The 286,206-nt window shown below is 42.2% G+C and overlaps 18 protein-coding genes, 3 long non-coding RNA genes and 3 pseudogenes across 24 annotated transcripts in view; 10 read left to right on the forward strand and 14 right to left on the reverse strand.

The window, feature by feature from the left end:
* Nucleotides 1-2,759: 2,759 nt before the first annotated feature.
* On the reverse strand, nt 2,760-8,763 carry LOC128454266 (gastrula zinc finger protein XlCGF57.1-like). Its single transcript, XM_053437620.1, has 2 exons — nt 8,423-8,763; nt 2,760-5,157 (listed from the first exon to the last, which is right to left on the reverse strand). The coding sequence occupies exons 1-2, from the start codon at nt 8,751-8,753 to the stop codon at nt 3,893-3,895; spliced, it is 1,596 nt and encodes a 531-aa protein (XP_053293595.1). The 5' UTR covers nt 8,754-8,763; the 3' UTR covers nt 2,760-3,892.
* Nucleotides 8,386-10,707, forward strand: LOC128454313 (transmembrane protein 14C-like; annotated as a pseudogene).
* A 716-nt stretch (nt 10,708-11,423) lies between these two features.
* LOC128454325 (uncharacterized) lies at nt 11,424-12,008 on the forward strand. Its single transcript, XR_008341623.1, has 2 exons — nt 11,424-11,496; nt 11,861-12,008. It is a non-coding gene; the product is annotated as an uncharacterized LOC128454325 (long non-coding RNA).
* Nucleotides 12,009-14,665: 2,657 nt separating this feature from the next.
* LOC128454270 (zinc finger protein OZF-like) lies at nt 14,666-20,967 on the reverse strand. The gene is made up of 2 exons (XM_053437626.1): nt 20,601-20,967; nt 14,666-16,032 (listed from the first exon to the last, which is right to left on the reverse strand). The coding sequence occupies exons 1-2, from the start codon at nt 20,929-20,931 to the stop codon at nt 14,879-14,881; spliced, it is 1,485 nt and encodes a 494-aa protein (XP_053293601.1). The 5' UTR covers nt 20,932-20,967; the 3' UTR covers nt 14,666-14,878.
* An 894-nt stretch (nt 20,968-21,861) lies between these two features.
* On the forward strand, nt 21,862-27,713 carry LOC128454314 (transmembrane protein 14C). Its single transcript, XM_053437678.1, has 5 exons — nt 21,862-22,268; nt 22,514-22,615; nt 22,698-22,786; nt 25,250-25,368; nt 25,728-27,713. The coding sequence occupies exons 1-4, from the start codon at nt 22,193-22,195 to the stop codon at nt 25,271-25,273; spliced, it is 291 nt and encodes a 96-aa protein (XP_053293653.1). The 5' UTR covers nt 21,862-22,192; the 3' UTR covers nt 25,274-25,368; nt 25,728-27,713.
* A 5-nt stretch (nt 27,714-27,718) lies between these two features.
* LOC128454264 (gastrula zinc finger protein XlCGF57.1) lies at nt 27,719-34,654 on the reverse strand. The gene is made up of 2 exons (XM_053437616.1): nt 34,317-34,654; nt 27,719-30,141 (listed from the first exon to the last, which is right to left on the reverse strand). Exons 1-2 carry the CDS (start codon nt 34,645-34,647, stop codon nt 28,724-28,726), a joined length of 1,749 nt encoding a protein of 582 aa, XP_053293591.1. The 5' UTR covers nt 34,648-34,654; the 3' UTR covers nt 27,719-28,723.
* Nucleotides 34,655-40,606: 5,952 nt separating this feature from the next.
* On the reverse strand, nt 40,607-46,985 carry LOC128454273 (gastrula zinc finger protein XlCGF57.1). The gene is made up of 2 exons (XM_053437628.1): nt 46,675-46,985; nt 40,607-42,879 (listed from the first exon to the last, which is right to left on the reverse strand). The coding sequence occupies exons 1-2, from the start codon at nt 46,967-46,969 to the stop codon at nt 41,741-41,743; spliced, it is 1,434 nt and encodes a 477-aa protein (XP_053293603.1). The 5' UTR covers nt 46,970-46,985; the 3' UTR covers nt 40,607-41,740.
* A 9,095-nt stretch (nt 46,986-56,080) lies between these two features.
* Nucleotides 56,081-59,512, reverse strand: LOC128454275 (zinc finger protein 664). The gene is made up of 2 exons (XM_053437631.1): nt 59,151-59,512; nt 56,081-57,609 (listed from the first exon to the last, which is right to left on the reverse strand). Exons 1-2 carry the CDS (start codon nt 59,443-59,445, stop codon nt 56,546-56,548), a joined length of 1,359 nt encoding a protein of 452 aa, XP_053293606.1. The 5' UTR covers nt 59,446-59,512; the 3' UTR covers nt 56,081-56,545.
* Nucleotides 59,513-60,689: 1,177 nt separating this feature from the next.
* Nucleotides 60,690-61,517, forward strand: LOC128454501 (transmembrane protein 14C-like; annotated as a pseudogene).
* Nucleotides 61,518-67,991: 6,474 nt separating this feature from the next.
* Nucleotides 67,992-71,356, reverse strand: LOC128454502 (gastrula zinc finger protein XlCGF57.1-like; annotated as a pseudogene).
* A 6,585-nt stretch (nt 71,357-77,941) lies between these two features.
* On the forward strand, nt 77,942-78,589 carry LOC128454318 (transmembrane protein 14C). The gene is made up of 3 exons (XM_053437680.1): nt 77,942-78,055; nt 78,305-78,406; nt 78,489-78,589. The coding sequence occupies exons 1-3, from the start codon at nt 77,980-77,982 to the stop codon at nt 78,578-78,580; spliced, it is 270 nt and encodes an 89-aa protein (XP_053293655.1). The 5' UTR covers nt 77,942-77,979; the 3' UTR covers nt 78,581-78,589.
* Nucleotides 78,590-82,314: 3,725 nt separating this feature from the next.
* LOC128454277 (gastrula zinc finger protein XlCGF57.1) lies at nt 82,315-87,721 on the reverse strand. The gene is made up of 2 exons (XM_053437633.1): nt 87,407-87,721; nt 82,315-84,511 (listed from the first exon to the last, which is right to left on the reverse strand). Exons 1-2 carry the CDS (start codon nt 87,579-87,581, stop codon nt 83,394-83,396), a joined length of 1,293 nt encoding a protein of 430 aa, XP_053293608.1. The 5' UTR covers nt 87,582-87,721; the 3' UTR covers nt 82,315-83,393.
* Nucleotides 87,722-94,574: 6,853 nt separating this feature from the next.
* Nucleotides 94,575-101,774, reverse strand: LOC128454260 (gastrula zinc finger protein XlCGF57.1-like). Its single transcript, XM_053437607.1, has 2 exons — nt 101,418-101,774; nt 94,575-97,103 (listed from the first exon to the last, which is right to left on the reverse strand). Exons 1-2 carry the CDS (start codon nt 101,746-101,748, stop codon nt 95,587-95,589), a joined length of 1,848 nt encoding a protein of 615 aa, XP_053293582.1. The 5' UTR covers nt 101,749-101,774; the 3' UTR covers nt 94,575-95,586.
* Nucleotides 101,350-106,436, forward strand: LOC128454323 (uncharacterized). Its single transcript, XR_008341621.1, has 3 exons — nt 101,350-101,944; nt 104,821-104,950; nt 105,311-106,436. It is a non-coding gene; the product is annotated as an uncharacterized LOC128454323 (long non-coding RNA).
* LOC128454315 (transmembrane protein 14C-like) lies at nt 102,885-103,570 on the forward strand. The gene is made up of 3 exons (XM_053437679.1): nt 102,885-103,042; nt 103,292-103,393; nt 103,470-103,570. Exons 1-3 carry the CDS (start codon nt 102,967-102,969, stop codon nt 103,559-103,561), a joined length of 270 nt encoding a protein of 89 aa, XP_053293654.1. The 5' UTR covers nt 102,885-102,966; the 3' UTR covers nt 103,562-103,570.
* Nucleotides 106,437-107,742: 1,306 nt separating the features above from the next.
* Nucleotides 107,743-113,809, reverse strand: LOC128454267 (gastrula zinc finger protein XlCGF57.1-like). The gene is made up of 2 exons (XM_053437621.1): nt 113,478-113,809; nt 107,743-110,074 (listed from the first exon to the last, which is right to left on the reverse strand). Exons 1-2 carry the CDS (start codon nt 113,785-113,787, stop codon nt 108,810-108,812), a joined length of 1,575 nt encoding a protein of 524 aa, XP_053293596.1. The 5' UTR covers nt 113,788-113,809; the 3' UTR covers nt 107,743-108,809.
* Nucleotides 113,810-114,970: 1,161 nt separating this feature from the next.
* On the forward strand, nt 114,971-116,087 carry LOC128454312 (transmembrane protein 14C). Its single transcript, XM_053437677.1, has 4 exons — nt 114,971-115,139; nt 115,389-115,490; nt 115,572-115,659; nt 115,906-116,087. The coding sequence occupies exons 1-4, from the start codon at nt 115,064-115,066 to the stop codon at nt 115,961-115,963; spliced, it is 324 nt and encodes a 107-aa protein (XP_053293652.1). The 5' UTR covers nt 114,971-115,063; the 3' UTR covers nt 115,964-116,087.
* On the reverse strand, nt 115,634-121,689 carry LOC128454504 (serine/threonine-protein kinase MAK-like). The gene is given in 15 exon segments (XM_053437916.1): nt 115,634-116,588; nt 116,658-116,738; nt 117,006-117,071; nt 117,479-117,553; nt 117,741-117,833; nt 118,016-118,126; nt 118,205-118,395; nt 118,590-118,898; nt 119,007-119,174; nt 119,280-119,451; nt 120,369-120,420; nt 120,423-120,500; nt 121,156-121,235; nt 121,398-121,519; nt 121,636-121,689. Coding segments are annotated over 11 exon segments (1,344 nt in total). The 3' UTR covers nt 115,634-116,588; nt 116,658-116,738; nt 117,006-117,071; nt 117,479-117,553; nt 117,741-117,826.
* Nucleotides 121,690-126,573: 4,884 nt separating this feature from the next.
* LOC128454268 (guanine nucleotide-binding protein G(olf) subunit alpha) lies at nt 126,574-172,098 on the forward strand. Of its 3 annotated transcripts, none has more exons than XM_053437622.1 (12): nt 126,574-127,457; nt 139,007-139,079; nt 139,936-139,990; nt 140,106-140,225; nt 147,396-147,493; nt 165,054-165,108; nt 165,226-165,299; nt 167,569-167,627; nt 168,109-168,229; nt 168,425-168,555; nt 168,638-168,705; nt 169,533-172,098. In XM_053437622.1, the coding sequence occupies exons 1-12, from the start codon at nt 126,932-126,934 to the stop codon at nt 169,677-169,679; spliced, it is 1,527 nt and encodes a 508-aa protein (XP_053293597.1). In that variant the 5' UTR covers nt 126,574-126,931; the 3' UTR covers nt 169,680-172,098. The 3 variants fall into 3 exon arrangements, with proteins under 3 accessions (XP_053293597.1, XP_053293598.1, XP_053293599.1); XM_053437623.1 differs by lacking the exon at nt 126,574-127,457 and adding an exon at nt 138,318-138,645; XM_053437624.1 differs by lacking the exons at nt 126,574-127,457; nt 139,007-139,079; nt 139,936-139,990; nt 140,106-140,225; nt 147,396-147,493 and adding an exon at nt 154,875-154,950.
* A 1,518-nt stretch (nt 172,099-173,616) lies between these two features.
* On the reverse strand, nt 173,617-182,344 carry mppe1 (metallophosphoesterase 1). Its single transcript, XM_053437640.1, has 9 exons — nt 181,770-182,344; nt 181,542-181,650; nt 180,284-180,387; nt 178,648-178,728; nt 177,956-178,064; nt 177,675-177,755; nt 175,755-175,877; nt 175,377-175,517; nt 173,617-174,399 (listed from the first exon to the last, which is right to left on the reverse strand). Exons 1-9 carry the CDS (start codon nt 182,021-182,023, stop codon nt 174,214-174,216), a joined length of 1,188 nt encoding a protein of 395 aa, XP_053293615.1. The 5' UTR covers nt 182,024-182,344; the 3' UTR covers nt 173,617-174,213.
* Nucleotides 182,345-184,751: 2,407 nt separating this feature from the next.
* On the reverse strand, nt 184,752-189,025 carry LOC128454297 (cathepsin Z). The gene is made up of 6 exons (XM_053437660.1): nt 188,877-189,025; nt 187,402-187,565; nt 187,121-187,300; nt 186,852-187,002; nt 185,710-185,875; nt 184,752-185,496 (listed from the first exon to the last, which is right to left on the reverse strand). The coding sequence occupies exons 1-6, from the start codon at nt 189,005-189,007 to the stop codon at nt 185,383-185,385; spliced, it is 906 nt and encodes a 301-aa protein (XP_053293635.1). The 5' UTR covers nt 189,008-189,025; the 3' UTR covers nt 184,752-185,382.
* Nucleotides 189,026-220,696: 31,671 nt separating this feature from the next.
* LOC128454324 (uncharacterized) lies at nt 220,697-221,381 on the reverse strand. Its single transcript, XR_008341622.1, has 3 exons — nt 221,071-221,381; nt 220,836-220,937; nt 220,697-220,740 (listed from the first exon to the last, which is right to left on the reverse strand). It is a non-coding gene; the product is annotated as an uncharacterized LOC128454324 (long non-coding RNA).
* On the forward strand, nt 220,947-283,193 carry LOC128454238 (piezo-type mechanosensitive ion channel component 2). Of its 2 annotated transcripts, XM_053437543.1 has the most exons (53): nt 220,947-221,583; nt 227,971-228,066; nt 232,099-232,224; nt 237,018-237,060; nt 239,269-239,431; nt 240,968-241,229; nt 241,633-241,846; nt 245,848-246,022; nt 247,848-247,967; nt 249,204-249,239; nt 250,272-250,383; nt 250,590-250,771; nt 251,399-251,629; nt 252,146-252,266; nt 252,670-252,863; nt 253,466-253,614; nt 253,769-253,942; nt 256,793-257,088; nt 258,956-259,116; nt 259,737-259,913; nt 260,037-260,159; nt 260,661-260,861; nt 260,961-261,165; nt 261,797-261,898; nt 262,042-262,207; nt 264,515-264,758; nt 264,902-265,019; nt 265,741-265,897; nt 265,982-266,071; nt 266,940-267,061; nt 267,341-267,409; nt 268,596-268,699; nt 269,950-270,070; nt 270,178-270,249; nt 270,552-270,718; nt 270,956-271,149; nt 271,991-272,164; nt 273,088-273,744; nt 274,119-274,377; nt 274,685-274,864; nt 275,035-275,329; nt 275,625-275,757; nt 276,533-276,680; nt 276,774-276,985; nt 277,443-277,601; nt 277,802-277,949; nt 278,404-278,592; nt 278,857-278,949; nt 279,290-279,459; nt 279,569-279,688; nt 280,212-280,291; nt 280,523-280,721; nt 281,528-283,193. In XM_053437543.1, the coding sequence occupies exons 1-53, from the start codon at nt 221,520-221,522 to the stop codon at nt 281,778-281,780; spliced, it is 8,820 nt and encodes a 2,939-aa protein (XP_053293518.1). In that variant the 5' UTR covers nt 220,947-221,519; the 3' UTR covers nt 281,781-283,193. The 2 variants fall into 2 exon arrangements, with proteins under 2 accessions (XP_053293518.1, XP_053293520.1); XM_053437545.1 differs by lacking the exon at nt 249,204-249,239.
* A 705-nt stretch (nt 283,194-283,898) lies between these two features.
* napgb (N-ethylmaleimide-sensitive factor attachment protein, gamma b) overlaps nt 283,899-286,206 on the reverse strand; it is a 5,474-nt gene continuing 3,166 nt past the window's right edge. The window contains exons 10-12 of the mRNA XM_053437657.1: nt 286,024-286,103; nt 285,681-285,810; nt 283,899-285,097 (exon numbers count right to left, since the gene is read on the reverse strand). Of these exons, the coding sequence (XP_053293632.1) occupies nt 284,960-285,097; nt 285,681-285,810; nt 286,024-286,103 (348 nt within the window). The 3' untranslated portion in view covers nt 283,899-284,959. The remainder of the gene's footprint in view (nt 285,098-285,680; nt 285,811-286,023; nt 286,104-286,206) is intronic.

A 286,206-nucleotide genomic window follows, 5' to 3' on the forward strand; every position in this document is an offset into this window, starting at 1 on the left:
CAGTGGAGCAAGAGGGAGAGAGAGAAGCCATCGCTGCTGTATCAGCCTGTTAGACTACGAGGCTGAGCTCACACAGAGTCACTGAGCACCAGAGAGTAGGGGCTGGGATGTTTGGGTGTTTACCTTCAGACCGCTTATTTTAGCCGTACTGCTACAGAGAAACAGCTGTTAGCAGAGGAGCTAGTTCAGAGAGTGACCACCACCAGCGACAGGAAAACAGGACATGACGAAATGAAGCAGCACGCATACCGTAATGACATAATCATAACATTTACTCCAGTAGAAGCTTATCAAATGAATATGAGTAGAATTGAGTTCAGCCTGTTGGTCCGGCCCTCCACAAATGTCCATGTCCTCATGTGGCCATTGGGAACATTAATTCCCCCCCCTGCTCCCGGGACTGACCTGCTCTGTGCAGCCGGACTACGGGCTGCATCACGTCATCGAGCAGCCTCCTCTGGCAGCAGATCTCCCACTCGGACCTCTCTGTCCACTCCACTCGGTCCTCGTACTCTGACAAGGTTTCCTCAAGCCCCGCGAGGATCTGCTCCCCCGCCGCCGCGAGCCACTCGGTGCGCATCGCTCTCAGCTCCGGGACTTGATCCTTTCCTCCTCCTTTCTCCACCTGCAGCAGGAAGTCTTCAACGGCAGCGCTGATCCGCTCATCTACCGACACCCTCAGCAGCTGCAGGGGAGACATGTTCCTCCACACTGCACTTTGAATCTCTGAGGGGGCAAGGCCAAAGCTAGCAACAGGAAACAGAGACTCCGGGTTCCGAGCCAGCCGCGAACCCTGTTGGACTGGAGGACGAAGAGGAAACGAAAGTACTAATACTGCACAGCAGAAATACCCTGCAAAAAGTACTTGTTAACCAAGTACTAAAGTATAAGCAATGAAATAAACCTAACCAATCTTGGAAGAAGAACTCGGATCATTCACTGTGGTAAAAGTACCAAGACAGTAAAGTTATATTCCATTACAAGTAAAAATACTAAGACAGTGAAGTAGAAATACTCAATAATTAAATTAACCAAACTACGACCGTGAGACCAAAAACAAACAACAATTTCTAGGCCTGCAAAGCAGCAGAGAAACGGGCCAGAGCACATGCATTTTGAAGAGTGGCTTGCGTTTTTCTCATGTCACTCACGCTTCACTTCCTGAGTCCGTCAGGTGATGTCGGTCCTTGCTAATTGCTCATCAGATTAAATATGTTTGTTTTGAATCACTGCCCTATGATCGGTTTTATATAGATCTGTGATCCACTGAGTCCAGTATCACACAGATTGACCGACGGAACCTGAACTGACCTGAAATAGCCCAGTTCCAACTTCACGTCAAACGTAACAAACATGTCTGACTGTGAGAAGCTGATTAATTTATCTCGGGTTGAGACAATTCAACTGCAGCCTCCGTTCGTACAGAAACAAAGAGGAGGACGACGACGTCATTATCTTGTTTTGAAACTTTGATTCTTGGAAACTATTAAGAACTGTGTTCTTTATGTCCTGTATGTATACATGTATTGTGTTCTGTTTTGTCTCCTCCTCCTGGTTGAGCATCATGACCGCTCATGTCAGCTGTTTCCAATAATAAAATCAAGACACCTGGTCCAGATCTCCAATCAACCCTTCCCCTTTAAATAGTCCTTTGGTTTTTGTAAGTGAGAGGAGGCTTTTTGGGTTGAGCTGTGGCAGAGCTCTGATGGTTTTCGTTTGGTTTAGCTTGGGTGTTTGCTGGTGCACTGATTTAGTTTTACCTTTATTATTTAAGTTGTTAGCCGCCTACTTTGGTTTTGTCTTTGTCTTTGTTAATGTTTTTTTTGATGTGCGCACAGTGACAACGAGAACAAGTAAGATACTCCGGGGTCTACATATAACACACACATAGGTTTACTTCTTGTTAATGCCCCAGGTTGGAGTGAGCACTAGTGATGGCGAGATGAAGCCTCATGAAGCTTTGAAGCTTTCCATCCAATTGGTTGGCTAATGGGCAGAGGCTTCATGGGGCTTCATTTGCTCTACTGCGCCATCAAGTGGACACTAAATGTAAATGTTATTATAATGACACCATGGCTTTGGTGTGTTAAGCTTTGAATTGAATAAATGTATGTTTGTGATGCCAATAAATACATTTTGAACTTTTTATTTAAAAAAACAGCTTTTCAACAGTGCTGGGTTTAGAAAATATCCTTTCACAGGGCACAGATGAAGCTGGGGTACAAAGAAAAGATAACGCAAGTTTGTACAAGTTAGGGTATAAATTCAATTTTTCCCCCCCAATACTTAATAACTAATTTTGAATCGCACACCAAACCCGCAAACCATTTCCTAAATGTCACGTGGTTCGGCCGGCTCTCGAGGCTTCGAACGTCATCACATACGTAATCAACACAAGCCTCGAGACGCGCTTCATAAAAATCTATCTGGATTACTCGACATACGCTTCGAAGCCTCAAAACGGGAGGACGGGATCACTAGTGAGCATCACCCGCTGTACTTTTGGGGGGGGGGGGTGCTTTGTGTTCTTTTCTTGGGTGCCACTGATAGTCCTTGTTGATCCCTGTGTTGCTTTGTTTAAATAAATACTTTCTTTGCCTTATATCGTGTCATGGTTTCTGTGTGACTGCACCCTCACTTCCCCAGACCTGTTGCATTTCTGATACGTCCTACCCCGAGCCACCAGTGGGCGGAACAAACACATTCAATACATAAAGGAGAGCACACACTGTCATTGAATCTCAAGAACCAAGACACCATTGTCTTAAAACAAACACATTTAATCATATTAACTAATTAAGAACACAGATTCATACTGGGCAAGGAACACAATTTAACCTTAAAATGATATGAAGGACTTTATGAAAAATAGATAAATTATGTACAAATCAGGAGTAACAAGATTTATAAACACTAATTTGAATGAGTAATATTTTCTAGGGATATAAAAACTGTTAATAGTCTACTTAAAGGACCCATCGCTTGCCCATTTTACAACAGTCGATATGGTTCCTAGAGGTCTTAATGAAATGTCTGTAGCATATTTTGATCAAAATACCAAAAGGATCATTTAAAACAACACCCTATTTTACCTAATAAAACAGCCCTCCTCAGATTGACCTGTTTTGAGTGCCCCCCCCCCCCCTTCATGAGATACAAGCACCCAGAATTTTACCTATCAATTACCTCTGTAGAAATATGGCTAGTGGAGACAAAGAGGACAATCTTTCAACCTTATCGTTTTGAACCAGTGTCAGGTGGGCCGAAGCCTGGCTGCCAGAGCCCCAGTGCCGCCAAGCAGTGGGAGCTGGAGCTGGCGCAGCAGCATCCTCCTTCCACACTGCTGTGTCAACGTTTAGAGGTGTCCCAGGGGTCTCCGCCTTGACGATCGGCATGTTTATGCGGCCACTTAGATTGTCTGACGGGTAGCTAGCTAGGGGAGACGCGCTCCAGCGTCTCCCCTAGCTAGCCGGGGAGCCGGGCCGTCTCTCTCCGGAGCCGGTGAGATGATGGTGGGGAATGGTCCAAGGCCAGGTAGCAAGGCTCCCTACATGGGCATGGTTGGAAAATTACGTACTTTCCGTCTTAACCCCGTCTCGTTTCTGACATAGAGGAACCACAACAAATCGCAGGAGTTGTTTTTTTCCAAAGTTTTTGGCACGGTAGACATGCCAGATACCCAAATTAATGTGTAGAAGCACTACAAAAGTGGAATTTTCATAATATGTCCCCATTAAAACAGTGAACTATTAATATGTATGATATGAATATTTGCTCACGGTTCCTAATAAATATTTTGTTGCAAAGGTTGCATTTGAATCACTTCTCTCCTATATGAATCCTCACGTCTCATACAGTATGACCGAATCTTAAATCTTTTATCACACTCAGATCAACTTAACGATTTCTCTCCTGTATGAGTCCTCATGTGTCTATTCAGAGAGGACCTTTGGTTAAATCTTTTACCACACTCAGGGCAACTAAACGGTTTCTCTCCTGTATGAATCCTCATATGTGTCTTTAGATTGCCCCTGTAGGTATATCTTTGACCACATTCAGGGCAACTAAACGGTTTCTCTCCTGTATGAATCCTCATATGTGTCTTTAGAGTGCCCCTGTCGGTATATATTTTACCACATTCAGGGCAACTAAACGGTTTCTTTCCTGTATGATTCATCACATGTTTATTTAAACTGCACTTATGGCTAAATCTTTTACCACACTCAGAGCAACTAAACGGTTTCTCTCCTGTATGAATCCTCATATGTGTATTTAGATTGCCCCTTTTGCTATATCTTTGACCACACTCAAAGCAACTAAACGGTTTCTCTCCTGTATGACGCCTCATGTGTGTATTTAGATCTGACCTTCTGTGAAATCTTTTACTACACTCAGGGCAACTAAACGGTTTCTCTTCTGTATGAATCCTCATATGCATATTTAGACTGCTCTTATGGTTATATCTTTTACCACACTCAGAACAACTTAACGGTTTCTCTCCTGCATGAATCCTCATATGCATATTTAGATGGCCCCTTCCGATAAATCCTTTACCACACTCAGAGCAGCTAAATGGTTTCTCTCCTGTATGAATCCTCATATGTTTATTTAGATTGCTCTTATGGTTAAATCTTTTACCACACTCAGAGCAACTAAACTGGGTTTTTTCTGTCTTACATCCCATATCACTTAGAGGCTGTTTGTTATTTCTTGTATTTAAATAAGTCTGAGTTTCCCTGGTCTCACTCCAATCATCCTCACTGACTTCAGTCTCAGAAGAGTCTTCAGTCTTGTCCTCAGGATCTGGTTGTAAACGTCCATCAGGACCTGAGTTCCTGGCTTGTTCTGGTCCTCCAAAGTCTGCTCTGTTCTCCGTCGTCTCACTGGGATGAAGCTTTGACCATTTAAGTTTCTCTTCATCTTCTTCACTCTTCACAGCGACAGGAGTCAATGTGAACTTGATATCAGCCTCCTTCTGCCCTTGAAGCTGCTGTCCATCCTGATTGGTCCACGGTTCCTCCTGTTCCTCTTTAATGTGGGGGAGCTCTGGGTCCTCTTTAATGTGGGGGGGCTCTAGGTCCTCCTGGTCCACAAGGGGGCTCCACTGCTGCTCATCAGAGGGAACCTCTTCTTTATTCACCATCAGGTGCTGGACGTCTGAAGGACACAATAAAACACAAATACACACGTTTATCATTTCAGAGCTTCCTGAAGTGTTTTGAAAAACTTGTGTTGTGTCGTTTAATGTCGGCTGTTGTGATTTTTGAACGATTACATTCAGGAAGTAGAGATGTTGAGGTCGTTTACAGCTGGTGTTACAACTAGGGATGGGCATAATTAATCGACGATCGATTAATTGAACATTAAGATTTTTGCCGATGACATTTTTTTTCATCGATAAAACTAATGCATGCTCTGTTACGTAGTGGGAGTGTTGAAGGAATGCAATGGATTTCGCTACTTGGCAGCAATTACACATTTGTGTATTTCAAAAGTAAACATGAGGAGGTCACGGCGAAGTGAAGCGTGGGACCATTTTGATTTAAAAAATGATTTTGTTCACTGCCAACACTGCAAAGCTGTGTGTAAGTACAACTCAGCTACGACTCAAATGATGTACCACTTTAACAATGCATATCCGACCCTGGTTAGTGGCGGTGCATCCTGCTCTCGGTCTCAACCTAGCATCAACTCGGTGTTAGCACGGAGGAGCTGCGATGCACAAGGAGCAGAGAAAATTACCCAACAGATCTGCAAGTTCATCGAGATGGATATGCAACCCTAAAGTATTGTTGAGGGTGAAGGTTTTCAGCAACTGATTATCTTACTGTAAACGAAAAAAAAAAAAAACGAGGGTCAGTTGTGTTTATGAGCACTGGCTTCTAGCTGTCGGCTCCGCTGCTTAAGACTACAGCAGCGCATATTTTCTAGTGTAACCATTGAACGGATCCCGTTTAACTGCCACAATAGTTGTTCATCTTGTAATAAAGATCTCAATTAGGAAACACACTGGGCTTAGTTTTTTCTCACTGCATTTTAATATAGGCTATAAATAGTGAATTTTAATATAAAACATTGATGATTAATCGAAAATCTATTGTTAATTCTCCCGATGATCGATTAGGACAATTTAATCAATGCCCATCCGTCGTTATGACGAAGCTTGTAAAGGAAACAGCATCAAACAAAGGGTTTCTGGTAAAAAAGTTTTTAATTTTGAGGCCAAATAAACCAATTAGGTCACTAACCGAGGAGAACAGGGTGAGGGGAGGTTGGGTAGAGTTCAGTAAAGTTGGCAAGATATTCACAGATTCAGACTTCCTGGATCAATAAGTCTTCAGCAAAACGTTGTTAAAGCACAAACGCTGCATAATCCCCACGTAGTAATGTAGACAACGGGCTACAGACCGGTTTCCTCAATATTAGTCGTCCTCTGTGATGGACACATAACATTTGTGTCTATGTACAGCTTGCTGAGAAACATGTGCACAGGGACTGTCTACAAATAACACCGAAAAGAGATATTACAAAAATATTCAATAACATCGCTCTTATACTGTATATTCTCACCAAAATCACCTCACAGGTCCAGGGAGTCCGGCTGACTATGCTACAGTACTAACTTTGGGAAAAAGTGATTTTGTATAATTTGGGGAAATATTCATTATGAAAACTATTCAATAACCTCACCTTAGCTCCTTTATATTCTCACCAAAATCATTACACAGGTCCAGCGTCCCCTGATGGCTATGCTACAGTACAGTGATACAGAAAGTGTATTGGCCCCAACTACACACCGAACACATAGGAGACACTTGATGGTTTTGCGAAACAACAGAAAATCTCCCAATTTTGTTGAATTTTAATCAGAATCTCTTTAGTTGAGAATATACAGTATTACAGTGAAGTTATTGATTATTTTCTATAATAAATATTTCCCAAAATTATTCAAAACACAAATTTTCTTTACTTTTTTTTATAAAAGTAATGAAATAGATAAACTTGAAATATATTAATATGCATTCAAATGTATACTAAATAAATAAATAGTCCACATTAATGTTGCCGACATTAATTATTAATGATATGGATAAATATGAAATAAATAAATATAACTATGTATTGTAAATGTATAAATATATAAATGGTCAATTAAATTATTAAATAGGTGAAACTGGTTCAAATCCATAAATGTTATTAACTTAAAGTCAGTTTAAACCCATGTAAACAATTTAATGGAGAAATAGTTAAAAGTTTGGTGACTAAAAAGTGACCCTTTCCCTTTAAGGGCGCTTTCCCCTTTAAGAGAATTGGCCCTGCGCAGGTAAGGGTAACGAGAAAGATTAGAAAAGGCTAAATAGGGGGGAAGACACAAGACCACGAGAGGAGATAGAAATAGAAAAGAGAAGAAGAAGTTTGACTGCTGAAATCAAGTGTAAAACGATATGTAAAGACCTGAAAGGAATGCAAAAAGTTTGTTTAAAAGTGCATTGCATATTTGAAGATGTTCTGTGATCAGGCGAACCTGCGAGGAGACACCTGTGTGTGTGCGTGTTGGAGCAACAGAAACGCAGCACGGACAAGATGGTGAGCTAGGAAGATCGGCGGAATCCGTTTTTAAAGGGCTGAATCGAACATCCCCTGAACTGGCCTGGGCCTCTGCCACTACCCGGATCGGACGTTGGATACTCACTGCCAGAGTGGTAGGAGTATCAGTATTTTCTTTATATTTATGAATTGAACTGAATGGACTTGAGGCGGAACTTTATTAGTTATTTTTGAAAAAACAATCACAACGAACTAACAAGAGAATAAGGGAAGAAGAGTGAGCTCCACTCATCCAAACCCATTTATAATATATGTTTTTATTGTCTTTTTGTCTAAATGTGTTTAGTAAAGTGCCGACTTAAATTTAAAGTACCTGGTCTCTGGGTTATTTTTTATGCTTTCACCCCACCCCTTAGAACCTAGGACTAGTCCAGTATTTTGTGTATAAGAGGTAAATGCTACAATATACACTATTAGAGAGATGTTATTAAATATTTTTGTGCTATCTCTTTTCGGTGTGGCACTTTGTAGACGGTCCCTGCGCACTCGTTTCTCAGCAAGCTGTACATAGACACCAATGTTATGTGTCCATCACGGAGGACGACTCGTATTGATGAAAACTGGCCTGTAGCCCGTTGTCCACATTACTACGTGGGGATTATGCAGCGTGTCCACACTTTCTGTTTCAGACATGATCAACACAGCAGCAGGTTTTCTGAACAGAATCATTCACAACAGCATCAAATCCTCCTCATTATTCAGGTGAGAGGAGGAGCAGGCGGGTGCAAGCCGACAGAGACAGGAAGTGACGTGATAACTGCTCGGGCTGATGCTAGCTAACGCTAGCATGTGAACGGTTCCTCTAGGGACTGACCTGCTCTGTGCAGCCGGACTACGGGCTGCATCGCGGCATCGAGCAGCCTCCCTCGACGGCAGATCTCCCTCTCGGACCGCTCCACTCGGTCCTCGTACTCTAACAAGATTTCCTCAAGCCCCGCGAGGATCTGTTCCCCCGCCGCCGCGAGCCGCTCGGTGAGCATCGCTCTCAGCTCCGGGACTTGATCCTTTCCTCCTCCTTTCTCCACCTGCAGCAGGAAGTCTTCAGCGGCAGCGCTGATCCGCTCATGTACCGACACCCGCAGCAGCTGCATGGCGGACATGTTCATCCTCTCCTCACTCTGAGTCTCTGAGGGGACAAAGACCATATGACAAAGACAGACCGCGACAGGAAACAGAGACTCCGAGCTCCGAGTCATTAGCGACCCCTGTTGAACTGGATGACGAAGAGGAAACAAAAGTACTAATACTGCATAGAAGAAATACTCTGTTACAAGTACTTGTTAAACAAGTACTAAAGTACAAGCAACGAAATAAACTTAACCAATGGTGGAAGAAGTATTTGGATCATTCATTGAGGTAAAAGTACTAAGACAGTAAAGTAATATTCCATTACAAGTAAAAGTACTAAGACAGTGAAGTAGAAATACTCAACAATTAAAGTAAACAAACTCCGACAGTAAAACCAAAAATAAACGACATTTTGTAGGACTAAAAAGCAGCACTGAACGGGTCCGAGGACATGCATTTTGAAACGTTGCATGTGTTTCATTTTCACACTGATCAATAGGTGGCGCTATGACCCTGAGGAAATAGTGACTCATAGAGCTGTTCAGGCTTGGTCTCTGATCATGAGACAGAAGATTGGTGGTGATAGGACAATGCACAGTGGAGTTATGACATATCTCCGTCTCCTTTGGCGAAGGATGAACCTACGCCGTATCTCAATGTTTACACGGTTTGAGGAAATGTCTCAATTCTGAGAGAGAGACGTCACCTTTGCAAGACAAAAAGATTCCTATGATCTTTGATCACTGACACTCACTGCAGGAGTGGAATTGTTTGTTGAGGGGGGGCGCCCTATTTCAATAGGGTCTCCCACTGTCTCTTACTGCACAGTGCTCGGGCCCTGATAAATAATAATAATCAGGCGTTCTTATATTGATAAAGCTCTTGATTAAAAATGGTATGAGTCTGTCCATCTCCAAATAAAAAATGAAGAATATAACATTTTAATCATCTGAACCAATATTTTTGTGTTTTATGTAAAACCTTCTCTTGCTCAATTCTAGAGCAAACTTTTATTTTGAAATTCTTCCGCAAGACTCCTGAAGAAGTCCGGACGAGGCGTTCGTACCAGATCTGATTCTTGTTCCAGGTCTAGATCTAATTACACTTGCGATTCTGTTCCTAGTTGTGGTCATGGCTCTGGACTGGATTGGGTTCAGTTATGCTGTTCTGGTGTCAGTAGGAGAAGTCATTGGTTTTTTGAAAGCAGGTAAGAGAGACACACTGAGAGTTACATGAATAACTTCACTTGAACATAGTAACATGGCGGTGGAATATTTAGCAGAGCAGCTAAATTATAGATCAGTGTTCCTAATAAACTGGCCAATGTGTGTTCAATGTAGAAAATCCGATTCCTAAGTAAAAGCTGCCCATAAAAAGAGAGTGAATCAATTCATTTCAAAATAAAAGCTAGCCTGGTTGTGTGTGCTCCTCAGACAGCGTCCCCTCTCTGGCCGCCGGGCTCCTTTTCGGTCTGTTGGCCGCGGTCGGTGCTTATCTGACATCTCAGAATCCGAAAGAATGTGTGGCTGTCGCTGGGTGAGCTCGTGCAGTCTGTTAATCTGTTTCAGTGCGAGTTCACAAACACTAACACGCGTTTCCCTCCGCTGATAAACACAGGCACCTCTGGAACTCTCACTGTGGTGATGGGCCTGAGATTCATCAACTCCGGGAAGTTCATGCCAGCGGGTTTAATGACTTTATTCAGGTGAAACACCGTCATTACACATAATGATGATTGGTCATAAACTACATTCACAACATGAAGATCAAAGACTTTAAATGACTTGAACCGAGAACGCCTCGAGGCTGTTTCTTTTAATCTGGTACAAACATTCACTTGGACGTTGACCTCGAGAATTTAAGTGACACATTGACTTCATTAGTCTGGAACTGGTCTGGTTGCTGGAGACAAACAACCACGAGGCGTTTATTCTACCTCGACCCTTATATAAATGTTGTATCAATTTTTTCAGTGGACTGATGCTGGTGAAGATCATAACTGGGATGTTGACGAGGCCACACGAATACTGAGAAATACTTAAATGTGTATTTTCTATGTACAAAACATACATTCCCTCTGTGCAGGGGAATAATTTAAATTTAACATCATTTTTCTTGAATAAATCATTTTTCTACAACAACTCTGCCATTTCAAAGTCTTATCTATTTTTTAAAATACAGAGCAATCGTTGTCGTCCAAGTTTTTCTACTTGTACAAATTCACCTCATCAAGATTATCTTTGCTCCCTTGTAAACAAACCATCACAGCTAATTGTGTTTAAATCTGCTGTGTACTTTAATAAGAAAATATACTGTATATCTGAACTTTTGTATTGAAATAAAACACATTCGCTCACTACAAAAATAATTACTTAGTCTACTATTTAAAGAAATACAGATCTTCTAACATTCACTCTCTTGTAAAACGGAGTCAATACTGCTGTCGATGTAAACAGTTTGGGAGTAGAAGCCACTTGCGTTTATTTCAACCACATCTTTTAAACATTTACATTTGCAGCGAATCTGTTTGTTTCAGACTATCATTTATCAAGGGTCAAAACAATCTCAAAACTGTAAATTATATAACAAGCTTTCAATATACACAATTCTGCGAAACAAAGAAGATTGAAAAGAGACAGTTACCTGCTGAGCTGCCGATCATCCACTGACCAACCGCTGTCGTCCCACAGGAGCTGGAACCTCCCACGCTCCTCGTGGAAGTGAACACCTCGGCCCGGCTGACGTGCCTCGCTGTGTGGAAACCTTCATCGGTGCAGCCTCCCGCTGAGGAACCAGCAACTGCGTCGTCGACATCTGAAGGTGACGACCGGACGTTCATCTCACAGGATCATTGTGTTGTTAAAGAGAAACCAGACACGAGCTGGGACAGGGAGTTTTTTGTGTTGAAGGGGGTGAAATGAGAACATCATGATCTCAACCTTTACACTCACCTGAGCTTGTCTCCACTCAGTAGTCCGTATTTACAGTCAATGCAGCTTGAGGTTGAACATATGAATATTTACAGTGTACACAAGAAAACAAGCTCCCAACGAGTAATTTTCTAGAAAAACATGGATTCTTGTTTAATTCTTTTCCACTAAATAACTACAAAGCCTCTATATTTCACTTCCTGGTTCTGTCTGTGTCTCGTTAACACTCATCATCTGCCTCCCTCTGTCCACAGAACTCGCTCGAGAGCTTTCAAAGACCAAGAGAGTTCGAATTGCGACGGAAGTAGTCGTTCTGGAAGACGAGAGCAAACCCAGAAAGAAGAAGAAAAAGGACGTTGGAAAATGAAACGAGCAGCAATAAAAAAAAACATCTTTCGAAAATGTGAATGTGCTATTTTTTATATATTTGAACTATTTTCTTTGTTGAACATGCTGATACCTGTAATGGACACTGGGAGGTGCTACACGCCATGTTTGGAAGCTTTCAAAATCTGACTGTGTTCTTGAGATCAAGTATATTTGCTGTCGTTACTGAAAAGAAAAATTATATTTGTTAGATATCATTAGATTCCAGTCATCCAGCCGCCGTCCTGACTAGTCTCACTAAGAGTTACTATTTCAATCAATCAATCCAATTTTATTTGTATAGCCCATATTCACAAATTACAATTAGTCTCATAGGACTTTAACAGGGTGTGACATCCTCTGTCCTTAACCCTCAGCAAGAGTAAGGAAAAACTACTAAAAACCCTTTTAACAGGGTAAAAATACGTAGAAACCTCAGAGAGAACCACATGTGAGGGATCCCTCTCCCAGGACGGACAGAAGTGCAATAGATGCCACGTGCAGGAAAACATCAAGATTAGAGTTGAAAGTCTCTAGCAGCATTTGATGAGGATAAACATCCCGAAGGACAACCCCAACATGACATGCCAAGCAGTCCCGCTGCAATCGCAGTCCATTGTCAGCAACCAGCAGGACCATGATCCACCATCCAGACCAGAACGCCACTCCAGTCCTCAGTCACCGTCCATCGCCACCCACCACGATCCACCGCCGCGGTCCTGGTCCAATGCCCGTACCCGATGCCAATGCGACACAGGGTCCGCCACCACCACCACGATCAGCCCACACGACACAGAATCCGCCACACCGCAATCCATGGTGCGGCCACAGAGGCCCTGGATCTGCGGGTGATAAAGCAAAGGGATTCCGTGGAAGGGGGATAGGGATGGAGAAGAGGAGGGAGAAGCTGGAAAAAGAAGCTCCGTGTGTCATAAAATAGAACAAGTAACGTTCTGCCGCACTAATTAGCTCTAACTATAAGCTTTATCAAAAAGGAAGGTTTTGAGCCTACTCTTAAACGAACAGATGGTGTCTGCCTCCCGAACTGAAAATGGTAGATTATTCCACAGCCGAGGGGCTTGATGGCTGAAAGCTCTGGCTCCTACTCTACTTTTCGAGACTTTAGGGACGACAAGTAGGCCTAAATTCTTGGAGCGGAGTGCTCTAGTGGGTTTATGAGGTACTAACAGCTCTTTAAGGTAAAAAGGCGCTATATTATTAAGGGCCTTGAAGGTGAGGAGGAGAATTTTAAATGTGCTCTCTTCTCTTTGTTCTCGTCAGGACACGTGCTGCGGCATTTTGGACAAGCTGTAGAGTCTTAAGCAAGCAGTCTTAAGCAACGACTTAATGCTGGAGCCTGATAATAATGAATTACAATAGTCCAGTCGCGATGTAACAAAGGCGTGGACTAGCTTTTCTGCATCTTTTTGTGAAAGGACATGTCTAATTTTTGAGATATTACGCAAGTGTAAAAAAGCGGTTCTAGAAATTTGTTTTAAGTGACTATTAAAGGATAAATCAGGATCGAAGATCACTCCCAAGTTCCTGACTGTTTTGTTGGAAGCAAGGGCAATGTCGTCTAGCGCAGCTATATCATTAGATAATGTATCTCTAAGGTGTTTTGGGCCAAGTATAATAACCTGTTTTGTCTGAGTTTAATAAGAGAAAATTCATCACAGCTGTCTCTGAATTTAACAATCCTGCTGTTTGACATTTACCGTCATTCATGTCAACGAGGGCTCTTCCGTCATCGCTGCTTCACTGTCCGTGTGTGTGAGTGTAATGCTGCGTTCCAGACGACTCGTATGTCAGATATTCTGACCTGAAATGGCCCAGTTACAACTTCACGTCAAACGTAACAAACATGTCTGACTGTGAGAAGCTGATTAATTTGTCTCGTGATGAGACAATTCAACTGTAGCCAGTGCAGCCTCCGTTCGTACAGAAACAAAGAGGAGGAGGGCGACGACACAATTATCTTTTTATGAGACTTTCATTCTTGGAAACACATTCAATAGATGAAGGAGAACACACACTGTCATTGAATCTCACGAACCAAGACACCATTGTCTTAAAACAAACACATTTAATCATATTAACTAATTAAAAACACACATTCATACTGTGCAAGGAACACAACTTAACCTTAAAATTACATGAAGGACTTTATGAAAAATAGATAAATTGTGTAGAAATCAGTAGAAACACGATTTATAAACACTGATTTGAATGAGTTATATTTTCTAGGGACATAAAAACTGTTAATAGTCTACTTAAAGAACCCATCGCTTGCCCATTTTCTAGCAGTCGATATGGTTCCTAGAGGTCTTAATGAAATATCTGTAGCATATTTTGGTCAAAATACCACAAGGATCATTTAAAACAGCACCCTTTTTACCCTGTCTGAAACAGCCCTCCTCAGATTGACCTGTTTTGAGTGCCCCCGCCTTCACGAGCTACAAGCTAACACGCTCCAGCGTCTCCCCTAGCTAGCCGGGGAGCCAGGCAGTCTCTCTCCAGAGCCGGTGAGATGATGGTGGGGGTGGTCCAAGGCCATGTAGCGAGACTCCCTACATGGGCATGGTTGGAAAATTAGGTACTCTCGGTCGTAATCCCGTCTCGTTTCTGACAAAGAGGAACCACAACAGATCGCAGGAGTTGTTTTTTTCCAAAGTTTTTGGGACGGTAGATACCCAAATTAACGTGTAGAAGCACTACAAAAGTGGAATTTTCATAATATGTCCCCTTTAAAACAGTGAACTATGAATATGTATAATATGAATATTTGCTCATAGTTCCTAATAAATACTTTGATGCAAAGGTTGCATTTGAATCACTTCTCTCCTTTATGAATCCTCACGTCTCGTACAGTAGGACAGAATCTTAAATCTTTTACCACACTTAGATCAACTAAACAGTTTCTCTTCTGTATGAATCCTCATATGTGTATTTAGAGTGCGCCTTTGGGTATATGTTTGACCACACTCAAAGCAACTAAACGGTTTCTCTCCTGTATGACGCCTCAAGTGTGTCTTTAGATTTGACCTTCTGTTAAATCTTTTACCACACTCAGGGCAACTAAACGGTTTCTCTCCTGTATGAATCCTCATATGTATATTTAGAACGCCCCTTTGAATAAATGCTTTACCACACTCAGAGCAGCTAAACGGTTTCTCTCCTGTATGAATCCTCATATGTGTATTTAGACCGCTCCTTTCGATAAATCCTTTACCACATTCAGAACAACTAAACGGTCTCTCTCCTGTATGAATCCTCATATGTTTACGTAGAGTGCCCCTTTCGATAAATCCTTTACCACACTCAGAGCAACTAAACGGTTTCTCTCCTGTATGAATCCTCATGTGTGTATTGAGAAGGCACCTATGGTTAAATCTTTTACCACACTGAGGGCAAATAAACGGTTTCTCTCCTGTATGAATCCTTATATGTGTATTGAGACGGCACCTACGGTTAAATCTTTTACCACACTCAGGGCAAATAAACGGTTTCTCTCCTGTATGAATTCTCATATGTGTATTGAGACGGCACCTATGGTTAAATCTTTTACCACACTCACAGCAACTAAACATTTTTTTTCCAGTCTTACATCCCATATCACTTAGAGGCTGTTTGTTATTTCTTGTATTTAAATCAGTCTGAGTTTCCCTGGTCTCCATCAATTCATCCTCACTGACTTCAGTCTCAGAAGAGTCTTCAGTCTTGTCCTCAGGACCTGGTTGTAAACGTCCATCAGGACCGGAGTTCCTGGCTTGTTCTGGTCCTCCAAAGTCTGCTCTGTTCTCCGTCGTCTCACTGGGATGAAACTTTGACGATTTAAGTTTCTCTTCAACTTCTTCACTCGTCACAGCGACAGGAGTCAATGTGAACTTGATATCAGCCTCCCCCAGTCCTTGAAGCTGCTGTCCATCCTGATTGGTCAACGGTTCCTCCTGTTCCTCTTTAATGTGGGGGGGCTCTAGGTCCTCCTGGTCCACAAGGGGGCTCCACTGCTGCTCCTCAGAGGGAACCTCTTCTTTATTCACCATCAGGTGCTGGATGTCTGAAGGACACAATGAAACACAAATACACATGTTTATCATTTCAGAGTTTCCTGAAGTGTTTTGAAAAACTTGTGTTGTGTCGTTTAATGTCGACTGTTGTGATTTTTGAACGATCACATTCAGGAAGTAGAGATGTTGAGGTCGTTTACGGTTGGTGTTACAACTAGGGATGAGCATAATTAATCGACGATCGATTAATTGAACATTAAGATTTTCGTCTGACATAATTTTTACATCGATAAAACGAATGCATGCTCTGTTGCATGGTGTGAGTCTTGAAGGAATGCAATGGATTTCGCTACTTGGCAGCAATTACACAATCGAACACGGGGGGCAATGTTTGAAAAAAACGCCACAGGACTACTCAGTTACCTGCGAGTTAACGTGTATTTCAAAAGTAAACATGAGGAGGTCACCGCGAAGTGTAGCGTGGGACCATTTTGATTTAAAAAATGACTTTGTTCACTGCCAACACTGCCAAGCTGTGTGTAAGTACAACTCGGCTACGACACAAATGATGTACCACTTGAACAACGCATATCCGACCCGGGTTAGTGGCGGTGCAGCCTGCTCTCGGTCTCAACCTCGATCTGGTGTGTCTTTTAACATGGTCCGCTCCTTAAACTGCAGGTATTTATGCAAAGGGAGTCACTACGTGTAAAACAAAATAAGCCCAACACAAAATAACAGAATAAAACAGTATGCATAAAGTGGCAGGTGTAGCAGTCAGTTACAGTAAAGGTGAATGCACGTACGAACAAGTTCTCCGTTTAGGATTACAGCTCCACAACACATCAAACAAATCATATCGCATTTGTCGGCCCTGTAAGAACTTAATAACACGGTTGGAAACGCGACATTCCCGTGTCCCATCTTCTTCACGACCATCGGGCCAGCTGATAGATTAAACTTTTTCCGAATCCCGTAGGAAGGACGGCAAAAACAGCTTTTCGATCTACAAATGCTTTGATCGCGTTTCTCTGCTCCTCTTTCAAAATGAATGCGCTGTCGATGTCTCCTAAAACAGACTCAATGGCAGCATCTACACATCTCAGCTCTCCAGCGGCAGGCATGTTTGTGGAAAACAAAGTCAACCCAAGCGCTCTTTGATGACGTAGTTGATTACGTTACCATTGATCATCTGTCCATCATCGTATAAAGCCCGCCCTGACAATCTGATTGGTCCGGTCGATTTCGAACCGGGCATAATTTCTCCCCAATGGAGCGACTCCAGACCGAACTTCCCGACCTCAAATGTTGTGGGCGGGGCTAAGGTTGTCTGGCATCCAGTCTAGGTGCATCCTGCTCTCGGTCTCAACCTAGCATCAACTCGTTGTTAGCACAGAGGAACTGCGATGCACAAGGAGCAGAGAAAATTAACCAACGGATCTGCAAGTTCATCTAGATGGATATGCAACCCTAAAAGTATTGTTGAGGGTGAAGGTTTTCGGCAACTGATAAACTTACTGGAAACAAAGAAAAAATAAACGAGGGTCAGTTGTGTTTATGAGCACCGGCTTCTAGCTGTCGGCTCCGCTACTTAAGACTACAGCAGCGCATATTTTCTAGTGTATGTATGTAGGGATGGGCATAATTAATCGACGATCGAAGCCTCGGCTAGGCTAGCCAAGTTAGCACGGAGCTACCTGTGTATCACGGCGACGTCAGTCCCCTCAGAGCGGGTTTTTTCGGCGGCTGGACTGACGGTCACCAGGCTGCGTTAGCGTCTGACCCCAGAGCATGTTAACATGCTCATCTTTAACAACACAAATCCGTAGGCTGGTGCTGAAGTTGTATGTGAGTTACTGGTTACTTTTATGAAGCTTTCTCGACTGTACCTTGTTTGATAGTTTTGAGTTACATTTGGCAAAACCTGTCAGACCTAAGTATTATATATTTGTAGTTGTTGTTTAACATTACGTTTTTTTATATTGTTATTATTTTATTTTGGAGGGGAAAAAAAAGGGTCAGTTGTGTTTAGTAGCACCGACTTCTAGCTGTTGTTGGCTCCGCTGCTTAAGATTACAGCAGCACATATTTTGTTCATCTTGTAATAAAGATCTCAATGAGGAAATACGCTTTTATTTTCTCCACTGCATTTTAATATAGCTTATAAATAGCGAATTTTTTAACTTGAAAATATTAATGATTAATCGAAAATCGATTGTTAATTCTCCCGACGTTCGATTAAGACTAATTAATCGATGCCCCTCCGTTGTTATGACGAAGCTTGTAAAGGAAACAGCATCAAACAAAGGGTTTCTGGTAAAAAAGTTTTTCATTTTCAGGCCATATAAACCAATTAGGTCACTAACCGAGGAGAACAGGGTGAGGGGAGGTTGGGTAGACTTCAGTAAAGTTGGCAAGATATTCACAGATTCAGACTTCCTGGATCAATAAGTCTTCAGCAAAACGTTGTTAAAGCACAAACGCTGCATAATCCCCACTGTAGTAATGTAGACAACGGGCTACAGACCGGTTTCATCAATACGAGTCGTCCTCCGTGATGGACACAACATTTGTGTCTATGTACAGCTTGCTGAGAAACATGTGCGCAGGGACCGTCTACAAATAACAACACCGAAAAGAGCTATTACAAAACTATTCAATAACCTCACCTTAACTCCTTTATATTCTCACCAAAATCATTACACAGGTCCAGCGTCCCCTGATGGCTATGCTACAGTACAGTTCTACAGAAAGTGTATTGGCCCCAACTACACATCAAACACATAGGAGACCCTTGATGGTTTTGCGAAACAGAAAATCTCCCAATTTTGTTGAATTTTAATCAGAATCTCTTTTGTTGAGAATATACAGTATTACAGTGAAGTAATTGAATATTTTCCATAATAAATATTTCCCAAAATAATTTTTTTCAAAATTAAGTACTGTAGCATAGCCATCAGGAGATGCTCGACCTGTGACATGATTGTGGTGCCAATGTACAGTATTAGACCGAAGTTATTGAATAATATTCATGATAAATATTTCCACAAATTATTTTTATTTTTTTACTTTGTACTGTAGCAGAGTCAGCAGGACTCGCTGGACCTGTGAGGTGATTTTGGTGAGAATATTGTAACACATTAATATCTATAAATTATAATATATTATAAAAGTTATGATATAGATAAACTTGAAATATATTAATATGCATTCAAATGTATACTAAATAAATAGTCCACATTAAGGTTGCTCTCACTAAATAATAATATAGATACATATGAAATAAATAAATATAACTATGTATTCTAAATGTATAAATAGTCAATTAAATTATTAAATAAGTGAAACTGGTTCAATTTCATACATGTTATTAACTTAAAACCCATGTAAACAATTTAATGGAGAAATAGTTAAAAGTCTGGTGACTAAAAAGTGACCCTTTCCCTTTAAGGGCGCTTTCCCCTTTAAGAGAATTGGCCCTTCGCAGGTGAGGGTAACGACAAAGATTAGAAAAGGAAAAATAGGGGGGAAGACACAAGACCACGAGAGGAGAAAGAAATAGGAAAGAGAAGAAGAAGTTTGACTGCTGAAATCAAGTGTAAAAAGATATGTGAAGACCTGAAAGGAATGCAAAAAGTTTGTTTAAAGTGCATCGCATATTTGAAGAGGTTCTGTGATCAGGCAAACCTGCGAGGAGACACCTGTGTGTGTGCGTGTTGGAGCAACAGACACGCAGCACGGACAAGATGGCGAGCTAGGAAGACCGGCAGAGTCCGTTTTTAAAGGGCTGAAGCGAGCATCCCCTGAACTTGACTTGACTTCTGCCCGGATTGGATGTTGGATACTCACTGCCAGAGTGGTAGGAGTATCAGTATTTTCTTTATATTTTTTAATTGAACTGAAAGGACTTCAGGCGGAACTTTATTATTTATTTTTGAAAAGACAAACACAACGAACTAACAAGAGAATAAGGGAAGAAGAGTGAGCTCCACTCATCCAAACCCTCCATTTTATTGTTTGAATTGTGTATATATATGTTTATTAAGTTCATCATGTTTATAATTTTTTTTTTTAATTGTCTTTTTGTCTAAATGTGTTTAGTAAAGTACCGGCTTAAATTTAAAGTACCTGGTCTCTGGCTTATTTTTTATGCTTTCACCCAACTCCTTAGAACCTAGGACTAGTACAGTATTTTGTGTATTAGAGGTAAATGCTACAATATACAGTATTAGAGTGATGTTATTAAACATTTTTGTACTATCTCTTTTCGGTGTTGCAATTTGTAGACGGTCCCTGCGCACTCGTTTCTCAGCAAGCTGTACATAGACACCAATGTTATGTGTCCATCACGGAGGACGACTCGTATTGATGAAAACAGGCCTGTAGCCCGTTGTCCACATTACTACGTGGGGATTATGCAGCGTGTCCAGACTTTCTGTTTCAGACATGATCAACACAGCAGCAGGTTTTCTGAACAGACTCATTCACAACAGCATCAAATCGTCCTCATTATTCAGGTGAGAGGAGGAGCAGGCGGGTGCAAGCAGACAGAGACAGGAAATGACGTGATAACTCTGCTGCTCGGGCTGATGCTAGCTAACTAATGCTAGGGACTGACCTGCTCTGTGCAGCCGGACTACGGGCTGCATCGCGGCATCGAGCAGCCTCCCTCGGCGGCAGATCTCCCGCTCGGACTGCTCCACTCGGTCCTCGTACTCTAACAAGGTTTCCTCAAGCCCCGCGAGGATCTGTTCCCCCGCCGCCGCGAGCCGCTCGGTGAGCATCGCTCTCAGCTCCGGGACTTGATCCTTTCCTCCTCCTTTCTCCACCTGCAGCAGGAAGTCTTCAGCGGCAGCGCTGATCAGCTCATGTACCGACACCCGCAGCAGCTGCACGGCGGACATGTTCCTCCTCTCCTCACTCTGAGTCTCTGAGGGAACAAAGACCATATGACAAAGACAGACCGCGACAGGAAACAGAGACTCCGAGCTCCGAGTCAGCAGCGACCCCTGTTGGACTGGAGGACGAAGAGGAAACAAAAGTGCTAATACTGCACAGAAGAAATACCCTGTTACAAGTACTTGTTAAACAAGTACTAAAGTACAAGCAACGAAATAAACTTAACCAATGGTGGAAGAAGTATTTGGATCATTCATTGAGGTAAAAGTACTAAGACAGTAAAGTAATATTCCATTACAAGTAAAAGTACTAAGACAGTGAAGTAGAAATACTCAACAATTAAAGTAAACAAACTCCGACAGTAAAACCAAAAATAAACGACATTTTGTAGGACTAAAAAGCAGCACTGAACGGGTCCGAGGACATGCATTTTGAGACGTTGCATGTGTTTCATTTTCACACTGATCAGTAGGTGGCGCTATGACCCTGAGGAAATATTGACTCATAGAGCTGTTCAGGCTTGGTCTATGATCATGAGACAGAAGTTTGGTGGTGATAGGACAATGCAAAGTGGTGTTATGACAACATCGTCTCCTTTGGCGAAGGATGAACCTTCGCCGTATCTCAATGTATACACGGTTTGAGGAAATGTCTCAATTCTGAGAGAGAGACGTCACCTTTGCAAGACAAAAAGATTCCTTAGATCTTTGATCACTGACACTCACTGCAGGAGTGGAATGGTTTGTTGAGGGGGGGCGCCCCTAAAATAAAATCCTTACAATTTCAATAGGGCCTCCCACTGTCTCTTACTGCACAGTGCTCGGGCCCTGATAAATAATAATAATCAGGCGTCGAATTATTGATAAAGAGCAGGAGAAATAAATAAACAGTGAACATTTGTTTCACACTATTTAATATATTTTCCTTTATTGGTGTTTATCAATGTTCAATTCCCCCCAGTCTTTAAAGAAAGAGGAAAAAGTAAAAGACAAATTAATGTGTTATCAGTCGATGCAGATAAAGTTCTTTTTTGTTCTTATATTGATAAAGCTTTTGATTAAAAATGGTATGAGTCTGTCAATCTCCAAACAAAAAAAAGTTGAATGAAGAATATAACATTTTGATCATCTGAACCAATATTTTTTTTGTTTTATGTAAAACCTTCTCCGGCTCAATGTTAGAGCAAACGTTTACTTTGAATTTTTTCCGCAAGACTCCGGAAGAATTCCGGACGAGGCGTTCGAACCAGATCTGATTCTTGTTCCAGGTCTAGATCTGATTCCACTTGTGATTCTGTTCCTAGTTGTGGTCATGGCTCTGGACTGGATTGGGTTTAGTTATGCTGTTCTGGTGTCAGTGGGAGAAGTCATTGGTTTTGTGAAAGCAGGTAAGAGACACACTGAGAGTAACATGAATAACTTCACTTTAAATAACTTATTCACAAGCTGAACATAGTAACATGGCGGTGGAATCTTTAGCAGAGCAGCAAAATTATAGATCAGTGTTCCTAATAAACTGGCCAATGTGTGTTCACTGTAGAAAATCCTATTCCTAAGTAAAAGCTGCTCATAAAAAGAAAGTGAATCAATTTATTTCAAAATAAAAGCTATCCTGGTTGTGTGTGCTCCTCAGGCAGCGTCCCCTCCCTGGCCGCCGGGCTCCTGTTCGGTCTGTTGGCCGCGGTCGGTGCTTATCTGACATCTCAGAATCCGAAGAATGTGTGGCTGTTGCTGGGTGAGCTTGTGTAGTCTGTTGATCTGTGTCAATGTGAGTTCACAAACACTAACACGCGTCTCCCTCCGCTGATGAAACACAGGCACCTCCGGAACTCTCACTGTGGTGATGGGCCTGAGATTGATCAACTCGGGGGAAGTTCATGCCAGCGGGTTTAATGACTTCATTCAGGTGAAACACCGTCATGAAGATTGACGACTTTAAATGACTTGAACCGAGAACGCCCCAAGCCAGTTTCTTTTAATCTGGTACAAACATTCACTTGGACGTTGACCTCGAGAATTTAAAGGGGACATATTATGCCCATTTCACCACAGTTGATATGGCTCCTTGGGGTCTTAATGAAATGTCTGTAACATTTTTTGGTCAAAATACCACAAGGATAATTTAAAACAGCACCCTTTTTACCCTGTCTAAAACAGCCTTCCTCAGATTGACCTGTTTCGAGTGCCCCCCCCCCCATCACCGCCCCGCCCCCCCCTCTCACCAACAACCCACCCCCCCTCTCACCGCCCCGCCCCCGACACACAGACACACACGCACACACATCTTAAATCTCCCTTTAGCATTTAAATACATGCATTAGATATGTGTGTATACACTATAATTGTATGTGTTTTTATTCATACAGGGCATATATTCTGAGCGCACACACACGCACACACATCCAGTTCCACGTCTTAAATCTCCCCTTAGCAAATTTAAGGTTGTTAAAATCCTTCTAAGTCACTCACCTTCACATATATTTCTGTATCCATTTGTTGTGTTTCTTCATTGAAGCTACAATTTTCAAACTACAACATCTTCTGATAAAGATGTACATTATTTAAATACATGCATTACATATGTGTGTATACACACATATCTACACTTAAAATACGCGCTGCTTTACTCTCAAGCCCCGATGAGAGACCAGTTAGCCGCTGAGAGCTAGTTCGATTTGACTGTTCTCGACGTCTCAGTCCGGTTGTTGTCACGCCCTCACTCCCGGAACCCCTCACACAGACATGGGTCTGTCCGGGTTCCCCTCCGCGGGGACTGACGGTCCGTGTGCGGACATGAAGGCGAGCGAGCAGTGGAGGCTTAGCTCTGGGCTGCTTGGTTCAGCTGCTAACAACATCCCTGTGCTGCGTTCAGGGTAACTCGGATATCCCGCCCTCCTGCCACATAGCGAACATGCAACAGTTTTCATCCTTTTTTCTAACAAAGCTCCACAAACAGCTGTTTTAAGTTATACCTGCTGTTTCAACCGGGCGACACACACAGAAGCAACGACTCGGGTTAGCTTCCGAGTGCATTGTTTTCTATTAATAGGTGCTGCGTCTACCGGGCCGAAACACATACACACAAGCTACGACTCCGAGAGCATTATTCCTCCATTCCGAACCCGAAATGGGATCTCTCCCCCCACCTCCCAGTCCGATGCTTCCCGGCCGGGGTTCCACATGCAATACTGCTGTACATACGTTCAAAAGCAGCCATTCCAGAAAGTGCTGGAACTTTAAACACAAACTAACAGCAAACTAGCGTTAGCCCGCTACTTCTAACCTTAGCGGGACAAACACAGGGGCACACAGGCTGGAGATTTGTCACAGATCGATAATGATCAATGATGAATATGAGACATACCCTGAAGATGTGGGGGACCCTACGCTGGTGAGACGTGTCCGGCTCTCAGGTGTGTGAAGTCCGCGGGAGCATCACCAGCCTCGCAGTGAGCCGCCCGGGTACTGCCGGGATCCAACCCGCAACCGAGCAGCCTGCTGCCCCTGCCGCCCAAGCCGGCCGGCAAGCCAGGCACTGATTGCTATGAGGCTATTACCGAAACAAAACAACAGCTTTTCTAGTTGAAGACAGTCACTGCGACAAGAGAAACGCACTGTCAACGCTCCCCTATCCGTGGGGAGATCAGTCAGACATGGAGCCAGCAACCCGAAATCACATAGCGAGCCCGAGCTGAGGAAGGCTAAAGTTAAAGTAGCTTTATTGTCAATTTCTTAACATGTTCAGAACATACAAGGAATCGATACGACGTTTCCCACTCTCCCACAGTGAAACATATAAAGTGCACAGGCACAACAGATAACACAAGACATTTCCTAATACTAAGTAAACATACAGAATTTTTTAAGTACAGCAGCATAAGGTTCTCTAAAAGTGTAAACGTAGTGATTAAAGTGATGAAGTGGAAACAGTACAAGAGACAGTTTGTTGCAGAAGTAAACATACAGAATTTTTGGGCGCTTGGGCATGTGACTTACCCCGACCGCAGGCTCGGCTTCTCGGCCAGATCTCCGCTGCTATCCGGGTGGGCTGCCACATGCAATACTGCTGTAAAAACGTGCACAAGCAGCCATTCCAGAAAGTACTGCAACTTTAAAACAAACTAACCGCAAGCTAGCGTTAGCTGCCTGCTGCTAACCGTAAACAAACACCGCCAGGTCCACTAGAAGCGAGCTGCTGACATTGAGCCAGCATCCCGACGACATCACCCAGCGAGCCCGAGCTGAGGAGGGGGCTTGGGCTCGTGACTTACCCCGACCGCAGGCACGGCTTCTCGGCCAGATCTCTGCCTCTCACTCCCCGCTCACCGGCTGGTTAGCGTCCCGGTAACCCGGTCTCCTCCTTCAACAGATCTCCACCTCCTCGTGGAAGTGAACACCTAGACCCGGCTGACGTGCCTCGCCGTGTGGAAACACTCATCGGTGCAGTTGCCGCTGAGGAACCAGCAGCTGCGGCGACGACATCCGAAGGTGACGACCGGACGTTCATCTCACAGGATCATTATGTTGTTAAAGAGAAACCAGACACGAGCTGGGACAGGGCGTTTTTGTGTTGAAAGGGGTGAAATGAGAACATCATGATCTCAACCTTTACACTCACCTGAGCTTGTCTCCACTCAGCTGTTCGTATTTACAGTCAATGCAGCTTGAGTTTGAATATATGAATATTTACAGTGTACTCAAGAAATAATAGTAATAGTAATTTTCTAGAACAATGTGGATTCATGTTTTATTCTCTTCCACTAACTAACTACAATGCCTCAATATTTCACGTCCTGGTTCTGTCTGTGTCTCGTTAAAACTCATCATCTGCCTCCCTCTGTCCACAGAACTCGCTCGAGAGCTTTCAAAGACCAAGAGAGTTCGAATTGCGACGGAAGTAGTCGTTCTGGAAGACGAGAGCAAACCCAAAAATTGACATGCACTCTTTTATATATTTGAACAATTTTTGTTGAACATGCTAGTACCTAGTACCTAGTGCTACACACCATGTTTGGCAGCTTTCAAGATCTGACTGTGTTTTTGAGATTCAAATATATTTGCTGTCGATACTGAAAAGATAAATTATATTTGTTAGATTTCATTAGATTCCAGTTATCCATCCGTCGTCCTGACTAGTCTCACTAAGAGTCTATTTATTTATATCAGAAGACTCACTAACCCACATATAAGGTTTTCTTGAGTGTCCCCAAGTAAAGAGCAGATAAAAGATCAAAGGAATCTTTATGTCTTGCAAAGGTGACGTCTCTCTCTCAGAATTGAGACATTTCCTCAAACCGTGTAATTCTAACTCGTCTGTTGTTCTTCTCAGAGTCAGGTCTGGTTCCTTTCCAGGTTCAATAATCTTTGTCTTGATGTATATGTTCATCTTTTACCCCATCTGACAATTCAAATCAATAAGAACAAGATAAGGGAGAAGGGCAATTAGACAGTTCATTGGCTCTCCTTTGACTCAGAGAACATATTAAATAAATTTGTTTTTCATTAATCCCAGACAAAAAAAAAATTAAATAAATAAGACAATCAAACCGCGATGTGACCACTGATACATAAGTCAGTTAAACATGCACCACCACTGCTCAGTTTCTTTTCATAGATGTCTTGAAAATAAGATATTTCATCATTATTATCATTCTCCTAGAGTTGCAATTACAAATTAAGGGAACAAATAGTTTCATCAACAAACGCACTGGAAAAGGAACACTGTGCTGAGCATTACTCTACTTGAATCTGTGCCGAACAAAACACACTAGACGGCACCAAGTAAATTCTGATTTCAAACATTTGCCTCAGATCAACTTCAAATTGAGATGAAAACAAAAACAATTAAACATTAAAACTACATTTTCTACAATTTCTAGGAAAGCAAAGCAGCTCACGCTTCACTAAACGCTTCACTTCCTGCGTCCGTCACGTGATGTCGATCCTTCTGCTTATTAAGATTAAGATTAAGATGCATTTATTCATCCCAAACACATGCACAGACATGCAAAGGCACACTCATGCAGGTAGGGAAATTTAACTTCTGCTTTTGACCCATCTGGTGCAGGACATACAGAGCAGTGAGCGACCATGTACGGCGCTCGGGGAGCAGATGTTGGGGGAGTAAGGTGCCTTGCTCAGGGGCACTAGACAGGCCCCTTATTGTTCAATAGATTAAATGTGTTTGGTTTGAATCACTGTCCTATGATCTGTTGTTTTATATCGATCTGTGATCCACTGAGTCCAGTATCACACAGATTGACCGACAGAACCAAACCATCCCAGTACAAGAACAAGAATATAAAAATAATTCTTAAATGTTATAGATTTGGGACATCACCGCTGTCTCTAAATTTAACAATCCTGCTGTTTGACATTTACCGTCATTCATGTCAGCGAGGGCTCCTCCGTCATCGCTGCTTCAGTGTCCGTGTGTGTGAGTGTAATGCTGCGTTCCAGACAACTCATGTCAGATATTCTGACCTGAAATGGCCCAGTTCCAACTTCACGTCAAATGTAACAAACATGTCTGACTGTGAGAAGCTGATTAATTTATCTCGGGATGAGACAATTCAACTGTAGCCAGTGCAGCCTCCGTTCGTAAAGAAACAAAGAGGAGGAGGGCGATGACGCCATTATCTTTTTATGAGACTTTTATTCTTGGAAACACATTTGATACATGAAGGAGAACACACACCGTCATTGAATCTCACGAATCAAGAAACCATTGTCTTAAAACAAACATATTTAATTATATGAACTAGTTAAGAACACACATTCATACTGAGCAAGGAACACACTTTAACCTTAAAATTACATGAAGGACTTTATGATCAGTAGAAACAAGATATATAAACACTGATTTAAATGAGTCATATTTTCAAGGGACATAAAAATGATTAAAAGTCTACTTAAAGGACCCATCGTATGCCTAATTTACCACAGTTGATATGGTTCCTTGGGGTCTTAATGAAATATTTTGGTCAAAATACCACAAGGATCATTTAAAACAACACCTGTCTTAAACAGCCCTCCTCAGATAAACCTGTTTTGAGTGCCCCCCCCCCGCACCACACTCCTCATCCCTCCTCCACGAGATACAAGCGCCCAGAATTTTAGCTATCCATTACCTCTATAGAAATATGGCTACTGGAGACAAAGAGGACAATCTTGCAACCATATTGTTTTGAACCAGAGTCAGGTGGGCCGAAGCCTGGCTGCGAGAGCCCCAGCGTAGCCCCGCAGTGGGAGCAGTGGGTGCTGGAGCTGTCGCAGCAGCAGCAACCTTCCACACTGCTGACTCAACGTGTCCCAGGGGTCTCCGCCTCGATGATCGGCATGTTTATGCGGCCACTTAGATGCCTGACGGGTAGCAGCAGCGAGCTTACGCTAGCTAACGCGCTCCACCGTCTCCCCTAGCTAGCCGGGGATTCAGGCCGTCTCTTCCCGGAGCCGGTGAGATGATGGTGGGGGGTGGTCCAAGGCCATGTAGCGAGGCTCCCTACATGGGCATAGTTGGAAAATGACGTACTTTTTGGTTGTAACCCCGTCTGGTTTCTGATATATAGGAACCACTACAAATCGCAGGAATGTTTTTTTTCCAGAGTTTTGGGACGGTAGACATGCCAGATACCCAAATTAACATCTAGAAGCACTACAAAAGTTGAATTTTCATAATATGTTCCCTTTAAAACAGTGAACTATGAATATGTATAATATGAATATCTGCTCATAGTTCCTAATAAATTTGTTGCAAAGGATGCAACTGAATCACTTCTCTCCTTAATGAATCCTCACGTCTCATACAATAGGACTCAATCTTAAATCTTTTACCACACTCGGATCAACTAAACGGTTTCTCTCTTGTATGAATCCTCATATGTGTTTTTAGATCGCTCCTTTGGCGAAATTCTTTATCACACTCAGGGCAACTAAACGGTTTCTCTTCTGTATGACTGCTCATATGTGTATTTAGATTTGACCTTTGGTTAAAACTTTTACGACACTCAGAGCAGCTAAACGGTTTCTCTCCTGTATGACTTCTCATATGCGTTTTTAGTTTGCTTCTTTCGTTAAATCTTTTACCACACTCAGAGCATCTAAAGAGTTTCTCTCCTGTATGATTCCTCATATGTGTATTAAAGTGGCCCTTATGGTTAAATCTTTTACCACACTCAGAGCAACTAAAAAGTTTCTCTCCTGTATGAATCCTCATATGTCTATTTAGATGGCTCCTATCGCTAAATCTTTTACCACACTCAGAGCAACTAAAAAGTTTCTCTCCTGTATGAATCCTCATATGTCTATTTAGATGGCTCCTATCGCTAAATCTTTTAACACAATCAGAGCAACTAAACGGTTTCTCTCCTGTATGACTCCTCATATGTGTATTAAAGTGGCCCTTATGGTTAAATCTTTTACCACACTCAGAGCAACTAAAAAGTTTCTCTCCTGTATGAATCCTCATATGTCTATTTAGATGGCTCCTATCGCTAAATCTTTTACCACAATCAGAGCAACTAAACGGTTTCTCTCCTGTATGACTCCTCATATGTATATTTAGATGGCCCCTATGATTAAATCCTTTATCACACTCAGAGCAACTAAACTGTTTCTCTCCTGTATGAAACCTCATATGTCTATTTAGATGGCTCCTAAGGCTAAATCTTTTACAACACTCAGAGCAACTAAACGGTTTCTCTCCTGTATGAATCCTCATATGTTCATTTAGATTGCCCCTATGGCGAAATCCTTTACCACACTCAGAACAACTAAACGTTTTTTTTTCTGTCTTACATCCCATATCACTTAGATGCTGTTTGTTATTTCTTGTATTTAAACCAGTCTGAGTTTCCCTGGTCTCCATCCATTCATCCTCACTGACTTCAGTCTCAGAAGAGTCTTCAGTCTTGTCCTCAGGACCTGGTTGTAAACGTCCATCAGGACCTGAGTTCCTTGCTGGTTCTGGTCCTCCACAGTCCGCTCTGTTCTCCTTCGTCTCACTGGGATGAAGCTTTGACGATTTAAGTTTCTCTTCATCTTCTTCACTCTTCACAGCGACAGGAGTCAATGTGAACTTGATATCAGCCTCCTTCAGTCCTTGAAGCTGCTGTCCATCCTGATTGGTCCACAGTTCCTCCTGTTCCTCTTTAATGTGGGGGGGCTCTAAGTCCTCCGGGTCCACAAGGGGGCTCAAGTGCTGCTCCTCAGGGGGGACCTCTTCTTTAATCACCACCAGTTGCTGGATGTCTGCAGGACACACTGAAACACAAATAAACACGTTTATCATTTCAGACTTTCCTGAAGTGTTTTGAAAAACTTGTGTTGTGTAATGTCGACTGTTGTGATTTTTTATTGATCACATTCAGAAGGTAGAGATGTGTAGGTCGTTTACAGTTGGTGTTACGACGCAGCTCGTAAAGGAAGCTGCATAAAACAAAGGGTTTCTGGTACAAAAAGTCTTTCATTTTGAGGCCAAATAAACCAATTAGGGCACTAACTTTTTCCCCGCCCACAAGTCTCAAGGATGTGTTACATTAACTCATATTTAATATATTGCATTACTTTGAATATTGCAAATTGACATTGCTCTCCTGTGCTGCATTTTGCAATTGACTTTCACTTTACTTTTTATATCTTTTATATTTTTCTTTTTTATATATTGTTTTTTTTTTTTTCTTCTTATGTGTGTTGTATTTATTTAGATTTTTTGTTCATTGTATGCACCAATAACCAGAGCAAATTCTGGGGGGGCTTTCAGACAAGACCTGTGGGTAAAACTCCAGACTTTCTGTTTCAGACATGAGCAATACAGCAGCAGGTTTTCTGCACAGACTAGTTCACACCAGCTTCAAATCCTCCTCATTATTCAGGGGAGAGGAGGAGCAGCAGTCAGAGACCGGAAGTGACGTGTTAACTCCGCTGCTCAGGCTGATGCTAGCTAACGTTAGCCTGGGTGCGGTTCCTCTAGGGCAGGGGTATTCAAATGAAATTTAGAGAGGTCCAGTTTGAGAAAATTTCTTGAAGCAAAGGTCCCGAATATCATAATTTCTTACTATTTAGGGTGATATATATTTAAGTAGCCTACTAGTTGTATCAGCAACTGCATGTACTCAACACCTGACTAATTAAATGTATTCAGTTCGATTAAAAAAACTTTTGACAATTTCTATTGTCACGTAACATAGAACTGAATATATATGTATGATTGCAGATATGCATAATGTTCTCTCACTAACTAAATAAAATTAGGACTGCATTTCAAAATAAGACAAAATAAATAAAATGTGATATAAAGTGCTTAACTTCAGACAAATTAAATAAAGGGAGCAAAAGCTTGAATTTCTCTTTTTCTGTTTCAAAACTTGCCTTAACAGTCTCAACCGATGATAACAATTGAACAGTTTTGGAATAACTTTCTTCCCCTCTTATATCCCACTCCCCAAATTCTGCTCAGAGAGAGAATTGAGCTCTAGCTTGTCCTGCAAGAATTTAAAATCTGGGCCGGAATGGAGTCAGGGCCATTCTCAAACACATGCGTTGAACGATATTTAGTTTTGATGATGTTCATTGTGTAGAAAGCTGCCTCGCAGTTGTATGTTGAGCCAAACATGGTCAAGATGTACAGGGCTACTTTCCTCAGAATCAGAATCAGAATCAGAAGTCTTTTATTGCCAAGTAGGTTTACACCTACAAGGAATTTGCTCTGCACTCAGACCTGAGAAAGCTGTCTCTGAGACCATTTGCAGCCAAAAAGTGAACGGATCAGTTCTTGCAAACTGCTCTTTCAGGGCCACATCTGCTTGTAGATCAACCAATTGCATCTGGAGAGCCCCAGCGTTTACTCATTTAAAGTGCTGTGAGACTTTTTTGAGAACCCCATGATATCTGTGATGAGAAATGGGTTCTGAATGAACATGGTGAGCGGCTGTCCAAAGCTTAAGCTGTCAAAACGTTTTTTTGAAGTTTACATTCAGCTTTTCAATAAGGTCAACAAAAGCAGACAAATCTCTCTGTCCCTAAACCTGTTCCTTCACTGCTGGGAAGTGTGCACAGTCTCCCTGAAGGTCTTCCTTGAACACCTCAAGTTTCCTCGGAAAGGAGCGGACAGCTTTCATAAATTGAATTGTTCTTGCCCTGTAGCCTCAAATTCAGTTCCTTCAGATGTGAAGTGATATCAACCAAAAAGGCCACATTATCCATCTATTTCTCATTTTCTAAAAAGAGAGAAAACTACGTTGCCTTCTGACTTCTTACCTCTGCCAAGAAAGCTGCTACTTCCCTCCTGATGGACCCAAAGCGCTCTAACCCTGCCTTTACTGAGCCATCTCACATTGTTGTGCAGCAAAAGATCATCAGCATCGGCATCAACTTCTCTGAGGGATTCCCTAAGCATGTGATGCTGGTAGGAAGAAGATGCCCTGAGAAGATTGATAATTTTCATCATTGTATTCATTACCTCAGCATGCTCATCTGACAGGGAGGCGCAGAGGACAGATTGATGAATGATGCAATGGTAAGCTATGAGCTCAGGATTGTCCTCTTTCAGTCTTGCTACAGCTCCTTTCTCTCTCCCTATCATAGCAGGGGCTTCATCTGTGGTTATTGAAACCACTTGTTGTGGCTCTATTCCTCTCTTTGTTAACATCTCCTTAAGAGCCAGGTAGATGTCTTCTCCTCTTGTACTGGTCTGAAGGGTAGAGACACCTAACAGGTCTTCAAAGAACGCTTCCTGTTCTGTGCTGAAAAACCTGACATACATTAACAGCTGAGCACTGGTCACACACATCAATGGACTCATATACAGCTAAGCCTACACATGGTGCCTTATGAATGGCTTAATCTAGCTCATTTAGCACATCTCCCGATACTAGTTCACTTCTCTTTGTGGCGGATGATGCTGACATGGGTATAGGGTTGCAAAGGGGTGGCAAATTTCCGCAAACTTTCTGAAAAATGTACATGGTAATATTCAGCTCAGGAATTTTGAGGAATTAAAAAAAAAAAAAAAATTAAATGCTGAGCACTAAAGACAAATCATTCACAACCTTATTTTAAAGATGTGTGGAATGCAGCACACGCTGCACGTTGAATTTCAACCCTGCACTGTGCATTTTTCCATCTCATATGCAGATAATTCCCAGCATCCTTCACACTACAGCAGGGCTATTGAGACCTGCTGTAGTGTGCAGGACTAGCCAGGTAAGTTTCGATGATATTACTGGGGAAAATATATTAGCATGCTGATTGAGGATTGTTCATCTGTTCATCCAGCCTAATTCTATTCATTTATCCATCAATTATAAATATTTTTAAATATGATTCCAATTGATCAACTATTTATATCTCTGGCATTGCTTTAGTGTTTTTTTACAAGCTTTTTTCTCATCTTATTCTACAGAAGAATGCCAAGTGTACTATCTCATGTGTGGAGACATTTCAACCCAGCCAATGTAGAAGGAAAGGCTGTGTACATTTGCAAATACTGTGCAAAGACCTATGTTAAGACTGACACAAAGATGCAGAAGCATATAGTCAAGTGCCCAAAGTTTCCTCAGGGATCAAATCAGCCTATGACAAAACAAAATGTTTATAGTTATGTCTCTATATGACAAGGTAAATACAGTTTGTATAAATTACCCACACAATTTCCAGTTTATTCCTGTTAATTCCCATGGAAAGTTTCCCGCTTTGAATATTCCCGGAATTTTGTCACCCTACATGGGTATTGCTTTATTTTATCACAAAGCTCTTGTTTTTGTTTTCCCTAAAGAAATGTTTCAGCAACTGCACTCGTTCTTTCTATGACAACCCCTCCATCAGTAAATGGCTTTTTGTGTTGACCCAAAAATACAAGCAACTCTGAGGGAACACTCATGAGCACGTTGTTGGGCAGTGAATGAGTGGCTCAGGATCCTGGTGGACTGGTCACATTGTGCTCACTTCAGATTTAAGTGGGCCATTTCAATTTAAATGCTCTATTTTCGCTTTCCACTTCTCTTTTTTTGGAGAGCATCATTTGTTCCTTACGTTTCTCTCCCTTTCTCCGTCTCACTCCTCTTTTTCTCCGGCTCACTCCTCCGTTTCTCTACCTGTATCGCTATCTTTCTTTTTCTTTCTACCGTCTTTTCGTGTGTAACTTACCTCTAACTCTCTCATCTGTCTGCAGTGTAGAGTCGCAATATTTACCGCCTACAATGCACAGACTTGATTGGCTGAGTAGTATCACGTGGGATGGCTTACCTCGCATGCAATTGGTCAATGCGTTTCCTCATCCGCTAAACGACTACCGTAATGACTAAAAAATATGCGCCGGTTAAAAATAGAAGCGCCCCGTCAGGTTTTGAATCGTAACCTTCTTTTTTGGCTGTAGGTCCAGGTCCTACGTGGGACGGCTTCGGGGTCCGCCTGTTAGTGTCACTGCTCTACGGACTGACCTGCTCTGTTCAGCCGGACTACTGGCTTCATCGCGGCATCGAGCAGCCTCCTCTGTCGGCAGATCTCCCGCTCGGACCGCCCCACTCGGTCCTCGTACTCTAACAAGATTTCCTCAAGCCCCGCGAGGATCTGTTCCCCCGCCGCCGCGAGCCGCTCAGTGAGCATCGCTCTCAGCTCCGGGACTTGATCCTTTCCTTCTCCTTTCTCCACCTGCAGCAGGAAGTCTTCAGCGGCAGCGCTGATCCGCTCATGTACCGACACCCGCAGCAGCTGCACGGCGGACATGTTCCTCCTCTCCTCACTCTGAGTCTCTGAGGGGACAAAGACCATATGACAAAGACAGTCCGCGACAGGAAACAGAGACTCCGAGCTCCGAGTCAGCAGTGACCCCTGTTGGACTGGAGGACGAAGAGGAAACAAAAGTACTAATACTGCACAGAAGAAATACTCCGTTACAATTACTTGTTAAACAAGTACAAGTAAAAGCAACGAAATAAACTTAACCAATGGTCGAAGAAGTATTCGGATCATTCATTAAGGTAAAAGTACTAAGACATTAAAGTAGTATTCCATTACACGTAAAAAGTACTAAGACACTGAAGTAGAAATACTCAACAATTAAAGTAAACAAACTCCGACAGTAAAACCAAAAATAAACAACATTTTCTAGGACTAAAAAGCAGCACTGAACGGGCCAGAGGACATGCATTTTGAAACGTTGCATGTGTTTCATTTTCACACTGATCAGTAGGTAGCGCTATGACCCTTAGGAATTATTGACTCATAGAGCTGTTCAGGCTTGGTTGCTGATCATGAGACAGAAGTTTGGTGGTGATAGGACAATGCACAGTGGAGTTATGACAACATCGTCTCCTTTGGCAAAGGATGAACCTTCGCCGTATCTCAATGTTTACACGGTTTGAGGAAACGTCTCAATTCTGGGAGAGAGACGTCACCTTTGAAGACATAAAGATTCCTTTGATCTTTGATCACTGACACTCACTGCAGGAGTGGAATTGTTTGTTGAGGGGGGACGCTCCTGAAATAAAATCCTTACAATTTCAATATGGCCTCCCACTGTCTCTTACTGCACAGTGCTCGGGCCCTGATAAATAATAATAATCAGGCGTTGAATTATTGATAAAGAGCAGGAGAAATAAATAAACAGTGAACATTTGTTTCAAACTATTTAATCTATTTTCCCTTATTGTTGTTTATCAATGTTCAATTCCCCCCAGTCTTTAAAGAAAGAGGAAAAAGTAAAAGACAAATTAATGTGTTATCAGTCGATATAGACTAAGTTCTTTCTTGTTCTTATATTGATAAAGCTTTTGATTAAAAATGGTTTGAGTCTGTCCATCTCCAAACAAGAAAAAGCTGAATGAAGAATATAACAATTTGATCATCTGAACCAATATTTTTTGTGTTTTATGTAAAACTTTCTCTGGCTCAATGTTAGAGCAAACGTTTAATTTAAAAATTTTCCGCAAGACTCCAGAAGAAGTCCGGTCGAGGCGGTCGAACCAGATCTGATTCTTGTTCCAGGTCTAGATCTGATTCCACTTGTGATTCTATTCCTAGTTGTGGTCATGGCTCTGGACTGGATTGGGTTTAGTTATGCTGTTCTGGTGTCAGTGGGAGAAGTCATTGGTTTTGTGAAAGCCACTAAGAGAGACACACTGAGAGTTACATGAATAACTTCTGCTTAACAGACATCTCAGAATCCGAAGAATGTGTGGCTGTCGCTGTGTGAGCTTGTGTAGTCTGTTGATCTGTGTCAGTGCGAGTTCACAAACACTAACAAGCGTCTCCCTCCGCTGATGAAACACAGGCACCTCTGGAACTCTCACTGTGGTGATGGGCCTGAGATTCATCAACTCGGGAAGTTCATGCCAGCGGGTTTTATGACTTTATTCAGGTGAAACCCCGTCATTAAGACTTTAAATGACTTGAACCGAGAACGCCTCGACGCAGTTTCTTTTAATCTGGTACAAACATTCACTTGGACGTTGACTTCGAGAATTTAAGTGACCCATTGACTTCATGAGTCTGTAACTGCTCTGGTTGCTGGAGACAAAAAACCACGAGGCGTTAATTCTACCTCGACCCTTATATAAATGTTGTTATAAATTTTTTCAGCGGACTGATGCTGGTGAAGATCATAACTGGAATGTTGACGAGGCCACATGAATACTGAGAAGTACTTAAATGTGTATTTTCTATGTACAAAACATACATTCCCTCTGTACAGGAGAATAATTTAAATTTAACATCATTCTTCTTGAATAAATATTTTTCTACAACAACTCTCCAATTTCAAAGTCGTATCTATTTTTGAAAATGAAAATGATTTTCTGCTTGTACAAATTCACCTCATCAAAATCATCTTTGCTCCCTTGTAAACAAACCATCACAGCTAATTGTGTTTAAACCTGTTGTGTACTTTAACAAGAAAATATACTGTATATCTGAACTTTTGCATTGAAATAAGACACATTCGCTCACTACAAAAATAATTACTTTGTCTACTATTTAAAGAAATACAGATCTAACATTCACTCTTGTAAAATTGAGTCAATACTGCTGATGTAAACAGTTTGGGAGTAGAAGCCACTTGCGTTTATTTCAACCACATCTTTTAAACATTTACATTTGCAGCGAATCTGTTTGTGTCAGACTATCATTTATCAAGTGTCTAAAACAATCTCAAAACTGTAAATTATATAACAAGCTTTCAATATACACAATTCTGTGAAACAAAGAAGATTAAAATGACAGTTACCTGCTGAGCTGCCGATCATCCACTGACCAACTGCTGTCGTCCCACAGGAGCTGGAACCTCCCACGCTCCTCGTGGAAGTGAACACCTCGACCTGGCTGATGTGCCTCGCCGTGTGGAAACATTCATCGGTGCAGCCGCCCGCTGAGGAACCAGCAACTGCGTCGTCGACCTCCGAAGGTGACGACCGGACGTTCATCTCACAGGATCATTGTGTTGTTAAAGAGAAACCAGTGACGAGCTGGGACAGGGAGTTTTTGTGTTGAAGGGTGTGAAATGAGAACATCATGATCTCAACCTTTTCACTCACCTGAGCTTGTCTCCACTCAGCAGTCCGTATTTACAGTCAATGCAGCTTGAGGTTGAACATATGAATATTTACAATGTACACAAGAAGACAAGCTCCCGAGTAATTTTCTAGAACAACATGGATTTATGTTTAATTCTCTTCCACTAAATATCTTCAAAGCCTCTATATTTCACGTCCTGGTTCTGTCTGTGTCTCGTTAACACTAATGATCTGCCTCCCTCTGTCCACAGAACTCGCTCGAGAGCTTTCAAAGACCAAGAGAGCTTGGTCTGACTGTGTTCTTGAGATCAAATATATTTGCTGTTTATACTGAAAAGAAAAATTCTATTTGTTAGATATCATTAGATTCCAGTTATCCAGCCATCGTTCTGACTAGTCTCACTAAGAGTTTATTTATTTATATCAGAAGACTCACTAACCCACATATAAGGTTTTCTTGAGTGTCCCTAAGTAAAGAGCAGATTCTTGTGTCTGTGTTTGCTCAGGTTCACCTGCAGATTCTAACTCGTCTGTCGTTCTTCTCAGAGTCAGGTCTGGTTCCTTTCCAGGTTCAATAATCTTTGTTTTGATGTATATGTTCATCTATTACCCTTTCTGACAATTCAAATCAATAAGAACAAGATAAGGGAGAAGGGCAATTAGACAGTTAATTGGCTTTCCATTGACTCGGAGAACATGTAAAAAAAAGCCTTTATGTTTTTTATTAATCCCAGAAAGAGACAAATATTGAAATAAATAAGACAATCAAACCTGATGTGACCACTGATACATAAGTCAGTTAAACAGACACCACCACTGCTCAGTTTATTTTCATAGATGTCTTAAGAAAAATATACTTCATCATTATTACCGTTCTCCTAGAGTTGTAATTACAAATTAAGGGAAGAAATTGTTTCAGCAACAAAGGCACTGGAAAAGGAACACTGTGCTGAGCTTTACTCTGCTTGAAGCTGTGCTTAACAAAACACAGTAGATGGCAAAAAGTGAATTCTGATTTCAAACATTTGCCTCAGATACACTTTAAATTGAGATGAAAACAAAAACAATTAAACATTAAAATGACCTTTTCTACAATTTCTAGGAAAGCCAAGCATCTCACGCTTCGCTAAACGCTTCACTTCCTGCTTCCGTCACGTGATGTCAATCCTTGCCGCTAATTGCTCACTATATTAAATATGTTTGTTTTGAATCACTGCCCTATTATCTGTTGTTTTATATCGATCTGTGATCTACTGGGTCCAGTATCAAACAGATTGACCGACGGAACCAAACCATCCCAGTACAAGCACAAGTACAGTGGAGGAAATAATTATTTGATCCCTCGCTGATTTTGTAAGTTTGCCCATTCACAAAGACACAAACAGTCTATAATTTTAATGGTAGGTTTATTACAATAGTGAGAGATGGAATATCAAAAGGAAAATCCAGGAAATCACTTTAAATAAAATATATAAACAGACTTGCATTTTATCGAGTGAAATAAGTATTTGATCCCCTGCCAACCATCAACAATTCTGGCTCCCACAGACTGGTTAAATACTCCTACTCCTTAGATACACTGAAAAAAACATGTTACCTGCAGCAAAGACACCTGTGTGTCAATCAGTCACCAATCACCTGTATAAAAGACACCTGTACATGCATTCATCAGTCAGACTCCAAACTCTCCACCATGGGCAAGACCAAAGAGTTGTCTAAGGACATCAGGGACAAGATTGTAGACCTGCACAAGGCTGGATTGGGCTACAAGACCATAGGCAAGAAGCTGGGTGAGAAGGAGACAACTGTTGGTGCGATCGTTCGAAAATGGAAGACGCACAAAACAACCATCAATCGTCCTCGTTCTGGGGCTCCTTGCAAAATCTCACCTCGTGGGGTATCACTGATGATGAGGAAGGTGAGAAATGATCCAAGAACTACACGCGAGGAGCTTGCTAATGATCTCAAGGCAGCTGGGACCACAGTCACCAAGAAAACCATTGGGAACACACTACCCCGCAATGGATTAAGATCCTGCAGTGCCCGCAAGGTCCCCCTTCTCAAGAATGCACATGTACAGGCCCGTCTGAAGTTCGTCAATGATCACCTGAATGATTCAGAGAAGTCTTGGGAGCAAGTGCTGTGGTCAGATGAAACCAAAATTGAGCTATTTGGCATCAACTCGACTCGCCGTGTTTGGAGGAGGAAAAATACTGACTATGACCCCAAGAACACCATCCCCACCGTCAAGTATGGAGGTGGAAGCATTATGCTTTGGGGGTGTTTCTCTGCTAAGGGGACAGGACGACTTCACCGCATTGATGGAAAGATGGACGGGGCCATGTACCTTAAAATCCTGAGTGACAACCTTCTTCCCTCCGCCAGAGCACTGAAAATGGGTCGTGGATGGGTCTTCCAGCAGGACAATGACCCAAAACATACGGCCAAGGCAACAAAGGAGTGGCTCAAAAGGAAACACATTAAGGTCATGGAGTGGCCAAGTCAGTCTCCGGACCTTAATCCCATCGAAAATCTGTGGAGGGAGCTGAAGCTTCGAGTTGCGAAGCGACAGCCTCGAAACCTTAAGGATTTGGAGATGATTTGCAAAGAGGAGTGGACCAAGATTCCTCTTGATACGTGCACAAACCTGGTAATTAACTACAAGAAACGTCTGACCTCTGTGCTTGCCAACAAGGGTTTTGCCACCAAGTACTAAGCCATTTATTGGCAGGGGATCAAATACTTATTTCACTCGATAAAATGCAAGTCTGTTTATATATTTTATTTAAAGTGATTTCCTGGATTTTCCTTTTGATATTCCATCTCTCACTATTGTAATAAACCTACCATTAAAATTATAGACTGTTTGTGTCTTTGTGAATGGGCAAACTTACAAAATCAGCGAGGGATCAAATAATTATTTCCTCCACTGTATATAAAAATAATTATCTTAAATGTTTGGGGTTTGGGGACATCACAGCTGTCTCTGAATTTAACAATCCTGCTGTTTGACATTTACCATCATTCATGTCAACGAGGGCTCCTCCGCCATTGCTGCTTCACTGTCCGTGTGTTTGAGTGTAATGCTGCGTTCCAGACAACTCGTAGGTTAGACATTCTGACCTGAAATTGCCCAGTTCCAGCTTCACGTCAAACGTAACAAACATCTCTGACTGTGAGAAGCTGAATAATTTGTCTCGGGATGATACAATACAACTGTAGCCAGTGTAGCCTCCGTTCGTACAGAAACAAAGAGGAGACTTTTATTCTTGGAAACACATTCAATAGATGAAGGAGAACACACACTGTCATTGAATCTCACAAACCAAGAAAACATTGTCTTAAAACAAACACATTTAATCATATGAACTACTTAAGAACACACATTCATACTGTGCAAGGAACACCCTTTAACCTTAAAATGACATGAAGGACTTTATGAAAAATAGATAACTTATGTAAAAATCAGTAGAAACAAGATTTATAAAAACTGATTTGAATGAGTTATATTTTCTTACGACATAAAAACTGTTAATAGTCCAATTAAAAGGACCAATCGTATGCCTATTTTACCACAGTTGATATGGTTCCTAGGGGTCTTAATGAAATGTCTGTAACATATTATGGTCAAAAAACCACAAGGATCATTTAAAACAGCCCTCCTCAGATTGACCTGATTTTAGTGCGCCCCCCTCCACGAGATAGAAGCGCCCAGATTTTTAGCTATCCATTACCTCTGTAGAAATATGGCTACTGGAGACGAAGAGGACAATCTTGCAACTATATTGTTTTGAACAAGAGTCAGGTGGGCCGAAGCCTGGCTGCGAGATCCCCAGCGCAGCCCAGCAATGGGAGCTGGAGCTGGCGCAGCAGCAGCATCCTTCCACACTCAACGTTTAAAGGTGTCCCGGGGGTCTCCGCCTCGACGATCGGAATGTTTATGCGGCCACTTAGATGAGCTAACGCTAGCTTTCAGCGTTAGCTCCCAAACGTTATCTTGTGAGCTAAGGCGCTCCACTGTCTCCCCTAGCTAGCCGGGGAGCTGGGCCGTAATCCCGTCTCGTTTCTGACATGGAGGAACCACAACAAATCTCAGGAATTGTTTTTTTCCAGAGTTTTTGGGACGTAGAAATGCCAGATACCCAAATTAACGTGTAGAAGCACTACAAAAGTGGAATTTTCATAATATGTCCCATTTAAAACAGTGAACTATGAATATGTATAATACGAATATTTGCTCATAGCTCCTAATAAATATTGTGTTGCAAAGGTTGCATTTGAATCACTTCTTGCCTTGATGAATCCTCATGTCTTTTACAGTAGGACCAGATCTTAAATCTTTTACCACACTCTGATCAACTAAACGATTTCTCTCCTGTATGACTTCTCATATGTCTATTTAGATGGACCCTTTGGTTAAATCTTTTACCACACTCAGGGCAACTAAACGGTTTCTTTCCTGTATGACTCCTCATATGTTTACTTAGACTGCTCCTATAGCTATATTTTTTACCACACTCAGAGCAACTAAAGGGTTTCTCTCCTGTATGACTCCTCATATGTTCATTTAGATTGCCCCTTTCGGTATAACTTTGACCACACTCAAAGCAAATAAACGGTTTCTCTCCTGTATGACTCCTCATGTGTGTATTTAGATTTGACCTTTTGTTAAATCTTTTACCACACTTAGGGCAACTAAACGGTTTTTCTTCTGTATGAATCCTCATATGCATATTTAGATGGCCCCTTTCGATAAATCCTTTACCACACTCAGAGCAACTAAACGGTTTCTCTCCTGAATGACTCCTCATATGTGTATTTAGATGGCACCTATGGTTAAATCTTTTACCACACTCAGAGCAACTAAACGGTTTTTCTCCTGTATGACTCCTCATATGTCTAGTTACACTGCCCCTTCGGTTAAATCTTTTACCACATTCAGAGCAACTAAACGGTTTCTCTCCGGTATGAATCCTCATATGTGTATTTAGATGGCACCTTTGGTTAAATCTTTTACCACACTCAGAGCAACTAAACCTTTTTATTTCTGTCATACATGCCATATCACTTTGAGGCTGTTTATTATTTCTTGTATTTAAACCAGTCTGAGTTTCCCTGGTCTCCATCCACTCATCCTCACTGACTTCAGTCTCAGAAGCGTCTTCAGTCTTTTGACCTGGTTGTAAATGTCCATCAGGACCTGAGTTCCTGGCTGGTTCTGGTCCTTTACAGTCCTCTCTGTTCTCCTTCGTCTCACAGGATTTAAGTTTCTCTTCATCACTCTTCACAGCGACAGGAGTCAATGTGAACATGATATCAGCCTCCTCCAGTCCTTGAAGCTGCTGTCCATCCTGATTGGTCCACGGTTCCTCCTGTTCCTCTTTAATGTGGGGGGGCTCAGGGTCCTCCTGGTCCACAAGGGGGCTCCACTGCTGCTCCTCAGAGGGAACCTCTTCTTTAATCACAATCAGTTGCTGGACATCTGCAGGACACACTGAAACACAAATACACACGTTTATCATTTCAGAGTTTCCTGAAGTGTTTTGAAAAAACTTGTGTTGTGTCCTTTAATGTCGACTGTTGTGATTTTTGAACGATCACATTCAGGAAGTAGAGATGTTGAGGTCGTTTTCAGTCGGTGTTACGACGCAGCTCGTAAAGGAAGCAGCATAAAACAAAGGGTTTCTGGTCAAAAAGTGTTTCATTCACAGCAGCAGGTTTTCTGCACAGACTCGTTCACAACAGCATCAAGTCCTCCTCATTATTCAGGTGAGAGTTGGAGCAGCCGGTTGTGGCTGACAGAGACAGGAAGTGGCGTACTAACTCCGCTGCTCGAGCTGATGCTAGCTAACGTTAGCCTGTGAACGGTTCCTCCTAGATTATGGAAATAATTCCTAATTACGATTATTTTGGACAATATTAAAATCACGTTTTAAAGCATTCATTCAGTACTTCTCTCCAAAAAACACTTTGTAAATTAGAACTTTGAAATTTCCTTTCATTATTAAAAGGTCCCCATCTGCCCCCCCCCACTACAAGCACGCAAGCAGACAGACAGAGAGAGAAAGAGAGAGAAAGAGAGGGTCGGGGGATGGCTATGAGGACCATCATCATTTACCCCCGAACCCCTACAGTGGTGGCCAAAATTATTAGAACACATTTAGGATCTGACAAAATTTACATTTTTTTGCCTCCAAAACTTGATTTAATGTCATGATGTTCATGAAACATGCAGATGGTTTCTCTGAGCACAAACAAATAACAGATGAAGTGAGTCCTACTGTTTTTATCTACTTTTAACTTTAATATTGGGTATGTCCACCTTTTGCAGCAAATACAGCAGCACATCTCTCTGGCATAGTGTCATATATTTCCTGAGAACTTCAACACTAGTTTATCCCATGCCTTCTGCAACTCAAGCCAGAGGCTTTCCTTTGAATGTACAATAGATCTGTCCAGTTTATTTTCCAAATCGCCTCAAATTTGCTCGATGGGGTTCAGGTCCGGACTTTGAGGGGGCCAGTCCATAATTTTCAATTTTCCAGCAGATTCCTTCTGTCGCAGGTAGTTCCAGCAATAGTTAGAAGAATGTTTCGGGTCATTGTCCTCTTGGAAAATAAATCCAGGCCCAATAAGATGACTCCCAGATGGAACTCTGTGCCTCACCAGAATGTTGTGGTATACTTTCTTATCCATTGTGCCACTATGCTCACCTGTTCCTGAGGCTGAAATGGCACCCCACACCATAATACTACCCCCTCCTTGTTTAACTGTTGGCAAGAGACACTAATTTTTATATCTTTCCCCCACCCTCCGTCGAACATACACTCTTCGCTTGTTGCCAAACTGTTCAAACTTGGACTCATTGGTCCACAACACTTTATACCAATCTTCCTTTGTCCATTTCTTGTATTCTTTTGCAAATTTCAGGCTTTTCACTCTATTTTTCTCTCTCAGTAATGGTTTCTTTGCTGCTATTCTGCCAACAAGTCCTTCTCACAGTTTCCGTCTCACAGTTCTTGAAGACACTGTTGCACCATCATTCATTGTGGTGTTGATCTCATCTCATCTTTTTTCGACATCTCTCTTTTCGGTTCTGGTGTGAATTGGTGGCATCATGGCGGTCTAAAGTGTACTTTATAGTGCTTGGACTGCATCTCATGTCCTTGGCTATACGGCGGTAACTCCAGCCAGCGTCAAAAAGGGCCTTAATTCGAGCCTGTTGCTCACTCGTTATCCTTGTTTTTTGTAAGGAAAATGACCTAAATCGCCTTATGCTGGCTATATTCTATGGTTTATAGCGCATAATTCATGACTTTGTAGATATTTCAATCGTTTAATGGGTATTTTAATGGCCAATTCAACAAAAACAAATGAAACCTTCTAAATATGCCGTGTTCTAATAATATTGGCCACCACTTGTACATTGAACAGGTTACATAGAACAACAAGCGTAGAATTGCGGGTTGACCGGTGCAGAGAAATGCGGGTCTGGTGTGAACAGCCAGGCGGCTGCGAGCTTGAGAATGGACGCTGCGCGGCCGCTACATTGTGTGGTTCTGCTCCTCGTCGGATTCTTTGAATCTGAAGTGTTCCCATACGAGAGAAGTTTTTCTTCCCTTTTTGTCGATCAAACGGGGCTGCCCCCTCCCTCTGCCATTTTCCCCTTGTGCTGTTTTTTAAATACCGCCGGTCACCACACACACACAACTCACCTCCTTCACTTTACAGCTGCTTGAGAGTGAGTGCCAGTCAGCAGGGCTGTGTTGAATGCTTTGCACTACACTAAGGCTATCTTTATTATTGTCAACATGAATTTTAAGGTCACCAACAATAATAATGTTATCTGTCTGTAGGACTAGGTTTGATAAAAACTCAGGGAATTCCGTTAAAAATTCAGAATAAGCCCCGGGAGCAATGTAAACTACAGCAAATATGATTGGCTGTTGGTGTTTCTTGGATCAGTGTGGAAGTATAAGAACAAGACATTCAAATGAGTTGTAGCTGAGTTCAGGTTTAGGATAAATTGATAGACTGAAGTTAAAAATAGCAGCAACTCCACCTCCTCGTCCTCAGGGAATGTCTGAATTTATATGACTGGGGGGAGTAGATTCATTTAGACTGACATATTCATCAGGATGCAGCCACGTCTCAGTGAGGGACAATAAATAGATGTTGTAATCTGAGACTATTTTATTAACTAAAATAGTTTTGGATTAAAGTGATCTAATGTTTAAAAGACCACCTTTAAAAGTCTTGGCCTCCTGCGTTTTGCAGAGGTTGTGTTAATCTGTATTCGATTTTTGTGTGGCGTTCTCGCTCTGTTATTGTTTAATTTAAATAATTGATTCGGACGGTGGACAGACACAATCTCTATGGGTTTGTGTGACTGATACAAAGGGAGCGCAGAGAAGTGTGTAGCACTGCAGCTCTGCGGCCTGGTCCCAACTCTGGGTAATATTACTAGATAAGAGAGCTGTTCCATCCCAAGTGGGATGAACGCCGTCTCTCCTAACAAGACCATGTTCCCTCCAAAAAGTTTACCAATCACCTACAAAGCCCGGAACCGTTTACAGGACAGCACATGGACAGCCAGCGGGTAAAAGACAACATGCGGCTCAAAATGTCCTCACCTGTTGTGTTGGGGAGAGGGCCAGAGGTAACTACTGTGTCCGACATCTTTGCTGGTCATGGGGTTGCTAGCTGAGGCTAAGGTACGTGCTGAGCTAAGTAGCTCCGCGCCGGTTAAGCTAACTACAGCTAACGGAGCTTCTAAGCTGCGGAGCCGAGCTTCTAGGTCGCTAAGCCTCCCCTCCATCGCTACCATCACACTGCATGTATTACATGTACCACTACTGTTAATGGAGGTTGAGGAGTCAGTAAACATGAGACACTCGGAGCAAGAGAGAGAGAGAAGCCATCGCTGCTGTATCAGCCTGTTAGACTACGAGTCTGAGCTCACACAGAGTCACTGAGCACCAGAGAGTAGGGGCTGGTATGTGTGGCTGTTTAACTACAGACCGGTGATGTTAGCCGTAGTGCTACAGAGAAACAGCTGTTAGCAGAGGAGCTAGTTCAGAGAGCGTGACCACCACCAGCGGCCGGAAAACAGGAAATGACGCAGCACGCTTACCGTAATGACGTAATCATAACGTTTACTCCAGTAGGAGCGTATCGAATGAATTTGAGAATAATTGAGTTCAGCCTGTTGGTCCGGCCCTCCACAACTGTCCATGTTCTCATGTGGCCCCCTGGAAACATGAATCGCCCCCCTGCTCTAGGGACTGACCTGCTCTGTGCAGCCGGACTACGGGCTGCATCACGGCATCGAGCAGCCTCCTCTGGCGGCTGATCTCCAGCTCTGTCCGCTCTACTCGGTCCTCGTACTCTAAAAAGGTTTCCTCAAGCCCCGCGAGGATCTCCTCGCCCGCCGCCGTGAGCCACTCGGTGAGCATCGCTCTCAGTTCCGGGACTTGAGTCTTTCCTCCTCCTTTCTCCACCTGCAGCAGGAAGTCTTCAGCGGCAGCGCTGATCCGCTCATGTACCGACACCCGCTGCAGCTGCAAGGCGGACATGTTCCTCATCTCCTCTCTCTGAGGGGACAAAGAGAGCCAGTGACAGGAAACAGAGAGTCCTAGCTCCGAGCCAGCAGTGACCCCTGTTGGACTGGAGAACGAAGAGGAAACCAAAGTACTAATACTGCACAGTAGAAATACTCTGTTACAAGTACTTGTTAAACAAGTACTATAGTATAAGCAACGAAATAAACTTAACCAATTGTGGAAGAAGAATTCGGATCATTCACTGAGGTAAAAGTACAGAGACAGTAACGTAACATTCCATTACATGTAAAAGTACTAAGACAGTGAAGTAGAAATATAGAAAAATTATATTAAAAAATAAACAACAACTTCTAGGACTGACAAGCAGCACTGAACGGGCCCGAGCTCATGCATTTTGAAGCGTTGCCTGCGTTTTGCGCTTTGCGGAGAGGATCACAATTCCCTTCATGCGTCCGTCACGTGATGTTGGCCTTCATCAAAAACATAAAACTGAGTAAGGTTCATTGTGTGTTTTAATGAACTGAGTATTGTAGATTAACAAGATACCAGATATAAAGTAACATGGATGTTGTATTGTGTTGGCTTTTCAGAACTCCCTCCTGGCCGTCGCAGGAGATGATGAGATTGTGAGGTTGTGTGAATTGGAAAAACTGAAATGCGTTTGTGAGTTCAAGGCTCATGAAACCAGGTAATTACATTAAATGTATATATTTCAAAGTCATACTCCATGTGTCTCTGACAGTCCTTTGTAAAAATATATTTTTTATTTGATGTCTAACGTTTAAAAACTTACACCAACTCTCCTTGTTGTGACGTCAGGGTGAAAGCAGTGGACAGTTTTATGATGGAGGATTACTGCCTGTTGGTGACGGCTTCCAATGATGGATTGATCAAGATGTGGAATCTCCATCTTAAAGAGGCACGTCTGTGTTGTTGTCTGTAAACAGTTTGGGAGGAGAAGCCATTTTTCTTTTATTTCAACCACATTTTTTAAACATTTAAGTTTGCAGTGAATGTGTGTGTTTCAATTCATAAGATTATCATTATCAGTTATCAAGTGTCTCAATCCTAACCATGTAAATTATAGAATTTGTTCATTTGTTTTTTTTTGTCTTGTAATCAATGATACAATGATACAGGCTGAACTTAGGGGTACACTGAGGCTCAAGGTAAATCTTACTTGCTACTGGTTTGTATGGTAGTACAATGAAAACCATGCGGCCCACTCAGTAGATCAGCCATCAATACCTCTATGCCTTTTTAAACTAAACTCTTCCTATTTTAGAACATAATACAAGTAATATTCTGCTGCACTAATTAGCTCTAACTATAAGCTTTATCAAAATGGAAGATTTTGAGCCTACTCTTAAATGAACAGATTGTGTCTGCTTCCCGAACTGACAGTGAGAGATTATTCCACAGGAAAGGGCTTGATGGCTACCGAAGGTGACGACCGGCAAACAGAGATGTTCATCTCACACAACCCAGTCTCATCAGAAAACGTTCAATGGCAACGTTGGTCCACTTGGAACGACGTTACCATCTCACAATCTGAGAGGCCAGATTGTGAGATGGTAACATTTAGTCCTCCCATTGTTTTGCATTGGCGTGTTCTCACGTCACGTGACTCTCAAGCTCCCGTCTGCGGAGAGGAAAACATGGCGGAGATTCCCTGTTTTTTCAGATAAAAATATAATTTTGTAACTTAGTTTGGGCATAAAAATACATTCTGAAACCATTTCTAGCGAGAAATGTGCTCTTTGCTTCCACAGTCTTCAGCCAGTTCGTGCTTATGATAAATATTTTAATAGTTATCAGGCATGTTTTTATCGTTGCTATGATGGTTGCCATGCCACCACGGCGCAGCGTGGTGTTTAAATCCCAGTCCCTGCGTGGTGTCCTTCAGTGATCGTGAATGTTATTCATGTTATATAATAGTAATATTTGAGGCTAGATTACATCTCTAATGAGAAGGATCCTGCGAGTCTGTTTATACCGAGGCCGGCCCGAGTGGGCGACCGGACCGAGTGCGCGAGCGGACATGACGTGTGGCTGTCGTAAAAACCCTATTTGTAAACAACCAGTCCTTTAACTCGGGGCTGCGTCATAAACACGGAGCGCTTGGAAGACCACGATGTCATCTTCCTTCTGTCAGGTAAGTAGTTTATTGTTTTTAAAGATCGTTACGATCTAGGTTTACAGTCCGAGTGCGGATAGAGTCCGTCAATCCACACTATGGACGCTGTTCATCAGCTAATACGCCATTGTTAGCCACATGCTTCAGCCCACGGTAGCCTGTGCTACCTGGGAGGTGAATACATGGTTGTGGAAACCAGTTCAAGACGCTTAGCTCATCATTGAGGGACGCTACAATATAAATATAAACATGAATTTGATTTATGAATGCTTTAGATTGATAAGGAGTGTATTTGTCTACCATTACTCCACAATATCAGATCAATTTGGTTTAATGTATAGTATGCAATATGACAATAATGTTTTCATGTTATGGAGTTGCGATTCATTTTATAAAACAATTGCTATGTTCTGTTTTTTAATCAAGGAGGATCAAAGTGAAGCTACAGGAGTTTCATTAACGTCAACAACTTGGACCGAACACTTTGTTTTGCTTGATGAAGAGCAGGAAGGGCAGCCTGGAGAGAAAGAGAAGCCGGGTTGAGCCCACTACCATCATCCACGTACCACGAGGAAGATGAGGGAGAGAAATGATCCTAGCATTAAAGAGGTACTTTTAAGTTATATACCAGAAAAACCACACTGAAAGAATTTTGATCAATCATGCTTCCCTGCTGTGATTGTTTAACTGGGAAAACAACTTTTTCCACAGGAAGGCAAGTAAATTTAAGGAATACATGTGCAAAGTTTTCCTCTGTTATGTATAATGATGACCCCCATCAAACATAATGTTAGCAATATTTACACCTTTTAATTTATACTGTTTATTTCTGTCTACATGTGTGAATTTGCCTTCATTAGTTTCAGAAAAGAGCGATGATGTATCGGTCAGTGGGCGGCAGCACGAGACTCCGCAAACTAGTCTGTAAGCAAAGTAGACGAAGGCATCGAGGTTGCGGCCTGCCATCATTGTTATTTTGCTTAAGGGACTGAATATGTTTCATGCAGAAATATTAGCATTTCCCTTATATCTACCAAAACTGCTTGTTTCACAGACTGCAGTTTTGTTTTGGTCTGATGTGGTGTGCAAATACAACCGTATCTGCAATGGGTTGTGGGGCATTAACATTTGTAACTCTAATTTTGTTTTGACAGACTGTGAAAAGAACGTTGAGAACATCACCACTCTACAGGAAGACACAGTCCAGTAATGGGTGTCAGAAGTTCAGTAGTGAACGACAGGTACTGTGGAAAAATGGGTGTCATTGTTGTACAATGTCCTTTGACTCTGTTTAAACAAGGTCAACACAAAAAGGTTTGATTGTAAACTGATTTCGGTACGAATTCATGTTATTCTCCTCTTCAGAAGAAACAAACAATCAAAATTACCTGCAGAAAGCCCTTGATGCTTCAGCTGCATCGTCAGACTGGTGAGACAGCAAGATGCCAACTTTAATGCCAATTTATTTGTGTAACATTCTGTGACCAAATGTATAGATAACTTTTTGTAGATTGTAAAAATAGATAACCCATTTATTACAAAAAAACTACACTAGAATTACCGCACTGCGTTGTATGACTCCGCTAAGCAGTGCAGTGTCCGTCTACATATTTTCTCTCATATAAATGACACTGTATCTCTTGACAACTGAAACCATAAGATGAGGTCAGTGTGGCCTTGACCTTTTTACTTTAAGACAAATACAAAGTTAGACAATCCGAAAACATGCAGTTATGCCTCCGGCGACTCGCTATTGCAGAGGCATTAAAACCGTAGTGTAGTAGATTGGATTTTATTGGTGTTACATTGGACATCTTGTATGGGTACACCAAAACATATATTTGGTTTCACATTCTAGATGGCAATAAGCAGAGTCATCAACTCAGGAAAAATATTTCTGTAGAAAAGAAAGCCTTGTATGTGTGTGTGTATGTATACATACACACAAACGCACAATTGAGATGTTTTTGTCTTTTATCATATATTCTCAGGCAGTACTGAGTCATTTACTGAGAGGGGACGTGAGGGCCTACTCTGCGTGCTCAGAGTTCAAGCCCAGCAGGCTGCAGCGGGCCTGACATATTCTGGAACAGCAGCACATTCTTTAGATGACTCCTCTGAAGATGAAAACATGGCGAGGTACTTCTCCACTGATGAAGAACTGTGAGGGCTGTGATTAGCTACACTCTCTTGCTACAACGCTACTCATGCTACTCCCTGGCAGCCTTAGGAAGGCATTAGCTTGCTGTGTGGTAGCTGTTAGCTTCAGCATTTTTTGTTTTTAGTGGCCTGTCTGACGTTTATGTTTAAAAAAAAAAAATCAGAGGGAACCATCTTCATAATTTAACACTATGGTTTGTTTATGTCCTTCAGTTCTTCTCAAGAGAAGCAGTACAGGTGTGCCTCAGCTCCACGGTCCCTCCTGCAACCTCCGCTCCTGATGCTAACCTCATGTCTCCATCACACCAAGCAGCAGACCTGGATTGACAGACCTTTCTCCAGAGCTGCCCCCTCCCTCTGAAACCCCCCTCTCCAAAACACTATTTGTGTAGTTTTTTAAGTCTTGTTTGCATGAGAATTGTTGATCATATCATTTCCAGCAGATGCCTTAATATAATGTTTGTGCACAATAAATGACATTGATCATAACATAATGGTATTTCCTTGCACTTCTACACCATGATATTGGCAGATAAGATGCTGATTACATTAAAGCAGTGAATGCTCTTCTTTAAGCAACATAAACAAACAATGATCCAATGGATCTGAAGTAGAATGGGCACATTACATTCTGTAGAGAATGCCTCAGTTATGGAAGTCAGAAAATAACTTTCTTTATCTGAGGTTCCAGTCATTTATAGTCACAGCAAAGCACACAGGTCTGGTTGTCTAAGTGGCGCCCATATCATTGTTTAAGATGTGTATCATCAAGTTTGTAGTCATTAGTCAAGAGTTCACCCTCTTGTTTACACTAAAATTAGGTGACCCAGATGTTTCACAATGCAATCTGATAAGGTCTTATGAGAAACATTCTTAAAATTAAAGAAATCAACACAGACATTACTCTGTTAAACAGACGGGAGCTTGAGAGTCACGTGACGTGAGAACACGCCAATGCAAAACAATGGGAGGACTAAATGTTACCATCTCACAATCTGAGAGGCCAGATTGTGAGATGGTAACGTCGTTCCAAGTGGACCAACGTTGCCATTGAACGTTTTCTGATGAGACTGGGTTGTCTCACAGGATCATTGTGTTGTTAAAGAGAAACCAGACACGAGCTGGGACAGGGAGTTTTTGTGTTGAAGGGGGTGAAATGAGAACATCATGATCTCAACCTTTACACTCACCTGAGCTTGTCTCCACTCAGCAGACCGTATTTACAGTCAATGCAGTTTGAGGTTGAATATAGGAATATTTACAGTGTACACAATCAATCAATCATCAATTAAATTTTATTTGTATAGCCCATATTCACAAATTACAATTCCTCTCATAGGGCTTTAACAGGGTGTGACATCCTCTGTCCTTAACCCTCAGCAAGAGTAAGGAAAAACTACTAAAAACCCTTTTACAGGGTAAAAATACGTAGAAACCTCAGAGAGAGCCACATGTGAGGGATCCCTCTCCCAGGACGGACAGAAGTGCAATAGATGCCACTTGTAGGAAAACATCATCCAGATTAAAGGTTTTAGCAGCATTGATGAGGGTAAACATCCCGAAGGACAACCCCAACATGACATGCCAAGCAGTCCCGCTGCAATCACAGTCCATGGTCAGCAACCAGCAGGACCACGATCAACTATTCAGACCAGACGCCACTCCAGTCCTCAGTCACCGTCCACCGCCGCCCACCAGGACCTACCACGAGCCACCGCCGCAGTCCTGGTCCACCGCCCGCACCCAATGCCATCGCGACACAGGGTCCGCCACCAGCACCACGATCAGCCCACATGACACAGAATCCGGCACACTGGATCCACCACCGCAACCCCCGGTGCGCGATCAACAAACCGCAATCCATGGTGCGGCCACAGAGGCCCTGGATCTGTGGGTGATAAAGCAAAGGGATTCCGGGGAAGGGGGATAGGGATGGAGAACAGGGAGGAGAGAAGCTCCGTGTGTCATCTGTCATAAAATAGAACAAGTTACGTTCTGCCGCACTAATTAGCTCTAACTATAAGCTTTATCAAAAAGGAAGGTTTTGAGCCTACTCTTAAACGAACAGATGGTGTCTGCCTCCCGAACTGAAAGTGGTAGATTATTCCACAGCTGAGGGGCTTGATGGCTAAAAGCTCTGGCTCCTACTCTACTTTTAGAGACTTTTAGAGACTTTAGGGACGACAAGTAGGCCTGAATTCTGGGAGCGGAGTGCTCTAGTGGGTTTACGAGGTACTAACAGCTCTTTAAGGTAAAAAGGCGCTATATTATTAAGGGCCTTGAAGGTGAGGAGGAGAATTTTAAATTCTATTCTAGATTTAACTGGAAGCCAGTGTAGCGATGCTAATACTGGAGAAATGTGCTCTCTTTTCTTTGTTCTCGTCAGGACACGTGCTGCGGCATTTTGGACAAGCTGTAGAGTCTTTAACAACTTACTGCTGAAGCCTGATAATAATGAATTACAATAGTCCAGTCTCGATGTAACAAAGGCGTAGACTAGCTTTTCTGCGAAAGGACATGTCTAATTTTTTAGATATTATGCAAGTGGAAAAAGGCGGTCCTAGAAATTTGTTTTAAGTGACTATTAAAGGATAAATCAGGATCGAAGATCACTCCCAAGCTCCTGACTGTGTTGGTGGAAGCAAGGGCAATGTCATCTAGCGCAGCTATATCATTAGATAATGTATCTCTTAGGCGTTTGGGCCAAGTATTATAACCTCTGTTTTGTCTGAGTTTAATAAGAGATAATTGCGGGTCATCCAAGTTTTTATGTCCTTGAGACATGCTTGAAGTTTAGTTAATTGATTACTTTGTTCAGGTTTTATTGACAAGTATAACTGGGTGTCATCCGCATAGAAGTGGAAATTTACCGAGTGTGTCCTGATAATGTTTTCTAGAGGAAGCATATATAATGAGAATAATAACACAAGAGAACAAGCTCCCAACGAGTTATTTTCTAGAACAACACGGATTTATGTTTAATTCTCTTCCACTAAATAACTTCAAAGCCTCTATATTTCACGTCCTGGTTCTGTCTGTGTCTCGTTAGCACTCATCATCTGCCTCCCTCTGTCCACAGAACTCGCTCGAGAGCTTTCAAAGAACCAGAGAGTTTGAATTGCGACGGAAGCAGTCATTCTGGAAGACAAGAGCAACCAGACAAAGAAGAAGAAAAAGGACGTTGAAAAATGAAATCAGCAGCAATAAAAAATACATCTTTCACAAATCTTTACATGCGCTGTTTTATATATATTTGAACTATTTTTTTTGTTGAACGTGCTGGTACCTGTAATGGACACTGGGAGGTACTACACACAATGTTTCACAGCTTTGAAGATCTGTGTTCTTGAGATCATATATATATCCTGTCGATACTGAAAAGAAAAAATTATATTTGTTAGATAACTTTAGATTCCAGTTATCCAGCCGTCGTCCTGACTAGTCTCACTAAGAGTTACTATTTATATTAGAAGACTCACTAACCCACATATAAGGTTTTCTTGAGTGTCCCCAATTTAAGAGCAGATACTTTTGTCTGTGTTTGCTCGGGTTCACCTGCAGATTCTAACTCGTCTGTCGTTCTTCTCAGAGTCAGGTCTGGTTCCTTTCCAGGTTCAATAATCTTTGTTTTGATGTATGTGTTCATCTTTTACCCCGTCTGACAATTAAAATCAATAAGAACAAGATAAGGGAGATGGGCAATTAGACAGTTCATTGGCATATTAAAAGAAGCATTTATGTTTTTAATTAATCCCAGAAAAAGAAAAATATTGAAATAAATAAGACAATCAAACCTGATGTGACCACTGATACATAAGTCAGTTAAACAGACACCACCACTGCTCAGTTTCTTTTCATAGATGTCTTGAAAAAAATATATTTCATCATTATTATCATTCTCCCAGAGTTGCAATTACAAAATAAGGGAACAAATTGTTTCATCAACAAAAGCACTGGAAAAGGAACACTGTGCTGAGCTTTACTGTACTTGAAGCTGTGCCTAACAAAACACACTAGATGGCAACAAGTAAATTATTAAATCAAACTTTTGTGAACAAAAAATAAAATACGAGACCCCTGGAACACGTTCACATTTTTCACACCGATCTATCATGACCAGATAAACAAAAAAGTCTCAAGGGGCATTATGAAAAAACGTTTTCCATTAACTGGCCATTTTGGCCGTATTCCACGTTTTTTATTTGAGGTACTTGTACCAGGGCTTACTTTAGATAAACTTTAAATTGAGATGAAAACCAAAACAATTAAACATTAAAATGACAATTTCTACAACTGCAAAGCAGCACTGAAAGGGGCCCAGCACATGCATTTTGAAGAGTGGCATGGGTTTTGTGATGTCGATCCTTACCTGCTAATTGCTCATTATATTAAATGTGTTTGTTTTGAATCACTTGATATCGATCTGTGATCCACTGAGTTCAATATCACACAGATTAACCGACGGAACCAAACCATCCCAGTACAAGAACAAAAATATAAAAATAATTATCTTAAATGTTATAGATTGGGGACATCACAGCTGTCTCTGAATTTAACAATTCTGCTGTTTGACATTTACCGTCATTCATGTCAATGAGGGCTCCTCCATCATCGCTGATTCACTTTTCGTGTGTTTGAGTGTTATGCTGCGTTCCAGACGACTCGTATGTTAGATATTCTGACCTGAAATTGCCCAGTTCCAACTTCATATCAAACGTAACAAACATGTCTGACTGTGAGAAGCTGATTAATTTGTCTCGTGATGAGACAATACAACAGTAGCCAGTGCAGCCTCCGTTCGTACAGAAACAAAGAGGAGGAGGGCGACGACACAATTATCTTTTTATTAGACTTTTATTCTTGGAAACACATTCAATACATAGAGGAGAACACACACTGTCATTGAATCTCACGAATCAATAAACCATTGTCTTAAAACAAATACATTTAATCATATGAACTAGTTAAGAACACAAATTCATACTGTGCAAGGAACACACTTTAACCTTAGAATGACATGAAGGACTTTATGAAAAATAGATGAATTATGTAGAAATCAGTAGAAACCAGATATATAAACACAAATCTTTCGTGTTATTAAATGAGTTATATTTTTTAAGGACATAAAAACTGTTAATAGTCTACTTAAAACAGTGAACTATGACTATGTATAATATGAATATCTGCTGATCATAATGAACAGTTGTTATAAAGGTTGCAACTGATTCACTTCTCTCCTTTATGAATCCTCACAATTCTCATACAATAGGACTGAATCTTAAATCTTCAACACAGTCAGATCACCTGAACGATTTCTCTCTTGTATGACTCCTCATATGTTTATTCAGATTGCAACTTTGGTTAAATCTTTTACCACACTCACAGCATCTAAACTGTTTCTCTCCTGTATGACTCATCATATGTCTATTTACATGGCTCCTAATGATAAATCTTTTACCACACTCAGAGCAACTAAATGGTTTCTCTCCCGTATGACTCCTCATATGTGTATTTAGACTGTCCCTACGGTTAAATCTTTTACCACACTCAGAGCAACTAAACTGTTTCTCTCCTGTATGACACCTCATATGTGCATTTAAACTGCTACTGTGGTTAAATTTTTTACCACACTCAGAGCAACTAAACGGTTTCTCTCCTGTATGAATCCTCATATGTCTATTTAGATGGCTCTTAAGGCTAAATTTTTTACCACACTCTGAGCAACTAATCGGTTTCTCTCCTGTATGACTCCTCATATGTGTATTAAAGTGGCCCTTATGGTTAAATCTTTTACCACACTCAGAGCAACTAAAAAGTTTCTCTCCTGTATGAATCCTCATATGTCTATTTAGATGGCTCCTATCGCTAAATCTTTTACCACAATCAGAGCAACTAAACGGTTTCTCTCCTGTATGAACCCTGTTATGGGTATTTAGATGGCCCATATGGTTAAATCTTTTACCACACTTAGAGCAACTAAACAGTTTTTTTTCTGTCTTACATCCCATATCACTTAGACGCTGTTTGTTATTTCTTGTATTTAAACTAGTCTGAGTTTCCCTGGTCTCACTCCAATCATCCTCACTGACTTCAGTCTCAGAAGATTCGTCAGACTTGTCCTCAGAACCTGGTTGTAAACGTCCATCAGGACCTGAGTTCCTGGCTGGAGTCAATGTGAACATTATTTCAGCCTCGTCCAGTCCTTGAAGCTGCTGTCCATCCTGATTGGTCAACAGTTCCTCCTGTTCCTCTTTAATGTGGGGGGGCTCTGGGTCCTCTGGGTCCACAAGGTGGCTCCACTGCTGCTCCTCAGAGTGAACCTCTTCTTTAATCACCATCAGTTGCTGGACGTCTGTTGGACACACTGAAACAAAAATACACATGTTTATCACTTAAGAGTTTCCTGAAGTGTTTTGAATAATAATATTCATAATTAATATTTCCCCAAATTATTCAAATAATTTTTCCAAATTAATTACTGTAGCATAGCCATCAAGAGATGCTGGACCTGTGACATGATTTTGGTGAGAATGTAGAGTATGAGACCGAAGTTATTGAATAATATTTCCCAAAATTATGATAAATGAAATGTTTTAAAAAGTACTGTAGCAGAGTCAGCAGTACTAACTGGACCTGTGACATGATTTTGGTGAGAATAAACAGTATTAGGGTGATGTTATTTAATATTTTTGTTATATCTCTTTTCGGTGTTGCACTTTGTAGATGGCCCCTGAACACTCGTTTTTCAGCAAGCTGTATATTAAGGAGATGACTCATATTGATGAAAACTGGCCTGTAGCCCGTTGTCCACATTACTACTGTGGGAATTATGCAGCGTTTGTGTTTTAAAAAACGTTTTGCTTATGACTTATTGATCCAGGAAGTCTGAATCTGTGACTATCTTGCCAACTTTACTGAACTGTTCGTTAGTTGGTTAAGCTGCTTTCACAAAAGACCTTTGGGTGTTTCAGACATGAGCAACACACCAGCAGGTTTTTTGCACAGACTCGTTCACAACAGCATCAAATCCTCTTCAATATTCAGGTGAGAGGTGGAGCAGCCAGTAGCAGCCATAGATCAGAATCAGATTTATTGGCCAAGTTAATTTTCATAAACAAATAATTTGACATGGTAAGAAGTGGCTCTCAGTGTGCTAATACAGAATACACATCACAACACGAAAGTATATTAAACGGTATGAGTATTACGGTGATACCGTAAGGGTGAAATAAATAATATAATTAAATATAATCTATTATATATATATATAAAGGCTAGACGTATGTCCGCGTTTCCAGTCAACGGAGTCGAACATCAGCACATGGCGGCCATCTTGCCACAGGCAGCTCGCCCACCCATAACATTGTGTTGGTAGTGGTACGTGTACTTTTTAAATAAAAAAATAAAAAATAGTTGATGTATACTTGTAAAGGGAAATCTTGTACCTATATAGAACATTATTTTATTTTTTAGAAAATAACAAAATTATTCATAAGTATGCAGTGTCATGGCTACATCTCTGACGTTTGTAACAAACCGAACCATTTAAAAATCGGTTGAGAATTTTGCAAGTTATGGTTATTTAAAAAGTACGTACCAATACAACACAATGTTATGGGTGGGCGAGCTGCCTGTGGCAAGATGGCCGCCATGTGCGGACGTGCGACTCCGTTGGCCGAGACATCTGGACTTTATAGATTTCTATGGGTGGGCGAGCTGACTGTGGAAAGATGACCGCCATGTGCGGACGTTCAACTCCTTTGGCCGAGACATCTAGCCTTTATATATTTATATTGATGGAGCAGCCGGAATCAGCAGACAGAGACAGGAAGTGACGTGTAAACTCCGCTGCTAAGGCTGATGCTAGCTGACGTTAGCATGCGAGTGGTTCCACACGGGACTGACCTGCTCTGTGCAGCCGGACTACGGGCTGCATCGCGGCATCGAGCAGCCTCCTCTGGCGGCTGATCTCCCGCTCGGACCTCTCTGTCCGCTCCACTCGGTCCTCGTACTCTGACAAGGTTTCCTCAAGCCCCGCGAGTATCCCCTCCCCCGCCGCCGCGAGCCGCTCAGTGAGCATCGCTCTCAGCTCCGGGACCTGAGCCTTTTCTCCTCCTTTCTCCACCTGCAGCAGGAAGTCTTCAGCGGCAGCGCTGATCCGCTCATGTACCAACACCCGCAGCAGCTGCACGGCGGACATGTTCCTCCTCTCCTCACTCTGAGCCTCTGAGGGGACAAAGAGAGGCAGCGACAGGAAACAGAGAGTCCGAGCGTCGAGTCAGCAGCGTTCCCTGATGGACTGGAGGACGAAGAGGAAACCAAAGTACTAGTACTGCACATTAGAAATACTCTGTTACAAGTACTTGTTAAACAAGTACTATAGTATAAGCAACGAAATAAACTTAACCAATGGTGGAAGAAGAATACGGATCATTCACTGAGGTAAAAGTACAGATACAGTAAAGTAATATTCCATTACAAGTAAAAGTACTAAGACAGAGAAAGAGAAATACTCAACAATTAAAGTAAACAAACTCTGACAGTAAACCCAAAAATAAATGGCAATTTCTAGGACTGAAAAGCAGCACAACATCGTCTCCGTCACTGCAGGAGTTGAGATGTTTGTTGACGGCTCAGCATCACAGGATTCATGATCCTTTTATGTTCGAGATACAAAACATCGTGTTTTGATGGCGTGGAATCAAACTTGGTTTTGTTTGTCTGGTCATGACACACATGTGTATGTGCAAATTTTGGTAAGAATTTGACCCTGTTATAGCCCTCAAAAAGCCAATTCATTTTCCATAAAAAATGTAATCCTTACAATTTCAATAGGGCCTCCCCACTGTCTCCTACTGTATGGTGCTCAGGCCCTAATAAATAATCAGGCGTTGAATAATTAATAAAGAATAGGAGAAATAAATAACGAGTGAACATGTGTTTCAAACTATATAATCTATTTTCCCTCATTGGTGACACAAATGTGACACAACCACCACTTTATATTGGTAAAGGGAGAGGACAGATGCTGCAGATCCATTTTGTGAAAACTGTCTCATTGCAAATTCATTTTTGCTGAAATATTCTATAATATTCTGAGAATATTAAAGAAAGAGGAAAAAGTAAAAGACAAATTAATGTGTCATCAGTTGATACAGACTAAGTTCTTTCTTGTTCTTATATTGATAAAGCTCTAGATTAAAAGTGGTTTAAGTGTGTTTATCTCCAAATAAAAAATTTGTTGAATGAAGAATATAACCTTTTGATCATCTGAACCAATATTTTTTGTATGTTTAAGTGTTTATGTAAAACTTTCTCTGGCTCAATGCTTTAGCATACTTTTATTTTGAAATTATTACGCATGTCTCCGGAAGAAGTCCGGACGAAGCGTTCGAACCAGATCTGATTCTTGTTCCATGTCAGATTCTGGTCCTAGTTGTGGTCATGGCTCTGGACTGAATTGGGTTCAGTTATGCTGTTCTGGTGTCAGTGGGAGGAGTCATTGGTTTTGTGAAAGCAGGTAAGAGAGACACACTGAGAGTAACATGAATAACTTCACTTTAAATAACTTGTATTCACAAACTGAACATAGTAAAATGGCGGTGGAATATTTAGCAGAGCAACAAAATTATAGATCAGTGTTCCTAATAAACTGGCCAATGTTCAATGTAGAAAATCCGATTCCAAAGTAAAAGCTGCTCATAAAAAGAGAGTGAATCGATTAATTTCTAAATTAAAGCTAGCCTGGTTGTGTGTGCTCCTCAGGCAGCGTCCCCTCCCTGGCCGCCGGGCTCCTGTTCGGTCGGTTGGCCGCGGTCGGTGCTTATCTGACATCTCAGAATCCGAAGAATGTGTGGCTATCGCTGGGTGAGCTCGTGCAGTCTGTTGATCTGTGTCAGTGTGAGTTCACAAACACTAACACGCGTCTCCCTCCGCTGATGAAACACAGGCACCTCTGGAACTCTCACTGTGGTGATGGGCCGGAGATTCATCAACTCAAGGAAGTTCATGCCAGCGGGTTTAATGACTTTATTCAGGTGAAACACCGTCATGAAGATTGACGACTTTAAATGACTTGAACCAAGAACGCCTCGAGGCAGTTTCTTTTAATCTGGTACAAACATTCACTTGGACGTTGACCTCGAGAATTTAAAGGGGACATATTATGCCCATTTCACCACAGTTGATATGGTTCCTTAGGGTCTTAATGAAATGTCTGTTAAAAAAATTGGTCAAAATACCACAAGGATCATTTAAAACAGCACCCTTTTTACCCTGTCTAAAACAGCCTTCCTCAGATTGACCTGTTTTGAGTGCCCCCCCCCCCCATCCCCGCCCCGCCCCCCTCTCAACAACAACCCACCCCCCCTCTCACCAACCCGCCCCCGACACACACACAGACACACACGCAGACACATCTTAAATCTCCCCTTAGCATATTTAAGGTTGTTAAAATCATTTTAAGTCACTGTCCTACACATATATTTCTGTATCCATTAGTTGTGTTTCTTCATTGAAGTTACAATTTTCAAACTATTACACCTTCTGATAAAGATGTACATTATTTAAATACATGCATTAGATATGTGTGTATACACTATAATTGTATGTGTTTTTATTCATACAGGGCATATATTCTGAGCGCACACACATGCACACACATCCATACTAACCTTAACGGGACAAACACAGGGGACACACAGGCTGGAGATTTGTCACAGATCGATAATGATCAATGATGAAAATGAGACATACCCTGCAGATGTGGGGAAGCCTACACCGGTGAGACGTGTCCGGCTCTCAGGTGTGTGAAGTCAGCGGGAGCATCGCCAGCCTCGCAGTGAGCCGCCCGGGTACAGCCGGGATCCAACCCGCCACCGAGCAGCCGGCTGCCCCTGCCGCCGAAGCCGGCCGGCAAGCCAGGCACTGATTTCTATGAGGCTAACGCCAGCTAGCTTACATGCCATTCCAGAAAATGCTGCAAATTTAAACACAAACTAACCGCAAGCTAGCGTTAGCTCCCTGCTGCTAACCGTAAACAAACACCGACAGGTCCACCAGAAGCGAGCTGCTGACATTGAGCCAGCATCCCGACGACATCACCCAGCGAGCCCGAGGTGAGGAAGGGGCTCGTGACTTACCCCGACCGCAGGCTCTGCTTCTCGGCCAGATCTCCGCCTCTCACCCCGCTCACCGGCTGGTTAGCGTCCCCCCTCGGCTAGCTTCCCAGGTAACACCCGCCGCCTCAAGCTATGGCTCGTAACGTAACCCGGTCTCCTCCTCCACCAGATCTCCGCCTCCAGGGCGGGGGGGGGGCTATGACATGTAGACCGACTATGACGTCTATTCTGGTCGTATTCCCATTCGACGCACTCTATCGCAGAGCTGCCAACTCTCACGCTTCCGCCGTGTGACACACGCTTTTGCATGTTTTCACACGCACTCACGCCACACATCCAATTTCTCACGCCAAAAAAAACCTGGATCTTTTAAGTGAAGCGCATGACTAAATCTATTTTAACTTGTTGACGAGACGAGACGAAAATGTTGGTGGTTGACTAAGTCACGATCATTTTTTAAAACATCATCGTATCTCAGCGTCTTGATCAGAGCAGAAGCTGCAGTTGGTTTCTACCGAGCTGCAGTTTCTGTGTCCGCCTCCAGCCTGACCTGCTCTCACTTTTCGTTTAAATATTTCGCCAACTAAAATATATATTTTTAAGCTATTAGGCTGCAGCTATATGTTTTTATTTATTTAAAAATAAGGTACTTCTTATTTCATACATTTTCCACAAATACGGGGAGGACTCAAATAACCCTACAAAGGTCTGTGTTTAATTTATTTCAAAGTAGGCCGACACTTGCCTGTGTATTTTCTTCTCTTCATAAGCGTTTGGTTTTTCCTTTGTTGTAACAGGTAAAAATATCAATCAAATGTCAACAGTTTTCTTTATTGTTGTTCGATAATTTCATAAATGCAACAAACCATAGTTTAGTATAGTATAACTTTATATAAAACTTTATTAGCTTTGTTATCAAATATGTTTTGCAGCTCCAGACAAATTTTATTTTGGGGAAGAGGGTCCATTGTGTTGCTTAAAAAGGCTACTGTTTAAGCACTTTATTTGTTGCACTTTTTTGTCTGATGGAAAGTGTGGTGGGAGGCGAACATAAATCATTAACTGCTCTTAAGAATACAATTATTTAAAATATAGGTTAGGTTTCAGTTCAGAATTAGTTGAAAACCATTGTAATCAAAATGTCAATCAACCTACCTTGGTCAAATCTTAAACAAAGGTCTATTAATTAGGCTATATTGTGGTCATTGAGGCACAACAATAGTTTTCTGGTTGAATGTTCAGCTCAAGGCTAGAAGGCCCTACAAGTCATGATCAGAGGAACATGAATCAGAAGAAGTTCAGGTATTGCACATCTTTAGCATACCACCCAAAAATCCACTAGAATGCAGGAAACAACATCTACTTAAACCAACATTTCCTGGGGGTGGACCTTCAGCTATGTCTTTGCGTCACAGAATGTAACCAATGTTGTCCATCTCCAGTCGGCCGCTCCTATCAACGACTTCGGGCCCCAAAGGCCACCAGAATGCAGCGAACAACATGGATACAACGCCAAATTCCAACAATTCCCTGATATTTGAGCCACCAACGTGTGTGGCTGTGTGCGCGGCAAAATGTTGGTCACCCCCGACAAAATCTCACTCCAAGGTTTTTTGAAAAGTTGGCAGCTCTGCTATCGTAGTTTCTTACATAGAGGAACCACAATAAATCGCGGGAGTTGTTTTTTTCCAGAGTTTTGACGGTTGACATGCCAGAGTCTGGAACTGCTCTGGTTGCTGGACACAAAAAACCACAAGGCGTTAATACTACCTCAACCCTTTTATAATGTCGTTATGAATTTTTTCTGCTTGTACAAATTCACCTCATCAAAATCATCTTTGCTCCCTTGTAAACAAACCATCACAGCTAATTGTGTTTAAACCTGTTGTGTACTTTAATAAGAAAATATACTGTATATCTGAACTTTTGCATTGAAATAAGACACATTCGCTCACTACAAAAATAATTACTTTGTCTACTATTTAAAGAAATACAGATCTAACATTCACTCTCTTGTAAAAACGGAGTCAATACTGGTGATATAAACAGTTTGGGAGTAGAAGCCACTTGCGTTTATTTCAACCACATCTTTTAAACATTTACATTTGCAGCGAATCTGTTTGTTTCAGACTATCACTTATCAAGGGTCAAAACAATCTCAACACTAAATTATATAACAAGCTTTCAATATACACAATTCTGTGAAACAAAGAATATTAAAATGACAGTTACCTGCTGAGCTGCCGATCATCCACTGACCAACCGCTGTCGTCCCACAGAAGCTGGAACCTCCCACGCTCCTCGTGGAAGTGAAAACCTCGACCTGGCTGATGTGCCTCTCTGTGTGGAAACATTCATCGGTGCAGCCGCCCGCTGAGGAACCAGCAACTGCGGTGACGACATCCGAAGGTGACGACCGGACGTTCATCTCACAGGATCATTGTGTTGTTAAAGAGAAACCAGACACGAGCTGGGACAGGGAGTTTTTTGTGTTAAGGGGGTGAAATGAGAACATCATGATCTCAACCTTTACACTCACCTGAGCTTGTCTCCACTCAGCTGTTCGTATTTACAGTCAATGCAGCTTGAGGTTGAATATATGAATATTTACAGTGTACACAAGAAAACAAGCTACCAACGAGATATTTTCTAGAACAACATGGATTCATGTTTAATTCTTTTCCACTAAATAACTACAATGCCTCTATATTTCATGTCCTGGTTCTGTCTGTGTCTCGTTAACACTCATCTGCCGCCCTCTTTCCACAGAACTCGCTCGAGAGCTTTCAAAGACCAAGAGAGTTCGAATTGTGACGGAAGTAGTCGTTCTGGAAGACGAGAGCAACCAGACAAAGAAGAAGAAAAAGGACGTTGGAAAATGAAATGAGCAGCAATAAAAAAAACATCTTTCAAAAATGTAAATGCACTATTTTATATATTTGAACTATTTTCTTTGTTGAACATGCAGATACCTGTAATGGACACTGGGAGGTTGGATATTTGTTAGATATCATTAGATTCCAGTTATCCAGCCGTCGTCCTGACTAGTCTCACTAAGAGTTACTATTTATATCAGAAGACTCACTAACCCACATATAAGGTTTTCTTGAGTGTCCCCAAGTTAAGCGCAGAAACCTGTGTCTGTGTTTGCTCAGGTTCACCTGCAGATTCTAACTCGTCTGTCGTTCTTTTCAGAATCAGGTCTGGTTCCTTTCCAGGTTCAATTCAATTAAAAAACAATTAAACATTAAAATTAAAATTTCTACAATTTCTAGAACTGCAAAGCAGCACTGAACAGGCCCGAACACATGCATTTTGAAGAGTGGCATGTGTTTTACTCATGCCACTCACGCTTCACTTCCTGCTTCCGTCACGTGATGTCGATCCTTGCCTGCTAATTGCTCATTAGATTAAATATGTTTGTTTTGAATCACTGCCCTATGATCTGTTATTTTATATAGAACTGTGATCTACTGAGTCCAGTATCACACAGATTGACCAACGGACCCAAACCATCCCAGTATAAGCACTTAAAAATAATTATCTTAAATGTTATAGATTGGGGACATCACAGCTGTCCCTGAATTTAACAATCCTGCTGTTTGACATTTACCGTCATCCATGTCAACGAGGGCTCCTCCGCCATCGCTGCTTCACTGTCTGTGTGTGTGAGTGTAATGCTGCGTTCCAGACGACTCGTACTTCAGATAATCTGACCTGAAATGGCCCAGTTCCAACTTCACGTCAAACGTAACAAACATGTCTGACTGTGAGAAGCTGATTAATTTGTCTCGTGATGAGACAATTCAACTGTAGCCAGTGCAGCCTCTGTTGGTACAGAAACAAAGAGGAGGAGGACAACGCCATTATCTTGTTATGAGACTTTGATTCTTGGAAACTGTTACGAACCCTGTTCTTTATGTCCTGTATGTATACATGTATTGTGTTCTGTTTTGTGTTGTTGTTTTGTCTCCTCCTCCTGGTTGAGTGGTGATGCCTGCAGGGACCTGAAGGGGGAGCTCAGGGGCAGGACTCGTTAGTGAAGTGGCGAAGCATCATGGCCGCTCATCTCAGCTGTTTCCAATAATAAAATCACGACACCTGGTCCAGATCTCCAATCAACGCTTCCCCTTTAAATAGTCCTTTGGTTTTTGTAAGTAAGAGGAGGCTTTTTGGGTTGAGCTGTGGCAGAGCTCTGATGGTTTTTGTTTGGTTTAGCTTGGGTGTTTGCTGTTGCACTGATTTAGTTTTACCTGTATTATTTAAGTTGTTAGCCGCCTACTTTTGTTTTGTCTTTGTCTTTGTTAATGTTTTTTTGGTTGTGCGCACAGGGACAACGAGGACAGGTAAGATACTCCGGGGTCTAAATATAACACAAACTTAGGTTTACTTATTGTTAATACCCCAGGTTAGAGTGAGCACTAGTGATGGCGAGATGAAGCTTCATGAAGCTTTGAAGCTTTCCATCCAATTGGTTCGCTCATGGGCCGAGGCTTCATGGGGCTTCTTTTGCTCTACTGCGCCATCAAGTGGACACTAAATATGTTAAGGTTTGAATTGAATAAGTGAATTATGTTTGTGATACCAATAAATACATTTTGAACTTTTTATTTAAAAACAGCTTTTCAACAGTGCTGGGTTTAGAAAATATCCTTTCACAGGGCACAGATGAAGCTGGGGTACAAAGAAAAGATATCACAAGTTAGGATATAAATTAAATTCCCCCCAATACTTAATAACTAATTTTGAATACCACACCAAACCAGCAAACCATTTCCTGAATCAGTCGCATGGTTCGGCCGGCTCTCGAGGCTTCGAACGTCATCACATACTTAATCAACACAAGCCTCGAGACGCGCTTCATAAAAATCTATCTGGATTACTCGACATACGCTGTACTTTTGGGTGCTAAGCACCTGTAAAGGGGGGGTTGGTTTCTTTGGTGCCACTGATAGTCCTTGTTGATCCCTGTGTTGCTTTGTTTAAATAAAATACTTTCTTTGCCTTATATCGTGTCATGGTTTCTGTGTGACTGCAGCCTCACTTCCCCAGACCTGTTGCATTTCTGTTACTTCCTACCCCGAGCCACCAGTGGGCGTAACAAACATTCAATACATAAAGGAGAGCACACACTGTCATTGAATCTCACGAACCAAGACACCATTGTCTTAAAACAAAAACATTTAATCATTAACTAAAACACACATTCATACTGGGCAAGGAACACAATTTAACCTTAAAATGACATGAAGGACTTTATGAAAAATAGATAAATTATGTAAAAATCAGGAGAAACAAGATTTATAAACACTAATTTCAATGAGCAATATTTTCTAGGGACATAAAAACTGTTAATAGTCTACTTAAAGGACCCATCGCTTGCCCATTTTACAACAGTCGATATGGTTCCTAGAGGTCTTCATGAAATGTCTGTAGCATATTTTGGTCAAAATACCACAAGGATCATTTAAAACCGCACCCTTTTTACCCTGTCTAAAACAGCCCTCCTCAGATTGACCTGTTTTGAGTGCCCCCCCTTCACGAGATACAAGCGCCCAGATTTGTAACTATCTATTACCTCTGTAGAAATATGGCTAGTGGAGACGAAGAGGACAATCTTTCAACCTTATCGTTTTTGAACCAGAGTCAGGTGGGCCGAAGCCTGGCTGCCAGAGCCCCAGCGCCGCCCAGCAGTTGGAGCTGGAGCTGGCGCAGCAGCATCCTTCCACACTGCTGAGTCGACGTTTAGAGGTGTCCCGGGGGTCTCCGCCTTGACCATCAGCATGTTTATGCGGCCACTTAGATGTCTGACGGGTAGCAGCAAGCTGGTCCAAGGCATGGTTGGAAAATGACGTACTTTTAGGCCGTACTGCCGTCTCGTTTCTGACAAAGGAACCACAACAAATCGCAGGAGTTGTTTTTTTCCAACGTTTTTGGGACGGTAGACATGCCAGATACCCAAATTAACGTGTAGAAGCACTACAAAAGTGGAATTTTCATAATATGTCCCCTTTAAAACAGTGAACTATGAATATGTATAATATGAATATTTGCTCATAGTTCTTAATAAATACCTGATGCAAAGGTTGCATTTGAATCACTTCTCTCCTTCATGAATCCTCACGTCTCGTACAGTATGACCGAATCTTAAATCTTTTACCACACTCAGATCAACTAAACGATTTCTCTCCTGTATGACTCATCATATGTGTCTTTAGATTGCCTCTTTGGGTATATCTTTTACCACACTCAGGGCAGCTAAACGGTTTCTTTCCTGTATGACTCATCATATGTTTACTTAGACTGCTCCCATAGCTATATCTTTTACCACACTCAGAGCAACTAAACGGTTTCTCTCCTGTATGAATCCTCATATGTGTCTTTAGATTGCACATTTGGGTATATCTTTTACCACACTCAAGGCAACTAAACGGTTTCTTTCCTGTATGATTCATCATATGTGTCTTTAGACCGCCCCTTTTGGTATATCTTTTACCACACTCAGGGCAACTAAACGGTTTCTTTCCTGTATGATTCATCATATGTGTCTTTAGATTGCCCCTTTCGGTATATATTTGACCATACTCAAAGCAACTAAACAGTTTCTCTCCTGTATGACGCCTCATGTGTGTATTTAGAGCTGACCTTCTGTTAAATCTTTCACTACACTCAGGGCAACAAAACGGTTTGTCTCCTGTATGAATCCTCATATGTGTATTTAGACTGCACTTTTGGGTAAATCTTTTACCACACACAGAACAACTAAACGGTTTCTCTCCTGTATGAATCCTTATATGTTTAAGTAGATTGCCCCTTTCGGTATATCTTTTATCACACTCAGGGCAACTAAACGGTTTTTCTCCTGTATGAATCCTCATATGTGTAATTAGACCACCCCTTCTCATAAATCTTTTACCACACTCAGAGCAACTAAACTGTTTCTCTCCTGTATGAATCCTCATATGTCTATTTAGATTGGACCCTTTGTTAAATCTTTTATCACACTCGCAGCAACTAAAAAGTTTTTTTTCTGCCTTACATCCCATATCACTTAGAGGCTGTTTGTTATTTCTTGTATTTAAACCAGTCTGAGTTTCCCTGGTCTCCATCCATTCATCCTCACTGACTTCAGTCTCAGAAGAGTCCTCAGTCTTGTCCTCAGGACCTGGTTGTAAACGTCCATCAGGAGCTGAGTTCCTTGCTTGTTCTGGTCCTCCAAAGTCTGCTCTGTTCTCCGTCGTCTCACTGGGATGAAGCTTTGACGATTTAAGTTTGTCTTCATCTTCTTCACTCTTCACAGCGACAGGAGTCAATGTGAACTTGATATCAGCCTCCTTCTGCCCTTGAAGCTGCTGTCCATCTTGATTGGTCCACGGTTCCTCCGTTTCCTCTTTAATGTGGGGGGGCTCTAGGTCCTCCTGGTCCACAAGGGGGCTCCATTGCTGCTCCTCAGAGGGAACCTCTTCTTTATTCACCATCAGGTGCTGGACGTCTGAAGGACACAATGAAACACAAATACACACGTTTATCATTTCAGAGTTTCCTAAATTGTTTTGAAAAACTTGTGTTGTGTCGTTTAATGTCGACTGTTGTGATTTTTGAACGATCACATTCAGGAAGTAGAGATGTTGAGGTCGTTTACAGTTGGTGTTACAACTAGGGATGGGCATAATTAATCGATGATCGATTAATTGAACATTAAGATTTCCATCGATGACAATTTTTTCATCGATAAAACCAATGCATGCTACTTGGCAGCAATTACACATTCGACCATGGGGGGCAATATTTGAAAAAAAACGCACATAGCATCAACTCGGTGTTAGCACGGAGGAGCTGCGATGCAGAAGGAGCAGAGAAAATTACCCAACAGATCCGCAAGTTTATCGAGATGGATATGCAACCCTAAAGTATTGTTGAGGGTGAAGGTTTTCGGCAACGGATAAACTTACTGGAAACAAAGAAAAAAAAAACGAGGGTCAGTTGTGTTTATGAGCACCGGCTTCTAGCTGTCTGCTTAAGACTACAGCAACGCATATTTTCTAGTCTAACCATTGAACAGATCCCGTTTAACTGCCACAATAGTTGGTCATCTTGTAATACAGATCTCAATGAGGAAACACACAATATAGGCTATAAATAGTGAATTTTAATATAAAACATTATGATTAATCGAAAATCGATTGTTAATACTCCCGACGATCGATTAAGACTAATTAATCGATGCCCATCCGTTGTTATGACGAAGCTTGTAAAGGAAACAGCATCAAACAAAGGGTTTCTGGTTAAAAAGTTTTTCATTTTGAGGCCAAATAAACCAATTAGGTCACTAACCGAGGACAACAGGGTGAGGGGAGGTTGGGTTGGGTAGAGTTCAGTAAAGTTGGCAAGATATTCACAGATTCAGCCTTCCTGGATCAATAAGTCTTCAGCAAAAGTTGCTAAAGCACAAACGCTGCATAATCCCCACCGTAGTAATGTAGACAACGGGCTACAGACCGGTTTCATCAATATGAGTCGTCCTCCGTGATGGACACATAACATTTGTGTCTATGTACAGCTTGCTGAGAAACATGGGTGCAGGGACCGTCTACAAATAACAACACCGAAAAGAGATATTACAAAAGTATTCAATAACAACACTCTTATACTGTATATTTTCACCAAAATCACCTCACAGGTCCAGGGAGTCCGGCTGACTATGCTACAGTACTAACTTTGGGAAAAATTGACTTTGTATAATTTTGGGAAATATTCATTATGAAAACCAGACAATAACCTCAACTTAACTCCTTTATATTCTCACCAAAATCATTACACAGGTCCAGCGTCAACTGATAGCTATGCTACAGTACAGTGCTACAGAAAGTGTATTGGCCCCAACTACACACCGAACACATAGGAGACACTTGATGGTTTTGCGAAACAACAGAAAATCTCCCAATTTTGTTGAATATTAATCAGAATCTCTTTTGTTGAGAATATACAGTATTACAAGTTATTGAATATTTTCCATAATAAATATTTCCCAAAATAAAAAAATTCTAAATTAAGTACTGTATCATAGCCATCAGGAGATGCTCGACATGTGACATGATTTTGGTGCCAATGTACATTATTAGACCGAAGTTATTGAATAATACTCATAATAAATATTTCCACAAATTATGATATATATTTTTTTACTTTGTACTGTAGCAGTCAGCAGGACTCGCTGGACCTGTGAGGTGATTTTGGTGAAAATATTGTAACACATAATATCTATAAATTATAATATATTATAAAATAATGATATAGATAAACTTGAAATATATTAATATGCATTCAAATGTATACTAAATAAATAAATAGTCCACATTAATGTTGCCCTCATTAAATATTAATAATCTAGCTAAATATGAAATAAATAAATATAACTATATTGTAAATGTATAAATAGATAAATAGTCAATTAAATTATTAAATAAGTGAAACTGGTTCAAATCCATACATGTTATTAACTTAAAGTCAGTTAAAACCCATGTAAACAATTTAATGGAGAAATAGTTAAAAGTCTGGTGACTAAAAAGTGACCCGTTCCCTTTAAGGGCGCTTTCCCCTTTAAGAGAATTGGTCCTGCGCAGGTGAGGGTAGAGAAAGATTAGAAAAGGCAAAATAGGGGGGAAGACACAAGACCACGAGAGGAGAAAGAAATAGGAAAGAGAAGAAGAAGTTTGACTGCTGAAATCAAGTGTAAAAAGATATGCGAAGACCTGAAAGGAATGCAAAAAGTTTGTTTAAAAGTGCATCGCATATTTGAAGAGGTTCTGTGAACAGGCGAACCTGCGAGGAGACACCTGTGTGTGTGCGTGTTGGAGCAGCAGACACGCAGCACGGACAAGATGGCGAGCTAGGAAGACCGGCGGAGTCTGTTTTTAAAGGGCTGAAGCGAGCATCCCCTGAACTGGACTTGACTTCTGCCACTGCCCGGATCGGACGTTGGATACTCACTGCCAGAGTGGTAGGAGTATCCGTATTTTCTTTATATTTTAGAATTGAACTGAATGGACATCAGGCGGAACTTTATTATTTATTTTTGAAAACACAATTCAAAGCCGTTTCTGTTGCCAGTTCTCTGTTTAACGTTTCAGCAGAACCCTGCTAAACACATTGGGAACCCTTGAGAACAAGAAAAAGAGTCACTGGCGTAATTACGTCAAGCCTTTAGTACACGCCTATAACTGTACAAAAAACGAAGTGACAGGCTTTACCACTTACGAACTGATGTTTGGGCGACAGCCTAGATTGCCCATAGACCTTGCCTTTGGTCTAGCAGTCCAACACCAACTAGGAACACATTCTCAATACATCCAGAACCTGAAATCTCATCTAGAAAACAGTTATCGAGTTGCTGCTGAAAATGCAAAGAAAACAGCTGCACGCAACAAAACAAGATTTGACCAGCGCATTGTTGACTCCACCTTGGGAGTAGGCGACAGAGTTTTAGTAAAAAATGTCCGCTTAAAAGGCAAACACAAGTTAGCTGACAAGTGGGAGTCAGACGTGTATGTTGTCCTAAGACAATGTGGAGACGTTCCAGTGTACACTGTCAGACCTGAGACCAGAGAGGGTCCACAGAGAACCCTTCACCGTGACCTTTTGCTGGCATGTGGTTTCCTCCCGATGACCTCGGCAGAGAGTGAAACAAACACAACAAAGACGGCCAGGCGGCCAAAAATCCGACAACATCCGAGAGAAGACAGCTCGGATACTGCTGATGGGAGTGAACCTTAATCAAACCCTGTTGTTTACAATTATGACAGTCATAGAAACCTACGAGTTGAGACCTGAGGAGAGCAGTTTATCTGATAAACAGAATCCTCCAGACCTTCCCAAAGATGACCTGAACAGTCCCTCATCCCCTAATCAAGCCACTGAAAAGGGGAATGACATTATAACTACTAAAGACCGACCTGACACTGAGACAGAACCCCTGAGAAGCTCCACCAGAGACAGAAACCCTATTGAACGACTGACTTACCCTGAATTAGGAAATCAATTAGTTACAATAGTCCAGTCTCTGTTTCAGAGTTTAACTGACGCATTCACAGACTCAAAACCGTATAGAATTATCATAGTATAGTATAGATTTAGTATTTTGCACAGGGATGTGCAAAAGGTAAAGTGGGTAGGATGTAACACATATTAATATCTATAAATTATAATGTATTATAAAAGTAATGATATAGATAAATTTGAAATATATTAATATGCATTCAAATGTATACTAAATAGATAAATAGTCCACATTAATGTTGCCCTCATTAAATATTAATAATATAGATAAATATGAAATAAATAAATATAACTATGTATTGTAACTGTATAAATAGATAAATAGTCAATTAAATTATTAAATAGGTGAAACTGGTTCAAATCCATACATGTTATTAACTTAAAGTCAGTTAAAACCCATGTAAACAATTTAATGGAGAAATAGTTAATAGGTCTGGTGACTAAGAAGTGACCCTTTCCCTTTAAGGGCGCTTTCCCCTTTAAGAGAATTGGTCCTGCGCAGGTGAGGGTAGAGAAAGATTAGAAAAGGCAAAATAGGGGGGAAGACACAAGACCACGAGAGGAGAAAAAAATAGGAAAGAGAAGAAGAAGTTTGACTGCTGAAATCAAGTGTAAAAAGATATGTGAAGACCTGAAAGGCATGCAAAAAGTTTGTTTAAAAGTGCATCGCATATTTGAAGAGGTTCTGTGATCAGGCGAACCTGCGAGGAGACACCTGCGCATGTGCGTGTTGGAGCAGCAACACTCGTTTCTCATGTTATGTGTCCATCACGGAGGACGACTCGTATTAGGGCCATTCTACCGAATTGGTGCAAAGTCAGGTTGGAAATATTTTGAAATTTTGTATGTTTTATTCCCAAATCTTTTTCCGTATATATATTGTACCATATCTAAAGTACACATATCTAGTAAAATAACCGTCAATTTTTATGTTGTATTTTCAGACTGTGTTGGAATGTTTTTCCTCTCCAAAAAATTGTCACTACCGAAACATAGTAAAAAACTATAGTAAAAAAGTATTATTATTAACCTGTTAAGATTATGTTTCCTTCCTTTCTCTGAAGAGTATTTTTAAAAATATTTCTTGAATTTTTTCACAATTAAATCAATAAAAATGGAATTTTTGACAAATTTCAAAGTTCAGTTTATACAATTCATCAAAATCTAAATGCAATATTTCTTTGTAAAATACATAATACTGATCATATTGATTCCAGAGTTGATGATTGATGAAATTGAACATACATTAAACCAATCAGTATCATAACATTTTAGTTGATAACTCAATATACTTAATTTTTTACAAAACATCCAGTGTTTCGGTAGTGACTGCACTGTTTTCGGAGTGACCACAGTATTTTGTTTGCATGGTTGTATCATATTTCCTCAACCTTATTGCTTAATCTTAACTCATAACATGCTTTAGGTTGGGAATATTAAAAACACAAATGTTTTGTGGTCAATAGAATAATTTTATTCTTGAAAACATTGCCAAATAACTGATAATATGTTGTACTGTATGTTTAAGGGGGTTTAGTGTCAGACACCGTCAAAAATCCATTCACAAATTTAACTTTTCACATACTGCGGTGAACACTCTTGAGGGAAATCTGGACATGCCTCTGTGTGACGTTTTCTGGGGGTGGGATAAGGTGACGTCCTTGTCCACTGTGTACCAGATCTTGTCCTCTAGTCGCGGCCAATAAAGGCGCTTTCGCCCAATGTTGTGCGGGACTTTGACCTCAAGGTCAAAATTTTGGTCAGAGAATTGGAAACATTTTATAATGGATATGTCCTGTGAGCAGTTTGCAGCATTAAAGTATTTGTGCAGAACTAGCATCTCATGAGTTGGCAAATTGCAGCAGTGAGATCGGCTTCAGACTGTTGAATAATGTGCAGTTAAACTTGGCCATATGTTTCGGTAGTGACTGTTTCGATAGTGACTGTTTCGGTAGTGACTGTTTCGGTAGTGACAATTATAGCTAACTTTGAGCATAACTAAAGAATGCTAGCAAGCACATGGCTAGTATACACATCTTTGAAGAGGTGTACACACATAAAAACATAATACTTTGCATAAAACCCCCAAAAAGTTTACTTAATTGAAGAGAATATGTGTTCGGTAGTGACAATTCTTATGGTTACACACTGATTTTCAGACTTTGGATCACATTTATATCAAAAGTATGAGATTTAGCTATTTACCATTCAGCCATGAGGGACAGGGATGCAGTGTCACTGACTGGTCAAAAATGCAGGGGTGTGGCTTAAAACCAGGCTCAGCCAATGGACTAAAACTCTTGTGTTTCGGTAGTGACATGAAAACTGGGGACATGATTTTTTGAGTATAGTTTTTTAATTAAAAAATTAAACCCACAATAAATCTAATTTTTCCAAGCTCTGTATGAACTTAATCATAAAGATCTTTGAAATAAGATCAATGAAAAAAATCTAAAAAATTTAAAAAGTGTTATTTTCAGAGATGGAAATTTAGATGTCAGGGTTAGGGACAGCTACTTCCCAATAGAAAGTACCCTATAAATGATGATTTTGTATATATTTAGCTTATCCCTATCTCATTTAATGTCTTGGGTTTAAATAGAACATAACATATTCTTAGTAAATATCTATGTCTGAATACTTCATTGTCTTGTAAATAGTTTTTCTTGTTGGGGGACAATACTTTGCACCAATTCGGTAGAATGGCCCATTAATGAAAACTGGCCTGTAGCCCATTGTCCACATTACTACGTGGGGATTATGCAGCGTGTCCAGACTTTCTGTTTCAGACATGATAAACACCGCAGCAGGTTTTCTGAACAGACTCATTCACAACAGCATCAAATCCTCCTCATTATTATTCAGGTGAGAGGAGGAGCAGTCGGGTGCAAGCAGACACAGACAGGAAGTGACGTGTTAACTCTGCTGCTCGGGCTGATGCTAGCTAACGCTAGCATGTGAGCGGTTCCTCTAGGGACTGACCTGCTCTGTGCAGCCGGACTACGGGCTGCATCGCGGCATCGAGCAGCCTCCTCTGTCGGCAGATCTCCCGCTCGGACCGCCCCACTCGATCCTCGTACTCTAACAAGGTTTCCTCAAGCCCCGCGAGGATCTGTTCACCCGCCGCCGCGAGCCGCTCGGTGAGCATCGCTCTCAGCTCCGGGACTTGATCCTTTCCTCCTCCTTTCTCCACCTGCAGCAGGAAGTCTTCAGCGGCAGCGCTGATCAGCTCATGTATCGACACCCGCAGCAGCTGCATGGCGGACATGTTCATCCTCTCCTCACTCTGAGTCTCTGAGGGAACAAAGACCATATGGCAAAGACAGACAGCGACAGGAAACAGAGACTCCGAGCTCCGAGTCAGCAGCGACCCCTGTTGAACTGGAGGACGAAGAGTAAACAAATGTACTAATATTGCACAGAAGAAATACTCTGTTACAAGTACTTGTTAAACAAGTACTAAAGTACAAGCAACGAAATAAACTTAACCAATGGTGGAAGAAGTATTCGGATCATTCATTGAGGTAAAAGTACTAAGACAGTAAAGTAATATTCCATTACAAGTAAAAGTACTAAGACAGTGAAGTAGAAATACTCAAAAATAAACAACATTTTGTAGGACTAAGAAGCAGCACCGAACGGGCCAGAGGACATGCATTTTGAAACGTTGCATGTGTTTCATTTTCACACTGATCAGTAGGTGGCGCTATGAACCTGAGGAAATATTGACTCATAGAGCTGTTCAGGTTTGGTCTCTGATCATGAGACAGAAGTTTGGTGGTGATAGGAAAATGCACAGTGGAGTTATGACAATATTGTCTCCTGTGGCGAAGGATGAACCTTCGCCGTATCTCAATGTTTACACGGTTTGAGGAAATGTATCAATTTTGAGAGAGAGACGTCACCTTTGCAAGACAAAGGTGATAGAGATTCCTTAGATCTTTGATCACTGACACTCACTGCAGGAGTGGAATTGTTTGTTGACGGGGGGCGCCTGTGAAATAAAATCCTTCCAATTTCAATATGGCCTCCCACTGTATCTTACTGTACGTTGCTCGGGCCCTGATAAATAATAATAATCAGGCGTTGAATTATTGATAAAGAGCAGGAGAAATAAATAAACAGTGAACATTTGTTTCACACTATTTAATCTATTTTCCCTTATTGGTGTTTATCAATGTTCAATTCCCCCCAGTCTTTAAAAGAAAGAGGAAAAAGTAAAAGACAAATTAATGTGTTATGAGTCGATACAGACTAAGTTCTTTCTTGTTCTTATATTGATAAAGCTCTTGATTAAAAATGGTTTGAGTCTTTCCATCTCCATCTCCAAATAAAAAACAAGTTGAATGAAGAATATAACATTTAATCATCTGAACCAATATTTGCTGTGTGTATATGTGTTTTAAAACCTTCTCTGGCTCACTGATAGAGCACACGTTTATTTTAAAATTCTTCCGCAAGACTCTGGTAGAAGTCCGGTAGAGGCGTTCGAACGAGATCTGATTCTTGTTCCAGGTCTAGATCGGATTCCACTTGTGATTCTGTTGCTAGTTGTGGTCATGGCTCTGGACTGGATTGGGTTCAGTTATGCTGTTCTGGTGTCAGTGGGGGGAGTCATTGGTTTTGTGAAAGCAGGTAAGAGAGACACACTGAGAGTTACATGAATAACTTCACTTTAAATAACTTGTATTCACAAACTGAACATAGTGAAATGGCGGTGGAATATTTAGCAGAGCAGCTAAATTAAAGATCAGTGTTCCTAATAAACTGGCCAATGTGTGTTCACTTTAGAAAATCCTATTCCAAAGTAAAAGCTGCTCATAAAAAGAAAGTGAATCGATTCATTTCAAAATAAAAGCTAGCCAGGTTGTGTGTGCTCCTCAGGCAGCGTCCCCTCCCTGGCCGCCGGGCTCCTGTTCGGTCTGTTGGCCGCGGTCGGTGCTTATCTTACATCTCAGAATCCGAAGAATGTGTGGCTGTCGCTGGGTGAGCTCGTGCAGTCTGTTGATCTGTGTCAGTGCGAGTTCACAAACACTAACACGCGTCTCCCTCCGCTGATGAAACACAGGCACCTCTGGAACTCTCACTGTGGTGATGGGCCTGAGATTCATCAACTCAGGGAAGTTCATGCCAGCGGGTTTAATGACTTTATTCAGGTGAAACACCGTCATGAAGATTAAAGACTTTAAATGACTTGAACCAAGAACGCCTCGAGGCAGTTTCTTTTAATCTGGTACAAACATTCACTTGGACGTTGACCTCGAGAATTTAAAGGGGAGATATTATGCCCATTTCACCACAGTTGATATGGTTCCTTAGGGTCTTAATGAAATGTCTGTTAAAAAAATTGGTCAAAATACCACAAGGATCATTTAAAACAGCACCCTTTTTACCCTGTCTAAAACAGCCTTCCTCAGATTGACCTGTTTTGAGTGCCCCCCCCCCCATCCCCGCCCCCCTCTCAACAACAACCCACCCCCCCCTCTCACCACCCCGCCCCCGACACACACACAGACACACACGCACACACATCTTAAATCTCCCCTTAGCATATTTAAGGTTGTTAAAATCATTTTAAGTCACTGTCCTACACATATATTTCTGTATCCATTAGTTGTGTTTCTTCATTGAAGTTACAATTTTCAAACTATTACACCTTCTGATAAAGATGTACATTATTTAAATACATGCATTAGATATGTGTGTATACACTATAATTGTATGTGTTTTTATTCATACAGGGCATATATTCTGAGCGCACACACACGCACACACATCCATACTAACCTTAACGGGAAAAACACAGGGGACACACAGGCTGGAGATTTGTCACAGATCGATAATGATCAATGATGAAAATGAGACATACCCTGCAGATGTGGGGAAGCCTACACCGGTGAGACGTGTCCGGCTCTCAGGTGTGTGAAGTCAGCGGGAGCATCGCCAGCCTCGCAGTGAGCCGCCCGGGTACAGCCGGGATCCAACCCGCCACCGAGCAGCCGGCTGCCCCTGCCGCCGGAGCCGGCCGGCAAGCCAGGCACTGATTTCTATGAGGCTAACGCCAGCTAGCATACATGCCATTCCAGAAAGTGCTGCAAATTTAAACACAAACTAACCGCAAGCTAGCGTTAGCTCCCTGCTGCTAACCGTAAACAAACACCGACAGATCCACCAGAAGCGAGCTGCTGACAATGAGCCAGCATCCCGACGACATCACCCAGCGAGCCTGAGGTGAGGAGGGGGCTTGGGCTCGTGACTTACCCCGACCGCAGGCTCTGCTTCTTGGCCAGATCACCGCCTCTCAGCCCGCTCACCGGCTGGTTAGCGTCCCCCCTCGGCTAGCTTCCCAGGTAACACCCACCGCCTCAAGCTATGGCTCGTAACGTAACCCGGTCTCCTCCTCCACCAGATCTCCGCCTCCAGGGCGGGGGGGGGGGGGGGGGGGGGGGGGGGCTGCTATGACATGTAGACCGACTATGACGTCTATTCTGGTCGTATTCCCATTCAACGCACTCTATCGTAGTTTCTTACATAGAGGAACCACAATAAATCGTGGGAATTGTTTTTTTCCAGAGTTTTGACGGTTGACATGCCAGAGTCTGGAACTGCTCTGGTTGCTGGACACAAAAAAACACAAGGCGTTAATAGTACCTCAACCCTTTTATAATGTCGTTATAAATTTTTTCTGCTTGTACAAATTCACCTCATCAAAATCATCTTTGCTCCCTTGTAAACAAACCATCACAGCTAATTGTGTTTAAACCTGTTGTGTACTTTAATAAGAAAATATACTGTATATCTGAACTTTTGCATTGAAATAAGACACATTCGCTCACTACAAAAATAATTACTTTGTCTACTATTTAAAGAAATACAGATCTAACATTCCCTCTCTTGTAAAAACGGAGTCAATACTGCTGATATAAACAGTTTGGGAGTAGAAGCCACATGCGTTTATTTCAACCACATCTTTTAAACATTTACATTTGCAGCGAATCTGTTTGTTTCAGACCAACATTTATCAAGTGTCTAAAACAATCTCAACACTAAATTATATAACAAGCTTTCAATATACACAATTCTGTGAAACAAAGAATACTAAAATGACAGTTACCTGCTGAGCTGCCGATCATCCACTGACCAACCGCTGTCGTCCCACAGAAGCTGGAACCTCCCACGCTCCTCGTGGAAGTGAACACCTCGACCCGGCTGACGTGCCTCGCCGTGTGGAAACATTCATCGGTGCAGCCGCCCGCTGAGGAACCAGCAGCTGCGGCGACGACATCCGAAGGTGACGACCGGACGTTCATCTCACAGGATCATTGTGTTGTTAAAGAGAAACCAGTGACGAGCTGGGACAGGGAGTTTTTTGTGTTAAGGGGGTGAAATGAGAACATCATGATCTCAACCTTTACACTCACCTGAGCTTGTCTCCACTCAGCAGTCCGTATTTACAGTCAATGAAGCTTGAGGTTGAATATATGAATATTTACAGTGTACACAAGAAAACAAGCTACCAACTAGTTATTTTCTAGAACAACATGGATTCATGTTTAATTCTCTTCCACTAAATAACTACAATGCCTCTATATTTCACGTCCTGGTTCTTTCTGTGTCTCGTTAACACTCATCTGCCTCCCTCTGTCCACAGAACTCGCTCGAGAGCTTTCAAAGACCAAGAGAGTTCGAATTGCGACGGAAGTAGTCGTTCTGGAAAATGAGAGCAAACCCAGAAAGAAGAGGAAAAAGGACGTAGGAAAATGAAACGAGCAGCAATAAGGAAAACATCTTTCAAAAATTGACATGCACTCTTTTATATATTTGAACTTTTTTTGTTGTTGAACGTACTGTTACCTGTAATGGACAATGGGAGGTGCTACACGCCATGTTTGGCAGCTTTCAAGATCTGACTGTGTTCTTGAGATCAAATATATTTGCTGTCGATACTGAAAAGAATAATTATATTTGTTAGATATCATTAGATTCCAGTTATCCAGCCGCTGTCCTGACTAGTCTCACTAAGAGTTTATTTGTTTATATCAGAAGACTCACTAACCCACATATAAGGTTTTCTTGAGTGTCCCCAAGTAAAGAGCAGATTCTTTTGTCTGTGTTGGCTCAGGTTCACCTGCAGATTCTAACTCGTCTGTCGTTCTTCTCAGAGTCAGGTCTGGTTCCTTTCCAGGTTCAATAATCTTTGTTTTGATGTATATGTTCATCTATTACCCTTTCTGACAATTCAAATCAATAAGAACAAGATAAGGGAGAACGAATCACACTAGACGGCACCAAGTAAATTCAGATTTACAACTTTTGCATCAGATCAACTTCAAATTGAGATGAAAAAAAAAACAATTAAACATTAAAATGACCTTTTCTACTATTTCTAGGACAGCAAAGCAGCTCACGCTTCACTAAACGCTTCACCTCCTGCTTCCGTCACGTGATGTCGATCCTTGCCTGCTAATTTCTCATTAGATTAAATATGCTGGTTTTGAATCACTGCCCTTTGATCTGCTGTTTTTATATCGATCTGTGATCCACTGAGTCCAGTATCACACAGATTGACTGACGGAACCTAACCATTCCAGTACAAGAACAAGCATATCAAAATAATTATCTTAAATGTTATAGATTGGGGACATCCCCGCTGTCTCTGAATTTAACAATCCTGCTGTTTACCATCATTCATGTCATCGCTGCTTCACTGTCCGTGTGTGTGTGAGTGTAATGCTGCGTTCCAGACGACTCGTACGTCAGATATTCTGACCTGAAATTGCCCAGTTCCAACTTCACGTCAGATGTAACAAACATGTCTGACTGTGAGAAATTCAACTGTAGCCAGTGCAGCCTCTGTTCGTACAGAAACAAAGAGGAGGAGGGCGACGACGCCATTATCTTTTTATGAGACTTTAATTGTTGGAAACCCATTCAATACATAAAGGAGAACAGACAATGTCATTGAATCTCTCAAACCAAGAAACCATTGTCTTAAAACAAACACATTTATTCATATGAACTAGTTACAAACACACATTCATACTCTGCAATGAACACATTTTAACCTTAAAATGACATGAAGGACTTTATGAAAAATGGATAACTAATAAGAAATCAGTAGAAACAAGATATATAAACACAAATCTTCCTTGTTATTCAATGAGTTATATTTTCTAGGGACACAAAAACTGTTAATAGCCTACTTAAAACAGTGAACTATGAATATGTTTAAAATGAATATCTGCTGATAAATCCTAATAAATATTTTGTTGCAAAGGTTGCAACTGAATCACTTCTCTCCTTTATGAATCCTCACATGTCTCATACAGTAGGACTGAATCTTAAATCGTTTATGGTTATGAATTCAATATTTTAGCTAGTGTGTCTGACTGAACTCAATGCAAAAAAGCTTGAAAGGGGGGGCATTAACAGTTTGGGCCAGATAAATGGCCTTCACACAAATTATTTAATAATAACCTTTTCCTTCCTAGTGTTTAATCTTGAATTTAGAATGTATGTAAGTCACATTGTTGTTTTCGTTGTTTTGGTTTAGTTGTTTCGAATGTCTGTACAAACAGAACTTACAGCCGATATAACTAGATTATAATATGCCTTACTCCAATGGACAACACCATATGGCGTCAGCTGTGTCAAGGCTGTAATGAAGAGATCTTTCACTTAGCAACTATCAGATGAGCGTGACTGGGAGTGGCTCCTGCTTACTACCGAATTCCAATGCCATGAGGATATACTACCTACTGTTATAAGAGATACAGACGCAGGCTGTTTGATGCGTTCTGATGCGACTCAAGACCTCCCTAGGGCTGCTAGAGTCCTGGGGCAGTATGCTGGATGCCCATTGCTTTGCTGAACTTTTCATACCCTGTCATTGCTTCCTAAATAAATACTGGATTGAACCTAACCGGGTTCAGCTCTTCTCATATTTAGGATAAACGTCAACGACACACTTAGATCAACTAAACGGTTTCTCTCTTGTATGACTCCTCATGTGTATATGTAGACTGCTCCTACGGCTAAATCCTTTACCACACTCAGAGCAACTAAATGTTTTTTTTCCTGTATGACGCCTCATATGTCTATTTAGATTTGACTTATCGGTAAATCTTTGACCACAATCAGAGCAACTAAACGGTTTCTCTCCTGTATGACTCCTCACATGTGTAATTAGATTGCCCCTTTCGGTAAATTTTTTACCACACTCAGAGCAACTAAACGGTGTTTCTCCTGTATGACTCCTCATATGTCTATTTAGATGGCTCCTATGGCTAAATCTTTTACCACACTCAGAGCAACTTAATGGTGTTTCTCCTGTATGACTCCTCATATGTCTATTTAGATGGCTCCTATGGCTAAATCTTTTACCACACTCAGAGCAACTAAACGGTTTCTCTCCTGTATGACTCCTCATATGTGTATTTAGATATTCCCTTAGCATAAATTTTTTACCACACTCAGAGCAACTAAACTGTTTCTCTCCTGCATGACTCCTCATATGTCTATTTAGACTGCACCTTTGGTTAAATATTTTACCACACTCAGAGCAACTAAACAGTTTTTTTTCTGTCTTACATCCCATATCACTTAGAGGCTGTTTGTTATTTCTTGTATTTAAACGAGTCTGTGTTTCCCATGTCTCCATCCAATCATCCTCACTGTCTTCAGTCTCAGAAGAGTCTTCAGTCTTTTCCTCAGGACCTGGTTGTAAACGTCCATCAGGACCTGAGTTTCTGGCTGGTTCTGGTACTCCACAGTCCACTCTGTTCTCCGTCGTCTCACTGGGATGATGCTTTGATGATTTAAGTTTCTCTTCAACTTCTTCACTCTTCACAGCGACAGGAGTCAATGTGAACTTGATATCAGCCTCCTCCAGTCCTTGAAGCTGCTGTCCATCCTGACTGGTCCACAGTTCCTCCTGTTCCTCTTTAATGTTGGCGGGCTCTGGGTCCTCCTGGTCCTCTTTAATGTGGGGGGTCTCTGGGTCCTCCTGGTCCACAAGGGGGCTCCACTGCTTCTGTTCAGAGGGAACCTCTTCTTTAATCACCATCAGTTGCTGGACATCTGCAGGACACACTGAAACACAAATACACATGTTTATCATTTCAGAGTTTCCTGAAGTGTTTTGAAAAACTTGTGTTGTGACGTCTAAAGTCGACTGTTGTGATTTTTGAACTATCACATTCAGGAAGTAGAGATGTTGAGGTCGTTTTCAGTTGGTGTTACGACGCAGCTCGTAAAGGAAGCAGCATAAAACAAAGGGTTTCTGGTCAAAAAGTGTTTCATTCACAGCAGCAGGTTTTCTGCACAGACTTGTTCACAACAGCATCAAGTCCTCCTCATTATTCAGGTGAGAGGTGGAGCAGACTGGTGCAGCAGACAGGGATAGGAAGTGGCATACTAACTCCGCTGCTGTAGCTGATGCTAGCTCAAGTTAGCCTGTGAGCGGTTCCTCCTCGATTATGGAGATAATTCATAATCACGATTATTTTGGACAATATTAAAATCACGTTTGAAAACATGATGCATTTATTCAGTATTTCTCTCCAAAAAACTTTGTAAATTAGAACTTTGAAATTTCCTATCATTATTAAATGTCTCCATCTGCCAAATGCCCCCCCCCACTACAAGCACACAAGCAGACAGACAGAGAGAGAGAAAGAGAGTGGTGGGGGATGGCAATGAGGACCATCATCATTTACCCCCGAGCACCTACATTGAACGGGTTACATACAACAACAAGTGTAGAATCGCGGGTTGACCGGCGCGGGGAAAAGTGGATCCGGTGTGAAAAGCCAGGCGGCTGTGCGCTTGAGAATGGACGCTTCACGGCCGCAACATTGTGTAGTTCTGCTCCTCATCGGATTCTTTGAATCCGAAGTGTTCCCATACAAGAGAAGATTTTCTTCCCTTTTTGTCGATCAAACAGGTCTGCCCTCCAGCTGCCATTATCCACTCGCGCTGTTTTTTAAATACCGCCGGTCCCCACACACACAACTCGCCTCCTTCACTTTACAGCTGCTTGAGAGTGAGTGCCTGTCAGCAGGCTTTGGGGGAAGGACTGAATTGGGAATGCAATTTCCGAAAATCGTTTCAACTCGATTATATTAGTTTAGAGATTGTTTGACCCAAAAATCGAAATCACGATTAAAATTTAATTAATTGCACAACACTACGCTAAGGCTATCTTTATTATTGTCAACATGAATTTTAAGGTCACCAACAATAATAATGTAATCGGTCTTTAGGACTAGGTTTGATAAAAATTCTGTATAAGCCCTTGGAGCAATGTAAACTACAGCAAATATGATTGGCTGTTGGTGTTTCTTGGATCGGTGTGGAAGAATAAGAACAAGACATTCAAATGAGTTGTAGCTGAGTTCAGGTTTAGGATTAATTGACAGACTGGAGTTAAAAATAGCAGCAACTCCACCTCCTCGTCTGAGTTCTCTGGGAACATGTGAATTTATATGACTGGGGGGGAATAGATTCATTTAGACTGATATTTTCATCAGGATGCAGCCACGTCTCAGTGAGGGATAATAAATCTATGTTGTAGTCTGAGACTAGTTCATTAACTAAAATAGCTTTTGATGACAGTGATCTAATGTTTAAAAGACCACCTTTAAAAGTCTTAGGCTCCTGCGTTGTTGCAGAGGTTGTGTTAATTTGTATTAGATTTTTGTGTGGCGTTCTCGCTCTATTATTGTTTAATTTAATCGGACAGTGGACAGACACAATCTCTATGGGTTTGTGTGACTGATCCAGAGGGAGCCCAGAGAAGTGTGTAGCACTGCAGCTCTGCATCCTGGTCCCAACTCTGGGTTGTCATGTAATCAACTGGGTAATATTCCTAGATAAGAGAGCTGCTCCATCCCAAGTGGGATGAACAAGACCAGGTTTCCTCCAAAAAGTTTACCAATTATCTACAAAGCCTGGAACCATTTACAGGACAGCACCTGGACAGCCAGCGGGTAAAAGACAACATGCGGCTCAACATGCCCTCACCTGTTGTGTTGGGGAGAGGGACAGAGGAAACTACTGTGTCCGGCATCGTTGCTGCAAATGCACCGACTCAACATTAACTTCAGTGACCTCCGACATGCGAAGCCGGGAGTCGTTGCTGCCGACGTGCATTACGATTTACTGTATTTACGTTAAGCTTCAGCTCGCAGCTTCAGTTTGGTTTCGATGCCCCGGCTCTTGTCCCTAGGATGCAGCTGACTGTGGTCGCTGGAAAATCTGTTTGAACCGTGAGCTGGTGGCTTTTTAATCGTGGGCTCTTTAATGGTAGCACTGTGCCCCCTCCGGACAGTCACGAAGCTGCCCTGGGCTCCCGGCTGCACGGGGCAGGTCGAGGGACTGCTAGCTGAAGCTAAGCTACGTGCTAAGCTAGGTGGCTTCGCGGCGGCTAAGCTAACTACAGCTAACGGAGCTTCTAATCTGCGGAGCCGAGCTGTTACGTCGCCAAGCCTCTCCTCCATCGCCAACAACACAATGCATGTGATACATGTACCACTACTGTTAATGGAGGCGGAGGAGTCAGTAAACATGAGACACTCGGAGCAAGGGAGAGCAGTGGAGCAAGAGACAGAGAAGCCATCGCTGCTGTATCAGCCTGTTAGACCACGAGGTTGAGCTCACACAGAACACAGAGTCACTGAGCACCAGGGATTAGGGGCTGGTTTGTGTGGCTGTTTAACTACAGACCGGTGATTTTAGCCGTAGTGCTACAGAGAAACAGCTGTTAGCAGAGGAGCTAGTTCAGAGAGCGACCACCACCAGCGGCAGGGAAACAGGCAATGACGAAATGACGCAGCACTCATACAGTAATGACGTAATTATAACATTTACTCCAGCAGAAGCTTATCGAATGAATATGAGTAGAATTGAGTTCAGCCTGTTGGTCCGGCCCTCCATAACAGTCCATGTTCTCATGTGGCCCCCCCTACCCCTGCTTTAGGGACTGACCTGCTCTGTGCAGCCGGACTACGGGCTGCATCGCGGCATCGAGCAGCCTCCTCTGGCGGCAGATATCCAGCTCGGACCTCTCTGTCCGCTCCACTCGGTCCTTGTACTCTGACAAGGTTTCCTCAAATCCCGCGAGGATCTGCTCCCCCGCCGCCGCGAGCCGCTCGGTGAGCATCGCTCTCAGCTCCGGGACTTGAGACTTTTCTCCTCCTTTCTCCACCCGCAGCAGGAAGTCTTCAGCGGCAGCGCTGATCCGCTCATGTACCTACACCCGCAGCAGCTGCACGGCGGACATGTTCCTCCTTCCTCCTCACTCTGGGGGGACAAAGCGAGCCAGTGACAGGAAACAGAGACTCCGAGCCAGCAGCGACCCCTGTTGAAGAGGAAACCAAAGTACTAATACTGCACAGTAGAAATACTCTATTACAAGTACTTGTTAAACAAGAGCGGGGTAATGTGGGACATTTTTTACATTTGCTCCCCTCTAGGGGAGCTCAAATGATATATTAGTAAAATTTACACATTTCCCATTAATTCAGGATGTTTTCTAGCAATGGAAATGATCAGAATGTCTTCAGGACAAAGAGCAGTGAAAATATGATTGTTTTAAAAAAAGTGGTCTTGTGTCCCACTTTACCCCAGCTACGGGGTAAAGTGGTCCACTTACTTTTTCCACTTTAAAACTACCATAACAACACATGTTGTAATAGTTAAAATCCGGACAGCTAGATTGACAACTACTATTATCGGACTAGTAACAGAATCAAGGGGATTGGTCAATTAAGCACATTTATGATTATTATGATTCATGTGATCTCTTGCACACCCTAGCTTACCTGCACATTGTTTCTCAGTCCAATTGGCAGGGACAGGGATATTGTTTTTCTCTGTGTATTCAAATGCCAGTTCACGCTACTTAACTGGAGCAAGGCCATGGAACTGGTCAGCTAGTTGTTTCAAGTGTTTGGCAAGCTCCTCCTCCATCTCATCTGTGAATATTCTCTTTACCTCAGCTACTGCACCCTAGGCTACTGATTTTACTTTCCCTTTCTCTCTATCCTTTATGAATCTTTTGAAGGTTGTCTTATCAATATTTCTATCCCTTACAGCTTTTCTTAAGGACTTCTTTCCTTGCATGACCTCAGCGGCTGCACTCTCCATTCTTCCAAGGGGTGTTTGGCCCCAGGTTGTCTTCCTGGTGTATAGTTTCTTGGCAGGATGGCTTTTCTACAATGTTTATGACATTAAAAATAAAACATATATAATGAAATATAACACTAAAATATGTTTAAGACTAAACTTAACTTGTGCTTCATGGTGGGGTAAAGTGAGACCCCCACAGCATTTGTCCCACTTTACCCCACAGGCGCCGTTTTAGAAAAGACAACATCTCTTAGCAATTCAGGCTAATCTTCAGCTAGCATCAATCACTAGGTTTTATATGTTGGAAGTTCACCAACATGTATGATATAAGCTTTTCTACCTGATTCAATTTGTTTTGACACAACAGTTGATTAAGTTCAAAGTAGGAAAATTTACTTTTACATGCAAAAAATAATTTTTTGTGAAAAACATACTTTCCACAGCACCAGCACCAACTTCTCCTTCATGGCAAGGGGGGAATGGGAGGGGTTTGAAAACATAATGGTCAAATGACCACAAATGGGTTGCGTTGCCTAGATACATGGGGTGTCTCACATTACCCGATGTCCCACATTACCCCGCTCTCCCCTACTAAAGTATAAGCAACGAAATAAACTTAACCAATGGTGGAAGAAGAATTCGGATCATTCACTGAGGTAAAAGTACAGAGACAGTAAAGTAATATTCCATTACAAGTAAAAATACTAAGACAGTGAAGTAGAAATATTCAATAATTAAATTAACCAAACTACGACAGTGAACCCAAAAATAAACAACAATTTCTAGGCCTGCAAAGCAGCAGTGAACGGGCCATAGCACATTCATTTTGAAGAACGGCTTGCGTTTTTCTCATGTCACTCACGCTTCACTTCCTGCGTCCGTCAGGTGATGTCGGTCCTTGCCTGCTAATTGCTCATTAGATTAAATATGTTTGTTTTGAATCACTGCCCTATGTTCTGTTTTATATCGATCTGTGATCCACTGAGTCCAGTATCACACAAATTGACCGACGGAACCAAACCAACCCAGTACAAAAACAAGCATATAAAAAGAATTATCTCAAATTTTATAGCTGTCTCTGAATTTAACAATCCTGCTTTTTGACATGTACCGTCATTCATGTCATCGAGGGCTCCTCCGTCATCGCTGCTTCACTGTCCATGTGTGTGAGTGTAATGCTGCGTTCCAGACGACTCGTATGTCAGATATTCTGACCTGAAATGGCCCAGTTCCGACTTCACGTCAAACGTTACAAACATGTCTGACTGTGAGAAGCTGATTAATTTGTCTCGGGATGAGACAATTCAACTGTAGCCAGTGCAGCCTCTGTTGGTACAGAAACAAAGAGGAGGAGGACGACGCCATTATCTTGTTATGAGACTTTGATTCTTGGAAACTGTTATGAACCGTGTTCTTTATGTCCCGTTTGTATACATGTATTGTGTTCTGTTTTGTGTTGTTGTTTTGTCTCCTCCTCCTGGTTGAGTGGTGATACCTGCAGGGACCTGAAGGGGGAGCTCACCAATAATAAAATCACGACACCTGGTCCAGATCTCCAATCAACCCTTCCCCTTTAAATAGTCCTTTGTTTTTTGTAAGTGAGAGGAGGCTGTTTGGGTTGAGCTGTGGCAGAGCTCTGATGGTTTTAGTTTGGTCTAGCTTGGGTGTTTGCTGGTACACTGATTTAGTTTTACCTGTATTATTTAAGTTGTTAGCCGCCTACTTTTGTTTTGTCTTTGTTAATGTTTTTTTTGTTGTGCGCACAGGGACAACGAGAACAGGTAAGATACTTCGGGGTCTACATATAACACACACGTAGGTTTACTTCTTGTTAATACCCCAGGTTAGAGTGAGCACTAGTGATGGTGAGATGAAGCTTCATGAAGCTTTCCATCCAATTGGTTCGCTCATGGGCCGGGGCTTCATTTGCTCTACTACGCCATCAAGTGGACACTAAATGTAAGTATGACACCATGGCTTTGGTGTGTTAAGCTTTGAATTGAATGAATGAATGATGTTTGTGATACCAATAAAGACATTTTTAACTTTTTATTCAAAAACAGCTTTTCAACCGTGCTGGGTTTAGAAAATATCCTTTCACAGGGCACAGATGAAGCTGGGGTACAAAGAAAAGATACCGCAAGTTTGAACAAGTTAGGGTATAAATTCAATTTTTCCCCCCAATAATTATTAATAATAAAGAATTTTGAATCGCACACCAAACCAGCAAACCATTTCCTGAATCAGTCACGTGGTTCGGCCGGCTCGCGAGGCTTCGAACGTCAACATAAGCCTCGAAACGAGCTTCATAAAAATCTATCTGAATTACTCGACATGGAACCGTCGCCTTATCGTGGTGGAGAGGTTTGCGTGTCCCTGTGAACCTGAGGGCTGTGTTGTCTGGAGCCTTGTGCTCCTGGTAGGGTCTCTCATGGCAGAGTGGTCTCAGGTGAGGGGCCAGACTAAGAATGGTTCAAAAACCCTCAATGAATATCGATACAAGAGGAGATGGGACCCAGCCCGGAGGAAGCCCGGGGCCCCCGTCTGGAGCTAGGCCCAGACGGAGGGCTCGATGGCGAGCGCCTGGTGGCCGGGTTTGCCACGGAGCCCGGTCGGGCACAGCCCGAACAAACTACGTGGCACCCCCCCTCTCTTCATCTCATGGGCCCACCACCTGTGGGAAGACCCGTTGGGGTCGGGTGCGCAGCCACATGGGTGGCAGCGAAGGTCAGGGGTCTCGACGGACCAGACCCGGGCGGCAGAAGCTGGCTCTGGGGACGTGGAACGTCACCTCGCTGTGGGGAAAGGAGCCGGAGCTTGTGAGGGAGGTGGAGCGCTACCAGTTAGATCTGGTGGGGCTTACCTCCACGCACAGTCTCGGCTCTGGTACCGTACTCCTGGATAAGGGTTGGACTCTATTCTTCTCCGGAGTTGCCAAGGGCGTGAGGCGCCGGGCGGGTGTGGGGATACTCATAAATCCCCGGCTGAGCGCCGCGGTGTTGGAGTTTACCCCGGTAGACGAGAGGGTCGCCTCCCTCCGCCTAAGGGTTGTAGGGGGGAAAACTCTGACTGTTGTTTGTGCGTATGCACCAAACAGCAGCTCAGAGTACTCGGCCTTCTTGGAGACCTTGAATGGAGTCCTGCATGGGGCTCCAGTAGGGGACTCCGTAGTTCTGCTGGGTGACTTCAACGCCCACGTGGGCAACGATGGAGATACCTGGAGAGGCGTGGTGGGGAGGAACGGCCTCCCTGATCTGAACCCGAGCGGTCGTTTGTTATTGGACTTCTGTGCTAGTCATGGATTATCCATAACAAACACCATGTTCGAACATAAGGGTGCTCATAAGTGTACCTGGTACCAGAGTACCCTAGGCCGAAGATCAATGATCGATTTTGTGATCGTGTCATCTGATCTGAGGCCGCATGTTTTGGACACTCGGGTAAAGAGAGGGGCGGAACTGTCAACCGACCACCATCTGGTTGTGAGTTGGATCAGGGAATGGGGGAAATTTCCGGATAGACCTGGTAAGCCCAAACGAGTAGTGCGGGTGAACTGGGAACGTCTGGAGGAGGCCCCCGTCCTAGGTATCTTCAACTCACACCTCCGGCGGAGTTTTTCTGGCATTCCTGTGGAGGTTGGGGACATTGAGCCGGAGTGGGCGGTGTTCAAAGCCTCCATTGCTGAAGCTGCGGCGGCTAGCTGTGGCCTCAGGGTCTTAGGTTCCTCAAGGGGCGGTAACCCTCGGACACCGTGGTGGACACCGGTGGTCAGGGAAGCCGTCCGATTGAAGAAGGAGGCCTTCCGGGATATGATATCCTGGAGGACTCCTGACTCAGTTGCAGGGTACCGACAGGCCCGAAGGGCTGCAGCTGCTGCCGTGTCGGAGGCTAAGCAGCGGGTGTGGGAGAAGTTCGGAGAGGTCATGGAGAAGGACTTTCGGTCGGCACCAAAGTGTTTCTGGAAGACTATCCGGCACCTCAGGAGGGGGAAACGGGGAACCATCCAAGCTGTGTACAGTAAGGACGGGACTCTGTTGACCTCAACTGAGGAGGTCGTCGGACGTTGGAAGGAACACTTTGAGGAACTCCTGAATCCGAATAACACGCCCTCTATGTTGGAGGCAGAGCTCGAGGTTGATGGTGTTTCGTCGTCAATTTCCCTGGTGGAGGTCACTGAGGTAGTCAAACATCTCCGCAGTGGCAAAGCCCCAGGGATTGATGAGATCCAGCCAGAAATGCTAAAGGCTCTGGGTGTTGAGGGGCTGTCATGGTTGACACGCCTATTCAACATCGCGTGGGAGTCGGGTACAGTGCCAAAGGAGTGGCAAACCGGGGTGGTGGTTCCCCTGTTCAAAAAGGGGGACCAGAGAGTGTGTACCAATTATCGGGGTATCACACTTCTCAGCCTCCCCGGTAAAGTGTACTCCAAGGTGCTGGAAAGGAGGGTTCGGCCGATCGTCGAACCTCAGATTGAAGAGGAACAATGCGGTTTTCGCCCCGGACGTGGAACTACGGACCAGCTCTTCACTCTCGCAAGGATCCTGGAGGGGGCCTGGGAGTATGCCCATCCGGTCCACTTGTGTTTTGTGGATCTGGAGAAGGCGTATGACCGGGTCCCCCGGGAGAAACTGTGGGAGGTGCTGCGGGAGTATGGGGTAAGGGGGTCTCTCCTCAGGGCCATCCAATCCCTGTACTCCCAAAGCGAGAGCTGTGTTCGGGTCCTCGGCAGCCAGTCAGTTTCGTTCTCAGTGGGTGCTGGTCTCCGCCAGGGCTGCGCCTTGTCACCAATCCTGTTTGTGATATACATGGACAGGATATCGAGGCGTAGTCGTGGTGGGGAGGGGTTGCAGTTCGGTGGTCTGAGGATCTCGTCACTGCTTTTTGCGGATGATGTGGTCCTCATTGGATCATCGGCTTGTGACCTTCAGCACTCACTGGATCGGCTGGCGGCCGAGTGTGAAGCGGCTGGGATGAGGATCAGCACCGCTAAATCTGAGGCCATGACTCTTAGCAGGAAACCGATGGATTGCTTACTCCGGGTAGGAAATGAGTCCTTAGCCCAAGTGAAGGAGTTCAAGTACCTCGGGGTCTTGTTCGCGAGTGAGGGTACTATGGAGCGTGAGATTGGCCGGAGAATCGGAGCAGCGGGGGCGGTATTGCGTTCGCTTTACCGCACCGTTGTAACGAAAAGAGAGCTGAGCCGCAAGGCAAAGCTCTCGATCTACCGGTCGATCTTCGTTCCAATCCTCACCTATGGTCATGAGGGCTGGGTGATGACCGAAAGGACGAGATCGCGGGTACAAGCGGCCGAGATGAGTTTTCTCAGAAGGGTGGCTGGCGTCTCCCTTAGAGATAGGGTGAGAAGCTCAGTCATCCGTGAGGGACTCGGATTAGAGCCGCTGCTCCTTTACTTAGAAAGGAGTCAGCTGAGGTGGTTCGGGCATCTGGTAAGGATGCCCACTGGGCGCCTCCCTTGGGAGGTGTTTCAGGCACGTCCAGTGGGGAGGAGACCTCGGGGAAGACCCAGGACTAGGTGGAGAGATTATATCTCAACACTGGCCTGGGAACGCCTCGGGATCCCCCCGTCAGAGCTGGTCAATGTGGCCCGGGAAAGGGAAGTCTGGGGCCCCCTGCTTGAGCTGCTCCCCCCGCGACCCGACCCCGGATAAGCGGATGACGATGTGATGATGAGATGAGACGCTTCGAAGCCTCGACAAGGGAGGACCCATCACTAGTGAGCACCACCCGCTGTACTTTTGGGTGCTAAGCACCTGTAAAGGGGGGGTTGGTTTCTTTGGTGCCACTGATAGTCCTTGTTGATCCCTGTGTTGCTTTGTTTAAATAAATACTTTCTTTGCCTTATATCGTGTCATGGTTTCTGTGTGACTGCACCCTCAATTCCCCAGACCTGTTGCATTTCTGTTACTTCCTACCCCGAGCCACCAGTGGGCGTAACAGAAACACATTCAATACATAAAGGAGAACACACACACACTGTCATTGAATCTCACAAACCAAGACACCATTGTCTTAAAACAAACACATTTAATCATATTAACTAATTAAGAACACACATTCATACTGTGCAAGGAACACAATTTAACCTTAAAATGACATAAGGACTTTATGAAAAATAGATACATTTTGTAGAAATCAGTAGAAACACGATTTATAAACACTGATTTGAAAGATTTATATTTTCTGAGACATAAAAACGGTTAATAGTCTACTTAAAAGACCCATCGCTTGCCCATTTTACAACAGTCGATATGGTTCCTAGAGGTCTTAATGAAATGTCTGTAGCATATTTTGGTCAAAATACCACAAGGATCATTTAAAACCGCACCCTTTTTACCCTGTCTAAAACAGCCCTCCTCAGATTGACCTGTTTTGAGTGCCCCCCCTTCACGAGATACAAGCGCCCAGATTTGTAACTATCTATTACCTCTGTAGAAATATGGCTAGTGGAGACGAAGAGGACAATCTTTCAACCTTATTGTTTTTGAACCAGAGTCAGGTGGGCCGAAGCCTGGCTGCCAGAGCCCCAGCGCCGCCCAGCAGTTGGAGCTGGAGCTGGCGCAGCAGCATCCTTCCACACTGCTGAGTCGACGTTTAGAGGTGTCCCAGGGGTCTCCGCCTTGACCATCAGCATGTTTATGCGGCCACTTAGATGTCTGACGGGTAGCAGCAAGCTGGTCCAAGGCATGGTTGGAAAATGACGTACTTTTAGGCCGTACTGCCGTCTCGTTTCTGACAAAGGAACCACAACAAATCGCAGGAGTTGTTTTTTTCCAAAGTTTTTGGGACGGTAGACATGCCAGATACCCAAATTAACGTGTAGAAGCACTACAAAAGTGGAATTTTCATAATATGTCCCCTTTAAAACAGTGAACTATGAATATGTATAATATGAATATTTGCTCATAGTTCTTAATAAATACCTGATGCAAAGGTTGCATTTGAATCACTTCTCTCCTTCATGAATCCTCACGTCTCGTACAGTATGACCGAATCTTAAATCTTTTACCACACTCAGATCAACTAAACGATTTCTCTCCTGTATGACTCATCATATGTGTCTTTAGATTGCCTCTTTGGGTATATCTTTTACCACACTCAGGGCAGCTAAACGGTTTCTTTTCTGTATGATTCATCACATGTTTATTTAGACTGCTCCTATGGCTAAATCCTTTACCACACTCAGGGCAACTAAACGGTTTCTCTCCTGTATGAATCCTCATGTGTATATTTAGATTGCCCCTTTCGATAAATCCTTTACCACACTCAGAGCAGCTAAACGGTTTCTCTCCTGTATGAATCTTCAAATGTGTATTTAGATTGCACCTATGAGTAAATCTTTTACCACACTCAGAACAACTAAACTGTTTCTCTCCTGTATGAATCCTCATATGTTTAAGTAGATTGCCCTTTTCGGTATATCTTTTATCACACTCAGGGCAACAAAACGGTTTTTCTCCTGTATGAATCATCATATGTGTAATTAGACCGCCCCTTCTGTGAAATCTTTTACCACACTCAGGGCAGCTAAACGGTTTCTTTCCTGTATGATTCATCATATGTGTCTTTAGATTGCCCCTTTCGATAAATCCTTTACCACACTCAGAGCAGCTAAACGGTTTCTCTCCTGTATGAATCCTCATATGTGTATTTAGATTGCCCTTTTCGATAAATCCTTTACCACACTCAGAGCAGCTAAACGGTTTCTCTCCTGTATGAATCCTCATATGTGTATTTAGATGGCACCTATGGGTAAATCTTTTACCACACTCAGAACAACTAAACGGTTTCTCTCCTGTATGAATCCTCATATGTTTAAGTAGATTGCCCCTTTCGGTATATCTTTTATCACACTCAGGGCAACTAAACGGTTTTTCTCCTGTATGAATCATCATATGTGTAATTAGACCACCCTTTCTGTTAAATCTTTTACCACACTCAGAGCAACTAAACTGTTTCTCTCCTGTATGAATCCTCATATGTCTATTTAGATTGGACCCTTTGTTAAATCTTTTATCACACTCGCAGCAACTAAAAAGTTTTTTTTCTGTCTTACATCCCATATCACTTAGAGGCTGTTTGTTATTTCTTGTATTTAAATCAGCCTGAGTTTCCCTGGTCTCCATCAATTCATCCTCACTGACTTCAGTCTCAGAAGAGTCTTCAGTCTTGTCTTCAGGACCTGGTTGTAAACGTCCATCAGGAGCTGAGTTCCTGGCTTGTTCTTGTCCTCCGAAGTCTGCTCTGTTCTCCGTCATCTCACTTGGATGAAGCTTTGACGATTTAAGTTTCTCTTCATCTTCTTCACTCTTCACAGCGACAGGAGTCAATGTGAACTTGATATCAGCCTCCTCCAGTCCTTTAAGCTGCTGTCCATCCTGATCGGTCCACGGTTCCTCCTGTTCCTCTTTAATGTGGGGGAGCTCTGGGTCCTCTTTAATGCGGGGGGTCTCTAGGTCCTCCTGGTTCACAAGGGGGCTCCACTGCTGCTCCTCAGAGGGAACCTCTTCTTTATTCACCATCCGGTGCTGGACGTCTGAAGGACACAATGAAACACAAATACACACGTTTATCATTTCAGAGTTTCCTGAAGTGTTTTGAAAAACCTGTGTTGTGTCATTTAAAGTCGACTGTTGTGATTTTTGAACGATCACATTCAGGAAGTAGAGATGTTGAGGTCGTTTACAGTTGGTGTTACAACTAGGGATGGGCATAATTCATCGATAAAACGAATGCATGCTCTGTTGCGTGGTGTGAGTCTTGAAGGAATGCAATGGATTTCGCTACTTGGCAGCAATTACACATTCGACCACAGGGGGGCAATGTTTAAAAAAAACACCACAGGACTACTCAGTTACCTGAGAGTTAACGTGTATTTCAAAAGTAAACATGAGCAGGTCACGGCGAAGTGTAGCGTGGGACCATTTTGATTTTAAAAATGACTTTGTTCACTGCCAACACTGTGAAGCTGTGTGTAAGTACAACTCGGCTACGACACAAATGATGTACCACTTGAACAACGCATATCCGACCCTGGTTAGTGGCGTTGCATCCTGCTCTCGGTGTTAGCACGGAGGAGCTGCGATGCACAAAGAGCAGAGAAAATTAACCAACGGATCTGCAAGTTCATCGAGATGGATATACAACCCTAAAGTATTGTTGAGGGTGAAGGTTTTCGGCAACGGATAAACTTACTGGAAACAAAGAAAAAAAAACGAGGGTCAGTTGTGTTTATGAGCACCGGCTTCTAGCTGTCGGCTCTGCTGCTTAAGACTACAGCAGCGCATATTTTCTAGTGTAACCATTGAACGGATCCCGTTTAACTGCCACAATAGTTCATCTTGTAATGACCGGTTTCATCAATATGAGTCGTCCTCCGTGATGGACACATAACATTTGTGTCTATGTACAGCAGTGTTCATTTCGTTGACAAAAACTATGACGAAAAATATTCGTTAACAAACTTTTTTCCATGACGAAGACGAGACGAAAACGGATCTTTGAAAATAAAAACTATGACTAAATCTATTTTAACTCTCGTTGACAAGACGAGACGAAAATGTTGGTGGTTGACTAAGTCACAATAATTTATAACATCATCGTATCAGGCCGTCATGAAGTATCAGGAGCGGGCGAGTGAGTGTGTGTCTCTGTGTGTGTGTGTGCCCCAGATAGCGCAGCGGTCCCGAGGCTCCGCCCCTCGCCCCGCTCACTCGCTCAGAGACACAGTGAGATCAGAGCTCGTTCACGTGAAGGAGCCGCTCGCTGACTCACCGGCTGCTTCTTAACTATGGAAACAGTGAAAACACAGAGTTTCTCTGGTCTCAGCTGCTCAGAGATCAGCGCAGCAGCTTCTTGATCAGAGCAGAAGCTGCAGTGGGTTTGTACCGAGCTTACGTTTCTGTGTCCGCCTCCAGCCTGACCTGCTCTCACTTTTTGTTTTCACATTTAAAACTAAATATATATTTTAAGCTATTAGGCTGCAGCTATATGTTTTTATTTATTTCAAAATAGGGCACTTCTTATTTCATACATTTTCCACAAATATGAGGAGGACTCAAATAGCCCTACAAATTTCTGTGTTTAATTTTATTTAATTTACTCTTATGAAAGTAATGGTTGCCGACCCCTGCTATAGACTTATGCTGGTAGGGATATCTAATGGACAACCTAAGTACTGCAAGCTAGACTATTATGCAGTTTTAGACACAACACAGGGTCCCTGGGCCTGAGAAGGGAAGAAAATGAGTTTAGTGTGGCTACTAAATGTGACTAAAACTAGACTAAAATGTAAATCGTTTTCGTCGACAAAAACTAAACTAAAATGTAATTTGTTTTCGTCGACTAAAACTAAGAAGGATAAAAATGACTAAATGAGACTAAAACTAATATGCGTAGTAATGTAGACAACGGGCTACAGACCGGTTTCAGCAATATGAGTTGTCCACAGTGATGGACATATAATATGTGTGTCTATGTAGAGCTTGCTGAGAAACATGTGCGCACGGGCCGTCTACAAATAACACCGAAAAGAGAAATTACAAAAATATTCAATAACATCACTCTTATACTGTATATTCTCACCAAAATCACCTCACAGGTCCACGGAGCCCGGCTGACTATGCTACAGTACTAACTTTGGGGAAAAGTGATTTGTATAATTTTGGGAAATATTACATTACATTACATGTCATTTGGCTGACGCTTTTGTCCAAAGCGACTTACAACTATTACACTCAACATTTATGAGGGGCCATTTAGGGGTTCAGTATCTTGCCAAGGACACTTCGGCATGCAGATGGGGAAGAGTGGAATTTGAACCAGCAACCTTCTTGTTGCAAAACCACCACTCTACCACCTAGGCCACACCGTCTATATTCATTATGAAAACTATTCAATAACCTCACCTTAACTCTTACATATTCTCACCAAAATCATTACACAGGTCCAGCGTCCCCTGATGGCTATGCTACAGTACAGTGCTACAGAAAGTGAATTGGCCCCAACTACACATCAAACACATAGGAGACCCTTGATGGTTTTACGAAACAACAGAAAATCTCCCAATTTTGTTGAATTTTAATCAGAATCTCTTTTGTTGAGAATATACAGTATTACAGTGAAGTTATTGAATATTTTCCATAATAAATATTTACCAAAATGATTAAAAACACAATTTTTCAACATTAAGTACTGTATCAAAGCCATCAGGAGATGCTCGACCTGTGACATGATTTTGGTGCCAATGTACAGTATTAGACCGAAGTTATTGAATAATATTCATGATAAATATTTCCAAAAATTATGATTTTTTTTTAACTTTGTACTGTAGCAGAGTCAGCAGGACTCGCTGGAACTGTGAGGTGATTTTGGTGAGAATATTGTAACACATAATATCTATAAATTATATTATAAAAGTAATGATATAGATAAACTTGAAATATATTAATATGCATTCAAATGTATACTAAATAGATAAATAGTCCACATTTATGTTGCCCCCATTAAATATTAATAATATAGATTAATATGAATTAAATAAATATAACTGTCTTCTAAATGTATAAATAGATAAATAGTCAATTAAATTATTAAATAAGTGAAACTGGTTCAATTCCATACATGTTATTAACTTAAAACCCATGTAAACAATTTAATGGAGAAATAGTTAAAAGTCTGGTGACCCTTTCCCTTTAAGGGCGCTTTCCCCTTTAAGAGAATTGGCCCTGCGCAGGTGAGGGTAACGAGAAAGATTAGAAAAGGCAAAATAGGGGGGAAGACACAAGACCACGAGAGGAGAAAGAAATAGGAAAGAGAAGAAGAAGTTTGACTGCTGAAATCAAGTGTAAAAAGATATGCGAGACCTGAAAGGAATGCAAAAAGTTTGTTGTGCATCGATAGTGCATCGCATATTTGAAGAGGTTCTGTGATCAGGCGAACCTGCGAGGAGACACCTGTGTGTTTGCGCGTTGGAGCAACAGACACGCAGCACGGACAAGATGGCGAGCTAGGAAGACCGGCGGAGTCCGTTTTTTAAAAGGGCTGAAGCGAGCATCCCCTGAACTCGACTTGACTTCTGCCATTGCCCGGATTGGACGTTGGATACTCACTGCCAGAGTGGTAGGAGTATCAGTATTTTCTTTATATTTTTTAATTGAACTGAATAGACTTCAGGCGGAACTTTATTATTTATTTTTGAAAAGACAATCACAACGAACTAACAAGAGAATAAGGGAAGAAGAGTGAGCTCCACTCATCCAAACCCTTCTTTTATTGTTTGAAGTGTATATATGTTTATTGAGTTCATTATGTTTATAATATATTTTTTTTATTGTCTTTTTGTGTGTTTAGTAAAGTGCCGACTTAAATTTAAAGTACCTGGTCTCTAGCTTATTTTTTATGCTTTAACCCCACTCATCAGAACCTAGGACTAGTCCAGTATTTTGTGTATTAGAGGTAAATGCTATAATATACAGTATTATTAAATATTTTTGTGCTATCTCTTTTCGGTGTTGCACTTTGTAGACGGTCCCTGCGCACTCGTTTCTCATGTTATGTGTCCATCACGGAGGACGACTCGTATTGATGAAAACAGCCTGTAGCCTGTTGTCCACATTACTACGTGGGGATTATGCAGCGTGTCCAGACTTTCTGTTTCAGACATGATCAACACAGCAGCAGGTTTTCTGAACAGACTCATTCACAACAGCATCAAATCCTCCTCATTATTCAGGTGAGAGGAGGAGCAGTCGGGTGCAAGCAGACACAGACAGGAAGTGACGTGTTAACTCTGCTGCTCGGGCTGATGCTAGCTAACGCTAGCATGTGAGCGGTTCCTCTAGGGACTGACCTGCTCTGTGCAGCCGGACTACGGGCTGCATCGCGGCATCGAGCAGCCTCCTCTGTCGGCAGATCTCCCGCTCGGACCGCCCCACTCGATCCTCGTACTCTAACAAGGTTTCCTCAAGCCCCGCGAGGATCTGTTCCCCCGCCGCCGCGAGCCGCTCGGTGAGCATCGCTCTCAGCTCCGGGACTTGATCCTTTCCTCCTCCTTTCTCCACCTGCAGCAGGAAGTCTTCAGCGGCAGCGCTGATCAGCTCATGTACCGACACCCGCAGCAGCTGCACGGCGGACATGTTCCTCCTCTCCTCACTCTGAGTCTCTGAGGGGACAAAGACCATATGACAAAGACAGACAGCGACAGGAAACAGAGACTCCGAGCTCCGAGTCAGCAGCGACCCCTGTTGAACTGGAGGACGAAGAGGAAACAAAAGTACTAATACTGCACAGAAGAAATACTCTGTTACAAGTACTAAAGTACAAGCAACGAAATAAACTTAACCAATCGTGGAAGAAGTATTCGGATCATTCATTGAGGTAAAAGTACTAAGACAGTAAAGTAATATTCCATTACAAGTAAAAGTACTAAGACAGTGAAGTAGAAATACTCAAAAATAAACAACATTTTCTAGGACTAAGAAGCAGCACCGAACGGGCCAGAGGACATGCATTTTGAAACGTTGCATGCGTTTCATTTTCACACTGATCAGTAGGTGGCGCTATGAACCTGAGGAAATATTGACTCATAGAGCTGTTCAGGTTTGGTCTCTGATCATGAGACAGAAGTTTGGTGGTGATAGGACAATGCACAGTGGAGTTATGACAATATTGTCTCCTGTGGCGAAGGATGAACCTTGGCCGTATCTCAATGTTTACACGGTTTGAGGAAATGTCTCAATTTTGAGAGAGAGACGTCACCTTTGCAAGACAAAGGTGATAGAGATTCCTTAGATCTTTGATCACTGACACTCACTGCAGGAGTGGAATTGTTTGTTGACGGGGGGCGCCTGTGAAATAAAATCCTTCCAATTTCAATATGGCCTCCCACTGTATCTTACTGTACGGTGCTCGGGCCCTGATAAATAAAAATAATCAGGCGTTGAATTATTGATAAAGAGCAGGAGAAATAAATACACATTTGTTTCACTCTATTTAATCTATTTTCCCTTATTGGTGTTTATCAATGTTCAATTCCCCCCAGTCTTTAAAAGAAAGAGGAAAAAGTAAATGACAAATTAATGTGTTATCAGTCGATACAGAATAAGTTCTTTCTTGTTCTTATATTGATAAAGCTCTTGATTAAAAATGGTTTGAGTCTTTCCATCTCCAAATAAAAAACAAGTTGAATGAAGAATATAACATTTAATCATCTGAACCAATATTTGCTGTGTGTATATGTGTTTTAAAACCTTCTCTGGCTCACTGTTAGAGCAAACGTTTATTTTAAAATTCTTCCGCAAGACTCCGGTAGAAGTCCGGTAGAGGCGTTCGAACGAGATCTGATTCTTGTTCCAGGTCTAGATCGGATTCCACTTGTGATTCTGTTCCTAGTTGTGGTCATGGCTCTGGACTGGATTGGGTTCAGTTATGCTGTTCTGGTGTCAGTGGGGGGAGTCATTGGTTTTGTGAAAGCAGGTAAGAGAGACACACTGAGAGTTACATGAATAACTTCACTTTAAATAACTTGTATTCACAAACTGAACATAGTAAAATGGCGGTGGAATATTTAGCAGAGCAGCTAAATTAAAGATCAGTGTTCCTAATAAACTGGCCAATGTGTGTTCACTTTAGAAAATCCTATTCCAAAGTAAAAGCTGCTCATAAAAAGAAAGTGAATCGATTAATTTCAAAATAAAAGCTAGCCAGGTTGTGTGTGCTCCTCAGGCAGCGTCCCCTCCCTGGCCGCCGGGCTCCTGTTCGGTCTGTTGGCCGCGGTCGGTGCTTATCTTACATCTCAGAATCCGAAGAATGTGTGGCTGTCGCTGGGTGAGCTCGTGAAGTCTGTTGATCTGGGTCAGTGCGAGTTCACAAATACGCGTCTCCCTCCGCTGATGAAACACAGGCACCTCTGGAACTCTCACTGTGGTGATGGGCCTGAGATTCATCAACTCAGGGAAGTTCATGCCAGCGGGTTTAATGACTTTATTCAGGTGAAACACCGTCATGAAGATTAAAGACTTTAAATGACTTGAACCAAGAACGCCTCGAGGCAGTTTCTTTTAATCTGGTACAAACATTCACTTGGACGTTGACCTCGAGAATTTAAAGGGGAGATATTATGCCCATTTCACCACAGTTGATATGGTTCCTTAGGGTCTTAATGAAATGTCTGTTAAAAAAATTGGTCAAAATACCACAAGGATCATTTAAAACAGCACCCTTTTTACCCTGTCTAAAACAGCCTTCCTCAGATTGACCTGTTTTGAGTGCCCCCCCCCCCCCATCCCCGCCCCCCTCTCAACAACAACCCACCCCCCCTCTCACCCCCGACACACACACAGACACACACGCACACACATCTTAAATCTCCCCTTAGCATATTTAAGGTTGTTAAAATCATTTTAAGTCACTGTCCTACACATATATTTCTGTATCCATTAGTTGTGTTTCTTCATTGAAGTTACAATTTTCAAACTATTACACCTTCTGATAAAGATGTACATTATTTAAATACATGCATTAGATATGTGTGTATACATATGGGGCTGCTATGACATGTAGACCGACTATGACGTCTATTCTGGTCGTATTCCCATTCAACGCACTCTATCGTAGTTTCTTACATAGAGGAACCACAATAAATCGCGGGAGTTGTTTTTTTCCAGAGTTTTGACGGTTGACATGCCAGAGTCTGGAACTGCTCTGGTTGCTGGACACAAAAAACCACAAGGCGTTAATAGTACCTCAACCCTTTTATAATGTCGTTATAAATTTTTTCTGCTTGTACAAATTCACCTCATCAAAATCATCTTTGCTCCCTTGTAAACAAACCATCACAGCTAATTGTGTTTAAACCTGTTGTGTACTTTAATAAGAAAATATACTGTATATCTGAACTTTTGCATTGAAATAAGACACATTCGCTCACTACAAAAATAATTACTTTGTCTACTATTTAAAGAAATACAGATCTAACATTCACTCTCTTGTATAAACGGAGTCAATACTGCTGATATAAACAGTTTGGGAGTAGAAGCCACTTGCGTTTATTTCAACCACATCTTTTAAACATTTACATTTGCAGCGAATCTGTTTGTTTCAGACCAACATTTATCAAGTGTCTAAAACAATCTCAACACTAAATTATATAACAAGCTTTCAATATACACAATTCTGTGAAACAAAGAATACTAAAATGACAGTTACCTGCTGAGCTGCCGATCATCCACTGACCAACCGCTGTCGTCCCACAGAAGCTGGAACCTCCCACGCTCCTCGTGGAAGTGAACACCTCGACCCGGCTGATGTGCCTCGCCGTGTGGAAACATTCATCGGTGCAGCCGCCCGCTGAGGAACCAGCAGCTGCGGCGACGACATCCGAAGGTGACGACCGGACGTTCATCTCACAGGATCATTGTGTTGTCAAAGAGAAACCAGACACGAGCTGGGACAGGGAGTTTTTTGTGTTAAGGGGGTGAAATGAGAACATCATGATCTCAACCTTTACACTCACCTGAGCTTGTCTCCACTCAGCTGTTCGTATTTATAGTCAATGCAGCTTGAGGTTGAATATATGAATATTTACAGTGTACACAAGAAAACAAGCTACCAACAAGATATTTTCTAGAACAACATGGATTCATGTTTAATTCTCTTCCACTAAATAACTACAATGCCTCTATATTTCACGTCCTGGTTCTGTCTGTGTCTCGTTAACACTCATCTGCCGCCCTCTTTCCACAGAACTCGCTCGAGAGCTTTCAAAGACCAAGAGAGTTCGAATTGTGACGGAAGTAGTCGTTCTGGAAGACGAGAGCAACCAGACAAAGAAGAAGAAAAAGGACGTTGGAAAATGAAATGAGCAGCAATAAAAAAAACATCTTTCAAAAATGTAAATGCACTATTTTATATATTTGAACTTTTTTCTTTGTTGAACATGCAGATACCTGTAATGGACACTGGGAGGTTGGATATTTGTTAGATATCATTAGATTCCAGTTATCCAGCCGTCGTCCTGACTAGTCTCACTAAGAGTTACTATTTATATCAGAAGACTCACTAACCCACATAAAAGGTTTTCTTGAGTGTCCCCAAGTTAAGCGCAGAAACCTGTGTCTGTGTTTGCTCAGGTTCACCTGCAGATTCTAACTCGTCTGTCGTTCTTTTCAGAATCAGGTCTGGTTCCTTTCCAGGTTCAATTCAATTAAAAAACAATTAAACATTAAAATTAAAATTTCTACAATTTCTAGAACTGCAAAGCAGCACTGAACAGGCCCGAACACATGCATTTTGAAGAGTGGCATGTGTTTTACTCATGCCACTCACGCTTCACTTCCTGCTTCCGTCACGTGATGTCGATCCTTGCCTGCTAATTGCTCATTAGATTAAATATGTTTGTTTTGAATCACTGCCCTATGATCTGTTGTTTTATATAGAACTGTGATCTACTGAGTCCAGTATCACACAGATTGACCAACGGACCCAAACCATCCCAGTATAAGCACATCAAAATAATTATCTTAAATGTTATAGATTGGGGACATCACAGCTGTCCCTGAATTTAACAATCCTGCTGTTTGACATTTATCGTCATCCATGTCAACGAGGGCTCCTCCGCCATCGCTGCTTCACTGTCTGTGTGTGTGAGTGTAATGCTGCGTTCCAGACGACTCGTACTTCAGATAATCTGACCTGAAATGGCCCAGTTCCAACTTCACGTCAAACGTAACAAACATGTCTGACTGTGAGAAGCTGATTAATTTGTCTCGTGATGAGACAATTCAACTGTAGCCAGTGCAGCCTCTGTTCATACAGAAACAAAGAGGAGGAGGACAACGCCATTATCTTGTTATGAGACTTTGATTCTTGGAAACTGTTACGAACCCTGTTCTTTATGTCCTGTATGTATACATGTATTGTGTTCTGTTTTGTGTTGTTGTTTTGTCTCCTCCTCCTGGTTGAGTGGTGATGCCTGCAGGGACCTGAAGGGGGAGCTCAGGGGCAGGACTCGTTAGTGAAGTGGCGAAGCATCATGGCCCCTCATCTCAGCTGTTTCCAATAATAAAATCACGACACCTGGTCCAGATCTCCAATCAACGCTTCCCCTTTAAATAGTCCTTTGGTTTTTGTAAGTGAAAGGAGGCTGTTTGGGTTGAGCTGTGGCAGAGCTCTGATGGTTTTTGTTTGGTCTAGCTTGGGTGTTTGCTGGTACACTGATTTAGTTTTACCTGTATTATTTAAGTTGTTAGCCGCCTACTTTTGTTTTGTCTTTGTCTTTGTTTTTTTTGTTGTGCGCACAGGGACAACGAGGACAGGTAAGATACTCCGGGGTCTACATATAACACACACGTAGGTTTACTTCTTGTTAATACCCCAGGTTAGAGTGAGCACTAGTGATGGCGAGATGAAGCTTCATGAAGCTTTCCATCCAATTGGTTCGCTCATGGGCCGGGGCTTCATTTGCTCTACTACGCCATCAAGTGGACACTAAATGTAAATGTAAGTATGACACCATGGCTTTGGTGTGTTAAGCTTTGAATTGAATGAATGAATGATGTTTGTGATACCAATAAAGACATTTTGAACTTTTTATTCAAAAGCAGCTTTTCAACAGTGCTGGGTTTAGAAAATATCCTTTCACAGGGCACAGATGAAGCTGGGGTACAAAGAAAAGATACCGCAAGTTTGAACAAGTTAGGGTATAAATTCAATTTTTCCCCCCAATAATTATTAATAATAAAGAATTTTGAATCGCACACCAAACCAGCAAACCATTTCCTGAATCAGTCACGTGGTTCGGCCGGCTCGCGAGGCTTCGAACGTCAACACAAGCCTCGAAACGCGCTTCATAAAAATCTATCTGAATTACTCGACATACGCTTCGAAGCCTCGACAAGGGAGGACCCATCACTAGTGAGCACCACCCGCTGTACTTTTGGGGGCTAAGCACCTGTAAAGGGGGGGTTGGTTTCTTTGGTGCCACTGAGAGTCCTTGTTGATCCCTGTGTTGCTTTGTTTAAATAAATACTTTCTTTGCCTTATATCGTGTCATGGTTTCTGTGTGACTGCACCCTCAATTCCCCAGACCTGTTGCATTTCTGTTACTTCCTACCCCGAGCCACCAGTGGGTGTAAAAGAAACACATTCAATACATAAAGGAGAACACACACACTGTCATTGAATCTCACAAACACATTTAATCATATTAACTAATTAAAAACACATTCATACTGTGCAAGGAACACAATTTAACCTTAAAATGACATGGACTTTATGAAAAATAGATAAATCAGTAGAAACACGATTTTTAAACACTGATTTTAATGATTTATATTTTCTGAGACATAAAAACGGTTAATAGTCTACTTAAAAGACCCATCGCTTGCCCATTTTACAACAGTCGATATGGTTCCTAGAGGTCGTCATGAAATGTCTGTAGCATATTTTGGTCAAAATACCACAAGGATCATTTAAAACCGCACCCTTCTAAAACAGCCCTCCTCAGATTGACCTGTTTTGAGTGCCTCCCCTTCACGAGATACAAGCGCCCAGATTTGTAACTATCTATTACCTCTGTAGAAATATGGCTAGTGGAGACGAAGAGGACAATCTTTCAACCTTATCGTTTTGAACCAGAGTCAGGTGGGCCGAAGCCTGGCTGCCAGAGCCCCAGCGCCGCACAGCAGTGGGAGCTGGAGCTGGCGCAGCAGCATCCTTCCACACTGCTGAGTCGACGTTTAGAGGTGTCCCGGGGGTCTCCGCCTTTACCATCAGCATGTTTATGCGGCCACTTAGATGTCTGACGGGTAGCAGCAAGCTAACACGCTCCAGCGTCTCCCCTAGTTAGCCGGGGAGCCGGGCCGTCTCTCTCCAGAGCTGGTGAGATGATGGTGGGGGTGGTCCAAGGCATGGTTGGAAAATTACGTACTTTTAGGCCGTACTGCCGTCTCGTTTCTGACAAAGAGGAACCACAACAAATCGCAGGAGTTGTTTTTTTCCAAAGTTTTTGGGACGTTAGACATGCCAGATACCCAAATTAACGTGTAGAAGCACTACAAAAGTGGAATTTTCATAATATGTCCCCTTTAAAACAGTGAACTATGAATATGTATAATATGAATATTTGCTCATAGTTCTTAATAAATACCTGATGCAAAGGTTGCATTTGAATCACTTCTCTCCTTCATGAATCCTCACGTCTCGTAAAGTAGGACCGAATCTTAAATCTTTTACCACACTCAGATCAACTAAACGATTTCTCTCCTGTATGACTCATCATATGTGTCTTTAGATTGCCCCTTTGGGTATATCTTTTACCACACTCAGGGCAACTAAACGGTTTCTCTCCTGTATGAATCCTCATGTGTATATTTAGACCGCCCTTTCTGTTAAATCTTTTACCACACTCAGGGCAGCTAAACGGTTTCTTTCCTGTATGAATCATCATATGTGTAATTAGATCGCCCTTTCTGTTAAATCTTTTACCACACTCAGGGCAGCTAAACAGTTTCTTTCCTGTATGATTCATCACATGTTTATTTAGAGTGCTCCTAAGGCTAAATCCTTTACCACATTCAAAGCAACTAAACAGTTTCTCTCCTGTATGACGCCTCATGTGTGTATTTAGAGCTGACCTTCTGTTAAATCTTTCACTACACTCAGGGCAACAAAACGGTTTTTCTCCTGTATGAATCCTCATATGTGTATTTAGACTGCACTTTTGGGTAAATCTTTTACCACACTCAGAACAACTAAACGGTTTATCTCCTGTATGAATCCTCATATGTTTAAGTAGAACGCTCCTTTCGATATATCTTGTATCACACTCAGGGCAACTAAACGGTTTTTCTCCTGTATGAATCATCATATGTGAATTTAGACTGCACCTTCTGGTAAATCTTTTACCACACTCAGAGCAACTAAACTGTTTCTCTCCTGTATGAATCCTCATATGTCTTTTTAGATTGTACCTTTGGTTAAATTTTGTATCACATTCAGAGCAACTAAACAGGTTTTTTTCTGTCTTACATCCCATATCACTTAGAGGCTGTTTGTTATTTCTTGTATTTAAATCAGTCTGAGTTTCCCTGGTCTCCATCCATTCATCCTCACTGACTTCAGTCTCAGAAGAGTCCCCAGTCTTGTCCTCAGGACCTGGTTGTAAACGTCCATCAGGACCTGAGTTCCTGGCTTGTTCTGGTCCTCCAAAGTCTGCTCTGTTCTCCGTCGTCTCACTGGGATGAAGCTTTGACGATTTAAGTTTCTCTTCATCTTCTTCACTCTTCACAGCGACAGGCGTCAATGTGAACTTGATATCAGCCTCCTTCAGTCCTTGAAGCTGCTGTCCATCCTGATTGGTCCACGGTTCCTCCTGTTCCTCTTTAATGTGGGGGAGCTCTGGGTCCTCTTTAATGTGGGGGGGCTCTAGGTCCTCCTGGTCCACAAGGGGGCTCCACTGCTGCTCCTCAGAGGGAACCTCTTCTTTATTCACCATCAGGTGCTGGACGTCTGAAGGACACAATGAAACACAAATACACACGTTTATCATTTCAGAGTTTCCTAAAGTGTTTTGAAAAACTTTTGTTGTGTCGTTTAATGTCGACTGTTGTGATTTTTGAACGATCACATTCAGGAAGTAGAGATGTTGAGGTCGTTTACAGTTGGTGTTACAACTAGGGATGGGCATAATTAATCGATGATCGATTAATTGAACATTAAGATTTCGATCGATGACTTAGTTTTTTCATCGATAAAACCAATGCATGCTACTTGGCAGCAATTACACATTCGACCATGGGGGAGCAATATTTGAAAAAAACGCACATGAGGAGGTCACGGCGAAGTGTAGCGTGGGACCATTTTTATTTTAAAAATGAATTTGTTCACTGCCAACACTGCGAAGCTGTGTGTAAGTACAACTCGGCTACGACACAAATGATGTACCACTTGAACCACGCATATTGACCCTGGTTAGTGGCGGTGCATCCTGCTCTCGGTCTCAACCTAGCATCAACTCGGTGTTAGCACGGAGGAGCTGCGATGCACAAGGAGCAGAGAAAATTACCCAACAGATCTGCAAGTTCATCGAGATGGATATGCAACCCTAAAATATTGTTGAGGGTGAAGGTTTTCGGCAACGGATAAACTTACTGGAAACAAAGAAAAAAAAAACGAGGGTCAGTTGTGTTTATGAGCACCGGCTTCTGGCTGTCGGCTCCGCTGCTTAAGACTACAGCAACGCATATTTTCTAGTGTAACCATTGAACGGATCCCGTTTAACTGCCACAAATGTTGTTCATCTTGTAATACAGATCTCAATGAGGAAACACACAATATAGGCTATAAATAGTGAATTTTAATATAAAAACATTAATGATTAATCGAAAATCGATTGTTAATACTCCTGACGATCGATTAAGACTAATTAATCGATGCCCATCCGTTGTTATGACGAAGCTTGTAAAGGAAACAGCATCAAACAAAGGGTTTCTGGTAAAAAAGTTTTTAATTTTGAGGCCAAATAAACCAATTAGGTCACTAACCGAGGAGAACAGGGTGAGGGGAGGTTGGGTTGGGTAGAGTTCAGTAAAGTTGGCAAGATATTCACAGATTCAAACGCTGCATAATCCCCACCGTAGTAATGTAGACAACGGGCTACAGACCGGTTTCATCAATATGAGTCGTCCTCCGTGATGGACACATAACATTTGTGTCTATGTAGAGCTTGCTGAGAAACATGGGCGCAGGGACCGTCTACAAATAACACCGAAAAGAGATATTACAAAAGTATTCAATAACAACACTCTTATACTGTATATTCTCACCAAAATCACCTCACAGGTCCAGGGAGTCCGGCTGACTATGCTACAGTACTAACTTTGGGAAAAAGTGATTTTGTATAATTTTGGGAAATATTAATTATGAAAACTATTCAATAAGCTCACCTTAACTCCTTTATATTCTCACCAAAATCATTACACAGGTCCAGCGTCAACTGATGGCTATGCTACAGTACAGTGCTACAGAAAGTGTATTGGCCCCAACTACACACAGAACACATAGGAGACACTTGATGGTTTTGCGAAACAGAAAATCTCCCAATTTTGTTGAATTTTAATCAGAATCTCTTTTGTTGAGAATATACAGTATTACAGTGAAGTTATTGAATATTTTCCATAATAAATATTTCCCAAAGTAAAAAATTTCGAAATTAAGTACTGTATCATAGCCATCAGGAGATGCTCGACATGTGACATGTCTTTGGTGGCAATGTACATTGTTAGACCGAAGTTATTGAATAGTACTCATAATAAATATTTCCACAAATTATATTATTTTTTTTACTTTGTACTGTAGCAGAGTCAGCAGGACTCGCTGGACCTGTGAGGTGATTTTGGTGAGAATATTGTAACACATAATATCTATAAATTATATTATAAAAGTAATGATATAGATAAACTTGAAATATATTAATATGCATTCAAATGTATACTAAATAGATAAATAGTCCACATTTATGTTGCCCCCATTAAATATTAATAATATAGATTAATATGAATTAAATAAATATAACTGTCTTCTAAATGTATAAATAGATAAATAGTCAATTAAATTATTAAATAAGTGAAACTGGTTCAATTCCATACATGTTATTAACTTAAAACCCATGTAAACAATTTAATGGAGAAATAGTTAAAAGTCTGGTGACCCTTTCCCTTTAAGGGCGCTTTCCCCTTTAAGAGAATTGGCCCTGCGCAGGTGAGGGTAACGAGAAAGATTAGAAAAGGCAAAATAGGGGGGAAGACACAAGACCACGAGAGGAGAAAGAAATGGGAAAGAGAAGAAGAAGTTTGACTGCTGAAATCAAGTGTAAAAAGATATGTGAGACCTGAAAGGAATGCAAAAAGTTTGTTGTGCATCGATAGTGCATCGCATATTTGAAGAGGTTCTGTGATCAGGCGAACCTGCGAGGAGACACCTGTGTGTGTGCGCGTTGGAGCAACAGACACGCAGCACGGACAAGATGGCGAGCTAGGAAGACCGGCGGAGTCCGTTTTTTAAAAGGGCTGAAGCGAGCATCCCCTGAACTCGACTTGACTTCTGCCATTGCCCGGATTGGACGTTGGATACTCACTGCCAGAGTGGTAGGAGTATCAGTATTTTCTTTATATTTTTGAATTGAACTGAAAGGACTTCAGGCGGAACTTTATTATTTATTTTTGAAAAGACAAATCACAACGAACTAACAAGAGAATAAGGGAAGAAGAGTGAGCTCCACTCATCCAAACCCTCCTTCATTTATTGTTTGAATTGTGTTTATATAGTTCATTATGTTTATAATATATATTTTTATTGTCTTGTTGTATAAATGTGTTTAGTAAAGTGCCGGCTTAAATTTAAAGTACCTGGTCTCTGGCTCATTTTTTATGCTTTCACCCCACTCCTTAGAACCTAGGACTAGTCCAGTATTTTGTGTATTAGAGGTAAATGCTACAATATACAGTATTAGAGTGATGTTATTAAATATTTTTGTACTATCTCTTTTCGGTGTTGCACTTTGTAGACGGTCCCAGCGCACTCGTTTCTCAGCAAGCTGTACATAGACACCAATGTTATGTGTCCATCACGGAGGACGACTCGTATTGATGAAAACTGGCCTGTAGCCCGTTGTCCACATTACTACGTGGGGATTATGCAGCGTGTCCAGACTTTCTGTTTCAGACATGATCAACACAGCAGCAGGTTTTCTGAACAGACTCATTCACAACAGCATCAAATCCTCCTCATTATTCAGGTGAGAGGAGGAGCAGGCGGGTGCAAGCAGACAGAGACAGGAAATGACGTGATAACTCTGCTGCTCGGGCTGATGCTAGCTAACGCTAGCATGTAAGCGGTTCCTCTCGGGACTGACCTGCTCTGTGAAGCCGGACTACGGGCTGCATCGCGGCATCGAGCAGCCTCCTCTGGCGGCAGATCTCCCGCTCGGACCGCCCCACTCGGTCCTCAAGGCCCGCGAGGATCTGTTCCCCCGCCGCCGCGAGCCGCTCGGTGAGCATCGCTCTCAGCTCCGGGACTTGATCCTTTCCTCCTCCTTTCGCCACCTGCAGCAGGACGTCTTCAGCGGCAGCGCTGATCCGCTCATGTACCGACACCCGCAGCAGCTGCACGGCGGACATGTTCCTCCTCTCCTCACTCTGAGTCTCTGAGGGGACAAAGACCATATGACAAAGACAGACAGCGACAGGAAACAGAGACTCCGAGCTGCGAGTCAGCAGCGACCCCTGTTGGACTGGAGGACGAAGAGGAAACAAAAGTACTAATACTGCACAGAAGAAATACTCTGTTTCAAGTACTTGTTAAACAAGTACTAAAGTACAAGCAACGAAATAAACTTAACCAATGGTGGAAGAAGAATTCGGATCATTCACTGAGGTAAAAGTACCAAGACAGTAAAGTAAAATTCCATTACACGTAAAAGTACTAAGACAGTGAAGTAGAAATACTCAACAATTAAAGTAAACAAACTCCGACAGTAAAACCAAAAATAAACAACATTTTCTAGGACTAAAAAGCAGCACTGAACGGGTCCGAGGACATGCATTTTGAAACGTTGCTGCATGTGTTTCATTTTCACACTGATCAGTAGGTGGCGCTATGACCCTGAGGAAATATTGACTCATAGAGCTGTTCAGGCTTGGTCTCTGATCATGAGACAGAAGTTTGGTGGTGATAGGACAATGCACAGTGGAGTTATGACATATCTCCGTCTCCTTTGGCGAAGGATAAACCTCCGTCGTATCTCAATGTTTACACGGTTTGAGGAAATGTCTCAATTCTGAGAGAGAGACGTCACCTTTGGAAGACGAAAAGATTCCTTTGATCTTTGATCACTGACACTCACTGCAGGAGTGGAATTGTTTGTTGAGGGGGGGCGCCCCTGAAATAAAATCCTTACAATTTCAATAGGGCCTCCCACTGTCTCTTACTGCACAATGCTCGGGCCCTGATAAATAATAACAATCAGGCGTTGAATTATTGATAAAGAGCAGGAGAAATAAATACAGTGAACATTTGTTTCACACTATTTAATCTATTTTCCCTTATTGGTGTTTATCAATGTTCAATTCTCCCCAGTCTTTAAAAGAAAGAGGAAAAAGTTAAAGACAAATTAATGTGTTATCAGTCGATACAGACTAAGTTCTTTCTTGTTCTTATATTGATAAAGCTCTTGATTAAAAATGGTTTGAGTCTGTCCATCTCCAAATAAAAAATAAGTTGAATGAAGAATATAACATTTTGATCATCTGAACCAATATTTGTTGTGTGTATATGTGTTTTATGTAAAACCTTCTCTTGCTCAATGTTAGGGCAAACTTTTATTTTGAAATTCTTCCGCAAGACTCCGGAAGAAGTCCGGTAGAGGCGTTCGAACGAGATCTGATTCTTGTTCCAGGTCTAGATCGGATTCCACTTGTGATTCTGGTCCTATTTGTGGTCATGGCTCTGGACTGGATTGGGTTCAGTTATGCTGTTGTGGTGTCAGTGGGGGGAGTCATTGGTTTTGTGAAAGCAGGTAAGAGAGACACACTGAGAGTAACATGAATAACTTCACTTTAAATAACTTGTATTCACAAACTGAACATAGTAACATGGCGGTGGAATATTTAGCAGAGCAGCAAAATTATAGATTAGTGTTCCTAATAAACTGGCCAATGTTTGTTCAATGTAGAAAATCCGATTCCAAAGTAAAAGCTGCTCATAAAAAGAAAGTGAATCGATTCATTTCGAAATAAAAGCTAGCCTGGTTGTGTGTGCTCCTCAGGCAGCGTCCCCTCCCTGGCCGCCGGGCTCCTGTTTGGTCTGTTGGCCGCGGTCGGTGCTTATCTGACATCTCACAATCCGAAGAATGTGTGGCTGTCGCTGGGTGAGCTTGTGTAGTCTGTTGATCTGTGTCAGTGCGAGTTCACAAACACTAACACGCGTCTCCCTCCGCTGATAAACACAGGCACCTCTGGAACTCTCACTGTGGTGATGGGCCTGAGATTCATCAACTCCGGGAAGTTCATGCCAGCGGGTTTAATGACTTTATTCAGGTGAAACACCGTCATTACACATAATGATGATTGGTCATTAACTACATTCACAACATGAAGATCAAAGACTTTAAATGACTTGAACCAAGAACGCCTCGAGGCTGTTTCTTTTAATCTGGTACAAACATTCACAAGTGACACATTGACTTCATTAGTCTGGAACTGCTCTGGTTGCTGGAGACACACAACCAAGAGGCGTTTATTCTACCTCGACCCTTATATAAATGTCATTATCAATTTTTTCAGCGGACTGATGCTGGTGAAGATCATAACTGGGATGTTGACGAGGCCACACGAATCCTGAAAATACTTAAATGTAGATTTTCTGTGTATAAAAAAAACATATATATTCCCTCTTTGAAGTCGTGTGTGAGAACAATTTAAGTTTTAACATAATTTTTCTGGAATAAATCATTTTTCCACAACAACCTTCCCATTTCAAAGTCTTATCTATTTTTGAAAATACACAGCAATTGTTGTAGTCCAAGTTTTTCTTGTAAAAATTCACCTCATCAAGATTATCTTTGCTCCCTTGTACACAAACCATCACAGCTAATTGCGTTTAAACCTGTTGTGTACTTTAATAAGAAAATATACTGTATATCTGCACTTTTGCATTGAAATAAAACACATTCTCTCACTACAAAAATAATTTCTTTGTCTATTATTTAAAGAAATACAGATATTCTAACATTCATTCACTTGTACAATACTGAATGATATTGAATAAAATGCAAAAATGGCTGTATGGTTAAAGTGCAGTGGGATTCACTGGTGCCACCGGTGGCCTCCATACTTGGTGGCCCAGTCGACTCGTCCGTGCACCGGCTGGATGTTCGGGCCCCGTGAGAAGTTTGTCTTCACTGTGGAGCCGCTGCTGGATCCGGAGATCTGAGGATTCACAGATCTGCTCCTCCACCGTTCATGCTCTGAAATGAAAAGTGATGTTTAGACGTGAAGCTGCTTCTCTTCTGATCATAATGCAGGTTTTTCTTTACCTTCATTTGACAGAGCCAGTTTATTTGAGGAGATCTTGTTCTTACACGTTTTGGTTTTGTAATCAGTTGAGGAGACATCGACTAAATTCACAAGGAAAAAATTAAGAAAAGGTGAATTCAACAAAAATCCCTTCAGGTTTCCAAAAGGCATCAGACCAGGTTGATTGAAAGCAGACACTGGTTCCTTTCCACCTCCAGGGGGCGCTTTTTCCATAGTATGTAGGAAGAGAAAGCTAAAATGTTTTTTAAAAAGTGACATGACAAATAGAATAAGAGAAAACAAACATATGACAATGATTCCAGACCAGCTCTGTCTGACCCTGACTTGAAGTCTCTGTTGTGACTCACTTGCAGAGTCGCCTTCGAGGGGCCCCAGCTTGTTGGTTCGGGTGTTGGTGTTGCTCGTGAACGAGTCTGGAAAATACAATCAAATCCTTCACTGAGAGAGTCCTCAACTTCTGCCTGGTAGTTTTCAAAATACAACATAGAGACATTTGTCACACTTGAAGGACAAAAACACTCATAAAACCCACTAAAACACAAACAGACTAATATTAATAACTTCTTTAAAAAATAAATATTGTTCAATCAATAGCGATGCATCACCTTTAACAAGCTGATTTAGCTATTTTGTATGTAAAATCTTAATTTGCAAAGTAACTGCTGACTAAAGCAGTCCGACTAATTGTACCATATTAAAACAGTAAAGTGGTTAAAGTAAGACCGATATAAATATCCAAAGTGAATTTCAAGTTCTCCTAAAGTATCTCAGTTGTTTTCTACCACTTCCTCTTGCATTAGCAGGTGAATTTGAGTTATACCTTTCCAAAGATGCACTTCCTCCAGGTTCTTTTCCTTCAGACGCTGCTTAGCTGAGAGTTTGGGAAAAGCAGCGTCTAAAATCACATCACAGCCGAGAGAGAGAAGAGGAGAAGAGATGAACTCCGACCTCCACTGAGCAGAAGAGAAATTTCCCTCTAAAGCTTTTAATGTGGCAAATTAATAAAAAACATTGGGAAGACCTCCTAAACAAACTACCAACAAAAATTATAAATGCACTTCATAGGTTAGAAGTTTTAAAACCTTTATTAAGAGGGAGTTCCAGGCCCGGTCCTCTGGTTAAACACGAGTTGTCCCACAGGTTTCTACCTGAGGAATTGCACTTTGGATTAATGCCTGAAAAAGACAGAAAGTCAGAATAAACTCACTGTGCCTGATCCCACACTTAAACAACCCATATCATATTTAGATTAAGTTCTGATGGGAAAAGTATGAATTTATAAAGCTGTTTGTAAATTGTTTGCATTTTGAAAAAGTGTTGGTGCAGAGGATTCTTTGATTTCTCAACTGGCAGGTACCTGGACTGACAGAGGTAGTGCTGCTTGGCCGACAAGGCGGAGGAGTCCGTTCTCTTTAGCCCGATGCCGCTCGGTAACTTTACTTCCGTGTTGGTCTTTGAATCTGGAAATCTAGAAAAGAAAAAAGGTATTATTGTATTTTGCCAAAAGTAATGATGACGACAACCTCTCAATAAAAAGATCTCTCACCGAAAGCCGTGTCGATTGAGGGTCCTGTCCTTCAGGGAGCTTATGGAGGTTTTTTTGGAGATGGAAACTCCAGCGTCTGTGTCGTCACCGCCGTCCCAGCTGTCGACTGACTTGAACGATGTTTGACCCCAGCGTCTGCGTCCGGTCCTGGCTCCAGACTCACTGTTCTCAGCTCCAGCAGCCGGCCCTCGCTGCTGTGGAGGATTTGTGTATAACCAAAGTTGTAAAGTCAAAATCTGTGACAATTCTGCTGAGAAAACAAACTCTAAAAGTAGTTTCACTCTCTCAAGATGTGTTTTCATGTCGAGCTTCGATATAAACATATCCGGTGGGAAAACAATTCTAAAAGGCTTGAGAATTTCATTTTGACATTCAGAGATTGTACCTGAGTGTGCCAGCTTCCTGGTTGCTTGTTCTTCACCAGGCTTAGCGGCTGCTGCTACCCCGCTGTAGGATCTGTGTTGTCCTGAGGAAGAGGGATCTCCTGTAGAGGCCGGTGTAGAGGTAGTCTTGAGGTCTGTAGCTCCACCCGGGTCTTCCTCTGCTCGCTGGATTCCAGGTTCGTCTTACAGAGGGTCAGAGGCTTTGGTTCTGTAGCCGTCTGGGAAATCTTCGTCCGAGCCTTGTGCTGCTCTGAGAACTTTAAAGGAGCTCCAAGTGCCTGGCCGACATGGAAGTACGGGTACCGCAGAGCCTGGTGCACGAATAACACAAACCAAAGGAAAAGATATGTCTCCTCTTACATCTATTTGGTTAATGTTCAAGTTCAAGATGGAGATTTTCAAACAAGTTTTACATGTACCTGAGCAGCACTTGGTCTTTTCTCTGGATCCCACCGCAACATGTCTTTCATCAGCGTGATGGCCTCGGCGCTGGCGTTGGGGACCAGGGATCTGAGGCTGGTGGGGATACACTTAGGGAAGCGGAAGTTCATGGAGGAGGCCAGGTTGTAACCATCAGGCCAGTCCGCCTGTGGAGAGGAGCTGAGAGGAGGAACGGGACGAGACAACGAGGTGGAGATCATCAGTGAGGCTGCGTTCACGCCTCACATATGACTCAGGCTGCGGCGGCTCACCTTCCTCAGCGCTCCCAGCACCTGACAGATCTTGAAGACCTCGTCCACCTCGCTGTTGCCGGGGAACAGAGGTCTGAGGGTGTACAGCTCCGCCATGATGCAGCCCACCGCCCAGATGTCGATGGGGGAGCTGTAGGAGCTGGACTTGAGCAGAACCTCTGGGGCTCGATACCTGGAAGAACCACATGGAGGGAGGTTTATGGAGCATCTGCAGACATTTAACTCTAGGCTTTGTCTAAGTTTAAATGCAAATGTTTTATTTCTCATTTCATAACTTTGTATTGGTTGGTTAACTGCATTTCAAGACAAGGATCATTAACTTTATTAAATTTTATACATAATAGATGTTTGTCTCTTATCTCTACATGTTATCTACCCCTGCAGACAGTCTTATTCTTATTTCCCCAGGTTTTAATGTCTCGGATCTTTCCGGGTGCTCACAACTTTTAGAATATTACATATATAACAGAACTTTGGATACTTTGGATAATCCAGATGTTTTATATAGAACTATTCTACTATAGCTGTTCTACTATGTAGAACTAAAGAACAACATAGATTTGGTTTTATTTGTAATTTGGTTGAACCAACTATTAAAAAACTAAAACACAAATATATAAAAACAATTTTACTCACTAAGTGAATGCATGAAATATTTTGTTATTCCTGTCATATGAAAGGTGAACAATCCTAAACCAGATATTAAACTGTGTTGTCGTCAGGAAGATTAACATTGACATTGTGAGTATTAGAGGTAGCAGATTAATGCTATTATGTGGGATAAATAGAGGAAATCAGCTTAATGAGTCAAAGTAATGACAACATTGATTATCTACTGTCTGTCTGTGTTCCTCTCTGTCCCCTGAGTGGATTTACTGTACTTCTCCCTTGTCAGTATCAATTACGTCTCCCGGTTGTTTAAATCTTTAATCTTCTAGTCTAAGTGATTCTACTGCAGGAGTCACCGTGAGTCAGAAGTTTGAATCAGGTCAGACGTCCTCATCAGCTCAGATTTCATAGGATATATACTTTATATTATATTGTACAAACGTAATATGGATACAAACACAATTTAAAAATCCTTCTCACCATCTCGTGGACACGTAATCAGTGTAAGGTGGCTGGGAACGGATTTCCCTGCTAGGCCAAAGTCTGCAATCTTGACCAGCTGTGGGCCCATGCAGAGCAAATTCTCCGGCTTCATATCACGATGGAAATATCCTGAAAAACCAAAATTAGTCCAATAAAACTTCTATGACTAATACAACCACCACGATTTATACTTCAACAGCTATTGATGTGTATCAGAGTTTTCTGAAACACAACTCAAGTTAAAACATCTCGGACCAAATCAGATGATTTAACCAAACACAGAAAAGTCAAGTGTTTAAGGAAAAGAAAAGAGAAAGATAAGGGGAGGGGGGGGGGGGGGGAGGGGGGGGCACCCTTACCGTGTTTGTGCACAAACGCTTAACCTGACAACACTTGGAACAGAATGTTCCTTATCTCATTTTCTGAAAACATCGTATCTTCTCTGGCCGCAGCAAAGAGGGAAATGAGAAGAGACGGAAAGAAGGAAAGAGAGGATAAAGAAAATATACACTGTGCAAACATCATGCCTTATTGAAAAGAGAATATCATCAACACCCACGTGCACTAAAAACACTGTTTATTCAAACATTCCTCTTCTCACAGGAGAAGTGACGCCTGATGTCTTATCAGCTGTCCAGCATTTATACATGTTTTAGGTTTAGACATGTTGTTTAGCTTTAGTCCATTCCCTCTGTGCATGCAGCTGACAGCTTTATAACACAACACCTTAAAGAAGAGATGTTTTCACACGTCTGGACTGAGAGGCCTCGCTCAAGTCACCTACCAGGTTTGTGAATAATGGACAGTCCCTGTAATATCTGAAATGTCATGTTTCTGACGACTGACTCAGGGAACAACTTGTTTCTGCAAAAACAACGACTGACACATTATGACTCAAGCCGACCCAAATAATTCTCACATTGCCGATGCTAATGAAACCCACACGGCAGGATTATATCACCAAAATAACTCACATGACTCAATTAATGCGTAAATGCACATTTAACATCTCCGACATGCTCTCACCGTTCTTTCATGAGCTGATAGAGGTTTTCTCTCATGTACTCGAAGACAAAGAAGAGGTGGTCATTCTCTCTGATGAATTCCATCAGTTTCACCACGTTGGCATGGTTCAGCTTCTTCAAAGACTAAAAACACAAAGTATTTATGAAACACGTTAAATTTCATACAGACATTAAAAAAGAATAACAAGGGATAATTCAAAAATAAAATGTATCATGTCTATGATATCAATGAATCTTACCTTCACTTCTCTCAGATTCAAACACTCGTCCAAGGAATAAAACTTCCTCTTCATCCTGTTGAAAAAAGAAAATATCCTCATCATGCTATTTCTAATACTTTGGGTCTTCACTATATGATCTAAACTCTAGTAGTAACTTGTCCTGGTTTAGGGTTAGACTAGTGAGACTAGTTTCTTCAGTTGTCAGTATTTCAAAGTGTTTGTGTGTTAATGCTCATATTAATTAAAATATACAATCCATCACTATACAGTGAATATAAGTACAAAATATCATCCTAAATAAACTAACTTTGCAGCCTTGTTTTCACCAATCCTTCCCGACACTCTAAAAGCAACACAGAGCACTTTCACTCAACTCACTGTCACGCCGGTATCAGTTTACACTATAACCTTACATTTACAAACAGTGCCTGGTGGAGCCTCGTAAAACATTCATTATTCATTTCTCGCAGAAGACAGATTCATGAACAGCTCAACGTTGAAAATACTTCTTATGGACAAGTGAGAAACAGAACTACAAGAACCTGCATGAGTTGATTTTCAAAATAATTTAAATAGTTTGTTCCCTGTTAACGAGATGCAAACAAAGACAAAAGCCTTGATGATCTTCTCTTTTCTGCAACATGTCTCAGCCTCCGAGCACCTTGCAGCAGCCGCTCAGGGTTTTAATCAGCTCACCACTGGGACACAAAACAACCCAGTGTGTCTCTGCCATGTCCGTCGGGGGCCAGACTCGCCTCTTAATTGCCACCAGCTCCCCTGTTACGTTGCTCTTTCCCAGGAGCACGCTGCCGTACGTGCCGTCCCCCAGCTGCTTCAGAGTGGTGTAGCGGTTCATGGTCCACAGGGAGCCCTGCCTCTCCTGCACCGAGGAACTTTGACCGTCCCACACAGGCAGCATCCCGCCACAGATGAACCACTTATCTGCCCTCTGCTGTGCTGTCTCCTCCTGCCACTGCAAACTCACTCAAAGGCCTTGAAGAACACGAGCATCCATCCCCCGGCCTTCCTCCTCCGGCCTTCCCTCTGCAGAAGATGCTGATGTCTACCTGGCGAGGGACAGAGTGGAAAGGTGAAGCTGAGACAATCCTGCCTGTTGCACGGTGTCCCACCCGCCCTGAGCTGTAAGCTAAGCCCTCACGGACAGAGGAAGGGCGCTGTTCTGTCGAAGGGGAAGTGGATTAAAGTTGACATGAGCTGAAGAATGTGTGCCAGGAAGCAGAGGAGAAGCTGCAGAGTGAGTGAGAGAACCGGAGCGTGCAGCAGCTTTTGGGTTTTGAAACCGAGACTTTTCATGAATTTTATTCAAGAACAGAGGGTTTACCTGGTTTGTTCCAACACCGGAGAGTTTACCTGTTTTTTTCCAACACCGGAGGGTTTACCAGTTTTTTTCCAACACCGGTCACATAAAAGTGAGAAAGTGATGCTAAAAGGTGTTAGAACTATTTAAACTTATCTGTACTCACGTGTTTCTGAGCTACACTATCAATTAATACACTAAACTCTTTCTTAATCTAAGCCCGATTGTTTTATAGTGTTAAAGCTTCCAGTATAGAACTGTCGAGCAAACAATATATGATTATATCTCTTTAACTGTTACATAGTCTTAAATTATCATTGACAGGAATGTTACTAAGTTCATTTCAAGGCAATCTTGTGATACTCAAATTTTCTGTTTTATTCTCCATATAACTCTTAAATTTCACTTCAAATGTTTCTTTTTTTATTATCTTATGTTGCTTTTACAATTTGTCATCGTACCTTTTGCAGTTTATTTGAATTGCATTGTTGAAATATGCTACACAAATAAACTTGCCTTGCCTTGTGGTCTACGATATAAAATGTAAAATACAATATTGAAAGACATCCCATGATATCTTCTTTCTTTTGTTTCTGTACTCTTTTTGCACTTTATGAATCTTTAAAACACAGAACCAGGTTCTCTTGACCAACATATTCTTCTATCCAAGTTATCAAGTCCTTTTCTTTCAACCCACATTTTGCAGCGGACAGGAGTGGAAAGTACACCTTGGCTAGACTTGAAGTAATTAGGGCCAGTGTACTTAGAACTGAAGTAAGACTTCGGGTCAGATGAGGCAAACTATCACAAGTGTAGACACTTAGTAAGAATGACATTGCTTTTTCAAAAGGGGGGGACCAGACCGGTAGTTTCATATTTCATTAAAGGGAACAGCTTGAGGTTGTGAAAAATCTTGGGCTTTAACAAACTATAAATGAAACGACTATCAATCAATGTGGACAATACTGAAAAACATCCAAGGCAGGTTCTGAGACCATCAAGCAGCTTGGTTTGTCAAAGCAGTTGTAGACATATTCAACATATTATCATGGAAAACAAAGGAAACCAGTAAATACAGACTTTTGAAGGTGAGGTGCAGATGCTTGGCAGCTGTTTTCCAAAGGTCAGAGGTCACACAGTCAGACACTAAGGGGTTTACCTGATGAAAAAGGGTTAGGGTCAGGTATATTAAATGAGCCAGACATTCTGAATGTTTGATGTAAGTTGCCCTCTCACTCCCTGTGCCCTTTATAAAATGTGTCTTTTCCCGTATGCATACCTCTAATTATCTATAGTTATTTGTTATTAGTAGTTTTCCAGTAGCTGTCATTGTGTCATGCTGTTATTTTTCAGAATTATTTTGATGTTCTCACTGTCGTATTCATGTTATTACCGGTGCAATGACCTCAGTAGCCCATTTGATGATATAAAAACTATTAATAGTGGTATTTGGACTTTACAGCCCTGCTGCTTCAATCTGGTTATACAGTGAGGACCTGAGCACATAAAGTGACATTAGATGTTCTTCACTGTCCTTTTAATAATTATAATAATGTTGACCAATGTTTACGACAGAAGACTGTACAGACATTGAACAGACATGTCTACTAAATGATGAGAGTCTAACATATAATATAAGTAAGAGTTAAGAAACGTGGACCTACCACAGGAGAAATAACCGAGCTGTTGCTCTCAGCTCCCTCCATTGCCAGGGACGGCTTCCTGTCTCTTTGGCAACGCAGAGACTTCCAAAATAAAATCATAATCTAAGTACTACTGAATTATGTGTAATGTAAATGGTGCTCTATACACTTTACGATTATACACGTAAAATTATTCACAATAAAGTCGTGTTAGGTATGTTTTAAAATAGTTATAAAATAAATGATGTAATGATATGAATAGTTAATGTGAGATATTACAAGATAATGATATCAGAATTTGTCATATCTTTATGTTTTGAGATGAAAAAAAAAAACAACTGTATCCAAGGTTGAGAAAGAACTTTGAGTGTGAAGGAACTTTTAGAGAAGTTCCTGAAGTGTTCAGAGACAAAGAGGAAAGTTTATCATGGTGTAAATAAGCAAACTACATCAGCTCAGTGATAAAACAATAAAAGTCCCAGAAAAGTCAATATTGGAGTCTTGTGATGGGATTGTTTTGTTAAATGTGCTCAAGTTAACTTAACTTAAAATAAACTATAATAAAGTTTTTAAATTGAACTTTGACATAGTGCCAATCTACAACACAGCACTCTGGGATTAAATAATGTTTATCATTATTAATATTTCACCCCAGGAGCTCAAATGTACAGTTATCTAGGTTACTACCATGTGAGTACTGTAATAAAACAGTGATAATTCATTCAAAAACAAATACCATTTCTATTATTTTGATACAAATAGTAAAGGGAATCAAAACTACTGGATACCCATGTTTCTAAGCAGTCTCTGTTGTTACATAAGCTGAGCTACTGTCCTGTGAAGGCCCCAGAATGTGTTTTATAACTGCGCCATCTAGTGGTTTAGTTCCATCTCTGCATCTGACCGTGTTTTCAGCCCCTATGACATTTATAATCCCAACTCTTTTCTGACCTTTGATTAACTACACATATCTCCAAGGAGCCTGGTTATACAACACTTTAATCAAGATGAGCCCCAGTTGGACAATAACATAATGGTGTTGAATCACTGGTGACGCCCAGATTAGAAGACTGATGATGGGAAAGTTAGAGCAAGGTCTAAATGTTTTATATATCAGACTGGGTGATGGAATGTTTGATTGAGATCGGAATTAAAGAACCTGAGAGCAACTCAAGGATCCATAAAGGTCCCAGAACCCATATCTAGATGACAAGATATTCAATCCACATGTCGGGGACTATTGGATTCTAAAAAGTGATCTATTATCCTATAAAAATCAATTAAAGGTTTAGTGTGTAGAATTTAGTGATATCTAGTGGTGAAGTTGCATGTTGCAGCTGAATACCCCTCACCACACCCCCAATTCCTAACATGAAGGAGAACCTGTAGCCTTCAGTTGTCATAAAAACTCAAAAGGTTTAGTTTGTCCAGTCTGGGCTACTGTAAAAAAACATGGCGGCCTCCATAGAGAGGACCCACTGCTGGTGTAAATATAAAGTATTAAAATATAAAGGTCCATTCTAGCGTGAGGAAAACAACAAATTGTACAATTTAAATGAAAGACACTAGTGAAAACCTCACTTTGTTTATTTTGTATTCAATAATTCTTTCATCTAAATCTTATACAATGAATCTGCAATAAATGGCCCATGGAGAGAAGGAATTTAGAAAATGTCACAATGATAATAGAAATAATAAACACGCTGATTAGTAGCAGTCCTGTGTATAAACGAGACATTACATAAGGATTAAGGATGAGGTAATGAAATAATGTCAATATTATTTCATTAATCTCTGTGTGAATTAACAAAAAACGTGTGTTCTAATCAGAAATCTGATATATTCTTATACTTCCACTTTGTCTCTCTCAGCAGCATCAGTGTCCAGCTGCAGATAGAGACTCACTTCGGAGCAGGAGGAGTCTTTAGACGCGCAGCAGTGAAAACCCCGAGACGCCTTCTCGAAACGGCCCAAGTGTAGTGAGATGACGAGGCGTGCATTGCACCTAACAGCTGTGCAGGAGGATTGTTGACTGTCTGCGCAGCGGATCGACGCGTTTCTCCTCCAAGGTTGTGCTTTTGGTTACTTACGGTAAGGTGGACCCGCAGTGTCCACTAAAGGATCAGGTGATCCACTAGCCACGGAGCGGAGGCTGACGGGGGGAAATGCAAGATGACATATAGCAAATGTCGGAGCATAATTCATTCACGCGTTCGCCTCGGATCCGGACTTGACTCGCACCGCTGGAGCTCCAATGTGACGATGGCTCGTTAGGGCTGGCGGCGCCACTGCGATTTTTGTGGATATTTTAATTTATGAGAAATCACATTCACAGACACATATTGGTTTCAACATGGGGCTGTGCTACAGCTTGCGTCCCCGGCTCTTCGGGGACCTGAGCGGTTCTATCTCCAACGCCACCTCGGACTCGGACCAGCCTCCGGACGCAGCCGTGCCGACCCGAGCCGGGGGAGCTCGCCCAGAGGACACCGGGGGATGCGGGGAGACTTCGTCGCTGCGTGCCGGCGGCGGCCCGGTGCGCCCCGGGGACCCTGCCAGGCTCTCGGCCGGGGAGCACCGCCGCGGAGACACCGGTACCGACGGCGTGCTCATACAGAACGGAGGTGGCGGTGGTGGAGGTGGAGGAGGTGGCGGTAATAGCGGTGGAGGAGGCGGCGGCAAGGGGACAGGGAAGGACCGCGGCCGCCGCTTGCAGCTGCTGCCAAAGACAAGCGTCCAAAAGCAGAAAAACTGGGACAAATTTCTGGTGGAGGAGAAGGAGGCCGAGAAGGAGGCGAAGAAAGTCAGTAAGAGCATTGACCGGGCGCTGAAGGAGCTGAAGCGGGAGTACAAGCAGACCCATCGGCTGCTGCTGCTCGGTAGGTGCCTGTCTGTTGTTGTTGTGGTGTTGTGGGTAGAAACCTGGACGCACCGGCCTCCTCCACACGCTGTGCCGAGGCCCGGTGCCACATCTGGCGGCTGAGCTGTGGAGACTCACCCCCCGCGGCTGTCGGGGACCAACGCTGAAGATGGACGTCCAGACCGTGGCCCTGTGTCCCGGCAGCCTCCTCGTGTACTCGGCTTTAACGTGGAGTCTGCCAGGTTGTCAGTGAGCTCCAGGTTCCACTGGTTTACTGAGGCCGGTTAGCTCCAGGCCACAGGGCCATGTTTACCACTGCCATAAATACTAGTCCAGTGAAGTACTCCTGTGGTACAACATGGTGAAGTAAATAGAAAATACCCCCACTCTGTCATTGTTGTAGTATAGTAGAGCTACAATGTAGTATAGGACCATTTAGCTGTGTATTGCTATTTATAGTGTCCTTTATTTGGCTTTAGTTTACAAATACAGTATGAAGTAGTATAATATAGTGTAATGTAAGAGTGTGTCTCTTGTTTGAACTGTGACACGTCTACATGAAGTCATTTCAAATACATCCATCTATATAGTAGTCTAGTGAAGTAGTCCTGTAGAACAGCATGGTGTAGTAAATAGGAAACAGCCCCACTGTGCTCCAATACAGTGGTTTTTGTAGTATAGTAGAGCTATATTGTAGTATAGGAGCATTTAGGATATAAGAATACTGTATATTGTTATATATAGTGTTCTTTATTTGGCTTTAGTTTACAAATACAGTATGAAGTAGTATAATACAGTGTAATGTAAGAGTGTGTCTCTTGTTTGAACTAACTGTGACACGTCTAGATGAAGTAATTTCAAATACATCCATCTATATACTAGTCTAGTGAAGTAGTCCTGTAGTACAACATGGTGTAGTAAATAGGAAACAGCCCATCTGTGCTCCAATACAGTTGTTTTTGTAGTATAGTATAGCTATAATGTAGTAAAGGAGCATTTAGGATATAAGAATACTGTATATTGTTATATATAGTGTTCTTTATTTGGCTTTAGTTTACAAATACAACTTGTAGAGAGACAACTTAATAACATAGTTTACTAAAGTCGAGTGTAAGAGTGTGTCCCTTGTTTGAACTAACTGTGACACATCTACATTAAGTAAATCCATCTATATTTGTGTAGTAGAGAACTTTCCTGTAGTAAAATATAAGTATAGTAGAGGGATGTGTGTGTACTGTAAAGTGGAGTTTAGTAGTATTTAGTGTCTATGTAGAGAGACAGAGACAACTTATCTTTTATTTACTCTGAATAGTCATAGTCCTCTTATTGATCTGACCTGTTGGTCATATGTCCAGATGTTAAGAGATAGACCTGTCAGTGCCATTTAAAGTAGCATTTGTTTGAATTCATAATAAAGGATGTTAACTAGAGAGTTGTAAAGTAGCCTATAGTATAGTACACTCTAATATAGTGTTTATAGTCTTCAGAGGTGCTGGGAAATCATTGTACTATAGTATATTATAGTTTTCAGTTGTCAGTAATGTCTGATTCGAGTCAATAACTAAAAAACATCCTTAGTTGTTTAGTGTAGTGTAGTATAGTTTAGTTTAGTATAGTGTAGTCCACTGACAACAGGAAGAATAGCATTTTGACTAAATTTGGCACATTTAAAGTAAGTTATTTAATAAGTTAAAAAGCATAGTTGAGTAGAATGTAGTGTAGTAATGTGACCTGTAGTCTAGTATAGTAAAGTGTTGTATATTGCAATGAAGAGTAAGGTTTAGTAGGCTTTAGTATAGAGAAATATGTAGAGACATGTTTACTCAGCAAACTTATAGTATAGTATAGTGTATGGTTAGACAACAAATGAAGAACATCCTTTATATTAAACTTAGTAAAAATGATAGAGTATAGTGGCTAATACTGTAGTTTAGTATAGCACAGTAGTATTCTTCAGTAACATATAGAGTATAAAGGAGTTTGTTAGTCTGTAATGTACTATAAAGAGACCAGTATATACATGTACAGTGTAGGATAATCTAACACAAACCACTGAATAGTAGTAGAGTTTTAAAGTGCAATATGGAGTATACAGTAGTGTAACAGGATTTAGTTTACAAAAATGTATTAAAGCAACTTAGCTTTTAGGTGTTGGCCCATGTTTGCTCTGCATACACACAGGTATATTTTTAGGATAGTATATCCAAAATTTTACACCTGGGGATCAATAAAGTTTTATGTTATCTTATTTTATTGTATCCTGCTAGGGCGTGAGTGATCTGTTGGACAACAGATGAAAAATAGCCTTTTGATTAATTGTAGCAATTTTACAGTTTTTGCTATGAATAAGTATATGTTGAATAGTATCGTAAAACTATAGTAAAGTACAGTGCCCTGTGGTGGAGTATGACATCTGTCCAAGGACAAACAAAGGAAAAATTACAGCGTGATTAAAGTGAATCTTGTACATCTAGATCAAAGCTTTAATTAAACAAATATTATATTATATCATATTTTTATATAAGAGAGTTTTGTAGGAAGATTCATGGAATAGAAGACTACGCATATAAAATGTTGAGGTTTCGATTCCATTTGCTCAGTTTCAATTTCATTTTGATTATAATGATGAAGTGGGCGGCACAATTATAGATGTGAGCTTAGTAGTTTTAAATCTCTGAGTTTCAGGCGTGTGATAGACTGGTGACCTGTCCCCTGTCCCTGCGACCCTCCAAGGACAAGCAGTTATTTTTAGCTGCTATTATGGTTACGTTTCCTGAAGAGTCCTGATCAGAAACGCTGATGAGGAAAAACAATATTTAAATGTCTGTACATTTACAACAAAAACAGCCACTCTCAGCTCAGTCGCTCGTAAAACCACTTCAGTGTGTTTCTGCCTTACCGTAAACAATACAGTGCCTTGCTACTCTATATAATAAATGGCCACCAGTTTAATTTCCTGAGTAAACAGCCCACAGTAATTACACACAGGAAGAAATGGCTCATCCTAATGAAGTCACACGGGGAAGTGTCATACATTCTTCCATGAGCCACTGCTGAAAACTACACAGCATGTGTGACCTGTGTCACAGTGAGTTCAGCGTGTTATTATGGGGTTTGGGCCACTTTCTTCACCGCTACAGGGTCACAATTATTTTTGGGAGCCACGGCATCTGTCACCGTTGCCACCCAGGAGCCTCGGCACGAGCCACAGGCCACTTTTGGTTTCTCTTAAGAGGCCTTCGGGACTATACTCTCCAGGTCTCCAGTCGGCCTCCTGTTGCATGCCAGAGGACTGAGGTGGTTTGTGTTCCTCTGAAAGTGGACACCTTTCAAATAGTGTTACATTTCAAGGCAACGTATGCTTGCTAATCTGGGTTACTTTATCTGTTTGTATTCGCGGCGGGTATTTAGTTGAATAATGATAGCCACGAGGAACTTTTCATTTGAACCTTCATCCTGAACGAGCTGCCACGTTCGTTTTAGAGCTGGAGCCGTACACCTTTGGTCATATTTATAGCCATTTGTATTTGTCGTGTGACACATGCTGACAATTGATCATTTCAGACATAGTTACAGCTTTGTGGAAAGGTTCTGCAGAACTCAAAAGTTATTCTCTTTAAAGGTTTCTTGCTGTTCAGTTTGAAGGTATGGTTTAAAAATCTTTGGTCAGTTGCAGAAATGACAATCAGAGGATTTCTTGATTTCGATCGATTTTTCTTAGATTTTTTCTTAATCATTTATAACTAATAATAGAAATATTACATGGATTCAGTGCGTTCACACATTACACAAAAAGATCTACTTTATGTCAGGGCTGAAACAATTAGACAAGTAATCCATCATTTCACCTGCAGAAACTATTTTGATAATATTTCAGTTGTTTCAACTCGTTTCTTTCATAGTCAGAGTTAATGATCTTTGTTTTCTGGTGAGCAAGAGCTTCTATTACCTTTAATATTTCCTGCTTTTCAAATGTGGATTTCTTAATATTTGTTTTTCTTACTATTAGTATTACAAAATTTGCAATTTATTCAAAACAACTATTGTTTTATTGCAAAGCCAGCAAACTCATGTTCTTGTAGATAAGCCCTGATTGTGATGTGACTGGAAATTAACCTCCGTCCAATAAAGCCTGTGTTTTAGACTTCGGATGACAAGTACGTGATATAGTTTATAAGTCATGCAAGATATCAGAAAGTTTCCACTAATCTAGTCATGAATCACTGAGTCACTGGTATAGTTGGAAAATATATAATAATTACTGTAGTGAGCACTGTAATATTTTCAAGGTGCAGTAACTGTAAAAAAAAAAAACACATCTCTGACCAGAGGACAATTCAGAAAATCGCCAGAATCTTTTAATAGAGTGTCCATAGACTTTATATTTTAGCACATGAACGCAGGGATGGGAACTGCAAGGCAAGCTCCTACTATTTCTTGGAAAGGAAGTCACTTTATTGTTAGGTCTTTTGGATCAGATTCTGTGCAGCGCGATGATAATATCTGTTACTGCTTTCCTAGATGTCCTTAACTGGCTGTTTCACATCGCAGCCATATCACCCGTCATGAGCCCGAACAACAGGCTGCGAGTGCATTGCATAGAAATGAGCAGTGGAATTGTAGGTAGGCCAAGAATTTGCCTGTTGGAAGTCGCCGATTGTCGTTTCTTGTCTTTCTTTTGTGTGTTGAGCCGCTCGCCTGCATGAGAAAACATATTTTGGAAAAGCTTACTCATCCACTCAAGAGCTGTGGAAGAACGCCCCCCCCCCACACACACACCCCCACACCTGCCTCCTCCTCCTTTAAATACAAGTGGAGTCGGGTGAACTTTGCATCCGTCTGAATGGGTTTTATCATTGACTCGACTTCACTGAACTTTGCCACAAACTGCACCAGAGTTCCCAGTCAGTGTAATAACCAACCGATGGTGCAGGACCATGAGTTATTGTCCCATTTATGATGATCCTGATAGCAACACGGCGGTGTGTGAATGGTCTCTGTACTTCAATCAGCTAAATGAGAGTCAAACACACCGCATGAGAAGGACGTTGGACTACGCTCGGCCTCCTTTTTGTTTTTTCTTCTTTACTTTATTATTCTGCTTTATCAAGAGCCTGTGTCCCTAAAGAGACTGCTGTAAAATTCTCTTCCGGCCTTAGAAAAAATTTCAAGGAGGCTAATTTTATATATATCACTTGGACGTGTGCTCTGTTTTTACGGTACATGCTTAAATTACAGTCAGGGCCAGTAAATAAGTGTGGGAGAGTTAGATAATACACAAAATAACTCTTTTAAGTGTGAGATATTATTAGATTTACTGTGACAGTTCACTGGAAGTCATACTCTTTTTGATGCCAGAAAGACGAGGTATTTAGATTTATTTTATGAATTTATTTAATGTCGATAACAATGCCGAGCCTCTTTTTTATTTTCAAAATGCTAATTTCCTTATGAATAAACTTAGTGAGGAAACCAAATCCCAGACTCTGGCTGTGCAGTTGTCGTTTTGCAGTACAAGTCTGAAAATACTAAATATATCTTCGTCAGACTTTGAAACCAGAATTAACCTGTAGAGTAAAGTATTTTTAGATGGTTTCATTGCTGTATTTGCTTAAGAAAAGGATCTGAACATTTCTTAAGACCCAGCACACATACTGAGGAATTAAATATCTAATATTTCTATTGCTATTATTACACAGAAATATTGTAGTGATTCTTTAAAGCTTGTTGCCAAACATGTTGTTTTAATAGTTTAACTTCAGAAGATTTAGTTTAGTCTACTTAACTAAAGTACATTTTCAGTGTATACAAACTGTCCCACTTCAGAATTGTGTGTTGCAAAATATTGGAGGGTAATTCATACTTAAAGTCATTGTTTATGTAATAAAATGCGGCTCGTGTGTGCACGTTCTGAACTCTGATTTAAGGTGAGCACAAAGAGAAACTTTCCACTTTAGAAGATTAAAACAGTTTTTAACTCTGCTCAGAGAAACCAGAACGTCCAGGTGAAGTAATAATAATCGGAATGTATTTCGCCTGGAGGGAGGATGTTGATGAAATTTGGCTGTTGAGAGATATAACAAGCACACTCACACCCTTCTAGTCTAGTTGAGAGGAAGCCGCAGCTAAATATACTTCTCAAATTAAAGGCCGATCGTTTGTGGTACTAAACCTGGTTCTGTGACATTCATGGGGAACTGTCAGCTTTTTGAACAGTGCTTCGTCTGACCACTAGAGGATGGTGTGGGCCAGTCTCTCTATTTGTGACCTTGCTGTGTGAAGTGGTGAGAAAGGATCTGTGTCTGTTAGGGTGGGGTTGTGGTGGTGCCGCTGTTTTCACATTGCCACAGGTGAGGTGAGGGTTCCTGTTTGGATTTGCATGCTGCACAACTTCGTCACACTCACGAAAACTGTTATTTGCATTTTGTTTGCATAAAGGACACAATAACAGTGTGCTCCTTGTTGTACGTTACATGAATACTCATTCATGGTTGTCGAATGCTACCGAGTGATCTATGAGTGTTTGCAACACAAGCGTATGTCTGTGAACATTGTTTCAGACTTTCCTGAATGCAACAGGGTAGTATTGCAAGTAAGAAGCAATGTTTCACCTCAAGAACACATTGGTAGTGTAAATGTAAAGTGCTGTGTTCAAGTCAAACCCTTGAGAAAAGATACATACCCCACTCTGGTCTGGTTGAGAGGAAACCACAGCAAGCTAAACATAAATGTCAGACAACACTCACAACAGTGACAGTTGTTCTGTTTCCGCCACAAGTGCCATAAACATACCTCTCACTGCCAGACTATGGTGACTGTAAAGGACAGGTACCTGTTCTGTTTTTGACAAACTTTTACCTCAGAGTATTCCGCAAACAGACAGAGAGGATGTACTTGATAATAAAGAGGGTGTCATGTAAGGTTTCTAACTGATACGTAGTTTTAATGAGGTGAATTTACAGAACTTACTTGTTTGGGCTGGGGAAATTCTTGGATAGTCAACTAAGTGGGCCTGCATCATGTTCACACAAGAGTTGTTCAACATGATTTATAACTTGCAGAAGTGAACTACGTATACGAGGTAGGTTTAAACCTTATGATGCCAAACATTATTTATATCTGATCCAAAGTTATTAATATAATATTCTATTGGTGTAGTTACGACTTTATCAAACTTAATGTTATCAAACTTTCCTATGACACCACTAGAATTTGTTTAAGTAAGAGGACATACTTTATGAAGCTTATGCTCATTTGTCTTACAATTGTTACAATGTACATTATGACCATGATATTGTCGTTCGTATGATATGTTCTGTTATTCTAGAAAAGGACATAATGTTTTGAGGCTCTGGGCCAGTTGTTATATCTATGTTTGTTTATTCAAATGGGACACTGCACATTAATCAACATGTAGATGTGCCAGATTAGGCCATGCAGGCTAGTTTTACCGTCCCTGGCAGTTAGATTTAAAAAAAGCATAGAATAACATATAAACACATGTCTAAAAACAGACAGATGTTTCATAGACAGACCCTAAGCACACATAAATGGCCGTCGTATGAAAACAAGACAAAAGCTCATATCGTGCGGAGGGCACAAAGTACAGATTAATTCATAATGCAATATAAAAAGACAGGCTCGCAGTTATATATCAGATGTTTGCGGCTCTGGGTTAATTTAGCTGATAATGAATCGAATCCAAGCTACTTTAATTGTGGATTTATATAAGTAGTAGCTTCCTACCCTTTTGGTCTGTAACCCCCCTTCTCCTCTTTAAAGAGACTATATGTACATATTGCCACACAGCCAATGTTACCATTAACAGGTGTTTACTCACCAAACTAGATCAAACGTTCCGACTTCAGCCTCAAACTTCCGTTTACTCCCCAAGAGCTGTCCTCAGCAGTGGAAAACAACTCCTGAGTTAACTCTTGTTCTACTGAGGTCAGCACGCTTACCAGATCCCGGCCATCACGTCTCATCACAGAAGCATCTCGTGTGCCCTGTAAACGTAGTGCTGCTCAGAGGCTGTATTATAATGACCTGTCTTGTAAGCGAAACCATCCCCATCACAATAATTATAAAACAAACATAAAGCAGCAGAGGAAACGTACAGATACCACCGATCAACAATGCTACGTTTCAATATGTCCAATATGTGATTTTCCTGTTTAGATCTAATGGGCTCTGGGGTCGAGTGTAAACAAGGCCCAGACGCCTGAGAAGCTTCACTACCAGGAAGTTTATTGTACAAGTGACACATGGATCTCAGTGCAGAGTAATAGACTGAGATGAGAAACAAAGAAAGCACACAGTATTTATTCTTATGGTCACGCCTAAGCTATCCACCTAGCCCCGTCCTTGGGTGAACAGATAACAGTTTAACAAATTATTGAAGGTCAGCTGATCCCTTGCAAGAGATGCTGAATTTCTGCAAAACAGGATATGGCCTTTCCTCTATGAACTTGCTGTCCCTACTTATTGCATATAATGCATGTTACATTTATGTTACTCATGCCCCAGGCGACAGGCGTGGAAGCTCACAGCAGTTCACTCATATGACTATCAGGGTTAAAGGTTGTAGGCCTATGTGTACGTTTTTTGCTATAGCTACTGAAATGTTAATTTGATGTTAATTCGCATAAAACTTCGAGGACTTGCCGAGAGCTTGTCTGCATGGTTGGAAACACCAATATTAAATCTAGTTTTGCTTCTGTTTCACTCACATTGCTTCCAACAGGGTTAGCATGCTAACCAGCTAGCACCGGCCTGACTGGGCTATGTCAGGTTAAGGGTTCTGCTTAAGTTAGCATCACTGTAGCATCCAGAGGTAGCGCTGCATATTATGACCGCTTGTTTTTGCAATGCAATGATGGCTGAAGCTCTTGGCATCTGACCCCAACCACCACTCTGGTAATTAAGTACATTCTGCAACAGAGAAGAGAAGTACATGAGTAAATGTACCTAGTTACTTTCCACCATTTTTTATAACATCTATCCATGAGAAAATATACACCATTCTGAAGTGTATCGTTTTGCATAAAGGTTACTTTTACTTTTGATAGTCAAGTATATTTTGATGTGAATTTATATATATATAATTATTATTGTAATGCAGGACTTTAACTTGTAACAGATTATATATCCAGTTTGGACTTGTTTTGTTAACTTTTGAGTTCTTTATCAGTAACGATCACAAAATATAATATGTATAATAACACACAGTGATGTTCAGTAACTAGTAGTACATTTACTACTATATCACTTATTTTACTGTACAACCACAGAGCTGGGTAGCAGCTAGTGCACACCCACCCACCCACTCTCAACACTTTAAATGGATTGCCAGTTTGGGTCAGGGGCCTAGTAGTTGTATGAAGTATAATTTTAAGTATAAACTGTTTATACGTATACATACAGTCGAGTTTATACTAATTTTTATACTTCTTATTTACTTATATACTTCTAGGATCGCCGTCAGAAAGACCAACATTTTGAACACTGAACTTTTTGTTATGTTTTATTGTTTATTGATTAAAATGATGGTTGCCAGATTTATTGACATTTATTTTGGGGTAATAACCACAGAGATAGTACACGCACGCGCGCACACACACACACACACACACACACACACACACACACACAAACACACACACACACACACACACACACACACACACACCTGCACTAAACACACTGTAAATGGGTTGCCAGTTTGGGTCAGGGCCTAGTAGTTGTATACAGTATAAATATAAGTATATCATGTTTATACTTATACATATACTCATGTTTATAGTCATATTTATACTTCATATATACTTTTTGTGTCTGAGGAAAACCACCCTAAAGACAAAACAGTACACACACACACACGCACACGCACACACACACACACACACACACACACACACACACACAATTTAATGGGTTGCCAGTTTGGGTCAGGGCCTAGTAGTTGTATACAGTATAAATATAAGTATCATGTTTATACTTATACATATACTCGTGTTCATATTAATACTTCTTGTATACTCTTTGTGTTTGAGGAAAACCACCATAAAGACAAAACAGTACACACACGCACACACGCACTCGCACACACACGTACCCCCCCCCCCACACACACACACACGCACCCCCCCCCCCCCCCACACACACACACACACACACATACACACTGTAAATGGGTTGCCGGTTTGGGTCAGGGCCTCCTCTCTGACGGGAGGAAGAGGAAGAAGAAGAAGAAGAAGACTTCCACCATTACTGCTCCTCGCTAATCAGTCTGATGAGTCCTCTGCCTCCATGTAAAAACACCCGTAGCTGGCGGTTAGTGTTAGAACGGAACGGAGGTGTGTGTTCCTCCTCCTCTTCCTCCTCTTCCTCCTCCTCCTCCATGGTGCGCGGCTACTTCCTGGTGCCACAGCGAGAGGCAGTGCTGAGTTAAAGCGACAGAAACACCGATAGAACAAAAAAAAAAAAATACGGAGCTGCCGAAGAGAAGCGAGGGGCCGGAGACGCGACGGGAGCAGTTGACCGGATTCCCGCAGAACCCGAAGAACCCCCCCCCCCTCCCGCCCTCTCTCGCTCGTCCCCTCGTCGTGTGTCCGCGTGTGCTTCACCCTCCGGGGGGCCGTTTCTCTCCGCGGAACCGAGGCGTCCTCTCCCCGGCGGTGAGCAGGCTAGCGGGCGGTGTGGATGACGGTTGGCTGCGGCTGAAGCGGACTTGTAGCGGGGGGAACGTCTTCCTCCCTCCGACGGAGGAGAAGCCTCGCAGAGATTTTCCTTCCTCTCTCTCTCCCCCCCCTCCCCACCCCCCCTCCCTTTTTTTATATATATATTTTATTTTATTTTTTTAACCATAGTCTCCCTCCCGTGTCGCCGCCGAGCCTCCCCCCTCACCCCCCCCTTCTCCCGACATCAGCCCTGGTGTTATTTTTTTCTACGTACATACGTTGTTATTTTTTTTTTTTGGCGTGTGTGTGCGCGTGTGTGGTTTTTTTTTTGTTGTTATTTTTTATTTTTTACGATTCCACAAGGAAAAGGGGGGCTAGGGCGACGGAAGATGGGTTGTTTGGGCAACAGCAAGACTGAAGATCAACGCATCGACGAAAAGGCTCAACGAGAGGCGAACAAGAAGATCGAGAAGCAGCTGCAGAAGGAGAGACAAGCGTACAAAGCCACACACAGGCTGCTGCTGCTGGGTAAGGCTGCTGGCTAGCGCCGGGGAAGTGTTAGCTAATCCCCGTCGTTTACCGAACACGTAGCCCCGTTTGACAGCGCTCGCAATAATATGTCATGGGGGTGGATATTGATGGAAGCGAGGCTCCACCGGAGCCTGCAATTAACTGGCTTCATCTCCCCCAGTACCCCCCCTCCACCCCGACCACCACACACCCTCCTCCCTCCCCAGTCTCCAAAAAAAAAAAAAGAAGCAAAGCCAACATGGTAACGGAGAGGCTGTTTGTATTTACCAGCGTGTCTACGTGATATTTCATGGTTTTTTCTCTCTCTCTCTCTCTCTCCCTGTGTGTGTCTGTGTGTGTGTGTGTTTTGTGTGTGAAGGTGCGGGAGAGTCCGGAAAAAGCACCATTGTGAAGCAGATGAGGATCCTACACGTCAACGGCTTCAACGCGGAGTGAGTGCAACATCAGCCCCGCCGCCGCTGGATGTGACACCGGCCGCTTGTTCTCGTCCATGTACCCCCCCTTTGCTAATGCACAACACTGCCGGGGCCGGAGCTCAGCCCCCCCCTACCCTCCCTCCCCTGAATTGGATTTTCCCCAGGCACTGCAGTGCCTGTTGGGCCCAGTATCCCAATGCAAAGCAGCTAATATCTGCTTTCTCCCTCTCTTTTCTCCTCTTCCTCCTCCTCCTCTTCCTCCTCCTCCTCCACCTCCTTTCCGTGCACATGTTCACTTTATCATACATATGCGAGGATCTCCGATGCCAATTAATTCACTGTTTCCTGTTTCATGTGAGGGGGTGAAAGGTTGTGATCGACACGGGCCTATTGATGATTTGTTTTGCTGCAAGGCCTTGCATGGCATTGATCTTACCAGTGGTCTATTTTAAACAGGCCCAGTACATGTCGGAGTCCGGTAACTTTGCATGAAAATCCTCAGTCGTGAAGTGTTTGTGAACGTGAGGCCGGATGTTTTAGCTAGGAGAAACGATCCTGCAGGTTTAAGAAACCAAAACACAAGAAACATCTCGACTACATCGTCATTTCCCTTTAACGTTGGTTTGAGTCAACCCCATCTTACATTTTGAGGTTACCCCGTCTCCTACTGTCACGTATTCCCCGCCTCAACCTCACTATATACGTACATGTTGTCAAATTCTGTGTTACCCGGCAGTCAGCCCCGTCTTACTCATAACCGTCCTAATTGAAGATGTGTTGTTTCTGTCTGATGTGGTTTTCTGTTTTTGTTGACCCCTGCCTCACATGTCTGCTCTGTCACCCCCCCCCCCCCTCCTCCAAAAAAACGCAGAGAAAAGAAACAGAAAATCCAAGATATTCGGAAAAACGTGAAGGATGCCATAGTGGTGAGTTATCCAAGTGCAATCCCATTTCACTGATTATAACACAGGCTTACGATCAGCTCTTGTTTCATCCTGCTTAATGTTTGTCTCTTTTTCTCTCACAACTTCTGCTTTGTAGACTATAGTGTCTGCGATGAGCACTTTAATACCCCCTGTCCCGCTAGCCAACCCAGAGGACCAATTCAGAATCGAATACATCAAAAGCATAGCACCTCTCTCTGACTTTGACTATTCACAGGTAAGATGTTCATTAAGTTTTTGTTTGGTGTGTGTTTGCAGATGTGAATATGAGACAAGGAAAGATGTCCTACAATGCTGCATATGTGCTTTTTTTTTATGTGTGTTCGTGTTAGTGTGGGTGTTGGATGGTATGTGATGAGAACATTTGCTTTTTTTTATGGCCAACAGTGTTGATCTTAACGATACAGCTCAGCGGGTGTCAGATCAAATTTAGCTCTAATCCGCCTAATGTTGCCTTTTTTCCATCTAACTTTATTTATAACAAAAGCTTAAGGTGTTGTCCTCTTAGTCTGGAAGTTAAGAATGAGAAGTACGAATATCCCGTAATTAAGTTCCCCATCAGAGCCCAAGCAGATGCACTGTATGTGGATTTGAATGCAGACTGGAGCACATGGGATTCTTTTCAGTGTGTGATCAGCCGTTGAATAGCGTGAGGTCATGTGTTGGAAATGTAAATTATGTTATACATAATTTTGAAAGTGCTCCTTGTTTTGACACCGGTTTGTGCAGCATCACCAAACAGGAATGACAAGTTTAAACACGTCTATAGATGAGCTTCCAGGTTTGGATGTTTCTTTTCCACTAGTGCACTTTTGTGGAAATCAAACGGATGTTTTAACGTGTTTTAACGTTAGGTCAGACTTGTAGTGATCATAACTTTGGCTGTTGTTGCATCATGTTTCGACTGAGCTACCGAGTCATTTCCATGTTTCAGCTGCTGCTTCCCTGTACACCGACACCTTGTTTTTAGAGCTGAAATGATAAATTGATTGAGAAACAAGTATTTTACAGGCAAAAATGACTGACTCTCTGGTGTTAGCTTCTCCAGTGGGAACATTTCACTACTTTACTTGGTTTTACATCATTATAAACTGAATCCCTTCTTGTTTTGGACTGTTAGTTGGACAGGGGCCTTTCAGTGATGGCCATTTTATACTGTACTTGTGGTATTTTGTAGATTAATGATTCATTTAGTCTTGTTTTATCTTCAGGCAAATATTTTATAATGTTTTCAGTTCTTCAACATTTAAAATAAGCAGAAGTTTATGTGTGGTCTTGAAATTTCGCAATCATATGGTCTAGGACTTTTCCAACAAGGCCTCAAAGTTGGGCTAACGCTAGGTCCTCATTAACCGGGCCTCAGGACTAATCCAAGCCATCAAATGTGCTTTATCCTTAGAGTTGTATTGTCTTTTCATTGCAACTTTAAATCTTTGCATGATCTTTCTCAAGTTCCCGCTTCTCTTCGGGAATATCCATGAGAAGGGTTTTGGTGTTAATTTCCTGACCGGGTCCACACTGAGAGTGTTAACAGGGCGGCAGCCGTCTGTGCTCCTGCGATGTTGTTGTGTTGTGTGAGGGCCGGGGCCGTGGGGAGAGCCGGCGTCGAGTTCCCAGGCCCGGTCAGGCCATCGGGAACAACATGGCTCTGTGTGGAGTGTCTGTGCTTGTCATCAGTCTCGGGCTTCGCTTGTGCCGTCAGTGTCACCACTACATTGTCACTTAGTGCCACCAGGCATGACACCCAATACAGCCATGCAGGAACACGGCCAATCAGGAACCTGTGGCTTTCACCTGTTGGCGCCGGTTTGAAAAGTGGCAGCACATCTAACCTGTAAACCCTGGAACCGATGATGTCATGGAGAACCATGACTTAAGTCTTGAGAAATATGCTGTTGCAGTGAAATTAGTTATAGTAGCTCTTAAGCGATAAGAGCTGCTTTCACGCACCTTCATCGCAACCCTGGACTTTTCTAGACATCACACGCTGTAGTAATGTGTGAACGCAGACTTCTGAATCAGTCGAACCAGACGTAAAACGGACTTTACCCTGCTAGCTTCATGTTATCAAGTCTGGGTAATGTCCAATTGAGCCCATGTGTGAATAGAGCATTGTCTGGAGAATTCACAATAGGCGTCTTAGTGACGTTTCTATCGTTTCTACTGCACAACCCAGTTACCACCCGTCACCTAGACCAAACTGTGTATTTCCAGTTGGTAAAAGAACATCTCCATTTGTGTACTGCACTTATGAAAGGGAAACCCTGGACATTGGTTCAACGTCATAAGTGAAAACTGCTTAGATATTGTTGATGGGCAAAAAGAAGTAGTAGCAGTAACTTTTGAATTCCTACTTTTCCCTGAGTTACTTGTTGTATTGTGTAGGTGAAGAGAGGGTTGGTAATAGATCAGCATGTGATATTATGAACATTTTACTTGGAATGCAACTGTTGATCAATTTGTCCGTCAACATTTGTGAGATAATACCGGAAAGTTTCCATGAAAGGTTCCCATAGTGAAAGATGATATCTTCAAATGTCTTGCTTTGGTCAGCCAACAGTCCAAATATCAAATATAATTAAATTTCTAATGACATTAAACATATAATCAGCTAATCTTCACATTTCAGAAGCTAGAACCAGAAGAGACCGAGATGTTTTATTGATTATCAAAACTTTTGGAAGGCACATTCTGTTGATCGTCTGATTCAGAAAACAGCTAATCGTTTCAGCCGTTAAGTTATTTTTTATTTTGGCTGCTGCTCTTTAAAAAACACCCTCAACAGATTCAGACTTTCTGGTTCGCACATGTTTTGAAACCAGTGTCAGAACTGTGTTCCCAAGAATAGTCCTTTTCTCTCTGTTGGAGACTGGAGTAAAGGTGTGTGTGTGTGTATGTATATATATAAACATGTATATAATACATTGACATATTAGTAGTTAAAAACCCTGACCCATGCCATTCTCTTTCGTTCTTGACTGACTTATCATTGTGTTTTCTGCCTGCTTCGAACAAATTTTATATTGATACTCGAGTACTGTACATCTGTATATTGAGTATGAGTTATTGGGAATTAAGGATGGAAATTGAACTTGGCAGTGCTGTAAAGTTTGTGTGTCTTAGACAGAACAACGTTGGGTTGTGATATGTGCGATATTTCAGAAAAAGGTGTCGTGATCTACGAGAGATGTTATTGATGGAGAAGTGGATTAGGCTTCTCGTAAAAGAATGCTTCCTGTTAGTTAGTCGTATGCCGATTTTAAAGCCAGGAAATGTATAGTTGATGCTGCTGTCTAAATTAAATGAAGTATCTTTTTTGGAAGTTATTCAGCTTTTATTGAAGCAAGTCAGAAACATCATAAACGCCTCGTGAGCTTCACTGCAGTTGTAGTTTTTTACAGACTAAATTTAGGATAAAGTTGTCATTTAATTCTTAACAATATGATTTACCTGCATTTTCATGAGAGTAAACCTCTGAAAGTCAAAACATCCCATGTGTAGCTTTGATGGCTTTAAGTCTTTATCACCACAGCATCCATTTTTAAAAACTTTTTTCCTACAGCAGCTTGGAATAACAGAGGTTCCATGGAAAAAGGCACGTATAACAAACTGTAGTCTATGCAAATGGAAACAAATGCCACTGCAGTCGCTACGCTAGCCACCCGACGGTGTGTGTCAGCTGAAGTGGAGCAAATTCAAATAAGCCCCAGCCCCTGTTTTGCACCAAGTTAGCTTTCCCTGTATCAGAAATGTGAAAGCCTTCTTCGTTCGGTGCTAAAACAAGCTGGTCACCGTAATAAATGCTGAACAGCATTTGAGACGTGTTGATGTTCTTCATATTCACTCCCAACAAAAACACAAGGATTAGGTCCACAAACGTTTATTCCTTGCTCACAGATATGAGTTACAATCGGTTGTTACACGGCTGCTGGAGAGGAGCTTCATACTTTGTCCGGCCCCACCCTTTGTGGAACTGATCTGCTTTGTGGTGAGGTGCGGAGATACTGTACTGATGTACTGTTTAATCTCTAAACAGTAGCTAAAGTTGTGTGCACCAGCGACAGAGTGTGTAACTTCATTTAATGTTGTCTGATGTGAGTTTACGGGCCAACCTGGGATAGTGACTTTCTGTTAGAGAACTTGACCTGATTTGTGCTTCTTCTTTTCTCCACCACAGCCGGGGAAGGCTAACTTGTCTATAGCACTCCCTCTAACTGAATTCTTCTTCATGAAAGGGTTGTGTCCTAGAAGCTATTTTTCTTGCTTTTGATTAGTTGAGGATATGTGATTGGTGGCATGGAGGGTTGTTCTGCTTCTTTGCAGTTGCCCCCTCTCTCCCTTTTTGAGCTGAATTTGTCTGTACTGTTTAACTGAGGGAGCCCATTAAAGTCACTGTGCTGGGTGATTGTTATCTAACACAGATATGAGATGGTGCTGTATCCCATGGAAGTCAAGTTTCTGTGCTGGTTGACTGCTAACTACCAGATATTCATTTCAAACGAGCTGATGATGTTTTACAAGGGAGGTAGTTGGTTCTCTTCCTGGATGAACATGAGTTTGCTCTAAGGCCAAAGGTCGCTTCAAAACAACCCCAGCATCCCGTCGCAACTGAGGATCCAAACCCTCCAAAGTCAAATCAGATTCAGGCCATGTTGTTCCCTGTGTCAGCCTGACCTATATGATTTCAAGCGAAACCCTCCCAACTCGATGAACATCGAGACTAAGGCTGGACTGAGAATCAGTCATCGCAGAGCCACCAGAGAATCGGCAATTGGCCGTAGACTCGAGCGGCGGTGAATGGGGGGGGGGGGGGGGGGGGGGGGGTGTAAGAGCAGAGGAAAGAGTTAAAAAAGCTTGTGTTAAATCAAATTCCCTTCTGGTCTCTTTCTGTGTTATCAGTTCCTCTGTAGGGCACTGCAGCACACACTGCATTTATTCAAAGGCCCAGTGTCACACGCCTCTGTGGAAAAGAGCCCTGAGGACCATACTCTGAGCATTTTTTTCTGCTCTCCCTTCTCTTCCCCTTCCACCCTCTACCCCTCGTCCTCCCTCCATCGAGTCCCAGCGCTTGGTAGCTTTCATTTGGGCCCTTCTTTGGGTTTTTTGAGCCCGTTTGTGGTGTAAAAACTTAGCGATAACAAATAGCAAAAGAATGTAATCAGCCTTGTTGAATCATATTGATATTAGTTAAGCTGGTGGTTAAAGTTTGAATGTAACAGAAATGCAAGCAAATACAGGAAAGAAAGTAAATATGGCCTTATTTTCCTTTTTTCCGTCTAGAGTTTGTCGCAGCAGGTAAAATGCTACGTTACACGAAGCTAAACCACGGCCGTTAAGTTGAAAATAATGTTTGACCGCCCTCCCAGATAACATGATGGCATCATAGTGTTTAGGTTATTCCTGACTTATGCCTGAAGAGTGAGCCTATATTTATCTGTAACAAAAAAAGTAAACCACTATTCACATCTGTCTCTGTGTGAGACTTTCTCTGTGGACTGGATCAGTGGATTTCCTCCATGTTGAACTTAATCACCGGATCTGCCGAGAGGAGCTCTCCCGGAGCATGTGATCATTTATCAGGCTCCTTCTCCCTCTCTCGCTCTGGTTCGGGGCTATTTTCACCCTCTCCCCAGTCAGAGCGCAGAGCCAGTGCTGAGTGCAGAGAGTCATGTGGTGGTTCCAGGCGAGAGGAGGAGCCCATCTGAAAGACGTGCACAAGGCGACGGGGGATATTAGCCCAATCATCTTTGTTTGGGGCATACAGAGAGTCCTGGGAAATGTCTCAAAGTCATTGATAAGATGAGTTCCCCTCATAATGCTCCCCATTGTCCAGGAGCAGGAAGTCAGCTGAAGCACTGAGACTATGTATAGCCATTTACAGCATCAGGCTTATGCATGGATTTTGCACTGCAAAGGGTGCTGGCTATATTTTATGTAATTCATATATTTTTATATTCTATGGGGTTATCTAAATTTGATCAATGTTAGGCTATATCCTCCGAGTGTACCACCTTTGTTGCTTTAGCTTAGAGTTAGAGGAGAGAGCTTGTGACCAGAAAGTCATGAGTTTGATTTCAGGAACTGTTAGATAAACGTGTGTTGAGGAAGTGAACGAGAAACTCGGTTCACCTCCCTCTGCTTCTGCTCAGGGTGAGGCTTACGAAAATCATTTTCACTATCTGCTTTTAATTTTCTTGAATGAATTGATTAATCATTTGTTATATCACACATCACAAAACAGTGAGAACATTTCTAAACTTAACTGAATTTCTCCGACTCACACATTTTATTTACCAGAATGTAAAACATTACATTCTCACATCTGAGAACGTGGAAGCATCAAATGTGTGGGCTGTTTATGACTTAAACTATTTATCACTCCTCAAAAGAGATTAAAGCAAATTTCCTTTCAATCAGATAATCAATTATTGGACTAATCTTTGCATCAAGAGTAAAGTAACTTATTACTGGAGTACTGTTATCACTGTAAAGTATTAATAAACCCTTTCTTGCCGTTTCTTTGTAAATATAAAATCAATATTTCTACTTCAGTTTGGCAGACTTTTGATGCTGATTAATCTATAGTGAAAATAATCGAAAATTAAGGCCTAAATGAGAGGCATGTTATGTAGATTTCCATAAAGTAATTTGTTTTTGTGACTTCCGTCCTATTTAAAGAAATATTTCCACATTTCCAGGAGTACACAGAGTGATATGTGTTAGCGTAAAGCCCGGTAGCAGGAAGGAACAGCTAACCTGGCACCGTCTACAATTGGAAAACAAAAATGCCTACTCATAATTGAAAAGCTCATTAGTCAGCAGGTTATATATCTTACTTGTGTAATCCAAACACACACACACACAGTATGTAAAAACAATAATTTCTGGTTTCACTGGCCAACTGTATTGAGCAATGGATTCTGTACAGGTTGCTGGCTAGGGTCTGTCTAAGTGAGTGTACACTAGGCCAGAGTGTCTGTACCAAACCTAACACACTCCAGGAAGCTGCACAAAGTTGTTGGTGCCCGGCACCTGTTTGACTAGAATTAAAAATACAAGTTTTTCTGCTCCTGCTGGTGGGGGAGCTTGATCAAAACAAGGCCTTGGTCCCTGTTCACAACAGTAGAAGATGGTGGCTGTGCCGGGCAGAAGTGCATATTTACTGTAGGTAGCTGTAAAACAAGTGTTAGTGAGTCTGCAGGGGTCCCATTGATGTATATTTTGTCATCATAGGGAATAATCCTAGGTATGGAAGTTGAATGTGTTCATCAGAGAAACTAATAGTTACCACTTAAGTACCATGTTTTAATTTAGCAGGTTATAGTTATGTTTGTTTGTTTGTTTGTTTGTTTGTTTCTTCATGATTTCTTTTCTCTTTTCCCCTCAGGAGTTCTTCGATCACGCAAAGAAGCTGTGGGATGACGAAGGAGTGAAGGCCTGCTTTGAGAGGTCCAATGAGTACCAGCTCATCGACTGCGCACAATAGTGAGTCCAAACTTGAAAATATATATATTTTCCTGCTGCGACTTTGAGCTTTGCAATAGACTGTTCATGAAAAGAGGTTAAAAAAACTGATTTGCTCTCGAGCACATGCTTTGCTGTATGAACTCAGGTATGTGTAGCTATAAGATACCATCGGGAGGAGAAGTGAGCCGGTTTAACTTTCACAGCCCTTCAAAGTATTGTCACGCTGCTCCGTCTGTTGTGTCACGTTTGAGGTGAAAGCTGTGCAGCGTGTGCTGGTGTCGTACCATACGTGAGATGTATTTACTCTGGGTGTGGCAAGGCAAGCAGCAGTTGTATAATGGGAAACGTGGTCTCAGACTTTTGGACCCCACTGTATATCTTCTCACGTCTGCATGTTTGACAATTCACCATGGCGATATGCAAAGCCTGCGGCCGGCCTGTATTAGTTTAATCCAACTGTAGAGTTCAGAGGATTTATATTGATAATGTTTTTGACTGTAAAGCTGCTACAGTTTTTATTATTTTACTGTTGAGGGGTGGAAAATTCAACCTGTGGAGTTATTAGGCATACATTTCAGTGTGTCTCTTTGGACAAAAGCAATGTGGGTCAAGTTTTTTATATATTTTTTTATGCAATCGTACTTTTGATACTGTAGTTATGAAATTCTGATGGCTGCTGTGTGGCAAGGTTGATGCCCCAGATTGTTTGGAAGGCGCCTACAGTACCATGGGCCACCGTGGGGAGCTGGTGGTAGACAGCAGAGGGCCCCTCTGTTGTCGGTAAAAGGAAGTTTGGATATGCAAAGTGATTCACTGATTTCTGTGCTCTCCTTCTGCTTCCTCTCTGACTCACCTCTGGATTCACATGTAAATATGAGGACATGCACACGGTTCAGACTCCGGAGTGCAGTCCACTGAAAGTTGTCCCCTCCCCATCCCAAAGGTTGTCTCCCTTTATCGCAGAGGGTTACGGTCAAAGGCCCACTTTATCAGTGACTGGGGATATTGTCTTGTTGTCAGCGATCTGTGAGCCTGTGTTACATGGGCGTAGACTTGTGTTTTTTTATTTTTTAAATATCGTATAGCACGTAGACAAGCATGCTTTAAGCGTCTTTCCTGAATGTCTCTTTCCTTGGACATAAATTTCACTGGTTGCTCTGCCTGATAGCAGCTTCCATAGAAAGGGGAGAGATAGTCAGGTGATGGTTGGAGAGTCACATGAATCTGTAAGGTGGAGCTGTTACAGTCAAGGGCCTGTGTTTGTCTTTTCTGCTCTGTCTGCGTTTGTGTGTGCTGCGACTGCACAATATCTCAAAGAGCATCTTGTGTGTGTTTTTTTTAAAATATTTTTAAGTTAATATCCCAGTATCATAATGACACCACACAGAGCGGTATAACAAACATCTGTAAACACACTGGTCTTTTGAATGCTGAATTCATAAACCATATTCTCTATTAGTAGCTGACACCACAGAGGCTTGTCTGAAGCCCTGAAAATATGGTTGTCCTGTGACATGAGTAAACATTAACCGAGTGAAATGAAGACAGTGAAGAGAATACATTATTTAGATCAAGCGCTGCAGGTTTATATGTGACTTTTCTTCTGTTGGAGTGTGTGCATTGGTTTTGAAACTCCTCGCTATAGTTTTTGCTCTTATGTTGTAATAAGAAGCATTTTGTCCTTCTCAATCCAAAGAGAATTTGAGATGTTGAGCTTTGTGAGAATCCAGCTGATGGAGGCTCGTCCCTCCATCTTGCCCTTTATTATATCATCCAATCATCTCCTGTCAACTGTTCTACTGCTGCTCCTGATTGGTTGGTGAGCAGTCGTACGTTTGGACATGATCATAATTTTAGTCGATCAAGTAAATAAATAATGATAAAAAGTTACAGCTTCATGCAATACCAGATTTTTTGAAAATGAAAGTGAATGAAAATGACTCTTTCAAAAGCTTTCAGTTATAAGGAAAGACTCAGGATCTGCCTTTTTTTTTTTTTTTTTTTTTTGATCGTGAATGTTCAGTTTTCACATTTGCAATTTGCAGCATATCTCACTCTTCTGTAAAAACATCACAATTTACATCTTTTGTCAGGGTCATGTGTTTGATTGAAGTCTGGTATTTGTCAGACGACATGGCCTCTCACTTACTTCCTCTCTCCGTTTTAACCTCTGTGTGAACTCTTCTGATGGAGGGCATTCAGAGATACTCTGTCCTACATGGCAGCAGACCTGTCGGTGTGAACTTCACACACCTAATCACACACATGCACACTTACACACCATCTATTGTTATTATGATCACTTAACTACACTTAACTTTGTCAGCCACTATCTTTAGCAACATTGGCAGATGGCCTCTGCAGCCAACTGGTTTCAGGGGAAAGGAGCACAGCTCATAAGTTAGGATTCCAGCAGGATTTAACTCATATTTTGGTGAATGGTCTGTTATGTTATTTCGTCTTTTCTTTTGTGTTTAGATTTTTAAAGTTCTGATTCTGTCCCCTCTTCCTCTTTACTACCAATGTTCAGTTCAGGAAGTTGTAATTGCAGGTTTTATTTTTGTTCTTCACACCTGCTGACTCTTCATACAGTCTGTGATCAGAGTGTTTTCAGTCATACTTGAAAGTAAATTGTAGAGGAAGTTGGTTTACATGTCGCTGCTTGTGGTAGAAACAGATTGGCAGGCAGCAAGCTAACATGCTAACGCTCTAGGAGAGTCTCATGAGATCCCTGTCAGAGCACAGGGCAAGATATATATATATGTAGTGTTTATATTTTGTGAAGGCGCATTAAATACCTCTGCCGTTCCATCCGCGTTGTCCTTCACAGACCTTGCTCCCCTGGCAGAATCTTTTTCCAGCGCCAGGCGACCCATTGGACAGAGGCACAGGAAATAGGCCTGGGCCGATGGCGGGTGCTTGTTATGCCAAAGAGCATGTCCATATCGATGCATTTGGAATCCTGTCACCCATTGATCTGCCCTCTGCATTGCACATTTATACGTTTTTAAGAGCACAGATATGTGTCTGCCAGTTGATTGATTACAAGCTATTTTCGGCTGCAGTGGGCTGGTTCCATTGCAATGCTTTGGATGGACATTTTTTTTTTCACAAGCAAATCTGAACCTCTCACTTTTTTCTCTCTTGTGTGTGAGTGCTTGTTTGCAGTCCCCTAGCAAATATGAGATTATGACACAGTTCATGCACTGAGGTATTCCTAACTGTAGTCGGATGATGACTGTCCAGTGTTAGATGATGTTTGGGCTGTGATGAATCTCTGTGTGTGTTGTTGTTGTGCGCAGTGGCTGGGATGTCTGGTTACAGGAGCAGGGACTGGGGCTGAGCAGAGCTGCCCTGGATGGAGCTGGAGCTGGAGTCTGTGAATGTAACTGGAGAAATGAGGCTATGAAGAGTGATACAGCAATAGAGTTTATTTCCTGCACTAAGAATGAGGCTTTGGACAGAGGTAGAGCTGATGCTGGGTTAGGAATCGAGAGTGTTACGACTGGAGTTTGCTTAAGATGCAGAAATTTGCTTCTAAAATCAAACCTTTTGTTGTTTAAAATATTTGTATATAGTCTCATTTGATCGAGTACGTCGGATTATATAAGAAACATCATATTTTTTTCACAAAAACTCAGTGAAAAACACTGATGAGGAATATTTAATTTGCCAGCTTGTGATTGAATTTAACCTGATTTACTGTAATAGAATGATAAGTGTCAAACTTAATTTAGTGTTCATTATAACAGAATCTTTTTTTGGGACTAGTTAATAAGGTGTATGAAAAACCCTGAAACTATTTAGGTAATGATTCACATTTTTGGAGACTATTAAAGACGTGAGCTTTTCACTATTTTCTGACGGTCACAGTCCAAATTATATAATACATAATCAAGAAAACAAGTGGTAGGTTAGTTGATCTGTTAGTTATCTTGCAGCCTTTACTTGCTATAACCAAATGTTACCCATACTTTTTATGTCCTTGTCTTTTCAAACAAATGGATCATGTGACTGTGTTACACTCAACTGAAACTTCCTTGTTATTAATTGCCAAAGTCCCATCAAGAATGGACCTTGATCACGTCTCTCGACACCCTCTCACACACACGAATACACCTATGCATGAAAACACACACATGAAATATATACATATACAATAATTCCAGGACACAGGTTTTATCTCGAGGGGAAAGTGTTGGTCTTTAAGTGTGGTTTGGAAAAGTGTTCATCACAAATGTTATTGACACAGAAAACTCCTTTGAGCTTATTCAATACTTAATGTTAAGCCCATGTGTTGTAAGACTACTTTTTGTTCTTTCATTCATATTTATATGCAAATTATTTTATCAATTCATTGTTTAGGTGAAAGAAGGTCAGATAATAGTAAAACATGTCAATTCTCAGTGAAGTAGTCTGTTCTCTGGGCTTTAAACATTTAACTTTAAAAATATTAATGCTGCTATGAGGAATGATACTATTAGCACCACAAATGTTTGAATTCACAAGCAGCTGAATAGATGAGGGTGAAGTGTTGTGTGGATGGCCCAAGATGGGGCGGCACCGCTGGGACGGGACCAGTCTCCCACAGTCCTGGAGATGGGGCCGGGTTGTTGATAGACATATCTAAGACTGGGTCTGGTTCTTGGCCTAGGCTGGGGCTGGGGTGTAGTGCTCGTCACGGGACTCTGTCACCAGCCTGGGGGCCACTGACACAGTCATCTGGGGCAGTAAAGTTCTAAGAATGGCCGGCATTGTCAGCCAGCCCAGGCCCCTGAAGGGCCTACAGAAACAGAGGGGCTACGCTTCGCAAACAGTGGCTCTCCTCAATAAGGAGCCTCTTCTGTTCACGGAAGAGCCCGAGAGAGCGATATTTATACACTGGCTGCATGTCACCACTGCTTTTTTTTATGTCACCAATAAGTTGCCTGATTTCCTCATGTTTTAGCTGATTTGATATACCAACAGCACCAGGGGATAAGGCTGAGCTCCGGGTGTCTCTTAACATGTCTCAACTGATCTGTGCGTTTTTATATTTCATAACTTTTTTTTTTTTCTGGATTGGTTATCAAGTTATTTTTAATGCATGAGAAATGGATTTTCCACTGGGATGTTTGTCTCACTGCAGCCAGAGCACCGTTTGATATTGTGTTAAACCTTTATGGACTGTATTGTTTTATCCACTTTAGGGCTGAAGTCACTATTTGAATTTATGCATTTAAACAGTATGAAGCTGAAAGTGTGTTAGACGATCACATTCTGTACTGATTACTATAATGTTAAGTCTGTATCTGAAAGACAGTGATGCACTAGTATGTATTAGGGAAAAGGGGAAATTACAAACAATGCAGCCACACAACTAACTTTCTCCACAAAGTTAAACACGGCTGCAAATATTACAGATGAACACATAACTATCAAAATGCAAAGCGATCAGTAAAAATACGTCCTTAATTCAGATTCAACCTCTCCAAAGATTATGAAACAGCACTTATTCTATCTTGAAAAGTGCTTTTGAATGTAAATTTGTTGTTAATAGATATGTTTCTTACATTCATGTCATGTAGTTTAGTGCTTTATCCATTTAGAGTAAACAAACTCTTGAAAAGGCTTAAATGGTTTTCAGCTCAGTTTATCCGTTTCCTGTTCAAGAACAGAATAAATGATGTTGACTCGAATGTTTACTGTGGCTGAATTCAAATCATAATTATAACTAAACTAATCGTAAAAAAATAAACACTTTATTCATAAAAAGAATCATAAAAGGAAAGATTAACAAAAACCTGTGTGTCACTTGCTAAAATCAGATGACCCTGCTGTCAGCTGACTGAGAAATAATCAAAGGGGGCACTATGGAAGTGTGTGTGTGTGTGAGTGTGTAGTTGTGTGTTTGTGTGCGTGATTTCTGAGGAAGAGGAAGGAGTGGTTTTGAGCTGAACTGTAGAATCTGATCTACTGGAAGCTCAGTTTGACTCCATCTTCACAAACCACTGTCCTTAAGGTTGTTAGAGCCCCCTGTGGGACTGTCTCTCTCTCTCTCTCTCTCTCTCTCCCCCCCACTATCCCCCTTTCTTTCTCTCTCTCTTTCTCTCCCTCTCTCTGTCTATTCAGTCCTCTCTTGAGGCCAGAATGCGACAGCATAAAGGATGTTGCAGAACACATGAGAACACGTCTTTCCCTATATGAAGTATTTTCTAGTGTGTGTGTGTGTGGGGGGGGGGTGACTGCGGCGGCATCATTTAAACATTTAACATCTTCACGTTCAACAGTAAGGGCCTCAGATTTAGTGTTACTGTAAGCGTTAATGGCTGTTTCTGTCCATTAGCTAAGTGTTTTAACGTGCTCTGCTGGGTGTTGTGGAAGTTGAAGATGCTGTGTGTGTGTGTGTGTGTAAGCCATCGGCCTGACCTGGTGCATTTGGAAATCGTTAAGAGAGCCTAAAGCTGCTCAGCATAGCATGCTACATGTCACAAGATTAGCTACACTGCCAGTGTGTTTTTATTTTGTTTCGAGAGACCAGAGGCTCTGACGGACTGTATTCTGTTTCGTCAGGAAGTTGGATCACATTGGAAAGACCGCACTGCTCTATAGAACAAGATATGCATCTTGAAGAGTGTATATCTTATGTAAATCTCTATTGAAAATGCAATGGAATAAAACCACACGTTGGTCAACATGTCAAAATAGCGTCGTGTTCGGATTGTTAGGTTTGTGATTATAGGTTTGTGTTAATTGTTAGTTTTTGTCTCTCTGTTCTTAAACGTGAACAGTGTTGCAGTGGAAAATGGGAATTTATGTCCCACTTAAAGAAGGAGAATTGTAGCTATAAATAGATTTTTATTTTTGGGTTAAAATGTGCGTCCATTTTAAAGGACAGACAGAGACACAGAGTGAGGCTGGTGAATGGCGGATATCTGCGAGTCTGTTAGTGTGTGCTGACTACACACACACACACGCACGTACACACATGTACATACCTTTCTCTCTATCTCTCACACACACACACACACACACACACACACACACACACACACACACACACACACACACACACACACACACACACATGAACACACGCACTCCCTGCTGTTGACCAGGAGTGTAAAGGCACAGACTGCTGGAGGACAGCAGTGGCGCTGCAGGTTTCTTGCTGAGAGATTGTGGAATGGTCGTCCATAGACCCCCTCCTCGCTCTCTCTCTCGCTCTCTCTCTCACGCTCTCCCTCTCACTCTCTCCATCGAGGCTCCCCCCACTCCCCCCCACCCCTGTCGCTCCCTTTTCTCCCCCTCCCCTCCCCTTCCACCACCACCCCCCACCCCCCCTTAGAGCTTATGTAAACTAGCTGTGGAGCCAGGGCAAGCTATTTTTAGCAACAGTACTGCAGAGCAGAAACGGAGGGTCACGTGTGCGCAGCCGAATCAAAGGGAGTATCCCGGCAATGCGCTGTAAACAAAGGGAAGGTCAGTAGCAGAAGGTGAGACACAAAACGCCTCTGTGTTGGTTTTGTGTATGTGTGTGTGTGTGTGTGAGAGAAAGGGAAAGAGAGGGAGTGAGTGAATACACACACACACACACTGCCTCGCCATACCTTCTCTTCTCTTAATGCCCTGACATAAACAAATCATGGCGAGTGTATTAATGCCCCCATATTCTCTCGTGCTAACTCTGACTAACACACACACACACACACACACACACACACACACACACACACACACACACACACACACACACACACACACACACACACACACAAAACACACCATCTCTTACAGTGTGCTGGATTGATCAAAGCGGGGTATGACACACGAGGAGACATTTTGCTGTCTAATCATGACAGGGGCTCCTAGCTCCTCACTCTCTCCTGCCTGTCAGAGCGAGCAGCCGCAGACTGGGAGTCATGCACCCCCCCCACACACACACCCTTCCAAAATAAAGCACATGACCATGTGTGCTTAGCATTACCATTAGGATGTTTTGTTTCGTTTCACATTTGATGTCAAACCCTCTTTGGCGCCTGCTCAGACTTCGGCCTGCCTGTGTTTACACTGTGTGCTCAGGTTGTGAAGCCTGTAGGCCCGGCTAGCAGCGAGGCTAACGGCTAGCAGCGTCCAGCCACACCCAGGCAAAAAGGTCTCCCTCCACCTCAGCCACTAGTCAAACAAACCTCAACTTTCACCCCCTGTGGAATGTGGTCAGAGGGAGGCATGTAGATATTTATAGAAATGGTTTATTTTGTATTTTTCTGTCACTGGTTTGTTTCCTCAGACGGATTGAGCTGCTGCCTGTTTCATCAGGCTAGGTTGAAGGAGGTAGCTCGGAGGCTAAATTAAGTAAACATCCGGCTCCAGCACAAACGCTTTTGGTTGGATGATTTATTGTTGTAGGCGTTCTTAACCTGGGATTCTGGAGCATCTCCGTACTGATAACCACTGAGTAAATACTGGTCCGTATCAATCTTAAAGTGTCCTGACAAGATAATATGCGATGTCAGGGGCGTATCTGGTTCCTCTTTGTATGCCTTTGTGGTTCCTCACAGTGATACTGTACTGTACTCAAAATCAATATTTATTTAGAAATTTAATTCCCGTCCACACTTTGTGTTTTTACAGCTGCTACAGGTTAAACAAAGGCGTAATGTTTATATGCTGCTTTGTGCATATTAGTAATTATATTTATTTAGTAATGTGTCTTCCTGTTTCTGCTGCAGCATAAACACTGGAAACTTCGGCAAAACCATTAAAGTCTTATGATTCTGTGGATTTGTTTTGAAAGGCGTCTCTTTAGACCGTTTATTACAGGGGGTTGACGTGTATGTACCTAATGTTGACTGTGTACAGTGATTTTTTTTTTTTTGCTCTGTACTTTCATGTGGCTCTGTTAAGCTTTTTATCTTTTTGTCTGTGACAATCCCAACTTAACTTCCTTAACAAAACAAGCCAATTAAATGATTGGTTGAGTTACAGAGAATTAATTCGTAACTATTTTGGAAACTGAACAATCATCCAAGTAGTTTCCCCGAAGACATTATGTCTTTATTGTGAGTATAACATACTTTCAACCAAACACAGCTTTTGGTGAGCAGCCAAACTCTCTTACGCTGTCAGCTGGTTCTGTTTATACCTGTAGTTTTTTTACCAGTGTCATTTTGTGGGGCACACGGTGCGATCACTCGCCTCAAGACACACTACAGCACTTAGTTCATCAGTGACAAACAATAACCTGTGTTGTAGTTTTGTAAATATGGAAATGAATGGACTAAAATTATAATATGAATTGTCATAATGCCTAAACAATCCTTCCATCACAAAAGACCAGCCACAGTTTGTATATAGTGCGGTCACCTTTTGCTTTCATCTGGATTAGACACACAGACACACAACAGACACACAAGCAGTTAGAGGATTTTAAACGGGACCTATGTCAATATATAATATTACAGTATACGTGCTGCGGTGAGGAGGCGCTCTGAGCTGTCGGCATCTTATGTTCTCCAGCGTACAGATAAAAAATGGAGCAGGTTTACTAAACAGTGGCTCGAGTAACATTTAACGAGAACATTAGCTTTTACATTTCTTGATTGCAGCCGTTTTAGTGCATTTCCCTTACATGGGCCATCATTAACCGGGGCATTTATATAAAACAAACGTTATACATGATTGTGATTAAGAGACTCGATCCCCCTGTTATGTCTCACAATGAGCAGGTAATGGTAGAGAGGTTTACCAGGCACGGATGTCCTGCTGTAATCTTTGTTTGCTGCCCACGCTGATATTGCTGATCAGATCGAACATTTACAGATGGATTTGAGAAGTTGCCATTCCCCAATAACCATGCTCTGGTTTCTCAATTGTAGTTATACAGTTTAGATTCAGAACCCTCACACTGGAGGTAAAGTGCAGTCAGGTAATATTTGCTATGACTGGGGATATACAAATGAAAATGAATCGAATGGAATTGGATGAGGTGGTGCTCACAAACACTGGGTGCGCTAGCATAGTAGCATTGGCTCGACTGCGTTGTTGTCGTATTTTTAATTGCACAATGTGACTTTATTTAGTTTCTTGTTGTGTAATTATGGACTGCTTTACACTGGGCTTTGCAACAAGGGAGGAGGGAGGCGTGTCGAGCAGGTAGTGTGCTTATTTTTTTTACTGAGCAGTCCAGTATATTCAGAAAGTAGCGATGAAGCAAATGAACCACAGAAAAGGGTCTGGTGTGATAGACCCTCCACATCTTGGAGCTGTGTACGCGTGGAGTGCAATCAGCAGAGTTGTGCACCAGCTTAGGGGTAGAGTAGTATTATCTTTTTTACAATGAACCACTGGAATAATCTGCAGTACCCGTGTCATCCTCTGACCCTGAACTCACCTGCTCGTAGTCAAAGTAATGACACTGTACTCCGAGTAATCTGTTCAGATATCCCACTAATCACCAACACATCAAATCACTTCAAATCCATTTCCCCTGATCTGCTGCCATCACAGACACGACCGAGTGGACTAATTTGGTAATTTGTACAGACTAGTTGCTTCCCAGTACATTAAAAGCTGCTGGGAGGTTTGGGCCCATCTCACAGGACTGCTATTGACTGCTCTGGGACTTGTAGCATCCTTATCAATTATCCCCAGCGTTCAGCTCTCAACTCATATAACCCTGTGCGTCTTATTCATCACAACTGACACTGTGTGTGCCAGGTTGTGACAAGGACTCACTAACTTTGTGTGTGTCTCTCTAAACCCTACACACAACACTCTACAGTACTCTCTTTGCTGAAAATCAGACTTATTTTGGGGTTTGTGCTCAAAAACGGCAAACACTCTCATAAAATAATCTGTCTTCATGGGCCTAAATTCTGCTGTTCCCCGAAATCGAACGCATACACACAGACGGTGACACACATACGTTGTGGAGGCCAGCACAGAGCACGGTGCTGCTTTGTGTTGATGTATGGGAGAGTCTGGGAATGGAAGGATACGAGTGCAGCCTGGCTTAGGAAGAGGAGGGGTGGGGGAGAGGGAGAGGGGGAGAGAGAGAGAGGAGTGGTATGGACTGACTGGGGTTGCCATGGGAACCCAGCTGCTAAAAGCAGGCAGGGTCAGTGAGGAAGAGAGTCTGTATGCAGCAGGAGCGAGTGGAGGCCACCTGGAGGCTGGTTTGTAAACTACACAAACAGCACACAGGCCCGCACAGCTACAAACTACATGCAGAGAATCTACAAGTTTAAAATCTTCAATTTAAATGAAATTAACTCTCTTTTTATTGGGATTTCTGTCCACTTGTGTTACTGGTTTCTAATCACCTGACAGTTCCTCCTGCACAGCTTGATTCAGACTTATGCAATGTGCACTTCACTGTCTGATATTAGTCGCTGCTTATTGAGCTTTTATTAGGGGAAAAGAGCAAAAGCTTATTTTCACTCGGCCACCGGTTGATTTCCTAGTGGAATAACTCATTTGACACGGAGGCGGTTGTTTGCAGGTGAGAGAATAGAAACCTGCTCGATATCGTTTATTTGGCTATTTTTACTTGGGTTTTCTATTTTTGTCACGGATTAATTCAGTAGCTGACGATAGTATATCGATGTCTGGCTTCAATTTTGTTTAGAGAAACCCATAAGTCTGTTCCGCTGTGAGACCTGAGCGAGGCTCGGGCCCCACTGTGGCTCAAACACTAATTTTGGGGACCGCGTCTATTTTAAGCAGAGGTAATGTAATGCTAAATGTCGACACTGAACAGAGACAAAAGGGCATGATGATGTATTTCACATTTTTATACAACACCTTTCAAAACCATGACTTGATGCGGCCCTGGAAGGCAAATTGGCGGCCTTGAGATAAAGCAGGCACTTTTGTTTACACAAGATTTGGTTTGACTTTCAGGAGTGTCTCCATTCTCGCTCCTATATTTAGGAAGTACCCACTGAGCCGTTGATGGATTTGTCCAGTTTCAGATCCATCTTCCAAACTGCACCGTGTTCCTGTTTGGATGGATGAGTTGAACCCTGGGCTCAGATCTTTCCACCAGGTGACCAGGATCCTGCACAGCTCCATCTTCCCCGTGTTGGTGCTGCACACGTTTGTGCGCGCTGCGACCAGCTCGATGCCTCCGACGTTGTGTGTTATGGGATGAGCTTTTGTTGTGCGGCTGGATTTTTGATCGGAGACGGGGTGTGTTGTTAGAGACGACAGATGAACTACAAAGGACAAGTTTTCAAGCTGACATATTAGATTAGAGAGGATTCAAGTAGAGTTGAAATGCTTTGTCATATAATTGACTCATTGGTAAAGTTTTGGTATTTTTTTTACAAGACAACATCTCGGATATGAAGATAAGATCTTTACCTCTTTTTTTTATATTGTAGTAAATTCAATATCTCAGACTGTTGGTCACCTTTGATTCTAGGAAATTATAATTATAATTATTTCATAGGCAGAATGATGAATAGATGAATTGAAGGATAAACTGACTGATCATGAAAGTTGTTAGTTGGAGCTCCAGGCTCACGATTTAAAAACGTGACGCTGGATTCTGTTTGTTTTGTGTCTTATTTGCTTAGTGTCACATTTAGTGTCGAGCAGTCGCTTGTGTGACTGTCATGTTTCTTCTTTTGCACATCTAGGACATCATTTGTTTGTCAAACAGTGTGGTCGCCTCAGTGATGCCATTTACCGTCAACTTGCCGTAAATTAACTTTGAGTCAGTGTAGGTGTTGCCTGTACACAACACAACTGAGTTCCAGTAAATGTATGATAGAAAAAAAAATATGTGTACACTTCTAAATGGACAGATTTAAATAAAGTTTTGGCCGTGCGATGCTGCTGTGTCCAGCAGTGAGTTCCAAAGCGCTGTCACCCGTCAGTTGGAGACTGAAGTGAAAGTCCATTATGCTGGCCTGAGCGGCTCAAAATATGGAAACTATTGATTGGATCCTCTGCCCTGCTAATTAAAGATGGTCCACTATTTGTAAAAAGTCAACCCAATTATCAAATGAGCACATGAGGCTGGGTGTTGCTGGTTGAGTGAAGGTTGACTGACTGTCGGAGGGGGACGTTTTTCCAGCTTTGCTTCAGCGTTGTTGCATCTTTTCACTGGCTCTACTTTTTGTATGTTCATGAGTGGAACTTTGTTTTCGGACTCATGCAGGCAGTTTATTTTGGCACAAAATTGTAATCTTTTAGTTAAACTGTTACAGTCCTATTTTGTACGTTTTATTTGTATCTACGCTCTCTTTGCGTATTTGTTTGTTGTGGTCCAGAAGTGACAGAATGGCACAAGCGCTTGTAACAAGCTATGCCATTTTTTTTTTTACCATCATCCCCGCCACCATCTACCCTCTACCTCCCTTTTCTGCTCAATGGGCAGCAACATGTGACCTGGACCACGAGGGTCCTGAGGCCTGAGGCCCCCCCCCCCCCACACTCTCCTGAGCCGTCTCTCGACATGTATCCACGCTTGTGTCTGTGTTTTTACAGAAAGATGAGGCCAACAACACAGACAGACCAGGCCGAGTCAAGTGATACTGTCCACAACAAAGCCTATACATAGCAACACAGCCTGACCCGCAGGACGAGTACAATGTGTTTTGGCTAAATACAGAGACGGCCCAGCCCCACTGACAGAGGCACAGACGAGATAGTTGTGGAATAGTAGAGGGCTGCTTAGTAAAAAGGAGAAATAACAGCTGGATTCTTGTTGTTTGATGTTCGGAAACAGACTTAACAGTGGAAAAAACTAAGAGAAAGCACAACATATAATATAAATTATAATTCTCGGCTGACCACAAGGATTTGCCAGCAACAAAAACTGCAGGATTCTCTGGACCTGAACGCAGTTTGTTTACTTTATAACTTTCAACAAGAACAGAAAACTGCACCGAACCCTCCTGGTCGGACGTTATCTGGTCGTTCACTTGCTAATCAATGTTATCTTTTACCTCCTTTTTCCTTGTTCTGCTTTTCTTTCTTTTTTTTCCTCCTCCTTTTTTCCTTGCTGGGTACAAGGGCTATATTTGGCTCTGCGGTGCTCAACCAATAGTACTTCTGTCACATGGCAGTCACAAAGCTCGCAGTAATTATAACCTAGCTAGGTTTCTGCAAGGAAGGCTTGCTAAAAATAAACCCCACATTGTTGCAGTGATGGGGCAAAAGCTGGAGGTTCCTGAGGTTTGGTCATACGTCTGTGTGCTCAGGCGAGATGAGCACATGTGATTCTCTATATCACGTCTCTTTAAAAATGCTGTCTGATCGGTTTGTGTTCGTCTTGGTTACCACAGAAGCACTAATTTAACAAACTAGATGCAGTTAATTGTGTGATTTGCTTTGACCCAGCTTGTTGTGTGACTGTGAAGTTACCACATCCCTGTGTGGTACATTACATTACATGTCATTTAGCTGACGCTTTTATCCAAAGCGACTTACATTTTTAGAACACTCAGCATTTATGAGGGGCCATTTAGGGGTTCAGTATCTTGCCAAGGACACTTAGGTATGCAGATGGGATAGAGTGGGATTCGAACCGGCAACCTTCTTGTTGCAGAGCACCCGCTCTATCCCCTAGGCCACGCTCTCCCTGCTGGGTGGATTTCAGATTTAGATCGCACCAAAACTCACTCTCTATCTTTTACAAAGCAAAGAAACAAAAGTTGAAATCAGCACCTATTTAGATAGTTCATTAAACATTTGCTAGTGTTTTTTGTTTCAAGCTACGAAGCACACAGTTCCCCGTCCACGTGTTTGATTCCCAGTTGCGAGAATCTGTAATAGGATTGGCATTTGATGCCCGTATGATTTTAGGGATTGTCAAAGTAGAGCTGAACTGGTTAGTTTGATAATTGATTGATAATAAGCTAAAGAGGGAAATGCTGCAATTAATTATTAAATTCATCTTTGATTATTCTGTGAATTCTTTTTTGATAAATAGTTTAGTCTATGAAATGTCACAACATTTTAAATGGTTTTGTTTTTATCACATGTCCAAAGATCCCTAAACATTCTCTTGCTGCGAATCTTGTCGTTACAAAGGTTGAAATCTGGACAGATTTGATATTGTTTAAATGTTTTATAACCAAAACGACAAAACAAATAATTCATCATCAAAATCAAGCTCTAATCAAACTATCACAGCTCTAAATCTAATGATATCCTGGGTAAAGAACAAGACAAGCGTTATCTACTTAGTTTAAATGTTTATGTTAACTTCTTCTTCTTCTGGTGTCTTTAAAATGATTCACGAGCAGAAGAAGAAATCAGTTAAACCGCTCACAACTTAATGCATAAGACCACGGTTCCAAATAATACAAACGTCTGTTCTCCAGAAGACGGCGTGTTTTTAAGCTTCAGTTTTCAGTCTTTGCAGTCTGTAGGGAGTTTAGCGTTTAGATCCATCAGTTCAGTCTTGCAGCTTGACGAGAAAGTAACCACTATTGGAAGGTCGGGGTGTAAATCAGTGGGATCGTGGCCTCCGCAGCCTGAAAGAAAAGCATTGTGGGGATTTCACACACTAGATGAGACCTCTGATCAGCCTGTGGAGATTACCTGGCACATGTATCTCAGCTGGTTAATAAATACATAGTGTTCTGTGCACTAAAATAATAAATGAGCAATTTTTAGATCTCACGTAAGGCGTTGGTGATATTTGTTTCCGTGTACTTGTCGTGTTAAAGACTCGACAGTCTAATAAAAGTGAGTAAATAGATGATAGTTACTTTTGCTTTTGATATTAAAGTGAATATAGATGACTCATTTTGCATATAGTCACATTTTCTCTGTCTGTACTGTATGTTGTGTCTGTTGATACAGTAGAACCACGTCCTGCACATGAACATGAAGTCTGTGAGAAAGTGGAGTGCTCTCTCAGGAATAGCCTTACTTCTCCTTTTGTGTGGACTATGCGAGGCAGAAATAAAGTCGCTGCGATGGAAACATTGTTGTCAGAGCACATGAGCGCTGTCTCTGTTACCTAATGGTTCATAATGGAGCATTCATTCTCCGCCATTTAATTCTAGATGGGTGTGTTAGGTGTGCTACTTTTTTAAGGGCTGAATTGAGCTTGAACCGAGGACTGAAACATACAGAAACCCAAACCTGGACCACTAATCTTCAGTGCGTCAGGTTTCTTGTATGCTGCAGTCATGTTGAGAGTCTTGTGGGATCCTGAAGCCACAGACGGTTGTTTGAGAGATGAGGGATGGTGAGATACAGTCAGCTGTTTGGTCCTTTGTACCAGAGTCACTAACTGGGACCTAGAGGCCGGCCGATATAGATTTGAGGGACCGATGCGTAAATTTGGGATTAAAATGTTATTGATACAACATATCATCCAATATACGTAGCTACAGTGTGTATATATTTATATATGTATATATTTAAAAAGAAAAATCCGAAGATGCATTTATGAAACTCTTAATACAAAGAAAAGTATTTGAGGCTTGATATGTTACAGTTTACCGTAATACATTTATATGATAGCTATGAATAAAACGAAAACACAAATACAACCAGATTTAATATTGAATTATAAAAAATGTATGCATACAATGAAAAAATGAATGCACATTATTGTTGCAGTGTTTATTATGTGAAATTAAAGTTTTCAAGCTCAGATCAGCTTATTTTTATATACTAAACCGTAACATTTGCTTTTATTTGCCCCTTTATGTGACTTTTAAGAGTTTTTGGATGTTTTACATTTGCATTTGATCTTTGCAAACTAATTCGTAACAGTCATTTTCACTGGTATTTTTGCTTTTGGCCCCAGTTTGTTTCAAACCACTGTTGACCCCAACAGTTTGTCACTAACAGCTTTAGGCTAAAGATGTAAATTGTGCTTAGGAGACCTATTAAATGTCAAAGGACTCTTTTATTGATGTTTACACAGTCTTTGGTTTAGATATATGCATCCTGGCCCTGATGCCGTCCTTGTTGGGGCGTGTTCATGGTGAGATCCAGACCATCCAGGGGCCTGAGTGATGCGTGTCCCCAGCCTCGGTGTCCTGAGTCTGCTTGCTGCTCTGCAGAGAGGCCGAGCTGCTGCTGCTGCTGCACATGCTCTCTCTGTAGTGAAGAGAGGCAACAGCAAGCTGTCCAACCTCCACAATAACCGCCTTATGTAATCACTGTGGCTAGAGACAGACAAAAATAGCTCAGACTGAGCAGGCCTGCCCTCGTGTGGTAACCATCCGCCTTAACAGCGGCCTGTCGAGCCTGACAGGGAGTCAGACATGGCAGCTGCCTCTTGCAGGATTCACTGTAGATCACATGAACTGAGCAACAGAGGGATTTCAGATTCGATGAATTGTAATATATGGAATGTTCAATAAATGGATTCATTCGTTTTTAGATTGGTTTACTGTGAAAGTGGCTTCATGTTATTTTGAGGGAAGCTTGGGGTTTGGTTTTGTCTCTCGTGGAATCCCCCTTTATGGAGAATTCTGTCATGTGTTTCCTAGTTTTCTGATGTGGTTACATTGTTTTTTTTATCCTGTATAATCCAAATTTACTTTGTTTTCCTCACAGGCTTTTGAAAAAGAAAAACCTGAGAGCTAAATCTGAGTCTCTTCTGTTTCTCTCTTTACAGTTTCCTGGACAGAATCGACTCTGTAAGACAGAGCGAGTACACACCAACAGACCAGGTGAGTCCTCCTTTTCCCTTGTTTTGAAGACATTTGCTTTAATAGCCTTAGAAATCCTGCCTTTTGTAATTGTTCGCCCCTGACCTCGATCTCTCCTCTGCTTTGAATGTCTTACAGGACCTGTTACGCTGCAGAGTGTTAACTTCAGGGATTTTTGAAACGAGGTTCCAAGTAGACAAAGTGAACTTTCAGTAAGTGCTTGCTCAGCTTTTTACTGGGACGTTACTTAAACACTCGGTTTATTCATCCTTTAGAAATGGTGACTTGCAACTTGCTTACTGCTTTGAACTTTCCAAATCTCCCGATCCACAGAAACAGGGGTCAATCCAAATATCTGCAAAATTCTTAAAAGAGTTTGAAAAGCCTGAGGCGATAAACACTATTTATACAATGTCCGTATGGGATTTTATCAAAAAGTACTATTGTTCCAGGCTTTACTGTATAGTTCATGTGTTGGCTTTAAATAGATCAGCTGTCAGTTATTTTTTAAATCCTTCCATTCATCAATCCATTCATTTTTTTGCTTTTTCATGGATCCTATGATGTTCAATGATGAAAGAATGATATTTATTGGAGGAACATTTTTATAAACAGCCAGGAAACGGAAAAGATTAACAATAGGTTAATGAATTAATGCACCTTCATTATTTGAGCATAACATCTGTGCTGGTTATCAATAATATTTTTTTTAAACATGATTGTGAAATAGGTTTTAAATTACATTCTATGTGGTATTAAAATACCTAAATTGGCGATATGCACACTTTTGAAGCTCTTGGCCTCACTATCACCAAAAAACTGAAGTAAACTTTAAAAAGACTTGATTTGAACTTGGTGAACCCTGTTGAACCTTATTCGTATCCTGCAACAGTAACTTGTCCGTGGACAAAACATTGAAGTTCAACTTTCTCTGCGGCTGGAAACTGAGGTGGAAAAGAACGTCATCTGTCACAGTTTTGGGGAAAAGGAACCGAAGAATACGAGTCAGGGGTAAAGAGTCCTAACTTAGGGGAAAAGGAAAATAATGATACAGTAATCCAAGAGGCAAACAAAGTACACATGTTCAGAAAATGAAAAAAGGTCAAAAGCATGATCAGGCTCAAAAGGAGCAGAAAAAGGAGTGCTGGAAAATTTAGGCACAGAAACAACCTGGCAGAGTTGTTATGTTGTTGTCTGCAGCAGTTCAGTGACAATAGAGATTATTTAATGTTACGTAGCCTCACTCTCCTCCTCCACACACACTGACCTCCAGCACACGGCTTCTGGGCCGGCGTCCCTACTTGTGTCCCCTCAGAGGGGGCAGTTGCCTCACAGCAAGAAAGTTACTGGTTTGATTGGTTCCTGAGACTCTAAGTTCTCCCCGATTCTGTGTGGGGTTTCTCCCACAGTCCAAAGATATGCTGGTTTGGGTTAGAGGTCAATTGGAAACTCTAAATTGACCGAAGGTGTGAATGTGAGAGTAAGTTGTTATTTTAGTTGTGATACGCCGGAGACCTGTCCAGGTTGTACCCCGCCTCTCGCCTAATGTCAGCTGGGATTGGCTCCAGCTCCCCCTGACCCTCAAAAGGAAAAGCAGTATAGATAATGGACGGATGGATTGAATGATGAAATACTGGAACAGGTGAACAGCTAGTGAGGAGGAGGATCAGGTCATTTTAGTGACCGTAAAGATCAGAGTCTGAAATGACAGCAGAATAAGACCATGCACGAAAAGAAGCAACTGGAACCGAATGGAAGAAAAGCATGAAAGATCAAACTGAAACTAAATCGAAGGACCTGGAATACGATTTGAATCGTCTGCGGTCGACGAGTCTGGCTTCTGAGCCGACTGCAGACCCACTGACCAGTGGCTGCAGTTATAAGAGCTGCAGATAAAGGTTAGAGTAAATGTTCCGTAACTGCTTTGATGATGTCAGATGAGCTGACCCATTTCCACAGTCGCAGACACAACAGACTTATTCTACCGTCTGAAACGAGTCTTTGTATCAAATTATATCATCCCCCCCAATGATTGATAAAAAAGCTCTGGGACACGACTTCCTTTTGGGCGAGCGCTCTACGTCGTTCAGCTGTGATGACTCCCAAACATCCAGCCAGGGTCACGCAGGGTACCGGGTCCGTGCGGATAAAGCCGTTCTTTATATTATTTATTCATTCATTTATTATTCATGTTCCCCCCGACTGGTCCCATTAAGATCCAGAATCTCTTTTTCTCCAACTAGACCTGAGGTCAGGAGCCGATTCAGCTCCGGACAGAAAACAGATGTTTTTGTGGCGATCTAAATCAAAACGTATATTTATACCAACAGTCATAACAATCCCCCCCCCTCCAACGACGACAGTACAACGTGTACCTGGCGTCCTCAGGCCCGTCCCAGTGGAGATGTGAACTGTGTGACCACAAGAGGGCAGTGTAAGGTGTGTTGTTGTGTCTGACCCAGTATTCTGTCTCCTTCGCAGCATGTTCGATGTTGGGGGCCAGAGAGATGAGAGGAGGAAATGGATCCAGTGCTTTAACGGTGAGACTTCTCACACTTTGTCCTTCTTCTCCTCTTTCTTCAAACAGCCACAGTGTTCCTCATCAACCTGAGACACCTCCTCCAGTCACGTCAAACCTCAGCATCACTTCACCTCTTACCTCTTAGATGTTAAAGAGCCGCCCTCGAATATTTAGGAGCAGATGTTGTTTCATCGGTCACATTTGATGTGGTTAGTTATGGGTTAACATTGTAATTCAGGAATCCTTTGAAGACTTAAATGTGATAATTACCCTGTCGACATCACCTACAAGGAATGCATCCATCTATACTTGACAGTGATTGGTTTGTTGATGAGCGTACGTCGGCCTGTTGTCACTTCGGCAGATTGTCTTTAACGTATGATCGTAGAAATTGAATTGTTAATATTGGTGCCGCTGTAATATCAGTACGGTAGCTATATTGTAACACTACCGGTATCACTAACTCCACCAACCCCTGATTCCCTGTCCTCTCCCTGCAGACGTCACTGCTATCATCTTCGTGGTGGCCAGCAGCAGCTACAACATGGTAATAAGGGAAGACAATAACACCAACAGGCTACGGGAAGCCCTGGACCTCTTCCGCAGTATTTGGAACAACAGGTGAGACAGAAACGTGTGTGAAATCTGAGCCCAGGAGGTAATTTTACGTCCATGAGAACTTCTGCTGTGTCATTTCTACTGTGACTCACTCTACTGTCTTACGTGTGTAAATACTCACAGCTGTTTCTTTAACATCACAGCCCTGTGCATGCACTGCTAATATACTGTAATGATTTTTGTGTCCTTGTTTTTCAGATGGTTACGCACTATATCGGTCATATTATTCCTGAACAAGCAGGACATGCTGGCTGAGAAAGTATTAGCTGGAAAATCCAAAATTGAAGACTACTTCCCTGAATATGCTCGCTACACCATACCAAATGAAGGTTGGTGTCCCCGTGTCCTCGCCCTCTTCCTACAGCTTGACTCTTAGAATCTGTGTTGACTGTCAACATGTCGTTCTTTCAGCAACTCCTGAACCTGGTGAGGACCCGAGAGTGACAAGAGCAAAGTTCTTCATCCGAGACGAGTTTCTTGTAAGTGCCTCGCCGTGTGTCAGGAGCGTTTTTGAATTGGAGGTGAAGACGATGACTGTTCAGACGTGAGCTGCCTCGTCCCGTTTAATTTCTGTTTTCTGCCCGGCGTCGCTGGATTGAAGCCAAACACAAATACCACCTGCGTGATTTATGTAGAACTTGATGAACCACTTCTTTGACGCTGTGGCCTTCTCTCACCAGAGCTGCTTTCAGACATGCACGGGACTCTGCAGCTCCTCCGTTTTTACGTGCATGTGTGAAGGCAAATGTCAGAGTGAGAAGCTCCGCAGTTTCTATAGGTTTTTATCCATTTGGCCTCTAAGTATAACATCCGTAGAAAACCAGGAGAAGTCGATGTGTGAACACAGCAGGGGATCCTCCACTGGATTCACTGTGAGCCACAGTTGAACAAAAATAAAATAAAATCTGAAAAAGTGGTGTCACACACGTAGAAGACACTGATGTAAACATGATCACGTGATCTCCGCAGCTTAGTTAATACGTCACTTCCTGCCTCTGTCTGCTGCACAACGCTGCTCCTGGTCTGTAGTTCACTGCTCACTGCTACTAAACCAACTGTTTTATAGTGAGCTGTGTAAGTACGACTCTATGTCTCTATTAGAGGGAGAGAAGTGAATAAGAGCCTCGTTGGAGGAGCTTGAGCTCATCACCTGCTCTTATCACAGATTAAATGACGTTCGTCTGATCTCTCTTGTCTCTCTCTTGTCTCTCTCTCTCTCTCTCTCTCTCTCTCTCTCTCTCTCTCTCTCTCTCTCTCTCTCTCTCTCTCTCTCTCTCTCTCTCTCTCTCTCTCTCTCCCTCCTCAGCGGATCAGCACTGCGAGCGGCGACGGCAGACACTACTGCTACCCCCACTTCACCTGTGCCGTGGACACAGAGAACATCCGGCGGGTGTTCAACGACTGCCGGGACATCATCCAGAGAATGCACCTGCGGCAGTACGAACTCTTGTGATGGGAGACCGCCTCCGTCAGCCTTCTGTGTTTTTCTCCACCATTGTGCATCCTTGACGAACCTTTCCTCCTCCTCCTGCTCCTCCTCCTCCTCCTCCTCACCCTGAACCTTCACCCTTCCTCCACCCCCAAAGAAACCCTCAACACCCCCCCTGACCACCCCTCTTGTCGAGGACTATGAAGTACTACTGAAGTGTGTCAAATACTCTTCCTCTTCTTAACTTCTTAGCTTTTTGTACTTCTTCTTTTTTTGGTTTTGTTTTTCTCTGGGACTGATTTATCCCCATTTCACCGATGTAAAAGGAAGGTTGGGGAACAAAGTTGTTGTGTGCCGCTTCTTTTTTCTTTCTTTTTCTTTTACTTGTTCCTTTTTAAATGCCTTGATTTTTTGTCATTCCACTAAGCCTTGGGCTACCTCCTTTTTTTTTGTTTGTTTCTTTCTCCCCCCCCCTTTGTGTTCTTCTGTTTTTTTTTGGCTTTGTCATTGAACCTGGACTGGTGGGTGTGGAAACATAAAACACACCTACAGGACCTCAGTGTAGAGGCAGTGTGTGAGTGTGTGTGTGTGTGTGTGTGTGATGAAGAGTAGGAGGAATGCCATGTGAGTGAGCGCATGTACGTGTGTTTGTGTTCGTTTGTCACCTGCTGGATAAAGCCGGCATCACCACCATGACCTTTGCCCCCCTTTAATTAATTTTTTTTAAAATTTCTTTTACCCCGTCGTCCCCTCCGACCTGCGTCTTCTCTCCGCGTGGAAGTCGACTGGACGCTGGCGAACCCGGAGCGGACGAGGGGAGGGCGGCGGGCGCAGAGTGGATGAAGAGATAAATGCACTTTGCATCAGGTTCCTTAATAACTTTTTGTTTTGGTTTTTGTTTTTGTTCTTGTTGTTGTTGTTTTTTCTCCAGAGGAAGCATACACACAATGTAGCATCACAATATTTATTACCCTGTCACGATGTTAGCTTGCCGAGCTGCAGGGTGGACCGAGCGGCCGAGAGACACGTGGAGCGAGAGATTAATACGACAGAAATATACGACAGCGGCGACGCAACGAAGGATTTCAATGAAGGAAAAGGGGACTGAGCTCTGTGCACCTTAGCCCTGCTGCCTCCACGGACTCGGACCTGCCTCCTTTTTCCACACAAACCATCCTTTTAGCGTAGAGATACTGATGGGAGGGGAGGGCGGGTGGGCGGGCTGGGGGGGACGGGAGAGATAAAATGTATTGTTTTTTCTTTTCATTTCTTTCTTTGGTTTTGTTTTTTGTTAACTTGTACACTGTGCAAGGTTGAATTATCCTGTACAGACTGTAAAATGTAATATTATTTTGTACAACTTAATTGAAAGAAAAACAAATCTACTTGTAGATCTTTGTGCCTTGATTATGGCTGTACCTGTAAATGAGCTCAGATGTAAGTATGTTTTCGACTGCGCTGTACAGCTTGATGTCAAACTCTATCGGCAGCGGAAGACTGCGGGTAGGGGACTTTCTCTGTAGAGTTTAGTTTTTTCTGGTTTATAAAAAAAGGAAATGCTGTTTAGTAAAAAATAAAAAATAGGGAAAAAATCCTAAAAACCTGTATACATTATGCAAATTAACCACTTACCTGCAGTGAAGACCAGATGTTGCAGCGCCATGCCTTTTCTTTGTTTCTCTTTTCTTTTAATTGATTTTTCTTTTAATCCTCCTTTTTCTTTTTGTTTTATTGGAAATTCTTTGGTTGTTATTTCTTTTTTTTTGAATTTCACAGCTTTAAACAAACATTGGAAATCCATTGAAAGTGTCCAAATTGCAACCTGGTGTTGTTTTAATAGGAACCAACGTTTTTTCGATATGAAGTGTGTCTGAGATCTGTACTGATGTGCGTGCCTGTGCGCATGTGTACATAAAACAAACATAGACTCACAGACGCATTGTGTGTATGCGTGTGTGTGTGCGCGTGTGTATGCGAGGGCGAGTGTGCGTTGTGTGTAAAATTTTATAAATGTATGTACATGTAAATTTATAGGTCTATATAAATATATATGTACAATTATACATGTTTAATTATGTGTGTGCCTAGGTGTACATACCTATGTATGTATACGGTAAATATGTATACATACACACATAGGAAAGCATGTTTAGAATGGAGATGAATAAATGAGAGCGTGCAATATTAGTAATTCTTTGGTCCTTTGGAGCCATACCCGATGGCACAGGCACTATGAATGTGTGAGCAGCACCCAACAAGACAAGCTCTTCTCCTTGTACAAACAGCATCAGCCTTTTCTTCTGCTACAGTACACGTCTATCCCCAAACGAGAGTGAACTGACTGGAGGTGCAAAAACCTTTGTTTGGCCTGGGAGGATGATTAAATGACATTTTTATTTTCTTTAAATAAAGAGGCACATTAGAGGACTTTGCTTTATTTCCACCTTGGTGTCCAGTTGTGTCCAGATTTGTTGCAGATGAGCTGGTTTGTTTCTGTTTTATTTTGTTCATTTTAAGATTGTAACTTTGGTTCTCACGCACATATACAGTACATTCAGCTGCAGGTTCATTAGAAAATTACTATTGTTCAGTTGAAACTGTTGATTTACATGTACAATCATTCTGGAGGATTTAGTTTGTGCTGCTGTTTACAAAGACAGGTATTTATATTATTTAGCACATGATACTGATTGAAGTTCATTCTCCAGAATGATTTTACATCTGAATTAACATCAACAAAAAACAACATTACAACCTTCAGGAAAGTTCTTTTTAATGCATAAGATTCAGAGTTTATTGTGTTTCAAATTGGATTAGCATTGAGTGTTAGCATTTAGCTAAACAAGTGTTTTCATATGGAATGTGCTTCTCAGGTTCAAGGTGTTTTGAGTCACACTGTTAATAACACGAGTTTTCAGAGCTTTATTAACTTATTCAAAGTACAAACAGTTAAAGATTAAAGTTCCATATATCAAAATATATCAAAATAAAAAGAATAAATCAACTTAAACTGAACTATAACAAAATTCAACAAACTGTCAGCTGAAGGAAAAACACAGAAAACAAAAACTTGCATTGAATAATTTGTTTGCATAAATCTGTAAAACATTAGATTTCTTACTCATTATTATAAATAATCCATTATAAGTCTAAATACAATGAGTCAATCACCTGTGCAGGTTTATGGTTAATTAGTTAGAACCTTTAAATAGACAGACATTGTTTTTGTACAAAAAAGGGTTTATAATAAATTATATTAAATAGTTAATATATTTTATATAACAGTAATTTTATATGAGATGTAATTTCATATAACTATGTGTGTATATATATATATATATAAAGCAGCCTTTTCTGAAAATGGATTGAGAGTAAAAATAGAGCTGAAGCAATTTCTTTTTCTTTTATAAATGATTAAGTCGACCAGCATCATTTATTTCTTAACATATTTTGCTCAATTATTAAACAAATGCTTCTTAGCTTCTTTAATATTGGGAATTTATTTTTTCATCATTTTAAATGAAGCGTCATTAACTACCATAGACTTCATAATAAGGTTAGTAAAGAAATTAACTAATCTAATTTTGAATCATAATGATGGTGGAAAAATCTTAGAAAAATCCAACATTGCCACAAAGCAGCTTATTAAATATCATAATAGACAATTAGATATTAAAGTAAGAGCTGTCACAGAATAAACAGTTCATTAACTGTCTGATAGATTTATTTCAACTCAGATCTTGACACATTCCAATTATAATCTTATAACAGAGTGTGTGAGTCGGATATTTTTATACTGACATTTGATTTCAGGTGATTTTGTAAAAACTAAGAATTTGAGTTGAGTCACTTTAATTTAATGACCTTAATTCCATCTGTTCTAAAAGTATCAAGCTTTTGACGAAATGTTTCAGCCAAAGTGTTTAAGGATGTTTCTCATATGTACACGACATGAAACTCCTTTAGATTCAGATTTATTTATTCACAGTTAATCAGAAACGCTTCAACAGCTTTGGCAAAAAATCCTCACAAACATTTGGCACAGAGATTCCTAAATTAAATATATCCAGATATGCATCATAAAAACACGAGGAGATGATGTGGAGGACGACGGAGACAGTGTTTCACAGCAGGTCACAGTGAGGGAGACGAACTACCAACACACGTTAACACCTTCCATCAGAGCAGCGACGTGAGAATTTACACATGATGTGGATCGATTTGTTTTCCTTCATTTTTTTTCAATACTTGATTCAAACAGCAGAACTTCACCCGTCTGGTCCTTCATCAAACTCCTCAGGATTTGTAATCACAAGAAAAATCATCACCGGTGATACCAAGAATAAACTCTGAGTCCCTTTTAAAGACATTTAAAATATAGATTCAAGTCCTTCACAGTGCCGCTAGACATTTGGACAAATCGAGGTTGATGCTGATGATGAGTTTTGGCCCCGTTCACAGGAGGAAAGTCACATTGTTGCGGATCTTCACTTAAAGTGTGTGCAGGTGAAACTTCATGGCTGTGTCCTGCAGCGTGGTGCATCCTGGGTAACGCGGTTCACAGAGACTTGTGCTTCCCCAGCAGGAAGAGGCTGAGGCACTGCAGCAGGCCCTTCATCCACAGGCAGTGGGCCAGGAAGAGAAGCAGCATGCAGGCGCCGGCCGAGCAGTACACGCTGATCACCGTGCTCTCCTCCGGCAGGAAACACTTGGACAGAGCGTAACTGCCCGGTGACACCGACGCCTGGGGAGAGGGAGATGGAGGGGAGGCAATATTCACTATAACATCACAGAACTGACTCATAATCTGAACCTACTGCGTTCAAAGTGTCTCAGTTTGGTTTTAGACTGAGATAAAAATTCATTATTAGCAGGCTGATAAACACAGTTCTATTCATTGTTGTTTCATATTTGTTTTGTTATCTGTTTTGGAGTCAGCATGAAAGCTGTGGTAAGATATTCATCAAACAATCAATCATTTAACAAATCAATCAATAGACCAATCAATTAACCACAGGAAAACCAAAAAAATCTATAATATAATGCTGCAGCCACTTGGGGGCAGCAGAAACACAAAGCATTGATAAATCATCACCTCGTACTTGTGAGAAAAAGCTGCTTATTTAAACACAGACAGTAATATCTGTAATCTAATTCAATATAATTGCAAATTTTGGCTCTTTAGCTGTTTAATGATTCACTATGTTCACTAGTGGTTATTAGTTTTAGTATTTAGTTTCATCACAAAGACACAACTTCCTTTCATGTTGTTATAAAGTTATTGAATGAATAAGAAATAAATAAAATGTGTTATTATTATTATAGACTTTTTTCATTCCATATTTTCTTTATTTATTAGAATCACTACTTATAACTTGCATTATTATTTATGACTAAGTAAGCCATTCATCTACTTGTTTTTATGGTTTTCACAAACAGAAACAAACACGTGTAAAAGGAGACAAATACACACAAGAGAATGATAATTCACTCAACTACACAATATTTCTTTACGCTCATTGTGTTTATAAAGTGTTGAGTAGATAGATTTTCTTTTATTTGCTGTAAAGAATTGCTTTTTGATATAAAATCTACTTTTGCAAACAAACGGTAAAATTCTAAATCGCGCGCACATTAGTTTCAGCATCAAGTCCTCAGGGTCATTTCATGTTCTGTGTATTGTTGGTGTTGTTGTTTGTGTGTTTGTTGTTTGTTTCTCACCAGGATGAAGCTGGGGTTGTTCCTGTTCCTCCAGCTGAAGGACGGCACGCTGACTTCTGGGTACTTGTTGTCGTGGAGAACCTCGCATCCGCTGTGGGTGTGTCCGCTGAGGATGAGGCGTGGCTTGAACCACTGCAGCAGCTGTGGAGAGAGAGAGACCAGCATCAGGACCACAGAGCGGTTGCTGCTGCTTTACATCATCACTTTCATCCTCGCCACCATCTGCTGCTTCTGCCAGCGACGCTCTGTGCAGCAGCGGGTCAATGTCACTGCGCCTCAACTGGAGGAGTGCGGCTCAGAACGTATCTGAGCTCTGACAGAAACCCAGCAGAGGCGCTGGGATGTGATGGGATGTGATGGGACTGCAGAGCAACTCACCCTGTGCGAGGCCTCCTTCGACAGCACGTCGTACTTCTCTCGGAACAGCAGGTGGCGCTCTGCGGACGGTGCAGCGTCCTGTCCCGTGCAGGCGGCGTCGCTCACCCTGAACAGGGGATAGTGCTGCAGAGCAGAACACAGTCATTCAGCTCGTAGGAACGTTTTGTCTTCTTTTAAATATGTTTGGATGCAGTGTTTGAATAAAGAGTAACATTTTATAATATTATAGAAAAACCTGCAGCGATGAACAAGGTGACAAATTACACAAAATATAATAAACTCTAGTGTTGAAACAGTCGATCCGTTTAAACTGTCCTTAGGGCTTTTCACAGCTGTCTTACATATTAAAGAGAAAATGATTAAAAACTTTAAAAAATAACTAATTAAACACTGAACTAAAAAAGTTTTCAGGCTGATAAACTGATGTTCTCACAAGTTCTGTTATATAATCACATCTGTATTGTTTTCTGTATAGCAGCTTTATGAATTTACTGTACATACAACTTTATTAAAAGTTGATGTTTGTGGATGCCTCACAACATTAAATGGAAATGTTTAAAATGCATTATTTCATACGCATTTCTCCCAAATTCAGTTTGACATTCTTATTTTTAGAAACTAAAACTAAAATTCTGTGGGTTTAATGAAAGTTTGTTGATGATATGTTTGCTTTATTTAATAAATGTCTTAAGGCTCTAACTAATAATGACGTATTTGAAGTTGTGAGTAATTTTCATCCGCTTGACAAGTGTGTAGGAAAAACACAGGTTTGAATCCCTGCAGCCTGTCGACAGCGGGCTTATTAAAGATGCAGCGCTGTGAGGTGTCGTTTGATGAAGGTCTGTGACTGAAGTGATGGATCTGATGTGAACTCGCTGCTGACACAATGTGGGAGTTCAAACTCGTCTCTCTTTTATCTGAAGAACAGTTGGAAATTCTCACGTTAACTCAGAGTCAGAGTCAAACTGCAGAACCTCAGCTTTTAGTTTGAGGAATCAGTCACATTTTGAATTAATAACCTGAAACCTCAGCTGTTGTAACTGTCGTCAGGTCATCAAGTAAAGAAATGATGGCAATAAATAACGTGTTAGTTTCAGTGCACATGTTGGTATGTTTCCTATTATACAGTTTAACATTTGTCAGAATGATAAAAACTAAAAGATTAGGCTGTTTTTTTTTGTGATTTTGAATTTTCGAACTTTATTGAACCTCCTCAGATTTTACTTCAGGTGGTAACAACCAACAGAATCGACAAATCATGTTTAGATTTCCACACCAAATACACACCAAACAACCACAAAATGACAGAATGGGAAAAAACAGAGACACAACATGACCACGAAAACACATGAAATAGACAACGAGACACAAAAATGACCAAAACAGGTAAGAAGAATGATGAAAAACACACAAAACAAACACAAAGAGACACAAAAATGACCAAAAGCAGATGGACAATGACCAGAGAGGCACAAAACAAGCACAAAATAATAACAATAAGATAGAAAACAAATACAAAGAGACACATAACAAGACTCACAGTGACACACACGAACAAATAGAAAAAGCAAATGATCGCAGACGAAAAAGCAACACCACAGAGACATGAAACAAGAGACGACAGAAAGACAGAGAAGAAACACAAAGAGTCACAGAGACGGAGAAGGACCAGAGGGACGGATTAACCCGATTTAAAAACGAGGAATTAAATGAATTCTTTGCTAAGATGCGTTTCTTAACCACTTTCTCCCAACAGGGAAATGTAACTGATGACAGGGGCTTTGAAATGAGACTGAGAAGAGACTGAATCCAGAGCTTTTCAAGAGAGTGTCGGTGCAGATGCATGAGACGTGAGGAGATCTCGAGGTTTTTCCAGGCGGTTCAGAGCCAGAACCTGCAGGGAGCCCACGTGTGTTTTACCTGTAGCATGACGGGGGACGTGGGGGGATAGAGCTGCGAACCTTCACATCCGTCTGTCACTCCGCCGCCGGGCTGCGAGCTCTGCGGAGGAGACGACACAAATAATTCATCCACTTGAAACACCAGCCCACGTTTTGTTATATTTCACATCTCGCGGCTGTGAGCGCGGATCTGTGGCAGAGAGCGAGAGGAGCAATCAGCACGTGGACACCCTGGATGTGTCGGTGGCTGAGGTGCGTTGTTCTCCTCTCAGTGTGAAAGTGCGAGGCGCCTCCTCCCACCTGCAGAGAACAGTTGAGGTCCCTGGAGAGTTTGATCAGCTCCTTCTCCACCGACTGGCAGATGGGACAGCCGTCACCGTGCAGGGCCACGCTGTTCACCAGCAGGAAGCTGAAGGGGGGGGAGATGCGTCAGGACTTGATATATAAGGTTTTCATGAGGTTCTCACTGAGCTGTCCTCATCAAATCTCTCTGATTCCTCCGGCAATAGCTGTCAATTTATTCTATGCATATCTTATATTCATATTATCATACATATTGTACTTAGTCTTTTGTTCTTTGCTCTATGTGCCATGCCCTTGACGAGCTGCTCAATTAAATTTGTCTCTCATGTGAGAATTATTTAATCTTGTTTACAAAAATATAAACCAGGGGAAATAGACCTAATCTTATTCAATATTTGAAACAAGTTTTTTTTTCTATTTGTAACAACAACAACAAATATAAACACAAATAAAGCGTGATAAGAAAGAGATTTGTGCAGATCTTCCAATGTGTGCAACATTCCCTCTGTGTGAAAAGGGCTGTGATTGGTTCATTGTGTCTATTTGACTGGACAGAAAAATATTTGTGGACAATGTCTGTCGTGTTATATAAAAATGCGTCATTTTTTTTGCCACAGACTGACTCGGGGGATCAAACCTGTGACCTGTGGGCCTCCCGAGTCACATGGCTGCGTGCACCTGTCACTCACTTCACTCCCCTCTTGGTGACGATCCTGGTGGACGAGGCGTTGAAGACCTTCTCGAAGCGCTGCAGCTTGAACCAGTCCATCCTGCAGGAGACACACGAGCAGCGTCACTAACCTGCTGCTCAGCCGCGGCTCTTACGTAAGAGTCCGACTTCCTGCTGCGGCAGCGGACCAATCAGAGACCTCGGCCCCCCGCTGTGAATCACAGGCCTCAGATTCTAGACTGTGGGATGGTTGTTATGTTTTCACTGCTGATTCCACTGAGAATCTAACAAGAACAGTCTCCTACAGAAACAGTGTTACAGGCCGGGGGGGGGGGGGGGGGGGGGGGGGTGAACACAATGAACACAACATCTTAACGCAATGTGACACAAAAACACCACAGACAGGCTCAGAAATTACTATAACATCGATAAAATAAAGCCACTGTGATGATATCTAATAAAAACTATGAGATCTACACACATGTTCAAATATAAATATGTTACGTACAAAAATAACTAAAAACATATTTACTGCTTTTATTGTCTTACTTAAATTTACATTTCTACAATGTATTGTTTCATTTCTATGTACTTTAGTTACGTCTTTACTGCAAAATTAAATTATCTTTAGTAAATTAAAAAGTTTATTTGTTGGGGAACTATTTTCTCCCTTGAGTATTAGACTTTAATTAAAGATGGACGACATGACTGCTCCCTAAAGGTGATCCAGATCTATAGGAGCCCCCTGGTGGCTGGCTGCAGTACAGGTTTTAACCCCCTGTATGCTCCGTGTTAGTGGATGGGACATGAGGGCAAAGTGAAAGTCACCATTACATGTTGAATACATTTTCCTCAAAGATGGATTCAGCCATTTTAGGTTGTTCTCATCTCACTGATGTATGTCCCGGTCAATGTTTAATGCCATAGAAACTTGGTGAAACTACATGATTGACAGCTGAGACTGACTCGTGATTGGTCGAGCTAGTGTATTGGCGTGACCTTGATACTGCTGCCCCGCCCACTTAAGGCTATTGCACAAACTCTGACTCCAGATGAAGTCTTTGCAACAAGATGGAGACGATTACATAACCGGGATATTTTTGGCTTCATTTCTGGAGAGTGGGAGGAAGTGGAGACGTGTCGTCCATCTTTGTTCACAGTCTAAGGTTTATACCAGTAAATGGAAATAAACTTAGGTTTTCCCCAATCGTTGCTTTTTAACTTCTACAAATTCCTACCCCCACTTCAGAGGACGTGACGTCAGCGTGTCCCTGACAATTAGACATAAAAACATCAAACATTTCTCAAGGGCTCTGCAGTGTGGACTGGGTCCTTTCAGTCTCCTGCTTCTTTTTTGCTGCTGTATCAACGTGCCGCTTTTATTGACATTCCCTTGGCAGCCGATAAACCGACTCGTCTCATTACAAAACCTCTTCAGATCAAAGTGAAGCTCGAACAGACGACTTTCGTCAGATATTTCCGGAACTGGGGCAGCGAACAACAGGAATTAAAAAAACAACACGGCGCTGAGGTGTTTTACTGAGTGACGTGCAGAGAAACCAGAGTCCTTTGTGCCACATGTGTCTCCTGAATACCAGAGCAGAGGTGGAACGACAGAAACAATAACACAATAAAGCTGCACAGCTCGTTCTTACTCATAATGGAACCCGATGTCGTGGTTCCCAACGAGTACAACCAGTTCTGTGTCAGTGGAGTGTCTGAACATCCTGTGGAAGCGGCGCACGTCGTCCTCCCAGTGCTGCGGAGACACAACACAAACAGCCGCTGAGGCAGGTTTCACTGTGCGTCTTCGACAAGAAGAAGACGAAGAAGAAGACGAAGAAGAAGAGAAGAAGAAAGGTCCCCTGGGAAGCTCATGAGCGTTAATGGGGTCTCTGAGGGCCAGGCTGTCGCCCTCTGTGGGTGACTGAGCCGCTCCGCTTTGATTCAGGCTCCAGATTCAATTTGGCACCTGCAGGGGCCGGGGCGGCACACGGAGGACCTTTAATTACATCAGGGCTCTGGGGTGTACATGGTGTTTTCCATACAGACGCGACTAAATGGGCCACTGATGCTGCTCTTAATTAGCCCCGAATTGACAACTGAGCATTTAAATAATCAATTCAATGTTTAAGATGTTAATTAAGCAAATGTGCCGAGTATTAGCCCCTCAAAGGTGAAGATTTGCTTCTGTTTCTTTGTTGCGTCTCATAATAAATTGAATTACTTTGCATGCTGCACAATTACCATTAATTAAAGACGAATTTCCGATGAAACAAGTCATCGTCTTGTTATTTTTCTGGTTCGTGGAGCAAACAACAAATCGATGAATCCACACGAAATCATCAGGATGAGACCAGCGACTGGTTTGCCGCTCTAATTTCATCATTTTCTTTTCTCAGCCGACTGAAAAGGATTCGAGCGTCGCTGAATACAAATCAGAGGAGATGTGAAAAATGGATGAACGAGCGAACACAGTGGATCAGAGGAGATTTAACTCTGCCAGATCTCTGTGCTGCTCTGGCACTTCACCACTTTCCCCCCTTTTTTCTTGACTCGATGTGGTTCTCTTGTCAGTCCAGTCATGGATGCTGTGAGAGAGTTCCCAGGGGGATGGGGGGGGGGGGATTCTTTCGTGAAGCAGGGATGGATGTGCAGGAGCATGGAGGACAGAGAGGCTGCAGGTTTCTGCTGCTGCTGCTGTTGTTGTTGTTTTCTGATGTTTCCCCACAAATCCTGCAGCCTCCCGGGCCTGGTTGGTAAAGGATGATGAGGATGATGATGATGATGATGGTGGTGATGATGAGGAGGAGAAGGAGGAGAGCACTGGCATCTCTTCTGCATCCTCACGACAGACAAAGCAAAAAAAGGGTGAAAGGGGGGGGGGGGGGGGGGGAGTGGAAGGGACGTTACCTGCTGGGAGCTCCACTTGCCCTCGTCGAAGATGTCCCCCAGGATGAACACTATCTCGGGCCTGAGCAGCCACAGAGCGGTTTGGAACGCTCGCTCCATCTGCCATTCCCTGCGCGTTTGGATACATGGATTATTGTGTTTTGTTGTGGTTTACGCATCACTCCTGCTGGGGTGGACGGATGATGGATGACCGATGGAGGATGGATGAAGGCTGGATGGAGACTTTACCTCCTCAGCTTGTCGAACCAGTGTCCCCCCACGGCTCCCAGGAGGTGGGTGTCCGACAGCACCATGGCGCGCACCGCCGCCGAATCCACCGGGCGGCCGTCGATGCCCTCCCCGGCCCGCACCTGGCTGCTCCTCGGCCAGGCGCACTGCAGGATGGCGGGGAAGTAGATGAGATACTCGCAGAAGAGGAAAGAGCCGCAGACCCCGAGGATCAGCAGCGCGGCGACCGTCCACCTGACGCTGAACCGCGGCATGTCTCTGTCACTGGGCGCTGGAGGAGCCCTGCACTGGCGCACTGGAGGCGATGGAGCGGTCCATGAGGCATCTTCACCTCCTCAGGACCCCGGAGCGGCTCAGGGCTGCGGCCGGGAGATGCTCATGGCAGGTCCCGGCTCTGAAGAGGAGAGAGAAGACCCAGAGAAACCGAACGTGAGGCTGGGGACGAGAGAATAATCCTGCGTGTCTGATCCGAGCTGCAGCCTCCAGCCTCTGGTCGACTCTGATCTGCAGCTAGAGCATCTCTGCTCCTCAAAGTCAAGCTGGAAATAACACGTCCCCTGACCGGGTTTTCAAAATAAAACAGCACAGAGCCCTCAGTGTGCGTGACAGGGAGGAGGGACCAGTGATAAAAACACATTGTTCTTTAAAGGTATTCTTTACCTTCCTGGTACTTACTTCCCTGTAACTAAATTCCTACAATGAATATGCTATTATACTCTTATTTATTATAAATAAATTATGATGATCTTTCTGTTTGCCTTTGATTAAACCCTATAACTAATATCTTCACGTTTCTATTTAATTTATTCTTTATTCTTATTTAACTCTTTGACTTCTTTTTAAATGCTTCTCTTTTTTGTCGTCTTGTGTTGCTTTTACAAACTAGTCAATCAATCAATCAAATTTTATTTGTATAGCCCATATTCACAAATCACAATTCGTCTCATAGGGCTTAAACAGTCAACATGATTTCTATTTTTTACATAAAGCTCTTTGAGCAGCCTTGTTTTTGAAATGCACTTAACTTAAATCTCGATCTTGTAGATGTTTGACACATGACAAATGATTTTAAATGATTATCAGGATTAGTAACTAACTGATCAACTGGTTATTTGATTCATTTTAAGAATTGTTTCATCTATGATCTACTTGTGCTGTAAAATAGCTTGATCTTAAAAAAACACCCTGTTTTATAAGATTTCCATATTATGTAAACGTCTTAATCTGCACAGTTACCAACTAAACCTTTCATATAATATAATGTACGTAAAAATATGACTCTTCTTGCAGTTGAGTAGAAGTAAAAGGAACTTACTGCAGTACTAAGCACCTTATATTTGTAGTAAACAGTTAGTAGATGAGTAACTACCCAAACTGGGCTCTAAAGCTTCTCTTAATGCTCACACGATTATTATAAGATGATAAATTAGGTTTAAATGGTTTTTAGATTTATTTTTCTGTGGCATTTACCAGTTTGGTGAAACAATTAAAATAATTTACCCCTTTGAGCCTCAAACAAATTGTTTAAATCACCAGGAAGTGTATGCTCCTTTGGTTACAGCTTTTTCGAAAAATCTTACTTTGAAAAATACCAATAGTCTGATAAATGTAGAGGAGCAAAAACTACAAAAGTAAATAAAAGTATAAAGAAGCCGGGAATGGAAATTGAAGTACAAGTACCTCCGAATTGTACCTTCAATTTCAACTTGAAACTTCCTGTGTTTTTCTTGCTCACATTCGCTAGCTTGACTACACGTTGTCTTATTTTGTCTGAGCAGGTGGTGGAGAGGGGGGGGGGGGGGGGCATGATGGAGAAGGCACTAAAAACACTCGGAGTGAAACTTATTCAAAAAAAGAATCCAGGTAATCAACGTGTAAAGGAGTTAAGTTCTCTGGTGATAAATCTGATCAGTGAACGTGGCAGCAATCCACACAAACACCCACATACCGACAGAGGGACTGGAGCCAACAGCTACAGGACAAATGTGATGAAGTGATTGAGAGCAGAGATCCAATCACCTCCAGCAGGAGTGAAGCCCTTTGTCACCTCAGAAACCAGCGAGGAGTTTCAGGCACATTCCAATCGTGGCTCTGGAAGGTTGAGTTACCTGCTGAACTAGTTGGTTTGCTGCAGGTCAGCCCAAGCATGCAAAGAGGAGCTAATTACACCCTTTGAGTCGCTTCCTCATTCTGACCTTGGACATAACTTGTTTCTTCAGCAGCAGCAGCAAGAGGAGGAGGAGGAGGAGGAGGAGGAGGAGGAGGAGGAGGAGGGCCTCAGCTGCAGGTTTGTGACTCAGGCAGCAACAGTGAAAAGTGAAGAGATGCACAGAGCAGCAGCAGCACAGAGCGACACTGACGCAGGACATGATGATGATGAGCAGAGGAAGGAATGTCACTTGTCAAACACGGGAATGTTTTCTGCCTCATGAATGAACATTCCAGTCTCTAGACGAAATGTGGAGACGGAAGCTCGGCTCTCACTCAGATGTGAAGCCTCGTTTGTCTCCATTCAAGGCTTTTGTCTGTTTTGGACGATTTTTTATTTAAACTGGACTTAAATTTAGATGAACAGATTCCTTGTGCAGCCTTGGCTCAAGGAGAGGGATTCAGCAAACAAGTTGAATTCTAATTTGAAAGACAGTTACGATCTTTTATGTTACAAATCCTGCTTTTATTCACAGTCAGCATCAGGAAGGGTTGAACCTCCTACAGGGTAAAACCCCTGGGGCTGGCTTTTATTATTTATTTCCTCAAGCAACCAGGAAGCAACCAGAGCCTCAGAGGACTCGATTAGTCAGTTAACAGAAAATATACAATCTTTATAATTCATATATAAGTTTAATTTGATTGAAATCTTTTTATTTACTCCCCCCCCTGATTTATATTATATAAACTTTCTGAAAATTTAATAAATGACGACTTTATAAAAAGAATTCCCTTCAGGTCTTAAAACTAGAAAACACACAAACATTCTAGTGATGGAGTTTCATCATTTATTAATTCACATTTTCAGTAGTTGGATTTAAATACAATGAGTCTAGATAAACTAGAATCAGTCAAGTAAAACCACCACAGAGGGTGAAGTGTCTCAACTCTGCAGAAAACACTGATTCGGTCATTTCCTTCACAAATGAAGGCGACAAAGTTCCAACTTCCATGTGACACATTTACATATGAAGAGAAACCAAAGTGCAGCAGGCGGCTGCTCAGTGTGTAGTGTTGTGTGATATGATTGTGTGATTCTGACGATGCTGAGAACAGAGTTAAGTTTTAAGCTTCTTTTTTTCTCTCAAAGCTGTCAACGGCTGTTTCACCACAGGTGAATTTCAATGAGCTCGGAGAAGCTCCTGTGGAAATGTGATGATAATGGAGCTGGAGTGAGTCATTTCAAGCTGAAAGCTGCAGGTTCGTGCACAGATCCTGTCTGAATGGGGTTCAGCTCTAAATTAAGATTCATTACATTTAATAAAACGTGAAATAACAATTTCCCCCAAAAGCTTGCAGCAAAAAACCCACAAATTAACATATTTCCTACATTATTTTAATATTCTGTCGTAATTTCCATGAACCAAACAAGACAAAACTAGAGTTCATCAGTGTATCTTAGTGTCTATGTAACAATGGGATCTCCATAAACACAGTGTTTCTCAATACCCAGGTTGAACCAGTTGCCTTTTCCTCCTTTATAGGAGCTGGTGACGATTCTCGCCCAGCCGCGTTCACCCTGAAAACAAAAAACACAGGACGTTACTCACTCTGTGAGCAAGACGCCGAAATGTCAGTGGAAAATTATACATTTTAAAGAACTGAATGTTCAATTTGAGTGAAACCCTGTGACAGAAAGAAGTGAGGGAGGGAGCAGCGTGTCTGCAGGGTGTGGTGCAGAGAGAGAGAGATAGAGAGAGACAGAGAGAGACAGAGAGAGAGAGAGACCTACCCAAAACTCTCCCCAGGAGTTCCTGACGATCCAGTACTCGGCCCCCTCCTCCGACACCCCCCAACCCGCCACCGACACGATGTGATTCGGCAGCGACAGCGGGTGAAACTCTGAGAAAACCCCCCCAGAGTAACTCTCCAGGCCGCCGGTGGCCATCAGGGCACAACTGAAACACACAGAGGGGAGACATATTTATCTTCTCAGTCAAATGTCATGAGAGCATTTCTATATTTATCAAATAGGAATCACAAATGAGCCGTGAAACTAATATTTGTGCAGTGACTTAAATGCGCATCCTGCCGTGTGGGAACCTGGAGATTTGAAGCTGCATCAGATGTTCACAAAATCACCTCTTTACTCTGAATAACTAACTGTTTGTGCACATATTTCTTTAGACGTTATTTGTTATTTTCTTTCCAAACCATTCACATGCACAAAAACCTGAATTTCTAATTTTTTATCCTGTTTTAGGATCATACACTTTTAATGACGACCACAGACTGTTTCTAAAAATAGTTGATGACACGTCTCCACTCCCTTCACTGGATACAGGAGCCACCATCTTGTGCCTTTGACATCACTGGAGCCAGAGTCTGAGAGGGAGGGTATCGAGGTCGGTCAAAACACTCTCAGCTGTCAATCATGACGTTTAACTCTTTTTTATTTAAACCAAACTTATCAGAAACATTAAACAAACGAGATGGGATTTACCAACTACACCCAAACCAGCCACTAGAGGGCGGTATAGATAGTTTGCCTTTATGGTTTGCCTTCACTTTTGGGGAGCTGATATTTATACATAGTGTATGGTTACCACTGTTTTAATCTTGCATGCCTGTAGGTATCGGAAAAGCAAACTGAAGATATTTCTATGTATGAAGAATTAAAAAATCTTGTTTATGATCAATTTCAACACATTCAGGGACCAAATTCAAATTAAATCCATAATTTTCATACGCTCAGTGCTGTAATTTGTTCTTAAACAGGTTTTAATATAATGTATGAACTAATAGAAAGTTGAGTATGATTTAGAATCTGCTCTGTGAAAAGTTCCATCTGAATCTCATCCTCCCCACGGAGCAGGTGGGTGGACGGATGAGTGAAAGAGACGGAGGAGAGGACGTCAGTGGGACTTCAACTACCTGATGGGCCCGTTTTTGTAGAGTTCTGCTTTCATCTTGTCTCTTCCAGAAACGTTTCCGTAGTCTCCCACCTTCCACAGAGTGTAGTTCTTCACCACGGCGCACGACTCAAAGAAGGAGCAGGTCCCACACTGGTTGAACAGCTCACACTCTGTCCACATCAGAGACAAAAGGATTCTTTATCATGCAGGGCTTTTTAATCAATCAATCTTTGAATGATGGCTGTCGTCCTGCAGTCCACAGGATTACACTCCCTTATTCATGCTTACTTTGGTTTTTGGCTTGGTAGTTGTTGCAGGTTTCATCCGGGATGCCTTGCTCGTGGGCGTATGCGTAGACTCCGAGGTGATCTCCTCCGAAGCAAGAGCCCGCCCCCCCGCAGTCGATCACATTCTGGACGGACAGGTACGCCGACGGCCACGCCCCTCCTCGCTTGATGTTGATACGGTCTTGGACAAAAGAAAATACCAAATATTACCAAGAGGAAATATCATCTACTCTATATATCCTTCTTAACTTGTCTCCTCCCTCCCTCTGGGGTCATAGTTACCAGCTAATGCACTGGTGGCTCCCATGGCCCAGCAGGAGCCACAGTACTGTGGGATGTGCTGGTTCCTGGTGGTGCTCACATAGTTCTTTCCCTGGATGTTCCTCCAGTCACACGACGGAGGAAGGTCCGACACCTTCAGGTACTCATGAGGCCGGGCCTGGGTCCTGAAATGACAGAGGGATACAACTTATATCTGGTTGTTGTAATACAGGTTGTATAAAGGTAATGAAGGTAATGAGGGTAATGAAGGCAGCCAGATGGTTTCACTTTTGGAATATTTAGATCTCGTCTAAACGCTGTGTGGTTCATGTTTTGGTTCAGAGAGCCACTGGGTCCAAAGAAAGATGAGACCAAATTATAAATCTCTAATATTTCCACATAAACTTGTAAATAATCAGGATTCAGACACAACTGAAAACACAGTAAGATGTGTCAAGTAAATAGAAAATATTTAATATTCTGCACAATTTCTACATTGTAAATCAAACTTCAGCAAAAGTAGACAGACCAACCATTTGTATAAAAGGTCAGATTTCCTTAAGCGTATTGAACCATCATTGAACCATGTTATAAATAAATCTATAAGACCCCATGCCACAAGACTAGAAAATCTACTTCATAACAGATGTAGAATTAGCTAGATAGAGAACAGAAGAACGGTCTAAAGAGACGTTTCCACATGTCTGGTTTCCCGTCTCTGATTTGTCTCTCATCCTCTGAGACAACTTCTCTTAAACAAGAGCTTTCTATTGACAGGGATGTTGCTGCACAAGTTTTGTATCTTTTTCAAGATAATGATGAAGTGAGTGTAAGATAACAAAAAGGACTTTAAGTGGTCGGGGGTGTCAGACCTTTGGACCCCACACTGTGTACAAGTCATACATAAAACAACAGGAAAACAAAGAGCTGTTATATATGTTTTCATAGTAACGTATGACAACAGATGAATTACTGAATGGGCCAAACTCTAAGCAAAGTTATATAGATACAAGTTATATTCTTATTATACTGTTTATATGCTGCACCTCATTGATTAAAGACACAAGAGAGAAACTCAACATGACGACAAAGAGAATAAAAAAGAAGAGATGCAAAGTTACTACAACATTTTGAGTCTGTCTGAGTAAGTGGGTCCTGTGTAGGAGCCGAGGGGACGTTTAACCAGTCTTAGACCCAATGGTGTCTCATAGTCCCTCCATTGGAAGAACATCGTCCCATAAATCAATATTATTCTTTGTTATTTATCTTTATTTCTATCTCAATAAGCTTTGCACTTTCTCTCGGACTTTTTACACTCTGGTTTTTAAGGATTTAATGTTATCTCCATCTTCCTTCTACTACATGAGTGTTAATGTCAGTAAGTAAGTAGCATCTTGATAACAGCTGCCCGGAAGTAGTTCGCTCGGAGGTAAACAACAACAAACCGGGGCCGTCGCACCGGTTCCCAGTGAAATGTGGCCTCGCTGGTCTCTCACCTGACGGATCGTGGTCTGTGGTCCCTGATGGGTTTGTAACAAGGTTCAGATTCAAGTGTGAAGCCGCTGATGAGAAGCGAACACGAAGCTAAACAACAGAGAAGCAGCAGCGGAGCGTCGGACGACGCCATGTTGGCTCTAATCTTCCTCTGACGCAGCCTGACGCTGCCTGACGCATACTCACAGTTACACGCACATGGCTCCCTCTGGCGGTCAGAGCGGGCATTGCACCCTAAACTGAGCAGCACAGTAACAGAAACATGATGGAGATCTATCTATCTATCTATCTATCTATCTATCTATCTATCTATCTATCTATCTATCTATCTATCTATCTATCTATCTTTCTATCTATCTATCTATCTATCTATCTATCTATCTGTCTGTCTGTCTATCTATCTATCTATCTATCTATCTATCTATCTATCTATCTATCTATCTTTCTATCTATCTATCTTTCTATCTATCTATCTATCTATCTATCTATCTATCTATCTATCTATCTATCTATCTATCTATCTATCTATCTATCTATCTATCTATCTATCTATCTATCTATCTATCTATCAGCTTGTAGGTTTAAGGTATGACTATGGGTGAAATAGAAATAAAAGATAGACACAAACATAGTTAAGTTAAACATAAAATAAATATAATAATACGACCATTGTGTACACGGACGTACCTGGAAAACAAATTAAAAGCTAAACAAAAAATAGTCACTTATACATAAAATAATTGCGCAAAAGGTGAAAATAAAAGAGATATCAAATGTACTTTTTCTTCATCTTCAACATTGTAACTTGAATTGCTTTAATAACAGTTAACTGCTGCTGCTCTTAATATTTCATACTTATATTCACATGAGTTCCCCTTTCCCCTGCTGATGTTTTCCTGAACTGTGATCAATACATAAACGTCCTCTGAATAAAACCAGGTGTTAGAGAAGAGTTGATGTTGCCGCCTCAGCAGGAAACTTTCAAATAACACAATCAGTTACAATCACATTACACCTAATGCAGTGTGTGGCGATTGGTGGGGTCATCATCGGGTTCTCGCTCTTAGCAGGGTTCTTATCCAGCATCGCAGGGCGAGGCTCCGCTGCAGTCAAGGTCTGTGTCTGTGCTTTTAATGATTAAACTAGAATCACATTAGAGATGCATTAGAACCCTAATGAACCCTCAGCAGGAACACAAGATAAATCACTCACCAGTCGCTTGTTGTGGAGTCCATCTTCAGTTTGTGGTCTTTCAACCTGACGAATGATGCTGAGCAGCTCAAATCAAAGAGGAAAGTATGTACTCATGTTAGTGTAAACTTTAAAAATGGATATTGATTATTTATTAATCTTATTATATCTCAAAATATGAATTGTGTTTCTTCTTGCTGAGTGTTTCTTTGTGCTTATTCAAGACGGCAAAAATGTTTATTGTCCCAGTACAATTTCTTAAAAAATTAAATGAATAAGAATTTCACTGTGTTGTTGCCTTTTTTTATTACAAAAGTAAAAGCATAAACCACCTGATGTGAGTTTACACCAGTGCTTTGCTTTTGCTGTGACACGCAGCCGAAAGTAGAGCAAAGGCCTTGGAGGTAAAGTTGGTCCCATAATAAAACAACCAGCACTTTGTCACAGAGTAAATCCTGAATCATGACTATGAGCATCAGATAATTATGATTTACGTGACCTCGAGGATCATAAGGTTGAATGTTCCCAGAAGGGGTCGCTAACCTCCGATAAATTATTTCCTCGTCTCGTATAAAACCTGAAGCGATTGGATCTGACCCTAGATGAAAAGTTAAGATAACAACAAGCGTCTCTGATTCTGGGCCGAAATAGTCGTCGACCTCTGACTGAACATCATTAACTTAAACTGGGACGCACTCAGCATTCCTCCTCGTCCAGTCACTTATGTTGTGTTTTCTCTGAGAGCAGACGCCTCCTTCTCCCTCTGAGACGTCCATTGTGTCCTGCAACACAGAGGCCGTTGTCTGCCGCAGCCCCAGAGCATCGACGGCCCGCTGACCTTTGACCCCTGAGGTCCTCATTGTTGTTGTGTTAAAAGCTAAACTCTCTCCGCTGCTCCGGGACGTCTTCGGAGGCACAGACTGTCCTCGGCGATGCTCCAGTCCCTCAGTCTGAGTGCTGCGAGTCTCCCAGGGCGTAATGCAGCGTTAGACTCAACTCAGGGGTAATTCAAGACGTTCTGTCAACATATCAGTTCTTTATGATCGGGAACGACATCCTGGGTTTGTTGTGCATTAACACGAGCGTCTTCCTGCCTTTCCGACTCTGAGATGATAGAAGCCCTGATGACACCAGCGCAGTCGTCAGTTAATGAACGCCATTACCCTGCATCACTCTGCAGCGATAACCGTCCAGACCGATAACCAGACTATCTGTCATCCGTCCATTTGTCTGGTCGCCGTTAGAGTCAGACTTCAGATCTGCTGAATTAGCAAAATGCTCTTTGCAATTAATATGAAAAGGTTTTCAAGTGGCGACAATTGGAGAATTAGTACTAATAGTACGGCTTAAATATAATTTATTTGTATAGCGCCACCCAGAGGCCGACATTCATTGTAACGCCATCATCAAGTGAAAATGTGACTTTATTCTTTACTTAAAAACTGAAGGTATTCTCTTTCGCCTCAGATGTAATTAGTGTAATGGAAAATTTCGCTGATAAATGTCTTACTATTGTGAAGAATGTCTTATTACTGTTTTGACTGTTTTCTGTCCACCTCCTGTTGACCCTTATTTGTGCAACTGTGTGCTGGCTTTGGTTCCTGTTTCTATGACAGTGCCAGACAGCAGACGGTTTGTGTCTGCTGTCTGTTTTGTATCACATTGTATGAAAACCTTCCTTTTTAACTTCACGTGGTTGCACTCTGAGCCATGATGCTGACTGTGTCAACCTCTGCAGAGCGAGTAATTAAACCTCCAAAGACAACTCCGGTCTGAGAGATTCATAATTTCAAATCTCATGATAAATTTCCACGACATTAGCAAACCAACTTATTCGCTTGTGAGCATTTTTATTTGTATCCAACCTCACTTGACACTGTTAGAATAAATATGACAGAATAAACTGACAGGACGTTAATTCACACGTGTAAAAAATATGCAACTAAAATCTGGAGTTTCCAGGTTTTCACACAACAACACAGACGTGTTCTGCATCCGTCTGAATTCCTGAAGAGACGATTCGCCCGCAGCCCGCAGCAAAAAGCCCACTTAAGCTGCAGCACCTTTAAAGTGCATGGAAAGTGCATCCATGTAAATATTGAACACACACTCACACACACAAACACAAACACACACGTACAGAGAGTGTTTGGATCAATACTGAAGCATTCCGGACGTTAATCTCATTAGGGCCCGAGCACCGAATGGTGAGAGGCCCTATTGAATCTGTAAGGATTTTTATTATTATTATTATTATTAGGGCCCGAGCACCGAATGGTGAGAGGCCCTATTGAATCTGTAAGGATTTTTATTATTATTATTATTAGGGCCCGAGCACCGAAATCGGTGGGAGGCCCTATTGAAATTGAAATGATTATTATTATTATTATTATTATTATTTTTCTTAGCTTAAATGAATTGGCTTTTTGAGGGCTTTAATGTGCTCAAAAAGTTGTAGGAGTTTGCAGTAAATTCGAAGGCGGCGAAAATTTACGTATTCTGGAGTATTTTGAAAAGGGCATGGCAAAATGGCTCAAGAGCGCCACCTACGGAAAAGCCCCTCATTTAGCATTCACCGATCCTCAAAAAAAACAAAGACTATTGTGTATCATGACTAGATGCACAAAAAAGTCCATCAGTGCATTATGAATAACGCAACAGGAAGCCCGCCAGTTTGACTTTAGTGGCCATTTTGGTCATATTCCATATTTTTTCTTTGATGTACTTGTCGTACAGCTTTCATCAGATCAACTTCAAATTTAGACGATCGTCATCACAACAAATTGGAGATCTAAAGTTATTGAAGGATTACGTTTTAGCAAAACCGTCTGACCGTGGTGTGGCGTTAAAGTTTGATGAAACGCCATCAAAACACAAGCTTCCATATTTCAGACATAGTTTGTCCAATTGAGTCCAAACTAGACACATACGACAAGATTCGCGACCAGAAGACATCACTGCAGAAATTGTGACTTACAATCACAGCGCCCCCTGGTGGCAACAGGAAATGTCTTGTTTTTACGACGTGTTATGTTTTTATTTACTACTCGGAGAGCTTTCATCAGATCAACTTAAAAATTAGATGAGACTCTACAAAACAAGATGAAGATCTAAAGTTATCAATATTTAAACTTTTCATCATACCGTGTGACCGTGGTGAGGTCTCAAAGTTCGACTAAACGCCAATATAAGCGAGCTTCTGTAACTTAGACATATTTTGTCCAATCGACTCCAAACTACACATATAAGACAAGAGTCGCGACCGGAAGACATCTACCTAGAAATCATGACTTAAAAGGAAAGCGCCCCCTGGTGGCATCAGGAAATGTCTTGTTTTTGTACATCGTGCGCTTTGATTTATTTGTCGGAGAGCTTTCATCACATCAATTTAAAATTTAGACGGGTGGCATCACAACAAGATGGAGATCTAAAGTTATCAAAGAAACAACTTTTCGACACACCGTCTGACTGTGGCGGGGCGTCAAATCAGCTCGCCATGACACACGAAAACGCTTTAAAGGGGACATATTCGCTTTAAAGGGGACATATTATTTCCATTTCACCACAGTTGATATGGTTCCTTGGGTTCTTAATGAAATGTCTGTAAAATATTTTGGTAAAAATACCCCAAGGATAATTTAAAACAGCACCTTTATACTCTGTCTAAAACAGACCTCCTCAGATCAACCTGTTTTGAAGGCCCCGCCCCCCTCTCACCCCGCCCCCATCTTACCCCACCCCCTTTCACCCCTCTCATCCCTCCCCCTTCTCACCCCTCCCCCCTCTCATGGAGGTGTAGGACATGTGCTTGAATGTGTTCTCACTACAGAATGCATTCAACATCTATAGAGCAGATTATGGGCCTCGTGAAAATTTACGTATTCTGGGGTATTTGGAAATGGGTGTGGCAAAATGGCTCAACAGCGCCACCAATGGTGCTTTCCCTCATTTACGGAGAAACACCTCATTTAGCATTCACTGATCCCCACGAAATTGAAGACAGTTGTGTATCATCACCAGATGCACAAAAAACGCGCTCGGAGCAATATGAAAAACGCAACAGGAAGCACGCCATTTTCGATTTCGTGGCCATTTTGGTCATATTCCATAATCTTTTACTTTGATATACTTCTCGTACAGCTTTCATCACATCAACTGAAAATTTAGACGAGTGTCATCACAACAAGATGGAGATCTAAAGTTATCAAAGAAACAACTTTTCGTCACACTGTCTGACTGTGGCGGGGCGTCACATCAGCTCGCCATGACACACGAAAACGCTTTAACTTCCGTGTTCATGGGTCCATCTCCCTCAAACTACATGTGTGTATCATCAGCCCCCCTCCCTTGAAGATATTCAGATGGTTTTAAAGAATGGGCGTGGCAAAATGGCTCAACAGCGCCACCAACAGAGCTTCCCCTCATTTATGGAGAAACACCTCATTTAGAATTCACTGATCCTCACGAAATTGAAGACAGTTGTGTATCATCACCAGATGCACAAAAAACGCGCTCGGAGCAATTTGAAAAACGCAACAGGAACCCCGCCATTTTCGATTTGGACCATATTCCATGTTTTTTATTTTCAAGTACTTCTTGGAGAGCTTTCATCAGATCAACTGAAAATTTAGACGAGTGTCATCACAACAAGATGGAGATCTAAAGTTATTGAAAGATCAATTTTTCGCCACACCGTGTGACCGTGGCGAGGCGTCAAAATGTGACTAAACGCCATCAAAACACAAGCTTCTGTATCTTGGACATATTTGGTCCAATCGAGTTCAAACTACACATGTAAGACAAGAAGCGCGACCTGATGACATCAACAAAGACACCATGACTTAAAATCATAGCGCCACCTGCTGGCTACAGGAAGTGAAGCGTTTATCTTGCAGCAGTGCGCAAATGCATGCAACGCTGAGACGAGCGCTTGGTCATCGAACGTTCTCTCTTCCCCGACCGCAACAGACTTGAAATTGCCTGTGCTCGGGCCCGTTAGTGCTACAACGTAGCCCTAGTTATTAGGGCCCGAGCACCGAAATCGGTGGGAGGCCCTATTGAAATTGAAATGATTATTATTAGGGCCCGAGCACCGAAATCGGTGGGAGGCCCTATTGAAATTGAAATGATTATTATTATTATTATTATTATTATTTTTCTTAGCTTAAATGAATTGGCTTTTTGAGGGCTTTAATGTGCTCAAAAAGTTGTAGGAGTTTGCAGTAAATTCGAAGGCGGCGAAAATTTACGTATTCTGGAGTATTTTGAAAAGGGCGTGGCAAAATGGCTCAAGAGCGCCACCTACGGAAAAGCCCCTCATTTAGCATTCACCGATCTTCAAAAAAAACAAAGACTATTGTGTATCATGACTAGATGCACAAAAAAGTCCATCAGTGCATTATGAATAACGCAACAGGAAGCCCGCCAGTTAGACTTTAGTGGCCATTTTGGTCATATTCCATATTTTTTCTTTGATGTACTTGTCGTACAGCTTTCATCAGATCAACTTCAAATTTAGACGATCGTCATCACAACAAATTGGAGATCTAAAGTTATTGAAGGATTACGTTTTAGCAAAACCGTCTGACCGTGGTGTGGCGTTAAAGTTTGATGAAACGCCATCAAAACACAAGCTTCCATATTTCAGACATAGTTTGTCCAATTGAGTCCAAACTAGACACATACGACAAGAGTCGCGACCAGAAGACATCACTGCAGAAATTGTGACTTACAATCACAGCGCCCCCTGGTGGCAACAGGAAATGTCTTGTTTTTAAGACGTGTTGTGTTTTTATGTACTACTCGGAGAGCTTTCATCAGATCAACTTAAAAATTAGATGAGACTCTACAAAACAAGATGAAGATCTAAAGTTATTAAAATTTAAACTTTTCATCAATCCGTGTGACCGTGGTGAGGCTTAAAATCTTGATGTGCAAAATGAAAAGACCTGTTTTCATTTCAACCATGTATGTGTTTCATGGTCTTATACTGACCTCTAGTGGCTTTATATTGCCGGCACAACCTACTTGTACCGCAATATTAAGTCACTAGAGGGCAGTGTAGGATCATGGTTTGACCAAGGCACAAATTGTCACCTAAGGCAGGGGTAGGCAACCTTTACTATTTCCTCCACTCTTCCCCCAATTTAAAGCTGTCTGTTGCCGCACAACATATTTGATAACACAGGTTATAAAGTTATATATATATATATATATATATATATATAGTCATGCAATATATATAAAAACTATAGTTTGTTGCATTTATTAAATAATAGAACGACAATAAAGACAACTGTTGACATTTAACTGCTATTTTTACCTGTTACAAAATAGGAAAACACCAAACTCTGACCATGGCGTGGAGTCAAAGTCTGATCACACGCCATCAAAACACGAGTGTCTGTATCTTGGACATATTTGGTCCAATCAACTCCAAACTAGACATGTAAGACAAGGGTCGCGACCTGATGACATCTACAAAGACATCATGACTTAAAATCCTAGCGCCACTGGCTACAGGAAGTGAAGCGTTTATTGTTGCTGCAGAGCTTAAAACGCACGCAAGGCAGAGACATGCGCTTGGTCATCGATCGTTCTCTCTCCCCCGACCGCAACAGACTTGAAATTGCCTGTGCTCGACCACTCTTCCCCCAATTTAAAGCTGTCTGGTGCCACACAACATATTTGATAACACAGGTTATAAAGTTATATATATATATATATATATATATATATATAGTCATACAATATATATAAAAACTATAGTTTGTTGCATTTATTAAATAATAGAACGACAATAAAGACAACTGTTGACATTTAACTGCTATTTTTACCTGTTACAAAATAGGAAAACACCAAACTCTGACCATGGCGTGGAGTCAAAGTCTGATCACACGCCATCAAAACACGAGTGTCTGTATCTTGGACATATTTGGTCCAATCAACTCCAAACTAGACATGTAAGACAAGGGTCGCGACCTGATGACATCTACACAGACATCATGACTTAAAATCCTAGCGCCACTGGCTACAGGAAGTGAAGCGTTCATTGTTGCTGCAGAGCTTAAAACGCACGCAAGGCAGAGACATGCGCTTGGTCATCGATCGTTCTCTCTCCCCCGACCGCAACAGACTTGAAATTGCCTGTGCTCGACCACTCTTCCCCCAATTTAAAGCTGTCTGGTGCCGCACAACATATTTGATAACACAGGTTATAAAGTTATATATATATATATAGACATACAATATATATAAAAACTATAGTTTGTTGCATTTATTAAATAATAGAACGACAATAAAGACAACTGTTGACATTTAACTGCTATTTTTACCTGTTACAAAATAGGAAAACACTAAACTCTTACCATGGCGTGGAGTCAAAGTCTGATCACACGCCATCAAAACACGAGCGTCTGTATCTTGGACATATTTGGTCCAATCAACTCCAAACTAGACATGTAAGACAAGAGTCGCGACCTGATGACATCTACAAAGACACCATGACTTAAAATCCTAGCGCCACCTGCTGGCTACAGGAAGTGAAGCGTTTATTCTTGCTGCAGAGCTTAAAACGCAAGCAAGGCAGAGACGTGCGCTTGGTCATCGATCGCTCTCTCTTCCCCGACCGCAACAGACTTGAAATTGCCTGTGCTCGGGCCCGTTAGTGCTACAACGTAGCCCTAGTTATTATTATTATTATTATTTTTCTTAGCTTAAATGAATTGGCTTTTTGAAGGCTTTAATGTGCTCAAAAAGTTGTAGGAGTTTGCAGTAAATTCGAAGGCGGCGAAAATTTACGTATTCTGGAGTATTTTGAAAAGGGCGTGGCAAAATGGCTCAAGAGCGCCACCTACGGAAAAGCCCCTCATTTAGCATTCACCGATCCTCAAAAAAAACAAAGACTATTGTGTATCATGACTAGATGCACAAAAAAGTCCATCAGTGCATTATGAATAACGCAACAGGAAGCCCGCCAGTTTGACTTTAGTGGCCATTTTGGTCATATTCCATATTTTTTCTTTGATGTACTTGTCGTACAGCTTTCATCAGATCAACTTCAAATTTAGACGATCGTCATCACAACAAATTGGAGATCTAAAGTTATTGAAGGATTACGTTTTAGCAAAACCGTCTGACCGTGGTGTGGCGTTAAAGTTTGATGAAACGCCATCAAAACACAAGCTTCCATATTTCAGACATAGTTTGTCCAATTGAGTCCAAACTAGACACATACGACAAGAGTCGCGACCAGAAGACATCACTGCAGAAATTGTGACTTACAATCACAGCGCCCCCTGGTGGCAACAGGAAATGTCTTGTTTTTAAGACGTGTTATGTTTTTATGTACTACTCGGAGAGCTTTCATCAGATCAACTTAAAAATTAGATGAGACTCTACAAAACAAGATGAAGATCTAAAGTTATCAATATTTAAACTTTTCATCATACCGTGTGACCGTGGTGAGGTCTCAAAGTTCGACTAAACGCCAATATAAGCGAGCTTCTGTAACTTAGACATATTTTGTCCAATCGACTCCAAACTACACATATAAGACAAGAGTCGCGACCGGAAGACATCTACCTAGAAATCATGACTTAAAAGGAAAGCGCCCCCTGGTGGCATCAGGAAATGTCTTGTTTTTGTACATCGTGCGCTTTGATTTATTTGTCGGAGAGCTTTCATCACATCAATTTAAAATTTAGACGGGTGGCATCACAACAAGATGGAGATCTAAAGTTATCAAAGAAACAACTTTTCGACACACCGTCTGACTGTGGCGGGGCGTCAAATCAGCTCACCATGACACACGAAAAGGCTTTAAAGGGGACATATTCGCTTTAAAGGGGACATATTATTTCCATTTCACCACAGTTGATATGGTTCCTTGGGTTCTTAATGAAATGTCTGTAAAATATTTTGGTAAAAATACCCCAAGGATAATTTAAAACAGCACCTTTATACTCTGTCTAAAACAGACCTCCTCAGATCAACCTGTTTTGAAGGCCCCGCCCCCCTCTCACCCCGCCCCCATCTTACCCCACCCCCTTTCACCCCTCTCATCCCTCCCCCTTCTCACCCCTCCCCCCTCTCATGGAGGTGTAGGACATGTGCTTGAATGTGTTCTCACTACAGAATGCATTCAACATCTATAGAGCAGATTATGGGCCTCGTGAAAATGTACGTATTCTGGGGTATTTGGAAATGGGTGTGGCAAAATGGCTCAACAGCGCCACCAATGGTGCTTTCCCTCATTTACGGAGAAACACCTCATTTAGCATTCACTGATCCCCACGAAATTGAAGACAGTTGTGTATCATCACCAGATGCACAAAAAACGCGCTCGGAGCAATATGAAAAACGCAACAGGAAGCACGCCATTTTCGATTTCGTGGCCATTTTGGTCATATTCCATAATCTTTTACTTTGATATACTTCTCGTACAGCTTTCATCACATCAACTGAAAATTTAGACGAGTGTCATCACAACAAGATGGAGATCTAAAGTTATCAAAGAAACAACTTTTCGTCACACTGTCTGACTGTGGCGGGGCGTCACATCAGCTCGCCATGACACACGAAAACGCTTTAACTTCCGTGTTCATGGGTCCATCTCCCTCAAACTACATGTGTGTATCATCAGCCCCCCTCCCTTGAAGATATTCAGATGGTTTTAAAGAATGGGCGTGGCAAAATGGCTCAACAGCGCCACCAACAGAGCTTCCCCTCATTTATGGAGAAACACCTCATTTAGAATTCACTGATCCTCACGAAATTGAAGACAGTTGTGTATCATCACCAGATGCACAAAAAACGCGCTCGGAGCAATTTGAAAAACGCAACAGGAACCCCGCCATTTTCGATTTGGACCATATTCCATGTTTTTTATTTTCAAGTACTTCTTGGAGAGCTTTCATCAGATCAACTGAAAATTTAGACGAGTGTCATCACAACAAGATGGAGATCTAAAGTTATTGAAAGATCAATTTTTCGCCACACCGTCTGACCGTGGCGAGGCGTCAAAATGTGACTAAACGCCATCAAAACACAAGCTTCTGTATCTTGGACATATTTGGTCCAATCAAGTTCAAACTACACATGTAAGACAAGAAGCGCGACCTGATGACATCAACAAAGACACCATGACTTAAAATCATAGCGCCACCTGCTGGCTACAGGAAGTGAAGCGTTTATCTTGCAGCAGTGCGCAAATGCATGCAACGCTGACACGAGCGCTTGGTCATCGAACGTTCTCTCTTCCCCGACCGCAACAGACTTGAAATTGCCTGTGCTCGGGCCCGTTAGTGCTACAACGTAGCCCTAGTTATTATTATTAGGGCCCGAGCACCGAATGGTGAGAGGCCCTATTGAAATTGTAGGCATTATTAGGGCCCGAGCACCGAAAGGTGAGAGGCCCTATTGAAATTGTAAGGATTTTTATTATTAGGGCCCGAGCACCGAATGGTGAGAGGCCCTATTGAATCTGTAAGGATTTTTATTATTATTATTATTATTATTATTATTTCCCTTTGGGGGGCTTTTTCAGGGTCTAGACATGCTCAAAAAGTTATGAAACTTTGCAGGAAATTCAAGGTCTGCGGATATTTTAGTATTCTGGAGTAATTGGAATTGGGCGTGGCAAAATGGCTCTACAGCGCCCCCTGGAACCAGCCCCTAGGTTTCCACATAACGGATTTTCATCAAAATCTGGATATAGGTGTATCGTGACCAGTCATGAAAAAAAGTCTCATGGAGCATTATGAAAAACGCAACAGGAAGTCCGCCATTTTGCTTTTAGTGGCCATTTTGGCAATATCCCACATTTTTACTTTTACGTACTTGTCCCAGGGCTTTCATCAGATCAACTTCAAATTCAGATGAGTTTCATCACAACAAGATGGAGATAAAAAATGATTGAGGGATTTTTTTTTTATCACACCGTGTGACCGTGGCATGGCGTTAAAAATTGGTTACACGCCATCAAAACACGGGCATCTGTATCTCGGACATACATGTTCCAATCAAGTCCAAACTAGACATGTAAGACAATAGTCCCCGCCTGATGACATCTATGCATAAATGATGACTTAAAACCGCAGCGCCCCCTGGTGGCAACAGGAAATGTCTTGTTTTTTGCTTGTCTTACACTTGGATGAATTTCTCCTCATCCACTGACCTCAACCATGTCAAACTGTATCAAATGGGTCCCAAGACATTGACAATGAAGACATAAGATTACCGTGACTTTTCGTCAAACGCCATATGAATGGCGTGGCATTAAAGTTCATCAACTCGCCGTGAAACACGAAATTGCTGTAACTTCAGTGTTCATGATTCTATCTCTCTCAAACTACATGTGTGTAACAACAGCCCCCCCCTGAAGATATTCATATGGTTTTAAGAAATGGGCGTGGCAAAAAAACTGACCAGCGCCCCCTATAGGGCAACCCCGGCACTACGATGGCCGACATTTATACAAATCTATCGGGACATGTGTCGTTTCATAACAAACAAAAAAATATCTTGGATAGGTATGCTTGACCAAACAGGGAGGCCGCCATTTTGGATTAAGTGGCCATTTTTTTTCCATATTCCACATTTTTACTTGATGCACTTGTCCCAGGGCTTTCATCAGATTAACTTCAAATTAAGATCAGTGCCATCACAACAAGATGGAGATAAAAAGTGATTAAGAGATTGACCTTTCGTCACACCGTGTGACCGTGGCGTGGCGTCTTGAGTTTGATTAAACGCCATCAAAACACGAGGTTCTGTATCTCGGACATACATTGTCCAATCGAGTCCAAACTAGACATGTAAGACAAGGGTGCCATCCTGATGACATCTACACAGAAATTATGACTTGAAATTACAGCGCCCCCTGGTGGCTACAGGAAGTGACATGTTTTATACTTTGATGAACTGCTCCTGGCTGCTTTAAGATATACAGCTCAAATGAGCTCAGTCAAGTCATTGAATCAAGGTCAGAATTGTGACATTTCCTCAAACCATGTAAACATTGATGTTTGGCGAAGGATCATCCTTCGCCAAAGGACACGATGTTTTCATAAGTCCACTGTGCATTGTCCTATCACTACCAAACTTCTGTCACATGATAAGAGTACAAGCCTGAACAGCTCTATGTGTCAATATTTCCTCAGTGTCATAGCGCCACCTACTGATTCGCCAGGAAACAGGAAGTACTTTGTTAATCCACTCTGCATTATCCAACCGGCTCCAAACTACTGACCTATGATCACAATACTGATCTGAACAGCTCCACATATAAATATTAGTTCAGGGTCAGAGCGCCACCTACTGATCAGTGTGAAAATTAAGTTGTGTTAACATTGTCCGATTGACACAAAAATGCTCACGCTGTATCAGAGCGCCTACATGAACAGATATATTTAGGGCCCGAGCACCGAATTGTGAGAGGCCCTATTGAAATTGTAGGCATTATTCTTATTATTATTATTAGGGCCCGAGCACCGAATGGTGAGAGGCCCTATTGAATCTGTAAGGATTTTTATTATTAGGGCCCGAGCACCGAATGGTGAGAGGCCCTATTGAATCTGTAAGGATTTTTATTATTATTAGGGCCCGAGCACCGAATGGTGAGAGGCCCTATTGAATCTGTAAGGATTTTTATTATTATTAGGGCCCGAGCACCGAATGGTGAGAGGCCCTATTGAATCTGTAAGGATTTTTATTATTATTATTATTAGGGCCCGAGCACCGAATGGTGAGAGGCCCTATTGAAATTGTAGGCATTATTCTTATTATTATTAGGGCCCGAGCACCGAATGGTGAGAGGCCCTATTGAATCTGTAAGGATTTTTATTATTATTATTATTATTATTATTATTTCCCTTTGGGGGGCTTTTTCAGGGTCTAGACATGCTCAAAAAGTTATGAAACTTTGCAGGAAATTCAAGGTCTGCGGATATTTTAGTATTCTGGAGTAATTGGAATTGGGCGTGGCAAAATGGCTCTACAGCGCCCCCTGGAACCAGCCCCTAGGTTTCCACATAACGGATTTTCATCAAAATCTGGATATAGGTGTATCGTGACCAGTCATGAAAAAAAGTCTCATGGAGCATTATGAAAAACGCAACAGGAAGTCCGCCATTTTGCTTTTAGTGGCCATTTTGGCAATATCCCACATTTTTACTTTTACGTACTTGTCCCAGGGCTTTCATCAGATCAACTTCAAATTCAGATGAGTGTCATCACAACAAGATGGAGATAAAAAATGATTGAGGGATTTTTTTTTTATCACACCGTGTGACCGTGGCATGGCGTTAAAAATTGGTTACACGCCATCAAAACACGGGCATCTGTATCTCGGACATACATGTTCCAATCAAGTCCAAACTAGACATGTAAGACAATAGTCCCCGCCTGATGACATCTATGCATAAATGATGACTTAAAACCGCAGCGCCCCCTGGTGGCAACAGGAAATGTCTTGTTTTTTGCTTGTCTTACACTTGGATGAATTTCTCCTCATCCACTGACCTCAACCATGTCAAACTGTATCAAATGGGTCCCAAGACATTGACAATGAAGACATAAGATTACCGTGACTTTTCGTCAAACGCCATATGAATGGCGTGGCATTAAAGTTCATCAACTCGCCGTGAAACACGAAATTGCTGTAACTTCAGTGTTCATGATTCTATCTCTCTCAAACTACATGTGTGTAACAACAGCCCCCCCCTGAAGATATTCATATGGTTTTAAGAAATGGGCGTGGCAAAAAAACTGACCAGCGCCCCCTATAGGGCAACCCCGGCACTACGATGGCCGACATTTATACAAATCTATCGGGACATGTGTTGTTTCATAACAAACAAAAAAATATCTTGGATAGGTATGCTTGACCAAACAGGGAGGCCGCCATTTTGGATTAAGTGGCCATTTTTTTTCCATATTCCACATTTTTACTTGATGCACTTGTCCCAGGGCTTTCATCAGATTAACTTCAAATTAAGATCAGTGCCATCACAACAAGATGGAGATAAAAAGTGATTAAGAGATTGACCTTTCGTCACACCGTGTGACCGTGGCGTGGCGTCTTGAGTTTGATTAAACGCCATCAAAACACGAGGTTCTGTATCTCGGACATACATTGTCCAATCGAGTCCAAACTAGACATGTAAGACAAGGGTGCCATCCTGATGACATCTACACAGAAATTATGACTTGAAATTACAGCGCCCCCTGGTGGCTACAGGAAGTGACATGTTTTATACTTTGATGAACTGCTCCTGGCTGATTTACAATATACAGCTCAAATCAGATCAGTCAAGTCATTAGATCATGGTCAGAATTGTGACGTTTCCTCAAACCGTGTAAACATTGATGTGCGGCGAAGGATTTTCCTTCGCCAAAGGACACGATGTTATCATAACTCCACTGTGCATTGTCCTATCACTACAAAACTTCTGTCACATGGTCAGAGTCCAAGCCTGAACAGCTCTATGTGTCAATATTTCCTCAGTGTCATAGCGCCACCTACTGATTCGCCAGGAAACAGGAAGTACTTTGTTAATCCACTCTGCATTATCCAACCGGCTCCAAACTTCTGACCTATGATCACAATCATGATCTGAACAGCTCCACATATAAATATTAGTTCAGGGTCATAGCGCCACCTACTGATCAGTGTGAAAATTAAGTTGTGTTAACATTGTCCAATTGACACAAAATTGCTCACGCTACATCAGAGCGCCTACATGAACAGATATATATGTCTGTGCGTAATAATAGTGATGGCGCCACCTACTGGCAAACCTACTGCCGCAGAGCGCAAAACGCATTTAACGTGGAGAAGTGTATGCTCGATCGATGATGTGCGCTTGGTCATCGATCGCTCTCTCCACTGACCGCAACAGGCTTCAACGTGCGGGTGCTCGGGCCCGCAAGTGCTACAACGTAGCCCTAGTTATTATTATTTTTTTTTTCCGATTAAACTTATTGGCTTTTTGAGGGCTTTAATGTGCTCAAAAAGTTGTAGGAGTTTGCAGTAAATTCGAAGGCGGCTTAAATTTACGTATTCTGGAGTATTTTGAAAAGGGCGTGGCAAAATGGCTCAAGAGCGCCACCTACGGAAAAGCCCCTCATTTAGCATTCACCGATCCTCAAAAAAAAAAAAGACTATTGTGTATCATGACTAGATGCACAAAAAAGTCCATCAGTGCATTATGAATAACGCAACAGGAAGCCCGCCAGTTTGACTTTAGTGGCCATTTTGGTCATATTCCATATTTTTTCTTTGATGTACTTGTCGTACAGCTTTCATCAGATCAACTTCAAATTTAGACGATCGTCATCACAACAAATTGGAGATCTAAAGTTATTGAAGGATTACGTTTTAGCAAAACCGTCTGACTGTGGTGTGGCGTTAAATTTTGATGAAACGCCATCAAAACACAAGCTTCCATATTTCAGACATAGTTTGTCCAATTGAGTCCAAACTAGACACATACGACAAGAGTCGCGACCAGAAGACATCACTGCAGAAATTGTGACTTACAATCACAGCGCCCCCTGGTGGCAACAGGAAATGTCTTGTTTTTAAGACGTGTTATGTTTTTATGTACTACTCGGAGAGCTTTCATCAGATCAACTTAAAAATAAGATGAGACTCTACAAAACAAGATGAAGATCTAAAGTTATCAATATTAAAACTTTTCATCATACCGTGTGACCGTGGTGAGGTCTCAAAGTTCGACTAAACGCCAATATAAGCGAGCTTCTGTAACTTAGACATATTTTGTCCAATCGACTCCAAACTACACATATAAGACAAGAGTCGCGACCGGAAGACATCTACCTAGAAATCATGACTTAAAAGGAAAGCGCCTCCTGGTGGCATCAGGAAATGTCTTGTTTTTGTACATCGTGCGCTTTGATTTATTTGTCGGAGAGCTTTCATCACATCAATTTAAAATTTAGACGGGTGGCATCACAACAAGATGGAGATCTAAAGTTATCAAAGAAACAACTTTTCGACACACCGTCTGACTGTGGCGGGGCGTCAAATCAGCTCGCCATGACACACGAAAACGCTTTAAAGGGGACATATTCGCTTTAAAGGGGACATATTATTTCCATTTCACCACAGTTGATATGGTTCCTTGGGTTCTTAATGAAATGTCTGTAAAATATTTTGGTAAAAATACCCCAAGGATAATTTAAAACAGCACCTTTATACTCTGTCTAAAACAGACCTCCTCAGATCAACCTGTTTTGAAGGCCCCGCCCCCCTCTCACCCCGCCCCCATCTTACCCCACCCCCTTTCACCCCTCTCATCCCTCCCCCTTCTCACCCCTCCCCCCTCTCATGGAGGTGTAGGACATGTGCTTGAATGTGTTCTCACTACAGAATGCATTCAACATCTATAGAGCAGATTATGGGCCTCGTGAAAATTTACGTATTCTGGGGTATTTGGAAATGGGTGTGGCAAAATGGCTCAACAGCGCCACCAATGGTGCTTTCCCTCATTTACGGAGAAACACCTCATTTAGCATTCACTGATCCCCACGAAATTGAAGACAGTTGTGTATCATCACCAGATGCACAAAAAACGCGCTCGGAGCAATATGAAAAACGCAACAGGAAGCACGCCATTTTCGATTTCGTGGCCATTTTGGTCATATTCCATAATCTTTTACTTTGATATACTTCTCGTACAGCTTTCATCACATCAACTGAAAATTTAGACGAGTGTCATCACAACAAGATGGAGATCTAAAGTTATCAAAGAAACAACTTTTCGTCACACTGTCTGACTGTGGCGGGGCGTCACATCAGCTCGCCATGACACACGAAAACGCTTTAACTTCCGTGTTCATGGGTCCATCTCCCTCAAACTACATGTGTGTATCATCAGCCCCCCTCCCTTGAAGATATTCAGATGGTTTTAAAGAATGGGCGTGACAAAATGGCTCAACAGCGCCACCAACAGAGCTTCCCCTCATTTATGGAGAAACACCTCATTTAGAATTCACTGATCCTCACGAAATTGAAGACAGTTGTGTATCATCACCAGATGCACAAAAAACGCGCTCGGAGCAATTTGAAAAACGCAACAGGAACCCCGCCATTTTCGATTTGGACCATATTCCATGTTTTTTATTTTCAAGTACTTCTTGGAGAGCTTTCATCAGATCAACTGAAAATTTAGACGAGTGTCATCACAACAAGATGGAGATCTAAAGTTATTGAAAGATCAATTTTTCGCCACACCGTGTGACCGTGGCGAGGCGTCAAAATGTGACTAAACGCCATCAAAACACAAGCTTCTGTATCTTGGACATATTTGGTCCAATCGAGTTCAAACTACACATGTAAGACAAGAAGCGCGACCTGATGACATCAACAAAGACACCATGACTTAAAATCATAGCGCCACCTGCTGGCTACAGGAAGTGAAGCGTTTATCTTGCAGCAGTGCGCAAATGCATGCAACGCTGAGACGAGCGCTTGGTCATCGAACGTTCTCTCTTCCCCGACCGCAACAGACTTGAAATTGCCTGTGCTCGGGCCCGTTAGTGCTACAACGTAGCCCTAGTTATTATTATTTCCCTTTGGGGGGCTTTTTCAGGGTCTAGACATGCTCAAAAAGTTATGAAACTTTGCAGGAAATTCAAGGTCTGCGGATATTTTAGTATTCTGGACTAATTGGAATTGGGCGTGGCAAAATGGCTCTACAGCGCCCCCTGGAACCAGCCCCTAGGTTTCCACATAACGGATTTTCATCAAAATCTGGATATAGGTGTATCGTGACCAGTCATGAAAAAAAGTCTCATGGAGCATTATGAAAAACGCAACAGGAAGTCCGCCATTTTGCTTTTAGTGGCCATTTTGGCAATATCCCACATTTTTACTTTTACGTACTTGTCCCAGGGCTTTCATCAGATCAACTTCAAATTCAGATGAGTGTCATCACAACAAGATGGAGATAAAAAATGATTGAGGGATTTTTTTTTTATCACACCTTGTGACCGTGGCATGGCGTTAAAAATTGGTTACACGCCATCAAAACACGGGCATCTGTATCTCGGACATACATGTTCCAATCAAGTCCAAACTAGACATGTAAGACAATAGTCCCCGCCTGATGACATCTATGCATAAATGATGACTTAAAACCGCAGCGCCCCCTGGTGGCAACAGGAAATGTCTTGTTTTTTGCTTGTCTTACACTTGGATGAATTTCTCCTCATCCACTGACCTCAACCATGTCAAACTGTATCAAATGGGTCCCAAGACATTGACAATGAAGACATAAGATTACCGTGACTTTTCGTCAAACGCCATATGAATGGCGTGGCATTAAAGTTCATCAACTCGCCGTGAAACACGAAATTGCTGTAACTTCAGTGTTCATGATTCTATCTCTCTCAAACTACATGTGTGTAACAACAGCCCCCCCCTGAAGATATTCATATGGTTTTAAGAAATGGGCGTGGCAAAAAAACTGACCAGCGCCCCCTATAGGGCAACCCCGGCACTACGATGGCCGACATTTATACAAATCTATCGGGACATGTGTCGTTTCATAACAAACAAAAAAATATCTTGGATAGGTATGCTTGACCAAACAGGGAGGCCGCCATTTTGGATTAAGTGGCCATTTTTTTTCCATATTCCACATTTTTACTTGATGCACTTGTCCCAGGGCTTTCATCAGATTAACTTCAAATTAAGATCAGTGCCATCACAACAAGATGGAGATAAAAAGTGATTAAGAGATTGACCTTTCGTCACACCGTGTGACCGTGGCGTGGCGTCTTGAGTTTGATTAAACGCCATCAAAACACGAGGTTCTGTATCTCGGACATACATTGTCCAATCGAGTCCAAACTAGACATGTAAGACAAGGGTGCCATCCTGATGACATCTACACAGAAATTATGACTTGAAATTACAGCGCCCCCTGGTGGCTACAGGAAGTGACATGTTTTATACTTTGATGAACTGCTCCTGGCTGCTTTAAGATATACAGCTCAAATGAGCTCAGTCAAGTCATTGAATCAAGGTCAGAATTGTGACATTTCCTCAAACCATTTAAACGTTTAGGTTTTCGGCGAAGGATCATCCTTCGCCAAAGGACACGATGTTTTCATAAGTCCACTGTGCATTGTCCTATCACTACCAAACTTCTGTCACATGATAAGAGTACAAGCCTGAACAGCTCTATGTGTCAATATTTCCTCAGTGTCATAGCGCCACCTACTGATTCGCCAGGAAACAGGAAGTACTTTGTTAATCCACTCTGCATTATCCAACCGGCTCCAAACTACTGACCTATGATCACAATACTGATCTGAACAGCTCCACATATAAATATTAGATCAGGGTCATAGCGCCACCTACTGATCAGTGTGAAAATTAAGTTGTGTTAACATTGTCCAATTGACACAAAATTGCTCACGCTACATCAGAGCGCCTACATGAACAGATATATATGTCTGTGCGTAATAATAGTGATGGCGCCACCTACTGGCAAACCTATTGCCGCAGAGCGCAAAACGCATGCAACGTGGAGAAGTGCATGCTCGATCGATGATGTGCGCTTGGTCATCGATCGCTCTCTCCACCGACCGCAACAGGCTTCAACGTGCGGGTGCTCGGGCCCGCAAGTGCTACAACGTAGCCCTAGTTAGGGCCCGAGCACCGAAATCGGTGGGAGGCCCTATTGAAATTGAAATGATTATTATTATTATTATTAGGGCCCGAGCACCGAAATCGGTGGGAGGCCCTATTGAAATTGAAATGATTATTATTATTATTATTATTATTATTTTTCTTAGCTTAAATGAATTGGCTTTTTGAGGGCTTTAATGTGCTCAAAAAGTTGTAGGAGTTTGCAGTAAATTCGAAGGCGGCGAAAATTTACGTATTCTGGAGTATTTTGAAAAGGGCGTGGCAAATGGCTCAAGAGCGCCACCTACGGAAAAGCCCCTCATTTAGCATTCACCGATCTTCAAAAAAAACAAAGACTATTTTGTATCATGACTAGATGCACAAAAAAGTCCATCAGTGCATTATGAATAACGCAACAGGAAGCCCGCCAGTTTGACTTTAGTGGCCATTTTGGTCATATTCCATATTTTTTCTTTGATGTACTTGTCGTACAGCTTTCATCAGATCAACTTCAAATTTAGACGATCGTCATCACAACAAATTGGAGATCTAAAGTTATTGAAGGATTACGTTTTAGCAAAACCGTCTGACCGTGGTGTGGCGTTAAAGTTTGATGAAACGCCATCAAAACACAAGCTTCCATATTTCAGACATAGTTTGTCCAATTGAGTCCAAACTAGACACATACGACAAGAGTCGCGACCAGAAGACATCACTGCAGAAATTGTGACTTACAATCACAGCGCCCCCTGGTGGCAACAGGAAATGTCTTGTTTTTAAGACGTGTTATGTTTTTATGTACTACTCGGAGAGCTTTCATCAGATCAACTTAAAAATTAGATGAGACTCTACAAAACAAGATGAAGATCTAAAGTTATCAAAATTTAAACTTTTCATCAATCCGTGTGACCGTGGTGAGGCTTAAAATCTTGATGTGCAAAATGAAAAGACCTGTTTTCATTTCAACCATGTATGTGTTTCATGGTCTTATACTGACCTCTAGTGGCTTTATATTGCCGGCACAACCTACTTGTACCGCAATATTAAGTCACTAGAGGGCAGTGTAGGATCATGGTTTGACCAAGGCACAAATTGTGTCACCTAAGGCAGGGGTAGGCAACCTTTACTATTTTCTCCACTCTTCCCCCAATTTAAAGCTGTCTGTTGCCGCACAACATATTTGATAACACAGGTTATAAAGTTATATATATATATATATATATATATATATAGTCATGCAATATATATAAAAACTATAGTTTGTTGCATTTATTAAATAATAGAACGACAATAAAGACAACTGTTGACATTTAACTGCTATTTTTACCTGTTACAAAATAGGAAAAACACCAAACTCTGACCATGGCGTGGAGTCAAAGTCTGATCACACGCCATCAAAACACGAGTGTCTGTATCTTGGACATATTTGGTCCAATCAACTCCAAACTAGACATGTAAGACAAGGGTCGCGACCTGATGACATCTACAAAGACATCATGACTTAAAATCCTAGCGCCACTGGCTACAGGAAGTGAAGCGTTTATTGTTGCTGCAGAGCTTAAAACGCACGCAAGGCAGAGACATGCGCTTGGTCATCGATCGTTCTCTCTCCCCCGACCGCAACAGACTTGAAATTGCCTGTGCTCGACCACTCTTCCCCCAATTTAAAGCTGTCTGGTGCCACACAACATATTTGATAACACAGGTTATAAAGTTATATATATATATATATATATATATATATATATATATATAGTCATACAATATATATAAAAACTATAGTTTGTTGCATTTATTAAATAATAGAACGAAAATAAAGACAACTGTTGACATTTAACTGCTATTTTTACCTGTTACAAAATAGGAAAACACCAAACTCTAACCATGGCGTGGAGTCAAAGTCTGATCACACGCCATCAAAACACGAGTGTCTGTATCTTGGACATATTTGGTCCAATCAACTCCAAACTAGACATGTAAGACAAGGGTCGCGACCTGATGACATCTACAAAGACATCATGACTTAAAATCCTAGCGCCACCTGCTGGCTACAGGAAGTGAAGCGTTTATTGTTGCTGCAGAGCTTAAAACGCACGCAAGGCAGAGACATGCGCTTGGTCATCGATCGTTCTCTCTTCCCCGACCGCAACAGACTTGAAATTGCCTGTGCTTGACCACTCTTCCCCCAATTTAAAGCTGTCTGGTGCCGCACAACATTATTGATAACACAGGTTATAAAGTTATATATATATATATAAAAACTATAGTTTGTTGCATTTATTAAATAATAGAACGACAATAAAGACAACTGTTGACATTTAACTGCTATTTTTACCTGTTACAAAATAGGAAAACACCAAACTCTGACCATGGCGTGGAGTCAAAGTCTGATCACACGCCATCAAAACACGAGTGTCTGTATCTTGGACATATTTGGTCCAATCAACTCCAAACTAGACATGTAAGACAAGGGTCGCGACCTGATGACATCTACACAGACATCATGACTTAAAATCCTAGCGCCACTGGCTACAGGAAGTGAAGCGTTCATTGTTGCTGCAGAGCTTAAAACGCACGCAAGGCAGAGACATGCGCTTGGTCATCGATCGTTCTCTCTCCCCCGACCGCAACAGACTTGAAATTGCCTGTGCTCGACCACTCTTCCCCCAATTTAAAGCTGTCTGGTGCCGCACAACATATTTGATAACACAGGTTATAAAGTTATATATATATATATAGACATACAATATATATAAAAACTATAGTTTGTTGCATTTATTAAATAATAGAACGACAATAAAGACAACTGTTGACATTTAACTGCTATTTTTACCTGTTACAAAATAGGAAAACACTAAACTCTTACCATGGCGTGGAGTCAAAGTCTGATCACACGCCATCAAAACACGAGCGTCTGTATCTTGGACATATTTGGTCCAATCAACTCCAAACTAGACATGTAAGACAAGAGTCGCGACCTGATGACATCTACAAAGACACCATGACTTAAAATCCTAGCGCCACCTGCTGGCTACAGGAAGTGAAGCGTTTATTCTTGCTGCAGAGCTTAAAACGCAAGCAAGGCAGAGACGTGCGCTTGGTCATCGATCGCTCTCTCTTCCCCGACCGCAACAGACTTGAAATTGCCTGTGCTCGGGCCCGTTAGTGCTACAACGTAGCCCTAGTTATTATTATTTTTCTTAGCTTAAATGAATTGGCTTTTTGAGGGCTTTAATGTGCTCAAAAAGTTGTAGGAGTTTGCAGTAAATTCGAAGGCGGCGAAAATTTACGTATTCTGGAGTATTTTGAAAAGGGCATGGCAAAATGGCTCAAGAGCGCCACCTACGGAAAAGCCCCTCATTTAGCATTCACCGATCCTCAAAAAAAACAAAGACTATTGTGTATCATGACTAGATGCACAAAAAAGTCCATCAGTGCATTATGAATAACGCAACAGGAAGCCCGCCAGTTTGACTTTAGTGGCCATTTTGGTCATATTCCATATTTTTTCTTTGATGTACTTGTCGTACAGCTTTCATCAGATCAACTTCAAATTTAGACGATCGTCATCACAACAAATTGGAGATCTAAAGTTATTGAAGGATTACGTTTTAGCAAAACCGTCTGACCGTGGTGTGGCGTTAAAGTTTGATGAAACGCCATCAAAACACAAGCTTCCATATTTCAGACATAGTTTGTCCAATTGAGTCCAAACTAGACACATACGACAAGATTCGCGACCAGAAGACATCACTGCAGAAATTGTGACTTACAATCACAGCGCCCCCTGGTGGCAACAGGAAATGTCTTGTTTTTACGACGTGTTATGTTTTTATTTACTACTCGGAGAGCTTTCATCAGATCAACTTAAAAATTAGATGAGACTCTACAAAACAAGATGAAGATCTAAAGTTATCAATATTTAAACTTTTCATCATACCGTGTGACCGTGGTGAGGTCTCAAAGTTCGACTAAACGCCAATATAAGCGAGCTTCTGTAACTTAGACATATTTTGTCCAATCGACTCCAAACTACACATATAAGACAAGAGTCGCGACCGGAAGACATCTACCTAGAAATCATGACTTAAAAGGAAAGCGCCCCCTGGTGGCATCAGGAAATGTCTTGTTTTTGTACATCGTGCGCTTTGATTTATTTGTCGGAGAGCTTTCATCACATCAATTTAAAATTTAGACGGGTGGCATCACAACAAGATGGAGATCTAAAGTTATCAAAGAAACAACTTTTCGACACACCGTCTGACTGTGGCGGGGCGTCAAATCAGCTCGCCATGACACACGAAAACGCTTTAAAGGGGACATATTCGCTTTAAAGGGGACATATTATTTCCATTTCACCACAGTTGATATGGTTCCTTGGGTTCTTAATGAAATGTCTGTAAAATATTTTGGTAAAAATACCCCAAGGATAATTTAAAACAGCACCTTTATACTCTGTCTAAAACAGACCTCCTCAGATCAACCTGTTTTGAAGGCCCCGCCCCCCTCTCACCCCGCCCCCATCTTACCCCACCCCCTTTCACCCCTCTCATCCCTCCCCCTTCTCACCCCTCCCCCCTCTCATGGAGGTGTAGGACATGTGCTTGAATGTGTTCTCACTACAGAATGCATTCAACATCTATAGAGCAGATTATGGGCCTCGTGAAAATTTACGTATTCTGGGGTATTTGGAAATGGGTGTGGCAAAATGGCTCAACAGCGCCACCAATGGTGCTTTCCCTCATTTACGGAGAAACACCTCATTTAGCATTCACTGATCCCCACGAAATTGAAGACAGTTGTGTATCATCACCAGATGCACAAAAAACGCGCTCGGAGCAATATGAAAAACGCAACAGGAAGCACGCCATTTTCGATTTCGTGGCCATTTTGGTCATATTCCATAATCTTTTACTTTGATATACTTCTCGTACAGCTTTCATCACATCAACTGAAAATTTAGACGAGTGTCATCACAACAAGATGGAGATCTAAAGTTATCAAAGAAACAACTTTTCGTCACACTGTCTGACTGTGGCGGGGCGTCACATCAGCTCGCCATGACACACGAAAACGCTTTAACTTCCGTGTTCATGGGTCCATCTCCCTCAAACTACATGTGTGTATCATCAGCCCCCCTCCCTTGAAGATATTCAGATGGTTTTAAAGAATGGGCGTGGCAAAATGGCTCAACAGCGCCACCAACAGAGCTTCCCCTCATTTATGGAGAAACACCTCATTTAGAATTCACTGATCCTCACGAAATTGAAGACAGTTGTGTATCATCACCAGATGCACAAAAAACGCGCTCGGAGCAATTTGAAAAACGCAACAGGAACCCCGCCATTTTCGATTTGGACCATATTCCATGTTTTTTATTTTCAAGTACTTCTTGGAGAGCTTTCATCAGATCAACTGAAAATTTAGACGAGTGTCATCACAACAAGATGGAGATCTAAAGTTATTGAAAGATCAATTTTTCGCCACACCGTGTGACCGTGGCGAGGCGTCAAAATGTGACTAAACGCCATCAAAACACAAGCTTCTGTATCTTGGACATATTTGGTCCAATCGAGTTCAAACTACACATGTAAGACAAGAAGCGCGACCTGATGACATCAACAAAGACACCATGACTTAAAATCATAGCGCCACCTGCTGGCTACAGGAAGTGAAGCGTTTATCTTGCAGCAGTGCGCAAATGCATGCAACGCTGAGACGAGCGCTTGGTCATCGAACGTTCTCTCTTCCCCGACCGCAACAGACTTGAAATTGCCTGTGCTCGGGCCCGTTAGTGCTACAACGTAGCCCTAGTTATTATTATTATTATTATTATTTCCCTTTGGGGGGCTTTTTCAGGGTCTAGACATGCTCAAAAAGTTATGAAACTTTGCAGGAAATTCAAGGTCTGCGGATATTTTAGTATTCTGGAGTAATTGGAATTGGGCGTGGCAAAATGGCTCTACAGCGCCCCCTGGAACCAGCCCCTAGGTTTCCACATAATGGATTTTCATCAAAATCTGGATATAGGTGTATCGTGACCAGTCATGAAAAAAAGTCTCATGGAGCATTATGAAAAACGCAACAGGAAGTCCGCCATTTTGCTTTTAGTGGCCATTTTGGCAATATCCCACATTTTTACTTTTACGTACTTGTCCCAGGGCTTTCATCAGATCAACTTCAAATTCAGATGAGTGTCATCACAACAAGATGGAGATAAAAAATGATTGAGGGATTTTTTTTTTATCACACCGTGTGACCGTGGCATGGCGTTAAAAATTGGTTACACGCCATCAAAACACGGGCATCTGTATCTCGGACATACATGTTCCAATCAAGTCCAAACTAGACATGTAAGACAACAGTCCCCGCCTGATGACATCTATGCATAAATGATGACTTAAAACCGCAGCGCCCCCTGGTGGCAACAGGAAATGTCTTGTTTTTTGCTTGTCTTACACTTGGATGAATTTCTCCTCATCCACTGACCTCAACCATGTCAAACTGTATCAAATGGGTCCCAAGACATTGACAATGAAGACATAAGATTACCGTGACTTTTCGTCAAACGCCATATGAATGGCGTGGCATTTAAGTTCATCAACTCGCCGTGAAACACGAAATTGCTGTAACTTCAGTGTTCATGGTTCTATCTCTCTCAAACTACATGTGTGTAACAACAGCCCCCCCCTGAAGATATTCATATGGTTTTAAGAAATGGGCGTGGCAAAAAAACTGACCAGCGCCCCCTATAGGGCAACCCCGGCACTACGATGGCCGACATTTATACAAATCTATCGGGACATGTGTCGTTTCATAACAAACAAAAAAATATCTTGGATAGGTATGCTTGACCAAACAGGGAGGCCGCCATTTTGGATTAAGTGGCCATTTTTTTTCCATATTCCACATTTTTACTTGATGCACTTGTCCCAGGGCTTTCATCAGATTAACTTCAAATTAAGATCAGTGCCATCACAACAAGATGGAGATAAAAAGTGATTAAGAGATTGACCTTTCGTCACACCGTGTGACCGTGGCGTGGCGTCTTGAGTTTGATTAAACGCCATCAAAACACGAGGTTCTGTATCTCGGACATACATTGTCCAATCGAGTCCAACCTAGACATGTAAGACAAGGGTGCCATCCTGATGACATCTACACAGAAATTATGACTTGAAATTACAGCGCCCCCTGGTGGCTACAGGAAGTGACATGTTTTATACTTTGATGAACTGCTCCTGGCTGATTTACAATATACAGCTCAAATCAGATCAGTCAAGTCATTAGATCATGGTCAGAATTGTGACGTTTCCTCAAACCGTGTAAACATTGATGTGCGGCGAAGGATTTTCCTTCGCCAAAGGACACGATGTTATCATAACTCCACTGTGCATTGTCCTATCACTACAAAACTTCTGTCACATGGTCAGAGTCCAAGCCTGAACAGCTCTATGTGTCAATATTTCCTCAGTGTCATAGCGCCACCTACTGATTCGCCAGGAAACAGGAAGTACTTTGTTAATCCACACTGCCTTATCCAACCGGCTCCAAACTTCTGACCTATGATCACAATCCTGATCTGAACAGGTCCATATATAAATATTAGTTCAGGGTCATAGCGCCACCTACTGATCAGTGTGAAAATTACATTGTGGTAAAATTTTCCAATTGACACGAAACTGCTCACGCTACATCAGAGCGGCTACTTGAACAGATCTATAAGTCTGTGTGTAATAATAGTGATGGCGCCACCTACTGGCAAACCTACTGCCGCAGAGCGCAAAACGCATGCAACGTGGAGAAGTGCATGCTCGATCGATGATGTGCGCTTGGTCATCGATCGCTCTCTCCACCGACCGCAACAGGCTTCAACGTGCGGGTGCTCGGGCCCGCAAGTGCTACAACGTAGCCCTAGTTTGCACTTGTGTTTGCTTTGCTGCTGCCGAGCGGCAGCTCACGATCTTCAGGGCAAACACAAGAAATTCAGCATTTTTGAGAGATTGTCACTGCTCCAATGTTATTTAAATGTGTTTTACTTGAAAAGAAAACTGATGTATCTCCAGTTTATGTGGGATCAATACATCTAAAATCCAATGGTTACTTCCCTTGTTGGATAGAAGTGTTGAAGAAAGAGATTATTCGTGAGATCAGAGGCAGATTTCTGATTCTGAGTTGTTTGAAGAGTCCGACTGTGAAAAACTTATAAATCACGTTGTGTTCATCACAGCTCTGAGATTAATGTGAGTCAGGTGAGTCACAAGCAACTGACCTGAACCTCCACTGTTTACAACTACGTAAAACCGTTGTGTCCATTTGGCCCCGAGCAGTTTATCAATAACTCTGCCTCTCTCTCTCTCTCTGTCTCTCAAAGAATGGGGCTGAATAATGGATCACAAACAGATGTTACTTAAGATTCTCGTCCATCTGAGGGATGGGATCAGCAGCTCCACACTTCAAACAGCAGGAGCAGATCAGGCGCTGGCATGTTTGGAGGTTTGGTTATTGATCTCTGCTGGCTGCGGCTCTGGGGCCTGGTGGGGACTCTCCGACTGCTCCCATGCAGCCGCTCTGGATTTCCAGGGGAGCAGTGAAGCGATCGGGGGCCCCGGGGGTTTGACAACGAGCCCGTCCACCATCTCTCCAACTCAGCTTTTCCTTCAGCGGCACTCAGCTGTTTATTTTTCCTGTTTTCATAAACTGGCTCCATCTGATGAGGCCAAGCGGTGATTCATCACATCCCGAGCAGGACCTCTGCTGCCTTAAGTGCCCCGTGCTTTCCCACGTGGTCCGACTGACGCCTCCCACCAGGCCCCTCTCTCCTCCTGCCTAATGCACCGAGGAGGAAATAACAACATGGATCATTTCCTTGTCAATAGAGTCGTTAAACATATCAAAGCTACTGTGATTGATTGGTTTTAATCATATGTTAATGCTTCAGTAAAAAACTTGGCCTCTCCCCTTCATCCGTACACAACAAGTAAACATCAGGTCAGCGCTCCTCGGCTTGTCCTTAAACGCAGCTTCTTTTAATGGTGGTGATAAATAACCCTGAGTGGAGTTTTAAGTGTTTTTAAACTGGGATAAAAGGAGGAAACCAGTAACAGTAATTTCCACACTTATATATTTCCAGGGAAATGTGTTTACTGCCACTTTGATGCTCTTCCCAGCAATCAGGACCATCGAAAACATACATCTAACCACCAATCAGATCATTTTGTAAAACGAGAGGATTAATTTGTGTCCCAATCAAACATGAGTGTTAACGCTCTCCATTATCTTTTCAGAAAATGAAATAGGGATAAAGGAAATAACATACTCAGACTCTCTGAGAGATTTAGAGCATTAAACATTTGCTGTTATTTAAAAAACGAAGGTCACAAAAACTCAGGAGAATGTTCAGTGAGTCCACTCAGGTTCTCAGTGGAGCAGCTCCAGCATCTTAATGATATTTTACCTCAAGTTTCAGTGACTCACTAACGGCTCCGACCCAAAGAAACGAGTGGAGCAACATGATGGATTCTGTCTCTGTGACATTAAACACTGAGCGGACTCAGTTCACTTCTGTATTAAAGAAAGAGGAAAAGATATAAATCACGAACACAGAGGGACTGAGTCACTGGTCCTCACAAATATATAAGAAACTCAACACATACTTATACTTGTGTGTTTGAGTATTTACAGTTTATGATAATTCATAGTCCTTTATGTTTTTAAGAAGAAATATTCATCTTTTTAATGACAGCTTTAGACAGGTTCTTTGAAAATCAAGATTGTTATACAATATAGAAATATGATGCTGTGGTATAAATTACCCAACAGTAGATTCAACAAAAGGTGAATGATTAATACAAATAAATCCTTGTAATGTGACAAGAAAAATTAAGAATAGAAAATCAAATAAATTATCTTAATAATTAGTCCCACAAAAGGAAAAAGGTGAAAAAATAATTTAAAAAATGAAGAAATAAACACAAATTTTAACATAAGGAAAAGTAAACATAATGATCTATAAATGTGTTTAATTACAAAGATAAATAACTATTAAAGTCATTTTATATATAGAAATATTAAACAGTTAAGGGCTCCAGCTTTTTTCTTTTTATTCAACTTTGAGATTTGAAATGTTTGGATTTTAAAAACCAAACAATCGATCATTGAATCCAGTAATTAGTCAGCAAATTAATCCATAATGAAAATATTCATTAGTAGCAGCCAGGCTCAGTGCTGGTGTCACAATGGAGTTTACTCATCAATAAGTTGACTGTGTGCAACATGTCAATCATTTATTTTAATTCACTCTTTAAATCTCTAAAATCTTTTGGAAGGCAGATGTTAATGCTTCCAGTAGAAATTCTCATAAAGGATTTATGAGGATCACTAAGGAACATGAGAGTGTTGGCGTTCTCTTTTTGATGAGGAAAAAAAAGAAGAGATAGAAATTGTATTCTCCAAAAGTTTTAGATTTAAAGTTATAGTTGTTTCTTGACTGTAAATTCCAGTGATCAACTGAGACAGAGATTAGTTTTACTGTTGACCTCAGCAGTCAGGATAAAGTTATTTTCTTAAGGACGCTGCAGGAGCAGTCACAAGGACGTAACCTCTGGACGACACAACATTCAACTACACACAACTTTCACCGCAATGATGCAAACCATCTGACATGTCCCCAACTTTATAAACATCTCGGAGCCCTTTGAGTCACGATACTGATCCTGTTTACTCAGCGGAGAATTGGATTACGTGCACACGCAGAAGATTCCTGTCGTGCAGGGTTCAATATTATTTCAGGGACTGAGAACATTCTGGTAGAAAGGATTTTTCCTGCCTCTGAGGAGAAACGTGTCAGGCCTGTTTGTTGGTAATCAGAGTGAGGGGAAAGTGTGCTGACTCGTGCAGACTGGTCTCCAACCAGTGGGGGTCCCTGTTTCTCTCTTATAGCACAACTGGACTGGACCTGCAGGGATGTGATGCTGAGTGGAATCCTTCAGCCGGTCCTCCTTCTTATCTGATCCCTATAAATATGTAGATTAAATACTAAGCTGTGAAATCATATTTCAGGGGAATAAAACAAATGTGTTTTCTTTCAATACTTGTATTTTCATCCTACCTCCTCCCGCTTCCAATTATCCCAGAGGGCTGGGCTGGTTAGCAGAGGAGGACTTGTGATTGGCTGAGCCCGTGGTCAGTCACACCCTCATCCTGCAGCCGCCTGTTGGAGAGCACCAGAAGTCAGAAAGTCAAATTTCAGCAGAGGGACTAAAGGAGAGGCGGTGGTTCATTTATCCGCTTGCTCTCATCGTTCCCATCAGGTTTTATAAAAAAGATCGAGTCTTTTAACTTACAAGTGTTTGGGACTTTTTCCTCCTTGATGTGGTTTAGTTGTTAAAAGCAGGGTTCATTGGGTTTTAGGACTTTTTGGCTCCTTCATCCGGCATTTTTACGCGCCGGGCCAGCCCCTGCGTTGCGCGCACCTGAGTCCCTCTGCCTCTCCGCGTTTCTTGCAGCTCCAACATGACATCAACGATCGAGAGCAACTAACCCACGATGGTGTCCTGCACCCCCCGGTGACATGCTTGCTGCAGGGAGCCTCGGTAACCGTGGAATAACCACCGGGGTCCAGGTGCCATGACGGGGAGCCGATGTGGCCGTTTGGAGGAGCGCACCAGTTTGACGCCAGCTGGGATTTGACTTGACAAGAGCGGCAGTTTGAGTTTGGGATGCGAGAGAAATCTTAAGAGAGACAATTCCCCACTGCGACTTTCACCTGGTTCACCACGGGCTGCCCGGAGCCATGGCCTCTGAGATGGTGTGTGGGCTGATCTTCAGGCTGCTGCTGCCTGTGTGTCTCGCAGCCGGTGAGTCTCCATCTCTGATCCAGGGTTTTACGCGTCTGTATTCGGTCTGTTCTGCTGCTTGTGGTCGAGGTGTGGTTGAATGATTGATCGATCAACAGTGATGGAGTTAATCCACCATCCTCATATTTCTGTTTATACTGAAATGCAGCTAAATGAAGACTGTTCTTCAAAACTCTCCCTTTTCCACCTTTAGTGCACTGATAATCTGACCCGAATTAAAACTCCCATGGCACGAACTTGAAGTATTTGTGTGTTGGATGTCAGGAGCAGCAGATTTAAGCCTGGGTGAGCATCTATTTAGAGTTTATGAGGTTTGACCCCATGATGCCGGAGGTCAGAGTTCATTCCTCCATCACCTCTGAGATCTGTGCTTCTAAACTGAACCCAAACACGATTCCCACACCAGCTGGTATATACATTACAAACATCATCATGTGCGGGAGGTGTCAGCTCTGTTCCCTCACATGTCACATTCTTACTGGAAGCAGTAGAAAGGGAAACAGCCCGACAGCAGAGCATCCTGTCACTGCTCAGTGTTTACGCGACAGCGAGGAAGTCTACAAATGTCTGGTAACCAAACAGGAGGCACTAAAACCCCGACATCACAAACTTCTCTACTCCTGGTTTCATTTTAATCAGTTTTATTTCAATTTGCACAAGAGAAATAAATGAATTTCAGGGTCAAAAGGTTTAAAGAGTACCCAGATACACTGTAGTCACATTAAAACACACGTGCGCTTATAGAGCTCTGGTGATTTAGTTTCCATTGTGGTTTTGGAGTTTGGCCCCAGTGTCTATTAATGAGTCATCATTGAATCGTTTGTGTTGTTATTGATTGTTTAGCTGCTGACTGGACGCGGCGCGGTGTTAATACTATTGATTAACATTTACACAGCCTTGACAGTGTTACAGCTACATGTCGTGTGTTGTGTCTCATTCCCTCCAACTTCGGTCGCTTTGTTTATTGGACTCTCTAACTTTGTTAAGACGCTGCGGTTGCTGTGTTGTTGGATGTTTTGCTTGATTCATTCTTTTGCTATGCAGATTTTAGGTGATTCATACTCAAACCCGGCGGCTTGTTTGGACCCAACAGGGAGTGTTAGTGGCTCGGAGCCGGGTGACGGAGAGGTCTCGCTCTGAGAGGCAGGTTTTGCAGAGAGATGGAGCCGGAGGTTTGACGACGCCTTGGACGCAGACTCTATTAAATGCAGTTTACTTTGGGTTTCGAGGCAGTGATTCTGTGGTAGGCCACAAGTGAAGAAAGATTAGTGTCTAGCTGCCACTGAGGTTCCTCGCTGGTGTCTGCGTGAGACTTATTATGCTGACGTGAACGCTAACAGCATGCTTTCCATAGATAAGACCCACTCAGTACCACCATAATGCATCACTGACAGCCCGATGCCCACCTTTATTTCCAAAAGCAATTGTGAGGCCATGCATTGTCTCCATTAATTCGTGGAAAGTCGTTTTAACACTATGAATAAATAATGCGGTTGTGAGGGAGAGAAGAATTGCCTTCCCCTTTTATCGTAAACATACCTTTAATATTTGATGTTTTTTCAAAGTGCAAATGAGCACAGCTACTCTGCACCCGCGCAGCCGACAGGATGGAGGAAATGTAAAGTGGACGGAGGGGAACGTATGCAAGTGCAGACGGCGTCAGGGAGGAGAGAGGGTCATCGGCTTCACCTGATTCACAACCTGCGATTTCCACTGCTCTGTTTCTGTCAGCCGGAGGATCTCATCTTTATTAAAACCAGTGGGTTCCTCCACCAGTGGGTTCTTCCACCAGTGGGTTCCTCCACCAGTGGGTTCCTCCACCAGTGGGTTCCTCCACCAGTGGGTTCCTCCACCAAGGCCCAAGTTCAACCAAGCTGCACCAAATCACACACACAGTTCCCTTCTTCATCAAGATCCTTGAATGATTCCTTGGGAAATCAGTAAAAATTATCCACACCAGAATTGAATGGGTTCTTTTCTGACTCATGTCACATCCTTCCAGAAAGTTTAGTGGAAATCCGTTCTGTTGCTTTGGTCTAATCCTGTTTAAAAACAAGCAAACATCCTTTTGGGAGCAAATCATGAATGAACCAATAACCTTCAGCAAACAGTCTAAAGCTGCTAATTGTATTGTGTTGATTATTTGTCATAGGAAGGATTTCAGGTTTTATTTCTTCTCTGTCTCTCGTTTCCATCCCAGTTCTTCTAGTTTTTGGATTTGATGTCACGTGATTGACGGTAAAACCGTGTTTTTGTCCTGGTGGTGCTGAACAAACAGCAGAGCAGCTGTCCCCCGACTCAGAACGTCTCCGTCCCACTTGCTGCATATGTTCACCAGAGTAATATACGTTGCAGATCCCGGTTCTCGTGTCCCAGTGAAAGACTCGTCTGCTGAAGTCTGTGTTTTCTGTTGGCCATCTGACAGCACCTCTATTGAAAAGTGCCGAACTGCTGGGCCCGTGTGTACACAGTCCCTCCACCACACACACTCACACACACATTTGCACACAGTTACAGTTTGGCTGATCAAACAGGCTCCTGTTTATGTGTTTACTGGCCGAGTTTGGAGTGTGAACATGATTATGAGCGTGTAGTTTCCCAGATGTCCGGCCCCGACATGGAACCTGCGTGGATCTACAGACAGAGCAGCGGGTCAGTGGTGTTGCTCGGGCCCGGCTGCAGCAGAGTCAAGCACAAATAAAAGACAGACACAAGTGGACGTGCATCACTGGAAACATGATGGTTCTCTGTTTGAGTTTTAATTCCAGGCAATTTAAGACAAAATCAATTTCTGCTTACAAATCGCTCCACAGATGCTTCATGGAGATAACAGCAGCCAGAGTCCAGCACCAGAGGAGAAGTGGATGTAGAAACGACCCTTTTTACAAATATCTTTAAATTAAAAGCTCACAGAGACTAAAACTATAGTAAAAATACAAACCAGACATTAAACATAATTTAAATTGAAGAGATCGCAAATTAAAACATGTTTCTCCCTCAAGAAAAAATACAAATTATAGTTTATTCCCCATTTTAACATTGTATAAGAAGAAAGATCAACGATTCTATATAAAGATGGACGACATGACTGCTCCTTTAAAGTGAAGCCAAAACATTATAATCACCCCCTGGTGGCTGGCTGCAGAATAGCTCCTCCATGTTAGCAGATGGGACATGAACCAAAGTACACGTCAAGGCAAAGCCGTACAAATTTAAAGAGATAGTGTTGAGTTTAAACTTATAAAATGCAACAATCCTTCATAAGAACGATGTTATTTTATTTTGTTGACTTGTGCACTTTAAAATATGTCCTGTTTGTATTAATTTATTAACAATTAACTGTTTTGGTTTGTTGAAAAATCAAGATGATACATAAAAACCTTTTGTAGCCACAATATAAAAAAGCAGTGACTTACTGTGCTCTGCTCTTATTTCCCTCAGAGGGATTTAGATTCCTGTGTTATCTCCCCGTGCTCGGCCTGGCCAGGCACCGCACCGACCTTATCTCCCATCACCACATCTCTGTGTTTTGGGCTCAAAACCCTGAAGTCAGTTGGCTCTGGTTTCACTTTGCTCGTAGTGTTGAGGCTTTGCATGTGTCTGAAATAATAGATGTAACTGGGAAAGACAAAAGCCCGATTCAGCCGTAGATGGGAATTCTGTTCTTTCTTCTTCTCAGTAATCTGATGTCTGAAAACAAGGGCAGTTTATTTTCATTCCCTCTGTCGAAATCCTCAGTTGGTGAGTCACTCGGGCAAATGGTCAGGAAGACTGCGGTCAAGTGTCTGCAGGCAGGCAGGCAGCTGGAGCGGAGCCAATCACACACACACTGATTATCTCCTCACAGCGCAGATACCAAATGACTGCAATAGGTTTGTGTTTGAGCAGATGAATAACGGGCGGCGGGGGGAAGTCAGCCTGCCAACTTGGGCAAAGTGGGCATTTTTGGAGCTTATTTAATGCCACATTTAACTGAGATAAAATGAAGTGGGTGGGGATGGAAATGGTGCAGTGACCAAAAGTTAATTCACCCAGGAGGCTGGAATAAAAAATACAAAAAAAAAGGTCTCTCGTCTACTTGTTTAAAACAAAATGAACAATAATTCCAAAAGAGCTTTTTTTAGTGCTATTATATTAGTGTTTTTACTGAATTGAAACACAAACTTGACACTCAATCACAAATCCACGGCTGTTTGAGCTTCGCCCCTGAAGACGACAGCACCGGCGACATTTATACATTTTTATTGGTTTTCATTGGTCTCGATCTGAGCCCAGAGAAAACGAGGAGGTTCACTCCGGCATGAGACGAGTCACCGCCGGTGTCGATGAATAAGTCCATTGAGGTTGCGAAGATAAATAAAAGCACAATTTTTTAGCAGTTAAATGTAATTCCTCAGTAGTTGTCGACCAGTAGCTGCCTCGACGGGACGATCTCTGCGACTTACGGTAACTCACAAGGTCGTAAACTTTCTGCTTGTTGATATAAGTGCTATAACAGAGATTTGGGAGGCCAGAGTGGGGGTCCACATTTTGTACAGCGTCACTGTGCACCTCCTTCCTAACTGCAGCTCCAAGATACACAGCTTATCACACATGGTGCATACTTCATAAGAACTGGGAGTTGTAAATGTTGCATGACTAGAAAAGCCCTCATAAACCTCTGCCAAGGCCCAACAGTCCCCCTTATGAAACCACATTAAATTCACTAGATCCGTGTTTTGGTTTGGATTCTGCACCAAATTGCACACGCTCATAAATATCAGTCCCCTCAACATGAATTATTCCCTGAGGATTCAACAGAAATATTGAAAAATTTTCTATCCTGCATTGTCAAAGCAAGTAAAAACCAATCCTTCATCCGGATCTGCACCAAAATGTCATATTAATCGGTTTTATCGTTTTTGCTCATTCCTGCTCGCTAGCACACATATCTGAGTTTATTTCACAGATTTGTAATCGCTACTCATTAAAATTCACGTCCGAGCTCCAGCGTCGAAGTGGTTTTCTCCAGTGGTTTGATCCACTGGTTCACTCTGGACACTCTAACTGGTGTTCAGTCAGCAGGTGACGTGAGCTGTTTAACTGGTAAAAGCCTCGGTGCAGATGGTCGGAGCGACGACTCGGGGAAATGAGGTGTGCTACGGATCAATACATCAATTAATGGTTTTTTTTGGAAGTCTTGTTTGCACTTAAGTGCTTTAACTTTCATCATGAGCTCAAACAACTTCCCTTGTGTGCCTGGACAGTTGGTGTTAATGTGTGTGTGTGTGTGTGTGTGTATGTGTGTGTGTGTGTGTGTGTGTGTGTGGAGTTACATAATCCAGTGTGTAGCGACAATTAGTGAAACAGTTCATTAAATACAAAGTACACGGCTGCAACTAATGACTATTTTCATCCTCAGTTAATCAGCTAATTCTTTATTGGTTAATCTACGAATCATTAAGTTTTTAAAAAAGTTAGGAAACGGTGAAAAATGTCCATCACATCACAAAGTGTAAAACCCAAAGTGGGAAAGTTTACAATGAAAAGTGATTTCTTAATTATCCAGACAGCTGCCAAATGAATTCACTGAAATAAAAAATAAAAGAATCAAATTTTACAATATAAAATTACAAATATGCAGAATTGATGAATGGTTTTATCAGCTCTCACTTTCTCTCTTGATAAAAGGGACTCAAACCAAACCCTCTGACATTTCGCTCCATGTGTCATCTACAGTTTTGGCTTCCAAACTTTTATTTTCCTGTTTCCAACCCTGCAGCGTACAGTTCGGGGACATCTGCTGCGTGACAGCGCTTCGTCTCTCATGTGCTCTTTTTTCACATTTCTCTCATAAAAGAATGATCCAGTTTCGATTACTCTCAGCATCCATGAAATTCTGAGGGATTCTGACACAATGAAATCATCACATACGATACAAAGCTGCCCTGTGTGAAGCCTCTCACTTCACAGAGCGGCAGATCTGACCTCTGGCAGAGCAGTCAGTTAAATGTCGGGGGGTTGTTGTCGTAGATGTCGATTCCCTGAAAGACTGAATGAAGCTCAGGCTCTTTGTGCAGCAGATCCCAGACCAGCTCATCACAAGGCTTGTGAGGGTAGGAGTCTGGGTTGAAGAATGTTTTCATTGGTATGAGCAGCTTTTCTATACCAGAAGCATTTTATTGACCTTCGCCATATGTTCCTCTCAGATTTGTGATGACTCATGACCGAGCAGCTTGTCGCCACTGCCAACTTCTGCATTTCATTGTACTTTTAAAACGTTACGTAATGCAGCATTGCTCCAAAAGCTCTAAATACCCTTTTTACAGCACTTGTATTTATACATTAAAACGTTTCTGTTGTTTATTTTGATTTAAACGTGATTTGTTTTTCTGTCTGTCTCCGCAGCTTGCCTGTTCAGGTACAATGGCCTGTCCTTCGTCTACCTCATCTACCTCCTGCTCCTCCCGCTCTTTGCAGAGCCTTCGATCGAGTCCATGCAGGGTAAGATCTCTCTTCGTGTTGTCCCATCACTTGAATGTTTCCCCCAAAGAGTCTCCAGTGTGAATTGTTGTTCCTTGTAACACAAGCCTCCTCCAGGGGACTTGAATTTCTTTGAGTTGAGGATGGATTTGGCACCTGCGTAAGTCCATGAAAGGTAATATGGCTCCGTGCGGGCACCCGTCCATCTGTAATAATAAGAATGATGCACAGAGCCAGATCTGAGATAGGCAGCTACAGTCCGTGTGGGCCAGGCCTCACGTCCTCTTGATGAATATGATCGTTTTCTGCTTTTTGTGAACAGGCAAATGTAAAAATGAGATTGGACACACAAGCTGAGTAGAAAAAAGGAAATTGGTTTGAAGTGTTATGAGTTAATTCAGCTGATTTGAAGGTTCAGTCACAGTTTGGTTTTTAAGCTCTCTGGTGTTTTGAGAGTTTGAGTAACAAACTCCACAGTCGACCCAGGTGAACATTCACATTGTGCAGCCATCGCTTGTCCTCTCAAGAGACGTTCATCACTCTGGACGTCTGAGGTGCCTCGTCTCCTCACAGGTGGTAAAATGTGGGATTGTGGTCATGGAGTTCCACCACGCCTTCATGCACCGCCCTCACCACAAAACATTTAACAGCACACCCCCTCAGACCGCTCATAATGTGAGCGTTCTGCCGGAGACCACATGCCGTGTTTAATAATACATAAAGCCATATCGGCGGCAGGAACAACATCCAGTGCGAGAGGCGTCTCCGCTCATCTCCAGCTGCAATAACAGTCAGGAAGTAAAGGAGGAAGAGAGGCAGAGCAGAGGAGAGAGGACGGAGAGTGGACCACTTACACTCTTCATCAATACTTAACGAGAGGAGTCTTCTAGTGAAGCTGCATGTTGACTTCAACAGATGTGTCCAGATTGATCTATGTTGGATGAAAACCCCCCCGAGTGGACGTGAAGCCATAAGATCAAGTCCCCGCCTGAGATGATCTAGTTTTATGTGATATTACAGTAAATGACATACACAACAGTTTTCTTTGTTACTAACAAGACAGCAATGAGCTACTACTTCCATTTTAATAGTAGATTCATCTGCTGATTTGTTTCTATATGTTTATTAGTTGTTTAGTGTTGAGCTACAGTGAGAGGCCCAAGTTCAGTTTCATTTGAGGTTTGCTTAGTAAATACTTGAGCTTTTAATTAAACATCAAAATCAACAGTCTGTCAGTTTGCTGTTGAAATGTCGTGTGAGTTTAGTAATTTTTGCTTCAGCTTAATTCTCTATTCATTGTAATGCTAACAAGATGGTGTTCAACCAACTTAAACAGTAAAAACTGTAGAATGAAATGAATATAAAAAAGGCATTTTTGCATTAAATCACTTAAAATAGCAGAAACACCAGAGAAGTGAAGTAAATTGCCTGAGGTGTCGGATAGTATGAGATATTCTTTTAGTGTAAAAGCTGACGGGACTTGATCCTCATATGTTCTCCTCACATGTGTGTCTTGAGAGAGCAGGACGGCAGGAGACAGATTGAGGACATGACAGTGAACCCGTCCCAGCAGCAGGATTATTTCTACTGATTGTAAACTGAGTGGAAAGTAGAACTAGTGCAGGACTAACAGGGTTTTGTTGAGATGAAAAATATTTAGTTTGAGCTCCACATGATTTTGTAACTTTGTAAATTACAGCTGTTCATAGTTGGGGATGATTTTGATTAATCTCCTGCATCACTTGTTCAAATGTATTAAAGACAGTTTAGAGTTTATCACTGATTGAAATATTAAGGGGATAATCTGTGGAGTTGATATTTATCTGCTTATGTCTGCAGATCTGCCCAATCAATGCAAACTGTGTAAACCTACAGATACACACTGATGGTATAACAACTACATGTAACTGTGCACAAATGAGTCGCACTCTACATTTTACGAACTGTTTCACACAGATAAAGAGATGGAGCTGAGTTTGTCTTGATGGTCTGTTTGGTTCTTGTCTACTCAGATCTAAAGGACGTGCAGCAGCTGGATCTGTAAAGTTGATCTAAACCAAATGTTACACATGAATAATGCATTAGGTATCATTTGAAAAAGCCTGAGGACACGGCCCTGTGCACTTCTCCGTTTCCAGATCTGCAGACAAACTTATCGTAGTTGTTTGTGATTTACTCTCTAATGTCTTAATTGGCCGTATTTGGCTCCGATGCCTCTTGAAGGCATTAAATCCCCAGAGCCAGTGAGCAGGATCTAAACTGATTCTCGTGTGTGTGCAGCCGGCTTTTTAAGATCCGTTAGCGTCGGTGCTACCTGCCTCGTTTGATCGACACCATCATTTCCCTCAGACACCCTTTTACCACCGAAGCATGAATCTGTATAAATGTCTCTTATGCTTGATTTATCAGGTTTATGTTTGAGCTTCTAACAGAGGTCGTCTGGACACTTCTCTTCGGTTTATCATCCGTCCTTATTGTTCCTCCTCCAGATCTTAGGTCTGGCTCCGGGCCCCTGTGCACGGGGCCAAATTGCGTCGGTGTTCAAACTGTTTCTCAAACTTTTCCATGAGGTTGAATCAGATCCTAATGTTTCCGAATGGATTCTCTGATTGATTAGAGGAAAAACAGTATCTCTTAAATTTAAACAATGCCCTCTCTTTTTTTTTAGAGCAGTTTTTTAAGAATACTCGGGAGGAGGTATTTTCAGACTGAGTATGAAGTGACATGAATATACTCATCGGAGGAGAGCATCAGGAGACCAAGACAAAAAGCAATTTAACGGAAAAACAGTTTCACTAAATAGGAAAATAAGGTCAAAGAAGCCAAAGCGGTGGATTGTCCTGAGCCCTCGGACCAACGTGGCTGCAGCAGCTCGTAAACACTCCTCATATTTACCAGCATTCTTCTCCCTCCCAGGGAATTGCAATGGGAAATTACCACAAATTGTTTTCACTTCAACATTTTAATAAGCTGGTTGTGTTGTTGGTGCACATTTGATGAAGTTCACAGCGGCCCGAGGCTCAGCAGCAGCAGCAGCAGCGCTCTGCCAGGGTGTTGTGCCACACTACAGTGCAGCTATTATGTGTTCCCGGCAAGGATGCAGTTCATTTAATAAGAACCAGTGGAATAAATTGTGCAGATATGTAAACTGCGTCTCTCAGGGGGCAGCAAGAAATATTGTGATGACGTCAACAAACACTCATCCTTCCCTTATGATCAACATTTTAATTTTTGCCTGTCAGAAAAATATCCTACTGTCGAGAATTATCACCATAACAACTCCTGAAATTATCCCAAATACCTGTAGGGGCACTATAAAAGGTCCATGTGGTGAACAGCTGTGGCAGCTCCTCCGACTCCGCTCATCCATCCCTCCTCGGATCACTACCGTCCACTAACTGTGCTCTTAACTGATTGTGCATAACATTAAGACACTGGGTCCATCAACGCCGATATGTTGCCATTATATAGGTTTGGAAAAGCCAGATATTCATCTTTGAACTTTTAAAAGCTTCTCAAACTGAAAACCAAAGAGTGAGATCAGGTACGAGGTCTGGTTCTGCTCCTCTGCCGATCAGCTGGGGGCTCGGAGAGAATCCGAGGTCTCGTGGGCCACAGGAATGTTTATTTGACTTTTCAACCCAAATAAGCTTTACTCAATAGCAGCGTTGCCATTTCATTAACAGGATACGTGTCGTGATCCACTGAAAAATCCCCCTCGGGTGCTCTCCCAGTCACCTCCACCGTCCTAACCAGTTCATACGAAACAGCACCACAGCTGATCGCATGAATATGAATCATTGTTCTCTGAGTTTTTCGCGATAGGAAACAGCTGTCCATGTTCAAATACAGTCCTGCCCTGAGATTGCTTTGAGAATTCAGAAATACGAGACACTTCTGAATGTTGCACAACTCAGAAATGTCTCAGTGGTTGAACGGATGAAAGAGAGATACTCTTTGTGTGTTTTGAGTGTAGAAATAACATGTGGAAATCCTTAAAAGTGAGAGTTTGTGGTGGTGGTGGATTAACTTCAGGCCTTTCTCCTCCCGCAGGCCACACAGGGCGCCTGCTGCAGTCCCTGTGCTTCACCAGTATGTCCTTCCTGCTGATGCACATCATCTATCAGATTACCGTCAACAGCCTCCTGGCCGGGAACTCCATCAGCTCCGACTTCAACTGTGAGTACACTGCAGCCTCTATAGTCCCGGCTCCACACCCTGTGAGGTTTGTTGGGTGTGGGTGTAGAAATCAAAGGTGACCAGAGCTACAATCCAACCTTTTTTTCTAATGGGGTGGTGCCAGTAGCATTATCCCCATGATGGCTCTTGCAATGTTTATAGATGGACATAATGTTACAACACAAACTAATACAATTATGCCAAGTATTCTCATTATGAAGAGTGAGAGTTGTTGTTGATTCATCTAGATATTTAGGCTGCTGGAAAATATCGCCAGATAGTGTGACTTGCTGGTGAGTTCTCTCGAATTCCACGTTTTTGGTGACTAATTCCTTAAAGGTTCAGTGTGTCGAATTTAGTGACATCTAGTGGTGAAGTTGCACATTGCAGCTGAACACCCGTCCCCTCACCCTCCCCTCTGAAACTCGAAAGAGAACCTTCAGTTGTCAAAGAAACTCAAAAGGTTCAGTTTGTCCAGTTTGAACAACTCACAAAAAACATGGCGGCCTCCTCCATCGGCAAAGTGGTGAGTAGGTAATGAATACCTCCGTTTCTCTGACCTGTCATTTGAGACCAACATGGAGGAATCTCTGCTTATTTGGCCACATGTTCACAACAGTGTGTGCACACGTGTGACCCATCCATCACACAGACCGCTCCTGTGCTCACCCCCTGACCTGAGCCCTCGGTGCAGTGTCACAGGGTCGTTTATCTGCAGAGAGGGTGAAGCTCTCACACCACCCGAGGGAAAGTTTCCACCTAAAGAACTAAGTGAAGACACGTTCCATCGGCAGAAGGAGGTAAAAATACTCCCTGTGATGATAATTCACAATCTCTGTACACATCCCTGCTCTTATTGCATTTAGCCACATTGGGAAGATTTATGAATCTCACACATTCCTCAGTGTGATTAGCCTCCTTGTGCCGCCCAGATTCTCGCTGCCAGTAAAGGAAACAGTGTCTGAGAGCCGGTGTGGGGAAGGTGTTAACGGCTGGCGTTCGACTTCTCATGACACCGTATCAAACTGTGAAATCGGTGTCCGGACGGGACAGACCCTGACCTTGTGTTCTAATGACTTGTTCTCTCTAATGGAGGCGACTCACTTTGCAGCGTCCGGGGCGCAGCACAGCTCTGCTCGGGAGGCAGAAGGAACCTTATCGTCTGAGGCAGAAACACACAGAGCCTCTGAGAGAGGGCAGACTAAATATTCACTCAAGGAGATCTTTATTACCGAGGCCTCAAGAGCCACACGCTCCTCACAGATAAATCCCTGATGGCACGAAACCGTAAATTCTATGTATAACTCCAGATCTAAACTGTGTATATCCACCTCTCTCTTTTACATACGTCCCTTTACGTAATAGTTTCTTGCATTACAAGGAAATTTAACATGGTTTGGAACATTATTTGTGGTTTGAGAAGCTTTAATTTTCATTTCACTTCCAAATAACAAACCTAATTTTCATGTGTACCTCAGAAAGAAAGGTTGACGTGTTAAACTCAGCAGCACTTGTTAGAAAAACGGTTTAAATGTTAAAAACCAAGACATATGATTTATGGATGGGACAAAAACTCACAAATAACACACTAACACTGTACTAATAGTGAAAATACTCACGAAAACAACCAAAATACCCTGAAAAATACAGTTTCAGGAAATGATGATGTTATTGTGTATATCTGTGAGGAACTTTTAACCACGTCTGCTGCACGGCTTCACATCTGGACTGTTTATAAACCGCTCTACAGATGCCAGTGTCAGTCAGCTCACCTCTGAGGTTCTGACTGAACATGCCACTGGATGAATTGCCATGAAATCGGCTGCAGACACATTCATGGTTCTCAGAGGTTACGTCCCCCGGATGTCTCCTGCTGCTCTCACCGTCTCTTAACATTTCCTCTGAGTGCCTGTTTGCTCGTGTTAGCATTCAGAAGGTTCCATGCACACGTGGCACGGACATGACTTTTCTTTCCATTGCTGAATATTTGAGGGTAATTTCACTCACTCTGACTTCAGACACTTAAACAAAGTGGCGGAAGGTAACTGTTGTGCACTGCACAGTGAGAAGGGAGTGGTTTCAGACTCTGTTTTGGTCTTGTTAAGTTTTTATATCTTCAGAAAATAGCCGCGGGACTGAGAGCACCAGACAGAGAAGGGGAAGTGGTAAAGTGTTTACAGACTAACTCAAATTGTTGGTTTTGGTCTTTTTCAAGGGATTCGTTAGACCACAACAAAATGTAAAACCAGGGGCATCAAACAACTGGAGACACCTCGAGCCGAGAGGTTAGAGTGCAGGACTCGCTGTGTGATATCCTCCTGTGCTCTGCCACCTCATTTCCTGTCGGTCTTAAATGTCCCTGTGCAATAAGTGCAAGATACGCCCCCACCCCCCAAAAACCAGTGATCATCTCTCTGGGTTTGGTCATATTGTGACCAGGAGTATTTAAGTCTGAGACCCATGAATACAGCCTCCTCCTGGTGTTATAAACGAGTTGAGTATCTGTAGCCTTTATGTCAGTATTTAGGTTTCAGACTTTGCATAATAAAGCTCCATCGTCACTTCGGTGAAGTCGAGTCATTATCAGCGTCGTTTAGCAGCGGAGTCACTGCACTGCTCAGAATTGCCTCACAGTGAACAGCTGGTGGATCCTGGCTGTCATCGGACAATTAATGAGGCAGGGTGGGGGGGTGAGGAGGAAATCTAACATCACACACACACACACACACACACACACACACACACACACACACACACACACACACACACACACACACACACACGATGATGATGAACTAATCTGAGGCTGAGGAGATGCTGAAGAAGCTGTTAATCTAAATACGTGTGTGTGGAAAGTAGGCTAAGTATTTTCCCTTAGTTTACATTTTGGACGTTGGCTCCATTGTGCTGATTTATATACATATTGTTGGGATTTGCTCTTCCTGAAATTAATGTAATCTAACGTTTGTTATTTATTGCACATGCAACAGGAAGCCGGACATTAGTCTTTGTCCACTTGAATCCACCTCCTACATTTCTGAGAAAAAGACTTATCTCAGATTTCTATATCTGGTGTTTAGCCCCCTGACACCCTTTTCCTTTTGGCAGCCGAGTGTAAACAAAGAGTCCTCTTCCTCCACGGTGAACCCCCCCCCCATCAGATGACTTCATATAATTTCCTCTACCCGCTGTGGCCAAATACACCATTAGAGAAGTAAACCAAGTTGTGTATGAATGAGAAAAGCTTTCCAGCACAAAGTGAACACCTCCAGCTGCTAGAACAGGTCAGCGACTGGTCACCAGATGAGGTGGAGTCGTCTTCCTCTGGGGTCGGGGGTCATACCGCCGTGCTGACTCAGCACGCTGGGAGCCCGTGCGTTTGGATTACCCGTCACCAGATGGGTGGAGCTCGCTACACTTCAGATAATGTCGACTAAATTGCCTGGGAGTGACCGAAAACAATATAAACCACAGTCTCGTTAAGATGTTTTCCTGTGATATCTTAATAACTTTCTGGGCCGTCATCGTCCTTTTGTAGCAGCAGCCGCGTCCGTCTGGACTCTGAGAAAGTTAAAACAAACCATAAGTACCAAAAAGTTTGTCTTGCCCCTGATATCTGACAGTTGATATTTCCCCCGGCTCATTAAGGTTAAACAGTCTGTTGAACGGCTGTTTGGAGACAAACTCCTCAGGGATGGACCTTCATTAACACCCCTGGTCTCTGTGGTCGACCTTTAACGCTCCTCCACATCCACACACACCCTGTTCCCCAGATATGAGGCATTCACTGACTTCTCTGTGATGATAGTTACGAGGGGCTGAAAAGTTGACTCTGCACATCACCGGTCTCTGTGGAAAAGGGCAGCGTGAATCAGGCCCCAGGGACAGCGGAGAGGGTGCAGAGCCATGCTGGGAGGTTAACGGACCAGTAAGTACAAAGGGTGTTTTATGATCTTCACATTAAGTCCAAAGGAAGGACAGGTATTTTTGGGTGCTCGGCTTCGGGAGGAAAGCGGAGTCACCTCGACTGGAAGAAAGTCTCACACCCTGCGTTACACAATCTCTGTCTCTTCCTCCCGTGGATAAGACTCACTTGGCGTCGGTCCTGAGTGATTTGTCCCTCTGACACCTGCAGGCTCAGTTTGGGCTGGAGGAAGTCAGCTGTTGCAGATGTTTAACCGACTGTTTTTCCTCTTGTATTTTAGGCCCAAAGCTTCTATTTCGAGAACCAGACGGGGCATTAAGCGATCAATGGACTTTATCAACCTCTGTGGCACATTATTAGGTTTTTACAAAAACACCAGTGGACCTTATTTCCTCTTGTGCAGGTCTCTGGCTCTGCTCCTCATCAAGTCCACTTAACCCCCTCTGGCTTGTAGATGATGCATTTGAGCAGCCGTGGATCACTAATTAGGCTGTAGACCCAAAAGGTTTCAGGTTATATGAGGCTGCTCGGTATTATTATTATTCTACAGTTGATCTGTCATATCTTAGTTCTCCTCACTGTGCACAACAACGGTTCAGCGCCTAATTAATGAGTCGAGATGCTCACGTGAAACCTTTTTTGTTTTCTTGTTTACTTGACGTGTCGCTTCTTTTTCTCAACAGTGATTATGTTTTCCTCACCTGTGGATTAAATGTAATAAAGGAAAACAATACATATTATTGGCTTTAACGAAGCTGGAGGGTGCTGCATATTATTATAAATTTTGAATAATAAACTAAGAAATAATTAGCTGTTTGTACACTGTAGGAAAAAGTTGTCTTCTCATGATTTGTATCTCTGTGTTCAGGTTCCACGTGGGAGAAATCCATCCGACAAATCGGCTTTGAGAGGTAAGAGTGTAATGAATCCAGCGCTTCCACAGCATTGAAGTTATTTGTTTAACTAATAATGAATTTATTTTATTTCATCACTATTTCTGAAACTCTTCGTGACATCCTTAATATTCTCCTAACGTTAACTCAGCTCAGTGACCGGTGCCTGATGACAGGAAGGGTCAGCTTTATTATAACTGATCATTTAAAGTCCGCACAGAGAAGTCTTAATACCAAATGTAGGTGGATGCAGAGTTTCCTAAATATATCAACCTCACAATAACATCGAACATTCCTTTTTGCTGACAGGATTTATAAATCTGTCCTTGAACCCTCCCAGTTGACAGGCGTGTTCTTCAGAGCTCTTGCCGTCTGTCTCCTCCTCACACCCCCGTGATCCTATTAGATGCGGTTGCCTGAGTACGGGAATGTCCGAATTCAGCCTCGTCCTTTTTAGTTTTTTTCCAGTACTCAACGGACCCTCAGTGGAGGCCGGTTTACTGTAAGTGGCGGAAGCTGTGCTGTAAACATTTCATCCCCGCATCATTTACCTGTTTGTGTTGAGGAGCGTCCACAGTGTGTATACAATACTTACAGCTGGAGTTGCTGCATAGGAGGACACTCTTCTCCCTTTTACTGCCTGTGTAGAGCAAAATGTGGAACTGGAGCTCGATCTTTCTCAAATCCTTTATAATAACCTAATATTTAAGTGATGTAAAGGACTTGTGACGACAGATGTGAGCGGGCAGTGTTATTGTAATTCTCTCACATGCTAAGCTGGGGAAAGTAGGAGTCACCAAAGCAGCTGTGGCTCAACCTCGGAACGGTTTCCATCTCTTTCATCCATGTGAGGATGCACAACAATAAGCCTCATGGAAACAGGCGTCCTTGATTAGATTAAACTAAAGCAGCGGCCCGAGGTCCAACTATTTATTTCCACCGTCTCGATTTGCACTTTGTTTTCTACTTGTTAACTTTCAGAGGCTTCAGCTCCAGTCAAGGGCCACGAATGAGATGGGTTCTGTTTAAAGTGACCAGTTGTTGTATAAATCTCCCCACAAACAGTACCTCAGCTTTTTTCTCTCCACAGCACGAAACCGCAGAATCATCGGTGCACTTCATTTACCGTAACCAGATTAATTACACTTTGAGCTCAGTGGGAAACGTAAAGAAAACACTTGAGCGGCCGAGCACAGGATGCACCGTGATTGCTGTTTAGAATAAAAGTGAGTTTAGAGGTTTTGAAACCTGGTTGCTGTTCTAGGGACAAATTTTATCCGCTTTTACTGGACGTGCAATCATGACACCTCGTGAAAACCCGTCCTCAGATAGCACACAGGCATCTCACTGGATCCCTGGAAGCCCGATGTTACCACAGCTCTCCAGGCTGCCACTGTTTTACTTCCTGTTTAAACAAAACCTTGTGGTATTTAGTCAGAGGTGAGCAGACAATAACATAACAAATGTTACGAAAGCTTTGTTTTCCCACAGAATAGAACTTCGTACGACTTCATATTTCAGCAGATAAACAAAGAGCTCACATTGTTCTCAGCAAACTGGGATGAATATGAACTCATTTTACATTTTACATGCTGACTTTTTTGTTTACGCTGCTTCATTCAGATTTCCAAGGCAATGTTCCTCACTCTCTCATGACCTTTTTGTCTGAATGGAATTTTTCTCACTTGTAAATGGCGATACATTCGAAATCTGCAAGCCCTCCATTAAAGTGGGTGGTGTTCCACATAAAAAGCTGCAGCATTCAACAACGAAAAACATATAAAATAAGAAAGAACAGCTGAGTAACGGAAAAGAATCTGATTCCCATGCGTTCATGTGAAGACGTAGTGTTTTCTGAGGGATGTAATTGCTGCAGTAATATCTGCTCTCGTGTTGTTTGAGTGCAGCTGCAGTCTTCGTGCTTCAGGGGGCGGAGAAGTGACGATTTGTGTTTTAAGATTGAATCAAGATTGAGACGAGCAGAGGGAGGTGACATGTGACAGATAGCCAAAAGCAGATTCAGCTATAGGGCCGTGTCCAAGTGAACTAACCCAACAACCACGAATCCAAATGTTTCACGTTAGCAGTGATCGTCCGTGACTGGATCAGTTTACTGTCCTCTCTCCCATTTTCCGTCATATGGTCGTGATCACGGCTTGTGACATTCCTCCTAATCAGTTTTATTGGGGGGAGATACTGGGAATCATCTCTCTGTTTGTCCCCCAGCGTGATTGGTGCAGATGCGGGGAACGGCATCCGAGTGTTCATCCCCGACATCGGCATGTTCGTGGCGGGCTTGGCCATCTGGCTGCTGTGCCGCAGTCTGGTCCAGAAGAGGCCGCCTGAGGACATGGCTCAGGACAACACTGACTTCGAAGCAGAGGAACAAGTGGGTTTAATTTATGAATGACAATCGTCTTGAAAACAGCGTCTGACTTCTGAATGGAATCTGTCTGTCTACGTGTCTGTCTGACTTTTTTTATGTTTTACCAACAGTCCAAAGCCCAAACATAAAAGTTTTACTAATAAGACAAATCAGAGGAAGGAGTAAATTATCATTTAATTTATTGTGTGCTTCTCAAAGTGGTTACAATAGTTCTCATAACTCAACGGAAATAAATGATATTTGAAAACATTTGACACAAAGTTGGATGGCTCATTCAATAAAAATACCATTATGAAAGTGTGCCATGGTTTCATAAAGATTGGAAACTACTGGATTAATTGATCAAGGAGTTAATTGGAAAACAAGAGTGATGGATTATGGGGGATTTAAGATGTCTTTTGTCTCTATATTCCCTTTTTCACTGTCTCTCTCACACTGACTTTCAGAATAAGGGCTTAAACTTGAAAGAAATAACCTTAAACCATTGAGGGAACTGTGTCTGTGTTTGTGTTCACACAAACAGATTTTAGATTTCAGGACAATGTGATGGACTTTACTTTGTCAGAGTAGAAGCTCTTGACGGTTTTTAGCAGTAATAGATAAAGTTTAATTCTGCCTTCGCATTCTATGCAGTCACACAGAAAAGCTCCACATTTGCTGCTCATATTTACTGAAGATCTTTCTGCTTCATGAATATCTTTACTCGCTGAAGAGTCCTGCAGAGCCGAGGGTCTCTTGTTCTGCTCAACACGTTTACTCTCCACACTTAATGAGCCCAGAGGAGCAGAGCAGAAGTTTGAATAGCGAGATCCCTGCGGGTGTTGATGACTTGGAGTACAGCCTCCATCCCGTTGGCAGGTCTTCACTTCTCTTTATGACTCTGTGTTAATTAAAGCCACATTCCCTTTCACTTCTACTGTGCTGCTCACGCTGGCCCAGATGGCTTTGTTCTGACTTACTGAGAAACAGTAGAGAAATCACGTGGAGACCCTGCGTCGGGTTCAGGCTTCTATTCCCGTCAGTTCGGCTTCTGAGCTGAAACTGACGTCTGATTGGAAACAGGGCTTCTTCCACCTGCTCACTTTGTCTAGTGCCTCATGTGTTATTTATAAATCGTGGTGAACCGGACACATAACAGCAACCACGGAAGAGCGGACTGTATTGGATATCAACCAGCATGTGAAAGGGCGGCTAATGCCTGGAGCCACAGACCACAGGCTGTATATATGTTTAATTATACTGAAAGCCAGAGCAGCACCGACCCACAGGATGGATATGTTGTGCTCTATTGATATTAACAATCTTTATTTATAGAGTACTTAAAAAGTTTAAATGACAAAAGGTAGAAATTAATGTAAATAAGTCATAAACTCATCAGAATAAAAAGACAATAGTTATAAAAGTTACAAAATCATATTCATTCACTTGGTTTATTATGGCGGTGCTACCTGTCTTCAGCACCATGGAGAGCTCTCACCTTCATTCATCTTGTCTGTCACTCACAATCCAAACCCCCCCCCCCTCCCCTCCCCCCCTAAGGAAGAAGAGGAGAAGCTGAGCCTGGACGACAACATCCTGCTCGAGGAGGACTTCGAGGCAGGGTACGAGGCCGAGGAGGACGAGGAGGAAGAGGAGGAAGAGGAGGAGGAGGAGGAAGAGGAGGTGGAGGAAGAGAAGGAGAGCACAAAGATGAAGGTCCTGCGGATAGTCGCTGAGGTTGCGTCCAAGGTGAAGGAGATCATCGGGAACTTGATCACCACCGCGGGGAAGGTGGTGGTCACCATCTTGTTGGGAATGACGGGTGAGACGTTCTTCATGTTTTACACTCACTTCTCCTCCATTAGATCATTTAGTGGGTTTCTACTGTCTAGGTGGGGACTCTCTGGATTCTAGTTTGAGATAGTTCTGTGTTTTATATTGTTTGAGGGATTTTCAGTTAAGTTGAAGGGTTCTGCACTTTTTCTCTCTGTCTCTCTTATTAAATTAATTAAATCATCTAGGTTGAGGGTTTATAATAATGTTAGAGTCCACAAGAAAAATGGAGAAATAGTATTTACTTAAAGCACAATTGTTCCCCCCCCCCCTTCTTCTGTTAATCTTTTTTAGAGAAGTGGTTGTTGTCAGATAAAGAACAAATCTTGATCAAAAACCCTAAAATGAACCCTGAAGTAAACCTGTTGTATCCACTGTCTGTGTGTTTGCAGGCATCATGCTGCCCTCCATGACCTCTGCCGTGTACTTCTTCATCTTCCTGTTCCTGTGCACCTGGTGGTCCCTGTGCCGCACCTTCGACACGCTCATCTTCAGCTGCATGTGCGTCCTGATGGCCATCTTCAGCGCCGGACACATCATCGTGCTCTACCTCTACCAGTTCCAGTTCTTCCAGGAGTCCATCCCACCCGGCGACGGCTACATCAGGTCGGTCCCGCGTGGAGCAGAGACAGAATTCAATCACTCAGTCGGTTTCTATCCTGTTTAAATCAACTGGTTTGTGCCGCTGTTTTTCTTTTACTCAGTCACATCATTCAGAAATGAAAATGTGAAACGCTGTAAATTAAAATTTGTTGGCACTGCTCTTCCCAAAGAGATAAATCAACAGAAACCAAATTCAGCCAGTCTCCAAATGACAGTGAGCCAAAGATCAATTTAGTTTGTCTGTCACTCTTGTAAATGGATTTAGTTTAGTTATACTAATATTGGGACAATACATACAAGACGTTAAATCAGTGCCTGAGCTCCTTTGACTCTGAAATATTTACTGGGCCCAAAAGCAAGTGGTTTACACGTTAATAAATATTTACAGTTGTAAAAAGCAGGAAGGCCTCAAAAAAAGAGAAAGAGTTGAACCCAGTTGAGAAGCATCGATATCAGAGGCTGAGCTTTTAGCCTCTTCACTACAACCAGTGATGTTTCATTATGCATGAGAGAGGAGACAATCATCTGTCTGTGGCCAGAGCGGTGAAACCCTGCGGTTGGAGAGAAGCCACACGGTTGCACATCTCGCCAACACACGTTAGTCACGGCTGTAATGAAAGCAGACTCAGTGGAGGTGAGTGTCCCCGGGTCACTAGGCTCAGTGTGTTTGATTTACCGGCTGGAATGCAGAGAATGATGTTTATTTACTAAATACAAACAAATACTAATCAAGGTTTCCTCCGTGTTTGACAAAAAAGCAGTTCTGCTTCAACACATTAGCTGTTTGACTGAGGTCTCATTAATTAAAATGGTAAATACCCACAAAATAAACTTACCATAATTGGTAGGTAACTGGAATCCAGGAAAGTGAGTCCATAACTTTTCCAAGGATTTAAAAGTGTAAATTAAAAAATAATACCTGGATACATGAAGAGTGTATTTATGAGGAAACTGTTTCTTAAAATCTTCAAAACTGAAAAATATTCTCATTAATCTATTATTTCATTCGAATGCCAATAATAAGGGGTAAATAATTTAATATATCAGACAAAGAAATAAATGTAACTGAGGCTTGATATATTATTCAGTTTAATCATAAACGTTATTAAAGATGACGATAAATAAAAAGAAATCACAAATCCAACCAAATATATAGAACTTTAATTAAGAAGCTTCCTCTGAGACTTAGACAAAGAGCAGAGAAACGTGTAATCAACTCGAAAGCCCAATTAAAGCAGCAGAAAATCCTCTGGATAGGAAATAAAACACACCTTCACAACAACGTTTCCATTTAACAGTTTGAGTTTTATTACTGTGGCTCTTGTCTCCGTGCCCTTGGAGCTGGAGGCTTTTATTGATCTCGTGGTTTCTCATTTGAAAGCCGTGGAGCCGTGTGTCAGGGCCGAGGCTATTTACAGCTATGTTTAGCCGAAGCTGCCTTGGACAAACCTTGCGCGCTCCCATTCCTCTCCGGCCTCCGAGGGCAGATAAGGTTTGATTACAGCGCTGCATTGACAGGTTTTCTCCTTTAGAACTCCACCTCATTAGAGTGAATGGACTCCTCACACCGTCTCACGCTGGCAGTGGTCGTGTGCACAGTGGAATGACCACAGAGTCACACCAGCGTCCAATTCACAGTTTCCTTCAGTGAGATCCAAGATAATCTCACAGGAGAGGTTTTCTCTTCTTGTGAAATACTGGAACACTTTCACCTGTTTGGACCTTTTTAAAAATCATTACAGTTACTGAAGTAGATGTGTTAGGAGAAAAGTCAAAGAAATACCATATACTTTTCTCTAAAATCTTAAAACTTGTTAAGATATTAAATATTTTCCTCTTTTTGGGGCTCTAAAATCTATATACGTTTGGCTACTTTCCCCTTTTTATAGCTTCTTAAACTTTAAATTTAGTATAATACCTGATACTTTTCTCTCTTTTGGCTCCTACATCTTTAAAGTTCGTAAAATACTAAACACTGTTTTCTTTGGGGGGGCTGTTACATCTTTTTATGTAGTAAAACACTGGATACTTTCCTCGTTTGGGTTCTAAAAATCCTAAATTCAATTAAATACCAGATACCTTCCTTTTTTCGGGTTCTACAACCTCTAAACTTATAAAAGAATATAATTAGTACTATCACGTTTTTAAAGCTTTAAATTTAGAAAACAGATTTTACCGATATAAAGCAGAATCTTCTCTTATTGATGCCTCTTTAACACCATCTCTTTAATTTCCCTCTTAAGTTTCCTGCTGTGAATATCGGCCAGTGGGTGTAATTTAGGAAAAATCTTCTTTGAGTGTTTGAAGGCCTAAATTTGGAAAGTTCCCCCGCAGCCCTGATTCTCATGTGACGGGTCTTTACACGAACAGACCGACTGTTTCATCATCCACCGACTCCTCGTGCGTCCGTGTTGACTTTCCACAGCGCTGAGGTATTCCTGTCGGCCGCTGTGTGAAAACTGAGGCTCAATGTGATGAGTAAAGTATCGCGTCCTCCTCGGCTGCGGCCTGTTTCCTCTCTGGATCCTCACCGGGAAACTCCCATGGTTGTAATATGTGAAGTCTGCCCATCGGACAATACGCCACCTCGGTGCCTGCCCTGGTCCTGCTTGTTGACAGTGACCTTGCCGCCAGGCCGGTGCTGAGTGACGCCGTTGAGAGGCCTGGCTTCCACTCCGCTTCCTGCCTCACAATGGAAGTGCCCAGTCACGTGACCGGCGGAGCCTTCCCCAGCTGTAAGGAGAAACCGTTCACGAAGTGTTGTGGGGTCGGAGGCGGGCACCCGCTCCTCCACATGGCGTAAATGGCAAAGACCCTGGAGGCTTCTAAATCTGCGAGTGTGTCACTGGGAGACGTCAGCGCGGTTCCTGTTGAGCCGGTGACCTTTGTTCTGCTCAGAGGAAGAAGCTCTGAGTCACACGACATCCTCCACAGTACAAACTGAGAGTCGGTGCATTTCCAAGATTCCAAGGTGGAGATTTCATGTGGAGTTTCAGACGTCACCATATCAGACTGTAACTGTCCAAATCCGTTGATTGTACTTGTACAAATATATAATTATTTATTTATTCCCTCAAGTCCTTCTGTCAAAAATACAAAAATACTAGAGAGAACAAGGGTAAGTAGAAAATAGACAATTTTCATAGAAAAAGAAAACTTACAGAAAATGTCTAATCAATTATTGTTGGATGGTTTCCAGGAGAAAGAATGAAACGGCTTATTTACAGATACAAGTCAGACATCAGTAAAAGCTAATTTGACATGCTTAAGTGAGGTGTTACGCCCCTAAATTAATAATTTTCTCAGAGTGTTACCTGTTAATCTTTTGCCTTTAAGTTATCTGTGGGTCACACCAAAAAACGTCCATTTCATCAGAGCAAAGAAACATGATGAACTTGGGAAAAGAGAAGTTATTAGTTAGAAAGATGGAGAACCAAAGGCCTCCTCCTCTGAAAGCACTGACTTGAACGACACACTTATCCTAATGAGCAAAGCTGAATCCAGTGATCGATGAGTCGGGTCCAGTTCAGATAAGATTTAAGATCAAACCTTCATTATTCTGAACTGGATCCAGAGTAATGAATGCACCAGAATCACTTATCTCAATGAGAACAGTTCAATCTGCTGATCGATGACGCTCGTCTGTTTTGCTCAGTGAAGGAGACGCCAGGTCTCTTCACCCCCGAGCAAGAGAGAAAGTTCTTCTATTTGAAAACCTGGAACCTTCACACAAAAAATAAATGATTAGTTGATTATTAAAACAGTTTTTGCTGAATCATCGTTGCAGCTCTAATACAGACATAGAGAGTCTTTCATTGGATTAAAGTCTGATCTTATTCCAAAATCAAACCCTTTTATCCGTTCATGTTGATTTTCATGTGATTTAAAATGTCAAGCTTTGTTAATGACCTACATCTGCGTTCCTTCCCATATTCAGTGTTGTGTTAATTCATTCCCAAAGTGTTAGTGTCTCTCCTCACACACGTGTGCGTCTGTCTCTGCAGCACGTTCGGCATCTCCCCCGTGGTCCAGAGCAACTGCTCCTACACATGGAAGCTCATGGTGCACCCGGATCGTAAGTGGTACCACTTTGTGAATCCCATCATGCTGCTGCTGCTCTACTACACGCTGGCCACGCTCATCCGCCTCTGGCTGCAGGAGCCCATCGAGCAGCTGACGGTGAGAAAGAAAGAACACTGGAAATGCAGCGTGGACGCTTTTCTGTCCACGTTGTGTCATTTGCCGTTAAATGAAATGTTTTAAAAAGCCCCAGAGTCAGTGGCTTCAGGACCTAAAAGGACAAAGAATGGTGTGAAAGTCTTAAATCTGATTTACGGATGTTTTTGTAACAGGCTCTCAGGATGTTTTACCCCCGGGTTAACTTAAACTGGGATTGTTAGGATCAGGGATTCTGCTGTAGGAGGCTGATCAATCATTTTTAGTGGAGTTTCAGTCAGAAGCTTTAGACCTATACAGCAAACACTGAGACTCGGGTTCGCTGAAGGAGCTTGAAAGATCCTCATCTCAGAACGATTAGTATTAAATAATATCCGCTGCCTTCAAATATGTGTTTAAACGTCAATTAGCTCCTCTGCTCTCAAACGCCTCACGATCGGGACCAGTTGCCGTCAGTGGGGGGGGTCAAAGATTGAATTCAGGTCCTGACACCTCCATAAATACCCAAAAGTAAATTCCAGACAGCGAACTGAAATAGATTCAGATTGAATTAAATGTGCATCCATGTGGCCTCGAGCTCAGAGAAACCGCATCGATGAAAGATTCCAGAACGATCCATGTCTGCGTCTGCGTCATCTGAGAAAGAGTTCGACTGGTTTCACATAACGTGAAGCAGAGATGCAGTTTGGATCTTTTGTCCAAAGATACAGGCATTTAAGATTGTTAGAAAAATGAATTAATATGTAAATAAGTGTTATTTTTCACTAATGAACAATGAACTTAAATTAAATTCGATACAATCTACAAATACAACAAAACCAAAAGTAGCTGTATGACCAGAAATCCGAATGAGAAGAAGTCGCTGCCGCTGTGATGATCGTTGGACTTTAATGTGAAGCCGGCTCCTGAACTCAGCCTCAGACCTCGAGGCTCAGCTCCTCTGTCCTGTAATGGAGTTATAGATCAGCGTTTTTATAGAGGGGTCAATACCTCCCTGTAAACCTGTGGCTCTCTATGCACCATTGATCCCTCCATTCAGAGGTGTGTGTGAGTGTGTGTGTGTGTGTGTTATCATAAACTCTTACTCTTAAGCAGATACTAATAATAAAACATGATTAAGACATAAATCAGCAGCAGGTTTTTTTCGATAGTGGAGAAACCAGTTTGAGACGGGTTAGGGTTAGGATTTGTATTTAATTGTCTGTGTTAATTCAGCAATGCTTAAAGAGACAAAAACACAATAATTAAAATAGATTGAAGAATCCAAAGGAATGAAATGTGATCGCAGAGGGAAAACAAAGAAACCGAGAAACTGACAATCGCACTTTAACACCTGTGTAATAATGACGCTTTATTGTGAAGAAGAAAACAAGTGACCAATAATGTAAATAACACTTTTCTGCTGTGTGTGAATGAGTTTCACAAACTAATTTTTGCTTTTCCGTAAAAACAAGATGTTTAATGTTGGAAATCATAAAAAAAAAATCTGTTTATCTAATATAAGCTCTAATATTTCATCATTTAACCTGTTGCTATATTCTTTACTTATTTATTTCTATGTTTAAAGATACACACACTTCCCGAAACACGGGAATCTGCACAGAGACCAACAGACGATCATATTAACCATGTATATAAATAAATCAATGATAAGAAATGCAGATAATTTACAGTAAAACCTGTTTTCCTCTTTTTAAAAGGTCGCCCTCCTCCTCCTCACTCCCACACTGTAGACCAGCATTCAATAGAAGCTGATTAACAAGAGGAGACTCGGCCCACAAGCCAGTCGCTCAGATATCATCCAAACTGTCTATCTGTGTTTTTTCAGGACGACAAAGACGAGGATGTGTGCGAGGAGGAGGAGCTCATCGGGAACAGAACCAGTAACTCGGCCAACAGGAAGAGGCAGATGTGGTGGGAGTCACGCCAAGGAACTGACGAGAAAAATGTAGGTAGAAGCCGGAGGGTTAATAAATGCATGAGCAACAATGGAGTCATCATCCTGTGGCTCAAAAAACGATGCACAGTACATTGTATACAATTATAATAATGGTTATAATTAACTTTATTTATGCAGCACTTTTCTTAAGCATGTTACCAAGTGCTTTACAGGAAAGAAGTAACATCAGACGGGTCGACAAAATGAATCCAACTCACTAAATTAAGGTTTTTATTTGGATCTGCACCAAGTTTGATCCTCTTTTTTTTAATCTGTCTCCAAAAACTGAAACAAATCTTAAATCCGCTTCTCAGATCTGCACCAAAACTAAAGGTTCTTTCCTTCCACCAAGTTTTGTGATATTCCTTCCTGTAGTTTTTTCATAATCCTGCTTTCAAACCCACCGACAGGGATGACATGAGGAACATGAGCAGAAAAACAAACAGAAAGATAAAATAGATAAGATCAGAAACATATAATCAGGATAAGAGCAACCCTTTCATAAAAGGAAAAGTTTAACCAAGCCAGAAACTTTTCTGTCCTGATTCATTAAGCAGCAGGTTCCACGATGTGGAGGCTTTAATAAAGAAAAAGCTTAAAACATGAAAACATTGCTTTAGAAGGAGTTGGGATCAAAATCTGCCTTAATAATATCCTCAGGATGTTTTTCCCCAAACATGTGAAATGTTTGACTTCTGTCACCGGCCCTGGCTGTAAAAACCCAAACACATTCCTCCTTGCATTCTTTACAATTGATAACTGATGTTACCCCCGAACAATATGACTCAGTTGAGCCATTCAACAACAACAGAGTGCACATGGAAAAACGCTGTAATATGTGAAATACAGAATTATAAAAAATAACAGGAAAGGGACTTTTTTGTTAAACTGTAAACTTTAGGTTGTGTTCATGAGGTTTCATAACAGACTCATCCCTGGGAGGGTTCAGCTGTGGGTGCACGTGCACACGCTGACCTTGTTCCCATATTAAGGTCTGCAGTCTGTCTCCAGCAGCCACCTCCTGAGGTTTAAATGCTTTTAGGGTGTGCAGCCGCCGCAGATGAGCGATGGGCTCGATTTACAGAGGAGTGCTGCTCGGCTTTGTTCCTGCTTATCAGCGACTATAAAGAACCAGGAGGCCTTTGACTTCAGCAGCTCATCGATAACACACCTTGTCTCTTATGCTCTTTTCTCCTCCTCCTCCTCTTCCTCCTCCTCTTCCTCCTCCTCTTCCTCCTCTTCCAGCTCCTCTCCACTCAGGACGGCATCAGTACGACTGAGGTGGGGGCTGCTCTGGATGTGTCTTAACTCTGTGCATCTTATCCCCCCCCCCCCGCTCACCCCTCAGCCCTGCAGCAAGAGAAGGAATCACTGCAAAGTGCTTTTCCCACTGCACCTCCGAGCCTGTGCTTCACGTTTCCCACTAGTTAACATCAAAGCAGTGGAGCTAACTCTGGTTTCACACTGAAATGATTGTCACACCCAAAAATCTGAATTCAACAATTTGTCAGAAGCCACAACTTTTAATGGATAGAATCACAATTATTCCCAGTTCAGTCTTTCTCCATCGACAATCATCGGTCCTGTCCACACTGGCACTGAATAGAGCCCTTGTTAAAGGGCAGCTTAAGCTAATATGCGGCTTCAGCAGTCGGATTTAGCCAAAATACATAGAGTTTTTATTACCAGCTTTAAAACGTTGCAGGGATTTTAGTAGAAAAGTAGAGGAGCAGTGAGAGAGAGCACAGCTCTGCCAGGGCCCAGCAGTCCCTTTATGAAATCACATCTAAATCTGCTGGATCAGGGATTTTATTTGGATCTGCAACAAATTGGACGATTTTCATTGATCCCTTGATCCATGTGAAGGGAAATTGGTGAAAACGTCAAACTAGCCAACAAATAAACAGACCGGGGGGGTGAAAACATCCCCTCACATTGGTCATTACCCTTTTCTGTCATTATCCCTCGGCAGCTTCTCTGCAAGGCAATAAAAGGGCTGTACATTTGAGAAAATACCCTCTTTAGTTGAAGCCTCACATTAGCTCAGCAGAGGAGCTGCAGATTTGGTCCCTCATCACAGCCACTGGTGAAACTTGCCCATGTGGGGATGTGACACAGAACGTGCAGTGTGAAAAGTAGATCCCTTCCCTTCACCGCCTCACAATGACAAAGTGTAACGTAACAAAAGAAGAAAGAAAAAGCAGATTATCCATAATGAGTTGCTCCCTGTTTGTCGTTGTCGGGCAGAATTCTGTCCAGTTGTGTGATTCCTTTAAAAAAAAGCACTTTTACAGTTTCAATGCTGATCTACAGGCGGTGCCCACCTCCAACGGGACGTCCTTTGAGTTCGTCACAACCGAGAATGGACCGGTCTGTCTGGACCTGTACTCCACCCCCCAGTATAAAATGGACCAGTCCAACAACGGTACAGATGGGCACTTTTACTTTTACTCTTTGCTCCTTAATAAAGAGTTTGAAAATATAAATGTAAGCTTCTGTTTTTTTGATTTTGTTGTTCATATACAAGCGATTTTATAGATCTTGATTTAATTCAAAGACAATTTCTCATGACATGAGATCAGCGTCCCCATCGCTGTTTTAGCAAAGGCTTGTGTTTCTGTGTCCAACCAGAGAAGAAGGATGAGTGTGTGTATGAAGTGCGTTTGCCCCCGGAGGAGTCGGCGCTGGAGGACGGGGAAGAGAAGACCGAGGAGGACGAGGACGGGATGAAGCAGCGAGGAGTCAGCGCCATGGTCAAAGTCTTTCACTTCATCATGAAGCAGAGCTACATCTGTGCTCTCATCGCCATGATGGTGAGTGAGGCTGTGTCAGGGAGGAGAACGAGGGTGTGAAGGTTGCAAGTCAAAACAATGAAGAGAATAACAAGAATCTAACAAGTTCAAAGTCACAGAGCTGCTGGAAAAATTAAGCAAAAGCCAAAGACTCCAGCCATCTTGATCAAGTTCAGTTAAGATGACCTTGAGCAAGACGCTGAACCCCCCCCCCTCCCCCCACACACACACACTACAGGAGAGAGGCTGTGGTTGTACTGGGCAACGTCCATGACTGAATATGCTGTAGGATCATAGTTACGAGATCATCTGTTCCCAGTTAAACATTCCTGGATGAATTAATAGTTTATGACTTGGTAAATCTTTGTAGAAATCGTAGAAAGAAAGGAAATGAAAGAAACATTTTGAAGAGAGTGAAAAGACCCACAGCTGAGGACACTGGGGTGATGTTTGTGTAGTTTCATTCAATACTCTATTCTGTCAATTTTTTTTCTTTCCAAAACAATTTTGTAAAATGTTTCCTGGCACCGATACAGGTGAAACCGAGAGTTATCAGTTGGTGCTGAAGCTGGAACCATATTTTCGACTTCAATTTCAGGATCTGAGCTGAACGTGCAGAGTGTGAGTCCCTGTGGTTGTTCTCCTCAGGCCTGGAGCATCACGTACGTCAGCTGGTTGACGTTCGTCTTCCTCATGTGGTCCTGCATGCTGTGGATGGTGAGGGACCGGCGGCGCTACGCCATGCTGTCCTCTCCCTTCATGGTGGCCTACGGAAACCTGCTGATAGTGCTGCAGTACATTTGGAGTTTCGAGGGGATGTCGGTAGTCCCGGGGTTCTTCGTCAAGAAGAAAAACCCTTTCCACTCGCTCTCCTCCAAGGTCTGGAAAGAGTTTAGTTCATGTTTTTACACATCAAAAATGTTTTCTGTCCATTGTTGATTCCTCTCCATCTTTTAAACGTTAGCATGGCATGATCCTGTGATAAGAAAACACATTGGTGTGGTTCAATAGGATAATTACACTCCTCCTGCTCTGAATTCATCTGATACAAGAGGGCGGTCATACAGTATTCTTCTATAGAAGGAGGCCATGTTTGTAGTATTTTCTGAAAATCACATTTCATACATCAGGAGGTCACCACAAAGTCTTTTCTATTAAACAGAAACATGAAGTGCACATGCTATTTCACATCCGGGGCCGACCTGTATTAAAAAGTTTATCTTAAGTCCCAGATGAATTCATGACATGTCTGAAAGTTTTAGATAATTTAATGTAAGTTTAAAGGGTCCATTCTGAATGACTGTATAAACACAAGGTGACTTCTCTTAAATGAAAGTGATTTGTTGGTTCGTTCCCCCCCCCCCCACTAACATGGTCTAACATGTCTGTGTGCAGGTCCTGTGTCTGCTGAGCTTCTGGCTGCTGCTCAGACAAACGCTAACGGAGAGATGGGAAAAACAAAAGGAAGACAGCGCAGGACTCTCAGACGTTCACGTGGTGGATCAGGAGAAGAAAGGTAAGCTCTCTACACTCTTATTTAGTTTCTTAATATGTAGTAGAAACAAAAGGTAATATTGGTATCAGCTGCTTTCTGCATCTGACATGTGAATATTTGACAAACCAGTAACTATTTACAGGTGTCTGAGCTGAGTAGGACTGAAATTATGAGAGTAGCAGGTGACTTTTGGCTAAATTGTTGTTTGGAGGACTAATTTTGAGCATGAGACTAAATTCAAATCTACTTTTGCAGGTTTTATTATTTCATTAAATGTTTAGTTCTTTCCTGAGCAACAGGTTAAGACATACAAATATACAGTTTGATATAATGTAAGACAGAGTCATGCATGGACAAATAAAGGTCAGTTCTCTGAATTGACCAATAGCCCATCGGTTTTCTGATTCGCTGCTGTGGTTTATAGAGGAGGAGGAGTCTGAGGACCGCGGCGAGCAGGACACCATGCAGGTCCTGGGCAACATGGTGATGGCTCTGCTGGTCAAATACTGGATCTACATCTGCGGAGGGATGTTCTTCATCGTCAGCTTCGAGGGAACCATCGTCATGTACAAGATCATCTACATGATGATGTTCCTCTCCTGTGTGGCGCTTTACCAGGTACCGGAACACACCAGGGTCCGAGGGCATCAGTGCATCACAGGTCACATGAATACTAGCTAACACACAGACATTTATATTTATATATAGAGAAAATTCCAGCTGAGACATTTAATATCTATGGGAAATTGTGGATCTTGAAAAGAAAAAAGTTATTTGTTTCCTTTAATTTGCACGAATCACCGCACCCAACAAGTTTAACGACTTTTCTTTGCTTCTGAAACTCTTTGAAACCAAATGAGATGTAATTACTTTATTGTACCCAGTTAAAATAGGGGCAGTTTGCAAAGTGTTGTGGTCCCAGTTCATTCCAGATTTAGCGTATGGGTGGGATGCTGTTGAGTTTCCAAATTCAATTTCCCCAAAAAACTGAAGGTGCTGACAATTTTATTAGAGTCATAAAGTTTGTGTACAGCAGGCTCATAATCCACAGTGTATTCTGGACTGTTTTATAACCTCAACCGCCACGAAAAAAGAAAAAAGAAAGTCGCCCTAAATCCAGATGTCCTCTCGCCTCTGTGTTTAATTTAATTCATTATAGCTGCGTAGGTCACATAACTCACAACCTCTGTAAAACACTTACTGCAATTATTCTCCTCCAGGTGCACTATGAGTACTGGCGAAGGATCCTGAAGTACTTCTGGATGTCGGTGGTGATGTACACCATGCTGGTCCTCACGCTGGTCTACACCTTCCAGTTTGAAGGCTCGTTGGAGTTCTGGTCCAACATGTTGGGCTTGAACGAGATGGGGTCAATGTTTTAGATATATCACATAACATTAATGATACTAACATCCTGTCTGTGGCAGTGAAAGAAAAGCATTTCACTCCCAAGGATCTTTGACTTTTTTACTGATGTCTTCTTCTCCTCTGACATACGTTTCTAAATGTGTCCCTCTCTGCAGCCTGAGGGATTTGGGCCTGGAAGTGTTCACGCTGTCCAAGTTGTTCACCAGGATTCTCATCCCCACCTCTTTCCTGCTGGTGTGCATCCTCCACCTGCACTACTTCCACGACCGCTTCCTGCAGCTCACTGACCTCCAGGCTGTCGTGGCCAAAGAGGAGAGCACAATCTACAGGTGAGAGCCTTTGGTTTTCTCTTCTTTGACCTCAAGTATCTCTGAAGTTTAAAGAACAGCTCTGATAACCTGCCAAGCTGGAACCGGGTGAAAAGAAACAAGAGTTTAATGCAACTGCAGTCGCCTTCCTCTTTGTCTCTGGTGTTAAAGCTCCTGTGAAAAGTGGTGACCTTCTCCTGCAGAATGTTTTTTCATGCAAATACTCCGGGACTGCAACTAGCAATCATTTTCATTGTTGATTATTTTTTCTCAATTCGTGGATTTGTCCAGAATTTTCATCTCAGGCTGTATCAGCTTCAGATCTATATTAAAAAATCACAGGATATTCACTCTGTTCACTTTCATAAGAGAATAAAGGCTGAAGAAAGCAGCAAATATTCACATTTTTAGGAGCTTTTTGTCTTTTAAAAGTGAAGCAGAACAATTATTCTTTTATCAAAGCTGTGGCTGATTTATGTTTTTCAAGACTGACTAGTTGAATATAAGCTTTATCTTTTGAAATCCTGCTAAAACTAACAAAACAAAATCAGCACCAATAGATATTTTGTACTTAGAAGGATTCTTTCAAATAAGTATTTCTCACAACACTTCATAAAACTGATCAGTGCAGTAAACTCAGCCTGAGGAAATAACAAAACTAACATTTACAGTGAGTTTCGGGCCCAACAAACAAATATTATGAGTTGGACCAAACTGTGTTTACAGTGAAAAGTTCAATAACCATTAGCTTTGTAGTTAACTTGCTCGTAAATCCAACATCTTAAACATTTCAGATTTGTTTATAAACCCTCAAAAAACATGGTTTCTTCTCACGGATGATAAACATCCGGCAATGTGTGCGTGAAAAGCAGCATAAAAACACAGCGTCATCACAAACACCCTGATACACCCTCATATCACTGCTCTCATCGCCGGGTGCTTTGTTGTGCAGCTTTGTGTTACAGCTGCTCACATTGTCACCGTCTGCAGGCGACTTTAACTGTGTTGTCGTGCACTTTCCATTGTTTTTGTCGCCGCTTCCTCATCTCTGCTTCTCTCTGTGACCTGCTGCCATCTCTCCTCTGCCACCGTTTCCTCACAGCCATGCTAAAGTCAGCGGGCGTATCTATCTGATCATGGATAGGTGGGTAACTTGCTCGCTTTTCTGTGGCATCCACCGACATCCCAGTTCCCCCTGGAGCGTTAATGCCTCCTCTTTTATCCCCTTATGCCTGAACTGGTTCCTCGATGATCTCCTGAAAGTTTTATATTCCTGTAGTTTCAACATTTCGGTTCTTTCTCCTGTTATTTTCTGGTATTATTTTGCTTGTCGCCTTCTCTCTCTCTTTTTGTGCTCTCTGTTACATTTCTGGATCTCTAACCCCCCCCCCCCCCCTCCCCCACTCCCTCCTCAATACAACCCTTCTTTCCAATGGTGTCACAAACTGTCCAGAAGAACAACTTCCACCTCAAGCATGTTTCAGTCTCCAAAGTCCTATTTTTGAGTATATTCCCAATGATCCACACCCAGTCTGTCTGTTGAACCCCCAAGAAATCAATCCCCTTCCCATTAAAAGCCTGTCTCCCCCGACCCACAGGAGTGTGTTGGCATTTTAACGTGGATGTTCTCTGTCAGGGAGTTTGAGTGTCTGTGTCAGTTTCTCTCCTCACTGTTCGATCTCTGTACATCTCTGTAACTTTCATTATTCCGAGCAGCATCAAGCGAAAAATCTCCTCTCAACCGAGCAAGTAAGTGCGACCTCTGGGTGATAATGACATGCCTGCCTTGATGTGCAGCCAGTTCATGCAAGCCAAACCCCCCTGACCTTTGACCTTACTCCATTGCCTGAGACGAACTCCCAGGGTTAATGTCCCCCACCACCCCCAGACCGTTTAGCTCAGTCATAAAAAAAACAGCACAGATTGTTCAGAGGAATGCGGAGGGAATGTGCACTGCTTCTCGATATCAATGCCTGATGAATCGCTGCTCTGGTGTCCAGGTAGCGGACACAGAGCAGACACAGTTCCCATCGTTACATGTTTGCATCAGAGACGTTCACCTGGTCCCTGTGAATGAGCGTGTGGGGTCGTTCTATACTTATGAGGACATCGTGCTTTCAAAAAGAAAAATATTCAAAAAAATCTGCCTCCATTTCTTTCAGTTCCTTTGCTGTGGTGAGGATTTAGGTTTTGATTCAAGAACATGAGGTTGTGTTATTGAAAATTCTTCACTACTATTAACGAACAGATTTAATATGCAGAAATGCCAAGATAAGATATAAGTTTACTTATTCCTCATAGGGGAAATTCTATTTGACTGAATAGAAGCAGTACAAGGGGGAAAACCAAATCCCAAATAATATCTATCTATCTATATTTATACGTAGTGTTCAACAAGCAATCTTGAGTTATTCAGTTATGTGATTGTTCACAAGACGAACCAACTTCACAGATGTATTTGCAGTTTCAGAGATTCTTCTAGTTGAAATTCTATAGACACAGGGTCACACATTAGGGCACTGGGAGACATTCATAGACTTTATTTAAGGAAAGTTAAAAGTTTGTGGCTTTTTGTGACCTGAAGCTGACCTGGACAAGAAGTAATAAAAAAGAGAAATTCTAAAATGTCTTCACCACAACTGAGGAAAACTCTGATGTGATCGAAAGCCTCACAACAGCCACTACATTTATCTTGTGGTGAAATGTTCGCCAACTACGACAAAGTGATTCCAAAACTTACCGCTGAAAAAAACAACAACCCTAAAAGAATGAAGTAGATAATAAACGTCCCTGGAAGTCCTCACACGTATAGAATTACAGTTGAGTTGGGTTTGAGTCTTTGTGCGTTAACACTTCCTGACCTGTCTTCAGACTGGTGCACCAGGACGGCAGTCTGGCAGACCTCACCTTGCTTAGCGCCAGCTCGGTGGACGCGGCGCTGCCCAGAGAGCCGGAGGAGGTGCAAGAGAAGCAGGAGAAGCAGGAGGAGCAGGAGGTGTGGGAGTCGGAGAAGGAGAAGAAGCAGGTCCTGGTGGTGGTGATGGACAACACGGACATGGGCGGCGAGAAGCGAGGCAGCTTGCACGACCTGCCGCAGTCCAGCACAGAGGAGAGCCACCACTGCAGTGCAGGGACCGGGCCGGAGCCGAGCACCGAGCAGAGCTCAGGTACCGAGCTGCTCACGATACAGGGAAACGATTCAGAGCTGAGACTTTCATAACACGGGGAAAACTGCTCATCACATAAACCTGAAGATTTCTTTAATGATGTAAAAACAGATCAGCAACAAACATCACATTTGAGAAAGTGAAACCAGCAATTTCTTTGTCATTTCTTTTAGAAATGATCGATCAAATATCAACATTTTGATAAATTCATTGTCTCTGAGCCAATAGTTGATTCGTCATCTAATCATGAAAACACAAACCACTGACTGAAACTCAACTGGATTATCTTAATGCTTCTCTCTTTTGCAGTTTCCTAAATCAAGTTTAACTTGCCTGAGAAAACAAAACCTTTATATTAAAAACTGGACCCAATTATCCAGAGTTTTTCGCAGAACATCTCCAAACAGCTCCAGATGTCAGTCACTGAAATCAAGATCTATGAATCATTCCCTGGGAAAACTGTTTGAAAAAGAGACAAGGAATATTTGATTCTGTCCCGTTGTCCACATCAGGGCCAAAACTAGGTTCTTTCTCTGCCTGTGTCCCGTCTTCCACTAAGTTTCATGGAAATCTGTTCTGTGGTTTTTACGTAATCCTGCAGACAAACAAAAAACAAACCAACACAGTTGTATTTAATCACTTCAGAATGTCAGCGGGACCTTTGGCTAACTCCTCAAACGTCCATCACAGCTTCCCACACTGCTCGCCGTGTTTACCTCAATCCTTGAGTTTACAATGGAGACTCATGCGTTCTGTGGTGTAAAGCACTTTCACTCATGAGTGTGGAGACATCTCCTCTCAGATCTCTGTCGGCCTGCAGCTCCTCCGTCTGCTCAGGAGACGGATGGTTCTCTCCTGCAGAAGCTCCGTCGGCTGCTCCAGCATCTGCTGCCTGTTCTCCCACCAGTCAGCCGTTAATCATCTGCAGCAAAGTCGGCTCCTGTGAGATTTATCTCCAGGGTTCTTCTGTGACGCGGCTCCTACGCTCACTTTCAGACACGGCGCTAACTGACGCCGCAGCATTAGCATGTTTACATGGACAGTCACACGGGTCCTAAATTAAAATGTTGTTTATATACACAGAAATAAAAATAGGTGATAAAACCCAGCCCTGCAGGGCCTCTGGGTTTATAATGAGCTGCAGGCCATACAGGCTATATGCTCTATTCAAACAATGAGGCCTCTATTAAAGCCTGAGATCAAGTCTTATGTAAAAGTCATTCTTTTTCCACGTTTTTATATCCTTTCGAGAATATAAAAGAGAATATTCAGTTTTTATATTCAGCTAATTGAAGTAACTGCTTGGAATTTGCTTGTGAATACAGATTTAAGGTTCAGTGTGTTTCCATCCGTCATCATTTTGTTTCTATAGGAAATAAAAATGCATAAACAATCCTTCAGCAGCTTCAGAGTACATGAGAAGGAATTTTGGCTTTTACATTGACCTCAGTCATACCTGAGGTTAAATGATAAACCCTCAGTATACACAGAGTATTGTAAAGTAGAATCTTGAAAGCTGACCCGAGCACGATGGGCGATCTGGTAGATTTTCAGGATCTATGAAACCTCTAGAGCAGCAACAGTCCCTCCATCTCACAGAGGAATACAATATATACACTGGCAGTAGATATTTTAATGAGCTTTATAGACAATAAGAACATATAGAATATCTTATACCAGACTAATTCCTTAGGTTTAAAGAGAGAAGAGCGTTCTGTTGTGATAAGGGGACGTAGGCAGACTGAAAGACATTGGACAGTTGTGTTCAAACCGTCAACATATTACTGTAATTGTGAGATGAAACTTTCCACTTGAACCTCATCAGTGTTTTCAGTATGTCTGGTTTTTTATTTCCCCCCTCGTCCAGATCTGAAAAATAAGTGGCACCTGGTGATCGACCGTCTGACTGTGCTCTTCCTCAAGTTCCTGGAGTATTTCCACAAGCTGCAGCTGTTCATCTGGTGGCTGCTGGAGATCCACATCATCAAGATAGTGTCCTGCTACATCGTCCTGGTCTCTGTCAAAGAGGTAAAGACCCGGGTTTCCTCCTTTGTCCTTCAATCTCATTTTGTATGTACAGGAGCTTGTCTTTATCTGCATTTACTTTCAAATGAAAGGTGTTTTTCTTTCATTATAAAATGTTCAAAGTTCTTAAATTAAAGTTATTGTTTGATGCTTCAGACATATAAAGTTGAACTCTGAACCAACAGGAAATCCTGCAGGATTCTCTGTTTCCCACCAGAGCAGCCAGATAATAATGATAATAACATGGGGTCATGAGGACAGACAGTTAGAGTTACCGGATGGAAATAAGAGTAGTAAAAGTTTGGAGAGTGTTTTACCCTGGATAACCTCCTCATACTTACTCTGTTAGATTCTTATTAAAATTTACTTTTATAGATTTGAATTTATGTAATGTAATAATCTTTTATTTATAGTTCTTGACCCTCGGTTTTATGTGAATTTTTATGGATTTGAATTGCCTCACATTACTCTTTGCTTTTATCCCCCTCTTCTTCTTCAAATAACCCGTTAAGGTATATTTTAATTGTGCTTTTAAAGAAGTTGTACAATGTAGAAACCTTATTTCTTGCGGCAGGAGTAAGACTTTGAGAATATGAGCTGGTTCTGTCTCGTCTCCTGCGCAGGTGTCTCTGTTCAACTACGTGTTCCTGGCGTCCTGGGCCTTCGCGCTGCCCTTCAGTCAGTACCGGCCGCTCGCCTCCAGCGTCTGCACCGTGTGGACCTGTGTCATCATCGTGTGTAAGATGTTGTACCAGCTGAAGACCATAAAACCCCCGGACTACTCCAAGAACTGCTCCGTGGTAAATATGTGTAGTGAATGTTTCACATCCCCGGGTTGTGTGAGGTGCTGTTCACACACACTGTTCATTAGTACAATATTTCAGAAGAGTGTTTTTTCCAAATGTCTTAATTTCCGTCCACAGTCGGCGACGTACGATAGCGTCCAGAAGACGGAGCTGCAGGATTCTCTGCTGTATGTGGGACCAGTGGATCCGGCCAACTGGGTGGGCCTGGACAAATCTCCTGACCTGCTGGGATACCTCAGGGTGAGGAGGGGGATGGGGGGGAAAACAGTATACATTTTTTAAATATTCTAGGTAATACATGAAAATGTTTATGAGAAAAATCTAAAAAATTTAAATTAAATCAAAATGTTAAATGTAAATCTGTTGAACATCAACTCCATCGGTTTATGATAAAAATAAATAAAAAATATGTCATGATATTTAATAAAATTACCACACTACTTTTATTATTTTCTCTACAATATGTCAACATAATTATCGGGCTGCGCAATACACGTCTCTCATTTATATTTCATCACAGTTTACAAATACCTTTTCATTTTCTTTACAAGTCAATATTCTATATTCCCATGCTCTGAATTGATCAATATTTCACATCCCATGTTCTCTGTCCACTGTTTAACTGCCTCCCCGCGCCTCACTGCTTATTATCGCTACTTAAAAAAATTTACAATACTGTAAATGATTTTGAGAAGCAAATCTTACATTGCAATATATAACAAAACATTTCAATTTGTGCAGAACAACCTGCTGATGTTGGCTCTCTTGGCGTTCGAGGTGACCATCTACCGCCATCAGGAGTACTTCAGGCTGAGGAACAAGCTGTCCCCCCCCGCCGCTCGCATCATCTTCCACGACACCACGCGGCAGCACCTGGATATCGGCATCGTCAGCTTCGTCAAATACTTCGTCAACTACTTCTTCTACAAGTTTGGACTCGAGGTAGGAAGCGGCTGAGCAGGAGAGAAGAGCTGAATGTTAGTTTTGAACTCAGAAGGATGGTCTCCACTCCTGTTCACTCTTCACGTGTCGTTCCCACAGACGTGCCTCCTCCTGGTGGTCAACGTCATCGGCCAGCGGATGGACTTCTACGGCATGCTCCATGGCTTCGCCCTGATAGCCGTCATGTACCGGCGACGGAGGAAAGCCATCGCGGAGATCTGGCCCAAGTACTGCTGCTTCCTGGCCTGCATGATCACCGTCCAGTACTTCGTTTGCATCGGGATCCCGCCTGCAGCCTGTAAAGGTCGGTTCTGTGCTCCAGTGACTATTATCAGTATCGTCAGTCATCGTAAAAACATGTAAAATGCTCATTACAAGTTCCCAAAGTTCAAGGGGACATCTTCAATTTGCTTGCTTTGTCCGATCATTAAAGTTTTTAATTTCTAACAATGTAAAAAGCAGAAAAGAAGCTAATTCTCCCATTTGAGAAGCTGCCCACAACATATATCTGGCATTGGAGCTTGTTAGACGACATAAATGAATAATGGATCATCTACATTGTTGTGGATATGTCATTAATTTATCTCAATCAGCTTCTCATTTATATTATTATTTATATTATTATATGATTAATAAATTAATTCAGCTTAAACTGCTTGTTTGGGCATCACAATAAGCTGCAGTAGTGGGGCAGTCATCAAAATGCGTATCTGTGTTTAATATCTTGGTCCTTGATTTGTTTTACATAATAACAAAAATGCATTGTTTGATGAAACATCATGTTAACATGTTCTTCAACCTTCATGATGTACTTTCTCTTCTTTTATTTGTTACCACCCTTTTATTGCCAATTCTCTCCTTTTTTAAAACACTCCCCAAATAAACCTGTTGTTTTGATTTATCCGTGGTGATACTGGTGCGTGTTTTCATTCCAGACTACCCCTGGAGGTTTCCCAGCTCTTTCACAGACTCCAAAGTGGTCAAGTGGCTCTACATCCCAGATTTCCACACCAAGCCCAATCCGTCCTTCCTCATCTGTAGGTTTCTCCAACAGGAGATTCAAAAGCATTTAGATATTAACCTTAGTTGAAGAAGTACTGGTACCATTATTGTTGAGCCATATTGGTGATTTGGGATAAATTGAACAATGATTGAGTGAAGTGCTGTGTCTCTTTTCCAGATGACTTCATGCTGCTGCTGTGTGCCTCTCTCCAGAGGCAGGTGTTCGATGATGAGAACAAGGCGGCCGTCCGCATCATGGCCGGGGACAACGTGGAGATCTGCAGAGACCTGGACGCAGCCTCGTTCAGCGTCCACAACCCCGTCCCCGACTTCATCCACAGCAGGTAACAATAGAATGAAATTAATTAATGTGTATGAGGATATAGGTATAAATGCCACGCTTGTATTTTGACTCTTAAAATAAGTTTTGCTTTAGACGTCCTAATTTTGGAGCCACTGGATCTTGACTTGGCTTAATGGTGATAGATTTCTACAATATACTAAAACAAATAGTGGATCTGTTAAAAACTTTCTAGAATATATGAAGACAAGTAAAATATTTGACAAGTGCAACTTATTTTTTTAAATGTCATTATTATATCACCCAAAAATACCTAATCCAAAAGTGGCAAATATCCAAAGGTTAATTCATTATTTAAAAAAACATCTACTGTCAGGATTTCCCCCAGTTTGAGAACCACTGGTCTCCATTATGTTTGTGGATCCAAATAAATCAGCAAACACACATTGTTGTGTAACGATCCTCAGAGTGAGACACGTTCCAAGTCTCTCCAGTCGAGCTGCTGTTGAACTTGGCTTCAACCTGTGAAAACTGCAGAAATCCTAAGTGCGGCAGCGCTGAATAAGAACTCGCTCACTCAGCAAATCCCTTATCCCGGACAAATATTAAAACAAGACAGATGATGGTCGCTCAGCGGGAGATGTTACTGAAGAACCACCGCATGCATAATTCACAGCTGTGGCTTTGCTCCAGTTGTGTTTGAATCCAGAGCTTGATCCTGACTTTGCACAATAAAAAAAGAGGCGCAGGGGTTTCTGGGAGATGGGGCGAGTTAGAGAGGCAGCGAGAGCATCCTGACCTGTCCACAGTCATTGATTATGTGCTCTTCACATTCCACTGTTTTGATGCACAAAGTGGACAAGTCTTTTATTAACGCACTCTGTGTCCATCAACAAGGCCTCGCCGAGAGCGAGCGAGCAGCGCAGCCCGTCTGTCCACGCCGCGGCCGCGCTGCACTTATTCCATCGTTTCCCTCCAGGATCGAATTACGGATACGGGGTGGGTGGGGGGGGTGGGGGGAAGAGAAATCCATAATCCACAAAAAACACTCTGTCCGTCACTCCTCGACTCAGACGCTCTCGCCCTGTACTCTAACTCAATAAATAGCTTTCATGTATGGAAAAGGTATTTTCTCCCCCCCCTGATGAAGAAGGACACTCACTCAGCTATTCCGGCCCATCAACGCATCGTCCGATTCCAAACCCACTTCATCAGAGCTGCTTCCTAAACACTGCAGCTGTTGTTGTGGTCCCAATGTTTTTTTTTTCCCCGGGTCCATCAGATTAACGCGCACACCACTTCCTGTGCCTCCGCTGCACACGTCACATTAACGCCCTCTCACCTGATGAAGGCAGGATCCACTCGTGTGTTCTTAGCATGTGAGACACACGCGGGACACGCAGCATAGTGCACATGTGCTGAGTGACAGGAGTCAGGTTTCAGCTCTGGTTCCCATTCATTGATTTAGACTCTTACCGGAGCCCTGACGCTAAGTGAAACACTAAGTGTGATTGATGGGGCGGATTAGAGGAGCAGCAACAACATGAACTGAAATGTTGTTTTGACTCTTACTATGTGGTAAACATGCGTCCTCATTAGCAGCCGGGCCCGACTGGCACTGGTCCCAGGCTGCGTCCTGGAGTCGTCTCCTGAACGTCTCCGTCGGTCGTGTGATGTCAAATAACGTTTAACAGAATTCAAAACGTTTACATGTGGATCTAAGCTTCAGGGGAGATTCACTCACGCTCTGGTTTCACGTTGTCCTCCTATCGTAAGGCGAGCAAAATGTGACATGTCTGGATTTTTGGTGGCTGATCCGGATAATGGTAATATTAGGGAGTAAGATATTTCTGATACTGACGTGTCGGCCAATATATTAATATGAATATAGATTCGTCCGGTGAAAAAAGCTCAGATTAGCCTATTAGCCTATTAGCCTATTAGCCTATTAGCTACCAATGAATTGGTCGTGCTCTATTAAAGGAGCCTCTGTCATGTGCTTGATCCTTATCAGCTGATTGAGACCACGAAAGAGAATTAAAATACAATACAACTTTTAATTATGTAAATTTTCTTTTCATTGAACCCGCATTTGATATGGATTTCTCATTTGGGAAGCATAGTTCTCTCTTTGGTGTTAATGAAATCTAACAGTATCACTAAGAAAGGAGCTTGTATCTGTTTACATCTGTTAAAGAATCAAATCTGCTTCCTTAGTGCCATACACTTACAGTAAGTTCATTTCGATTACCCTGATTCCCGAGGTTGCTTTTGAAAAATGCTAATATGTGAAATATCGTCAACTGGTCATTTCAATTACCGAGTGTCCCTCCTCGCGTCCTCCCTGCAGGTCCTACCTGGACATGCTGAAGGTCATCATGTTCAGTTACCTGTTTTGGTTCGTCCTCACCATCATCTTCATCACGGGAACCACGCGCATCAGCGTCTTCTGCATGGGATACCTGGTCGCCTGCTTCTACTTCCTGCTCTTCGGCGGAGACCTGCTACTGAAGCCAATCAAAAAGATCCTGCATTACTGGGACTTCCTCATCGCCTACAACATCTTCGTGATCACCATGAAGAACGTCTTCTCCGTGAGTTGAGGAAGAAATAATCAGCGATAAACTCCTACGTTTTGATTTGATATAATATAGAAAATGATTTTATTCTCTTTTTATATTAAATTGATTTATTCCTGGATACAGTAAAGGTTTTATTTGGTTTGCTCTTTCCATAGATTCTGGCTTGTGGCTACATCAACGCTCTGATCCCAAAGCAGTGCTGGTTGATCCAGCTGCTCAGTTTGGCCTGCACCATTAAAGAATACAAGATCGAAATCAACCAGGATCATCTGCGTAAGTGAACATTCAACATCTTCTATCGTAGAGTTTGTTTGTTGATCAGTAGTAAAAAAAAGCAAAAATCCCTATTTTGGCTGCAACACCAAACCATGTCGGTGTGATTTTTGCAGCAGGTTGAGTTTTTCAGAAACATTTCTTGTTGTGTTTTCAACATTTTATAATTTAATCCCACATAGATTAGAGGAAAACACACACACAAAATATAGTGAAACGCTTTGATTTATGCCTAATCAAACACAGATGTCTGTCTAGGTCAACATTTTTAGACTCATAAATGTCTTTCATGTGTCAGAGCTCATGTCAATCAACAATCTGACATAATTTCTAGCTGCAGGACGTTAAACTTCTAACTGTCCGTTGTCTGGATGGGAATCAATACGGGGAATTTGCAAAGATACCAGCCACCAGCTCACTTCTTCATGAGCACTGGACCTGCCTCATCCCCGTCTCCTCATGTATCGATCCTGTATTGTATTGTGTGTTCTGTCCCTGTCATCTGCCGGGCGTGTGTTGTTTTTTAATGTTGTATTTATGATGGTTTTGTCTGCAGCCCAGTTTCCCCCCGATCGGGTCGTATAATCTGACTTGATTTGTTGTGCCTGCTCAAGATTCTAAACCCATTGCAGGTTATTGGTGTTGGCCCTGCTGCTAATTAAGTGACAGTGGCGTGAACAGTCATTAGTGTCATGCTTAATGAAATGGTCGTCTGTTCCAGCCGCTGATGAGCGCTGCGAGCTGCCCAGTGACGAGGCCGGGATCATCTGGGACAGCATCTGCTTCGCCTTCCTGCTGCTGCAGAGACGAGTCTTCATGAGCTACTACTTCCTGCACGTGGTCGCCGACATCAGAGCGTCGCAGATCCTCGCCTCCAGGTACCTCAGAGGTCACTAGTGAGTTCATGCCCCAACCCCTGCAGTATCTGAGTAGTAACTGATGTGTGTGTCTGTGGGATTCAGAGGAGCCGAGCTCTTCCAGGCCACGATAGTGAAGGCGGTGAGAGCCCGACTGGAGGAGGAGCGCAAATCTGTGGAGCAGCTGAAAAGACAGTGAGAATCCCACGTGTTTGACCTCATGTTTGTACCGTGCTGTGGTTTGGGTGCAAGTTTTGACCTTGAAATGTGAAGTTATTCAATTCTGATTGTCTGCAAGTTAAGAAATTTACATACACATATTTTCAAATAGTCCCATCTCCCTCTTAACTAGATCCGAGTTTAAATAGCAGGATTTTGTAAAGCAACTTCAGGTTTAGTGTTTAGAAGTTAAGTCTAACGACTAAAAATACTAAAATATATGATGAGAAGTCTACTTGTCAGATAATTTAAAGTTAATACATTTTGGCAAGTATTTTGAGACTATATGAACATTTTTAGTACAGCGGCCAAAATACTTTATATTATAAATCCCCAAAACTGATCAAAAATATACTGTAAAGAAAACAAGACGAAAACTATCTCGGGTCTCAAACAGGGGCGATGAGAGAAACTATTGTGAACTGCAAACTGAGGATCGATACACATCTGGTAATCTAGTGAGTATTTACGACAGTGGGACGGTGAATGAAAAATAAAGTACAGTCATTAAGGTTAGTTATTAGCAAACATGACTCAGAAATCCATTTGAAACTCGGATTAAAAGTAGCTCCTGCCTCCGTCGTTATTGTTTCCTGGAAGCCCGGCTCTCAGTCTATCATTCTACACAAAGTCAATGTATTTCCACCACTTACAGGTTCCTCAGGAGTTACTCAGACAGAACCCACTCACCCGCCCTAATGAGCACTCCACCGTTACACAACATGCACTGATTTCCATGTGACGCCTGGAGACGTTCATGCTCAGTCTGTTAGTTCCGCCGCTGATGTTCCCCAGTGTCGATACCCGGTGTGTCTCTCTCTCACCGTCTCTCTGATCTAATCAGGATGGAGCGCATTAAAGTGAGGCAGCAAAAGTTTAAGCGGGGCAAGGAGAGGATGCTTAGCATGGCGCAGGAGTCCGGAGAGGGACCGACGCTGGCGCCGCCCGAGGACGACGAAGACGACGGTATGACGAAGCCTGCCAGGGCCTCGTACTGTGCAGCACTTATGAGAAACAAAGTTTAACATAGGGTGAAAATGAAGCCTGGTAGAGGTCAGGTAGGCTGTGTTTCATGCTAACTATCATCAGAATGCAGCCATCTTGTGTAGTAGTGACTATTCCAATAAGCAGTTTTAACAATAAATAATCGAGAAGCTTCATTGAACAGAAATTATGGCTTGAAGTTTGTAGACAAAACTGATTTTCTTATTAAAATGTTGCACTCATGTATTTGTGAAATTTTAGGGGCACATCGAACGAAAGCCAAGACCAAAAAAAAGCAGTGGTGGAGGCCGTGGGTTGACCATGCTTCCAGTAGGTTGACCAACCAACCCTCTTTATTCTCTTCCTCCACTCTGATTGGCCCTTGTGTCCTTGACCAGAACGCCGAGGATTCCCATACTGCCCCTGGGCTCTAAAGGCACCAAAATACAGTAGCTTATTCACGCCATCCAGACTTTAATCGTTTTCTGTGTCTATTTAAAGGACCCTGCTACCTGTGTGTGTTCTGTGTGTGTGTGTGTGTGTGTGTCATCATCAGTGCAGGGCCGGGCAGGGTTTTCCTTAAATAGGCACGATGAGATGATAATGAAATAGAAAGTGACTAAAGTCTGGAGGTTTCATATTTGACGTTGTTTAATTTTTAATAAAGAAAAGAAAAATCCCCTGTACCGACCTTGAGAGCCGACAGTAGAGAATCACTGTGTTGTGAAACACTTTCACGCAAAGATATGAAGTCGACTCGCCTTTATTCTCAGTACTGGAATAAAGGATGAAGGGCTTGTTCATTCTTTGCCTGCAGACATGATCACCAAACAGGTTTTACCCCCCCGGAGAGAAAAAATCCAAAACCCGATCCGACCAGCGATCAAACGCATAGAAATAACGTGTCGCGGTGGAAAAACGTGATGCGGCGGGTTTCCTGTTTGGTTTGAACTCATGTCTCACATCTCACTCCATCTCCACGTGACATTTTTCAAATTATTTCTCCATTTTTAACTTTCTGTCATTCGTCTCCATTTCCCAGCATCCAACCCCCCCGACCTCCCCGACCTCCCCCCCACCGCCGCCCACTGCGATTCTGTTCAAGGACATAAGTCAGCCTTGTCTATCCCAATGCTTCTGACACTTAACCACTGGATTCACTTGCTCTGTCAAGTTGCTTAATGGCGACTGTGCGTAAACTGGAATAAATGGTTCTTCCTCGTGCTTTGTGGTCGCAGTCACATCGGTTGTATTGATAGTTTTGATGCATTGTGTGTCTTCTGCACTTTCTGTTTCCTCGTGGCTCTGGTTGTTCTTTAAATTTTTGTGTGTGTGTGTCTATCATGAGTTTCTACTAATATGCAGTAGGTTAAATAGACGGCTTAATTTCCCTGCATCTTTCTTTCTCCAGGGAACCTCCTCTGTGCCTTCTTATTATGACTGTTACCATGAATATGCTGAATGACTCTGCCTCTGTTTGACTGAGTGTAACGAGACTCTGCCCTCTGCCCATCAGTGGTTAGAAGTGGAGACTATTACTTGTTTGAAACGGACAGTGAGGAGGAAGATGAGGAGGAGGAGAAAAAAGACGACGAGCTTCCCAAGAAGTCTGCGTTTCAGGTGATTCCAGGGTTTTTAAATTCCCTCCCGGTTTCAGTTAATCAGTCGGGAACATGCTTTTGTTATTTTTGAGGATGGAGGTGAAGTATGAACATGTTTGTTTACTCCATTTTATTATATCTCCTCAGGGAAAAACATTGTACCTTTACTCCTACGCATTTACTGTTTTTTAAAGTAAAGTTTTAGGTTTATAACCGATAGCAGCAGCTGTAAATGTTGTGGAGTAAAAGTATAAAGTCTGAGTAAATGCACTTTTATCGCAGTTGCAGAAAACTAACAGAAAGAAAGCATTAGTTTAAAAGTTGAAAGCACTGCTTAAAGAACAAATCACTAACTCTCACCAGCATTTCTTGTGTTTTAACACTAATATAAAGAGAGTATGTTTGACTGTGTGTATTCACCTGCATGGTATACTGGACCAGTAAACACTCCACTGTCTCCTCAACACTGGAACCACTGATGTTTCTGACCTTTTCACATGTTTCCTCACTAACCTTCTCCCCTCTGTTGCCTCCCTGTAGCGAGCTATTGGGAAGTTTGTGTCTGCGGTTCTGGCTTTGCCGCGGTCTATCATTAAACTGCCTAAAACCGTGCTGCAGTATGTAGTGAAGGCAGGCAAGGTACTCACCAACAGAACTAACACTGCTTGTTTCCTGTGTCGTCTGCCTGCTCCATCCATGCATCAGACTGGACCGTCCAGCTCATGTGTTGTTGTTCTGCATCGCGTAAAAAAAACATCAAATCTGATCTGGAATGGAGATTTGTTTTCATAATGCATATTGTTATTGTTTGAGTGGCTGGTTTGAAGTGGTTTGCATGATTTTCAGCTTTAATCTGAAATCTGTCAGTGTTGTTTTTGTTCTTAATCTCGTGGTCGCTGCTCAGACAGATTCTCAGTTATCTCGTGATCCACAGACGCAGTAGTGGGTTTTATTTGTAAATACAACTATGGTGGTCATGCATGTCTTCATGCTTTCATAAAAAAATTGAGTTGGTAAAATGCAATAGTGACTATTTTCCTTAGCACAAAATTGTTTACAGTGTTCCATACAGTTCCGTTCGTTTTCTTTTACAGTTCAGTTTCAATTTTCAGATTTTGATTTTGCTAAAATGATATTCTTGTGATAATGCAGGTGTGATTTGGCACAGATTTGCCGAATAGACCTTTGTTGGTGCAGTGTTTGTTTGGACTCGCTGTTGACTTCACATCCTCTCACTGGTTCTAAACCACTGCTGCCTCTGTTCTCCAGTTCCTTTACCACGCCTGGATCACAGACCCTAAAGCTGCACTCAGAGCTCGAGGAAAAGAGAAACGCAAATTTTGGAAGAAATACACAAAGGGAGTTAGACGCAGGAAAACTAAAAAAGATGGTAAGAAAGTTCAAAGAGAAGAAATCTTATCCTAATATTAATTATAGTGTGAATACATTTGTGTGTTCTTTCAATCATATTAAAGTTTCTTTACTGTACGTCACCAGCTCATGTGACTGTAGAGGTTGGTGACTCGTCTGACGGGCAAGAAAAAGACGAAAACAAGAAGTCTGGACCAGGTTGGTTTCCTCCTCAGGAGATTATGATCTGAGATGTTGAAAAACTTCATTTTGTCTTGTTTATTTCCTTCCTCCGAGTCTTCAACCACTTTAGAAATGAGTGAAAAGGAAATGCACGCTGCACAGATTTCCAATGTACTTGTATATTTTTTACTTTTACATTCGCTTTTGAAATCCCTCGTTTGGTTGATCTTCTTCACAGATTCACCAGGATGATAATTATCAGTTTAGACATTTTACCTCAATTCAAAAAATGCAGCTTCTCACTGTCATTTTATTTGAATCCATTTGACTTCCCTCAGACAACGTCATCAAACGCGTGTTCAACATCATAAAGTTCACGTGGGTCCTGTTCCAGACGACGGTGGACAGCTTCACCAAGTGGATGAACGACATGTGCAGAGAGTACATCGACATCTCCACGGTGCTGCGCATCGAGCGCTGCATGCTGACACGAGAGGTCAAAAAGGTACAAGAACCCTCTCACTTAGTTTTTAAACTTTCATTTTAGGACTTTTCCTGATCCTCTCAATTTTCTTGTGCACAAGTAGGAAGCAACATTTACATTTGAGCTTTTTTCTTAGGTGTATGATTAAATACAGAACCTGCAGTAGCTCAGGACATTTAGTTTCTTTCCCACCGTTTAATTGAATATCAATTAAAAGCTAATTACAGAGAAATGAGCGAGCCCGTCTCCTCTCACCAGGGTAACGTGCCGTCCAGAGAGAGCATCCACGTCTACTACCAGAAGGCCATGAGGCTCAACATGTCCAGACAGGCCAGTATGGATCAGCTGAGTGAGGACGAGTCGGTGTGCGGCTCCGCCCGAGTGCGGAGGAGGCGAGGAGGATACTGCATGGAGAGCCAGGACTCCACGGCCTCAAGAGACAGCATATCCAGGTACACAGAGCCGGGTCATCAGCACCGCAGCATGGGAGACGGAAATAAGTCAGGGAGAGATTTTAGCCGGGTGGAGTTCTCCTCTCTGGAACTTTACCTCCTGACAAAGATGTTTTTTTCAGGTTTCCAATAAAATAATAAAAATCAAAACTATCTTCTTGCCATACCCGGTGGGGTAAGTTAGAAAGTTTGTTTCAAAAACCTTTAGGTGTGCACAGTGGTGATCAACACATTGAGCAATTTCCTTCACACACACACGGACTTCACACGTGCACAATCACAGATTAAATGGACACAGCTGGGGAAGTGCATGAGTTCTCTAAAATCCAACCGGACCTGAAGTAAACTTAATGCAGACTTCCAATAATAACAATAATAATCTTTATTATGACTTGTTTTTCTGTTGTTGTTGCTTAAATTTATTACACTGATTGATAAGGCTTTATATTACACGTACAGAATATTAATAGTCTGAATAGTTTGGTCTTTGTCCATCTATGGTATAAAGATGGACAGTTGAAGGTGTAATATTGATATAATATAACAATAATATATCAGGCAGCTTATATAAATAGGAAGATTTGCCGAGTACTTTGAGTTACCAATATCTGCACCATCATTTTCATCCCCTCATGGTCCGGCACCATCGCAGACTTGATGTGACGTTCTGGGTCATTGCACGTGTGTTTGGATTCATTTCATTTCAGTACATCAATGTGACAGTAAGATCATTTCCTGCTCGTTTTCTATGTTAAGTGCTCTGCCTTGTGTCTGTGTGATCGATCCCACCTCATCCCCCCCACCACTGATCATTCCACCTGTCACTCTCGCCACCTCTCAGTGCCGTCACTGAGGCCACCAACCTGTTTTCTCGCCAGTCCACGCTGGAGGACCTGGACGGGATGCCGGAGTGCATCCCCAAAACCAGCGAGCGTGCCAGGCCCAAGCTGCGTAAGATGTACGGCCTGGACCAGTCCAACTCCTCAATGGACAGTGCCAGCAGCTACATGTCCAGGTGCCTGGCCTCCGCATCTCCCTTCACACCCATCTGCATCGCACGCCTCTGTCACTTTCATTCATGACATCATTCATGTTGTTACCTCTTAAACAAAACTTGACCCAAGAACAATTTTTTGTTGAAGTTGAATCATTGTTTAAATTTTAAATTAACATTTTTATTTTATCCTGTCAAAAAAGAACAAAAACAACCTGATAAATGCCCCTTGTTTTTTCATGTTATTGAAATCCAACTTTTCTGTGGTTTTATGATATATGATCTGTTCCTTTGCCCTCTGTTATCTAGCCCTAATATAAACGTCACTTTTCTTGTTTCATTTTTCCCACTTGACTTATATTTCATGAAGTTTATTTGGAAACACTTGAGTGTAATTCATTCGGTTTAGCATTTATAAGGCGCATTTATTATTTATAATGCCTTATAACAACTATAAATCTTCCTGTTGGCACTGGTAAGTAGGGACTGGTGTATAAACACAGAGTTTATACCCCAGTCCTTGCAGAGGAATGCACAGCAGAGTGCAGTCCCCTAATGAAACCCTATTTACATTCACTCATTAATATCAGTCCCCTAAACATGTCAGACCTTATTTTTTAATTACGCTCCATAAATTATTCTCTGAGAAAATCAATGGAAATGTTGAAAAAATTATGAAACTCTCAAAATAGAAAGTGCAGCTTCCTGGATCTGCACCAAATTGTAATGGGTGCTTCCCTGACTCTCACCACATCCGTCCGCCAAGGGTTGTCATAATCTGTGTAGTAGTTTTTGTGTAATCCTGCTGCCTAACAAACACAACTCCTTGCCAGATGTAATTACCTAAATGTCTTTATCTGAGAAATCCTACTTGATGTGATGCAAGTTCAGATAGACATAAAACTGCGTGTCTGAATGCAGGTTGTGGTTTGTGTCTCCTGCAGCGAGGCGACCCAGTGCGTCACTCTCTACTCCAGACAGGGAACCACAGACACTATAGAAGAAGTGGAGGATGAGCACGATCTAGGGGAGGACAAGCAGAAGGTCCCCTGGGAGTCCCAGCAGCTGGATGACAGTGAGGTGCCTGAGGACGGTCCCTGGGGTGAATCCAGGGAGACAGAGAAGGGTGACGACGAGGGGATGGAGGGGATGGAGAGGACTGACGGTGAGGAGGCTGTGGAGGAGACTGATGTACCAAAGAGCAAAGAGGGAGAAGAAGCTCCCTGGGGGTCTTTTGGCCCAGATGAGGGCACCTCCCTCAGGGTGGAGGAGGCAGAGAGTGTCCCTTATGTCCAGGACAAAGACTTCATCTCTGAGAGTGAAGACGGAGGAGGACAGCAGGACCTGATGCAGACAGAGGGGCGGATGGGTCTGATCTACACCCCCGACACGGACGCTTCCAAAGCGTCTGACGCTGACGTGCCTCCCAGCTACAGCAAGGCGGTCAGCTTCGACCGTCTGGAGGTGAGCGACGACGAGAGTGACAAGGACAGGAGGCGGCGTATGGTCATGACCTCAGACAGCCACTCTGACAGCAGGTCAGACATCATGCTACCGTCCATGACCACCGAGCTGACCGCCAGTGAACTGCTGCTCAACAAGTGAGTCCAACTAGAAGCTGCAGACACACAGGAACCAGAATCAGCAGCTGCTTGTCTCAGATACTTTTCTAAATGATTCTCAGTCTATTATTAAAATTGCAAGGTGTAAGTCTGTGCTGTCCACAGATCAAAGTAGTGATGTTACCTCTTATGTCACCGATTCCAGAGTGTATCCAAAAATGTGACTCTCGCTGGGTAAAGAAACTGCTGTGTAATGCTATTTTTCAAAGGTGTTCATAACCCTTTAGGCCCCTGTGCCAGCTCAGAGGTCCCTGTATGATTCAGGAATTTTTTGTGAAGCTTCAACAATGAAGTTTGGATTAAAGAATCAAACCCTGATCTGTCTCCTCCCTCTCTCTCTGCCATCTTTTCAGGATGTTTTATGACGAAGAGCTGGAGCAGTCAGAGACTTTCTACCAAGGGCAGCCGCTGATCCTCCAGCTCTGCTACGCCTTCTACAACATGCTGGTGGCGCACTCTGAGATGGTGTGCTATCTGGTCATCATCATCAACCACATGGTGTCCGCGTCCTGCGCCACCCTGGTCCTCCCCGTCTCCATCTTCCTCTGGGCCATGCTGTCTGTACCGAGGCCCAGCAAGCGCTACTGGATGACGGCCATCATCTACACTGAGGTGGAGTCACACTAGAAGATGACCCAAGTCAAATCTTAACTTTGTCAATCCTTGAATTACACTAGTCAAGTGCTGGATGTCTCATTTGGGGATAAAGCTCCAGTACAAACCTGGACCCAACTGTTTATATGTTTGATTGGTTGATTTATTCCACTCATTGAGCATATAACATGAGAACAGACAGATTATTGCATAGTAACGTCACAGTAAGAATATATTTATGTCAGTTCTCTCAGTTGTATTTTAATGATCATGTGGGTCTACAGTCCAGAAAGCTCACTGACACTGATGTGGTTCTTTTCTCCAGGTCACCATTGTCATCAAGTACTTCTTCCAGTTTGGCTTCCTCCAATTAGCCGCAGCAGTGACCGATAAGGCCAAACCATTTTACCTTCCCAACATCATCGGGGTGGAGAAGAAGGACGGTTATGTCCACTTTGACCTGGTTCAGTTACTGGCTCTCTTCTTCCACAGATCCATTCTGAAGGTACCTGCAAACAAACCATGTGTGAACAGTGAACCAGGCTCTGTGCTGATATTCACTTTTTATCCTGTTTTGACCACTGACAACACATCATTAGCAGCCATCTTTGTTTAAAAATCAATTATTTCGGGCATTAATCATATCTTCATGTCCACAAATCCCATCGTTTCCAGTGCCACGGGCTGTGGGACGAAGACGACCCCAAGGAGAAGAGGGAGCCTCCGCGTCAGAGTGTGTCCTCGGACAGGGACGAGAGCGGGAAGGAGTCTGAAGCTGCCTCCTCGGTGATCAGTGAGAAGATGGGCTCCACTCACACCTTGAGGTCCTTAAACTTTGGGACCTCCATAGACTCCGGACACGTCCAGGTGCAATTCCCGCAGCAGCAGACCTACCAGCGTCGCAAGAGCTCCAGCGGAGGCTCGCACATCTCTCACCGATCACATCAGTCGTCTGCCAGAACAAAAAGAGGTGAGGAGGCCCCCCCGATGTGAGACAGCCGTTAAAGGTGACTCATCACGGATATCAAAAGACAACTGGTACAAAAGATGAGACTACATCTGAACCTCTGACAGTGTAATTCATATAGTACAATGATGATCAAAGCTGAAATAACAAGTTGAAGGAATCATCCGGACGTGTATCACACTAATGACCATCTCATCGCAGTCTCTATCTATGACCTCTGTGAATCTTGGGTGGTTTCAGGGACTAAATTCCCTCGTCACGGATCATTAACAACTGGAAATGTGAATCGTTCCCACAGGAAGCACCACTTCCCACAACAGCAGCCGCAGGGACGGCAGCGAGGCCAGCGTCCACCAGAAGACCCGCAAGCAGATGGTTGTTGAGAAGCTCCGAGAGCAGCTCTACAAAGGGAAAGCCTTCGTCGTGAAGCGGTAACGTTCACGGTTCATGAAACGAAAGCTGCCGTCGTGTCTTTAAACTCTTTGAAACGCAGTGTTGGACGAAAGTGTGTAACTTTATGACGCCACTGATGAGAAGAGTGCCGAGCAAATATTCTGGATGCTTAATGGAAGATGCACAGTGGAAAATCCCATCAGTGATACAGCAGCTTTCAAAGTTCTAAATTTAGACATTTAATTACAGCTTTCCGGTCAGGCCAGTCAGCGTGAGTTTTGTGTAAGTGCTGCGACAGACAATCACAACATGTTATTGGTCTAAATTTAATCACAATGGAACAAGTGGTTTCTGAGATATTACGTCCAAAACGTCAACGGAAACCCACCGAAAATAAGATTTAAATTGTTTTCTAAAATTAGGACCCAAAAACAACAAACACAAAACTCACACACAACATATAAACCATGAGGCCTACACATGCAAACAGAAAAATAGAAATAAGATGGAACAAAAAATATATATAATGAAATATAGCTTGACATAGAATAAAAACATTAAAGGTGGGGCTTTATCAGGAGGGGGCGGGGCCCAGAAGTGTCTCAGACAGAGGCTGAAAAGAGGAGCTGCAGCAAAGGTGTGAGGAAAGTGATGTGTTCTCTTGAATGTGAGCAGAATGTGTCTCCTTCAAAAGTAAATACGTTTCTTTCCCTTGTGGTCCTGTGGAGTGAGTCGGCAGCGTAACTCTCCCCTGGACACGTTTCCTTGATCAAGTCAACATTAACATTAACTAACCCTGTTTTTTTTTTATAGGTTCTTGGAGATCTACATTCCCATCAGGCAGTTCTTCTATAACCTGATCCATCCAGAGTACAGTGCCGTCACAGACGTGTATGTGCTGATGTTCCTGTCCGACACTGTGGACTTCATCATCATTGTGTTTGGATTCTGGGCGTTTGGTGTAGGTTTACAGACATTTCCATGATCTTTATTTGCTTTTGAAAATGTCCCTATATTTGTCCAACGTTACTTGTGTGGACCTTTTCTCCTGTAGAAACACTCATCTGCAGACATCACCTCGTCTCTGTCGGAGGATCAGGTGCCGGGACCTTTCTTGGTCATGGTCCTGATCCAGTTCGGGACCATGGTGGTGGACCGGGCCCTTTACCTCAGAAAGTCTGTCATGGGCAAGGTCATCTTCCAGGCTCTCCTGGTGTTTGGAATCCACTTCTGGATGTTCTTCATTCTGCCAGGAGTCACTGATAAGTAAAAACAAACACAGGCTCAAAATAGGTTTAAGATAATCGCAAAGTATTTTGTAGAGTGGCTATGATTAGCTTGATAATCAATATGTCAATTGTTAGGAAAATAAAAGGCAAGAATATTCATAATCAATCAATGAAGTGAGGAGTCAAATATTGTTGGATCAAACTTCTCTTGAATCAGAATTTGCTTCTAGGAACTTATCATTTGCATTACTGTAGGATGTGCTTGATAGTTAGTTAAAATGTGAAACTAAAAACAAATAATTCAATGCTCAGGAATTTTTTATGTAATATCTGAAACTAAGTTGAGCAATGAACAACGATTCTGAATGTTTCAACTCTTGCAGGAATTTGTCTTGACCTTTTTTTGAGAAATCCCATTTTTGCAGTGACAGAATGAAAACCTTCTTTCTTTATCCATTTTCACACATTGTCTCTCTTTTCTTTTCCTCTTGTAGGCGTTTCGGTGAAAACAAGGTTGCTCAGATGTGGTATTTTGTCAAGTGCATCTACTTCGGCCTGTCGGCCTATCAGATCCGCTGTGGTTATCCCACCCGCGTTCTGGGAAACTTCCTCACCAAGAGCTACAATTATGTCAACCTCTTCCTGTTTCAAGGGTGAGTTCAGCCGGAGAAGATTTGTTTCTTCCAGCTGAGTAAACAGGTCCGAGGCCCCGGTTGAGTGAGGATTTCAGTTTGAAGCTGCAGAAAGATTTCACCTGCAGGGATTAGTTTCAAAAATTTGAAAATAAATGACACATTTCCAATTTGGAAACCTTCACCCACACCTTAATCTTTATCTCACTTCTTTAATCCAGTTTCCGCCTGGTGCCGTTTCTGACGGAGCTGCGTGCCGTGATGGACTGGGTTTGGACCGACACCTCCCTGTCTCTGTCCAGCTGGATCTGTGTGGAGGACATCTACGCTCACATCTTCATCCTGAAATGCTGGAGAGAGTCTGAGAAGGTGTTTTTCATCGTGGCATCAGTCTGGTGTGAAAAGCATTGCCTTCAGAGACAGAGCCTGTCATTCTGGAATTCGAGAAAAAAAGTTATTTCTGTCAAAGTCGATAATTTTCTTCTGAAAACTCCTTCATGTTTCTAAAACTCCTTCAGGTTTTTGGCTTCGTGGCTTAAGAAGAAGAATTTCTGATCTGCACGGGCTCGGTGATGGATGAAAGCTAGATTTATGGGCTATAAGATATATTGTGTGTGTGTGGTGCCCAGTATTCCCAGTGGCGCAGTTAACAATGGTCTTTATTAATGCACTCTCGCAAGCTGTCCAGGTTCAATATGCAAGTACCTCCTGTGCTTCAAGCTTTTGTTCCATCTTCACTGATATTGACCTGAACGGATTAAAAGTGCTGGCACAAAATATGCAAGTGTCAGCAACTCTGACAACTGTGCTGTTCTTCATGTAGAGGTACCCGCAGCCCCGAGGCCAGAAGAAGAAGAAGGTGGTGAAGTTCGGGATGGGGGGGATGATCGTGATGCTGCTGATCTGCATCGTCTGGTTCCCGCTGCTGTTTATGTCTCTGGTCAAATCGGTAGCTGGAGTTGTCAACAAGCCGCTGGACGTCACGTTTGAAATCACCCTGGCTGGTTTTCAGGTGAGGACACGTTTTTCCAGGCTCGGCTGAGAACATAGATTTGAATGAGGTTAATACATCTGTGACTTCTCATGTGATCCGACTGTTGGTTACCCGATGAATAAGATGTTTTCTAGAATGTGAGAATCTGCTGGTTGCTGCCTTTTGACAGATTCAGTACAGAGGCCAAAGATGAAAATCTCTATTTAATTCTAAAGTTTGTTTCGATGTATTCAGACTTAACAAGACATGAAGCTGCTTTCTCTAAACGTCCTCCTCTTGCAGCCCATCTTCACTATGAGCGCTCAGCAGAAACAACTGCAGAATGTGACAGCGGCCGAATTTGCAGATTTAAAAAAGAAATATGGAGGCAAAGATGTAAGTATAAAAAAATACAGTATAAATATCCCCCCCCACACATGCACAAACACTCATATAATGAATGTGTCATTGTGTTTCTTATGTGTTTATTGTTTGCTGTGGTGAAAAAGAGGTAACAGGGTTTAATTCCCACATCATTTAAACTTGTATGACAAACTTTGAAACCAGGCAGTAAATACACACCAGAAAAGGTCATTTAATAGTTGTCACATATAAAACATATCTTCTGCAGGTTTGACCGAAACTTCTAATCCCGTTGTAAACAGACCTTTGAAGTCACCACTCGTATAATTTTAACTAAACCTTGCTTATGTGTTTCGACTTCTGTTGGTGTCAGGATCCCTTGCAGTGGCTGGAGACCTACATGCCCGAGGATCTGGTCATCGCTGAGCTGAAAGGCAGCTCCAACTCTCTGTGGACCATCAGCCCCCCCAGCAGAGCCAACCTGATTGAAATGCTGAACTCCCCTGAGGACTTCCCCATCACTGTGACCTGGAGCATTCAAAGGTATGACAAAATGTCCACTCACCACTGTATCTGATCATGTAGGAGTTCTAATATAATTTAATTTAAAGGTGGCCGGCTCACAAACACCTGTTCCTCCTCTTAATCTCAGAAACCTCAATCTCGGTGCCAAGGCTGAAATAGCATCTGGAAAACGAGTGACGTCTCTGGACCACAAAACGAGGACGGACCTCGTTAATGTCCTGAATGGGTCAGGAAACACTTCACATGTGTGAGTCTATCAGCTGCTATAATATCATTCAGTCACACAGAGAGATTCTTGTACATACTAATGTTTATACTCAAAATGTTGGACTGCAATCTAACACTGTTCACTGTCTTGCATCTTGCATTTCACTTTTTATTTCACTTTTTATATCTTTTATCTATTATATATTATATATATTTTATTTAAATATGTTTGTCTAAATAAATGTTACTTTGTATAAATATTAGAAAAAGGGAGTAAATAAGAAGTAAATAGTGAGTAAATATATATTGTTTCTTTTTATTGCTTTTCTTATGTGTGTTGTATTTATTGTGTTTTTATGTTTTTATGTTCTATGTTCATTGTATGCACCAATAACCAGAGCAAATTTATTGCCAAGTAGGTGTAAACCTACTTGGCAATAAATACTTTCTGATTCTGATTCTGATTCTGATTCTATATATTTAGTTTTAACACAGTCCTGCTCCATTATGTTGTTTTCTACAGTAACAGCCTCTATTCCTCTTTTCCTCTTTCTTCTTTGCAGGAATCTAACAAACACATTTCCTCGTTATATCCGAGCCCCCAGTGACGCCGATGCCAAACCTGTCGACCAGCTTTACGATGGTTAACATCTCCTTTATCACCGCATATTCAAAGCTTTAATTTTTCTAAGAGAATAAAAAACCTGTGCCATCAGAACCATCTGAAAGATTTGAATTTTACAATAAAAACACAACACCGCAAGAAGCTTAAAAATACTTTGTTTTAGTAAGAACTGTATTGTTTTTGTAATTGATTTGAATCTGTTTCATCCTGATTGAATAACTGCCACGATGTTGTTCTTCACCGTTGCAGATAAAGACAGGATGATGGATATCATTTTGACGTTGAACCGACCGGAGACTTCCTCGGATCAGATCCAGGAATGGTGGATCGTCAACCAGACGGAGCCCGGCCCGATACAGAAGAAGAGTGAAGGGCGTGAGGGGCTGCAGCTCTACGTGTTCAGCGACCAAGTCAGTCCGCCCAGTTTGGGATTCCTGGCTGGATACGGGTGAGTGACCTGAAAAACACTGTGGATTCAAAGATTTAGCCGTTTCAGTCTATATATTGTTTTAATTACATTTTGGGTATTATTTAGTGTTTGGTGAGAACTCAACCAAAGAATTGTAGGATAAATAAGTGTCAACGGAATTTCACCCAGACAATGCTGTAACAACTGAATCAAACACCACACATACACGAGTACTCAGTTTTACTTGCAAGGGAAGTCCGCACCTCTGAATAGGTCGCAGCCAACTTCAACGGACCTTCCCTAACACAGTGTATTTATTCACATAGCTCAGTATTACAACACATCATGGGTGGGGTATTATAATTTCTTGATAACTCCTTCTCTTCAGGGTGTTACTTTATCTGATAATACCCCATTCTACACATAATGGAAAAATAACCTTTATGGTTTCATAACCATAACAGACAGTTCCTTAAAAATCAACTTCAGACAAGGCCCAGCAGTGGTTAGTCAGACTAACTCTTGTGTAAGAATGTCGCCTACAGCTTAGAAGCTTACTTCAGCATTTTCCAGACAGCACTGAATAACAACTCCTACACCAGGTCATATTCAGTTCATGCAGGTCATATTCAGTTCATGATAACTTATATACAATTATTCCAACAATGTGAGGGGTGTTGGATGATTAGCACAACCGGAAAGCAGTTTTTCCTTTAACTCTTTAAAGGAACCCTCAAATTTAGGGTTTACTGTCCCCTTTCCACTCCACCTACCAGCTGGAGGACTAAGATCACAAGGGATCCAAAATCTTAACCGAACATCTCCTTCCTCTCTCCCCTGTCCAGGATCATGGGCCTGTACGCCTCGGTCGTTCTGGTCATCGGCAAGTTTGTGCGCGAGTTCTTCAGCGGCATCTCCCACACCATCATGTTCGAGGAGCTCCCCAACGTGGACCGCATCCTCAAGCTGTGCACCGACATCTTCCTGGTCCGAGAGACGGGGGAGCTGGACCTGGAGGAGGACATGTACGCCAAACTCATCTTCCTCTATCGCTCGCCAGAAACCATGATCAAGTGGACCCGGGAGAAAACTGAGTGAAACTCGGCGAGGGCACGTTAAATCATGGAGGCTTCTTTTTCTGGAGATGCTGGGTGGTGTGAGACGCTACATCAGCCTGTTCACCAGCTGAGGGAGCACGGAGCCGCCGAGGACCTGATGTGTCCTCCTCAAACTGAGCTCTGGTGGCGGCGACGCAGCGTTAGCTCCACACAAAAACACTTTTTGAGTTAGGAACTGGTATTTTTTACTCTTAACTGATGAAAAACAGCAACAAATTGCAGTTACATTATTAATGATGGAGCACAAATTTGCCGGTGCTGTATAAAACCTTCGCAAAAAGAACCTGGCTCGGTTTGGAAAGCAGCCGGTGTTCAGTTGGAGACGGACAAATCTTTTTGGGACCGTTTTTCTTAAGTTATAAAAAAAAAGTCTCCTGATACTAAGGTGGATTTTTTTCCCCACACACACGTCGCTGCTCTTCACGCCTGTCGTTCCTACATTTACACAACCGCACAGCAGGCGGAGAGAAACTCGCACTGGCCGCAACATTACACTTTAAGGGCTTCCCACAAAAAAAATATCTGCACAATTAATGACCACATGAGCACAATCTCGTATTTTCTCCGACTGGAACACTTTTGATTGTGGGACTGTGCAATACTGAGCTCCTGTTTCTCCCGACGTGGACCGACAGAGAACGGCTGCGTCTGAGCAGGACACACGAACACAGCCCCACTGGTTTGTTTTTTAAAGGTCAGAGGCCGAATGGGAAACTCTGCAGAGACACGACAAACCGGAAAACATCAGACAATCTTTACTTGCCTTATTTTGTTTGTACGAGACGAACTGACACTCTAATCAACTACATATCTTTCTCAGGAAGAGCAGTTTTCACAGATATTGTATGTGTTTAATGTTACAACATGTAGGCTTTGACGGATTTAAAAAGTTTAGGAGACCGAAGAAGCGTGGAGAACTATTTAAACGGCATGAAACTTTAAAATGTGGATATTGTCCAGATGGACCGACACTGAGTATGTTTACCGCACATGGCCACACAGGTTATAAGGCTGCGTTCAGAAAGTACATTTCATCGCTGTGGACTTTTTCCCCCCCTCCACACACACAAGGAGATTATTTGCCAATCATCCGAAAACCATGTTCTGAATCACCTACAGGTTGGCTCGAGTCGAAACCAGCAGAGGGCTGGTTCTGGATCAGGGTAACGTGCATTCGGCGGTGGACTCGTGCACTTCGCTGTTTTTAAACATTCACGAACTCCGTGGCGCCCAGAGCTGTGCAGTCAGTCGTCCAGGAAGAACTGAAAGATTCCTCACATGAAGGGCTCTGACGTGAAGCCCTTTGGTCCAAACTATGCATTAGAGGACACTGTAGCATGAAAGAGAAACTTCATTATTAATTTTCATTACATGTACATTCAAGTTTAAAGGGATGGGAATGAAATGTGAAAATGTACCTGTATGTTAAGGTAATGTGGTATTATAGAGGTCCAGAGATCTGCAAATAAAACGTCTGGAAAGGTGTCGAGCTTTGGTTCTCAGCTGCTTCTTTCTTCTGTGTTTTCAACAGGTTTTTGATTTTAATTAATAAAATGAAATGGAGCCCCCCGACTTTTGAGACAACTTCCTCAAGGAACAAATCCCCTTCAGCTGTTGGGCCTCGGTGGAATGATGCATTTTACTGAGGGTCAACCAAGTTCAGTTTAGCTTTGTATACAATGCTGTTTCTTCTTTTTGTTTGTTTCTAGTATTTTTATTCATTGAATAACACAGGAATATTTAAAATGGAGTGAATCGGTGGTACTACATCTGGATTGGTAACCCACACAAGAAGCAGCTCAGCATCTCTCTTTAGGTTCACTCAAGTCCGCCTTCATTCCGGCTAATGCACAGATGCACTACACTCGTTCAGAATGGGAGGGAATCAGAAAAGTAGCATGAATGTGTGCACATTAAATATCGCTTAACGGGGAGAGAGCATTAGCCTCATCAAAGATAAATAGGTCTGAGGAAGCTACACAGTCATTACATGTCTGTCAGAGGCCGGCTGGGGGCAGACGTGCAGCCGCCGATCGTCTCACTGATGTGGAAAATCTGTCCGCTAACTCGTTTAAGAAAATGCACAGAGACCATAAAATGCCACACAAGGGAAATGTTTATTGATGTATGTGCAAAGTTTTGAGATCAGCTCCTGAATATATATATATATATATGTATATATAAATAAAAGACGTGGGCGACAGCACAAATAACAAAAATGTAAACAGTCCCTTTTTTTTTACTATTCTAATTGTGATATTAGAAAGTCCTCACCTGGCTTTTAAATGTTCTTACAGAGGGTTTCTCACATTTATAGTCTGAGCAATAAGGTAAAGAAACGCACAAATCCAATATTATTAAAACAATGGGCTGAATGCACAGAACACACCACCACACAATCCCTTTTTCATGTGTTGGTCACTTTAGTTTGAGAATTGCACAAAGGAAGCTGTAATCAAGACCTCGAGGTAGACGAATGAAAACAGTCTACGATTGGAAATAAGCTGCGTCATCAGGAATATTACAGCTCTTTGAATCTTCTTTAATAACTTCTTTAAGCGCTGATATTGTGAATTACTTTTATGCATCAATATTAATTCACCATAACATTGAATTTGATTTAACATCTGAAATCCAAACATGCATGGACAGACTCTTTGCATATTGTTCCAGTGGATCTTCAACGGGCCGCAGCCGTCAATCCTGAATAAAATATAAGTCAATACAAATAAACACCTATACACTGATCATCTTACTTGGCATATTTAATAGAGCATTTCTGATTAAATATATATATATATCTATTGTAAACTACCCACAAACAATAACGGCAGAATGTACAGCTTCACAGAGACGAGAACTTTTACGTACAACAGGCTTTCATACATTATCGAACATTGAAGATTTTTCATTACACTGAGGATCCAGCTCAAAGAAAACAAATAAAAAATCTGTTTAAACACAACTCTTCTGCAACACCCACTGTGAATGTTGTGTTGTTTTTTTTCCTCTTATTCTTTTTTGCACAATTAAGATTTTAAACTGTCGCCTTTCTGGGATTCAGAGCTGAGAGGGAAGTCAAGGTGTTTTTAACTCGTACACAGAGGGTGAGGTGGTGGTGGAGCAGCAGATGGGTTGAGTCGGTGCTCTCACTGGAGGCTAACACAGACCTCCCTCGTAATCGTCCTCATCATCGGCGGCCGGCTCCCCACTAGCGCCCCCCTGTGGAGCAGCCGCAGCCTTCTTCTTCTTTCCTCCTCCTCCGGGTACCCTCAGGGAAATGGCCAGCTTGGCGTACTGTGACACAGCGGAGAATAAAGTGACTCATCAGATCTCAGATTAAAATGTTTTCTCTTCTGACTGACGGGATTCTACAGGAGGACAAAAGATCACGACTCCACTCGAGTTTAGTAACATTCAAAATGAAAAATAAGGAGAGTTGTAGGTTTGTTTGTTCATCTTTTCGGAACAGTTTGACTGGGACTAAATGAAAACTGGCTGAGGGTTGTTCTTCAGCCCTGTGATACGCTGGTGACTTGTCCAGGATGTACCCGGCTTATCTTATTGTGTCAGCTGATATTTAACAGTAACTGTGATTAGCACTCTGGGCCTCAGTGTCCCCTTATTTCTGTCTCACGCCTTGGTGTGATCTCCAGGAAGACTGGGTAAGAACAGAAAGACTTTAAGATCTGTGACGTCTGGGAAATGGGGGCTTATGAAGTCCTGATTTTCAGTCCCCAGTAGCATCGCTGGCATTTCCTGTCCTTCTTGTCCAGCACTTTCTACTGTGGACCTCCTTCTAACTTACATTATGACAAATAAAACTTGAAAGTGAAACACTTACAACAAACTTAAAACAGTGTGTATCGGCAGCACTCACGTCATTGTCCATGTATTTCAGTAAAGGCGAGTTGCACACGCGGTAGACCTGGTCCTCGTCCTGCTCGTCGTAGCCCTGCAGTAGCGTCTCCATGGCAAGGCAGTCTTCACTTCCACTGTAGCCAGGCAGACTGATGGAGAGCAAGTAGCACCTCATGTAATGATCCTCAGTTTTAAGTGTTGCACCGTGAACGTTGGGTCATGTCAGCGGTTCACAAAGTCTCAGATGAGCCACAACTAATTTTAAAATAGATTTTGCCTTGCTCAAAGACAATGTCGGCTGTGTTCAGCAGCAGTAAGCCACAGATGATTGATGGTAACGAAACATGTTTTAATTCTCATACCTGTAACTTTCTCTGACGCATTTATCAGCAGCTACATAGTCCACTCGGTGAAGATGAATCAGCACCTGGGCAGTTGTTTTCTGAAGAATGAGAACATAACAAACCAGAACTTTTAATTTGATCAGATATTCTCCGATTACAACAAACACAGTTGTGTGATTTATTTTGACAGAAACTCACAAA

The sequence above is a fragment of the Pleuronectes platessa genome, chromosome 13 (assembly GCF_947347685.1).
Source record: "Pleuronectes platessa chromosome 13, fPlePla1.1, whole genome shotgun sequence".
In the NCBI taxonomy this organism is placed as follows: domain Eukaryota; kingdom Metazoa; phylum Chordata; class Actinopteri; order Pleuronectiformes; family Pleuronectidae; genus Pleuronectes; species Pleuronectes platessa.

Bases quoted from the DNA above. Each gene is read 5' to 3' on its own strand.
- LOC128454266 (XM_053437620.1), bottom strand. From the start codon at position 8,753: ATGGTCTTTGTCCCCTCAGAGACTCAGAGTGAGGAGAGGATGAACATG. The intron at 5,158-8,422 runs GTCAGTCCCTAG...TGTGTCCTTCAG, and splicing joins AGTCCGGCTGCACAGAGCAG to ACGTCCAGCACCTGATGGTG.
- LOC128454270 (XM_053437626.1), bottom strand. From the start codon at position 20,931: ATGGTCTTTGTTCCCTCAGAGACTCAGAGTGAGGAGAGGAGGAACATG. The intron at 16,033-20,600 runs GTCAGTCCCTAG...TGTGTCCTTCAG, and splicing joins AGTCCGGCTGCACAGAGCAG to ACATCCAGCACCTGATGGTG.
- LOC128454314 (XM_053437678.1), top strand. From the start codon at position 22,193: ATGGCTCTGGACTGGATTGGGTTTAGTTATGCTGTTCTGGTGTCAGTG. The intron at 22,269-22,513 runs GTAAGAGACACA...TGTGCTCCTCAG, and splicing joins CATTGGTTTTGTGAAAGCAG to GCAGCGTCCCCTCCCTGGCC. The intron at 22,616-22,697 runs GTGAGCTTGTGT...GATGAAACACAG, and splicing joins GAATGTGTGGCTGTTGCTGG to GCACCTCCGGAACTCTCACT.
- LOC128454264 (XM_053437616.1), bottom strand. From the start codon at position 34,647: ATGGTCTTTGTCCCCTCAGAGACTCAGAGTGAGGAGAGGAGGAACATG. The intron at 30,142-34,316 runs GTCAGTCCGTAG...TTTGTGTTTCAG, and splicing joins AGTCCGGCTGAACAGAGCAG to TGTGTCCTGCAGACATCCAG.
- LOC128454273 (XM_053437628.1), bottom strand. From the start codon at position 46,969: ATGAGGAACATGTCCGCCTTGCAGCTGCAGCGGGTGTCGGTACATGAG. The intron at 42,880-46,674 runs GTCAGTCCCTAG...TTTGTGTTTCAG, and splicing joins AGTCCGGCTGCACAGAGCAG to TGTGTCCTGCAGATGTCCAG.
- LOC128454275 (XM_053437631.1), bottom strand. From the start codon at position 59,445: ATGTCCGCCGTGCAGCTGCTGCGGGTGTTGGTACATGAGCGGATCAGC. The intron at 57,610-59,150 runs GTCAGTCCCGTG...TTTTTGTTTCAG, and splicing joins AGTCCGGCTGCACAGAGCAG to TGTGTCCAACAGACGTCCAG.
- LOC128454318 (XM_053437680.1), top strand. From the start codon at position 77,980: ATGGCTCTGGACTGGATTGGGTTCAGTTATGCTGTTCTGGTGTCAGTG. The intron at 78,056-78,304 runs GTAAGAGAGACA...TGTGCTCCTCAG, and splicing joins CATTGGTTTTGTGAAAGCAG to GCAGCGTCCCCTCCCTGGCC. The intron at 78,407-78,488 runs GTGAGCTCGTGC...GATGAAACACAG, and splicing joins GAATGTGTGGCTGTCGCTGG to GCACCTCTGGAACTCTCACT.
- LOC128454277 (XM_053437633.1), bottom strand. From the start codon at position 87,581: ATGCTCACCGAGCGGCTCGCGGCGGCGGGGGAGCAGATCCTCGCGGGA. The intron at 84,512-87,406 runs GTCAGTCCCTAA...TTTGTGTTTCAG, and splicing joins AGTCCGGCTGCACAGAGCAG to TGTGTCCTGCAGATGTCCAG.
- LOC128454260 (XM_053437607.1), bottom strand. From the start codon at position 101,748: ATGGTCTTTGTCCCCTCAGAGACTCAGAGTGAGGAGAGGAGGAACATG. The intron at 97,104-101,417 runs GTCAGTCCCTAG...TGTGTCCTTCAG, and splicing joins AGTCCGGCTGCACAGAGCAG to ACGTCCAGCACCGGATGGTG.
- LOC128454315 (XM_053437679.1), top strand. From the start codon at position 102,967: ATGGCTCTGGACTGGATTGGGTTCAGTTATGCTGTTCTGGTGTCAGTG. The intron at 103,043-103,291 runs GTAAGAGAGACA...TGTGCTCCTCAG, and splicing joins CATTGGTTTTGTGAAAGCAG to GCAGCGTCCCCTCCCTGGCC. The intron at 103,394-103,469 runs GTGAGCTCGTGA...GATGAAACACAG, and splicing joins GAATGTGTGGCTGTCGCTGG to GCACCTCTGGAACTCTCACT.
- LOC128454267 (XM_053437621.1), bottom strand. From the start codon at position 113,787: ATGGTCTTTGTCCCCTCAGAGACTCAGAGTGAGGAGAGGAGGAACATG. The intron at 110,075-113,477 runs GTCAGTCCCGAG...TGTGTCCTTCAG, and splicing joins AGTCCGGCTTCACAGAGCAG to ACGTCCAGCACCTGATGGTG.
- LOC128454312 (XM_053437677.1), top strand. From the start codon at position 115,064: ATGGCTCTGGACTGGATTGGGTTCAGTTATGCTGTTGTGGTGTCAGTG. The intron at 115,491-115,571 runs GTGAGCTTGTGT...TGATAAACACAG, and splicing joins GAATGTGTGGCTGTCGCTGG to GCACCTCTGGAACTCTCACT. The intron at 115,660-115,905 runs GTGAAACACCGT...CAATTTTTTCAG, and splicing joins GGTTTAATGACTTTATTCAG to CGGACTGATGCTGGTGAAGA.
- LOC128454268 (XM_053437622.1), top strand. From the start codon at position 126,932: ATGGGGCTGTGCTACAGCTTGCGTCCCCGGCTCTTCGGGGACCTGAGC. The intron at 140,226-147,395 runs GTAAGATGTTCA...TTTTCCCCTCAG, and splicing joins CTGACTTTGACTATTCACAG to GAGTTCTTCGATCACGCAAA. The intron at 168,556-168,637 runs GTTGGTGTCCCC...TCGTTCTTTCAG, and splicing joins CTACACCATACCAAATGAAG to CAACTCCTGAACCTGGTGAG.
- mppe1 (XM_053437640.1), bottom strand. From the start codon at position 182,023: ATGCCGCGGTTCAGCGTCAGGTGGACGGTCGCCGCGCTGCTGATCCTC. The intron at 177,756-177,955 runs GTGGGAGGAGGC...TCTCCTCCGCAG, and splicing joins ACCTCAACTGTTCTCTGCAG to AGCTCGCAGCCCGGCGGCGG. The intron at 175,878-177,674 runs GTAAAACACACG...TCTGCTCTGCAG, and splicing joins CGTCCCCCGTCATGCTACAG to CACTATCCCCTGTTCAGGGT.
- LOC128454297 (XM_053437660.1), bottom strand. From the start codon at position 189,007: ATGGCGTCGTCCGACGCTCCGCTGCTGCTTCTCTGTTGTTTAGCTTCG. The intron at 187,566-188,876 runs GTGAGAGACCAG...CTGTCATTTCAG, and splicing joins CACAGACCACGATCCGTCAG to GACCCAGGCCCGGCCTCATG. The intron at 185,497-185,709 runs GTAGGTCTCTCT...TTTTGTTTTCAG, and splicing joins ACTCCTGGGGAGAGTTTTGG to GGTGAACGCGGCTGGGCGAG.
- LOC128454238 (XM_053437543.1), top strand. From the start codon at position 221,520: ATGGCCTCTGAGATGGTGTGTGGGCTGATCTTCAGGCTGCTGCTGCCT. The intron at 246,023-247,847 runs GTGAGAAAGAAA...GTGTTTTTTCAG, and splicing joins AGCCCATCGAGCAGCTGACG to GACGACAAAGACGAGGATGT. The intron at 272,165-273,087 runs GTGCCTGGCCTC...TGTCTCCTGCAG, and splicing joins GCCAGCAGCTACATGTCCAG to CGAGGCGACCCAGTGCGTCA.